The 288358-nt window shown below is 40.1% G+C and overlaps 2 protein-coding genes across 2 annotated transcripts; one reads left to right on the top strand and one right to left on the bottom strand.

Moving 5' to 3' along the window:
- Positions 1 to 91751: 91751 nt before the first annotated feature.
- Positions 91752 to 129947, bottom strand: GABRA4 (gamma-aminobutyric acid type A receptor subunit alpha4; the record flags this gene model as incomplete). The annotated part of the gene is made up of 9 exons (XM_082315556.1): positions 91752 to 92285; positions 110307 to 110566; positions 113910 to 114062; positions 115467 to 115610; positions 117391 to 117473; positions 117577 to 117797; positions 120250 to 120317; positions 129633 to 129751; positions 129865 to 129947. The coding sequence occupies 9 exons, from the start codon at positions 129945 to 129947 to the stop codon at positions 91752 to 91754; spliced, it is 1665 nt and encodes a 554-aa protein (XP_082171682.1).
- An 18140-nt stretch (positions 129948 to 148087) lies between these two features.
- Positions 148088 to 287760, top strand: GABRB1 (gamma-aminobutyric acid type A receptor subunit beta1; the record flags this gene model as incomplete). The annotated part of the gene is made up of 9 exons (XM_082315220.1): positions 148088 to 148206; positions 148289 to 148380; positions 148465 to 148532; positions 221697 to 221917; positions 254585 to 254667; positions 277690 to 277827; positions 277933 to 278085; positions 279447 to 279697; positions 287413 to 287760. Exons 1-9 carry the CDS (start codon positions 148124 to 148126, stop codon positions 287758 to 287760), a joined length of 1437 nt encoding a protein of 478 aa, XP_082171346.1. The 5' UTR covers positions 148088 to 148123.
- Between the last annotated feature and the right edge of the window lie 598 nt (positions 287761 to 288358).

Here is a 288358-nt window from a genome sequence, read left to right as displayed (position 1 = left end):
ATTATTATGGTTCCTGTGAGGCTATGGGCTATATGTAATTTGAAACTATTATTTGAAACTATTCTGTAGTTTTATGGATAGCAGCTCCCCTAGTTTCTGCTTTTGTTATTTTATTCTACAATGCTTCTCATACAGAGGAAGCAGTTGTGATTTGTCCATACTAACACACAGTTTACAATGCCACATATTGCAATGACAAGACCTTTCCCAGACAGAAAGCAGGAGAAAGTAACTTTGGAAGAACAAGACTCTGAATGCCAGATTTTTTTATTTTTACTGTTTTGTCACATATGGTCTCTGAGAAAGAAGCTAATAGTAAGCTGGAACTCATAAGCCGTCCGTTGTGCATGAGCAATGAATCCTCCTCCTAATCTAGGAAGATAAAGTTCTGTTATAGCCTTAAAATAATTTGCAGAAACACTAGTTAAGGAAAACACTGGAAACATCTGTGTGAGGTTATTTCAATTCTGATTAATTAGAGGCGCATTTGGAGGGAAGGGGAAAAGAAACCTAAACTCTGGTAGCAAGGGATGAGAACCATCCTGCTTACTACAAGTATCCAAGTAGCCTCACAAGGGAGGAAGTAACTTTTCAGCCATATTTAAGAAAACCAAGAAGAAAAGTCTACTGAGAGCAAAGATTGAAACTCACTCCAGGGACACTATAGTTGTAACAAAGACTGAGAAAGGTCTTGTAGAAAGAGCTGCTAAAAAAATAAAAAAAAAAAAATAAAAAACAGTCTTATGGGGAAGATTGGGGTAATCCCCCAGCGCCCATTCTAGCTGAGATGCTAAGGCAGTGAAAGAGGGAGCTTTAGCAGAATCCACCCTTAATAAAGGAACAAAGAGGACCTATAAGAGAGGAATACCTCAGAGCAAGTAGTATACGCAACAGCTGAGCTAGTTGCTATGTCCCCACACGAGGTAATTTGGAGCAACTAGGAAATCCTTGCAGTGCCAAGACTGGTGCAGAACTGCATTTGGGGGCGGGGGGGGGGGAGAGATCTTTTCTGACTTTTATCTTTTAAAATTTGTATTTCAAGAAACTTATCTCATTTTCAGCCTAAACTGAATGTGGTGATGAGCACTCTCAGGTTCCTCATCAGAAATGCCCAGGGCTTATCACTAAGAAATTACCCCAAGTGCTTTCTTCCTTATAGAGCAACACATCAAAATACAGTGAGGACTGAGAGGAGAAAGCATGGCCGAGAGAAGGACTCCTGCAAGTGGGTATTCCCAGGAACCACTGGGATATGTGGTTTACATCAAAAACATCCTGAAGAAGTGTGCGAGATCTAAGAGCTGCCTTCGTCAAACAGAAACTAAGGAAAACTTTAAGGTTTCTCTTGCTTTTTTTCCCCTTTTTTTGTTTTTTGGGTTGGTTTTTTTTTTTTTGATTCTTTGGATCCCAGCACTAATTCGTCTTGGAGAAGGGGCCAGATTTTGCTGGTGAGCGTCAGAGCTATGTCTCTCTCTCTTTGCAAATCTCTCTCCTCCAGACTTCTTATACCTCCAAGACAAATGAAATTCCTAAATAATGTGCTTAGGGCTGGTGTTAGCTGTAGAAGTTCTGATCATCCACTCATGTAAAGCATGAGTAAAAATAAGCTCAGCAGGAGCTGGCTTGGGGGAGGGCTTCTAGTCCTCCTGCATAACATCTAGGCCCGGCACTTCACATTTGCTGCCATTTGTTTCTGCCGCACTTCAGACATATAATTCCTTATCCTGCAGGTGACAGATATCTTTGGTGTTATTGCTGCTCTGTGGGCAATAAATTTCCGCTCAAATATAAGCCTGGGTCATGCCATATGACAACTTCTTTACTTATTTGCATCACTGTAAGGCAGCCTGGCAATTATACAGAAAGTATGTTACCATGGCAACACAGGGAAACTGCAGCATCTAAAAAAAAAAATTAAGACTGCAGAATTACTTAACATTTTATTCCCCAAAGACTTTGGTATTCTGAGTTTAAACTTTGAATGAAAAATCATAACAAACGGTGCCTATTTCATAAATAGTGCTTCCTACGCCTTTTAGAAGTAATAGCTTCTTTTCATCAAAGCATTTTATATTTTCATCTTTGTGGAATTATTGAGTACAGAGTTTAATGAGTAAAATACTCCTCTATCTCCTGTCCAGAATTTTTTTTTTGGCAACAAATACCACTTGATCATTAGTCAAGTCAAATACAGTAATTATTTCAGCATAGTTAATGCATAAGTCCCCTCACACACCTCCCACACAAATGATTGCAGACAGCTCTGACAGCTCCTGCATCCTGGTAAAGCTCTGGAACAGCACAAAAGAGTAGCTGAGATTTTATTTTTCATAGGATGGGAAGAACCAAGCAGTCTGAAGCATGAGAAGGGACACAAAAAGGTAAGAGGGACACAACCATCCAATGCCCAAGTCGTGGGCAGGTACCCACCAACTCAAGATGAAAAACACTCTGGCTTCTAGCATAAGTTGCAAGACTCCTTTTGGCTTAGTGGCTAATTCAAAACTGAGGCTCAGCCGTTCAAAGACAGCTTTTTCACCCAGGTCCCAGAAGTTGCGCTGGTTATGGGTGTTGCTTGTCATATGATTTATGCTCTTAAACCTTTAGTCACATACATGGTGATCAGGAAAGCACTGGGCAATGGGGACTGTACTGTCTTCCATAAAACCTGCTATTGCAGATCGCTTCGTAAACCTGGGTTTTGTAATCATTTAGTATAAGCTATTGCTGGCATATCTTTACTATAAATAGTGGCAATACAATGAAGTACACATACAATATCAATGAAATTCAAATAAATAAATAATAATAAAAAAATCACTGTATCCCAGAGCATTTTCTCTTTTGCTACTGTTTGTAAATTATTTCTTCTCACAGACATGAAGCATGTAAAGGCAAATACTGTTTAGTGGCCTACGAATGTTCATTATGTGCCTCTTTAAACCAAAAAAATTATAAGCAATTATGAAGCAGTCACAGTTTTGTGACACCCTTCTCACAGAGGATAGGCAGAGTTCTCAGTCTTAGCCCTTTTTGACAAAAATGGAATGTGTGACACAGATACAAAATTTAGAGAAGTCCATTAATGCATAACTAATGCTCCACACTGAGGTAAATACTCTGGGTTCAATTTTTTTCTAAATGTTTCAGCACTGCTAGCAGGCTACTTTAAAGTCTGATTTTGAAAAACACCCCATCCATCCATTCATTGGCATAGTCCATAGAAAAGCACACATTGACTTCTGAAGATCAGAGTTTCAAAAACAAAAGTCTTGCTGTTCAGTGTCTCTGATCCACATTCCACGCTAATTAGCCTATATCTTTCAAATAAAAACAGATCTTGGTTCCTTAACAAGGAGCTTAATTATGTTACCTATATTGCATTTCTGAAATAGGTGATAGAGTCCAGTCTCAAATTTAAGTCTTTGTTATCACCACTAACCAATACGATTCACAGAGAGCTGGTTAGGAACAGAAACTCTAAAAATGTCCAAAGCATTTGCACAAATGAGACATGCAGAAGTTAACCACTGTGGCCTATCCAGAATTATCTGTTTCCTTAGTATGTACAATAAATATGCAATACAAGAATTCAAAATAGCCTAACTGTCTTGAGTAAAATTCTAGAACTTGAGGCCAACAATACAATGGGAAATAAAGTAATAGATCAGCAAAAACTCAGAAATAAAGTCAGCAAGGAAATGCTAGTTTTTATTCCAAACAATAGTCTCAATGAACAAAAACCAGAATGCCAGGCATAGCAAAAAAGCAGGAGCAGCAGGAGGAAGAGAGGTAACAGAAGGAGATACTTGATGTTGTCAGGGAGTCTACTGACATGTCAACTGAAGCAACAAGCTGAGAGCTGTGAAAAGAAAATGGTAAACAAGAAGCAGCAGCTCAATCATTACAAAGCAACAGCCAGGTAATAGGAAAAGACATCCAGCTATCAGGAAGCCGACTGCTTGGAATAAAACTACTACAAAGGAAAGATGACCACCTGGCACCACTGAGAAGAAAACAACAGCCAGTTACATATACCAACAAAATTACTAGAATTATTGAGTGGAAAAAGCAGCAAGACAGAAAACCTGAGGGTAAAGCTGCAGGAAGTTCTTGGCCATACTGCAGACATTATTTGAAACTAATTCAGTTTTGACTACAGCCTCACGTAGTTGCAATGCAGCTTTCACAATGAAATGGACTGATTTCCAGGTGCTGAAAAATCTGTGTTCCTACTGGAGAAAATGAGGTATCATCATAGGAACAGGATTACTTACCACCTCTGACTAACTGTTTACCCATTTCTGTTTTACAAATGCTTAATTGAGTGATATTTCTGTTCATAGGGTAGGATTCCTTTCACACCACAGCAGTATTTCCCATCGTGCCAAGCCCCAAATACAACTGCATGTCTAACTAAAGAGGAGGAGGAAGGAAGGATAACACAATATCATTGGCATGGGACATGAGAAGCCAAACAGATTTAACTCCCTGCCCTGCCACACGCTTCTGGAGTAAACTTTTATAAGCTGCTTTAGGCAAGTCTGGTCCCTCCAGTACACCGTGGTTCAGAGAGCCTTGGCATGGCTTTCCACTGGGCTCTGCAGGTGACGTGTGAGCCTGCACTGGGATACATACATGCTCCTGAAGTCACACTGGAAGCCTTCCTATCTGTGATATGAAGATGATCTTCCCTGTCCTATAAAGATGTGACGTGGACAGAGATATGGATGGCAAAGAGATGGTGAAATATTAGGTCCCTATATCCTCTTTATTCACAGAGCACAAGCTGTCTGGTTAAAAATCTAGTGGATATAGGCTGAAAGGAATGTTCAGACACCTCTACAGAAAACATATGGCTGAATTCAATCTTGGTGTAAACAAAAATACTCTAAGATCACACAATTTCTTTTCCTCCTTTTTATTTCACACTTTTCCAATAGCTGCAAACTATCGTCAAAGCCCATCACAGCCGAAGTCATTTCTGAAGCCAAGCTATGCATTTTTTAACACCATTTTATCTTTTTCCATATGTCACTCCTATTTCTGTTGCTCTTGTTCACCTGTAAGCCAATTATATATCTGATAATTCACTCTCCAGTAAAGTCTGATTCATCTGTAACCGTGTAAGGACAGATTCCATGAAGAAATCTTTAGGCGAGGTGGTTCGGAGGAGGAAAGCTTCACAGTTTCCCCTAAAGATATTTTTCCAAAACGTTCCACTTCTAGGAAAAAGCTCTCTAAATCCTGTGGAATTAACATAATAAATAATACAATCCCTAAGGCCAAAACTGCATATAGGGAAGCCTGTTTCTGGACAGGCTTTCTTTCATGCAATATTCGCCTGTGCACTTTATTCCTTTTTAAAGACACTCTTGAGAGGGGTAAGTTATATTTTACATGTCTACAATAGCTACAGAATTATTTCACCCATTTTAACAGACATCTTTCCATATGATGCTCTCATATTGTTTTGCCTGTATATCAAGTTTTTTTTTTTACTCTAAATCAATGTTTTCTCTACCATTTACTTTACCTGTTTGAAATGCATGGATATGCTTTACCTTTTCCATAAGAATATATTACCTTAGCTGCTAAATTATTAGTCTCTAAGACAGCTCATTAAACATCTCCTGCCTTGTTTAACATATTGTTATTATTAATGCATCTGGTAGTCTCTCAGCCCTTTTTTTGGAACAAGCGGTCCTACTTTTGTTCAAGTAAATGTGAATTCATTTTTGTAGCTGATTTCATAGGATGAGATAAAACTCTGAAATGAAATCCAGAGACATTTCATCTGCTGCAGTCTGTATAGATACTGATTTTCTATTGTACTTCCAATATAAAAGAACAATTAAAAACATGCCTGGCAAAAAAAAAAACTTTGATAAGAATCATGATATTTCCTGCTCAAAGTGTTTTTATATGTTTAGAGAAACATTTTTCCATACTATTCTACTATGCTTCTAGAAGCAGAAGTTATGTGTAAAAGTCCTATGAATATCTTTCCCCCCCGGCCCTTCCTCTTTACTCCCAGCTCATGAATCAGTACAGCTGGATGTGTTTTCTCCCATTTTTAACTGGATGACTGGGGCTGCTGCTCCTTCTGCTGGTTGCAAAGCCACTTCTACTCCCTTACTCTGGAATCCCAATGCCATGTGCAGGCAATGTCTGGTGTGCACAATCCTACAGTATGATGCAAGAGATGCAGGTACTAAGGCCGAGGAAGAGATCAAAGTGAGCAGTTCATGCTCAGTTCACATCTTAAGTTGCCCCTGAGGGCTCCTCAAAAATAGCTCATGATACATATATTTGGTTAAGTGTTCCCACCAAAACTGCATGCCATAAATTCTCCAGAGCAACAACTCCCCCAGGCTCTGCTACTTCAAGTGTTTCCTCACTTGCTCCCTTGTCCTCCCCTGAAATCATTTCTGTATGACCTTATCTTCTTTCTAATTTGTGCGCGCATATGGCAAAGAAATTTTGCAGGGAATCTCAATCTTTGCCATTTTCAATTCATAATTAATTCACTCCTCCTCTTCATTTATTAATGAACTAATTTCTTGCTAAGGTTGAATTTACTCAAAAAGGAAAAAGGCAGAACTTTTTCAGTGCATGAAGGTCTCCCGCACGCCAGTAAAGAAGCATGTTTTGGTGGCCTGTTGCCTAGAAAAGTCCACAAACTATAGCAATGAATAACAGAAGCTGCATGTTTAGGCAAGTTGGGACCTCACATTTGTTTTGGATTTTGTGTTTGCCTTTTATTTTTAAGTCCTGTAAGTCTGATTAGAAGAGGAAAACAAAAACAAAACCCTCAACCATTCCTCTACAATCATCCTCAGAGAAAGTCTTTTTAACAGCTTCTGAAGATGTGCCTCCCACCTTCACATCTGGGAATAGTATTTATTTTCTGAGGACCAGGAAAGCAATCATTTGCATTTGAATACAAAATACCTTTTGTGATCATTAGCATCCTGGAATGGGAAGCTCAGGATTTCAGAAGTCTAACTCAAGAATTATAAAAAGGCAGAGCAGACTGTATGTCCCAGTGCAACTTTTCCCATGCTGGCACACGTTGCACAGTTGTGCAGGTTTGGCTGACACTTTAGATATCTGAGTTCTCCCCTATACAGTCTCATCATTACACTGAGCTACGCATTCCTTCCTACAGGCGATATATTGCAAGGTGAGGGAAAACATGGGTAAGTGAAGATAATCTATCCCTACTACTTGCAGAGAAATTTTTGAATATTGCATGTCACTAGACACAACTGCTGAGTTACGCATGCCTCCTGTTCTCCCTGCCCTCTTCTCTGACTGCATGTTACACACTGATTTCAGATTACACTCACTCTCCTTTCGCTAACATTACGTTCTCATTTCTATGTTCTCTTAGAAAATAGGTCTTTAGCTCACTTAACTATGTGGCATGCACATTTCTAAAACAAAAAATAAGGTCAGCCAAGGTCATCATTACTAATGGAGCCTATTCTAAAATTATGTAGCCCAGATGTTGGCTTTTTTTTTTTTTTCTTTTTTAATCAAATGTAGGACAAGAGTAAAGAGTACTTGAATTGACACATTAATATAGGAGGGAGACTATGGGAAGATGGAATCAGAATTATAACCAACACCTGCTGTATAAGAGCAGACTGCTGCAGCTATGTTCAGAGTGGAATATTGGTAAGGAAACAAGTTACTGGGCCTGGAAATCCACGTTTTGAATTAGAATTATATTAAGATTTGAGGCAATTCATACTTATAATTGTCAATGAGTCTTTATTTGTATATCCTGCCTAGAGCAGGATATCAGTAATTGTGCTAATGTATTTGAAGGAAACTTCATTATTTCATCAGTGTTGAAGTCAAGCAAGGATATAAGAAAGAAAATGCTGAGGAATGTGAGCCCATTCCTACAGAAAATCAAGCGCATAAAATTGCAATACCTTGTTTCCCACAACTTTTGGTAATTTTTGAGGAACTGAGACACCAAAACCCAACATTTTTTGCTGATTTCCATGAAATTACCACTCTAGACTGCACTTGAATTATCTCATGAGCAGGCTGCCTTCCCACATTTGCTGTCCATGAAAGAAAACAACTGAAATTCCCCTTCCTCCTGTTCTTATTCATGTGATACTCACACGCAGCCTTCCTTGTAGCCTTCTGTTGAGGTCCCTTGGGTTTTGTGCGGTCATTGTAGCTAATTCAGTGCCTCTATTTCATCTTATATTTTAGGATAAGCCAAGAAAAGAGCATGGACATGTCCACTGGCCTGAGATTGTATAGACCTAGTAGGAAAACCAAAAGGAAAAGTTACTACTTATGGCTCTTCTGAGGGCTTCAAAAAGCAGCCAAGAAGGGACAGCCTTTATGTACCACACATTGCTAGGGTAATTTTCCTGCCAAGTACTGTTTGTTACCAGAACAAAGTCCAATTACATGGTCGTTAAACAGATTTCATTGTTCCTAGATGGAAAGTTTCAAACCCAAACTGAACAGTAGTGCTTTATCAGTTCTTTCTGATGTAACATTTTTATTTTTCTTCCATATAGCAATTAAAGAGATTCAGTAGGGATTACTGAAATGTTACTGGTTTATGTGAAAACATTACATGTGAAAATATGAAGTGTTGGCAGTTCAAGTGATAAGTGGAACAAGTCAGCATTTTAAGTTTTCCACATATAAATCAGTTCATCACTTATACCTAATTAAGACATTATAGCTGAAGAAACTGTAATTCATATCCCATCCTGTTCTCATGGTAAAGCTGGTATAGGCTGGGAATCTATCACCTCTGCTTGAATCACTTCTGGGAGTTACATGCATGCTGTATAATGAGAAGAAAACTTCGTGTCATATTTTGAAAATGGCATTTATGGTCTATTTATGGCTTCACAATTCAAGGTCATTTACAGGGATCATTACCTCCACTTATTCTGCCAATTCTTTCGATAGTTTGACATAGCCAACTAATAAGGTTTCTGAAAGTATTAAAGCACAAGTTGCCTTAGTTTAAAATAGATGCCCACTTAGATACGTTGATGAATTTCAAACTAGAAAAAAGCATATGTATTTTAGTTGGGTTTATATTATAAAACTCAAGCATATATAATTAACTAAGGACCTTAAGCATTTGTTTGTAAAGAGATTCTCATATTCCTGGAATAATTATTAAATTATGTAAGAAAAATGGTTCTTAAAACATTATGTCATTATGCAAAATAAATACTCCTTATAATTTTAAGATCAAATACCACTTTAATTTTTTTGTTGAAAGGAGTATTTTTATGAAATAATGAACTAGAAGAAGATACTTGGGAACAAGATATTAAATCCTACTACATGCAGGAAGATGAGTCTAAATCTCCTGGACATTTTTCAGCCAGCAATGTGTCACGCACTTACTTTGTTATGAGCCTTATTTCATCTGAATAACAGGAAAATTCTTACTGATTTAATTTCATTTACTTTGCGTAGTCATTGGCAAATTTAAAGAATGGATTTAGTAGGGATATTCCCTCTCTAGGGACAAATTTTCCCTCTCATTCCAGCAAGATGTGCAGAGCTGCACTACTACAAGTATTAACCTCTCAGCATCTACAGAGGTGATACATTTTTCTACTCCTCTCCTAATAAAACTAATTCAGGCATTGAGTACTTTAATTATTACTTCTTAGTACTAATGACTCTTTATGCAAGTAGAGCTAATAGCACTGAATTATCAGTATGAATATACCCATATAACTCCAACAGTGAAACTCTCTGGCATCAGGTACTGTTCAATGCTCTGAATTTTATTATTTAATCTACATATATCTACAAAAAGACTTATTTGCCTACAGATGATCAACAGAAACAAATTATGGATAAGATTCATTAAATATATACATCTTTTTCAGTAAGTACTAGTAAGAAAGACATGTAAAAGGAAAATATTTGTATTTGAATATAAATACAGCCACTGGCTACACTTTGGTTGCCACGTCTCCTACAAAGTCAGGCAGAGAGGTGCTGTACTGTTAATGGCATCCCACCTTCTGATACGTTCACCACATGAGCTTAGAAAACCTTAGTTATGTTTAGGGTGGTTACTTGCCACACTTCTCAAAGGTGCCTCACACCCTAATGATGTCAATATTTATCCCAGTCATGTTCTCAAAGGACTTCAAAGCACTGAACACCATCGATTTCAAATGGAAATACTTGGCTTTTCAGAAATACTTTTAATGTTTATCTGGCTACATTCATCCCAGGATCCCAGCGCTTTATAAACACTACTGAACATAGCACAGTGCTTTTTACGGCATGGAGGTATGGACAAATGAACCAAATCTATCCATATCTCACACAGGAGTTGTCTTATGAAAGCCCAAGAAGGGCTTGCTTCTGCTCTAGCCAGAAGACCAGAGTTTTGGTGACTGTTATAGTTAATTTTTATAATTACAATGGCTAATAATAAACAACCACTCCTTCATTCCTTCTGTACTGCCCGTTAGTAAAACGGGTCTCCTGTCTCTTGCTTGTATTTCTCTTTGAGCAGGTTTCGAAAGTGGGATCCAAAGCTGTGTATTTGGCACCCCCATGGGAAGAGGACCATTTCTAAGCCTGCTGCACTCAGGAGCCATGGGCAGGACAGGTGCCTGAACAGTCTGAGGAAAAGAAGCTTTTACTGAGTCTCCAGTCTTCAACAGAAACATAGGATTTTGTGTTATTGGTGAGAAATCAAGCAGCAGGAAGCCAAATGTTTAATCAAATAGCTAAAATGTATTCCAGCCCTGGAGGTACTTTGTTTTCTCCTTACTTTGAACCTCTTTCCTGACCGACCTGAAATTTGCCTTTCTCCTCTGCTGTCTGGCTCACTCTGCTGTCACTACACCTCTCATGGTAAATAGTTGCTCTATTTGTGAAAGATAATTTCATTTTATATTGGTACAGTTAGGAGAGACGATGCCCCAGACAGAAAGCTACAGAAGCATTTCCTGGGCATGGTTTTGTGGAGGCCTTTGCACCCCAGATTTGTATGCACACAGTGTTTTCCTCTTCTCAACAAACCCCAAATCAGAAGAAGGCAATATTTCTGGAAAAAAAAATATGAAACTCTATAAATGAATTTTAAGCCAAAGCCCTTTCTTGTCCCCAAAGTATAGGCAACAACACTGGCAACTACTGTAATTGGGTCTGCAGTGAGTAGTTCAAGGGAGTCAAGCTGATTGACAGCTCTCTCTGGGCTAACAACCACAGAAGCTGAGACATTTTTTTCTACATCTGAAGTACTCCTACAGAAGCTTAAAAGCGAAACACGAATTTTTGCTTTTTCTCCACTTTAAAAATATTTATTTTATTACCTGTTTAGAGCCCTCCAGGGCACTTTCCTTCTTTCTAACCAGATTTCAGTGGCATATGTCATCCTTGTACCAGACTTCCTTGCATTTCTATTCCTTTTAGGTCATCTACAACACAATAAAAAAAAAAAAATCCAAATATAATATGAGACTGCAAAAACACAAAAGAACTTTGTTTAGACTCAAGAATAGTTCCCCAGATCTGAAGGGCATTTCTGATATTACAGTGGGTGTTTCTCTCTGTTCCAAAAATCTGGGTATATTTTCACACATTCCCCGAGTGATTCATGGGATAGTCACTAAGTTGATGGAATAGCCCTGAGGGATTTAAAAAGATTATACCAATGTAGTTAGCTAAAATGCTGGGAACACATTAAAATCATCAAAACTATTACATACTTTGGGAAATATAAAGTTATTTAAGACTAAAGCAGATTGTATATTCTATTACAAAATAGTACATTAAGAAACAGTGGACACTTTTTTTTTCCTTTATGATAAGCCCTGGGCTAAAAATCTATTCTTCCCCCATCCAATTTGTCCCCACTGTTTCCTCACAACAACAATAGTCTTTCTCTCAGCAGTGTGTGCTAACCTTAATGCAAAGCATCTCACTGAGAAGCAATGCACTGGTGTCTTTGGTGGAATCTGGTACTCAGCATATGCAGTACTCGGATGCGCTATGGATAGTGTACATACAAGACACCTCTAAATTTGCTCGTTTCAGTAGTGTAAATCAGCAACATTGAGAACAGACTGTTTGAAAGTATTCATCACAGAAAATTTTTGTAGATCTTCCATGAACTCTAGTACTGATTTACTATCGCAACAATACAAATCTCTGTCTTCCTAAACTTATGGGAACATGTTCTTCATTCTATCACAAAGCAGACTAACCTTAAAAGTCAGTATTTTTGTATGATTTACTTTACCACAGCTGTGCTCCAACTACATTAGTGCTCAAAGTACAGCCAGCCAGCTGTGCAATTGCTCCGTCAGCAACACAGAGTCTTTTAAACCCAACATGCTAAAACGGCTGTTTAAAGATGTGTCGAACTATTCAGCAGTGATTAGAATACTGAACGGGAGTGGCTGTTTGCTGGTTAATGATGAGCAAGAGATATAATTTCCTACCCATTAAAACAGATGAATTTTTTAGGACTTGCATTGTTGTACTACTGCATCCTAATTTACAGCACACAGCACTGCATGAAAAAAAAAAAAAAAAAAAAAAAAAAACCAAAACATAACTGGGCTGAATTCCATAGGCCTTTGTCAGGCAAAAGCCATCGCTCAATTAAGGAGCGCAGAATTTGGTACACAGACCTTGAGTATTTGTCTCATCTAGAACGATGTAAGGTTTTCTAAAAAAAGAAAATTTGAAACTAAGCAATTTTATTTTTTCTTCCCATCTTGTTAACATGTGGATGTATGAATGCTTATATCCCTTGTATATTTCCCACTTTTAATGCAACTGTAAATATTATGAAGAGACATATAAAAAGTTTAAGACTTTTTGGACTCCTGTTTACCATCTGTCTGCAATGCCTCAAGCTGCGCCAGAGGAAGTTTAGGTTGGATATTAGGAAAAACTTCTTCACTGAAAGAGTAGCCAGGCACTGGAACAGGCTGCCCAGGGAAGTGGTTGAGTCTCCATTCCTGGAGATATTTAAAAGTCAGGTAGACGTGGTGCTTGAGGACATGGTTTAGTGGTGGACTTGGCAGTGATAGGTTAACAGTTGGACTCAATGATCTTAAGGGTCTTTTCCAGCCTTAACAATTCTATGATATCTTAGGGCAATGCATGGTAGAGGTTAATTATCCATTGCAAAAAAAACCATATATTTTTTTTTACTCAGCTTCATGTTCAACTGATTGAAAGCTCTCTGGCTGTCAGCATCTAGGAACTGTGAACACGAAGGAGTAAAAGAGACCCCCCCATGAAATCATCTAGATTAATCTGCCTCTCAGAGGTCCATGGCAGCGTAAATATCACTTACCCTCAGCTAGAATGACTCCATAGTCTGTGACTTTTCAGTTTTAAGTTATATACAGTGAACAAACACCAGTTACTAAAAAAATCTTTTTCTGAAAAAAAATTGAAATATTTTCTTTAATTCAGTAAGCATTAAATATTGTCTATTAAGCTTATTATTGCAAAAGTGGGCCATTTCAGTGCCACTCCATGATTCCTGACTGTCATTATGCTTAATGTCGGCTCCTGATTTTGGTATCTTTAAAGTCATTACTACAACCCTTCCTAAGGGACAGATTCCTGCTATTTGTAGACACCCAGAAAATTTTTGCTGGTTTTTCTACAAAATAATGCCAGAAAGACAGGGCTGTCTTCAAGAAGAGTAAAAAATTTTCCCAGAAAAATCTCTGATGGGAAAGCAGATAAGACAAAAATAACAGACTGAGTTTAAGCATAGCCCTATTTCCATGTTCAAATGGCCTTTGGATCAAAGCTGATTTGCTGGGTCAAAGCCCATTCAACACCAGCAAGGTCCTAACTTTTCTTACTCATCTAACAAGATGAACAAGCCCTGAGTTATCAGGAAAGGTTGAGCCAATTTCCGCGTACATTTGTACTGAAGCAAAATGAAGTCTGCAAAAAATCACAGTTCCTGCAGGAGCAAGTTTCATAGTCTGGCACCATTTATTAAGTCAGACTAATACACATATCCAGAACTTTTTATCCTCATGATGGATAGCTTCATCACTCAGAGCATTTCCAGCCTTTCACTCTCAAATCTGATCTGCCCTCCAACAGCCTCTCTGAGCAATGCACAAAGGATTGTGCACAGCAGTCACTTCCGATGGAATTCATTGTTACCTAGTTTCTGGAGATACATATGCATTCTGATATTTCGTTCTTAAGTTTTCAATGAATCTGCTAATTCAGTTTGTAGGTGATGGCCATAACCAAAATGTTGGATTATATACATGGATGAAGAGAATATAAAAATCCAAATATTTTGGTCAAAGTTTGGGAACTCTGCTGTAGCTTTTCCAGGAAAAATTGTGTGCCTTATTCTCTAGCTGCCCTTTGTAGGTCAGTCTCTCTGCCTGGGGAAAGCGCCTATTTTCATACAAAAATTCTGTTTAGTCAAAAATCACTTTTGCAATGAGAGTGCTCAGGTGTAATTTTCCATCGACCATAATACTAGCAAAACAGTCGAGGCTGAAATTTAAGGTCCTGTTAGTATGTACATTTTGTAGTCTGTTCTTTTTCATTCTGCTCTCTAAACCTCTTTTACATGAAAGGATGCACCTCAAGGATATAGCCGATGCAGGGGAGCATAAAGTAAGAATCATTTACGGTCAAGGCTAAACCAGTCCTTACCTCATTAAACGTTTGCTATTGCAGCTGTTATTGTCTATCAGGGAAGGAAATCTTGCACACTAAATGAGGTACAATACTTCAGCACAAAAACGAGAATTGCTTGGTTCGGTCTTACCCCTGCATTTCCCAAGTTTAATCAGACCCTTAATGTTAGTTTAGCATATTTTTCCTCTGGAGTCCTTTTTTGGTGCTTAAAAGTAAAGAATATGAATAAACATTTATAACAGACATTTTCTTTAAAATTAAACCTGCTGGTGAAGACTACAAGGCAACCTTCTGATAAAGCTCAGTACAGAAAAGCTCCAATTTTCCCTCGAATTCAGCAGAGTTTCACAGGAGCAACCATTTTGCCAAAGGTGAGGTGTCCTCATGAAGATGACCGCTGTCCTGGTTTCAGCTGAGATAGAGTTAATTTTCTTCCTAGTAGCTGATATAGTGCTGTGTTTTGGATTTAGTATGAGAATAATGTTGATAACACACTGATGTTTTAGTTGTTGCTAAGTGGCACTCACACTGGTCAAGGACTGTTCAGCTTCGCCTGCTCTGCCAGGTGCACAAGAAGCTGGGAGGGAGCACAGCCAGGACAGCTGACCCAGGCTGGCCAAAGGGCTATTCCACACCATATGACCTCATGCTCAGCCTATAAAGCTGGGGGAAGAAGAAGGAAGGGGGGCACATTCAGAGTGATGGTGTTTGTCTTCCCAAGTAACCGTTAACACGTGATGGAGCCCTGCTTTCCTGGAGATGGCTGAACACCTGCCTGCCGATGGGAAGTAGTGAGTGAAGTCCTTGTTTCTCTTTGCTTGCATGCGCAGCTTTTGTTTTACCCCAAAATCAAGTTCATACAACTAACATCATTGTATCAGGACTATAATCATACAGGCTCCTGAATCAAACATTACCAAGACAGTTCATGTAGTATGATACCACAATGGTATCCTTCCCATCAGCCTCAGAGGCAGTAGTATCGGTGTCTTTCTCCAGTATTAAAAAAAAAAAAAAAAAAAAAAAAAAAAAAAAAGAGTATTTACTACCCAAGCCACTGAAGCACCAAATATGCTGTATATTTCACAGACAAAAAATTGCTTCAGACAAGTCCTAGCTTCCCTCCTATGTTAGGTTTCTTCCAAAATGACTGAAAATTTGTTTCTCTTCTGATTAGAGTATACATCTTTATTGAGGGTCTCCAACCCCCCGTGCACCAGCTGTATACCTGACAGCTCCAGCCACACACTGAGGCACAGCAGAGGGCAGGGCTTGCTGTCACAACATATTTTAGACTCTTGGACTCAAATTAGGCAGTACTTTGGTTTTGGTAATTAACTGCCCTTGATCAGCAGTCCGGGAATATAAATACATGCATCAGTCAATTAGAGTTTATGTAGTCAAGCATTTACCCTTAGCTGTACCTAAATTAAAATATATCTGGATCAAGTATGGAAGGTAAAGTAGCTTGTATAGAGTTGGCAGACTTATTTTCACAAAACACTCAATCACACCATCTAAAGATCAGTTGCATAATTTCGTATGTCAAATACCACCTTCAACGGGGGGGGGGAAATCACAACTTTCACTGTTCACTGAAGTATGTTAAAGTAATGAGAAAGGACAATATTTTGTTATAATGACAAGCCCATTTTTTGTATGCACCTTTCTTAACTGGAACAATGTCTCAATAAACAGTAATTGATGTGAAGCTGTTCTGGGATAGCTTTCTATCCTATGTCAAATGAGATACGTAAATACTCACAGAGTGTTTCCACACATTCTTCAAACCATAGTAATTTTTACAGAACTACTTGGAATCCTGGCACTCAGAAGTTGTTTATCCAAAGACTCTAATAATAAGACTGTCTGGTTTCTCTTATTTCATACTAGATTGGGGAGGGGGGGGAGGAGGGAGGGAGGGGACACGAAACAACAAAAAAAAAAAGCCACCATGATTCATGTTCTCTACTCTTGCACTAGATCACAGCTTTTCCTATATTTGCTTGTCTCTCAGGCAATAAATATTTCTCAATGACTTCCCACACACACACACACTACAGCTAAGTTAAAAACTGAGCCCTTAGGATCAAAGACAGTTCAGTACTGTATTTTCTACAAAATGCAAAGAAATTAAAAGAATTTTTTTTTCAGGAAGTCACTTTTGTTTGCTCTCTAAGAATATTAGCGGGAGTATTTGAAAGAACATCCTTGAGCCACAAATTTTCTTGTCAATAGAAATTTTGGTCCAGTTATCTACGCAGAAATCTCTTGCAATGCCAAGGAGGGTAATAAAGAAGACTGAAATAGGAGTAGACAGCAGCCAACTAATAAAAATGTAAGTAAGTGACTAAACAAAGGAAAGAAAGAAAACTCCAATTTCATGCCATGTTCGCAGAGCTCAAACGAAGAGGAAGCCACTACATTATCTACATCTAGAGTGTGGTCTTCAGATCACTGCTGATCTACAGCTTACTAAAGAATGAAATGTACAAATTCTTCATTTCTTTATGACTTTCATGGTAGAGTACAAGTAAATCTAAAGCTTCACAGTGATACCATGTGTGTTCAAAACTTGGGTCACCATTGTCATAGTTCATCGTAATTTCCTGCAGACACACCTATACTGAGCCCTGTCACTTGACTTATGCAGAAGTTTTTCACTTCTTAGATGAATAAATAAGCAGATTTTTTAGGCAACAAACAAGAGAGACCAATGCCTAAGGCAAGGAAATATCAAGACATCCAAAATTCATCTACGAAAGCCCTGCTACCTTCAGATTCAAGACAAAGCCCCTGCCAGTCAAACTGAGGGAATTCAGCCTCTCAGATGGTTGTGATGGTTGCTGTGACCCTGAGCATATAAGGACACCAAGCAGAGGATTCTCAGTATTATTTAACAATATGAATACAACCTTCCTAACTCACCCTGTCATCTGGCCAAATTTTGAAGGTTCAGATGAATAAATAAATAAATAAATAAAATGTGTCAATTCCTCCAGATCCTCCTAGGCAATGAGCTGACATTGGAGATTCAACTGAAGCAGGAGATTCAGTTCTCCTTACTGTTTTGCTGTGTAGCTGCAAATGTTAAAAACATGCTGAGTGCAATACACATCTTACCTGTGGATCCTCAAAAAAAAAAAAAAAAAAAAAGAGAGAGAAGCAGAATTAATAAACCCACAGATTTCAAAGTCCAAAAAATGCTGTAATGATCTATGCCAGTACAAAAAAATGCTTTTGGGAAATATTTTGCCTCCTTTTTAAGGTTTCAGAAAGCGAAGCAGTATCATACCTCCAGTGCTACTCTTGAAAAACTGAATTATCCTCATATGAAGGAGTCTGCCTCTTTGAAACGGGAGGTTTCTAACTTCAGCCTACATCTCTTGGATTTTGACGGAGATGAGAGTGGAGAAGAAGGGAATGCTTTCTGGCTTGGAGGCCCATTGGTGGAGACTGGGATAATATTCTCGGCAATTGTATGTTTTCCTTTCTTCTTGGTCAGGTCACAGGCATTATTGAGTGTTGGGTTTTGGAGGGGGGTTGTTTGTTTGTTTGGTGGAGGTTTTTTTTAATATTACCGAGCTGTATTGTTTTGTGGCTGAAGAAATGTAGTTTGGAATTAAAATAATATATATATATATATATGCGCTTACTGAGTCCCTTTGAAAGATCTAAGTATATGCTGTCAAAACCTGCAGATTTGAAAATACATGAATTTTAGTAGATAATGCCTCACAGCTTCCTCTGCTACAACTGGTAGTCTGCCTACCATACCATACATGATGGAGCTATCACCCTGCTTCAGAGGAGGATTGCCTCTCTACATTATTATTTATAATCAACATTTAATAATAGCTATGTCTCTGACTGAAGCTCTGTTATTCCTCAGATATATCAGAGAATCTTTGCATGGTTTTTAACCAAAGTGACCATTGATATTTGGTTATTCCTTTAAACAATCTCATCAGCTATCTATATGATTGACATTTACTATATATTCTATTGCATTTATCATTTACACAATATAAATAACTAGATCTCCTTTAAGTAGAATGGATTGCTACCCAGTATGACTTCCCATTCCCCAACTCTTTTTAAGAGTTTAGGAGTGTCTCAGGGTGGTGTGTTTCACCACAGATGTGCTCACAGCTCTTTGGACTGCTTTGGACTAGTCTCTACAAGGAAGCTGCATGCAGTTTCATAACTTGGGTTTTCCCCATTTTTCTCAGATGCAGACTGAAAAAAAAAAATTCCCCAAAGCAGTGGTGTCACCTGGCACAAGGCAGGAGTGGCCTCTTCCAGCATCAGGCAATCAGAGACCACTTAGGTGCTTCATTTCACCTCAATGCAAATGAGAGGAAGGATATCAACAGCAAAGACCACAGTATGTGTTTCACCAAAAACTTACCAGCAAAGCACAGCTCCTCTGAGACTCTGCTGTTTTGCTAATCCATACAACACACATCAAGGCAGTATGACTGTAGGAGATAAAGGAAAGTATGCATACAGTTAATCCTTATAATCAGAAAGGATATGAAGAACATTTCTCTTAGTTTGCTCTCAGACTTCTGCAGCACTTAATGGCTCCTGTCTGGCAGACATAGTAACTTTGAAATTACTGAGACAGATCTGACATTCATGTATAAAAGGATGATATTCTACCAAGGCAACTCTATCAGCATAAATAGCTGTAACAGAAAAAAAAAACCTTCATATTAACTTCAGTAGTGGATTGTTTGGCTGTCTAAAATTGCTGTATTCAGTCTTTGTATGTCACCTTACTTCTATTTTCTAGGGTAAAGCAGCAATGAAAGGAAGCATTACCATGTAGAAAAACATCTCCATTTAAGGCGAGTAAGGAAGTACTTCATTTTGTGGCATAAATGCATTGCAAGGCCATAGCATGTGAAAGGGGTGCAAGTTGTTTTGCGCTGCTGCCTGGCTAAAATCAAATCAGGTAACAGTGAGTGTACATGCCTGGGACTAATGGTTATAACTCCCTCAGAGCCCCCGTTCATCTGCATCTTCCTAGCATTGCCTTTCCATAACAGGCATCTGTTTTTGAAGGGATACTTACATGGCATGTAAAGCTATCAGCCTTACCACTAAGCATTGGCATTTGTAGAAGGCAAAACACATTCAAACTCTAAGCTGAATAGAAAGCAACTTAGAGAATACTTTAAAAAAAAAAAAGAAGGAAGTTAGAAAGTATGAATTTTGTGAACAATGAAATCCCGTGGGCAAGTCACTCACTTCATAAGTCACATTTAATAGTTCTGTTAAATTATATCAAAGTGACATAATAATAAATTCAGGAAATATTTCAGAGCCTCTACATCAATTTTAAGCTAGCCACAAGCAATGAAACCATAAAACCAAAAGTTTATCCATTTCTATGATGATGAACATCATTTTACAACCATGCACATGAATAGCTTCACCAGTGCCTGTGGACTGTGAACAGCTGCTTAATAATCTTAAAATAATTCAAATGGCCTCTCTGAGACATATCACCCTCTTAATCTCATGCATTTTGATTTGCCACAGGAGACATGCACACACAGGCACAGACACACACAGAGTAAGCAAAAACTGTGAGAAAAAAAAATAAATAAATCAAGCTTTCCTGCTTAAATAAGGACATTGTGTTTTCCTGAGCTAAACTTTCACCTTTAGTTTGTGATAGGTGACAATATTTGTTCTGTCTTTCATATTCTGTATAGGTGATAAATAGTAATCAAGGAGTCAACAGTAAATACAAAATGTGTTATTTTCTGGAAGTATACAATCAGCAGACTTCAATATTGATACCAAAAGTGATTATTTTGTTCATGTAATTCCCATTATTTTGATCCTGATTTTGCCTTTACATTCTGTTGTGAGAAACTTTCCACTGAATTTCATGGCCGTAACACTTGAAGAGCAGTTGTTCATGTGGTTATCTTTTGATTGCTTTCTTAGTGACATGAAATATCTAAACTAATTAAGGAAATTAATATGTAATCTGTTTTCTACTAACAGAAGCAAAGGGAACCCACCCTCTTAGCTCTGAACCCAAGTGTACCCAATCTAAAGGAATACAAATGATTCTGGAAGGAAGTTTTGTAAATTTTGTCTTGCTTCGCATCCTGTACTTCTTTAAATGAGGGGTTTTTTAACAAAACACAAGGATGCACACAAAGTGGTACTATGAATCATACCATGTACGGAACATTTGGTAGGAGTTCCATTATAACCATTCTAGAAACAGTTATAAATCTAAAAGCTATTGTCGTGGTCAAAACACAAACAGTACAAAAGTGTCTTCTCACTATACAGGACACATCACTCTTGTAAAGGCAGCCACAAGTTACAGAGATAACTTGTCAAAAAGATAGACTCATGCTTATGCTTTAGAAAAGGATCTGCCTGTATAAAAGAAGGATAATGAACAGATAGCAACCACAGAAACAGAAGTGATGCTTATGGTATATTTTATGAGCTGAAAGCTATGTCATCTGGCTTTCTCATACCCATCCTTTTGGCTAAAAAAAAAAAAAAAAAGGCAAAAAATATTCAAGTATTAACTGTAGAAGTATATTTGTGATACATTTAAAAAACAGTATAACTCATGTTTCAACTGAAATAGGAAAATTTCTATTCTTGCTGAAACATCAAATGATCTCATTTATTTTACAAGTTTACTTGCAGATACTTGTCTCTAAAAAGCAAGCCTTCTTATAATTGCATGAAACCCTGGCTACATAAATGGTAAAATGTTGTACATACTAGTGTAATAAGTCAGAACTTATTGACAGGTTGTTCTTAATTGAAGTTAAAGACTGCTTAAGAATCATCTATATTTTTAAAAATAGAGAGCCTGACAAATAAATAATTTTTAAAAAGTAAAACAGAAGTAAAAGCAGAATTTTGTTACAGTGAATGAAGGTCATCTGTAAATGTGGGATAAATTCACACCTGAACATTTTTTTTTTTTTTAAAGTTCATGTAATTGAGAAAGATAAAGAATAAATAAAAATGCTGAAGAACCAAAATGGAATATTTCTGGTTAGATTTCAAGAGTCTGTCTTAAAGTGAATGTTTTTCCTCTCATTTTGTGCAAAGTTCTGTTCCAAGCAAAACTGAATTATATTTGCCTGCTCCATGTTGTGGCCACTGCAGAGAGGAAAAAAGAAACCTCTTAACTCTGATAAATAGATAAAATAGATGGTATAAGAATTGAGTTAACATTCGAAAGATGTTCCAAGAGCTTTCCTGCTACAGAGGTGAAAGCAATTACACCTTCACTGCATTAGCAGCACTGAATATGCATTTTTATGACCTGTCCTCTGCTCTCTGCATTGACTTCAGATAAAATTCACAAGGCACAAAGTTGTTCTCATCTGGAATAGTCTGTTACACAACACTGATCACCCCCTTCATATCTCACGGATTTATAGAAGATGAAATCAGTGCGTATGTGTGAGCTACTTCGAAACTGTAATGATAAATGAAGATCAAATGAAAAACATGAACACACAGTGTCAAACGGTACTTCTCTGATCTAAAACACCTCCAGTTAGTTTATAGGTAAAATTTCTAGTACTGTAGTCCTCAGAGATTCCAGTGTTGTGAATCTATGATGCTTGTATGGTCAGTCAATATAGTGCCTAGTCTAAAATATTCTAAATGAAGAAGACCGAAAGCCATCAGAAGTTTCTGCAAATCTGCAAACACACAGCAGTAGGGCAGTACTACCTTGCTTTTTGATCCTGCGTGCTGAAAAAGAAAGATTTTGTTTTCTAGCACTGACATCTTGAAACAGGAAGTATCCATCTAATTAAGATTTGTTTAACATTTAGGACTGACATTAAAATGCTAATTGATATGTAACGTTAATGGAAAAAAAAAATAGGGGGGAAAAGTGCCAAACCAAACAAACACAACACAAACACACACAAACTAGTTCGAAAAGCATCCACCACGGGAGACCTTCCAGAGCTGAGGAATCTACTCCACTCTGACAAGCCATTGCAATGGATAGTCACTTTTTAATAAGAATCTTCACTTATTTCAAGTTTGAGTATTTCTTCTTTCACAAGTCAGATACCGAACATCTCTTATCAAAGTTTGTTTTCACTGTTATAAATAGACTTTTCAGCCCTTAACTTTTTCTTTGATAAGTAAAATAGACTGAGATCCTTCAAGAACTCATTAAAGTCCTGTTTTCTAGTCACTCTCTCACTGTTTGTTTCTTCTCTGAACCTTCTCCAATACTTCTTTTTTTTTTTGTAAATTATGGACTTCAGAACTGAATGTAGTGTTCTTTCAGTAATCTCATCAACACCAAATACAAAGGGAATATAGATATTAGCAAGAACATATAGTGCCAGCATCAAACATCGTAGTCTTGACATTGTTTCTCAAGCTCATGTATAGATTGTCAGCGGCAGATGTACCACAAAAAAAACAATTTTACATTCTTCCTATAATATTTATTTGGCAAAACCTCTCCCCAGGTCTCAGTTCTCTCAGCACAATCTTCCCATTCTGTTGTACTCCTCAACATGGTTTCCAGCCCTTCAAGTTGTCGCTGACATCCCCTAGAGTACATTTAAAAAAAACCCCACACGCTCTTTTTCCTGTCCTTCATTCTTTCTCCCTAGTTTCTATGAAATGCTCATCTTCAGGAAGGGGTTTAGCAGAGTTTAAGTGAAAAGACTGATGAAAAAGCAATCTTAATAATTTGTTCTCTCTTAATTATTGTATAGCAGCTGCTTGCTCTCCCTGATTTGAATCAAATGGACCCAAGTGAAATGTTTTGTGGATTGATTCACTTGAACGAGGAGCTATTAAAATTGGCTAGGCAAATGGTAGAGGTGACACTGTGAATGGACAGTGAGAGGCAGACCATCAGGAGCAATTTACTACTGCTAGGCTCAGAATACCAGCAAGAGAGGAGATACCTCAGCAGCACCTTGCTCATTTTACCCGGTCAGATGCAGCCTAGGTGTTCCCGGTAAGGAGGCCACATCATGCCTACACAACATGTTTGGTGCAGGAGAGTGGGCCAAGTCACCAGTGACATGAGTTTGCGGGTGAAGTATGTAAGTGTGAGAACAGCCAGCAAATAACCACCTGAGGCATCCCGCTGAAGTGGCCAGAAAGCCTGGCTCTCTAGTCACCTGGTCAAAACTGTGTCCTTCCGAATTCACCAAAGAACACTCACATGTTTTGATGAGAGCAGCACAGCCAATTCAAAGGCTGTGCTTGTCCTGGTAGCCAGCATTTCTGATTCTGGGGCTCCATGAGATCAGACAGACACACAGACTAGGCTACTTACCATGAGCAGCAGCAACTATGTTTTCGCCAAGTGTACTCTTCAGCGGCTTGGTACAATGGAGCAGTTATGGGTCTCCTGCAGGGAAGATCACAGTCTTTGAGGAATAATATGATCCTAATAAGCAGATACTAACACTCTTACTCTTCTCTTATTAACTATGTCTTACTAGAAATAAACCCTGGGTTATTTTTGAGAGAGCCCTTCTTTCCTACATGCATTCTGTATTGATAATAAACACAACATGAAGACAATTTGCGCAATATCCAGTATTGGTCTACCCCAATGACCTGTGCAAAAATTAAAATGGCATTAATATTCTCCTTTTCCAGATGTAGACTGCAGTTGCTGAGGATCTTTTAATTACCTTAATTACATTTTAAAAAATATTTAAAAGCTCTGTGAGAGAGAAAACTGTGCTTGGCTCAAGTACTCACTGTGTCTTTAGATTTTTTTTTTTTTTAAAGCTAGAATTTTTCCTTTCAGCAATTCCATATTATCATTCTAATTTTAGCATTCTCACATGAATATTAAGTTAATAGCAAGAAATTCACATATACTGTTTATGTAACATCTTCGAATTTAGTTTGGTGGCACTTTAACCCTTAATGGGTGTTCGCAAGCAAACAAATTGATGCCTTCTATACACAGGAGACAACAGCTTGTAGCCACTCCCTGAAATGTAAGGAAAAATGTCAAAAACCTCCTGCAGGCAGTATCTTCCTGAGTATGAAAGTCATTGTATGAAACAAAAGCTATATGGAAATGAAAAATATATTTGATATCAATTCAGGGAATTAAACATCAATGAATCACAGAGGTGTTTGCACAAAAAAAAAAAACCAAAGCACACACTTCTACAACTTAAGCATTCTGAGCCTTTTGACTCAGCTTCCCCATATATTGATGTGAATATCCAATATTAAAGACCTCTGGTCCCATGGTTCCTTCCCACTTTCCAGAGACCCCCTGCACACTGTCCATAGTCAGTGAAGTTACAGACCCCAGCACAATCCTACACGTCCCCCCTTAACTGCCCGGGAGATGCGCTGTCATGAAGAGGTGCCTGTTACATTGTCGGGCTGTATCACTGCTGCTATGCACTGTCCTCTTCACTTGCTCTAGATGAGCCTTTGTGGTCCTCCACCTTTTATACGGCCCTCGAAAGGCATTTTCATGCTCTCAAACTGTCTAACAATCGTTGTTTTACAAGTATTATGATCTTGGTGTCAGCTCTTTTAAATTTTATTGCAACTTACTATGAATTTCATTCTGAAAAAAGCCCCAGAGCTCTTTTTTCCCTTTACTCCACATCTCTGGGGCATCTGAAATCCCATACCCAGTGGCCCGTGGCTGAGATTTGGTTACGCAGAAGCCTCACTCGCCCTGCATCAAATTCAAGTAATTTGTTGCTTATTCAGTCAGTAAGGATAACAACACCTCATTACCTCTATAAACAGAGCTTGAAATATAGTATTAACAAGACCAGCCAAGGCTTTTGCACAGGCGCAGCAGCTGCGAGCCGTGCCAAGGAGGTCTGACTCGGGCTGGCCCTTCCGCCGCTTTATCAATAGATGGCAGCAAGAAGCTCCTTCTCTCCAGCCTGGTAGGAACACAAGACAAGCTTTTCAAGATAGTTTAGATACTAGATGTTAATAGCCATGTGTTGTTGCTTGCTCAGGAACGGCTCGCTCTACTCTCCAGCAATGCAGAAGTATGGAGATGACCCTTTAGTAAAGTGTCCGGACACGTTTGCAGTACATTGAGAACGTGTCAGCAACAGGAATTAAAATACATTTTCCACTTGCATTTACTTGTATCTTAACTGGTGTGGGTTAAAATCCTAAAATGAAGCATGGCAATCAGTGAAAGCAATAGCTACACCAGGTCAGGATGTCATCTGCACCAAAACAAAGGCTGCAGAGGTTGTAACTCGTGGGCAGTGAGACTTTGATAACAGCCCACTACACAATTTGATCAGTTTGTGTGTTTAGAAGTGAGATGCAATTTACATTACATGAAAATTTGGATATGTATTAAAAATAACTGGGTTTTTTTTCCTAGCAAAGATGAGTTCTTCAGGAGTCTCTCAAAACTACTGCATCCTTCCTTCTTGCACTCAATTTGACTCGTTTTTTCCGGACCAAGCTTCCAACTCCCTGTTTTACCTGTTCCTCTACTCAGAATAGTACTTTTTTTCTGTTCTCAAAGTATCTCTTTACTCCCAAATAACCTTTCCTCACAGACACAGACCTATCTTGTGCATCATTTCTTTTTTCTTTCTATTTTTCCCTTTCTTCATTTCTCATGCCCTTGGACTAAAAAATCTTCACATCAAAGCATCTTTTTCCAGTCCCACATGTTGTAAATTCACTGAGTTGGACAGGTTATCAAAACTCGGCAAGTGAACTGGTGACCTCTAAAGGATGTGCGAAATGGGAATGAATATGCCCAAGCCCTGCTACTGCCACACAAAAAGAGGCACTGTGTAAGGATGGATTGGGACACAATTTTTACTATGATATTTAGATATATGTGCTTGTACATGTAAATACTTAAGCTACAGAACCATTTAAGAAGACCATTAATAATTTTTGTCACACAAAGGACATTTGAACATAATTTCCTGAGTAGATAATATACAGTAAAAGAGGAAACTATACCTTTTTTGAAGGATTCAGACAAAACCTCTAAGAATCTTGAATTTTAATATTAAAACGATTCAGAACATTGACCTCAAGACCTTTCATTTCCTGCATCATGTTATATACTTTGAAAAAGTAATTTTAGAAATAAGTTAATATTTTGTTATTCTTTTCAGTAGCAGACCTATTACTTCTGCTTAAGGTCTGCCAAGTTCTGGAGCAATTAGAAGTTTCTTACACAGATATTGACTAAGAATTCAAATGCAAAGTCTACAGCATCACTTCTGAATGCCTGAAATCATCAGCCCTAATGTCAGCAACAACGGGGATAGTGCCGTGAACACATGAGCATCTGCCTATCCAGTAAAGTTCTCTCAGTCTCCTGCGTGTCTAAGCAGAAAGGGCTATGAGTGCCAAGGGCAGTTAAAACTGTGTTAAATTCTGGCTTCTTATCAACAGTGTCATGTTAAGTGGTATGATAAGTGGAGCTGGAGACAGATGGCTAGATTTGTGGAGAGATCTAACATTTTGTGGTGAAGGTTGGGGAATACACATACTGGACAGGCTAGGAATGCCTCAGCACATCACCTAGCTCTCCCAGCAGGTTTAAGAACTTTTTTCTTTCTTTTTTTTTTTTTCTCCTTCCCTCAAGTTCTGTTGCTAGGAATACAGAAAACCTACCTTCACCACAGACTGTGGCCTTTTTCATCCACCGGCTTTATGGGCTTTTCTGACTTTGCTGACAACAGTCTCTCTCTCTCAGAAGTCCTTTGAGGATTTTAAGCAAAATCATATAGTAACATCACCATGTCTTTAAATTTAAGATAGATTATGTCAGGCTTGTTTTACTTGAAGCTTTTTGTTTCCAGTCTTTTACCTAAAAGCCAAATATTCAGACTTACCATAGGAGTCTTTCCTTGTCTTTAATATTGGTAGACCCAAACTCAACAAGTATTTTTTTGGGCGTCTCAGAGCATGCTTAACAAAGCCTAAGGTTGGGGAGCACTTTCTGCCAAGTTAAAAAGAAGCAGAGCAGAGTCATGAGCTTAGGTGGAAAAGATTTCCCCAGAAGGGTGAAAACAAACATTTTTCCTGCAAAGTTCCGATAACAAAGAGATAGCCCAGGGCTCCAAGCAGAGGTAAAAAAACAAAAAAAAACAAAAACAAAAAACCCCCAAACTCATGCATGTTAATTTATTCTCCTTTTCTAAGCAACAGAGATCACTGCATAAAGGTATGGCTGAGGAGATACGGATTTTTGAAGTTAATTTATGGTATGCAATTTTATTTCAACTTATCAAAAATGTGCAGAGGAGGGAAGTGACACCTACACGTTCAGCCAGAGGGTGGCCATAGATCTATTTCTGCTGCACTGGAAGCTGCATCCCCCTCTCCTGTCATGATTATTTGCACATCCACTACCCAGCCAAAGTACAGTCACATCCTAGCCGTGTGGCAGCATCAGTCATGGGACTGCAGCGTGGGGGAGCAGGCAGAACCGCTAGCTGCTGCATTCCTCCTTGCAGGTCGTGGATGTCACAGGATGCACTTTTGGCACATGTTAAAAAGAGGCATTGCTTTTCACATGATGGGCATGTGACTGGTCACAGCAGGGGAAATGAGAGCAGCTTCTGACTGACGCCCCAGCATTTTGGCTCCGTGACCCTTCCCCAGGTGCAAGGGTGAGAGACAGTCCTGAGATGCACCCAGACGAGCGCAACAGGAATGTGTTTTGGAGGGGAGGAATTTCATAATGAAGCACATCTGGCACATATGCCATATCTCAACTAACGCTGGTTTGAAGAACAAAAGAATGACAGACCGTCATCCTAGTTTAACAAGCAATATAACTAAAGGAAAGCAGAGTAATAGCAATGATGAACACAACGCACAAAGTCTTTTCTGAAAGCTAATCCACTAGATGACAGAGTCTATACCCTCCAGGAAAATATTTTCCATCATGGAGAGTCTTTTCTACACAAGTTAGGACGCCAATGGAAAGTGGGTAGCTTGGGTTGTTAAACTAGGTATTACTTTTTTTTTTTTTTAAGAAATGTTTCATGCATCACAGCAAGTTGTGTGATACACAGCTTCCTTTTTCAACAGTTTCTTGCTTGGAGACAGCATGAGCAATTAACTTCGCAGAGTCATACATACAGGGCAGATACAGGAGGCTTCACAGGTCATCGAGCTTCACTTGATCTTCACTTCAACTAGTTTCACATAGCGATACCATCACATCTTGTTTACTCTATTCTGAGTTATGACTCTTTCTACAATATCATAAATTTATCTCTGCAAGGAAGCCAGACAAAGAAGAATGCAATCAGTGGCAAGAGAGAGAAGTTGGCTTCTCGGAAACATGCCAGAGATGATAGGAGAGAATGGAATTAGCCCTGAAAAAAACTGAGGAGAAGAGGAAATAAGTTTGTATCATCTGATGTATTTGCAAAAAAAAAAAAACAAAACAAAACAAAAAAACCCACAAAACAAACAAAAAAAAACCCCCACAAAACAAACAAAAAAAACCCCCACAAAACAAACAAAAAAAACCCCCACAAAACAAACAAAAAAAACCCCCACAAAACAAACAAAAAAAAACCCCACAAAACCAAAACTATTAAAACCCCAATCTTCTTGGGGAAGGAAGAAGCAGTGAAGCAGGACAGAGAGGAAAATAGTGACATTTCAAATCTATGAAGCAGGAATGTGGTCTGTGCAACTTCCAGTGAAGTAGCATGAAAAGGATGTCTACCAGTTCCAAACAACCATGTGACACTTTTTGAGAAAAACAACTTTAAGGTGCTGGGTGAGAGGAAAGATGAGAATTTAGATGTCAAGATAAAGTTTTATTTTGCATTATGGAGTTCTATTGACCCTGTACAGAAATCCATGAACTGCCCTGCTCACTACTGTAATACCTAAAATTTTCCATCCAGTTTAGTATTATTAGCAAGACCTGCAGCATTGCTTTTTCTGAAGGCCTTTAGGTCTTTCCAAGATGCAGTGTTTCATTGTTAGCTTTTGTATCCTTTAAAAAGTGTTCACTGTCAATCCTGTTACTACTTTCTCATTGTGTAGTCCACAGTCAAGGTAAGTCTAGTCATTATAAACATGTTTTCCCTATGCAGAACTTTACTCATAATGCTAAGAAATTCTTATCTCTTTGTCATGATTTCTTTCCCCTAGAATGAGGGCAGATGTAAAACTGCACAATATGACCTATACAAGGTTTCTCAAGGACCAAGATGACAATGATTACCTTTGCTTGTTGTGGGCCTACACTGATTTCAACTCCATCACTTGGTTTACAGTAACCTTTTACATGCAGAAAAATAAGGAAAGAAAAGAAAGAGAACCTCAGCAACTTCACTTTCCCCCCCTCCTTGTCTGGAAACCATAGAAACCAAACTGAAAGTACAGCCAAGAAGTTCGTCATTTGGCTATCTCTGGCTGATCTCCATGGAAACATTTCACTTTTTGTTGAAAGGAAAGATTTTCAAATCAGACAAATGGCCACAGTCTGATGGGTTATGACATCTTTGGGAAGAATTTAAAGAACAAAACCAATGATGTCAAGTGATTCTGCTTTACATATTCCTATTACATCTCTATTTTACACTATTCGTGCCTATTTCATTTCATTATAATTACAGCTTTTCTTTCAGAGTTATGTTATCAAACAAGACATTGAATTTCCAAAAAAAAGTGATACCCTGCCTACAAACCAGGGTCTATTCACTCTGGTATCCAATTTAGGTATCATTTGCTGTAAATTATATAGGTCATCCAATACCTTTTTTTGCACGCTTTGCCTGGAAGATTGAACAGAGGCGTTGAATGCATCTTAACAACTAAGACTGAGAGCTAAGAAAACATTCAGCACTGGCAAGTCACACCGCTCAGAGCTATTCTTTAAGGAACCCTGAAAAGCCAGGAAGGTACTTCTGCCTGCTTCCCAACCGCTTACCTTTTAATGTTTGAGACAATTAAAATAAGCACTGGACGACTGGGGAAAAAAAAAAAAAAATCTACAGGCAACTAATAAGAAAGGCGATTCCATGGGACTCAAGGCTTTTATTGAGCCCATGGAAGTACTTGGGCACTTCGAGTACATTCCCGTGAGGGCACTTCTGACTAAGGGTGGAGTGACCTGAGGTTCCTACTGAGGCTTCAGAGTGCAGTTGGGACACTGCTGCTCAAGCACATCAGCAGCAAGGCTGCTCAGGGCACTGACAGAAAGAGAAGATTTTGAAAGACTCCACCTTTACGACTACATTTAGTAGTATGTAGGTACCAGCTACACTGCGTGTACCACCTACACTGGTAAGATGTGTCTAAGCAGCCCAGATACCCTGCTGAACTACAGAATCAGCAGTAAAAATTAAAAAGTCTTGTTACAAAGTGGTCTGAGGTACTAACCCATAATTAAATTTATTTAGCCTTAGACAGCTCCAAGTTACTGCTGCAGCCATTCTACTCCCATAAATTTTTATTTGCTTCTTTTGCAGGTAGTACACATAACATAGGTGAGAAGAGGCTAAACTTTTCTGCTAACTTAAATACACACAGAAGTTCCACTCCCAGAAAGCTCTTAGGCAACAAAGGAAGGAAAAATACTGATGCCATGTCAGCTCATATGGAAAAACAAAGAATCTGCAGCCACCCTAACATTATTAAAGAATTATTCTATGTATCATTATGTACAGCAAAACAAACCGCAATGCATATGGGATATGACTTACAGTCTTAGAAAAATTTCTACGTTTCTCTGACTCATCATGCAATGAATATTGTTTCCAACGTCAACATTATTCCATTAAGTGTCGTTAGCTAATGCCTAGTGGAGACAATTTATTACACTGCTCCTATCAGTGGCCTACCTGCAAAGAAATAGTGACAACAGAGATCACTGTAATGGAAATATTGCCAGCGATGAGAGACATCATCTGATTTCAGCTGCAGACAAACTGTCACTGAACAAAAGAGTGAAAATGTGCTGATGCTTCCTGAAATTTGAAAGAATGTCGAAAAGATTGCAATGAATTATAGAGACAGAAGTAAACAGAGCAGGAAACTCAAGGAAGTCATGAAAGAACATTCATAAAGTGACAGGCAAGATACGACTGCTGAAACTTTTATCAAACATTCAAAGTAAAATAATAGTCCAGAGCCAAGAGGAAGAAAAAGGTCACATCTTGCTCAGTTAGAAGTTACTTTAAGACATACAAATGAAGACTTGCATGAAAAAGGATGGCAGAGTTTGGTCCAGATTATTCAAATCTGCTTAAGAAGAACTATTCTAAATATTTTGACCTCATCTGGGTTCTCTGTGCCTGTACATTTCAACATTTACCATCTGGGAGATTAGTTGTAAGATGCCCTTTTTATTAAAACCCCTCTAATATCAGAACAAAATAACGTACAGTTGTGTAGGAGCAATTGTACAGGACTTGGCAGTGCTAGGTTTACAGTTGGACTTGGTGATCTTTTCCAACCTAAATGACTCTGTGATAAAGGTGGTTAACAGTGGTAGAGGTTTTTTCCTTCACTGCACCTAAGTATGGTATGCAGATATCAGTCCTTCAGACTACTTAATCTGTAACCATATGGGAAGGCAGGGTGTCTATTATTTTAACTCAACAGGTATAAAAGACTGACATTTTCCATCTTGATTCTATTGAAGATTGGGGTTTGTTTGGGGTTTTTTTGTTTGTTTGTTTGTTTGTTTTTAATTAATGCTTGAGAATTGAAAGTAATCTCAACAAGTTTGTGAAATGATTGTGTGTGGGGACAACAAAGAAAACTCTTTCATATTTGTGCTTAGAAGGGATCAGCTGCCCAAACACAAGAAGTAAGATGATCAGCTTAATAGTACCCAATAATGTCAATCTTGAAAACCTATCTTTGTGCACTGATGTGTGTATATGTGTGTGTTGTGTGTGTATATATATATATATATACACACACACAGGGTTGTATGCAAGGCATCCAACCTGTACTGCTCAGCACTGCTCCTGCATCAGCAGCGCTGCATCCCACACAGTACCAGCTTCAAGAAATCCATGAATCAGCTGGAGAGAACCCAGAGGAAGACGACGACTAATCAGAGGGCTACGAAATCTCCTACAGGGAAGGTTTGAATGAATTGCGGCTACTTAGTTTGGAGAGGAGAAAGCTAGAGGGAGACTGCGCAGTCTTCTAATATGCAAAAGCTCCTTGTAAGGAGAAGAGATTAACCTGTTTTCCATGTCCATTGCAGGAAGGCCAAGGAATAACAGACTTAAATTGCATCTAGGGAGATTTGGGCTAGAAATCAAGAGAGAAGTATTGCCAGCATTAAGCATTGTGATAGATTTCCTAACGGAAGTGAAGAAATCTCCATCACTAGCAGTTTTTGAGAGCACATCATACAAACATCTGTCAGGAAATACTTATACATAACTGGTCCTGCTTGGGCCAGAGGAATTGGCTAGATCAGAGTTTCCCTGCTTCAGTCCTGAGGCCAGAGCCACAGGCCCCTGCAAGCCAACCGAGGCACAGGGCAAACTCGCTTCCCCTATTTAACCTGGAAAGCCAGAGAGGAACTCATCAATTAGATGTAAAGCACTGGCCAAATTATTTCAGCTGCACCAGACTAGATAGCATCCCCAGGTTCTTCAACCTTGTTTTCTACAGTTTTCAGATAAGAGAAAGTTGGAGCAGTAGAAACAGAGCATTTCAACTTTTTAGCATATAACAAGGCAATTACAATTTAAAACTTAAATTCTAATCTAAAAACATGTCTCTAAGGAATCAGGTGAAAATTTATTTTGATTAAGCCAATTGAGGGAAGCTTTAAGCATCCTACATGGCATAGCAGTTAGAAAGTTTAAAAAAACCTCATCTGGACATTTACTTGCAAGTAACCTTTTTGTAGGAAAAGTAAAGCATATTGCAGTGTCTCCCCACCCCTCCTCTGCCAAGCCTTTCCCCATTCCCACCAGTGGTGCAGAGGCCTGCACAAGCTCCTAGGACACTGCCAGTCCTTGAAGGCAGTAAATCTTCCTTCAGCAATAGCGAGCCAGGCAGTAGTGAGATGGGGCAACCATTAATTACTGTGCAATCTGGATAAAGCACCCTACAAATGCTGATTTTTAAATTTTTTTTATTATGTTTCAAAAAAATATGAATGTGCATCACTACAGGGTAGTTTTAGCTAAGTATTTCCTGGATTTCTATATTTAATAATCACACTTCTATTGTTCTTGCCTCAATCTAAACTACTTTGTGGCTACTAAGACTACCCTCGCATTAACAGCTTCTTCTTTGCTTTCACACAAAAATATGAAAATTTCCCCTTGACTTCTCTTGGTGCAGCTTGTAATAGAACTGCATCTGGAAACACTATACCATATTCTTATACTACTTTTACAGCAGGAACTGCTAAGTACTTTGGCTTGCTTACAAATTCCTCAATTCACTAAGATATAATTGCGTTGTGATTCATGCCTTTGCTAAATCTATGCAAGTTGTGGGCATGATTATTAATATCACATTAAACCCTAGAACTAAAAAGATTAGCAAACATTTTTTTTTTTTTCCTGGACATTGACACTTAGCAGATAAATTACACTGTCAAAATGTTTAACGAAAACAAAGCACAATCATGACAGAAATGGTTTTATTTTACAGACTGTTCTACTTTTAAGAGTTTAGCAATTGTTATATGGCAAAATATACCATAATTTCAACATTTGTTTGAAAGGCTCACTCTTAATAAGGCAAAATTATATTGCTTTCAGATTTTCAGCATACACAACACACACACATACACAAGAGAGACTTGCAGAGATTTTGGATCTACCTTGTACAGGAATACAAGTCACTTTAAAGCAACTGCAAGATAAGGGCTAGCTCAGCATGCTAAGCCAAAAATACTGAGACAAGCCTAGAGAGACAGGGGAGCACGCTTTCTGAACACCCAACCTGAGCAGCCAGATACCATCGCTCACGACAGGCGAACAGGAGAGGGAGGCCGTGCCCACAGGGGTCTGCAGGCTCAGGCACAGGTCTTGGGGCCCAGAGTCTGGCAGGGGCAGAGCAGGAGGCACAGGGACTGGCATTAAGCAGTTGCTGTTGTTAGTTAAGGATAAGGGACACAGCACCACAAATGAGCTGCTGAAACAGCAGGCCCAAAAATCACCCCAGCGTTTTTTTAGTCAGAGTTCACTGTCAAAGCATCTTTGCTTTCACAAAGCCTGAATGAACACATTCACTCCTCTCAATAGCTCACTGCTGGTAATACCAACAAGCCTGATGCTCAGAGCTGTATTATTCAACATGTTACTGGGATGAATTTCATCATGCTAGCCACGGAACGATTCCAGTACACTGTCTAACAATCAAACTAAGAATTACTAGAACTGTAATGCCTTGATTAGCTTTCATAAGACTTCAAAAAGACAAACCTAAGCAAAGGTCCCAACCTCGCTAGTCTGCAGTTGTCTAACAGCCTGATACATTAAGAGAGAAACAGCAATTCTCTCTACACACTCACCTGGTTAAATCTGTTTTTAAGCTAAAACACATTAAGTAAAGATTCAAAGCAATGCAAAATACTAACCTGCATAATCACTTGCCAGTCAGACTGCAGCAGAAGAGTTAAAAGCTACCCAGCAGCAGGTAAAGGCAGAAGTCATTAACAGATTAGCAGTGAAAGACAATTTTATTTTGATCAGAGAGAGATAATGATACTCACCAGCTATCCTTTTTTTTTTCCTAGTCAATTTGCCCATCCCAAACCTCAGCCCTGTTCATTATGATAATGGTTGTAATGCTTTGCAACTGTGAACATGACAGATTTTCATGACTGTTTTCTTCTACAGATATTAATGTCAAAAAGGACACAACAGACAATAAACAATTTCTTCCCTCGTTTATCACAATTTTCTCGTTAGCCACAGGGCTCAGTTTAATTACAGTTGCAGTCATTGGGTCACCTGATTTCTTGCCTCTGATAAGTTTGTAATTGTTGGTGTCCTCCTTGATCCAATGCTATCATTAGCAAAAGTGCACAGCACTGAACCTGACATCGTCATCTAACATCTACCCAAAGAAACCCCAAGAAAGAGATTTATCAATGGGTTTTGTTTGTTTGTTTTAAAAATAATGGCTGTAACCCAGAAGACTGACCCAATTAACTGAGAGAGCAGCTCATTAAGCTGTTAATTAACAAACACACATCTCAGTCTCTATGATTGTTGCAGTACTAGGCAATATCTGTGAGCAAAAGAGATAATTAGAGATGCTTTCTAGCTTATCTTTTTAAGGCAATCTAAACATTGTTGCTTGTGGAAGGGAGTGTGACACAGAACATGTCAAAACAAAACCTGCAAGCACCATTTAACCACTGTTTTTTCTGCTTTCAGTTATTTAGAGTTGAGGTAGGGCTTTTACTTTCCACAGGCAAATAACAGTAAAACTCTGAACCACTAATATATTAATTTCTCCTCTACTGGAAATAATCTTCACTCCTGCCGTGGCTAACTGTATGTGCCATACTTTAAATCAGACTGGAACAGACAATAAACAGTTTGCTATGCTGGTGAATGCAAATGAAGCTTGTACAAGCACATGGTATGGCGACTGTGTAAGGGCTATGGAAGCACAGAACTACTGAGAGAAGCTCTGTTCCCATCAGGTGTGGATGTAACAGTTGTAGTCTAGTCATACACATCAGTCATAGGTAAATACTTCAGCTATATATGGTGGGAGAAACAATACTGCACTTCATCACTGCATTACTGATCACACTTTAAAAGTCATGACTGTGATGATGAAGTTATGATTAGGAAGTATTATTACCCTCTATTATCACTTTAAATGGGTATTACTAAGAATGTAACTGGTTTAGTCAAACAAGTTTAACCTGATACTATGGTGCAATTATATAAAGTAAAATTATGACCATTTTAGCACAGTTCAGGGGGAAGAAAATAGGACTGGCATACCTATATTTCTGACCATAAAAAAGAGGTTCCTGAGCCAGTTTTAAACAAGGGAATGTACCTGGAGAAATATACTTAGCATGCATGCACTTTGTACCTCTTATAATGCATGATGATAGTATACACAAATGTAGGAAACTATAGCTCTGTCAGGTGTCCAGGGGGGCTCCTCATTTTAAGACATACATTTGAACATTAAATGACACAGTAGATATTTATATAAAAGTATATTTAAACAAGTTTATTGTTTATCTGAACAAGTTCACTGATCCCTCAATATAAATCCTTAAACAAGCTGGGTTTGTTCTTATTATTTAATTATTTAGTCTGTAAAATTATTTAATTTGCATACACATAGATATTATTTTTGTAACCTATTCTTGTACTACTCATTATAGTTAACAGAGTTCATCTGATTACTTGCCCTAAAGCTTATGCTGATTTCGTATCACAAATATTACCAGGAACACCAGCTGAAAAATGTATTTGGAAGTATCTTGGAAAGCAGGGCTTGACTTTACTAAAATCTTGGAACACTTGATGCTCAAATGTCTTTATTACCTAGTTTATAAACATGTTAAACATAATACATAAATGCTAATGTTAATGCATAATGCATAATGTTAATGTGCATTGTTATTAATCCATTACTATCAGAAAAGCTACATAATTCATGTTGAACTGTTACATAGTTTGTTCATTCTTATTTCTAAAAACATAATATTCTTACATTTGCTTAAAAATAAAAAAGCTTTTAGGTTGTCTTCTTTACATCTCTTATTTTCTATTAGTACATCTCTTACAGCATGGAAGTTTTAGTGTTAATAAAGTTAATTCTGGACTTGTAGGAATACTGCCTTTCATACTTTAACATTTTTCCCTTGTAATCTGCCACTTGTTCACTTATTCTTTTTATATTTTACCCTGTTACATGATATTTTATTAATTCCTCAGCTTTGCCTGTTTCCTTGTATTTTAGCATATCTGAATCTCCATAAGATATCCTTTCTAGTTACAAGATGATTTGGATATTTTCTATGAATCTTTTTTCATTTTCTTTCTGTACAGGAAAAGAGAAGACTTTTGAAAGTCTTTCCTTCTTACTTCAAATCTCATTAGACAGGTACAGAACTAACTAAATGTTTTATGTCATGGGGCAAAACAGTGTATGCTTTAGATCATATCATACCAAATAAACTCGAAAAATAAACTGTAAGTAAAGCTAGAGAAGGACATGTGGCCTAAAATTAGTTTCTAATTTTTTAATGTGTGAAATGAGGCAAATATTTTAATACAGAAATTATCACAGAAACATGTGCCTGAAGCCAAGTCAGATTCCAGACAAACAGGGCATTAAAGTAGAACCAAAATGATAAGATCTTCATGTGCTTGGGGGATGATGATTCCCTCTCTTGCTGCATAAGAACATTACGTTTCTATTTACTCATTTAATTCTCAGTCACACCCTTTGATGAAGACAGACAGTTAACCTTCATGGCACACACATGTTCAGCTGGGTTTTGAGTACAGTCCCAGCGTGGAGCCCCCCAAATGGGGACCCTACACAGCGTGGTTCAAATGGGCTGGGGTAAAGAATGAAATGGCAGATCCTGGTTTCCCTTTCTGCGTTCCTCCCATCTTGGATTTAAACTCCTCTTTTTGCCCTTAGCTTGGGTGCCTGGTGCACCTGTGCAGTTTAGTGGCTTAGCCAAAAAAGCATATTTTTGACTAAAAATGTATAAAATATACATATAATGTATATATATATGAAAAAAAAAAAAAAAACCTATGCAGGTAAACAGTGCATATGCTTCCACTTTGGGTAGTATAGCATTTACTGCTACCCAGTTAGGAACAATGCACCTGTGAATCTTCCCATATATTTTAAAGTATTCCATTATTGTTGTAGCCACATGGCCTGCAGCCTCAGTAGTCTGATCTGATCTGAACTCTCTCAGTGCCAGGAGGCACACAAGGTGCGAACATCGTTCTTCCACTTCGATCGGTCTGCAGCTGCGTGCTGTGCCGCTTCCCAAGAGTTCCAGCCTGCACCATTCCTCTCAACCTCCACCATCCAACGCCAGGTCGTTTTTGGGAAACCCCGCTTTCTTCTTCCCTCCACAGCGCAGTCTTCTGTTGGTTTTTTCCTCACGACATGACCGATCCAGTTCCATCTCCTCCTCCTCACTTCATTACTGATTTTCTCCATCTCCGCCATTTCGGTTTTTTTGAAAGTTGATGCTCATCGTTTCTGCAACCTTTTATTTTTTTTCCGGGAGGAGGTAGTTGGCCTCCTGCCCAACCCCCATGACTTGGAGGGCCAGTGGTTTTTCTGTCAGGGTGGCCTTCCCTTAGGCTGCGTTGGTTCGCGGCACCTTCTTCAATTTTATCCGGTGCACCCTCCAGAGAGGGATCCCCTATCCACCACCCAGGGGATGCGCCTTCTAGCCGTGCAGCCCCAGCCGAAGGAGCCTCAGTAGTTACGCTACTAAAATCCAAGAGCGGCTTTCTCTAAAACTGTTCTTTAATAAACCTCTGCCACGTTTACAGTGCCTTACATAAAACTTCATTTTCTTTTCTCCTCCAAAATAGGCACATATCCCAGTTCTCAATCATCAGAATTTCCATTTAAATTTGATTTTGTCCCATTATAGAGTCTTTGCAGATGTGAATGTTTTTTCTTCCCCTAGTATATACTGATTTCATGCTGTGAAATCCATGTTTCCCAAGGCTTTCCCTGACATTGCCTTCATTGCTGCTAATACTTGTTCACTGTTATGCTGATCTGAGCTGAACATTTCCATGACTTCAGTAAAAAAGTTATCAGAAAATTCACTCTGGGTTACACCTTGCCAAGAAGTTACTAGTTTAAGCATAGGCTTTGTTTTTGACTTAGGATAATGGCATCTGATGCTAAAAGCCGCAAATGGAGAACAAATCATTACTGAGCATGAAAACTCATGAAATCTGATTTCCTGTATATGGCTAAAGCAGCAGCCCATGCTTATGTGATTTATGAGCTATGCCGCATTGTACTGGGTGATCAGTAAGCCAAACAGAAGGTAAAAGTCTAGAGCTCAGAAGCTACAGACTTTCTGTTGGAGAGAGCACAACCTCTTCTTTCTCACCAGCCACCTACAAAACTAGGAGCAATTTCATATCTTTGAGATCTCCACCTTTCTGTCATGTCCAGTTGAATATGTTCAGCGGACTGAAAAGTTACAACACCTTTTGGGAAGGGAGAGGAAAGAGTCAATACTAAAAGCATTGTGGAAATGCAGAGCTCAGAGTTTGGGCTTCTGGGTTGTGAATGGGTGCTACCTCCCACTTGGCAAAGAAGCAGTGAAGGTGGTGGAGGTCATTTGCAGTTAGGGAATGCAGCTGAACTGCAGCGATGGCAAACAGAGCAGCACCCAGTGGGGAAAAGGGACCACAAATAACAGCCAAGACTCAAAATAGTTTCCAGGATTCTGCCCAAAACTGGAGCATCTCATAGCTGCTCAAGTTCTCTGACCACAGTGAAGCTTAAGGAAAGTAAAGCAAAGACAACATGTTCTGATTTGAGGAATAGTCAGCAAGAATCCCAAACTAGCATTAAATATGCTTGAGAACAGGTCTGGAGGAACGTTATAACTCTGGAAAAGAGTTACTGCTCCGATTCACCTCAACATCTAGCAAGTTATATATCTGCAGTGTAAAAAATGAGACTCCTGAACAGTATTTTAAACTCTAGGCTCCATTAAGTTCTTGTTCCCATCTGAATGTGGTGGTTATTTAAGAGTAAGCGTTGACTGATGGCTTTTTGAAAGAGTATTGTAAGAAGAGGTTGGAGGTGGGAAGAAATAAAGGACTAGAGGTTGAACTGTGCTTGGCTCAAGGGAAACCAAGGACAAGTCCTCTTATTTATACATCCTGCTGAATGAAGCATTTAAGTTAGGGAAACCTGGATAAAGGATTTAAGATACTGCTGTAAAAAGTATTAGTTTCCTATTTTCTCTGTTATTGTGCTACATGTCCTTTGGAGACTGAGACAACCAGTTTGTTTTACATAAGCTACCAAGACAAATTACTTTTAGTCGTTATTAACCTGAACTGAATAAAATACACTGTCCAAAAGGTGAAATTGTCTCTGCACAGTATTAATCCTCTACAAAAAAGACAGTCAATGGTCCATGTTTTAGATTATTCAGAGATGGTGCACATCTCAGAAGTACAGTGACACTATGTAAATTGTTTAAAATACTCTTAAATTATAAACTTTTGAATGCCTTTCCAAACTTACTTTTCCTTAGGGGAGGCCAGAAGTGGAACCTCTAGTATTTATGTGTGGTTTGTGGAGCAGCAATGTCAAAACTCCCACTTCCCACCAGTGTTCAGGTGCCAGGCAGAATCGGCCCAGTCAGCACAGCGTTAGCTCCCCTTTGCTCAGCTTACCCTGTGTGTCCATTTCTTTCCCAATGAATCCATCTCTTGGTCCATCCACCCACCCATCCATCTATTCATTTTCTGAATACTCCTCAAGCCAGGTATTTACAGGTCTCGAGATGCAAACACCTGTATGGGTATGTAGCGGTGAGAATCATATCACTGCAGTATGTCACTGTATAAGTCTTGGAGTTAAGCTTATATTGAGAATTTTCAGCCTGAGAGAGTAACTTTACCAGGCCCAAGGGTAAACATTGCAGCTCCTATCTGTGCCTATGCTGTTTGCTCTGGCAGTGAACAAAGAATGCACGTTACAAGTATGTAGCTAGGGACTGTGGCTAGCAAAAAAAAACCAAAAAGGAAACAATAAAAAAAGCCAATTCACACAAAATGAGACTTGGAAACAAAACTTAAAGACTTTATTTCTGAAGATTGTTTGATGGTGCAAATAGCAAGTTATATAACAATCTTTAAGTCTAATTAAGTTGTCGAATATAGACAGTAAAACTAGGTTTGAAATTCAGCAGACTTTCATTTTTAATGGAAAAAGAGTGGTATGATTCAGCCCTAGAGATGTAACTATACATGCCAGGCTTGACTAGCTGATTCCATAATAACATTGCTCATTTTGCACATGCACATAATCACAATAAATGCCACGCCGATTCCCAGTTTCAAGAGACTGAAGTTGCACAAATATAAAAAGAGTTTTTGTGTCAGGTGGGATATGCAAAACTTAAAGCTCTGCCACAATATTGTATAGAAAAGGAATTTCACCCTACAACTTCACATGCACAGAGAAAAAGACACTGGGCATGATCTTAGCTGGAGTACAAGGTGTTCACTTTTCCATTGACTGGTCTGAAAGGGGAAGAAGTGAATCAGTAAATTCATGTAGTATAAAGAAGAAAATACAGTGAAGTTATCTATGAAAAGTATTGCAGAAAATAAGGGATGTCTGTTGTGTATTCTGAAACACGCCAGAAAGTATTGTTCCATTTCAAAGGTAAAAGAGGAAACAAGTATACCTGTTAGTAGTTCAAGTGACACTTGAAAATACCACTACGTCTATATGAGCGACAAAGAAACAAAGCTCTCCCCAGATGCTTACGTTGACATCCTGTGCTGCAGATATAATAGAAATATGAGGTGGTTTTATAATTTTGACAGGTTACAAATCAACAGTATTCTGAGCAACAAATTAAAACTGTTTGTCACAAATTCCTGTTTTCTATGTCCCTGGCGGCAAGAGCCTAAGGCAATATGTCTTTTGAGGGCTTCTTTGGTTGTTTCTGACATATCCTGACGAGAAGTAATTGCAGGCCCCATACATTCTTTCACAGCGTTTTGTAAAGTGGCTTTCAAAGACAGACATTACGGGGCTCCTCATTTGTCGCCTCTCAGCACCCTCCTGTTCAGAGTCGCTGCCATTTCTTGCACACCTAGGTGAGAAAAAGAAGGGAAGAAGCGGCTCTGGGGAAGAAGTTACTGAGACAGGAGAAATGTCCTCAAGAGGAGACTCTGGGAAACCAAGGGCACCTCAAGCCAAACCTAAGAGACCCCCAGCGTGATGAGGAACCTGAAGCAGATTTCAAGCATGCAGGTTTTTCTCTGTGTTAACTGCATCAGTTATCTGTTATAGTGTGCAAATGACTGTATATGCTGTGCTTTCTGGATACCTCAGAAACTGCAGCCTCCACGTGCTCCCAGATCGGGAGACATGCAAGAAAAGCATACTGAAAATCCTAGGAGTTGATGTGTCGTGTATTCACTGCGAGGATAACTCACTGCATGGCCCTATACCGGCGAAGGGTAGGCGGCAGCCCATACCCAGGAGCCGTGTCAGAAAGGTCCTGATCCTGAAGAGCCTGATTTTTCTTCAGGAAAGAAGAAATCCTGTGCCTTATTGCATCAGAAGAAATTTTATTTGAGCTCATGTTTCACTGAAATTTTGCCTTGGTATTCAGACTAATGGAGATATTTTACTGAGGGACAAGGACTTTTTTCACTCTAAAAGTTAAAGGCAGGCAGAAAACATGCAGGGGCTTGTTTGAGCTCAAAAAAGCTCTACACTTTCCACTGAACCAGTCTAAAAGTCAAAAAAACCCTATCTATCTGAATAGGTCCCATGACCCATCAACCCCACACATTTCAGTGACTGGAAGTACAGGCATGATTGTAAGACTAAGCAGGTGGGCTTTCACTGCTCTGTTGTAAAAGAAATTTTGTAGAAATATATTTGATCCTCTCTGGCATTTCAGTTGCTATAATACCACCTCACTGACATGAGCAAAGGGATCTTTCTTGGTGGACTTTGACTGAAATTTGATCTCCATAATGCTGATGGAGATATTACAGCTAAGTGGTTTCATTGTCACCAATAAATGTGAGGACTTGCTATTTGGCAATAACAGTCTTTTGAACCAAAGAAAGATGTTCAGTTCTGCTGACTAGGAGCTCTCAGGATTTCTAGCTAAAAAGCCATAAAATACAGGACTTGGAAATAGCTTCTAAGGCATTAGGTTTAACTCACATTTGCCCTTTGATTTCAGTACAGACCAGGAGATTTTGGCCAGTTAGAGGACGATGGATATTGTAAGCCTCGATATGACCTTCTTAGAAGGGAGAACATTTGCCAGTGATTTGTCTTTCAGATTTATGCTTGATCATATCAGTAGGTTAAATGTTAGTCATTTCATTCCAAGTAGGTGAGTAGTATCGTGCATTAATGCAGTTAGCCAGGTGTGAAGTGAGTGCAGTGGAACAGGTTAATGGCATTGCTGACCTGAGAGAGATCGGAAACTGGCTCTGATACAGGCAACAGAATTTCTGAGACATACTCCATTTACTCAAATTTTAAACATTAATGGCATTTTATTAGAAAGAAGCAGCTGAAATGAAACATATAATGCTTCAGAGAATGGAAATATATGCACAGATACAAGTATTCTTAAATGTTAACATGGTTCCTGACTCATTATGGCATTTCTTTTCCATTAGTCATCAAGAAAAAAATATTAAAAATACCACTGATGGGTATTTATATGGGTGGATTTACCCATCTGTCTAGCTAATCATAAGGAAACTCAGTTTCTCTGAGTCTCTGTATGTGTGTGAATATACAAATACATATATATATGTATATATGCATATTTGACAAGTATTTATGATGTGACGCTTCAGTTAGAGGAAGAGCTGTACAAACAAGTAACAATGGCTTGAAATCTGTTGTAACTAAGTGGGTTACAATGAGGTGGGTAAATGTTCATATATGCAGTGGTTACTATAGTTACAATCTCTCTCTCTGTCCCTTTAATGAGGAACTAATCACTTTTTGTTCTCTGTCCAAGACATCCATATTTTGCTCGTTCGCCTCTTCACCCACACCAGACAGTATTTCTTCCCCAAGGGAAGGCAGAAATACAGCAGTGTTAACCCTCCAGAGCAAAAGACTCCTTGACTAGCTCATCCCAAGCCCTTAGGGAAAAGCAATAGGATTTTCACGGAAGTGCTGAGTTTAATAATGGGCAGGAATCTGCCGTGCCATGGCAGTGGATAACACTTACCACCTCACCACAGCTACCAGAAACCCTAAAAGGCTGCCAAGAAGGTACTTACCTTACATTTCTATTGCTGCCTGTCATTGAATTAAATATCAGAGATGGGGAAAAAAAGAACTCAAATTTGCAAGTATTTAATGAACAGCTTGTTACAAGGCCCCAAAAATTTCTAAGATTAAAGTAAAGACACTCACAGGCTCTATATGCACACATGGTAGATTTTCTCCCCCTCTGAAATTATGTCTTACAGTAGTAGGAGATGAATTGTGACCCAAATCCAGGAAGGGATTGGAGAGCTCACATCCAACAGTTAGGATGCTGTGCTTCTCAAAATATCTGCCAGCTGCTTTTGGTACAGATCTATCTAGCTCTTTAGGTAAAAAGGACAAGATTCAGGGGCATAAACACAGGTGCCAATTGTCCTTCCTAGGCACAGCCAGGTTTCTGAAACCAGGTCTCATCCTGTCAAAAACCTCACCTGCTGGGCTGGTAGGCACAAATACCTCAGCACCCTGAGCAAGTGCTCTTTTACACAAGGATCAAAAAGGGAAATTTAGGGCTATCAAGTTTCACTATATTTTACCTATCTAATGAGTAGGACTCCCCCAAGAGGTGGAAGAGTCTGTTATCAAATACCCTAACTCATATGTAAGAGTGACCTGAAGAATGATAAGTGTATGAGAATATCAGCTACTGATCATTTAATATTACTAAGTAAATGCAGTAAGGTATCTTTTCACTTTCCATCCTTCTGCATTACAAATGATAAACATTAGTGTCATTAGTCAATTTTGACAGCCTGTTTTACTGAGCACAAGCCCAAGCTAAAAAGTAACCAACAACGGCAAATGCAATTTAATGCTCCTAAACACCATGTACATCTATTACTCCTGTAAGCTACAACCTTCAGCCTTTTCAGATGAACTTGTAGCCAGGCTCAACGCTGAAGAAAAAGGGCTATATTAAGCTTCATCATAGATTTTCGTCAATTTAACTGACAAACTGAAATTACCCGTACTTGGTTTTTGCCTCGAGGAAATGAGGTTTAAATTCACCAAAGATTCAAGTCTGTGTGTGAATATCTGCATGTTTGTCTGTATCTCTGTCTGCTCTTCTTTGTCTGAACCCATAGCCATTCATCAGACAGATTTGACAGAGTTGAACATATTGACTTAAATACCATAAAGATGTTAAGATATATCTTGTCTTTAACACCTTAAACATATTCTCAATACCTTTATATTCTTAATTATACCTTAGTATTTTTAATAATTTCATGAAGATACTAAGCTTTGTAAATATAGGTGGCCAGAAAGAGAAGAAAAGATGTGCAAGTGCCAAGGTAAACATTGTGTTGTGATTTCAAGCCGTCTGCACCAGAGAATCCAGACACAAGACAAAAAAGTTGGTTTCAGTGGTTTCAACAATGAGCAACGTTTTATTGAAATTCTAAAAAGCAAACAAAAATGAAATAGTTTTATGAATTTACATTTGAGACAGGGAAAGTATGGATATCAGTTTTGCAAAGGTTTCTGACTTCTCTCAACAAATCCTTTATTATTCATAGGAATAAATTTAGCATACTAGTTCTCAGACATAAGAAATGCCAGCATAAAACCTGACAAAAATATGACTGAACTGTCATTGCAGACAGTCACTGCAGTCTATGGGGATTTTTACATAGTTTGGGAACAGCATCACAGAACAGAGTTTCGGGATAGGACACAGACAAAATAGCTTCTCTTTTTTTTTACCTTCAACCTCCCTATTCTTTGTTAAAAAAAACCCAAAACCTTCTCAGTATCATGCATAACTAATATATATATGTTAACATTGTTGAGGGTAAACTTGAGGTTAGTCAGTTCAATTTGGAGGCCTGCAGTCTAAGTGCTGAGTGGTCCACCTTGGACTGACAATTAAGATACATACAGTAAAGGATATCATAAATGCTGATAGGAGCTGAGTTGAGGAAACACTACTGCTACACCTCTGGGTTTTTTTCCTAGGGTTTTTTCATTTGCAAATGGTCTACTTACACAACAGTAAGAGGGAAGAACGTAGCTGATGAGAAAGAAATACTGGGCAAACAGCAGACAACTAAGGTGACACTTTGCTCTTTGTAGAAATGTTCTCTTAGAAGATCATTTTCCCTTGTTAGCTAAGATCTTTCTATTTTAGCAAATCAAGAAAATACGAAAAAAGAGTTTTTCAGACCAGCGTGTGATACAGGCATATTAGCCAAAGAGTGATAGACAGTTGCATAAGCACAAAAAGAAAAGATATTTTAAGAAAATTATAGCACCATTAATTCCTGAAAAGGTTATTGTCTTTGAATATGCTCTCCCTTGTTCAAAGGCCCTCACTGATAGCTGCAATTACTTAAAACAATAGTAATTATGTTCCATACAAATTGACACAGATAGTGAACATGTTGGTAAAGTAGGTCTCATCATCCTATCCTAGGCTTAGGCTTTCTCTACCTAGCGAACCAGAAATACAGTTGTTTCTACAGTGAGATCTAAATTGTACCTGCTATTACACCTGTTTCTCTGAATTTCAGTTATGTAAGAATATGAAGTTTAAACTGTGATAACGGAGTTATCTTGGCTAGACCCTGCTTATACAAATTCCCTGCATTGGGAAGATGACACTTTGCTGAATGCTACTAACAAGGCAGCTAAGAAGTTCCCCTCTGAGCTGTAAGATAGTTTATAAGACCAGCAGTTGACTATTTGCATATGAAAGACAAAACGCAACAATTAAAATAATCTCCAGAAGATCAATTATTTCATCATTGCGGTTCTACATATAATTTGTCATATCATATTAGCTTTTCCTTGTTGAAATATTATGCACAGCGTAACCATTTCTTCCCAACACATCCTTCTGCAAGGCGAATGGAAAAATTGTATATTTTAAACACTTCTGCTCTATTTAAAGTAGAAAGTGGGTCACTGGGTTTGCAGATAATTTCATTTAATTCTCAATTGTCCTGTACCTCTTTTTATCAGGATGAACATGAGATGGTACTAAATCAAATGGTGCTATTTAATCACAGTGGCTAGCAAACAGGCAACTGCGTTGCATGGCAGGCTGCTGGGGACAGCAAAAAGTGCTCACACCTCAAATGGCCCCACTGACAGGCTAGCAGATTAACACAAATCACAGGCACATGCAGATCCTTTTCCTTCTTTCCTGCCCTGGTGGAAGGACTGTTAGCACAGCTAATCACCACAGCTAAGGTCATCCATTGCAAACACCACTGTTCCCACTCCTCTGCCAGCAGGTCAAGGGTCTGAGCTGCTGAGGGATGGGCTGACCTCCTCCTCTGTACCTCTCCTACCCACAGGAACGGTGACTTCCACAGCGGGGCCGTTAACAAAGGCTAGTAGCATCACAGTTAGCTCATAATAAGACCAGTAACTTTTGAAAAATCAGGTGCCTTCCACATCTGCAGATTCTCAGCCTGGGCATTAGTGATGACAAAGTAATGGAGAATCAAGTTGCAGGTCCCCTTTCTCCTCACACGCTTCTTCATCGGCAAACATCTGTTTCTTGTGGAGAAAAATGGGAATGGATACTACCCTAAAATATCCTCTACAGCAGAAATAAACAGGAATAGTCTTTGCTCCAGTTATGGCCATCCCTATTAAAACCAAATGATTCTTCTCACCTTATTCCCATACCCAGTGGCCAGAAGGAAGGGACATCCTGGCTCAGGGTAGGACAGTTTATTGGGAAATCATATGGCACTGATAAACTCAAACTATTTGAAAATCTATAATCTCAGCAATACCAAAAAAAGAGCAGACAATTATCTCAGCAGAAGTCAACAGAGAGCAACTTCTTGAAATGAAACACTTTGTATTCAAATTGAAATAACAAACCGACTAAAATATGTAAGCAATAAAACGCTACTAACAGTAAAGCAGAGTGAAAGTGTACTTGGCTAGAACATACCCCCTGGGTATCTTCGCTTGCCTTGCAAACAGTGAAGAGTCAGGTCTCAGGAGCTTCGAGGTAAACAAGCCCAGCCAGCACCCACCAAGGTGGCTGCGCTGCAGAGCAGCACCTGCAGTGCAAGTGGGCGCCAGCACAGAAACAAGCATCTAATGTTCCTTCTCAATTTATCATTTACTCACTAGAGATTTCAAACATGGAGAGCAATTAAAAACTGAGACCCTTATGATAAAGTGACTTTCTCCAAGATGATACATCCATTAAGAAAGAGAAGTACGAGCCACAGTATCTGAGACATAGAATCATAGAATCATTAAGGTTGGAAAAGACCCTTAAGATCACCAAGTCCAACCATTAACTTAACACTGCCAAGTCCACCACTAAACCATGTCCCTAAGCACCACGTCTACCCTTCTTTTAAATACCTCCAGGGATGGAGACTCAACCACTTCCCTGGGCAGCCTGTTCCAGTGCCTGACTACTCTTTCAGTGAAGAAGTTTTTCCTAATATCCAATCCAAACCTCCCCTGGAACAACTTGAGGCCATTTCCTCTCATCCTATCACTTGCTACTTGGGAGAAGAGACGGACCCACACCTCGCTACAACCTCCTTTCAGCTAGTTGTAGAGAGCCATAAGGTCTCCCCTCAGCCTCCTTTTCTCCAGGCTAAACAACCCCAGTTCCCTCAGCCGCTCCTCATAAGATTTGTTCTCTAGGCCCTTCACCAGCTTCGATGCTCTTCTTTGGACACACTCCAGACTCCAATGTCTTTCTTGTGCACTCAGTTCCCTCATCCAGATCATTGATAAAGATATTAAACAAAACCGACCCCAATACTGAGGCCTGGGGAACAACACTTGTGACCGGCCACCAACTGGGTTTAACTCCAGCCACCACAACTCTTTGGCCTGGCCATCCAGCCAGTTTTTTACCCAGCGAAGAGTACGCTAGTCCAAGTCATGAGCAGCCAGTTTCTCCAGAAGAATCCTGTGGGAAACAGTGTCAAAGGCTTTACTAAAGTCCAGGTAAACATCTGCACAGGGTTCACAGATAAGGTCCAGGATTTACCATACAGCCCCACTGTTTTGAAGAAGAGGTAACCACAGGCCAAGGGGGTGTTTAAAACATATAAAATAGTTGTAGGCACTTATGTGCAGGTAACTGAGTCCCTACGCTGAAGTCAAACAGGGATGAGTATGAGCAAGTGCAGGATGGTGGATGAGTTCTTAGTCCCCCAACATAAGTGCCATTTCCAAAACTAGACAGGAGATAACAGTTTTGGAAAGGGGAGGGAGAAGGAAGACTCCACTCCTGTAATATGCTAGACAGTGTTATAAAAATGGGAATGGTGCTGGGTACACAATTGAATATAGTCACTATTTGCTAAATAAGAAGTCTGAGATAAAGAATTTAGTTTTGTATTCAAAACTGAAATCCTCGCTAGCACTGCCTAATATTTGCTGGAGTATCTAGTTTTGCTAGAAAAGACTACATCAATATTAGCAAAATTTCATTAAATTCCACTGTATTGGTTAACTTTCCCTTCCTCAGCATGAAAAGGAAAAAAAAATCTGTGAGAAGGAATTTGGATTTAAAACTTACTCTGGGTTAGATTGGTTTTTGTTTTGTTTTGTTTTTTTTTTACATAGATGTATACATCTTCATACAAAGTCAGTAGAAGTGGTAACTTAGAGCCTATCAAAACAAAAATATTTTATTGTTCTTGAGGTTATTGCCATCTGGGTGTTCTATGAGGTCATGTTTCTGTGATGTTAATATAGTGCAAGACAGAGATAAACTGAGCAGCTATTAAGCTATATTGTAGCTTCTTATGCCCTTTATTTTTGGCAATCTTGAATACAGCAAGCGGCTATGCACAATATTATAACACTGAGGCAGGGGTAGCAAGGAGCTGCTAGTATAATAAAGATGGCTTCATAACTCTATGCTTTCAACAGCTCTGAAAAGAGGAAAAAAAAGACAAACCAAAAAAACCCATGCAGCTCTTTCATGCTTGGCTGGACTTGAAATTATCTGCTGTCATTCCTTTACTGACTCAGCACCTTCACACAATGCTCTTACTTCAGCCTCAGCTTGTGAATATGTAGTTGGCTTCATACATATGCAGTATTTCTCTAAATGGCTTTATTTTTATAGCAGAGAATTTTTACAGCATATTCAAAGCTTACTTTTTCCTTCATTGGTCCTTTTTGTGAAATATCCTTTTACTTTCATCAGGGTTTAATATTAATTAAAGTTCTGTTTCAAATAAGTGCAAACAAGCTTATCTTTTACACAAAGGTCTATCAACTCTCCAAACTGTCTTTTAAATTTAACTAATTAGTTTAAAGAGTCCTTACACTTAAATAGGAATTAAAGAAGTCATTTTCCTTTACCATTAGCAGTCTTCAGAAAGACAGCTCCTGCTGTAAGGAAATTGCTTGGTCACTGCCAGACTGTCAGTCCAAGTAACCACAGACATTCTCTCCTCAGATCATTTCTTGCATTGGACCACAGCTGGAGTGTCTGCTTAGACCAATACACTATATATTCACTATCTCACTATTCAAACACAATGTTGAAAGTGAATTTTCTGGTGGTTTATGTTAAGACAAATAACATTTGTACCTACACATTTCAGGAGACTCGGCTAAAGGATTTAGAGGTGGCCTTCACTGCCTTAAGAAGAAGCATATCTGAGATAGAAATTCCGTCATCTTTGAATTGTGCGTCTTTCTTAAAATTTAGAGATTCTAGACAAGAAATTACTTTAGGTAAGAAAAGCTTTGTCTCCTCTGTAGAAGGTTTACCAAAGTTCATAGTCACCTTCAGAGACTGGCAGAGGTTAAACTCCGCTCTACCTCAAATGTAGATCACAGTGAAGCTCAGATCAGTGGGGCAGCTTTTGTTTAAACAAGGAAGCCTCTGAATTCCCCTAGAAAGGCTAACTAAGGAAAATTTTGTGACCTAGTTACAGATGCTGCATGAGTTTTGGAGCTGTCCTAGCTTAGGTGGCTGCCAGAGCAGAGATATTGTACATTGCTATTTTTAATGTGGATGCCTCACTAGATGTCATCTTAATCCTCCTGACAAAACCCTGACTCATTTCATCCAGATTCTCAGGAAGCCATGAATGGTATTATCTCAGGAAGAAAGCCAAGTGCTCAGAATGGAGGTGCATCAGCAAAACTTAGAGAAGAAATGCATCTAGCTAAGAATGTAGATCTGCATCTATCCATCAGGATTAGTCCTGTATCCTTCTGAGCAATATAACATGACTGTATATTTTAACTAAATTAAACACATGAATTTTAATTATATACCACTGTCAAATGGTATGAAAACAGATTTGAGGGAAGTATACATTAGAAAAATAGTTTCAGAAGGAATCCTAAGACTGTGCATTGCAGCTTCTTTGACTAACTTTAATTAGCTTGGAGTCACAGGAGCAATAAATGACCAATTTCCTTATAGTCTCGTTATTTCAGTCTGAAAAACATATTTATCAAGTATAGAAAAGAACAGGTTTTTATTCATAGTCTGATGTTTAGAGGAATGTTACTTTCCCTAGGTGCAAATTAATTAAAAGGAGATTAGGGTATTGCTTCTCTGGAATAAGAAAACTATGGCACCTGGCTTTTCACGGGTAGTCTTCTGTACCATTTACATCTGCTCAATACAAGTATAAGTTAGTACCCCTAATGTAAGCAACAAACTGTAACATAATAGTGTTTGAAATCCATTTGACTTTTTTCACACACAGCGGAGAAAGAAACCAGCTCTATATATTTCAAGGAATAAGTAAATAAATAATACTATTATTTACTGGCTATTTGTCTGCTTTTGTTGAACTGAGATAAGTTTAAAGAAAGCCACTCTCTACCTTTTGGCTTCCACATACCTTAGTGACCTTAGGAACAGTCATTGAGTTGGAATTATGAAAAAAAGAATGAAAAGTTATCAAACTCGGGATAAAGTGAACAGAAAGAATCATCAGTCACTTACCTTCTCCTTCACTTGGTATTGAATCTCCAATGTATTAGATACTAATTAAATTATCAGATAGCTGTCATCTTTCAGCTTTAATCTGGCAGGGACATACCAGCAGAGCTTCTGTCATAAAAAAGGCTCCTAGTCCCCAACTACACTAGTAGTCTTACTCTGCATCAGCTATGCTTCAAATTCATCTTTCCTCAGTGCAGGTGACCAAAATCAGATGATCGTTCCCAAAGACGAAGTCTGACCACTGCCTCATAGAGTGGGGCTACCAATCTCTTCTTATACCTAAATGAATTTAAAAACCTAATAGAATTTGGAGAGACAACCATTAGTTTTAATTTTCTTATAAAATCTCTGAAAAGATATTATATCAGCTGGACCACCCAAACAGCTTCTCTTTATCCAGCTAGTACAGCTATAGAGAAAGAAGCTTTGTGTTTGCATAGACTGGTACAACATATCACAGAATCACAGAATGGTTGGGGTTGGAAGGGACCTCGAGATCATCTAGTCCAACCTGCTAAAGCAGGTTCACCTAGAGCAGGTTGCACAGGATCGTGTCCAGGCAGGTTTTGGATATCTCCAGAGAAAGAGGCTCTAGAACCTCTCTGGGCAGTCTGTTCCAGTGCTCTGTCACTCTCAAAGTAAAGTAGTTTTTTCTCATATTCAGATGGAACTTCCTGTGTTTCATTTTATGCCCATTGCCCCTTACCCTGTCACTGGGCACCACTGAAAAGAGTCTGGCCCCATCCTCCTGACACCTGCCCTTAAGATATTTGTAAGCGTTAATAAGATCCCCCTCTCAGTCTCCTCTTCTCCACGCTAAACAGACCCAGCTCTCTCAGCCTTTCTTCATAAGAGAGATGCTCCTGTCCCCTAATGATCTTCATAGCCCTCTGCTGGACTCTCTCCAGTAGTTCCTTGTCTTTCTTGAACTGGGGAGCCCAGACCTGGACACAGTACTCCAGATGTGGCCTCACCAGGGTAGAGCAGAGGCACAGGATAACCTCCCTCGACCTGCTGGCCGTGCTCTTCCTAATGCACCCAGGATACCACTGGCCTTCTTGGCTGCAAGGGAACATTGTTGGCTCATGGTTAACTTGTCCCCCAGGCCTCTCAGGTCCTTCTCCGCAGAGCTGCTTTCCAGCAGGTCAACCTCTAACCTGTAGTGGTGCATGGGGTTATTCCTCCCTAGGTGGAGGACCCTACACTTGCCTTTGTTGAACTTCATTGAGTTCCTCTCCGCCCAGCTCTCTAGCCTGTCTAGGTCTTGCTGAACGGCAGCACAGCCTTCTGGTTTATCAGCCACTCCTCCCAGTTTTGTATCATCAGCTAACTTACTGAGCATATATTCTGTTCCTTCATCCAGATCATTGATGAACAATTTGAACAAGACTGGACCCAGTACTGACCCCTGGGGAACACCGCTAGCTACAGGCCTCCAACTAGACTTTGTGCCGCTGATCACAACCCTCTGAGCTCTGCCATTCAGCCAGTTCTCTATCCATCTCACTGTACACTCATCTAAGCCATATTTTCTGAGCTTACCTATGAGGATGTTATGGAAGAGTGTCAAAAGTCTTGCTGAGGTCAAGGTAGACAACATACACTGCTTTCCTCTCATCTACCCAGCCAGCCATGCCATCATAGAAGGCTATCAGATTGGTCAAGCATGATTTCCCCTTGGTGAATCCATGTTGACTATTCCTGATAACCTTCTTTTCCTCCACATGCTTAGAGATGACATCCAATATGAGCTGTTCCATCACATTTCCAGGGATAGAGGTGAGGCTGACTGGCCTGTAGTTTCCTGGGTCCTCCTTTTTGCCCTTTTTGAAGACTGGAGTAACATTGGCTTTCCTCCAGTCCTCAGGCACTTCTCCTGTTCTCCATGACCTTTCAAAGATGACGGAGAGCGGCTTAGCAATAACATCTGCCAGCTCTCTCAGCACTCGTGGGTGCATCCCATCGGGGCCGATGGATTTTGTGGGTGTCCAGTTTGCCTAAATCATCTCTAACCTGATCCTCCTGAACAAACGGAAAGTCTTCCTTTCTCCAGACTTTCCCTCCTACCTCCAGGGTCTGGGATTCCTGAGGGCCAGCCTTAGCAGCAAAGACTGAAGCAAAGAAGGCGTTCAGTAACTCTTCTGTATCCTCTGTCACCAGGGCACCCACCTCATTCAACAGTAGGCGCACATTTTCCCTAGTCTTCCTTTTGCTACTGATGTACTTGAAGAAGTCCTTCTTGTTGTCCTCGAAATCCCTTGCCAGATTTAATTCCAAGTGGACCTTAGCCTTCCTCACCACATCCCTGCATTCTCTGACAACATTCCCATATTCCTCCCAAGTGGCCTGTCCCTTTTTCCACATTACGTAAACTTCCTTCTTCCATCCAAGTTTTGCCAGAAGCTCCTTGCTGATGCAGGCAGGTCTCCTGTCCCCTTTGCTTGATTTCTTACTCACAGGGATGCATTGATCTTGAGCTTGGAGGAAGCGATGCTTGAATATTAATCAGCTCTCTTGGATCCCCCTACCTTCTAGAACCCTAACCCATGGGATTCCTCCAAGTAGGTCCTTGAAGAGGCCAAAGTTAACATAGTCCCACTCCAGGATGGATTCCACTGGTACAAATATTTATTAGTCCTGCTTTTATTTGTAGTTATCTGTGGTATGCCTAGAATACCAGCTGGTAGGGACTCCACTCTTATCCATTGTCACTTTTTGAACTTTAAGGTTTGAATCTATAAGTACCTTTCTTGGAACTGCAGAAACAGGTCCCCTGAACCCTGGAGCTTGCTACACATGTCAAGCATCAGAATAAAAAAGCAGCATCGACAAATGACCTGAAGATCAGAAGATGGTTTCAACGGTTGCATAGATTCTGAGCCTTCAGTCTATGTAACTAACATAAATGAGGTATAGCCTCATGGGGAATGTGTATGTCCAGAACTACGTATGATTTTTGAGATGTCACATGGTGACATTTCAGCTGATGAATACAGAAATTCCACAGTGATGTTGAATTTGCATTTTTATATTTCTTAGAGTTCCTTAATGCAAACAAAAAGCATTTTAAAGTTCCTGAGATTAGAGGCTGGAATCTCTCCTTGGTTCTTAGTGGATGATGCTGACGCAGCATAAATTAGTATACCACAGCAATATACGAGCCTATGAGCTTGTCATGAGGCATTTGTCTTGATGGCTGCTCAAGCAATTACTTAGTAGCACTGAAGATGAGATTAACCAAACTAAATTAGAAAAACACTCATATATTTAACTTCCATTCACCACCAATAATTGCCAGTTAAATTTAAATTTGTTCACATTGTGGATGATAAAGTAAAAATGTCCTTAGTGGAAGTATTTGACTACTTATCAACTCAGAGGGAAAATTGGGCTATTTATGGAATGTTAATGCTCAGACCATCTGAAAAGAAAAGCATATATTAATCTTTTACATACTAAGATTTCCGCTGTTTTACAAAAATCTGTAAGTCTAAAAAGAAAAAAAGATCTGCAAATGAAAATGCCTACTAAATATGTAACAGCTTTATGTGCTAAACTGATCACAAAAGAAAAAAAGTAATATAGCGTATGAGCTACCTCTAAGTGAAGAGACAAGGCCTTTGAATATAATTCTGCAATAGTTTTATTTTTAAAAGTTAGGGTTACACAATGAGCAAAAATCAATTTGCAGTCAATATACAGCATGTGATGTGACCTGGAGGTAAGTAAATAAGTTATAAAGCTATAAATACTCAAAAGCTCAGTAGTGGTCTCACTATGAAGAGCAAAAAGGGAAGCTCAAATTGCTTATTGTCACAGCATGGCTTTGATCATGCTGTGATCAATCCAAACTCGGTATGATTTGTGTGACATAGATGAAGGAGAACAGCTACAAACCCAAAATAAGTTGGAGGCTGCTGACTGGCACCCAAGGCCTTCTTCAGGCACCTCAAAGCTGGGTGCCCTTATTCTTCAAGTAGTGTGCCTGCCTGCTCTGTCAGTGGGTTGGATATTGCCTAGTTGCGTTAGAGTGGCAGTGGGCCAACCTAATAAATCCTGCCTTTCAGATTACTGATTAGCCTACAGTTAGCAATGTGCTATCTGGAGCTGCACAGCTTTGGCTTAGAGCTGGCTCACGTTCAGCCAGCTTGAAGCCTGGAGAGAGCCAGCTTGCTTCTACTTGCAAAACACTAAGTAGATACACCAAAAGCCAAACCATACCCTTCTTTCTTCTCTGGCATCCATAAAACTTTAACTTTTGCCTGCACAATGACACAGCTCTAACAGAGGTGACATCTTACCCAATGCTCTGTTGCACTGGGGGGCATTCCCCTGGGACAGGACAGATCTGCTGAAAGTATTTAACCTAGATTTCCCTCATCCCAATGGTGTGACTGAACCTTTACATGCAAACAGACTTCTTTTCCCAGAAACAGACTTCTACCATGTTATGACAAGGGGCCCCATCCTATCCATTAGGCGAACCCTAAAAATGCCCAGATTTGGGGTTTTGTACATAAACTTATGCCTAGATGGTACTTGGGAGGATGCTGTGAGGGAAATTGCCCTTCAAATGGATCAGAAGCTGATCTGCCAAGACTAAGCAGTGATAAACCATGCAGAGTCGCAAGTGTGATAATCTAGATTCACCACCTCACTGATCTGTGCTATCTAAAGTTGGCTCACAGGGCTGGGGTTGTGGGGGGAGCTCTTATTGACTTGCTTACCACCCTTTAGATATCAACTGTGTCTGCCCTTGGTTGTTACGTGCCTTTATTTACTAATCAGCTTTCCTCTGTAGTACGGATCAGCTCTTGACTTCAGTATATTCCTTTCCGATGGCAGATAAGGTAAAGGCTTAAATAAATAGGAGACCTTTCATGCCCACTACTGGATGGGACACTGTTGACTGTCATTCTCCCCAGGATTTTAGGTACCACGTAAGCAAATCCAGTCAAGCAAAAAGGGATTTGGGGGCTGTCCTGAAGGCAAAATGTTACGGTGAGACTTAGAATGCTCTTGAATTGCTATGCTTACATCACAGCCATTGGACGACTCCACAAAAGCTATCCCCAAGAGCCAGGAGTACCAAGCAGCACAAGCCAGACACTCCAGACAGGGAGAAATGCAGGCAGTAACTGCGTTGCCACAGGCATGCTGCTTTGCTGATATTCCTACAGTGCCTCCTGACTCGTGTATCTCTGCCTGGGGCTGCCACGTCACGTGCCACCTCAGGGTCTCTGTGGTGCATTCAGTCCCCCAAGGTAGAGATTGCTTTAAAGACAGCTGGGATTTTTAGAAGCCTTGGCAGGTTTCAAATTTATATCTACACTACATTTCACCAAGTATGACACAGCCAAAGTATTTTTCTACTCTGTTCCCACTATATTAATGCTGAGGTTTTTTTCAGGGATGGTGAAGTCCATTGCCAATTTCCCACGGTAGGACAGCTTTACACTGGAAAAACTGAAAGCAGAGCATGTGGAGTCTCCAAATTTAGCTTTTTAAATTAAAGCAATAGGCCATAACAAGCAGTGAATTTCTTGAATGGTTATTGCAGACTGCGGGGGGCATTAAAAGGTACAAGACAGAAAGCCAAATGGCCTTTTAAGCACTCAAGCAGAGTGAAGCTCAACTGGAAATGAATTACCTGGAGTGTGTTATTGCTACTGTAACATGAAATTCAAGCATCTAAATAAAACAAGACAAGCTATGTTTTAAATAACAAATAATCTTAAAGAAACATAAACTAGGAGGAGTTCACAAAGGCAAGCATTCTGCAGAAGGCTTATGTATAATTTCAGACAGTTCATCCATAATTTTAAGGCTCTGACCCTTGAAAGAGAAAACTTGCTAAATAGACTGTTCAAAGCTACACTGTGCACCTTGGTCATGGCTTTACTGAGTATTGAAGAATGAAAAATGTTTCTAAATAAAAATATCCAAGGTCATCTAATTCTGAAAAAAAATAAATTGAAAATATTTAGTTAGAATTTCACTCAGCCATGTATTTAGAAAATTTATAGGAGGTATTACTAACTACACTCAAATTTTGTCCATTTTTGTCATGCATTTAAGTCTGGCTACCGTTAAAATAAGATAAAAATCAATGTAGTGACATTCCTGAAGTTTACCACTATACCCAGATTATTCTTTATCCAAGTGGGTTGATCTCTTTAAGAGTTATTCCTGGTTTCTAGGGTCAAGCTAGGTGCTGCAAAGCCTAATTTCTAGGGAAGTAAGTCCCTATTGTAGACCCAAGCAGGTACTGGCATCCCCACTGTGAAGTTTTACCCAGCCTTCCCAGTGACACACTGTACATCTTGCAGCTGCCATGCTAGCACTCATAAACATTTTTACTTTAGTTCAAAAACCTAAGCCAGAAATATCTAAAGCCACTCTCACATGAGTTTAAGTTGAAAGTTATAGTTGAGATTGGCCCAACCACGTCTGTGGATGAATAAAGCATCTAAAAGATAGGAGACCTGTGGCAATTTCTCTTTGAAGAGGGCAACTGATTTTAAGAAGAAATACTGCACTCATTAATGGCAGCCTCCTGCCTGGATTTTAGTTGAGCATTTCATTTGCAGAACACTTGATTTAACTGTGTAAACACACAATTAAAGTCAAAAGAGACTCAGCAACTGGATGGCATGCTGAGCCAGGAAAGCCAGTGACCATCCCCACGAGGGGAATTCTGAAAACTGGAATGGAAACAATGTGGGGTACCTTAAGGTTTCACTGAAGTACCAAACTCTTCCAGAGATGCTCTGGATAACAAAATCTTGCAAGAACTCAGAAGTCTCCACTTCAGTCTTTTAAATTCTTCACTGAAAAGTAGGAGAGGGATTTTTTTTTTATTTTATTTTAATAGCAGAAAAGCTGTATTAAGGGCAACAGGCATTAACAGGCTGTATATACTACATTCTGTTTTTTTCTTTATTTCTCCATTCCCACTTCACTGCAGCCTCTTCAAAAGAAAAAATGACCCACACCATTTTCAAGTGTGGATTGTGATGTGGAAAGCTGTCCTTATGATAACAGCTTTCAGTGTCCCTTTTGCTACCTTAATTCTCTACTTGCCTTGAAAATCTCACCCGTTGCTGTTTTGATGCTTGCAGGATGCCCCATTGTCATGCTGTCAAAGTTGCACTCCTCTAGAATTGCGAGAACATGAAGATATCCATTGCTTAACAAGGTGTTTGAAAATCCAGCATAGTATTCAATTTAAAAATTTCATAGCATCATAGAATCATAGAATCGTTAAGGTTGGAAAAGACCCTTAAGATCATCAAGTCCAACCGTTAACCTATCACTGCCAAGTCCACCACTAAACCATGTCCTCGAGCACCACATCTACCCTTCTTTTAAATACCTCCAGGGATGGAGACTCAACCACTTCCCTGGGCAGCCTGTTCCAGTGCCTGATTATGCTTTCGGTGAGGAAGTTTTTCCTTATATGCAACCTAAACCTCCCCTGGCGCAGCTTGAGGCCGTTTCCTCTCATCCTATCACTCGTTACTAGGGAGAAGAGACTGACCCCCACCTCGCTACAACCTCCTTTCAGGGAGTCGTAGAGAGCGAAAAGATCTCCCCTCAGCCTCCTCTTCTCCAGACTAAACAACCCCAGCTCCCTCAGCCGCTCCTCATAAGATTTGTGCTCTAGACCCTTCACCAGCTTCATTGCCCTTCTCTGGACACACTCCAGCACCTCAATGTCCTTGTAGTGAGGGGCCCAAAACTGAACACAGTACTCAAGGGGCAGCCTCACCAGTGCCGAGTACAGGGGCACTATCACCTCCCTGGTCCTGCTGGCCACATTATTCCTGATATGAGCCGGGATGTTATTGGCCTTCTTGGCCACCTGAGCACACTGCTGGCTCATATTCAGCCGGCTGTCAACCAACACCCCCAGGTCCTTTTCCACCAGGCAGCTCTCCAGCCACTCCTCCCCTAGCCTGTAGCGTTGCATGGGGTTGTTGTGACCCAAGTGCAGGACCCGACACTTAGCGTTGTTGAATCTCATACCGTCGGCCCCAGCCCAACGATCCAGCCTGTCCAGGTCCCTCTGCAGGGCCTTCCTACCTTCCAGCAGATCGACACTTCCACCCAACTTGGTGTCATCTGCAAACTTACTGAGGGCACACTCGATCCCCTCATCCAGATCATCAATGAAGATATTGAACAGGACCAGCCCCAACACTGAGCCCTGGGGAACACCACTCGTGACCGCCCACCAACTGGATTTGACTCCATTCACCACCCTCTCTGGGCTCAGCCATCCAGCCAGTTTTTAACTCAGCACAGAGTGCACCCATCCAAGCCACGAGCAGCCAGCTTCTCCAGGAGAATGCTCTGGGAGACAGTGTCAAAGGCCTTACTAAAGTCCAAGTAGACAACATCCACAGCCTTCCCCTCATCCACTAAGCGGGTCACCTTGTCATAGAAGGAGACCAGGTTAGTCAAGCAGGACCTCCCTTTCATAAACCCATGCTGGCTGGGCCTGATCCCCCGGTTGTCCCACACATGCCGTGTAATGGCACTCAAGATGATCTGCTCCATGACCTTCCCCGGCACTGAGGTCAGGCTGACAGGCCTGTAGTTCCCCGGATCCTCCTTCCGACCCTTCTTGTAGATGGGTGTCACATTTGCTAACTTCCAGTCATCTGGCACCTCCCCAGTTGACCAGGACTGCTGATAAATGATGGAGAGTGGCTTGGCAAGCTCCTCTGCCAGCTCCCTCAGTATCCTCGGGTGGATCCCATCTGGCCTCATGGACTTGTGGGCATCCAGGTGGAGGAGCAGGCTGGTGACTGTCACCTCTTCGACAACTGGAACTTCATTCTGCATCCTATCTCCATCTCCCAGCTCAGGGGCCTGAAAACCCCGAGGATGACCAGTCTGACTAATACAGATTGAGGCAAAGAAGGCATTAAGTACCTCAGCCTTCTCCTCATCCTTCGTGGCAATGTATCCCTTTGCATCCAACAAAGGATGGAGATTCTCCTTGGCCCTCCTTTTGTCGTTGATGTATTTGTAGAAACATTTTTTGTTATCTTTAACGGCAGTGGCCAGTTTAAGTTCTAGCTGGGCCTTCACCTTTCTAATCTTCTCCCTGCATAACCTCACAACATCCTTGTAGTCCTCCTGAGTTTCCTGCCCCTTCTTCCAAATTTTATGCTTTAGCCAAATTTAATGCTGACATGAGTTTTGATGAAGTATTTTTTCAATGTATCCACTGTTTGAGCTTAACTGTAGTCCTCCCTTGCGTAAACATTTGAGGGTGAAAGCAGATTGCTGTCATTGGGAAAGCATGGTTACCTTTCTGGGCCCTGGGGCAGAATAAAATCTCAGGTCTAGTGGCCTCGTACTTATTGCATCTGATAAGCAACATGCCTTCATAAAGCAGAGAGATGAGCTGTAACCTGGTAAATACCCTGTCTTTTTAGCAGTAGTTATGCATCACAGCATCACATCTTACTATACCAGCTGCACGTTGCCTCTGGTCCTCCTAGTTTACAGTGGGCAGGGGTAAGTCCAAGCCTTCAAAAGAAAGAAAGTGCATTGTTACCAACAGAAGTGGGACATGGTCTCACCAGCAGAAGACCAGCATGGGATGTATTGATTAATAACCTTCCTCTGCATACCCAAGTGGAAATTCACATTTCGAAAGGTGATTAACATTTTTTTTGGTCCCTTTCAACTGCTTATGAACTGGGGATCAGATCAGAGATTTTAGTGAGCAGTAGCTACCATGCTAGACTTTAATATCCTTCTATATCTGAGTAATTGCATTGATTGTGCCCTTGCCACAAAATCTGAGCCGTTTTTGCTCCTTTTGTTGGAAACGAATACAAAAAAAGGTGCAGAAAATAAAATACCATTTTAGATTTACTTTGGATTATATGAAAATAATGTCCAAGACAAAAAGGAACCGTGGGTGGTATCTGGATGAAGGCTACTGACAATCTATACATTTATGGATTGCACAGTTTAAACAAATAGACCTGAATAAATCCTGAAATACATGTGAGAATAAAATACTGCTCACAGATGAGCACATGCAAAAAAAAAAAAAAAAAAAAAGAAACAGACAAGGAAAGGGACTGGCGAGGTTTAGAGACCCAAGGGCAGCTGACAAAGTGTAATTTCATTTTGCTCTAATTTGTGCATTTTATCAATTTCTAATTTACGCTATCTCCAGGTTAAGAGAAATAAAAATCACTCATTTAAATTCTTACCACTCTCAGATGGGCACCAAGATTTCTATGTAATCATTGCATTAGCTGCCCCCCACAGGATCAGACTAGAATAAAAGAAATGAAACCTACTTTTTCTTCCATGTAGGCTTTCCAGAAAGTCTTTTTGTAATGCTCTAATTACAAAAAGCATCAGTTTGCGAAGAAACAGAGAATTAAAATCAGAAAGCCTTGATTGGACAAAGGAGAGTACAGCTGACTGACCACATGCTCCAAAAGAAGTATTAAGAAATCAACTGGCTTTCCAGTTGACTGCAGTGTGCAGTCATTGTTTGCAGTACCAATATTACATTAGCTGAAGAGAGATTAGCAGCAAACTGACACTAAACTCCGGGGACAATTCTTTTTCCTCTTCAGCCAGTTTCTCTTTGCAATAATTAACGACTGTTATTAGAGTAAATCCCCTTGGAGTGCAAAATGTGCATCATTTAAAAAAAGCCAAAACTTTGGATTCTGAATAGGCCTGGCTTCTCGGTGCTCTAGGTTTCATTTTCCCCTCTTATTACTTCTACGTAGAAATGGAGAAGGTCTCGGTATAGATATGAGAAATGTGAGATTCAGTTTGTGGGAGAACAAAATTATGTTCTCAAGAGAGCTCACCAAGTTCATCACCTGCAGTCACAATTTCTTTGTGCATTAATCATGAGTTTGATGACTGCAAATTGTTGACTCTAAGTATTCCCTGAACAGTTCAGATGTCTCCTTCATCACAGAAATTAACAGTAAGTGAGGCACTGACTATTTTAGTGATCTTCATTCATGTTGTGCAGAATTTCCCTGACTGGGGAAAGGAAGACCATTAACATCAGGAAAAGAAAAGACAAGTAGACTTAGATGAAAATGAGAAGTCTTTCTTAAAGACTTTTTTCCTACTTTTTGACAATGTATTCAACATTCATCTGCTATCGAGCTGTTTGAAGAATGGCAAATTAAGAGTAACACATTACAGCTCTAGGGGGCCATCGCTTAAGTAAATATGCACAATCAGTGGGAACTATTCGTGTGTGGAAAGTCACCTCATTTCCAGTGCTCTTGGTAAAGATAATTTAGATGAACAGTTGATTCACAAACAGCTTAACTGATACACAACCTTTGTACAGAGTGGACCCCCATTAATCTAGATGATAGTATTAATCTCTTCACTGGCAAATAGTTCTGTGGGTATGGCCTAAAACTACAGAAAGTCTTAAGCACCTAATTGTCCTCATCACTTTAATTGGGGACATTTGCTTAAGCTGTGGGTGAAAAGGTCTCCACTTGCCCCCCTATGCCCCAAACTGGACTTAGAGCTAACACATTTCACCTCCCAAGAAGCTGCTCTGATGTGGGGATATCAGTCCCTCTTGCTGCAGTGATTTTCTTCTACCTGGCACACTAGTACCACCCTGTCCACATTTAGCCACCAGACTTAACAAGGCAATCCGCATTTGCTCCCTTTCATTGGCCCACTGAATAACAACTCCATGGAAAGCAAAGAAGAAAGCCATAACCTCCTCACCCCAGAATAACCTGGAGCAACCTCTCCCTGCACACAACAAATTGCTGGATCCAAGGCAGCAGTGATTAGATATTTCTTTTATCACTTTCACAATATGATTTATTTAAAAAAAGAAAATAGTAAACATGTTTGAAGTCTTTTCTCTTAGCATTTGCAGTATCTCACTGCTCAGCAACTAATTAATGTCATGCTGAAAAACAGAGCTGTGAGTCAGTGCCAAGTGAGAGGGGAGGGGAGAGGGCTGGAGACTGGTTCAAGCACACACACACCTTCACTGGCAGCCTGACCACCTGGCATGGGGAAGGGAGGAACCTGACTCAGAAAAAGCATCGTGATTTCTGATTTATTGGCAGGCCACAGTCGTGATCATGGCACTCTCAGTGTTTCTCTCCCATCTTTTGCAATACTTTGCAAGCATGAATTTGGAACTGAAATAATTAAACAACATAATTAGACATTTATTTTAACTCTGTGGGCCAACGTGTTGGCTGAGGCTTTGCAAATGACGAAAATCGCAGCTGCCATGTTCAGCTTTGGGAGCAGCTCAGCTGCACTGTGTGTCATCAGTTCCCATCCTGCTCTCTCATTTTAATTAGACTCTCTTGCAGGCAACAAATCAGACTGATATTCTTCCTAAACGCTGCAAGTGCCCAGAGCAAACTGTGAATACTAAGGGAAAAACAAAGAGATAAACTAGATGTTTGTGCTCTTTAAGATACGAGAGCTTTGCAAACAGTCAAATCTATCAAAATAGCCATGGTTCAGGAGAGAAGTGGCATGGTACTATCGCAGTAGTGTTACTTCAAAGTTGTCAGGCAGAGATACTCCTGGCAGAGATACTCTCTATGAGATCAGGCTTGGGTTATCTGAGGCTTCTGGCCCAGGTCCTACCTCCACCTTCCTTCCCCCATATTTCTTCCCACTGGTGGGATAACAGCACATGCATGGCCTGTGGTAACAGCCAGGAAAGAAAGGGGATGGCAGTAGGGAGGTGTTGTCCATGCCTCCTACCAGTCAGCTCAGTGAGGACCACAACTACTTTAATTAAAAAATCACCAGCTGTCTCCTTTTTCACCAAAAGCAAGGGATCAGATCAACTCCACTTAAAGTCAAGACAAGAAAACCATTTGCCCTTCTTTAGGTAGGAGTACAGGGCACTCTAGAACCTTCAAGAGAAACACTCTCCTTTACTCTTATTCTCCCCCTCAAAAAAAAAAAAAAATCCCCCCTAAAATTAAAAACCTAAAGCTCTCTTTCCTCTCTAAGCTCTTCTTCTCCTTGCAGAGGAAGCTTTTCAAACTTGTGAACTGCCTCCCATCACCTGTGCTTCTCAATGCTGGCCAGCAGGATGTTCTGCCTGTGCTGTACATCAAAGGACCGCTGCACTTTGTGAGCTGCTCGCATTTTCCCGTCTCGTGATCTGCACCTTCCCACACTCTCCCCAGCAAAATGCAGAACACAGCAGAGCACCCTGTGCATGGCTGACCCCAAAGGTGACTGGGTGGAGGAAATGGCTGTAATAAGTAGAAGAAAACATAACTTAGTGTGGAGCGTGCTTAGGACGAAGCGTGCCAGGGCCTTGGCACTGCATCTTGAGGTGAAGTCTTAGCTCCCACAATTTCTCATCAGCTGCAGATGAGACGTTACTGTAGTAAGGAGGGAGGGGAGATCCACAGCCTCCTAAAAAAACCCAAAAGTCAAAAAAGATATGCTAGTATTACAATACTTGGTTAAACTGCAATATTTATGTTAGTACCGATGCTGTCAAAGATTTAAATGATAGCTCCCATTAGTAGTAGATACCTGAACGGAATAAGTCCAGATATCAAATGTGTAATCATTCCATGCCAGACTGCAGCACGTATTTATAATCACACTATCAAAGTATTTTAAGCACTCTAACAGCTACTTTGCTTCAGAAAAAGAGTTCCAGGCATGATGTGAAAAGATCCATTACAGCAGGTCTCATTCTTTCAAAGAGGTGGAGAACCCTAATCTTCCAGTGTTTATAACTTCGCTAAGACATGAAAAGCACCTCCACTTCTCTCACTATTGCAACAATAAAATAAAAAATATTCCCAAAGAAAAATATTTGAAACCATTCACAAATCAGCAGACCATTTTACATAAAGAACTGAACTACTTGTACACTGCATGAGCCATACAGTTACAAGTTAATTACAGAATAAACTGCAGATTTGAAGGATGATTACAAATGAGGCCCTGGGTGTCCATATAGCAAGATGCTCCAATTTGAAATTATCTGGATTGGGAAAAGCAGCAAAGCAGTTGCTTTTCTCCTGGGGATGTGGAGGTAAGCTCTAGTATTCCAATATAATCCTGATAGAGCATAAAAGGTTGAATAACTAAATCATCTGACCCGGGACTGCACAGATCCACAGTTGTCGAATTCACCATTCTGGATTCCCAAACTGAGGGAACAAACACTACTTGAACAACTGCCTGTTGACACACCGAAAAGCATACGCATGTTTGCCAAGGCAGGCAGCTCCTAGGGATTATGCTTTTCCCTGAATAGCTATCAGCTTGCAGCATGTATCCGAGGTTACAAAAAGAGGTTTAAGAAAATGTATTGAACCACAAACAAAAATAGTACGAAGTGCAGGCAGAGCTCAAACAGCTGCATTGCAGTAGATGTTTGCTTTGAACATCATGACAGAACAGCATTCAGCAAAAGCTATCCAGCGCATGCGTTCAAAAAGGATGCCAGGATGTTGCTAGTTCTTGTACTCCCACTGACTGGGATGACAAAGCCACAAACGTAATTGCCAGACAGAAAGAAGTGAAGAACTGTGCCGAGGTGCTTCAACAAAGGAACATAAAGATTTCTATGATCAGCTTACATCTGACTACACTATGGGGGGACACAGCCCGGGGAAGGGGAACACAGAGCAAACAGACTGACGAGAGCACTAGAGACACACACTGAAAGAGGAAGGACTGGCACTGCAGAAGGGAAAACTGGTGCACAATAGTGAAAATTAAGGATGAGGAATAGCTTATAGAACAATGTAAAAAAACAAAAAAAAAAAAAAAAAAAAAACAAAACATGAAATAGTGAGAAGCTTGTAAGGTCTTTGGGCCAAAGACCCATGGGTACCATACCAAACATGACCAAGACAGGGTCCCTGAGGTTACAGCTGCATAGCACACATTGGTGTTAAGGTGATTATGTTCCTCCTGGCCCCAGGGTCTATTGGATCTCTCATCAGACATCCTCTACTAATGAAATGAAGTCTGCTGAAAGAGCTTACAATGAATCAAATTCTTTGTTTGTTTTTAAGTGAACATTACAAACTCAGGTCAACAGCTCTTGATGTGTTGGAAATTACTGATCTGAGCTAAAGGTTAGATGTACTAAAGAAGATGTAGGCAGGCCCCACAGCAGGATTTAGCCAACCCAGTTTTTCCCAACATAATTGTATTCAGCAACCCCTCAAAACCTGGAAGTGCTCAAATCCCTCGGACACCACCCAAAATCCTCACTAGCAGCCTTCTACTCTTCTGCATGTCTGCCTCAGCCTGCGTATTTCAGCATCTAGCTCCCACCCAAGTCTCAAGGGGATGCCAAAGTTAACCATTCCTCCACCAACATCTTGAAAAGAGCCCATTTCAACAGGTTTCGTAATGCCGATAATTCGCTCTGGATCAGATACACTGTGAACACTACTTGCTTTGAAATGTGCATGCCAGAGGGAAGCTTTCCAGCAACAGATCACCTTTTCAACATGCAGCTCCTGTCCCAGCAGAGCTATTAGCTCAGGTACAACATGATCCTAATGCAATTACACAGCTTCTCAGTTGGAGGTGGTGAACATACAAGCAATGATACCTGCCCATTCAATTCTAAATAGGTATGTCTCTAACATTTTATTGCATACAGCCTCTAAGCTACTTTAAAAATGTAAAATATCATGTTCTCATTGTTGATTTTTTTTTTTAAATCACATTTCATTTTTCTCTTGGAAACATAGAAATGAGAAAAGGTGATTTTAATCAAGAGCTTTTTTGTTGGAGCTCAACATCCTTATTTTCATTTTTAAAAGAGATTCTGAATTCTCAGCTATTTTTTCTGACCCATTAGCTTCTTAAAAATTAATGGACGTACTTTTCTCATTTCCTTTCCTTCTTACCCTTGTCCAGTTAGTAAATCCTTTTAACACCTGATTAAGTGTCAGCCAAACCAATTCATTATTACTCTTATCTTTTCTATGCTGGTTTTAATAGTGCCTTTAATATTCTTGCAAATGTCTCCTCTATTTTTTACCTGTGGCTTAAGTTTCCCCTCCTCCAGTTTTGCATGGTCCTTCATGAAGCTACATTGCTTGCTTCTTGTTTCACAGAGATGTCACAGCATCCTTAATCATACTTTCCCTATTATCATCATCCACCAGTTTTGACTCTTAGAAATTAAAGTTCTTTAATCAAGAGGCTGTTCTTTCAGTCCTTGCTGATGGGTAGATATTCCGTTGTCATAACTTTACTCATACATTTGTATATTATTTCAGTACCACTCTATTACTCTTGTTATATTATTTCCCTGTATTATTTCTCTGTCTTAATACTGGTTTAATACAATATGTAAAGTGTCATTATCTCGTCCTTATTTACTAAGCAAAAAGCCCTTTATTTGCTTTAATTCTCTTTCAATGTCTAACTGAGGTTGACTGCTTGTAATTTTCTTTATCCACTCATTTTCTGACCTCCAAGGCATTTTACTTAAACCTTCAGCCTTTCTTTGACTGCTTGAAGGCACTCTAAATACTTCCCAAAATCCTTTCTCAGAGGTTTATTCACTTAAAAAGATATGGAGATCTTTTCTACAATATTTTGAATCCCAAGTTTCCTAATCTTTCTTTTCTTAAGGAAATCCCAGGCATCATCTTCACATCAATTTCTGAGCTGCTTAGTTCAATTTGTCTTCAGCTCAGTTTTCTTCACTCACTGTATCTCATAGTTTAGTCTGCAAATTGAACATCTTAATTATAGACCTACTTTTGTACTCACAAAATTTAAAGAGAACTGACATACGTCAATTCAATCTAAGGATGTTTTCTGTTACCAGAACTTTTATCATACTTTCACTGCTTACCACACTACTTCTCTATACAAATTTATGTTCAACCGGGGACACAGTGAATTCTAATATTAGGAAACTGAGGGAAGCCAGAAGAACAGTATATTCAGAAACTGAATATACAGACATAGAGTCTGAATGGAATTAGAAAAAGGCTAGGCATATAAACTGCCAGTTGCCAAATCACACTGTGTGATAAAGACAGTACTAGGAGTCATCATAAAAAAGATGCAAACTCTTAAGAAACACAAAAAGCTATATTCACAAAAATATGAATCAAAATAATAATTTAAAAAAAAAAATCACTTGATTTTTTTTTTTTCTGAATAAAAGAAATATACCCTATTTTTCCTCAAGAATGGACCTTAACAGATCAACTAATACAGGCTCATAACCAAGGCAGGACCAACAGCATTAAAACATTTCTGATATAGGTTTTTTAAGAAGAAAAAGCAATGACAAAGACTCCAAAAAGTCCCTAGACAGCCCTGTGCTGGAATACAATAGCAGCTAGCAGGTTTTTCCCAGTGTCAAAGGTCTCCCTCACTGTGAGAATGTCAACCCAGGAGTTTGAGTTGCTAGTCAAAATGGGGAAGACTAAAAGGTAATCTACATACAGATAATTAAGAGAGCATATGAAGTCAACAAGATGTAAACACATGCTTAAAATCGCTGAAATACATGATGGGGATGGATTACTGAAGTGGGACACAATATTGTCGTCACCTGAACGTCCCCATTTTTCCCCAGCCATAGAGACACTGACCATCTTCTCTGTTTTAAAACCTGACATAAATAAAAATAAAAAACACTCACTGATGGACACAGATCAGCAAGCACTGACACCATCAGCAAAGAGCCATGAATCCCATAAAAGCTGATAAATGTGAAGGGGTTGCAGTAACTTAGGTCAGGGAAACAGTCTTACTTTTAGTTCTGCCCTGGAAGTAACTTGTTTACTACCCCTATACGTTTTCAATAGTACTATCCACATTTCCAGTTTCCAGCAGGTGCACAACTTTACTTACTTGTCCTCAGCTTTTTAAAGGCCTCATATCAGGGATGTTATACAAGGACTGCCTTTATTGGCAATTGCTGAGCCAGGAAGTCCTGAAACGAAGAAAGGTATTGAGCTTTTTTCCTGTAATAGCTTGAAGTCAACAGCATTTAGGGTTTGCTTTTTTTATCCCTTAACATTTCCTGTTCGAGGATCAGAAAAGCTGTTCTCTTTATGTAATTGTTTCCTTAAATTGCTGTTTTCAATTTGCATAATGTATCATTTAAGTAAAGGTAAAGAAGCATTTCATCTTGATAATTTCTGCCACAGCTGAGATAGATTGCAAAATTGCTTCTTGTTAGAAGGAAATTTTTAAAAAGTGCAATCACTGCAACTTTCCAGATGGCAACTAACATTTTTCAGTGTGCTGCAATAGTATGTTATAGATATGCTTGCTATTCAGTTCAAACTAGGAAACATTTGCTCCAGCTGAGGTAACATTTTTGGTTACACTTTTTCATATTGTATCACACTTCTTGACATTTAGTGAATTTTTTTAGTTCCATAGCTCTAAATTTTGTCTTGTATATAAAAAATTCCCTAAAAATTTGACTTACCAAGGCACTCTATTTCTCCATTGCTAACTTCTTTACTGTTAAGGCTGATTAATCCTTTTGTCCAGCCTCATCTAAGAATGCAATTCTTTAGCCACAATGCCATTCTACATTTATCTGCCCTTACCTCCTCCTAACTTAAATTCCTTTCTGTTATTAAGAACAGGTATTGATACCTGCAGTACCCTATATCTCAGACCTATCCATAAGGCCAAATCTACAAAACACCAAATTCCTCCTAAAACACCATGGAGGTTCATGCTTGATACTTCTGCGAAATTAGTCTTTAATTGTAGAGTTGCTGGAAATATCAATGTCATTATATTGAATAGTTTTGCACAGGTCAGAAGTCTGGCAATTTGTCTATGAATATGTAGGTCAGGAATCATTCGTATTTACCTGAACGCTCCCACGCACTTCAAGGCAAGCAGAGTACAGAGCCTTATTGTCTCTGCAGCCCAGGGCCACAGACCTGTGCAGATAGATGGTCAGTAAAACAAGATCTGTCCTTGATTCAGTCATCTTCCTTTTCTTATATTTTGAATGCTGTCCTTCTCTATGACCTTCTCTATCACCAGTATTAAAACTGTAAGTTGAACCGGAAGCTGATGCAACCCCTCACTTGAAATTCTTTCATTATATCAAGTAACTAAAGTTTATTAAAACAGGGCATGCACATCCCTACCCAGTGTCCATTTTATTAATCTGTCTTTTCTATCAGAACTGGACAAAATTCCCAATTTTTTTCATAGAAATTTTGAAAATCTTGGGTTTGTTGACATGTAAACTTAGGCATTTTAGAGATCTATTTTTCAACCATTGTCTTAGTTTTTCAAGCTCAACTTTTTAACACAGAAGAAACCCCAATGTTAAAATTGAAAATAAAAATCTGTGATAATTTCATTTTTTTATGACATCTTTTTTAGTCAAAGAAATCTCTATGAAACATTTCAGCTCTAAACAACTCTAGTGCTTCTTTTACGTTTAATGACAATGACATGGACTCAAGTGATCTGCAGGAAGATCTGCAAGAAGGCAGCGAAATCAGCCACCTGCACGCAAGGGCCAGAAGGATTGCCTGTGTATTGTCAGACCTGAAAGACTACAAGGAGTGCAGAGTTTATCTAGAATATGTGCACTTCGGCCATGTGATTGATAATTCATGGAGCTATCCCTGTATCTTAGTCCAAGTGGAATAAGTTGTGGTATGTCTCAGGTGATTTAGGTGTATGCCACTGCTTTAATGTGATCACAGGCTGTGAAGTTCAGATGTGATGGCACCAGCAAGATCATTTACTTGTGGTGTCTGAAACACTAAATGGCTTTATCTCAAATTTAGGGGATGTGTTAGGGTTATTTCCTAGACAATGAAAAGCATTTGCAAAGGACCAAACTGCAGTAATACATGTCATATCATTTTGAAATACAGGTATTAATGGCATACAATGCCACTAGTAGTAGTTAAGTTTAAACTTCAGCTAGGATTATCAAGTACCCTGTGGGGTACTCCTGTGCAACTGCTTTTTAAGAAGTCTACTTTCAACAAACACAGTTTGCTGCATCCCTCCATACGTTCACAATTCAACTCAAAGAAAGGCCTTTGCAGTTTCTGCTTAATGACCAGGTAAAATTACAGTCCTTTAAGGAACATAAGGACTCTTCTCTACCCCACTGCAGTCTGGTGCATCTATACCACTAGGTCAAACCTGCCCAGGACCTTTGCCTGCTGCTGAGGCCAGCTGGTACAGAACTGAGTAATGCTACTTACTTCTCTTGCCTTCCAGTGAGGGCAACTATGTATTGAGAAAGCTCCCATCAGGAACTCCCAAATTGTGTCCAGAAACCACTTGGCAAGCCAAAAACACTCCAGAGACTAGTTTAGGTATTTAACTTCTATTACAAATGTAGTCAGGAAGAAAAAAGAGGAAGAAAGAAATAAATCTATGTCTTTGTTTCACTGTCCAAACACTGGACTGCAGAGTATAAGTACTGCACTGGGGGATGCCAACAAAAGCTCCTAAATGAATATGTATGTGGGGTTATTTCTCTTCCACACCAGGTATCTGAGAGAGGTTTATCTAGCTGCCTGAACAATTTATGAATAAAGTAATTTGTGACAAAATGAACAGGAACAAATTGTTCTTGCATTTATTCATAACTCAGAAAACTCTTCATAAATGTTATTTACTTCACAGACAATTTCAGTCCTGATTAACTAGAGCATTCTTCTTCAGGAGAGCACTTGAACATGTCCTCAAGTCCCATTGAACTCAATTATTAGGTTAGTTGAGGGAATTAGTTATGAAGAGAGATTGGGGAGGAACACTGGACAAAGGAAAGCAGGAACTGAAAAGCAGAGAAGGAGAGAAACAGAAACGGTATATGGGACAAAGTCTAACTGGAAAAAAAAATAACAAACAAACAAACAAACAGGATTTGAGATTAAACCTGGTGGCCTTGGACACTGTACTTTGGTCATTGTAAGGATCTGTACCTCACTCTTCAGTAGCTTCAGCATAAACACAGAAGAAAATATCTTCTGTACTTCTCTCATTTCTTCATGACTCTTGCAAAATGCTTTATTCTATACAAGTTTCCCTAGAAAACTCTTTAAATAAACATGTTAATAACACAACACAAAGCTATTTGTAACCTGAATTAACTACTTGTGAGGTCACCTCAATTTAAAGATGTTAATGTAATATGTATTAACTGAATAGTGAAAAAAATGAAATAATGCTTACAGACAAATGCCACAGCCATGCATTTGCAAGGACATAACCAATACTCATGGGGAAAATCCATGACAATGAATTAAGCACATGATTAAGTAATGATTTGGTTGATTTGCTCAATTTAGCACACCCTGCTCCTATGATAATGGAAGTAAGAGATGCTCACACTACATAAGATAATTTACTCAATGAATTTGACTTTCATGTGAACAAGGTAACGATAAATCAAGCTGCAGGAAACAAGAGAATGCTCAGGCTCATTCCCACAGCTCTCACTTTGAGCACCTGTAACTTATCACTGCCACACATCATTTCTTCCCATCTGACTGAACAACCAGACCACAGCCTGTGCTGGGACAGAGGCTGGCTACCTAACCAAGGATTTCATTTGGAGTTCAGTACAAGTGTCTACATCACCAAATTTAAACATTTCAGCAAGACTTGCATTCCACAACATACTTCTGAGAAAAAGAGACATAAAAACAGTAATCCCAAGACCTTAAAGGACCTTGAAAAACAAATATTTTTTTATTATTCAAATTACACCAAGATTGTCTGAGAAAAGATTTATCTCTCCCTCCCATCCACTGCCCACCTTTACTTCCCTGTCACCTGTCCTTCTCTCCTCTTCCTGGCTCCTACAAAAAAATGGAGGAAGAAGAAAGGCCTTTGCAATGGTATCAGCATGAAATAGCATCTGCTTGGGTTTAGGTTCAAATTCTACTATAGGTTTGGATGTTGGATTTCACTGAGGGGGATCAGCATCTTAGCCCAGGGTTTGCAATCCAGAGCTTCACAGGAGAGGCTTTTGGTTCTCCTCCTGTGAGATCCCTGGCTCCTTATCCTATGTTTATCAGAGAGCTAGGGGGGGTCTCAGAAAGGGATTTCAGAGACTAGGATGCTAGAAAGGGATTATCCTGAGGTGGCTCAAAGGGAAACACTGAGAAGACAGCATATCCTAATCTTTCCTCAACCCCTCCTTTTGGCTTCACTCAGGTTTATGGTGGGACATCTCTATCATTTGTTACCTCCAGACTAAAAACTCTGGCGAGTTCCTGCTAAGTGCATTTTTTTTTTTTTTTCAGCTAACTGTGCACGTCTCATGTTTCCAGCACAGCTTCTGTATTTTTGCCTCTGACAACAGCATTTTTCTTCCCTACTGATAGCATTTATAGGCACTGCTTTTGCGTTCCAAGTGAGAGCTTCAATGACCACAATGAGCACTCAGTGGCTAAGTACTTAAAAGGCACATACAGAACATGAACAAAAGTTTTCATATCTAGGTTTTTATGCACCTCATTATTAGGCTTTGCCCACAGATGCCTCAGACAGAGAGCTGAACAATCCATTAGATACTGGCTCTTTCCAAACCTTTCTCGGCATACAGACACATGTATTTCCTACAGATTTCAGAATCTGTCAAACCAACTTCTCTCTCCATCACCACTTGCAATAGAAAGCTAATGGCTATTTATGCTCATGTGATTTTATTCATGTCCCAGCAAAGTCGAATTGCTCCTATTTTAGAATGCAGCTCATTGAGAACAACCTATGAAAATAAGGGCAAGATAAAACATGTATTATACAAGAACTGATTGAAAAAGGCCTGACAGATACAGTGATCTACAAGTGGCCACAAGTTTGATAACAACTAAATATATCGAGAAGCATCAACATTGACATCTTAGCTAATCTAGGTGGATGTGGAAATTATTATAGCCCAGGATGCTGATAAGATGCCAGGCTCTTAAAATCACAGAAAAAGAGGCTTCCATTTAGAAAAGTGGAGCAGACATACACAATTTCCTTACTTATGTAGATATATTCACAAACGGTTTTAATCTTTTCTCAAATTCAGGGATAATGTTTATCAGACTTGCTCTCCAAAGGTGATATTTATTGCAATCTTATATGCTGAAGTTAAAACATACTGAAAAGGAGTTTTAGGGTAATACCACCTGCAGCAACCCTCAGACAGCAGGGCTGCTTAATGAGGCTGGGAGCCACATGGAGAGCGTGGAAGCAGACCTCAAACACCTCCTCCCATATGATGGCCATGGAATCTGGTAGGGCCCTGCTTCTGTAGCCCCAAGGCTTCCCACCTTCTCAACCTTCAGCTCTCAACATACGAAGCAGAGCCTACACACACTGTCTTCAAGGCACTGCTGTGCTTTACAGCCCACAATAAATCACATAACAAAGATGCAACGCTGTTTAGAGGAGCTGGAAATGTAGAAAAAAAAACAAGGACAACTTCCAGCCTTAACTGACAGATGTAATTGGTTTCCATAAAAGCAAAGAACGCTATTAAAGAGAAAAAAATAAAAGGAATCAAAGTCAATTGCATGGTAAAAAAGAGGCTGCTATATTGCAGTAGCAAAAATCATTCAGACAGGCCCAGACCTATATAAATAATCAGGCCGATTTAATTTCTGAGTGCCTACCTCTACCCTCACAAAGTCTCTCTTTGAGCTAAGTATCAAAACCACTATGGCATTTAGCCACAAAGCTGAGATGGAGCTCACAGGATGGTTGTGTCCCTGAGGAACAATAGTCCTTCTACAGCTGGATCTGTGTCCATACAACCCATTTAACACTTGAGCCTCTTCAGTTGAGTCCAGTTCCCACATTGCAAGTCCATAAACTGCTGTATCAGTTGCTATCTTAGTAGTACTCAGGGCTAAATCCAGCAACATCTATAGGCACGCTAACACCTGTCTATACAGACTCCACATACAACGTTACCTGGTGCTAAGGCTCCCTGGGTGTATAGGTTCCTCAAACAAGGGATCCAGAAACACTGTGAAAAACGTGTTCAAAATTATCTCCTGAACCAGCAACTGAATCATGGATCATTCCCCACTCCAGCTCCTGGACAGACTGCTGAATAAAAACACCTTCTGGTATGCTTCAAGAGACCCCATGGGGCTTCTCCTTTGCTATAAAGGCCCACTGGTTATGGTTACCTCACATTATCATTATGGTTACAGTCATTTTATGTCATCTGGGAACTTACATCTACATACACCTTGTCAAATGGGCAGGAGTCTTTGAAGGTCTTTTATGGGCAAGTGCTCTGTTAGCCTAGTAAAAAAAAAAACAAACGGACATAAGAAATATCTCAGTCTGTAATCAGTTTAAAAACAAACAAAAAAATAGTAGATACAGCACCGGGGAGCCCAGAGCTGTTCATGTTGTTTTGGCATGCTCTCCTAATGCTGTGCATGACACTTCAGAGTAGCTCTTTATTCAGCTTCTTGTCACCTGAAAAAGAGAATACTTCAATACATTTTTAATGAATTTTCTGTAGTTCGAAATGAAATTTTCTCAGTTCAGAAAGTAAAAATCTCCACAGAGCAAACAGAAAAAGCCATATAGGAAACATAGCCAAAATTGCAATAAATAACAGTGAGTAAGCTTGGACACATTTCCCATCCTAGAATGCCTTTGGCATCTTGTCCCAACAGCTTCATGCCTGCTAGTTCTCCAGCGAGATTCCTTTCACACCATCCCTTGGGGCAGCAACATAATTCCCGTCCAAAGGCTTTCATCAGCATTAAAGCCAGCTCAGCAATACAGGTAAGTCCTGTACTCCTCTTAAAGACTACCCTTCAGCATCACTTTCCAACAGAGTTAGAAAACAAGCCTTTGATGTATAATGTCTCTAAATCTTACTGGCTTAACCACATCAACGCCTGCCTTTGTCTTCCTTCACCTAATAATATCAGGTTGTGACCAGTTCCGTCCCGCTCTCACACTGGGACCACCCTTCACCCCGTCTCTTGAATTTCTCCTCCAGCCTCACTCAGCTGTGCTCCCTCCCAAGGTGAAGTCAATACTGTCTGTGCTTCTGCTGGCTGTCATCCTGACATGCCACTTACTAGACTAAAGCTACAAAAAGCCACGTGGGTTACATCCAGCCCATTCCCAGGTGTTCCTTCACTTATATCTGGAGCTGTCATCTGCTTGGTTTCCCAGACAGTTTTACTCTTATCATCTCAGACCATCTAACAGGCTGAGCTGGTTTTACCTTTAATGCATTCCAGGTCAGAATCTGCTCAGTCGGTCAGCAGCAATATTCAGCATTTGAGACCAGGACTTTTTATTCAAATAACAGCATGCTTACCTGTATCTTCTTCAGGACCATTCCAACAGAGCATCCCAGAATACATCTGCGAGACCAAGCCCTGCAGAAAGGAAGGAGGAAAAGGGCAGAAGACAGTGGCAAGCAAAGAACCAGAACCTAACTTCCCCAACCGAGTCCTCCTCGGTTGTGGTTTTTCTCTTGAGAAGTACTAAGCACTACATATAAAAGTAGAATATTTTAATGGGAATTGAGAGCACCTATTCCCAGCTCAATCTCAGATTCTTCACAGGCCCACAGTGAGACCACTCAAGACAGCAAATCCAGGCTCAATTCCCTTCAACTCAGACTGAAGGTATACATACAACAGAAGTCTCAAGCTCCTAACTACCAGGAACAGACCCTAGTGCTCTCAAGAAACTCTAATCATACCCAAATACATGAAAAGGTATGAAAATGAACTTAGGAGGTGCTTTGCACCAGCCCAGAGCAAAGTTCCTAATTGATTTCAGCCTGGAGACTGAATTCCTCTTACACCACCAGCAGCTGGAGTTCTGACTTGCATAAAAGCTGATCCCAGCATCCACTGAAGTCAATGGCAACTTTCCTTGGATGCTAAACAGGCCTCATCTGTAGCCTAACAGCAGAATTCCCTGCCTAACCAATAAAAGTGCTATTAATAAAATGTGGGATGTGGGGCAGCATCATGCCATACAGCATAAAGTGGCGGCAGCAGCACATATGACTAATTTGTGCATCAGGCTTAAAAAGTATAGCCACAGAAGGCGGGAGAAAGGGATGTAGAGTCTCCCAAACCTATGAACTAGCTGTGGTTGTCAAACGCAGCAGATTTCTTGACATCAACATCTGTGCCTGAAGCAAGTAGCAATTACAGCCCTTTGCAGTGCTGCAAGCCATTCTGACAGCTCTCATCTCAGCCTGCAAAAAGATCTGATAGTCCTACCAACACTTAGCAAAAGCAATAAGGGTGCCCCGCTCCCTGCCTTGCACGGGCCATCGCGCATACTGAAATGATTTCCCCATACATCTCTCTCTACACATATTTATTGCTAGGTATTTTTCATCCTTACTGAAACAGTTTTTGCAAGTCTATGCCTTTTAATGCATGGAAGCGTTACCAGGCCCAAGCACAGAATATTAGAAAATCCCTTTAGGTCATGTAAAGAAGTACAGCAGCTGACAACTGGCCTGTTGGCAGGTAAGGCAAGGAGTAAATGCTGTTAGATTACCACAGAGGAATACAAAAAAAATAATAAAGTGGGCACTGCTAGTACGTGTATTATTTGTTTCTGCTGCTGTGAGAGAGGCAAGGTAATTTATTTAGCTTTTAACTTGTTAACATAGTGAGACACATAACAATGATACATCAGTAGACTGGTGTGCCATCTTAATAAATTATACAACAGATTATCATTCATCATATTGCTGACAAAACCGAACCCTTTATCTGTGCATATATAATGCATCAGGTTGATTGAATCATTTAGCTAACATCAATGTTCCAGCAATAACTGCAGGAGGATCCATATCAAAAAAGTTTACTCTACTCCTTCCTTTTCCTGCTTCAGGCCACAATTAGAAAGACAACTGTTTAAGAACTCTCACAATTGTATTTTATTTGACATCAGCAATATACACTGGAGTATAATAGGAACAATTTTTTGCACAATCTTTCTTGCAAGATGGATTTATTTTCCAAATACATAGATGTTCATAATACAGGAAGGTAACAGTTAAGCTGCACAATAGCAAAACAAGTTGAGAGCTATCAAACCACCTTTTAAGTTTGTTAGTATAGTCAGGTGACCAGCATTGAATATATGCATTCAAATAATTTAGTTAACCTCTGATTCTTCCAGTCCTCCCAGCCACATTGTTCCATGTAACAAAAATGTGCATGAAGAATAATGTAAAAGAACTCAATCCAAGGCTTCCCTTGCTTTGATTTCCTTTCAGTTTTTCCCCATGTATGAGTCAATACAAAGGGATAAACATCAGAATTTGGCATGGCACAGAAACTCTTGCAACATGTATCTAGGACAGTCGCATATTGCAGAAGTAATAAATTATTGACGGAGAAGTTAGGGGATTTAGGACTTTCCTAAGAGGGTGTTAAAGAAGCATTTCTACTATGCTGCTTTAGTGTGTATTTCCTGCATGCCATGGCTTTTACAGAAAACAAAGATAAAAATACTTCAGAAAGCTTCATATTTTTCACTGGGAGTATTCCTTACAATGTCTAAGCTTAAACCCAAATGCTTTGGTTGCAATGGACAGGGCTTCACAGGAAAAGAAAAGCTTGCAGTTAATTAAAATACAAGTAAATCTTCTTGCTTTTTACTTTTTTCAGCTTAAAAAATTACACACAGCTATAGCAGCTGCTGCACATCATGTAGAAATTCCCTTTCTCTTTTGGTTCCTCAGGCGGTACAACTATTACACTTTGAATTAGCACAGAAGTTAGTACCTCTCGGCCTGCCTCTCTGACCACTGTGAGCTGGGAGAGCGAGAGAAAGGATGTTACACATCATTTGTTAGATGGACTGATTTTAACAGCTCACAGAAGTGCCTTAGCACTTTGGAATATCAGAACTGGCAGGATTGGCAGAACACAAGGGCAGTAGGTAAAGGTGAGAAGCAGGAACTTGACGCAACTATTAGGGGGTTTCTTTACTTACTACCAGCAAGTAAATACTGTGTCTGCAGCCAGGCTTTTAACATACTGTCGCTGCTCTGTATATTTGCTAGTGATGCAACACTCTTCACATACATCCAAGTCAAACGGTCCTTGCCACAGCAGCACACAGCACGAGCAGGCTGGCAGTGCTAGCACTCATCCAGAAAATCTAGAAACCAGAAAATCTTTTGTTTGCTCTACAACTGACTTGTATTTCAAGCATCCAAAGTGCTTTATGCCAGTGCGCTAACACTGGATCTTGAAACCCACGCAACAATCTTTAAAGAAAGACCACTGTTTCGGTACTCCAACCCTACCCACACTGCACCTCGCTGCTTGACTGTCAGGTTTTATCTGCCACCAGCACGGGCACACACCCTTTCCCTGCCCCAGCTCTGCTGCCCACCCTGGTGATGCTCAGCACAGAGCAGAGCCCGAGGCCGAGGGGAAGGCATGCGAATCCTGCACCGTTCCAGCAGCCGCTGCCCCCCACCTCAGCCATGAGGCAAGGGGGCAAAGCCAGGGACAGGTCCAGAACAAATCAAAATGGTGGAAAAGTAGCAGGACATGCAGAAGTGTGTTTTTAGATTGTACACTTAGGGGTTTTTAAATAGCTAATGAGCAGCTCTTAAGCCTAATCCAACTCTCACATCTTACCTCAGCAAAATGTCTAATGGTCTCCAGCCTCAGCTGTTCTTACCCAGAACTGGGATACCTTCTACTGTGAACAGATTGCTCCATCAGGACTAAATTTAGACCTACAAAACCACATTCCTAACTCAGCAAGGCCAGCACTGACCGAGTGCCTTCCTGACTGGACTGATGAACTGAACCTAAAAATTCCTAGGTCTTGTTTGAAAAGGCATTGCCTTCTGCACTTCCCCCACGGCACAGCAGAGGGAAAACTTGGAAGTGTATAGGAAAGCTGTTAACCTGTGTACTTAGTAAGAACAACTGAGAGTGTGAAGATCAAAGAAGGTCTTTTCTTTTATTCACATATTTTCTCTTACCCGATTTTACTATATTTATGCATATTATATCCAGACAGGAAGTGAGAAGTAGCCCTTTTAAATCTCTCTACAAAATTCTCCCACCTTCTCTTTACATCTTCACATTCTCCAAAGGAAAAAAAAAAATACAATCCATGTATTTACAAAATAGCTACTTGTGCTGGTTTTGGCTGGGGTAGAGTTAATTTTCTTTATAGTAGCTAGTATGTGGCTATGTTTTGGATTTGTGCTAGAAACAGTGTTGATAATACAGAGGTGGTTTAGTTACTGCTGAGCAGTGCTTACACAGAGTCAAGGCCTTTTCTGCTTCTCACACCACCCCACCAGCGGGTAGGCTGGGGGTGCACAAGAAGTTGGGAAGAGCACTTCCAGCTTCCACTTTGGACAGCTGACCCCAACTGACCAAAGGGATATTCCACACCATGTGACATCATGGTCAGCATATAACACCTGCCTACCGATGAGAAGTAGTGAATGAATTCCTTGGTTTGCTTTGCCTGCATGCGTGGCTTTTGCTTTACTTATTAAACTGTCTTTATCTCAACCCACAAGTTTTCTCACTTTTAACCTTCCGACTCTCTCCCCCATCCCACCAGCAGGGAGTGAGTGAGCAGCTGCGTGGCGCTTAGTTGCCGCCTAGGGTTAAACCACGACACTATGAATATCACATGGCTAAGCATCTTTCCCACCATGACCTATATTAACTAGCTTAACAGAAAACCCACATACGTTCATTGTGTCTTACCTTCCTAAGTGAAATGGCTACAAATAATATTCACATTTTCAGCAAAGAGAAAATATTTTTATAAACTACAGTTCATTTAAAAAGTTGTAACTAAATGCTCTCCAAATGAGAGATTTTATCTTGGCTTAGAAGTGTTTGCTATCTTCCCAAAGTTTGCAACAGAGCTCATGATTTCCATGTGTGTAGGTGAGGAAACCTCTTTTTTAAAAAAAAATAAATAAACAAGACTAGAGAAAAAAAAATCAGCTTGATTTTCTTCTTCATGAATACACAACAAAATGGAGAAAGCAGCGTCAAAGAGAAAACCCCTTTTCCAATGTTTAAGCTACGGGAGAAGTGGTAGGGGCATAATAACTATACCTAGAAAAACTCAGCAATGTAGTTCTGCTTCTGGGAAGGCCCACAAACTGCTGGCATGAGACTGTGGGTACTTACCAGGCACCAGCACTAAGCATGCTCTATTTCATTACCATACATGTACTTGTTACTCCCACCACTCTCCATATCAGAACATTTAGCTGACATGCAAGAAGACAGGAGAAGACAAGACTGCAATACACCTTGGTCCTCCTTTGGGATATTCAGTGCTGTTACAGTGAGTATCAGCAGTGGTCAGCTGAAGGAAGAGTTTTTTTGAGCTTCACTCTGTCCTATTTTGTACTCCAAGAAAGCATTTTCCATCCCATCCCCAGTGCATCAAGGACCCTGATGCCCCACAGTACAGCTCGGATGCAGACCAACATGGATGCATCCCAGCTGGCACCAGCTGCTAGCTCACATCTTTCCAGTCTTCTAGTCACAGCATCAGAAACCTTAGGACAGATTAACTGTGCTGATCCTCAGGCAGGATACGCAGTCAAATTCCACACTGCACTCAGCTGGTGCCTAAGCTGCCTACTTGGAAAAGAGGTTAGGGGGCATTTTCGTAAATGGCTTAATCCAATATAAGATCTGCACTGTCTTTGAAAGAGGTGGTCTCACTCTCCTTCCCCCCTTCTATTTCTGACCATAGATTCCTATCTTCTCCCACATCAGCAACATAATAGCTCTCATGCACCCATACGGTAGGTTACAAATGCATCTTTGCCTTTCACGGGATCCACACTGGGCAAGCGCCAGGGTTGTGGATGTACATTTTCAGACATGTCTACTTTAAATGCAGCCGCAGCCCACAAGCTGTAGTATTGCAGATTATCAGAAACGCTCAGCACTAAAAAGCTCCCACGAATTCAGGTACAGGAATGAAGTCTTCAGATTTAGTAGGAAGGCATGATACTTCCAAAAACTGGCTGTTACTGTAATGAAATCTTTTTTCTTTTTTTATTTCCCCTCTCCTTCTATAACTGAATTAAATCAGAGGCAGCAATCTCTATATTCAGTCTCTTATTAAACATAAAGCAAGTTAAATGCTAAAAGTTCCAAAGTGCTTCATTACTGAAAATTAAATATATGGAGTCCCAGAAAGATTTAAAAAAATGTTACTGTTTACATTTTTCGTTGAGAAATGCTCTAAAACAGAAGGCAACAGTAATACTTAATAAAACTCAATCTTTTTCCCTTACCATTCTGTTTCCTAATTTCTCCTGGCTGACAATGAAAATACCTTTTTTTTAATGAAAACATCTTCAATAGAACACAAATGTTTCTAAGAGGACATTAGCAACTTATTTTCTTTATTACTTTCTCATTATACTTATAATGAAGAAATAATTATTTCTAGGCTGTTTCCTGCCAGATGCTGTTCTAGTACCTCTAATAGGACATATCTTAAAATAACTGCTTGGTAGCAAGAAACTAAATTTTTCATCCTTACTCATGTTTTCCCTTCTCTTCATTTTCTCTCTCTTCAAATAACTTTATTGATTTGGGCTCTTTCATAAATTCTGGCCTGCTTATATTTTTTTCTCCATTATTTGGTATTGATGTAATTCACAAAATTACCTTTGTGGAGGAAAAATTACTACAGAGGGCACCTGAGGTTCAAAAAAGCCTGAGAGCACCTCTGTTTTAATGCCAGTGGAGGCAGGATGAGAATCCTCAGGCTGTGGTTTCACACCAGCTTTAACCCAGCTCAAAACATCAATCCCAGCCTCCTCACCACCTCCTTTGTACCAGCACTAGGACAGGCAGCCAGATCAGAGAACTGATCCTGCTGGCTACTAACCAGTCAAAAGACAAGACAAACTTGGGTTTTAGCTAGACAAGTTATTTCAGCCAGCTCACCACAACCATACAAATACTTCTCCCCACACAAAGCAAGAGAGCAAGGAAGAAGGAGGGAGCACCACATTCACCAGTAATACAGTTTTACAGCACAGTGAGCACAGTCTTTAAGAAAAAAAATTAAAATAAATAAATAAATAAATAAATAAATCCACACGGATTCTGCTTGTGGTCTGTCTGGTGCAGACTGCTTCAGAGGACAGCAGGACATAAGCCAGCTCCAATCCAGAATCCTCTTAGAGCAAACATTCCCTGAGTTCTGCCCTGCCCTGCCCAATATGCTTCATGAGCCCTTCAAATATGGGTTAAATACTCAAGGCCAGGATTTTGCACAAGTGGATTCACTTCCACCATGAATATGCTGCTGGTATGGATTTGCAAAGACATGCAACTATGAAACAAAATTATACTTTCATGTAATTCTACAAGAACTCTGGTTATGTGAAACACCTCAAATCTCCACCACTGGTCTGGTGCCAGAGAATGTTGCCACAAATTAATAAAAAATGAAATGCGTGTACATACAGAATCATCTATTTATGAACAGTATGTTATTATTCATTTGACGAACCTGGTACATCCTACCAGGAGATTTTCAAGCTTGCAAATGTAAAGCAGACTGTGAAGTTACTGTTAGTAACAAGGTTAACTATCTCATACTTTGAAACTACTTTGAAGAAATACTTGTACATGTTCTTGACTTCTGAGTCCTCCATCCTTCTGCATCTTTACTTACCATAGAGATGAGCCACCAGCACAAGATGATGAGGCAAGACAAAGCAGTACTCGACTAAATTTTGTAACGCATTGAGCTCAGAAGTCCAGCTGAGTGCTTCACACTGTCACCTGCTTCTTCTACCAACCTCCAGCTACGTTTTTTCCAAGGATGAAAACATATTCACAATTATTTCTTTAAATGCTTCTTTATGCCATCAGATCATCTGTAGAGTGCTATGTCAGTTAACAGCAATGCAGATACAACATTCACAAAAACACACAGCAAATGTTGAAGGAGATCAACAACAGCGAGACTATCAGCAGGAAATAACCTAGATCTCTGTGCTAGTTGAGGGTTAATTCAGTAGTAGTGTATTCTTCCTTGGGATCTTTTTCTTGAAAACAGTGATATGAAGATAATAAAAAAAATACCTACCTCACATGGTGCTTTCCATCCGGAAAAGTACCCTTTCAAAACAAGACTGCTTGCAAGTGCGTCTTGAGCCTGCCTCCCTTACAATTCAGGGAATTCATATTATTTGAATGGATACATACATATATATACATATATATATATACAGACACACATATATATGCAGGCTGCGATCACATTAGTATTTTTAAATGCTAAAACTATGCTATTATTTAAAAAGAGCATTCAATAATTGATTGGAGTTTGGATGGTTTTCTAAAAAGGGAATCTCCAAGGCTTTTTATTTTTGCTGCTGTTATTTTTATTCTAAAGAACCCATCACGCTCTCAGTTTCTCTTGCACAAGAAAATGAAAATAGAATTATGACCAAAAAATGTAGTGAACTGCAGTGGATAGTAACTGGTTTGCTTTGAAGTCCTTTCTAGTGGAATAATATAAAAAGCATAAGAAAGTCTAAGAGATATTTGTTGAAGTTATGGACTAGAAGGCAATGCTAGTCAATTTTGAAATAAATACCTACTGCATTGTCTAATTCATGTGAAAACAAAGTATGTTTTACAAATCCTACCAGTTTTACAATAATTGCATTTTTCATTCCCTCCAGTTAAGAACACAGTACGTAACACTAGCAAAGAGAGATCTTTTCAGAGTGCTCTGTACTTCACACTACTCTCACTTGCTTGGGATATAGCAAAAACTTACTTTCAGAGTCTGATTTACTCAGAACATGCTGAAACTGCTCACCACACTCATATTCTCCAAAAAAGTTACATCTTGACTCTGAGGAGAGACCTGCAAATGAAGACTGTACAAATTATTGCATAGCAGACTCTTTCGAAATGGTGCATTTTTCCTTCCAGTAAACTTCCTGTCTAAAGTGCATTGAAGTCAATGAAAAACACATATTGATTTCAGTGGATACCAGTACAGGTCCTTACAACGATATAAATATAAATAACTTACCTTGGAACTACACAGTAAAAGAAATATAAGGTCTTGAAAAAATAAAAAAATATATTTGGGGAGAAAAGATGCTATTGTCACTTAACTCGTTTCTTTTTTCCTGGATTTTTTCCTAGTTTTACTGGGAGTTGTAGGTGGGGGGGCTGTAGTTAATACTGACCTCCATAAGGCTATTTACCCTTTGGATTTTCACTGTGTAAGAAATGTTACTGATAGAGTTTTGCTCCTCCAACTTTATGCTGTATTGCTTTATGCTTGTCAGACCATGAAGAGAAGCACCTCCTATTCTCCCCACTTCCCACCTGACCTGCCACAAACTTACTGCTGCATAGTTCTGCAGTTCTGTAATACTTCTACAACTTTGATCATCCTTGGCTATATTCATATCGTCAGTAAACATTATACTTCACCTAGCCTTCTCAACACTGCAGTTGCCATTTTCCTAATCTGTTATTCAATGTTAGGATTAAATAAAAGCAAGGGCAAATTTTTGTCAGCTGTCTGTATTGCAATTCACAACAGTGCTAGCCACACACCACCTACGTATTTTACTGCGGTCAAGCCCTATTGGCAAGTCCCAGGAAGACACGGAAAAACTAATGAAAATTTCTTTCCTCCTAAATCTTTTGGGTCAAGTAAAAGTTCTGGAGCCCAGTGTGCAACGTCTGTGATCTACTCTGCTTTCTAAATAGATCTTTTGGAAGCTTTTGGGATTTAGGGGAAGAGTGTGCTCCAGCTTCTCACACTGAGAAGGATCCTAGGAAATCTGTAGCATCTATGGGAAAATGTCCCAGGTGGCCAATATGTGTCTCTTACACAATCTGTGTGGTCATTTCTTCCATTCTGGCCTTCCCTCCACTTCCAATAGCACAAAGGAGATGGGAATGTTAGGCTTTGAATAAACTGGATAAATATACACTGTATACTCTGATGTTCTCACATGGCACACAGACACTGTAATGCAGCATAAGGTACGCTGCGGCCAAATGACATACAGGAGATATGCAAGAAAGTTAAAGGAGATGCTATTCTGTGCATATTGAAACACTGAGTTCATTCACTTTTCTGTAGAAATACTGGTTAAATCCTATTTAATACAGTTACTTGGTTCCCCCAGATTTTTGCAAGGTCCATCCCGAATGACAAAAATGAGGAGATGCCAAAGGCTACACTTGAACATTCTGTAATCAATAACTTTTAGCTCCCATTAATAGAAAAGCTATAATCACATTCCTTATTAAATTATTTTCCTCTTTCATTCAATTATCATATGGTCTACTTGCCCGATCATAGAGTAATATAGAGTGGATGACTAAACAGTTTACAAAGTCTACTTTTTTCCCCCCTGTAAAAAACACGTGGGAGAAGCAATGCACCACCAACATCCATTTGATGGAGACGAGTCCATTTTATAGGAGGAGAAACAGACTCCCGTTCTGCTGGTGAGCTCTAAGAGCTCAGGTCACCATGGAGGGCTGGGGTCTAGGTTTGCCATCTTGCTTGGCTTCACTATTTTCGTAATTGCAGTGAAACCTGTTAATAGTGGGCTGATAGGAATTTGACCTTGCTCACAATTGACTATAAAATACAGTTCCTGTGAAGGCACTCTTCCTGAACCGAGTTTTTAACTGGTTTTCTCAAATGACTGAGTTAGTGGTTGGGGCTGCATCACTGCAATCTGTGGGAGTTTTGCTGTTGGTAACAAAGTCTCCGAGGAAACAGCAGTCAGTGGAGATCTATCTCTGTTTCCCAGTAAGGTTTTTTGGCTTTCTATCCAGTTTCCTTTCCTGTTCAGAGAGATGACTATCTGAAATGTTTGGTTAGATTTAAATCACTATGGTACTGCCAAAAAAAGATTGTTCGACAAAGCCAACAGAAAAAAAAAAAAAAAAATAAAAATAGCTCCTGTAGAGTTCATCTCACTCAAACCCATCCCTAATAAGCCATTTGGTCACTGAAACGACACCTGCAACATTCTCCCTTAGGATTTTAGTTAGCAGTGTTGAACATTTGGGCCACTATATTTAGCATATTCCTGCTTTTGTCTGTGCTTCTGAATTACACAGTATTCAGAATCTGCCAGTATTACTGAGTATACTGCAGGCTCTTTACTGTTTCTGATCACTTTACAAGGAGATTAAATATAACGAAGAAGCACTGTTAACAATAAATTTCTATTTTCATTGTCCACAGGTACTTTGGAAAGCTAGTTATGGTAATTTCTTCATATGCTGTAACACAAAAATAGAGCACAGTACAATAAATTAGTCCTAGACTCATAATGAGATTTTTTTTTTTTTTAATCTCATTTTGAATGTAAGCATGCAAGTGTTGGAAGGTACTTCAGAAATACACTGACAGATTAAAAATAGATTTTTTTTCTGTGGTATCATTAAAAATTTCTTCCAAAACAGAAGTATAGAAATAAATATTTGGAATCTATTAATTTTTGCAACCCTTTTTTCCTCCTTATAAGTCTTTAAAATGGAACAGGAACTACAAATGAATCCAAGTAGCACATTTAGATTGATCTTAGTCAAATAGCCTGAACCAGTGTTGATCCTACTGAACAATGCACTGAAAAAGCTAATTATACAATCAGTATACAGGGATGGGTGGAAGGAAGAGACAGCTGTTTCTAGCGAACCATTTAAAGCTCTGCCTGAGAGAAAACATCCTTGGTTTTCATCATAGAGGAAAGCAAAGAGTAATTTCAGTAACTTCTGGTGCAAGCACTCGGTTCTCAACACAGAAGGCCATTGTTCTTCATACTAGAAATATTTTATCATTTGTGCAATTATGATCAATAATTGCCAGAGGATTAGCTTTGTTTCTTCTGGCTTAACAAAATAAACAAACAATCTCTTGTATACTATCTTCTATTCTGACAATCTGCAATAATGTGACCAAATTAGGGAAGAGACAGCTACAGCAACTAGAGATATATCCAAAGATGCAAACTACTGCAGTTAGACACCTTGCATGGGTGCTCCATTTCCAGTTCTGTGTTATGGCACATGTAATGGTTTTCTAAGGAGTGTTGTAACCTCAGACTTCTTCTAGATGTAAAAGACAAAAAGGAAAGGACCATACCTGGCCTTTTTAGAGCATCACTTAAGTAAAAAAAGACTAAGGTAACTGTTTACATCACTACAGCATAATAAAGTCACATAAGACATTCCCACATCCTGTGCATTCTATCACTGACAGTCCAATGCTATACACGAAACAGCAGCCTGGGATGCACACTCCTACACATCTCTTGCAGTCTCCCAGGTCCTGTAAATTAAAGGTCAGATTCTCAGCCATGAACTGGCTAAAAGGTTTGGAGAGACAGAAAGAGGCACAGAGATACAGTCACAGTTTCACCATCATGGGGTCTTTTTACTCTGATTCTTGTCTCAACATAGTCTAGGGCAGTCTCATGCATGTTCTCAATTACCCCAGCTGCTTGTGGTCTCCACCAGTCACTTGATCATTACCTGGGTACAGAACCACTCAACACTCACCTGATCTGGCCCCCAGCATAAAACTTTGACAAAAGGCTACCAATCTGCTATTGCAATCAACTGAAGCTAAGGATTAGTCCAGACCCTATAAAGGCACAGCCAGATCACAGCTGAGAATTTGGCCTTTGATTTTTACTTGTCACCTGCACAGAAATGCTAACCATTTGCCTAGCCAGATGGATCTGTACACACATTTTTAGATTTATTGCCAGCATATCTTCCGCCCATTCTGGTGAAAAGAACATTTCTGATCAAGATTTCTATCAATCAGGTTTAAACTATTTGATTCTCTAATAAAGTTGCCTGCTTACATATTGCAATTTGAGCTGCTAAGTAAAGCGCCTATCATCTATGCCATAGTTTAAGAGAAACAACTGGATCATAAATAAACTTTTTTTTTCCCCAGGCTCCACCTAGAAACTTTATTTTCTTATTTATGTCACAGCATTCCTTCACAAAAGGGTGTCTTTCATTCACTCAAAGATGTGCCATAGCCACCCTCATCAAAGCACAGGAAAATTTGTTTTGCTTAATTTTGAAGCCACTTTTAAAATTGCGTTGAAAATTTAACTCAACTCAACACTTTTTGAAGGGGGTGGGGAATATGCATTCAAAGGAAATCAGAGGAGTGTGACTGAAAAATATGGGGGGGAATAAAAAAAAAAAACAAACAAAAAAAAAAAAACAACAAAACACTAAAAAAAAACCAAACCCCAAAGCATCCAAAGAAAAAACAAAGAATTCAAATAAAAAGTTGAACATTGTGGGCCTGGTCCTCATCTACCACAATGCCACAATGGATGTAATTTAGAAATAAATCCACTCAAGCTGGTCAGCAAGGTCAAAGAAGAATCACACAATTAAGATCACCTTACCAAACAAAAGACTCCAATTTTGAGAATTACATCAGATTTCAGATTTTACAAGGTTCACTCATTCTTATTTTGGAGTGAGAATTTCCCAGGCTGCAACGCAAAATAATACTTAATAAAAATATATGGAGCTCTACAACTCCTTTGCATAACTTTTCTGGAGTTGCACTCTCCCAGGCTGGACTCTCTTTTTTTTTTTTTTCCACTGTTCATTTTCTTCCCCCCATTCTGCCAATCTTAATCTAGCAGGGAAAGTCCTTTTCTAGCAAGCACTGTCAAAATATTCAGGACATGGACCTTGCACTCCAAGAATGCAATGCTGTGTCCAGACAGCAATGCTGGGTGCCTCAGGGATTTGTAATAATCGACATGCATATTCCTAGCAGTCAAGATGTGTTCCACTGCACAGCTGTGCACCTCTGCCTTTGATTTGTTTGGGGTGCATGTTCCTCCCAAAGGCAAGTTCTGTGTTGCCAGGGTAGTTTGTCTGAAGAGAGTGTTGGTTCACCGCTAGCTGAAGGGAGGAAGACAAATCTGTTACCCGTCACTCTGGTAGGAGTTAACTAATTATCCCCAATAACTCCAGCCTTTACAATGGGAAAGTAGCACACAGCTTTTATAAATAAGAATTATTGACCTTTTTAAATAGTTTCAAAAGAAGAAACTCTGCATCAAATGTGAGTATAATTTAGGAACTACTACATAGCAGCAAAACTACATTAGACTTTCCGATTTTTCCATGGTATCCTTGGATAGATACACCACCCAGTAGACCATGTTAAATGCTCCAAAGGTAACAGGAAATAAAATGCGTGCATATTTGTCTATCTTACTCGTGCCAGAGTGGGAGGCGGGGGGAGCAGGTGGTGTGACAGCAGATGGCTTTGCAGATGCTCCTAATGTATTAGGTGTGGTGGTCTGAATCTGCTCCAGTCTAGATCCAAGCAAGTGCTGAATGGAAGGGGATCCAGCTGTGGCATGCTGGGATACAAATCCAGTTAAAATTGGGGTAGAAGGAGGAGCTGGAGGGGTAGCTCTTGCCGAAGATAAAGTCTCTGATGCATTGATGCGTGTGAAAGGGTTGGGACTTGATGCAGAAAGGGAGTGGGGTGTAATGTCAGAAGACCCCTGAGCTACAGAGGGAGGCTGGATGGAGCTGTGCCTTGTGTCAATTCGGCTCCCACCATCAGCTTCGGACTGTACTGTGGCATTCGTTCTTTTCCTCACATTTGAATTGGCATCTGTACTCTGCAAAGTCACAAAAAAATACTAGTCATTCTTAAAATAAACACAAACAGAAGCAATGGAAACTTTATAATCAAGCACTATCAGAGTAATACTCACAACCAGTAGCTTGATCCTGAAGCACAAAGACACCGCATGCTCATGAAAATAGATTTAATAGCATATAACGTGAAAAACAAGAGTTCCTTTTACCTGTAGCTGGAATACCAGGGTGACCATATCTCATGCATCACACTCCATGTGATGTGGTACCTATGAAAACTTAATACCATGAGGCTAAGGATTCTTGGGTTAGAGTCGGGGTTTTTTTCCAGGCTCATGCTCAAAACAAAATTCTCCAATGTTTATCTATTTGTCTGATGATATAAAAACATTCTAGACACAACTTACCAGCCATGGTGGTTTACTTCTGCTTTATATCTCCAGAAAAGTAACTACCATATATTAGGAACGCTAGTGTGTCTTCTAGAGTAGATCCTATTAAAATGCAAGTATTTACCAGACCAAGTTACCACATTGCTGCTCTTTCAGAAATAAAGGCAGTGCTTTTTCACATCAACCACAGGCAATAAATTCTCCAGCTGCAATTGAACCAGTGAATAAATCAGTCTTTCATCAACTACTCCTCTCCATTAATTAACTAAGAAAAGTGGTGAATTCTCCATCACCTGATGTCTTCAGGCAAGTCTGGATGTCTTTCTGAAAGATATACTTAAGCTAAATAGTACTTATTAGGCTGGATGAGAAACTGAAATACAGATAAGGAAGTACAGATGGGAAATCCAGCAGAGTTTAATATTTTACTTCTGGGAGTGGGACTCAGGCTCTGCCTTTCTTCTCTGCATTTAAGAGGAAGCCTGACATCTCCAGAACCTCCTTCTGGAAGGCTACCTGAAGAACAGACTTCTGAACCTTCAGCCCTGCACCTAAAATATAACATAAACCATATTACATTTTAGATGTAATATCTGAATATATTTTGTGCAAAGACTCACTGCTTTCCAAAAGACAAAGATTTAATGGCAGATAGGGAACATATACTCAACAGCAGCAACACAGGTCTAAATACAGGCAGGACCAAACAATCACTTGTTATATATCAAAAAATCACGTTTTGCACCTCTCTGATAATACTGTTCCCAGGCATTGCCCTACACCACACCTACTGGGCCTCTGGCTCCCCTTCCCTTCATCCCTACCAGAGAATGCTGTCAAAGCTCACAGCACATGGAAAAGGAAGAGAAAACAGGCAGCGATCTCTCTTTCCTCCTTCATCCAACAGCAATTCTCTCCAGCTAAGTGCCAGACCAGTAGCGGAGAACAATTCAGGTTTTATTCAAGGTACTAGTACCTTGAGTAGTGAGAAGAGTGACAACCATGTCTGTCCGCTGCATCAGTTGTGCTTAGCTGTTTCACTCAAGGAAACAGAGAAACTGGAGCTGAAATCTCCCATTTGGGAGACTGGGGGGGAAAATCACTTGACATCTCCAGTACTCCCATCATGGCCAGAATGCTGGTCCCACACCGTGTTAATTGCAGTGCAAATCAGTCACTGGTAATACTGCTGGCCTGAATTTATCTGAAGCTGTCCCAGCTATATGCCAGTTCATGGCCGATATATTTGCCAGATCATGGTTGATATATCAAGGAATCCCTCTTAGGTTTCACAGTTTTCCTTCCTGCATAGAAGCGTGTCAATCCCTTTTATTTATTTTTCTGCATCTGCAATTCAAAGAAGCAGAGGACTGGAATAAACACCAGAGGAAACTGGTATTTCCTGAAAGAAACACTAATTGTACTGTTTGAAAGAGAAGCCTGCATCACTCTTTGGGAAGTGCAGAAGTACACACAGGTGTACAATTTTGATATTTTCACACTAGCGTTATCAATGACCCAGGAATAGTAAAGCAGCTTTCAAGACCGCTAAATTGGAATTATAAAAGTACAATCAGGACAGGAGTGCATTTACTAGAGACTTGGTAATACCTGACAGAGTATTGCATGTTACTTGAAGGCTTGCAAAGCTAAGCAGATGAAAGTCATCGATATTCAGCGTCCAAAACAATAGCTCTGTGTTACGGAGAAGCTGGCACTAGAGTCATTGAGAGGTGAGTTTTGCCTTCTACATGCAGATTCTTGGACAACCTGGCTTTGCTCAATAAGTTTCTCTCATCATAAAGCTCTCAAGCAGTGCCTGGGGAGCAAAAGCCCACAGCCTGGGGCAGGGGTTGCAAAGTAGGTCTGCACTGGAACTAAGGGATGTCTTGCTTCCCTCCTGCTCTCTGCCTACACTAGACCGGTGGCTTAGAGGTGGCGCTGCTGGAGAATAGAAGTACCACATCTTCAATCATTCCAAGCATAACCAGAAAAGAATGGTCCCAAGAGTAGAACAGAGAATCAAGTGCAATTCACAGAGGCACCATTTAACTCTCCTGATCACTTACTTGCACTGTCACCTGTTTTCAACGGCCACCTCAGTATCCTTCCCTTCTGTGCATCATCAACCACCAACAGACACTGGTAAGACAGACAGGTAACAGCCAGGCTCCTTCTCACATTCCAGTCACCTCCATTTCTTTTGTGGGAACTTGTTTCCATCGATATGTTTGCATAATACCTTCTCTTCCCCCCACTTCGCCTGTCATCCAAGTGACCAAATAAGACCTGTTGCTATTTAATCCACTACTCATGTCCCATTACAGTGTTTATTCTAGAATGAAATTATCTATACTACTTCAAATGGTCAAAACATGTAACTGTTTAAAAGTCTACTGGGCATTCTCTTTCTTGCCACTGATACACAAAACTTCCAATACTTCAGGAACCTTACATTTAGAGAGAAAGCCAGTTTCCTTATGAGTATTATAACGTACGCATAAAGCCCAAATAGATAACATTGTAAGATATCACAACATAGCACTGCATAACAAAACCCCAAAATATGGGTACACTTTTTATTAATTCTCTGGAAACCACCTTCGAAGCGCTCAGAGCATGGAAATTAGAAATGGTACTTCTAACATGCTCCACAGACAACACATCACTGAAAAGTGGTTGTTCTTGCATAATGTCATTGTAACAGTTTGGATTTGTGTTCTTGAATTGAACCTCGTCCTTGAAACATACTGAAACAAGCATGTTCCACGGAGAGAGATGCTACATTACACATGGAAAGGCAGGGGCTTTCGCCACTGCTGGAGCAGCCTGTTAACCGTTAATACTCAGTCTAACAGTGCTGGGAGCAACTTAAATATTGGAGACAGAAAATCTCCTGGATCAGTGCTTAGCTCCAATGCCTTATGCACCCCAGAAGCCCTAAGGGGAACACACTCCAACTCCTGTTCCCAGTAGGTTTTGCAGAACGAGCGTGCACCAGCAAAACAAGAGGCGGGCAGCCTGCCTCCCTGCTCCCTTTTTTAACAGGACAGCTGTATCACTCCTGCTGTGAGTGGCGAGCACCCAGCTCCATGCCCTGTCAAAGCCGAGCAGAACGCACATTCATTCCCAGGGTGGCCTCACCAGCACATTGCCCACCACCTCCCCTCAAATATCCTTTCCTTGCTCTTGCCTTACTCAAGACTATATCATGACAATAGCTCATCCTCCTCCTTCAAAGGACTCAGGTGTGTCTCCTTTTTGGTTCCTCCAGTTGAAACGTTTCTAGCAAAAATTCTTGTTATTGGTTGTATACATATGATCCCTATATATTCCTCTATTTAATGTTACATAGATAATAATTTCTTCCTACATTAGTCTATTCCTCCTCTGTACTGATGCCATCTCACAACTCTACATCACCTGAAGATTAGCGCCAAGGTCACTAATAAAAACGTTAAATAAGGCTGATTCCATGGCCAAGCCTTAATGAACCAAGTTCTGTTGACGTCAGCAGAAGTCGGGTTAACCACTACGTTGCAAAACATAGTAAAATGCGACATTCGGTTTGTACGAAGCAAAACATTCCACAGACATTTCAGCTACAGTGCATACCCCTAGTAAAAAGATATTGTGATAATGACAGTCTGACCAACAAAATTATATACATATGTAAAGCACTTGCTGCCTTCCAAAATTATTTTACTTTGTCTTTTCAAAAATAACAGCAAGAAACACAAACCTACTGCCTATCAGTAACTCTTAGTTTGGGGGCAGGAAAACAAGAAATAAAATATGAAAATCAAATGGAAGCCAAATTAAAATGCCACCCAAGAAATAAAGGGATTATCCAAGTAAAGATTCCTTTCCGAGGGCAAGTCAGGAAACCACTCAATTATCCTGAGCCAACAGAGAGCTGCTGCGCTAGTCCAGATGGGGCTCCACAGGAAATACTGAGTCCACATTTTTCATGTTCGCACTCTAGATTCAGAAAGGATCTGATTTTCTGGAGACGTTTCAGTGAGATTTTTGGGAGACATTTAAAATGATGTAGCTCAGGAATCCAAAATGGGAGCCTGGAAGCTACCATAAAATGCAGTGTATTACAGCATGCAACACCAGCCTTAATACATTTGATAAAGATTGCCTTTCTATAAACACAACGACTTGCTGATTACATAAATGACACCTCACCCTTCCTTTGAAATAACCAATCATTCTGACTTGTTTCAGCCAACTCCACACTACGCAACGACCACCAAACCACAAGTTGTAAGTACTTTGCTTTGCTGTATCCTCCTTCAAGAGGAAACCTGCTTGCTGATGATTCTGTCAGGAGAATTAAGCATTTGAATCTTAACTGGCAGAAACACTGTGGATGAGACTTTCAAAATCCCAGGCAACCTGAGAGCACAATTCCTGTCCATGCATAGACAAAGTCCTCAAGAGCTCTGATAATAATCTAAGAATATATATTTTGTTATAATTGTAGGACATCTTCATTGGATAAAGCTCTGTGGTTGGCCAAGATACGTTAATGCTAAGAATCTACAGCACCGATCTCCTATTTGATTTTTGACAGACAAGATTGGCAACAGTGAACACTACGTTTCAGCCTGTATGGGACTTCAGACATTTATCACCGAGACTTTGATTTAGGGACACTAAAAGGTACGATGTGCCAGAGGTAGACAGGTGACTGCACTAACAAAGCCAAGGAACTGACCAAACATAGGGAAATATAGACTCCAATCTTTTTCAGGAGAGATTGATAATCACTCCTTCTTTCTGTCCAAATGAGTATTTCATTAGTCCATACAAATTAAAAAAAAAAAAAAAAAGAGGAAAAAAGAGGAAAAAAAAAGGCTCAGTACAAGAGATTTAGAGAGCTCCATCCTATGCATTAGCATGCTTTACTGGAGAAGCAGGGGGCCATAGGATAGACAGGAGGTTCAAATTCTGTCAGACAGCGAAATAATTGAATCTGTTCCCATCTCCTGGAGAAGTGTTCCAGTTATTAGGCATGGGACACCCATCTACCTCCCTATTTGTTGAAAGCAGCTGGAGCAGGTTGGTTGTAAATCGCAGCTCCTGAAGGCCAAGCTTACACATCCGAAACCCTCTCCCATGGTTTCCATCTGGCTGGGATTGAGCATTCTGGATTTGAGGTTTCAGCATCAGTCCCTTAGAGACCTGGGTCTCCTCAGGCACCGGATGTGTACATAGGACTGAGATCCCACCAGGTCTGTGTATGACGTGCTACAACATCCAAGTTCTTTAGGCAACTTGTTTGCGTACTAAAACTAAAGAAACAAGCAAAAACCTCACTGCAGTTTACAACCAAGAGGTGCAGTCAGATGACTTACAGCTCAGAGCAGAACATGTCAGATCTTTGCAAAGATGTCACAGAAATGACTGGTAATTCCTAGCGCTTCAGCTAAGAACTGTTTTAGTTCTGGGGTTTGATTGTTCTGCCCACCCTCAATAACAATAATAGGCACATATTCTAATCGGTGGACTTAGTAGGACTTGATCTTAAGGGTCTTTTCCAACCTAAATGATTCTATGATTCTAATTTATGTGAGGTGATAATAAACTTCCACCACATTTGGTACTAAACCCATTAAAAAGGCACTGGATTTGGAATAAAATAATCTAAACCCTCTATTCTGTAGAGGATAGCTGTGTTCCCTGTAGTTTGGAGAGTCAAGGTGGAAACTGTTTTATCACAATCAATAAAACAGCATGCAGTATGCAAAAAGCTTTTGAAATATTTACTGTATTAAAAAGCAGAGAGATCTTGCTTTAAATTTTAAGCATCACATGTTATTTTGCATGGTTTTTGTCTTTAAAAGAACTGAAGTGGGGAAAGATACATTCAGTACAAATTCTTCCTATGTAGACAGTCCTGATGTAAGATGCCCTTTTGCTAGTCCCAGAGCAGAAAGTCCATTTTACTTGGCATGAAGACTGGATAACTTAACCAACCTCCTTGCAGGTGTGTGCAAAACGTGGTAAGTAATGTTGTATCCTTCCCTTGACACGTGGATTCGCATGCAATTGGCCATGAATAACACAATGAACGATGCTCTTAGCACACTTCAGGATAAATCTATACAATTTATTGTTAAATACTTTGGCAGATTTGTGGAGCAAGTTTGGTGGTCAGCTTCTGTGACAGAATGTATAAAAAAACCAACAACAACAAATGTATCACAAAAAGTCAATTTGCACATCATTTGCTTTTCCATTTAAGCTCAACTTTGATGGATACTGCTGTTTACTACCGCACTAAAATGATGCGCAAATATGAGTCAATCTAAGCTCTTCAATATTTAACAAGGTTTGCACACTATAAACAGCTGCTCACATAATGTGGAAATTCTGAAACTTTCTCTAAGCCTACATAAGCCTTGACTTGAGCCAAAAAAATAAAGTACTGGATTGTTTTGTATGTATTACCAGTTTTTGACAAGCAAGCCAATTTTGCACTTCAATGAAGTCAAGATTGCAAATTTAGCATGAACTGAAGTAGCATGCAGCAGCTGAGCTGAGATTCATGGGAAGGGGATCATCAGCACAGCAATATACAATACTGAACTGACAAACTTAGTCATCTTGTTACAGAACAAAGAGAGCTGGTAACAGCCACAGTACACATTCCCTATGATAAGGCCAACCTAGAATCTGTAAAACAAACAAGAACATTATTTAAAAGTCACATGCCAAGTCCTGGGGAGAATGCAGCAACGATAAAAGTGATTACCAGGGCACCAGGCAACTTTATCTTTAGGACTGTATTTAAGAACGTAAGCACCGAGAACACTGCAAGCTGTGAGAAATTGTTGTGTTGGTACAGCACTGTACAGAGTTAGCTCCTTCATACAACTTAAGGGCATCTTCCTATAGCCTGTTAGTGCTCTACATAGCAGCTTCAACTCAGTCTCTGCAATTTTAAACTGCTTCATAGTTTGTATGAATGATGGATACATTCTGTTGGGATTTAAATCCAAAGTAAGCAGTTCCTACTGCCTGAGCTAACAGACAACCAGGAGTACTACACATTAAAATGAGGGCCATGCATTTGCAATATAATTCAGAGCTATTCTTCTGATCTGCCTCAGCACATCTTGGAAAATAGTTCAGCAGTCCTGGGGTTGGATACATAGACACTTCAGAAGACCTGTGTCAGCCTCATCCTACAACAGACCTTCACAGCAACATTGTGCAAGGTCCCAGCGCTGCTTTTGCACCATTTGTTTACTGAAACAGAGAGTTCATTGCTGCAAGCCAACGCATTTTCTAGATCCTTAGCACATCTTTCACACAGGATTTCACTGAAGTGGTATCTCTCTCTGGGACAGAGGCAGTACAATATTTAAAGCAGTAGCTTCTGCTTTCTCAGGGATAAATTCACAGCAGAATTTACAAGTCACAACACCACCATCTGGTACCAGTCTTAGCTGGAGAGAGCTAACACTTTGACATCCAGCAAGCAGCTGTCAAGGCTGGAGAGAAATGCCCTGGGTAGGATCAGAGCCTAGATTACACGCCTTTGCAGAAGCAGCCATCCAACTCTACCCAGCACTCTCAGCTCTGAGCTCTTTCCTGAAGCTAGATAGCAAAGTCACACTGAAAAGACACACACAGAAAGACTCTGTCCTCCTCTATAGTAACCCAGAGACCAGGATGGGAACCTAGGTTTCGTGATAGGAGACCTCTTCTCAAATCTGCCCAGACCATCGCAGGGATATCAACACAGGCTTCCCACATCTCAAGCGCTTCCCCACCAGGCCACTGGACATGGTCCTCATTCCTTGTTACAGATGTTGCATTCTGCACACTTCAATCTCACCCTCCTGTTGCAGTGCATGCACAGACAAGCTGGCTCCAGAATCAGTTCTTCTCCTGCTCACTGGCCCCACATAAATTATTTAACATAACAAGAGCAGCTTCAATAGGAACTTAACATCGCATGGACTACGTAGCAGTCTGTTTACTAATACAATTCTCCAAGACAGAAGGGGCAAGACTCAAGCCTCCTCAGACTCCCACATGGGGTTTGTGGGAGGCTGTATCTAATAGGCATGCTGGCTGTTCAGATGAAACAGAGTAGGCATTTTTCCACCTAAGATGCATGGCAAACACTTTGGAAGCAGCAAGTCAGTTCTGTACATGCCTACCCAGGGAAATTTAGTAATTAAGCCTTTTAGGTGCCTAATCACCATTTTGGATACTTAATCTCCCTAAGTAAAACAAAACCAAAAACCAACCAACCAACCAACAAAAAGCAAAACAACTCTGAAAAGGGTACCACAATCAAAGCAGTTTTAAAATTGCGCAGAAGAACTTTAATTGCTTATTAGAATAATAAAGCATGTAACAAAGAGGTGTTACTATAATGGAATGAAAAGTGAACAATAAACAAACATCTTTATGCCTCGCTGTTAATTTTGCAAGACTAAGATTAGAGCCTTCCATGACAGCACTATTAAACCTTCAACAAGATGCAGGTAAATTAATATATAGGAAGGTCAGTGATGTGCTACATGAAAGCATAGGTTTCCCAAATTAGGAGATCTCAATTAATTCAAACAAAAACTCATGCAAAAATTGGAAGGCTTAAAGCAATCAAAAGTCTGGCGTTACTTACTGTTTAGCTGCAACACAAAAATTGTTTGTGTGGTAATTTAGTAATATTTTCCTATTAAATTCTACCATAGTGTTTTTTATCCTTACCATTCCCTTCCTAAGGAAACAGTCTGTTCTTCTAGGAGGACATTATACAGCCTGCCAAATTCACACCATTTGACATTTACCAGGGAAGTGGCATGTTGTCATCAGTGTAAATAATGCTGCTTGTCCCAAATCCCACTGAGTCACCATATTGCCATGCTGCTAGCAAATGCACAACTTGGAGGAGAAATCTACCATGTTTTACTATTATGTTGTAGAGCCAGTCAATCAAAATTTTACTGGAATAGCACTAGAGATTTTGTTTTGCCTTACAGAGCCCTGGAATACTATCAAGTAAAAGCTCCACCTGCCACAAAATACAATGAATTCTAGTCCACAGGTTTAGCAGTGCAAAGAGCAACGCAGGTTATTCGGGGAGATAAGGTATAAGAGCCAGTGCACCATTCATGCTGCTCATTTTGCAATCAGAATCATGTGATGGGAAGGGAGGAGAGGTAAGAGCAGCACTCCATTTTATGTTCCACCATTACACATGCCTAAAAGTGCACGATGTGGAAGAAAAGTGAATTCAAGGTTATAAAGAGACATAAATTAGAAGAAGCTTTTTTCAAAAAATGGATGCCAAATTTATGCCAAATAAATCCATCCACCTCTATGGTGATTAAGAGCCATATACATGCATACATACATACATACAGGTATGTGTATGTAAGTACGCATGTGTATGGTTCTTAAGCACTGGTGTGCACAATTCTTAAAGATTTTATTTATATCATGACAAAAATGAAAGAACTGAAAACGTAACTACAGAGAGAAAAAAATAAATCTATTAGAATAGGTTGTGTGCTAACCAGCTGTGGACATGCTCTGTATAACATCTATGAAAGGAAGAAGAACAACTGACTAGGGACCAAAAACCTTCATTATTTTCTGTATCTTTCAATTTTCAGCGACCTTAAACCTGTAGTTAAATTTGCTTCAGTAGTTTGCTGCAAATGCCTTCAACACTCATTGCCTTGTAGATTTTCCCAAGCCTCTCAACGTTTATTTCTTCTGACTCCAATTTTCCCTGTGTAAAAATGAAGTCAGCTAGAAATCTCACACGCAGCTGTGAAACTCAATTGCAATTTAGTGTCATTGGGCTCACCAGTATTGAAAACTCTTTGCAGAGGGGAAACAAAACTGAAATTTAAATATAAATACAGAAAAAGGTTTAAGCAGAAAATACGAAGAGCCTTGTGTTCAAAGGCATCATTTCATACTACTCATCATAGGGAAAACTATAAACTCCCTGACAATTTGCATTATAAGGGATGCCGAACAATCTGAAAATCTTACTCCTGTGTCCTGGTTTCAGCTGGGATAGAGTTAATTTTCTTCCTAGTAGCTGGTATAGTGCTGTGCTTTGGATTTAGGATGAGAATAATGTTGATAACACACTGATGTTTTAGTTGTTGCTAAGTAGTGTTTACACTGGTCAAGGACTCTTCAAGCTTCCCCTGCTCTGCCAGGTGCATAAGAAGCTGGGAGGGGGCACAGCCAGGACAGCTGACCCAGACTGGCCCAAGGGCTATTCCACACATATGACCTCATGCTGAGTATATAAACTGGGGGGAGTTGGCCAGGGGCAGCAATCACTGCTTGGGGACGGGCTGGGCATTGGTCAGCAGGTGGTGAGCAATTGCATTGTGCACCACTTGTTTTGTATATTCTTTTATCATCGTTATTATTATTTTCTCTTCCTCTGCTGTCCTATTAAACCGTCTTTATCTCAACCCCCGGGTTTTACTTTTTTTTTCCCCGATTCTCTCCCCCATCCCACTGTGGTGGGAGAGGGTAAGCAAGCAGCTGCGTGATGCTTAGTTGCCAGCTGGGGTTAAACCACAACATCCTGTCACCATACAGGTTTATTCTGACTTAGTGTTTCTGAAATGCTACCACACGGGTTTTTTTGAGTACTTAATGTTTGCCTATACAAAAAAAAGAAAAAAATAAAGAGGAAGGAAATTGCAATTAGATTAATACAAGATGCCTGCAACTGACATTAGTAATAAAAGTTATTTTTGTGCTAAACAGGATTGTATTGCTTATTCTAATGACGAAACTGTAAGAAGTGTCTCTTTTCAGTAGATCAGCACAATGACAGAGAAAGGCACATAAGCATATCTTAAAAATTAAAAACAATAGGGTGTAGTATTTTCTAGAATAACTACTTGAAAGATTGACATTACTGAGCTATGCTTTGGCTTCCAATATAAAAGCCTTATCCTAATACCATTTAAATTAAGTCTTCCAGTAACTACAGTAAACACTGTCAGGTATTTGAGCATCAGATGAATAACAGCAGAGCATATCCCTCATATTCCCTTGCCTACTATTATGGTACTTCATTATAATTCTTACAGAAAATTGAAGAGTGAGCAATTACCACATTTCCTAGTAAGGTTTAGGGAGATAGCACTCCAGCAGGATTTCTTGTTTAGTTATAAAACAGGTGTTGAAACTGAACTCCTGCTTTTTGTGTATGTTTTAAAATAAAATAAAGAAATACACCAAACAAAAAGCATTTCCACTATCAATAAGAAAAACCTCATTTTGTTCATTTTATCAACAACCAGACTTTTTTTTTTTTTTACACATCACAGCTAATTTGAGTGAGAATCTAGCCCCAAACCTAATACTACATTGCACACTTCCAGTAATTACTCTGCTCACTTTACAGTAGACAAATGTTTCTACTTCCAGTGTAAATTTATTCCAAAACTCAACCATGTTAAAGGTAGAGCAATATCAGGTTCTTGGAAAGAGACCAAATTTTTTAATATAACACTTTAATTTGTGCTATTTAGAAAGACATACTATGTGAAATATTAAGAAAACCATTTTAAATTGTACACCCCACATTTATGCCCCAATTGTACTGTTTGAGCACATATTTAGCTTTATGCATTGTGGGTAATGCCAGTTGCTGGGTAGGACTATCTAAGTCTATCAAACCAAGTAAAAAACAAAAACCAAAGAAAAACAAAAAAACCCAAACAAAACCAAACAAGCAATCAAAAAAAAAGGGGGGGGGGGGGGGGGAGGATTGCACAAAACATTGTACCTGAGCATCACAGCTAATAAAATATTTTAAGAACCATTTTGGATCTGTTTTATCTACAAGTATCCAAACATTCAAAGTTACCACTAAATCACTGCAGTGTTACTGCAGGTGGTCATTCTCTCCTATCTTTCAAATAGCGTTCAGTACAAAATGTGCCAGTTGTTTATGACCTGCATCTACTCTCATCCTACTTAAACATGATGCCAGCATATTATGACTGTAACTCACAGACACCAAAAATGTTGACTAATGAAACTAGAGTGACAGAAAATTGTTGACGTGTCAAAGAAATTATTCACATGACACAGTAGCCTCCCTTTGTGTGGTCCTGTCCTTATATTCACATGAACTCTATGCATTTCTTGAGCCTGAAGTCCTTCGTTAGGATTGGAGTTTTAAATGCCACTGCCCTAAAAAAAAAACAAACAAACAAAAAAAATCCACCACAAACCATAACACCCTAGGCAGTGTAGAAGTAATGAAGCAGCAAAAAAATGATTATTATATTTAAAAACTGAAATTCTGTTCCAACTGCAGGACTATTCAAGTCACACAGAGGAGGTAGGCTTTGCATCCACATAAGGAGTTCAGTAAACAGACCATCACCTTGTGGTCCAAGTACCGCCATTAAGATCTGTCTGCTCTTAACTCCACATATGTGAAAAATGGGTTTAGCTCCACTTCTCTATTTACATGGACAGGGGAAGCTATTTTTCTACTAGCCCAAGGAAGAAGCAAAGAAATCAAGCAGTAAGTGCATTTCCCATTACTACTCTAGAGATGGTACATTTTATACACCTCTCTTCATATGTCTACATATTCAAAAAGAAGTTTTGGTTAAAAGGTTATAATTTCCTCTTTCACTTACAGACTAGGCCTTAGACAAAAGACACACACAAAACCAAACAAAAAACAACAACAAAAAAAAGAGAAGTATCCATCTATGGCCTCTGGATTGTACCCAGCCCACCAGAACAATTCATCTGGCCCAATCCTTGCTCTCGAAGTCATGACACAGGGCACAGAGTTGGGCACAGAGATGAATTGCTCCAGATGCTTTCATCAGATGCTGCCAAAGGATCCCCACTGTCCCCTCACCTCCATCATGTAACTTGAGCGGTGTCCACCATATGACTAAATGGCAAGTACTCCCCATCACAGAAAATACATCTTAATCACGTGAAAGCACATATGAAGGTTGTTCACGTGACAAGGTTTCTTGTAAACTTGTCAGGTACACGTCAGTCACATATCACCCCAGCATGGCTCCTCCTGGTGAGGAGAGGAGTCTGCATCTACATGGCACTGAAGAGTTTGACCCTTGAGTTCCTCCATTAGATGCTACGGGGTTTACTTACGGCAACGTGACACTTAACTGGCTTCAGAAAAGAGGAAGAAAGTTCGAGAGTTACCATCTACTTGTGACTGAGTTTGAAGAAATTATTCCACTCAAAAGGTTTGTTTGAGCCTGACCTGTTTTTTCCAAGTTTCACACTCCTAAACTGCTGAGGTTGAATCTCATGCTAACAGTGTTTAGGAGCCTATTTTCTGAAGACTAATTTTCAGTAGCATTCTTCATCTCCAAAATTGGGTAGGTCTTTAAAAATAAACTTCATAGGAATACAGTGAAGCGGAAACAGTGCAGAAGCATAAAAATAGACTCAGGAGTCCAATAACAAACTATAAATTGTTCATTTCCATCACACGCTGACTTGCAACACCACTTCTGCTTTTACTAAAGAAAGGAGTTCAGAACATTTAGGGACAGGTTCATTCATTCTAACCTGAGAGCATTTTACCTTGCTCCCAAGACAAGGATATCACAGGATACTATGGTGTAAGTCACCTGTCTTGGCTTAGACAGACTCCAGTACTATCTCGCTGTGGCTGATAGAAGGGGTGAGTGAGGTTGTCCAAGGCCCTTGAGAACTCAAGGCAGATCTCAAACAAGCTTGGGTCCTACTCATGGGATGTCTACTGCAGAACTGCACTCCTCCTTATGGAAACACATTAAGTTTATATCAGAAAGTCATAGGCAACGAGAAGAAAGAGTTGAAATGGGGTGGGGAGGGGGAGGAGGGTAAAAAGAGATTGAATAATACCATAGCTAAAACCAAACCAAGTGATAGAGGAGCACACGCTGCACCTGCAGGCACTACAGGCTCGCTCCTGCCACCCCCAGGCACTACAGGCTCGCTCCTGCCACCCCCAGCCCTGTAAATTAGCTTGACACCAGGATTTTTTGTGGGAATTAACACAGTTCAGATTACTTAGCTAACCTCCAAAATTCATTTAATGCTTACTGTAATCAATATATTGATCAGTCACACCCACCACATGACTCCAAAAAAGTAAATATAATTACACAAAAGAATATCTTAGAAAAGCATATAGTCCATGTTTGCTACAGTAAAGATGTATTGGTTGTGGTGAAGAAATACATAATATGAACTAATACATCCAAAATCATTTGATCATAATGATAGGAGTTGCCTTTGATCCAAGACAACTGGAAAAGTGCTTTTGACTGAAAAGAAAAAAACAACCCACCACCAAGAATTCTAATTAGCATGAGTAATATATGAACTGATTCAATATAGAAAACCCACTTTTAATTCTATGGTCAGAAATTGGTCACACACATACATGTCAAACAAGGACTTCCAATTATGTGCAATTTATCTTTATTTTACCAAACTTTACTATTAATATGCCTAATTTCTAGTACTATCAGACAGTAAAATCCCCATGTTCTATAGGGAACCCAGTATCACAGCCCAACTTGCTCTCTCCTAGAACCCCTCTAGGACAATTCCATCACATTACTGAGAAGAAAAAATAAATTAAAAAAAAAAAAATCAAATGCACGTAACCATCCAGTGAATAATGCAGCATCAACAGCCCATAAAATGAAACCCTCATTTAAAAGTATAGTATCACCTTGTTTGTTTTCCTTAACAGCCTCAATTTTTCAGCTCTATATTTTTCTTGTTTTCAGGGGACGTATACAGACGGGACCTCAACTATGAAAAGCCAGTGCAGCCAGCTATAGGCCATTCAAAGGCAGGCAAAAGTACAGGGCTAACAGGCACAAGAGAAAGATCTCCCCTTCCAATTATTAGAAGATCCAAAGCAGGTTGCAAACGGTGAGGTATGCACCAGAAAGAGCTGTAGGGTTGAGGTATCAGGTATCTTCTTTCCCAGTTTGCACACCCTTCCTCCCTGGGCTAAGTGAAAATTTTTAATTTTAGGAGACTGGCAAATTTACCAGATTAGGCAAAGGCTCTTTGAAAAAAGTTCAAAGTTTAAAATAAAACTTTTCCTTGAGCTCTAGCAATTGTATTGTTGACAACAGAATTTCTAGCACAATAGTGGCAATGCAGTACAGACTTTTTTTAAACACTAACTGGGTTAAGAAATCAAAGCCTATCATTTAGCTATGGAGATAAAATGTGTAGTCTTTATGTTAAGAAACAATGCTTACAGATTACATGTTACAGTCAGGCTATTGCCCTGCACACTTTGTGCATCACAAACTCACAGAGATTCTGTAATCCCTGGTAAATTAGCACTGATTAGACAGTATAAGTGCAGGAAAAAAAAAAAAAAAAAAAACCAAACATTAATAATAAGGCAAAAGAACATTCTAGATTAGTCTTTTATAAGCAAAACTAAAAATTTTAAGGAGATGACTGTTTTACATGTCAGGTTGGAAAGCAGAGTCTAACAGCCATACCAGCTTCTAACCAACTAGAACAGCCATATTAGCTTCTGTTCTGCACAGCAGGAGACCAGAACAGAAGTCATCCTCTAGTCATGGAAAGGATTGCAAGATAGCCATGCCTTTATAACAGTACCTGTGGGCTCACCCTGTACACCTGTCCTGGAAGAGCAAAGACTCAAGTCTTAGCATAAGCATAACTGGAGAAAAAAACATATAAAAATAACAGTTCAAGGTACAATCAACATTATCAGTCACTTACATACTCATAACACTAACCTGTAACCCTTCCAAAAAAGTAGATTGCTCCCTTGAGTGCTTTCAAGATCCTCAAACCTGTAAGCACACTACCACATTTATCACAGAGGTATTAATTAAGCAGTGGAATAGAACTGTTCGCATCTTATTTTACCTAGCTTTCAAGCTGGGTGAAGCTGTGTGTGCTCTGTTGTTGCTGTTGTTAAAAAAAAAAAAAAAAGGGGGGGGGGGGGGGGAACAGAAAAAAAAAAAGAGAAAGAGAAGTTTCTCCAAAGCATGTGTGTAAATGGCTAAGCATGATACAAGACTGACTGACAGCAATTCTGACCACGAATCAATAAGCCTCCATCATTGCTACCCAAGAAAACTACTATTTTTCCTTTTGCTTTAATCAAATCTTAGAAATAAACCTAGGATGAAACTGTTCTTATGTAATTTGTTGACTATCACCAAAAGCAGTATTTATTAACATTCCTCAGGAGTGTCCGAGATACTATACTAAACTGCATGCTGTATAATCAAGAAGCTTAGCATAAACTCATGGCACTAATACCTCTCTGTACAAGGCGAACGCTACTATAAACATACTACTTCTTGTCTCTTAGTAGCTGCCAACAGAGTGACAAGTAACAAACTCTTCAGGAGCACATCTATCCTTTTAAGCAGAAATGGGAGCTAACAGAACAACACAACCAGGAGATTGAAAACAGTAATGATCTACGGTAGGAGAGCAAAGAAGAGGAAGAAAAATGGAAGTGGGTGGACAGCAGCTGAGCAGCGATAGCAAATGGAAGGGGTGGGAAGGCAAAAAAAGAGCAGATGAATAGGGAAGGAGACAAATGAGATGTGAAAAGAGACAGAAGACAAAATTACCAAGAGTTAGTCTAAAACAGCGGTTCTTAAATCATGGCTCAGCCAAAGGAAATTACAAAGCCTGACAGGAAGAGTAAATTACAATGCTGCTGTCAGTGTCTTACTTCTTGAGCAGTGTTGCCAAGAGTCAGCCATGGCTGGAAACCCCACCTAGGTGTCTCATGAATAAAAGGAGCAATGCAGCAGAGAGTAAGCATATGGGAATGGGAAAAAGCAGGAAAGGAGAATCACCGTGGAGCTCAAATGGAAATGAGAGCCGAGCCTTTATTAACTGGTCCACACACTAAGATAGCTACCACACAAGTCACACTGAATCCAAAGCACTATGAAAGCTGGAAAGCATTTTGTTAAACAGAGCCCCAAAACCTTTTCAGGAGTTGAGGTGAGCTCCTGTGCAAAGATACACAAATTACATAAAAATGAAATCTACGGTGGACACAAAGGTTTCATCCAGCATTCTTCAAAAACTCCTGAAATTGTAACTGATGAAGAAAGAAAACTCTAGATAGGCAATACATGCAATGAAAGAACTGTGATGTCTAGGAAGTGCTCCAAGGTACAACTGCGATGCTTTAGCTTATTTTAATTCATTAAAGACATTAGCCACATCAAATAACATGCTGCCCTTATAATCTGTAATATCTTGATCTGTATAACCAGTCCAATCAGAATCAGTGTGCAAAGGGAAAGAAAGTTTCCTAAAGATACCCATCCTAACCGACCTTCACCAAAACACAACTAAATATAAAACAGACTGCAGGTATGGATGGACACAACCTCCTCCTCTCCCCTGAGTTAACTCAATAATGCAAGTAAGAATTAAATCATGTTTTACAGGTTTTTATCATTGAATAAGTGTAGCATTAGCCTTCCATTAGGCTGATTTACACTGCATCGTTAGCTCAGAGGGAACCTGGGAGGAAGTTAAAGGCCCGTTTTTACAGAGAAACACTACCAAAACCACAGAAAATGTTTGTATAAGCTGAAAACGTACCGTGACTGTCTCTTCTGTACTTCTTTTTCTTTGTACTGGAGCAACAGGAAATTCAAGAAGGGATTTTACTGTCTTCCTTTTGGCTTTTTCCATTTGAATATTAGTAAAATAGTTGACAGCAGCAAACTCAATAAGAGCAGAGAACACAAAGGCAAAGCAGACCGCTATGAACCAGTCCATGGCAGTAGCATAGGATACTTTTGGCAGTGAATGTCTTGCACTGATGCTCAGTGTCGTCATTGTCAATACTGTGGTTATTCCTTCAAAGAAATAAAGCAAAAGCACTGCTGAATCTGAGTAAAACAAAGTCAGAATAGGCAAGCAGCTCTAAACAAAGAATTTTAAATCATTTACTTAGGAGTCTTTCTCTGCTGCTTGTGAATAGCGTATTAGATTTAAGTCATGGCAACCATCATATAACTATGAGCAGCTATGCACACAAAACAGTTAACCAGTTTTTAAAGGAGGCATGAAAGCCATGACTTCAGCAGATCATCTCCAGTTCACGTGAAGAAAACATGGAAGCCTTCATTTCATATCTTTTCATGTCAAGTTCAATAGAATTTCTTACAAGTTATTTTCTAAACATTTGAACATAATTTAAGTTGTTAAATAAGGGAGTGCTCCTCGGACTGCAACAAAAACATGATTTTTCCTGTAATGGGTTCAGAATGCCACCTATTAGTCTGCATCTGTTACTTTGATCCCACTCGTAATCCAGGCGCCATTAAGTCATGACAAATTATTTTGGTGCTAAGGAAAACTAGAATATTATGTTAACAACTCTGTTAATTAAGAAACCATCACCTTATCTTTTAAACCCTTCTGCTACTAGTCAACCGATGAAATTTAATTAGAATTTCATCTTCTGAAAGAACAACTTTTTAATTAAAGTACACAAGCATGAACACTGAACTCAAAATATGACCACTTCATGGTAATACTTCAAATGCAAATACATGCTGTATAAAACCAAGGTGTGGTTTTATATTGATATTTTTTCATTTTTCATCCAAAATATCCCATATCATACAAATGTAAAATACTGCATAAGTCCTACCATAATAACCTCAAGGAAGACTGACTACAAATGAAGATGTCTTTACTCTTATGAAAAGAACACTGTACCCACTTTAATTCAAGATGAAATGCATATGCTCGGAAGAATTCAAAATAATTAAGAGCATGTTTTCCAACAGGATCATCACATCTCCTATTCCCTAAATGGTGGTATTCCATCTGAGTAATCTCATATGAAAAAGCTTCACCTAGACACTGCCATACAGAGAACTGGACACAATGAAACCAGTCCTTCCTATTGAAGAAGGAAACAAGAAAAAAAAAAGAGTAATAGCCAGTTCATGAAAGCACAAAGAATATCTCAGAGCAAACTCAGCAGGATAAAAAAAAAAAAAAAAAAAACAGATGCAAGCTCACAAAACCTTCTTCAGTGGGAAGGTGTTGAAAAACATACCAGTGAAAATGTTTAAGTCTGAGAAAAAAAAATAAATTATGGAAAGTTATTTTTTTCCTGGAAAAGACCCATCCCTGCTTAGCCCTATCCTTCCTGATTCTACCTTTGTCCACTTCAAGCAAGTAGTTTGTCTGAATATTCTTTCTAAAGACGTTTGTTTAATAGGCGTAAGAATAGGGTAAAGTGACTTCAATGACCAACCATTCCCCAAATACAAGGAGGAGAGGGGAGGCCGTGATAGTATTATAGTTTACTACCATGGTCTTAATCAGATTTCCCCCTGTTAAATGATTCTTCTGGGAGACTTGCAGTTGCCACTGCAACTGCCCTTGGACAAGTGCCACAGGGATTTACAGGGCAGGCAATGAAGTTCTGGTAAAAAATATTACGTATGCACATGAACTGTAATTATCCAGAGCTAAATACTTACAAGCTTCTGATTAGCAATGCACATAACCATACAAAAATATATTAAGAGTATTTTAATATAAAAATTAATATTAAAAACCTGTTTTAAAATTACTGCTGTCGCTCCTCTAAGAAACACCAATCATCTCCCACGATCACCAGATTCAGGTGTCTGAAGCTGTGACTGCAGAAATCACGACCTGATGTACCTTAGTTCCTTGTGTATGCTTCCTCTGTTACCTTTGCCAAGTTCTCCCTAAGCATGCACTGTCCAATGGAAAGATCTTTTGGTTAGCCTCTTCTGACAGTTCCTCTAGAAAGATGGTACCATAGCAGATATTCTGGCTTCATTCCTATCTCTTGCCTGTAACATTTCTATCTTCTTTTAAGGAAACCTTTAGAAAACATGGTCCTTGTTGGAATTTGTCAGAAAACTAAAAAGATACTTTTAGGCATACTTTAAGCCACTTGCTTTCAAAGGCTTATCTGTAACTCAGCGGATGTCCAAACTTTATTATTATCATTTGTTTTCAGTTTCACATATGAATATAATGACACATATTACATCTATTGCTCTATAATTTGCACATTTTCAATTACCACATTTTGTCTGTAAATACAGATTCTACCTTTCCAGTTCATGGCAATACTCCCTTCAAAAAAAGTACCATTACTCAACATCACTGCAAAGGCATGTGAAGCGATATACTAGTTTGCCTAATGTAATGCTTGAGTTGAGAGCTAGCTAGATTAAGTTTACAGGTTGTTTCTCCTATAACGAATCATTAACTTTGTCTAATTTGTGATACCAAACAGTGTTCTGACTCCACTTACATGTTTGAATGGGCCGTCACGTAGAAACATTAATTCCTATCACTCTTGCCAGCATCTATCTATCTATAGAAAGGTTTTTTGTAGAACATTCTCTTCCTGATTAGTCCTGCTTTAGATTACAGTACATTATAAAGTCAAGACATTGCTCTATAAAGACTGCTTTTAAAAGATGTTTTTATCCTACTTCTTTGTAAGGAATTGTATTTCCATTTAATTTCTTATGCTTTGTCTTCCATAGAAGCTTTTTTGTTTTTTGTTTTCAGAGTTCACTGTAGCATCTCATTCAAGCTGTATTTTGATGAGGGCAATTTTAATATCTTGCTATCGTTTTGCTTTTTGAATTCATTTTCATAATGGCAATGGCAGAAAGGAGAGAAGAGCACTAAACATGAAATTACAGTAATAGGATCTAAACCTTACTCATAGCAAGCTTCCACTGATGACACAGATATCTTGTAAGAAGACATCTGTACATCTTGCACACTCCCAATCAAATTCTTTTAAAAGGATTTTAGGTGTGAGTTCAAGTAATTACACTACTGTCCGCTGGAGGATAAAACTGCTCTGGATGTAGGCTAAGGACTGACGGGGTTACTCAGGGCCAGGTCTTCCCAATTTGCTCCCCCAAGCAGGTAGAATCCCCACAGATGTGCATCCATGTGCCACAGGCAATCACGTCACCCTTCTGGTTAAATATTCCAAGTTTCTCTTCAGATTCCAAGGATTCACATAATACATTCTTCATACATTGATAGCAAAAATTCCTCTCAATTTACCTTATTCCCTTGCTTCTGCACTAGCACAGAGGCAGTATACCCCAAGCACTAAAAAGGCCTATTCCAGTGGAAGTCATTAGAAGAGGAAAAAGTATAAAAAGATATAATTACCAAACACAGTTCTAGCTGGAACGGACTCCTTATTTATCCAAAATGAAACTTGAGAAAGGATCACGGTCATAATGCATGGGATATAGGTCTGAATCATAAAATAACCCATTTTCCGTCTGAGGTGGAAGTAAACTGTCATAACAATATATTCACCTAAAAAAAAATAGAAAAGAAAATATTTTTCTGACACTGCATAAAATTTTTGTGTTGCAGAATAACTGTTTCAACTATCAACTAGGATTGTTTAAGATGATGCTATACATACCACTTAATGTGTACAGAAAGACATGTTCCTTAGAGACAAGAATGAATGAAAGTTTTAAACAAAAGATCCTGGAAGCAGTAGGTCCTGACAGTGCCATTCTGAAGCTGCTATCAAAAATATTATAAATGTACACCTAATACTGGATCACTTTTTACAGTACAAGTATGATTTAAAAAAATTCTTCTGGCTTCTGTTGAAGAAGAGTCCCAAAACACAAGCTATCTACCCACCATAGTATCCAGAACATTGTGGTACCTACCTGCCAAATAAAACAATAACAACAATGATGCACATCAAATTACATGGAAGCATCTCAGCTTTTTACTAGGTTTATACGTCAGCACCACTATGATAATGAAACAAATGCAAAAATCATTGACGAGAATTAAAAATACTGTAAGTTTATCTAAAATGTTATCATTCATATCGAACAAGAAAAAAAATTTGCAGTTTTACCGTAAACTGAATAAACTGTCTAAATAAAGCACTACAGAAGGAGCATTTTGGGGACAGTAAGGAAATTCTGTTGTTAACTCATAATAATCAATATGCTGAGAAGTAAATTTCTAGTGTATTGCAAACCGCTGCTTTATCTTTGAGAAAAATATCCAGAGAGCAATACATCAAATATATTTGCTTTATCTGTTTCATTTTGACCATCTCACAACACACAAACTTGCTGATGCTTAGAAAATGATTCCAAATTTTAAAAATATTTTGGGAATATGCTTGTTTATCACCACACTGCTCATCAGTGATACTTCACTCATTTCAGATGCCTGTAGTTGCCATTTGCCTTATTTCTTACAGCACAAATCAGCAGAAGTATCTATTGTGACTAATGCATTTGTGCCTGTCCTTATCTGACTAGAGGGTTTTTATGGCTTTAATAACCCATTCTGTATGCTGTACTTCTATCCCGAGCTGTTTGCACCACCAAACAAAGGAAGTCTTTTGCACATAATGTGGATACAGTGCTGAGAAATTACTTCCTCACCCAGGCATCCTCTTGACTCTTCAAACTGCATTTTAAGCAGTGATTAAATGCTCATTTCGTCCCTCGGAGTAATGATCTCATTCTAGCTTTCTGAAAGACCGTCGCAATCTACTGTAATGAATCTGCAAATGTAAATCTGAAGGACAGAAACCTAATTCAAATTTATGCTCTCAGCCCTTAATATATACCCTATGACATTCAGTAGAATACTTTACAGGAAGGAAAGAAAAAAGCCTTCGGCAATGTCACAGCGTTAGTTTTACCTGAAGTTGATTTTTACTGATGAGATTCCTACCTGTAATAGATTTAATGGTTTCAGTGGATACCGTATGCCCAAGCAGGTCATACTGAACTAAACTGGAAGACTCCTCAGGAACTTCCACTGACTTCTCAGGTCCTTTTGTCCAGGTATAAATCATTTCACTCTTTGGATAAGCATCTACAACACATCATCAGTTTGCATAAATAGGAAACTTCTTCTCACACGTTACTAAGATCCCAATCCAAACCTACTGAAATCAAACGGCAAGACTCACGCTAACAACTTTAGAAGATACTCTTCATGTTAAGTTACCCCCAAAAGCCACCCTCAGAGGAGAATAAATAGGAGCTAAGGTCATATGTCAAGTGTCACACACAAATTCACTTCACATTTGAATGTGAAGTCTAAACACAAGTTCTTTTTGGATCAGCCCTTATTGGGCACATAAAGGTTATCTTTAAGTTAGTTTAGAAATGTCTATCTAAAATTTTATCATTAAAATATACTAATATATAAAAAAGAGCATGTATAAGGAGGATACATTTTGGAGACTGGGTGCACATTTCTTCACAGAAAAGAATTATTATAATAAAAACTATATTATACTAAAAACTATAATATTTTAAACTTGTGTTTAAAATATTTGCCAGAAACCAGAGGTCAGTAAAATACTCACAATAGCCCAAAAATAAGCACACCCAAAGAAGTATTTCACATTTAATACAAAAGACACAGGGCTAGTATTCAATCCCTACACAGCCCAAACTCCTGTTAAAATTAAATTAAATCAGTCTTGTATTTGAAATGGCTACATCTTATTTTAAGTTTCACTGAGGAAGATATCAGATTAGTGTCAAGTGCAATTTCTGCTGGTTGGTGATTCTGCCTGAAGAAATACACCTGTGGAGAAGCCCCCACTATTGAAGCTCCCCTATCATACAGCTGATACCAAAGCCAATTCTGGCAGCACCTGATCTCCAGTCTCACCGTGACAGGAATGAAAAACCCTTATCAGAGCAGTGTCTTTAATATCTCCCTTTAAGCTAAATTTATGCTAAGGAAAGACTATGAGCAGCTTCCAGCCTTCTAACTTCAGAGCTCTGGGGTCAAGGAAAACAGATTAATGTCCAGCCACTGACCACATCGGAGTGTAAAGCAGAGAAGTCAGGAACTAAGGAGGCTTACAAAAGTGACAACATAGTTAATGGCGTGCACCAACCATCCCCAGGTGGTCTGAGAGGTCTCTGCTGCAGATTCAAATCAGGGAATCATAACTACCTCCCTTGGTTGTTATGCAATATGTCCAAAAACGTTCCTTCTAGACAAAGTCTGGAGATTATAAAAAAAAACTACATCTGATTTCAAAGCAGAAAAGGAAAGTCACCTGCACCAAGATTCCTCTCACCAGTCTAAAAATTATTTATCTAGACTAAACTTGCCATGCAGACTCCCGTTATAGGCCAGGAGATAGAGGAGATAGATAGACAATACAACTAAAGACCAAATCTTTACTCGTAACCTACACATCTAACTTAGGATGTCAATGTCCCTCCACTGACTGTAGAGAAAGTCAAATAACCTGCTTCCCTAGGTGCCTTTTACCTAGCTGTTGGAAGGTGAGATGGATCCCACCCTCTTTGTCTTCTCCAGAGTATCTCTCACTTCACTGAGTATCCAATGCTTCCCTAAGAACCAAGAATAACTACATATTTCAAGCAACTGTGTAGCCAGAATAGCGGGGTTTAACATAACAGCTGAATCACTGCCTGCTTTTCAATTCTCTGCCTGGCTCTAATTTTTCAGGCCCTAAATAAAATTCCCAAGGAACTTAACAGGAGTTTTGTCTGCATAAGGATTGTGTATCAAGACTTATATTCAGAAAGTTTAGTAATTGTTCAAAATCTACTTCTACTATTTAAATTCTGTAGTTACAAGAAATTTCATAATTGCAACTTACAACTCCCAAATTTGAGAGGACAAGCATGACCATCCATGGGAAAATCCACTAATCTCATGGGACACTCTGCACTTATTGTAAGCCTATAATGGAACAAATTAAATAGTCTCTGGTTGCCATTTTGTCTAGGCAGTATAACTTTTTGCATACAGTAATTGTAAGAAGCTGAACAAACAAGTTAGATACCTCATTGTGTACAGGATGGTGCCATTTCTCATTATTCTGAAGAGTTTATTTGGGGCTGTCATATTATGTGCAACAGACTTTTTCCCATTCCTGAAGAAAGTGTCAGGAGTCCACACCTTTGAAACCATCAAGTTATTAAGTCTTAAAATTTCAATAGGGCCATCATATTTTAACCTTTTGTCTACCCATGTCTGACGGAAGAAGACATCCATTGTATACTCCTGTATTAAATTGCAGAAAAACAAAGATCACATTTGCATGTATAAGTGTTTCCTGTAAAAAAAGAAATCCCTCAGGAGCAAAGAAATCGGTAGTAAAGAAAATGCTAAGTCCACTACACAAACATATTTCCACCAATTAAAGTGTGCTGTGTACTTCTTAATAACTTAGTTTTCCACATTAGTCATATCAATAAATTGTTACACATACTTAATCGTTAAGGAATAATTAATCTAATTAGGTTGCAGGAAGCAGGCAATTGAATTTGTAGTCAAGCATATAACTGGAAACAAAATGATCTCTCACAATAAGTGTCAACAGATTTTTAAAGAAAAGATATCCATGGATTTTCTGCTGCTGGCTAAATTAAAAATACCAGGACAAACAATTACTTCCACTTTAAAGTCAGGAAAGAAAATTTAATTTCAACTGATGGAAAGTAAGCTTTTAAATGAGGAAAGCTAAATATTTCCTTTGCCATGCCCACAAAACATGGATAAACGCACATATATACACATTTGTTTTTAACTATGTAACTATCCCATTAGCTTCCTCAGAAAAGCCATTGAGATGCTCCAAAGAAAACACGCAAACAACAACTGCGAAATCAGAGACACAGGCACATCATGAGAAATCACAGGTGAATGAATGGATGAAGGAATGCATTTCTCATCTCTGGAAGCTAAAGCATTTCACAAAAAAGCATCATGTGGCATTGAAAAAGGTAACACGGAAAGCTTTAAGTCCTTCCTAACTTACAGTTGTGATTTTGTTGTTAAGCCAAACAATGTTTTCTGACTTTATTTCAAACTCTTCTGCATAACGTTACCATTGAAACTACTTCTATGGCCATATCTATTCACATGGGTAAGGAGGCATGTCTACTAGTGCAATGCATCTTAGAATTATATGTCGTCTTTTTTCATGGCTGCATCCTCCACTGTGGTTTATAGTTAATCTATGAAAAGTCTCTTTTCTAGTGTCATTTCTTGCTGATGACTTCATAGCTTATAACTAGCAGTTTCTGTTATTAGCTTCTACATGACAGATTTTGTAATATGAGATTTCAATCCTTTTCATTACACTGGGTAACAAAGTCACCCCAGCTCTAAAAAGACATTCTGATCATCCCCTGTACTGAGACTATATCACACTTTGCTGTTTCAGTGAGTTTTAGAAGTGCAGCCACATTCAGATTACATTGGGCCACTAATGGATACATTAACTAAAAATCATTCCAAAACCAATTTCTGGATCCCTGAATAGCCTTCTAACTAATCCCTAATGATGAAAGGGGAAACATCTCCTGTAAACTCTCCTTTTGCCAGTTCCTTACCTACCTTCAGTCCATGTTCTCACTCCTGCCTTCTCCAATATAACTAATAATTTCCCATGTGGCACCATGTCAAATGCTTCACTGAAACCTGAGAGATGCCATGCAGCCCTCATTTTAGATTTGAGGCACACGTTACCAGATTTCCTTGGGACCAGATTCTTGTACCCCTCGTCACACTGAACAGCATCATACTATACATGACAACCACCGAAGGGGTAAGATGCATTTCAATATGAGACTGCTGTCACAAACCTAGCCCCTGAAAAAATATCTTGCTATCACATACCTTTACACATCATAGGACCAAATCAGGTGCACCACAAAGTGCACGACAGCACTGTATGGGAAGAAAGTTACTACCCTGAAACTGCCTTTCCCTTAAAGAACTTCAGTACAAACATATAATGCACATACGGCTGTTACTTCCATGTGATTTCTTGGATATTTTATAAAAAAGAGAAACTATTGTGTGATGTAAGGGTATACCACTAGATTATAGAAGTTGATGAGAGTTATGCTGGATTTGACCTCAAATGAATGCAGATGCCGTTCAAGCACAAATAACAGTACGTGCAAATACAACATTTCTCTTCTGTGACTATTTCATGCATGTCACTTTGACGTTCAATTTCTGCAGACATTTATGAAAGCTCTTCTCAGTCAAACATTTGCTGAAAGTGATGCTAAAAGGGGCACAAAGATCAGCAAAGGGCATTCATCTGAAATGAAAACGTCAACAAGTATTTGTGAAATGATGTCATTATTATTCACCTGAGAATAACACAAGTTTCAGAAAGGAAAAGCAATTTCAAAGATATTACACATTTTCCCCACAGTAGACTGACTTAGACACTCCCTGCAAGGCCTGATTCTGGCTCTACACCATGAAAGTCTGTTTTAAATCCTATGAAGTGAATTCCTTAAGCCAGCCAAAAACCAGTGAAAGTGTGACCAGAATCAGGCCTGATGTATCTAATTATAACCTGTAAATTAAGCTGTTACTAATCTTGCCTACTTTGCATGATTGACAGAACAGTACAGATGAAGCATCCACTCCTTACTGCAGTTAATGGTTTCTCAGAACCAGGAAATGGCATTTTAATCCCAGAAATACATACCATTTCTACATCAGAAACAGGTCCAAAACTGGTGACATATATATCTGTTTTGACTTCAGTAACAGGACCTAATGTATGAAAAGGAAGTGAGCAAGAAAATTTGAATTTTGCAGGTCAACAATTCCCATAAATGATCCTGGCACGTGAACAATTATCACTTTGAGGGTTCTGTGGATGAGCAAGAGCAAAATGCAAATACAGGTCATTTCAGATAAGTCTCTAATAACAAACACTGCTCAATTACCTTTACCACATAAGTAAAAGCAGCATTTCCATGCAAATCCCCATTCAGAAAACCAATGTTGATTCAACAGATAAGAAAACAGATGCCAAAAATTAAAATGCTCACTGAAAACACCATGCTAATTAACAACAAGCACCAAATTCGGGAAATCCACATTCCCCAAGGCATTTATTATTACCAATAGGACCAAATGTTAGTAACTGGACTACAGATATTAGCATGCCATGCACTGGGCAATTCAGTACTGCAGTATCAAGAACCACTTCCATATCCTGAGATGCACTTAATTGCTTTAATACTAACAATCAAAATAAAAGTTGGGTATCTAAGCATTTTTGAGGGTCTGAACCTAGGTCTAGATACTACTACAAAGCCTGTCTTGAAAGACCTAGTGATAGTTAGGACACTGTTGAGAACAATGCATTGAGCAGAGGTCTTGTGCTCTCACAGCTGGGCACCACATAGCAACCGTCAGAGAACGCAGTTTTGTTTTAATGTATCATTTCCTTTACTACAGGACAAAACACCTTGAACTTTCAGATGACCATTCACTCTACAGTACACTCTACCATTCCCCTTAAACCAAAGAACACATGCACTAACTAATTTCACCGGGATTTAGGTTTGTTCCCAATGTAAAAGGCTAGAAAGCTGCTAATCATTACCAGTTATTATGATGATTCTGTGATCAAAGCATTAGCTAACAGTTTAATTCGGGTAATTAACTCACATTGTAAATTAAAAAAAAAAAATCTACTGATGGTCTTACTAAACAGTATCTGTTTGAAAAAAAAAAAAGTATAATCTACAAATTCACAACCACAGTTTCTAAACCCCTACAACTCAAATTTCTAAAGAGGATAAGTGGCTCGAGTCTGTTAATTCAGGCTTTGTCATACTATTTGCAGCCTAAAAATGAAAGAAGGAAAGACTTAAGACTGTTAGCAGCAGCAGAATATGTCCCTCTTGGAAAGGAGAGAAAAAAAAAAAAAAAAAAAAAAAATCACTGTTCACAGATGTCACTTTGAATCAAATGTTAAAAGGAGAAAAAGAAACAAGCAACTGGAAAACAGGGAACCTATACTTCTTGCACCTAGAACAAGTGTCAAACTGTGAACAGAAAGTAAAATAAAACCATGTAAAATTATTTCACTAAACAGTTTGCAAGTTATGTAGAGAAGAACAGCTAAGAATTTTTCAGCTAAATGTCAAAAAAACGACTTTGCTGGAAGTTAACAGTTTCACAGAAGGACATTTTTCTGAGATAAAATCTAAAGAAAATTCACCCTACAACAGTTGGTAGCTCAGCAGTCCCTGGAAAGTTGGATAGTTTGGCGTGTCTACCTTGAAGAGGTTTTAAGAAGAAACTCCCAAGTTCCAGATAAGACACTTTCATACCGTGCTCTTTGTTTTGCAATGGGTTGCTCTTTAAACATGTCAAATGGAAGCTGCTCCCCTTTCTACAAATAATGAAGTGTTCATTAGGTCAGGGAAATCCATGAGTGGTTAGACCACTCATTTTACTGACATCATAGTCCAATGACATTTCCTGAATATAATTACTTCTGGAGAGCAGAAGAGCTCCAAGAGATTGGAAAAAGTCATGCTAGAGCTGTCAAGAAACTGGAAGTGAGAACATTAATCTGCAGCATTAGAAAATGGGGGAGAAAAGCCCAATCGCACTTGTACATAGAAATAGAAGAGATCCAATCATATCCGACCTCCCATAATCATAAGACTATAATTTATCTAGGCTTGGTTTAAATATATAAATATTTATTTCACCTGAACTTGAAATGCTTCTAAAATCAAAGTTCTGTAGAAATGAAGAAGTCATTTTCCCAGATAGCTCCAGTAAGAAAATGTAGGAATTAGTCTCTATTACTCAATAATAAGAGAATACTGAATATTGCACTCAGTTCCTGAATCCCTTTCCCTAACTGCTTTATTTGTTAGTTCTAAGAAACCAAATAGGAATACTCCTCAAAAAACCAAAAACAAACAACAACCTTTAACTGCTTTCCTCTGGCAATATCTTCTTTTCTTTGGCTCTCAGAACACTGTAATTTTATAATCATATCAAATTGAGCAAAAGGACAGATTTTTCCCACAGGCATGAGCTGCTTCCCATCAGGCATTGATTTCTTTTGTTTTATTAAATGATTACAGCTTCATGGGCAATAAGTGCTCAGAGATTTTTTGCAAGTTTATTTTTTGGAGTTTCTCAGAAAGAAGGGGAAAGCTAAGACCAAGAAGCTAATCTCCAAATCAGCAAGCTTATGATTTAATGCTATTAGAAATCCTATAGCAGTAGCACAGGACTAAAACTATGCTTGAGTTCACTCTTCAGTAACTGCTATTCTGCTCTCAAACTTTTATTTATTAGTAGGACCCATGAGAAAGAAGGAAGCAAGAACTCTCAGACAATAATGAAGCCACAAAATAAGGTTGAAATTAAAGTTTACTTTTGGTTGCTTGCCCAATATGATGGCAGTACAGTGACAAAACAAATGTTAAAATCACATTTTAGGCCACTGGAAAATGACAGATGAATGAGGATCTAGAAATATTTTAGTCATCATAACAGTTATCCAGCTAGTACTGATGTGCAAGTCCTTGTTTTGCATCCAAAACCTTGGTCAAACAGTAGAATGCCTGGTAGGAGTGAAGACAGCAGGAAGGGACAGTGAAGCTGATTATCTCCTTAAAGCTTTTCCTGTTGTGCTCCACATCTTCCACCTACATTGTCAGTTCACAACTGTTAAGGCCGAATCTTGGATTTTCTAGCACATCCCAGTACTTAATGCCAACTCAGGAGTATCTATGGTGACACCAAAACCTATCCCTTATTCTTCTTGTTCTAGAAGAAAACATAACTCCAGTTGGTAGCAATAGCGGGGGTACAAATAGTGAGTCATGCTTTTTTTTTTTCTTAAAAAACTATTATTAATCATGGGAATTCCTGTCAACGAGGAGGTGATCTGTAGTCACCTAACCTACTTTTACTGGTGATTTAAGCAGCCCTCCGAAATGAACGTGTTGCACCACTTAATCAACTCAGGCTCTGCAAGCAGAAGATCCTATTAGAATCCTTAACATGCTATTACTGTCAATAAAATGCAGTGAGTTGTAAGAAGGCCAGTTAGCTTTAAATGTGACCATTTGGGCTTATCCCTCAATGGATGTTCAGAAAGCATCTATCCACCATAAATCTTCAGGAACACTGAAGAACTATTTATAACATACTGGTGTGTATTTTTATGTCAATGAAATAGGAGGAGAGTCCTACACACTGCAGTGGGAACAGTTAAGTCTGAATCACTGCTTGCAAGATAATATACTTTAAAGAAGATCAGGCAGGATTAAAAGCAACCCCTGCAAAAAGCCAGAATAGTTCAGTGTTAGATAGAGATGCTACATGTGGGTTGAAGAAGCGATGCCAGGCCCTAACCTTGTGAAGAGGAACATAAGACAGTTCTCCCATGCTTTTTATGCCAACATATGGGTTGAACTGCAGCACAGCTCCCAGCGAAAGACTTTGGGCTCCATTATCCCCGCGTCTCCATAGGCAACTGTCACTGCAGAGATCTCCACTGTATGTAAACAGTCAAATCCTGCACAGGCTTTCTGTATATTGCAAATTTTGCCATCAAGAGTCACGCAACGAATCGGGAACATTAGCAAACAAGTCTGTACAAAGGTTTCAACATACAAAGTACAATTTAAATGCCAAGCGCAGTTATTGCTGCTATTATGAGATCAGTCCCAGGATACATAAACTACATTAAATTATATTACATCAGTTCCTACAGCTACATCTAAAAAAAAAAAAAAAAGTAGTTGCTACAGATTTTTTTTTTTAAATATAACTACATGTGAAAGATTTGGTGCTTTCTCTTTCCAAATTCTTGCTGCCTGAATACGGTTGATATCTTTTAAGTGAAGGGAAAAAAAAGAAAAAAAGCCATCATATGAAGCATGTTCTCTTGTTTCGTTCTGTCAGAAAGAACAGCCAAGGACACCTGCTATATGTAAGATTTCTGTTAGGAAGTCACAACAATTAGGTAGGGCATTCTTTTAAAAATGAACATGGAATTCAAACATGTGGGCTACATTCTCCACCAAAAGACAAATACAACAAATGCAGCAGCACACAATAACCTTTGTCTCTACGTATGTTCATCCATCAGCATGTCTGAACCCTGAAAAGGGAAAAACATACCTGCAGAAATGAGGAGATTACTCTGTTTCTTTGCCTGTTCATCAGCAGATAATGTCTGCTGAGACAGCCAACAAGCTTGATACTGGTGCCAGTTTTCATGATGTGGACACCTGTCTACTAAGAACTGGACTAAGAATATCAGCTAATTTTATACAGGCCACTGAACAACAGACAGATGGTAATGACTTCAAGCATTACTAACCTGGGCCAAATTCAAATCAGTCAACTACAGGTATCTAATTCCATATCCTGTTAAGCCTTTGAGTCATCTACTCTCACCAGCTGAAGAAGACTGGACAACTGCCTGAAAAAAAACGGATCAGCTTCACTTTACAGTGCTCACTTAAGTCCATTTGCAATCTAAACAATAAACTACTACATCCATTATGCCAAGCAATGGAACCTTGAAGGTACATGTGAGTTCCTAATAAGACCAGATAATCAGAGATATTTTCCTGTTCTCTAAAAACAGAAAATTGTCTTTGCTCTTCAAATGTATTCTGTGTTTATTTTCTGACTAAAGTCATTCCTCCTGCATTGACAGGAAAAGAAACTCTTCAGAAATGCTGTTCATCAGCTGAACATCACACAGCCTAGAAGGGGCAGAGAAGCCCTCTCCTACCCTTCTTAGGGGAGACGACGGCCAACATATTTCATTCCACCAAGTACTCAGCTGAGCTTTCACAGATATGAGATCACGAGAAAGAATATGAAAAGAGGAAGGAAAGAAGAAGGAAAATGAACGAACACAGTCCTGTTCCTTCTATTCATGAGTGTACGTGGCAACCTCTAAACAGAAAGCGACAGAGCTATCACCATTTCACTAGCTGACAGAGAGTCCTGCAGCTCATGCCAAACTCTACCTTGCACAAATAACAGAACCCAAGAGGACAGAGAGCTCCAGCTTCCACCAACTGATGGGCAACCACACCACAGTGGGCCAGTAACATGCTGTGGGAGTTACTGTCAGCCTGTTTAGAGCCAACATCAACCCGTTTTGCAGTCAATCAAAGAGCCACGGGCAGGAGGCAAGCCACACACCACCTTCCTTCTTTGGTCCAGCCATACAATTGGCCATTAAAAGCAAGATGCCAGAGAGGAGATGTTCTCTAAAAGGCACAATTCATTAAAATTAGCAGATACCTGGCAGCACACTGTGATGCTGCCCTCACCAGCTTCAGTCCCTCCATTCCTTCTTACTTCCGTAAGTGCAGTCTTAAGTGTGATGAGTTACTGTATCATGAAGTTTCAAAGACACCGTTACATTTTTTAAAGTTATAATCCAATACAGGTTTGAATCGGATCACACGGGCCCTTACTTATGTCAAGAGCTGCTCAGGTAGAGTCTGAAACCAAGTGTTTAAAATGGCAAATCAGACCCAGGCCTTCTAGTTCAAGCAAATAATGCTCCTCTCAAAAAAGTCATCTGGACCTCTACCCTCACTTTGAAACAAATCACCAGTAGAAACGTAACAAGGGGATTTTCAGGGAAAATCCAGGTTTTCCAACTTTCTATAGTTTCTCTTTGTGTCATACACAAAATTTTTAAAAGCAGATGAAAACTGGAGTCAGTGTCTAACTGGGAATGCTTTTGCTTCAAAGTTTTCCAGCTGAATCAAAATAGCACTGTGGTAACACTCTTGAATCAAGTTTTCCAGCAGATAATGCTTTTAATTAATCACACTACAAGCGGCATCTGTAAACACCCTGTTCTTATGATTTGTTAGATTATAGGGTGGTTTTGACCAGGATATCCCCATGCATTACGAATTCCATTCTGAAATTCAGGAGAATGATAAAATGGAGCATACAGAGTAGGGAATGGAATTGACTTCATTTCCACCACACTATTTTCAAACATCATACAGCATTACTTTATTCATTAGTCCCCAAATACTTTCCCTCTACTGAAATTCAAAACTCTTATGCATTAAAGTCTTCCTGACAGCACTTGGTTTTGGGTTTTTTTTTTTTTTCTTTCCTACACAAAACTACCCATTCTGCTTTGTTTCATTAAATTTCTAGGTGAAATCTCTTTGCTTCTCTCTTGCTTCTTTAGATTCCCTCCCCTTTGCCCCCCAAACTTAATGGGAACTTTCACTTAAGTGATCTTTAATAATCTTTTCATAAATCCTTCTAGTTTTGTTTATTACACTACCAAACCTCACAGTGCTTAGTAAGTGACAGCAACTTTTCAGGGTTTTTTCAATCCATTTAATAAAGTGAGTTTGTAATGCAAGGTGTCAATCAAATGACATGGGGAACTTCATTCTTCTATTAACCCTCAACATAGGCCATGCTCCTGCATAAGAAGTACCAAGACAAGCTTCCATATACTCCATTGAGGTTCAAAACCCTCCTGAAAGACCATTTCCACATTTGTAAGCATGCTCAGGCAATTTAACTTCTCCTCTGTAACTACCAAAAATTTTGCTAATTAATGATAGCACGGAGAATTTAGATCCAATTTTAGGAAATCTCCAAAAACTAACATTTTCTACTTCGTTCTGCATGCAAAAAATCTTCATGAATTGTTATTTGTGGCAACTCTGAAAGATGCCAGCAAAATTCAGAATTTGGCTACCTCCCCAAGTCTGATTTTAAACATCATTTGCACCAGAATTAGAAATGTTTTCATTGATTTGAAGTTTAAAATCAGCAGTCAGACCTCTGTGCAGCTTTTTGTTCTTAAAATAAAACCTTCGTTTCTTTTCGAGCCACGTGAAAACTAGATGGTGAATCAGCTTCAAGAATAAAACGAAAATAAATATTCTGCTGTTCATCAGAAAGTGACGTAGCTTTAACGTTACCAAAACACACTATACTTTCCATCTCTAAATATTCCCATTCCCTCTGACATTTTGTTTGCTATGCTATAAACTAGTGAGTGACCCACTTTTAAGATGCAAGTCCCATTTGTCATAAAGATTTATCAGAAAAAACAATCCAAAATATAGGGAAAACTTGATTTGGATAGTGTATATTTTAATAACTAATCCAGAGTTATTACTCTAAGTTATGTCAAAAAGTCAAATCTGACCAACTGCAGGAATTTCTTTCTTTGGTTGGTTTTGGTTTGTGGTTTTTTAAAAGCTGTTCTTGTCAAATCAGGTGAAGATAACTTTTGCTGTAAGGAGCTAAGGAGGCAGGCATCATTTTCAAAAATAAAGCATTTCTTTTCCCCATGTGTTACTCAGAAGTTTAAAACTCAAAGATAAGTGGTTTAGATGTTATAAGGAAGAAAAAGCAAGAAGCAATGTAATATCCATTTTGTGAAATATTCACCCAGAAGTGTTTTCCCCAGACTGAAATCTGAGTGTTTTTCCTCCCTCTATCATTTACTTCAATATTGCCATTATGAAACTTCAAGGAGATCCAATGAACTTTTTCTCCTTGATAGCATTTTTCTGAAAGTCTGCAACACTTATTGGGGAAAAAGATCTACTCTTGCAAAATATCTTGCAAAGGACAACTGTATTAAAATAAAAATCAACATAAACTGTATGTCATATTACATATTTAGTAGTTGTTTAATTTTGGAATTCTGATAATGCTCATAAAGCATCTTTGCTAGATGACTAATTAGTTGGCATTCAACCTAAAATGATGCCAAACATAGCACATCTCTTGTACGCGTGCAGAAGTGTCTGTAACCTCTCCGCAGAGATGAAATTGCAAAAGGCTACTGGTTCCCAATGATTCCTCCAGGTGCTAATAAATTTAGCTTCCTTCTCACTTAATGTGTAAGCTAACTTATAGAAGGCCTCATTTATTCCATACACTCAACATCACAAAGGAGTGATCAACGATGCCAGGTGTTGTCCTTTAACAATCATGATCGTGCATATGAGCACTGTATATGGCATGTAGGGAACGTGTTGGCATACATGTCAGTGTAGATGGATCACGTGTATGAAGAAAGTACTTTCAGAGGAGGAAGAAAGTATTTTGCAACATAAACCTACGCAAGGATCTCATTCAGTCCTGTACAGAAAGCAGCCTATAAAACACTCATTATAGCTTTTTGCATCATGAGAAGAACCGTAGCATTTCTTTTTAATTTTTTTACTTTCAAATCTGTATTTTTAATATCTTCACTCCAGATTACAAAATAAACTTCTATTTCATCCTGATCCAAATGATTTTTGGTTCCAAGTCCCCACACAGTAACATCAAAACCAATAAAGAACAGCAAGTCTGGCTGCTTGTTCAGCAGCACAAAACTGCATCTTAACAGCCTGGCGCACGAACGGGGCACGAAGCCCCCACACGCAGAGCACAGGTGAAGGCAAATTCGAGGCTTCTTCACTTCTAATTCCTACACAGCCATTAAGCCTACTACTTCCAAATCAAAGCTGGAATTCGAGCAACTGTGGTAAAGAACTGGCGCACTCGGGCATCTGAGCTCTGCTTTTCCCTAACTAGTGGAACGGAACCCATCCAAGACCTGACCTCTTAGGCTGGTAAAAGTACACTTGTTTCTATTAGGACTCGATCCGTGGCACTTAGGGGTCAAAAACTGCCAAAAACCAGAAGAACCTGGATGTCAGACAGGTCCCTCCACCCTCATCAAGCCAACGCACACCGGCTTCAGGGCTTTTTTTTTCTTTTTTTCTTTTTCCCCAGCAGCCCGAGCCCAGGCTGTGGGCAGAGCAGCGAAGTGGGGGCTGAGCCCGGGACCGCCCCAGCGAGGCCCCCACGGCGGGGGTCGCTCAGCCCCCCCCCGCCCCGGAGCTTTCGGGGCCAGGCGCTGCCTCGCTGCCGGCCCTTCAGTCCCCGGAGGGCTCGGACCCCGGGGCAGGGTCGGGGACACACACAGGTTTTCGGTCGGTAAGGGGTCGGTACGAGCGGCGAGAGCTGCGCCCCCCGCCCCTGCCCGCCCCCGCCCCCCGCGCCGGCACCGCACCGCCACCGTACCCCCGAATCCCGGTCGCAGCCGGTTGTCATAGCCATCCAGGAGGCTGTTCAAAATGCTGGTGAAATTCTCCGGCCACAATTTCTCCTCTTTTTTGCTCTGCCCTGGCGGCCCGGTGAGACTACGAGGCAAAGAGGGAACGGGTGAGCGGAGCCGCCGGGAGCCCGCGGGGGCAGCGGCACCGGGACCGGGACCGGCCGCCCCGGCCCCCCCGCCGCCGCCGGGGGTACTCACCACGTCGCCAGGCACAGGCAGTGCAGGAGGGCGATGGAGAGACCCGAGGACATGGCGATGGCTGGCTCCTTGGCAGAAACCATCTTTGCATGCCATACTTCACGCCTGGGCACGTTAAACGCCTTGTCCGGGGCGGGGAGGGGGGCGCGAGGCCCGGCGCGGGGGCGGCGGCGGCGGCGGCCCCCGGCGGCCCTACATGCGCGGCGCCCCGGTTGCCAGGCGCCCGGCACGGGCGGAGGAGCGGCGAGTTTCCCCGCACCGTTAACTCTCTCGGGGCAACAGGCGCCGGTCCCCGCCGCTCCCCCCCGCTCCCACCTCCGCCCCGCCCCGCCCGCGGCCCCGCGCTCCGCCCCGCTCTCCCCTCCCGGCCGCCCCGAGGCGGAGGGCGGCCGCCGCCGCAGCCCCCGCCGGGCCGCCGCCGGGGCAGGAGCCCGCCCGCCCGCTGCCTCTCGGTGGGGGGCGGGGAGGTGGGGTGCCCGTGCGTGAAGGGTGGCTGGGGGCGAAGTGGTGGCGACCGCGGCGGCGAAGCCGTCCTTCGTCCCGCTCACCGCTGCTCCCCGAGGCGGGGGGGAACAAAAGGCAGAGCGGAGCGGGGAAAGCGGTTAATGCCCCGGCGAGGAGGGTTTGGGAGCGGGAGGGTCCCTCCGCTCCGGTGCGAGAGGAGAGGGGAGAGCGCCGACTTCAAGGTTAAAACGCAGCGTACCCAAAACGGATGGGAGCGAGTGGGTTATCGTGGGCTCCTAAAAGTAAAAATGCCAGAATAAAAGAACGGTTTTACATTTTATCTTTTTTTTTCCCTTTTCATTCCTATAATTAGGAAACAAGATTTGGTGACCCAAATAATTTCCATTATACAAGGTCCCAGGGATTCTGCAGCAATGACAGTAAAATCCACTCAGAAGTGTTGCTGGTCTGTCACAAGCTGTTGGGATGGTTGGGCGGAGAGTGGAAGGAAAGGAAGAGGAAGGGGGGGTGTCCCCGACACAACAGGTATTGGCAACAAACAACCTGTTCTTCTGATCAAGTGTGCAGCAGGGACAATTGTTTGGGTTTGGAAATCAGCGTGATGAGGATGGTGAAGTTCCTGGTGCAGGAGCACGTAGAGCAGGTGGTGTAATTGACTCCAAGACTCCAGTACTGTTGATGCTGACATAAAAAGGCTTTATTCGTTACTCGCTACAGTATCTCCCAGCGCTGAAATGCCTGGTTATCTTCAAAACTACTGTACACTTGAAATCTTCCTGATTGTACTTCAGAACTTGTTCCAGCTAAGGTGCCCTTTGCTGATTCCTTTGAAAAACAATTAAAGCTGTGCTTGAAATCCATTTAACTTGCTGATGCTGTTTATCTTTCAAAACCCTCTGTCTAGGCAGTCAGTTCTGCTTCCAATTTTAAAAGCCCTATTTAGGCCTCTGCAGATTACTAGTCTGCTTCCTGAGATTTTGACAGGGTCCTCATCTCCGGACTGCCTTACAGGATCCTGATCTGCCTGCCTTACGGGAACGATGAGCACTCTGCCGAAACCTCACAGAGCGGGCAGCCTGCCTACGGACAGCACGCGCGCTCCATGCAGTATTCACAAGCCTGGACAACGCCGACGGTAGGATGCCACACCAAGGTCGCTTCAGCTCCCGTGATGAGGCTCTGGGAGCAGCCTGTTTTAACTCCACACACAGGTGAAAACCAGCACGGCAGCAAGAGTCCGCTGCCCTGGCTCCATTAGCAATCTGATCAGGAACGACAGAAGGATGGATCAGCAGCTCTTCAGGAGTATAATTTCACCACATCAGATAAGTTTGCCTGGGTTAATCAGCCACTTTTGACCTTCTGTAAACTGACGTAATTTGTTTTTCTGGACCAGTCTCCTGCTATAGCACAGACTATGCCAAGGGGATACTTAGGACTGGCCTCCAGTAAAGTTAATCTCTAGTTTTCCTGTCCCTTGTGAGAAAAAGTAATCCCTGGTTGTGGAACACTGAAGATATTTCTAAGTGAGATTATCTAATCTAGGGATACTTCAGAAAAATTTTGCTGGCAGAAGCCAAATTCACAAAACTAAAGCAAGGGCAATAGATGGCAATTGAGAACTGGGAATAATGCTGCTGGCTGGTCACAGACACAGAGCAAACGACGGCTCTACGGCACTGCCACTTCTGGCAGCTGCTGTGGAGGAAAGCCAACACCACCCTGGCAGAGCCGGGGACACCCTTGGGTTTAGATTGTTTTATTACCTTCGACATATGTACAGACACCTGCGTGAACTGAAATACAAAAGTCGAGTGGTATTCACCAGGAATGATCTCCCCACATGAATGTCCTGAGAAACGTTATCACCCAGCCTCCTCTCAAATCCATGCCCGCAATCATAGGGAACATGGATGCCGTAGGCCCAGTAGTTCTGCTACAGGTAGAAATTAAAGAAACTCACTCAGTTATCCCCCTTCCAGCAATTCTAGAAACTGAGCTGGTCTTTGCATGGTTGCCAGGCCTTTAGAACAAAGAATAATACTATATTACAATATTACTGATATCTTTTGTCTCTTCAGTACAGATACTTCAGTAAAGGTAACATCAGGTTGAAAGATTTGTGGACAAGCCATGCCAGGGCACCAGGCAAGAAGTACTCATGGCTTCTAAGAAGATGCCCATGTTGTTTTTTCTAAGAAAAGGTAGAGATAGTGCCCTTCTGCCACACCCTCCCTGCCACAGGTTATATTGGTATAGGATCCAGGTGCCATTTGGGTGCATTTACTCCCTAAAAGTGCTAAAACTAAATGAGAAATCGCTTTGTCTAAATCTAGAAAATGAGTTCAAACACTTTTTAAATTTACCAGTGGTTGATATCTCCCTTAGATCCAGCACTGACTATCAAGAATTAAGTAAGATTGATACCAAAAACAGAAATTGCTGTCCTTGATATCTGAACAACTGAATCATTTGTATATTGCTGAAACTTTTAAAAGACTAGGCTTGAAGGCAATATCAAACAGTTCAGAAAGACAGTAAACAGTCCTGTAAGCCAGATAAATCACTTCTGAGTACTTGCTTATACTTTTCGATATATGCATTGCCCTGGCCAATTTCAGCATTTTTTGAATTACATGTTAGGAGATATGCTAGATTCTTTTGTGATGTATTTGTAGCATAGACACATACAGAAATTCCCAGGGTTCTTCTTTGTCACTAGCAGATATATGTTGATTTTAAAAATACTGCTTCAAATGATCTTTGATCACTTCAAAGAATTTCTGGGTTATATCATCTCTTTAAAAGGACTTCATGACTCCAAGAAGGATTTAGTGGTCACAGGCTGGATTGATGGTCCCTAAAAATGTTTGCTGAATTTGGCATTTTCTCAGCTTCTCCAGTTTTTATCACCAATTCTTCCAAGATTTCTCCGAAGAAATCTCACCCATCGTGGACTATTGTAAGAAGGGGACTATTTTTGCCCAGCTCCATATGCTCAGAAAGCACTTGAATATCTTAAATAGACTTTTTTTTTTTTTTTTTTTTACTGCCCCTATACTGATATATCCTAATGATTTTTGATGAAGCAGACATTCTGGCCATGCCTCAAAAGCAGTTTTATCCAAAGCTATGGATCTTCAAGTTTAACCTGATAATTTTTTATTTACCACAACACACAGAGAAGCAGAAAAGTTTTTCATCACTCTTCCCATTTCTACTTTACCATCAGATTAAGTGGAAAGAAAAAGAAAGTTGGTACTTTTTTCGTGGAAGGTGTTATCTAGCCTTTCCAGGTTTGGGTTTGGGTTTTTTTTTGTAAACTGTGGATTCCACCAACATTACAGGTCATATAGATAAATTGTAGGTTACATCCTTTTCCCCAGCAGATTTCATTATTCAGCTGATTTTGACCTGATACAGTCCTGGCATCAAATCCATGAAGACAGCTAAGCTTATATGGAAAAGACTGGGAAAATCTTTAATGCCCAACTATATATTGCATAGTTAAAAGCTCTAACAGAAAAGAGGAGATAAAGCTGGGGTCACTGCCAAGCACCTAAATGTTTCTTTATCTGAATAGCTAAGTCATTGATTTCTTGGACTTTTTACAGTTTCTGCCCATATCGATAGTTTCTTACAGTCTTGATCAAACAGCTAGTCTTCACATACGTTCTTTTTAAAGCTCAGTGGCTGAATATCCATTCTTTGGAAAATGTATACCCCAATCCCATTTTTGGTAGATGACCAAGAAAAGACATGGATACCTTTTCTGTAAAGTTAGCTAGAGTGTCTTTCACTCCCCTCCTTGCACCTCCTCAAAGGTGCAAGAGGTCTTACAGTCCCCTCCTCTCCTGCATCCACATACATTAAAGAGATCATGGGAACCTACAAAAAATACACCTGTCCTTGGCTTTATCAAGACTTTGATCTGGAGCTCAGGAGAAGCCTGAACTACCTGTTCAGGGAAGAGTTTTCCATCAGTGGGGATGTCAGGATACTGTGGGCCTTGATTGCACCTCTAGCAATGTGCTTATATTTAAAGGGTCTTGATTTTGGGTCTGTTGATTGCAATTTAAGTTCTGCTCTGGGAGCAGTAAGATAGATGCTTAAGCTCTTTCTGGCTGTTCTTCCAGTCCAGCTTTCCCTCGCTGCTGTAGTTCTGGTAGTTTTCTTTCCAGCTTCTTATTTCAGTATCTGATCACAAAGTCATTACCTCCAGTTTAAAAGGATCCCATTGCATTCATTGCAGCAAAGATGTTATCAGATGCACTTCCTTCTCTCAAGAACTTACAGGCTAGAAAGGTAAGACTAACTAAGGACTGGACACAAGAAAGTACTATTATTTCTGTTTTCCTGGCAACTGAGATGCAAAAAGCCTAAGTGGCAACCCAACACCATAACACCATCTAAGAAATCTGCAGCAGAACAGGAGCTTAATTCCAGTCTGCTGTGTCCCAGGTCAGTTCTCTAATCACCACCTCATCTGTCCTTTCACAGCACAGCATAAGCTCTGTGTAAGACTGAACCTTCAGCTGGCCCAGCTTTGCTTCACTTCCATGGCCAGAACTCCTACGAAACTGCAGGAACTGATGCCGACATGCATTTAGCCGTGTATTTTTTCCTCTGACATATGGTATTTACAAGACTGTTCTACAGTACCATGGTTATTTTAACACACATGTCCTTGATCGCTTGGAATAAGGCTAGAAAATCCTTTGAGTACCAAATATATATATATATATACACACACACACACATATATTGCTGTTATTGATTGCAATCGGATTTATGTGGATTCTTCTAGTGATTGACACATGGATGTTTAAGGAAGTAAACTGTGAGCTTCATATTTAAGGGAACCTCTACACACTGCAATGGAAAAGTGTGGAAGCACTCACTGCAAGAACTGCCAATTTGGGGCAAAAAGTGTTCTGAGCAAGAAAGCATTGGAGAATTCCTATGCCTCCATATCTCATTTCTCATCTAGCCCTATTGCTTCCCCGGCACACACACTCATATAATCGGGCACATCACTGAGCCACGTTACGTCTGCAGCAGGAGCCTAGAGATGCAGGGGCCATCAGGGCAGGTCACAGACACCTCCTCAGTGGGAGAGTGGGCAATAAAGCAGATCTCCTGATTTCTGTCTCTAAAATGGGTATCCCCAGAAAATACACTAAGAAGATCTCTTCATGCAGGATGAATAGAGATTTTTTTAAAAGCAGTACAAGGCTGGCTCCGTTTCATCAAGGTGAAGGCAGCCAGGGCTGCGAGGAGGAATCTCAGAAGCCAGTGCCCTGTACCCTGCCTTCCCCTGTCTGGGCTTCGAAGTTTAATGCAAAATGTGTCAAAATTTTTGGTTGCCCCGAGCAACAGTAGCAAACCTTCTGCAGCTTTCAGAGATGGCAGGCAGGGCAGAGAGAGGGGCAGGGGGCTGAGGCAGGGGCAGCTCATGGGGGCTGCCGTGGCTCAGAAGGAGAGGGAAGGAAAGCTGGGCGTTCCCACTCTTGGTCTTCTTCCCGTTCCTGCTTTCAGGCAGAGCCCACACACTACAGCACCTAGTTTTAAGACAGCTGCATCCTGCTGCTGGCCCCTGCTCCCAGAGGGAACAAGAAAGCAGAAGCACCAACAAACTGCCTCCCTGGAAGGCTTCATGTTCCCAGTCATTACACATCTATTAATCCCAGAAGTATATGAGTCATGGGCAGATGCCTGGGGGATGAGTTAAATATGCCATGGGAGCCATAGGTCTGCCTCCTGACTCACACTGAAGCCACTGGGGTCAGCTTTAGTGATTTTCTCCCTGCCTTCACGGTGCTTGACTTGCCCAGGTCTCTCAAAGGCAGGAGGAGCCTTATTTTTCTTCAAAAAAGAGAGAGCAGGAGACTTGCAAAGTCTCTGGACTGTACAACGGGGGAGAAAAACCCAAAAATTTGACCTAGGTGTTTTACAAGGTACTGCATAAAGAACCCAAAATCCTGCAGGCAGATAAGTAAAACTGGGAATTTTGAATCTCATGACGTCTGTAGGGCTGACTTCTGATTCTCAGGTCTGGGGATAGCAGTACTGATGAGGCTCTGCTTATGCTGCTCTTTCCTCATGTTGCCCTGCTGCGGGGCTGGTGAGCCATGCTCAGCACCACCTCTGCAGTGACAATGATGTTCAGTAAAGAACAGACACTTTGCTTTGGTTTGGTTCACTTCCCACCACTGCTCTCTTTGCTGATGTCAAGCACACACATTAACAGAAAGACCTTCCTTTTTACCTTTTAAGAGATATCTCCTTTATGGCATGACATTTTAAGAAATATTATGGCTCCAGAAGGAGCATGGCATACAGTTACCTAAAGGTGTTCTGCATCTACCTTCTTACAAGGGATAGCTTGTACAGTTGTACACCAACTATAGTCAAAACCTTCCTTATTATAACATCTCTGTACTAAATAATAATATCAGCATTCATATGTTAGGGAGAAAATATTCCCTTTAAAATGTTTTAGTATAAAACCAAACAGAACAATTTTTTACGCAAATAGAGTTGCCAAGCAGACTTCCACAGTGGCCCAGGGGTCTATAAACAGCTGAGCAAATTGGCATTTAGAGCTGTACTTGTAAGCTCTGCTTGCAAAGGCAAAATCTGCCATTGTGGTAATACACTTAATCTACAGAAGACACACAACCAGTCTGCTCTTCATTACCATCTGGTGGTTGTTGCATGGAGTGGCATTACTCACGTCTCAAAAAGTTACTGAGGGGAACTTTCATATCATCACCAAAAAGGAAAGGGCATTGTAGCAGTAGTGGGCAGCGCAAGGGGGCTGGTTTTGTCTTACAGGCATTGATACAGAGGCATCAGGCCCAGAAAACACTGACAAAATGAGCGGGTGGAAATGAGAAAATTAAGAAGCATCTGGTGGTACTTCAGCATTTCATCAAGTAATTTAAGGCGTACCTGGATATCATTTGCAAGGAGCTGAGAACTGCTTGGGAAGCATAGTGCACTGTTCCCTCCTACTGACAGCAATGGCAGCTGAGACCATTTTGCAAGATAAGGTATCTTGTTAACCTCTTTTAATAACTAATTCCCAGATTTCCTTCACTACTTACCCAGAGAGGTACCTTACAAGTGGTATCCTAGCAGGAGCATTATGTCCTCTGTGGTGAGCATGAGGGAGATTAATCCTATTCTATAGATATGGATATATCTCACAGCCTATGCTCTCATGCTAAAGCTAGAACCTAGCACCATTAAATATGATGAAGCTGTCCCTACTCCACACACATTTAGATGCCTCCTCCTCTGGACAAAAAGTGCTTTAGGTTAGGATACCTGAGCAGCTGGGAAGAACAGCAGCTGCCTCTGCTCCTGTGCCTCTGAGGAGGATGCCTGTGTTTGGTACATAGTACTCCCTTTCCCCTACTCCACTGAACAGCCTCTTCCCCTTCCCACCCAATGGTTTCATCAAAGGGAAACTGTGCAGTGTGATTCAGTTTGGAAGAGACTTCTGGAAGTCATTGGTCCAATCTCCTGCTCAAAGCACAGCTAGCCTCAAAGTTAGATAAGGTAGCTCAGAGCCTCTGAGAAGATCCTCACACTTTTCAATCTTCTTGGAGAATTTCTTATCCTTGGAGTATTTCTTATGAAGGAAGGGTAGTCTGCTCTTATACCGAGTGAAAGAAGTACAATAACTGATGAAGTACAATACCCTTTTGCTTTTACCTAAGTGTATGGATCAACAAATAATCGATATACAGTGACAAGTACGCTGTAAGTATTTTGCAACACCAGAAATATAACCTTTTGGCCACAGTCACACAGGGCACTAGTCTGGATACACCGTGGGGTTGATCCAGTGCAGCTGCAGCATCTGTCTTATGCATTAGATTAATTTTTTCAAGAATAGCATGAAATGAAATAAAATCAATTCATTATTGTAATTATAAAATCCACAAAGCATAATACATTTAAAAACAGAAATAGTTTTATGGCTCAGTTGCTTTTTACCTTTAAAGAATATGCACTCTTCAGTTCCTTTCCTAGCCCTGCCACTGATTTCTGTGACCTTGGATAAGTCATTTAGGCCAGATCTTCTCAACAAGTGTAGCTAATACTAAGTGCATGAATGTATATGAAGGCTTTTATAAGTAAGAGTGACCCAGCTCTTGTGGAGGCCAAATAACCAAATCTGCATTTAAAATGTTGATCCCCAGACCTCCGTGTCAGAATTTCCCATTTTGTCAATTTTAGAGGAGACTTACATATGTTGCAGGGGTATCTGAAGGTATTAATTAGTTCAAATGCACACAGTGGCTTAGAAATGTAAAGTATATAAATACTAAGTATTATAATCAAATAGGTCAGTATTTAACCAATACTCATGTCCTTGTTAGTTTAGACATTTTGTCAACTTTGTGTCTCATTTTGGATGTTTAATACATAATCAGCTTTCTAAATATTTCTATGCTGGACACAGGCATCGGAGTACATGAGATTAACATTATCTGAGAAATACAGATTCCTTAAGCCGATACACTGTCTGCATGAACAGGCCTCCACAGTCACCTCCCAGCCTTCTTAGCCCACTTACACATGAGAAATGAAGGACTTCCACTGCTGATGGTGAAAATGAGTGGGTGGAAAACCAAGAGGACAAAAGGAAGCTGAATATTTTACAGAGACAGATACACAGTTCCAGGAGGCAGACTACACAAGACAAATGGTTTTAAGAGGATGGATGAGGTTTGCACTCACAAGAGCTCTCTCTTATCTCATGGAAAACCATCTGTATTTCCCCTACCCTATCTTATTACTCCAGAGCAATACATGCTCTTTTCCCTGCTGTATGGTTCAGCTCACAGTCCAAAAAGATGAAGTACAAATCTACTCTGACTTAGGTATGATTTAGACACCAAGGTCATTTAGGTCCTGTTCCAAAACTCACTGAAAAAAACTAAAAACCTGCCACTCACCCTCGGGATTCTGGATCAGAACCAGAAAGCATTTTTCACTCTGAGTTCCTGATTTACTATGGTGTTGGGGTTTTCTCTATATTTATAATATGTTTCTTAATAAAAAATTAATCAATATTTTTTCTTACAGCCTCATTGTTGTTGTTTTTATCCTACTATACAAATGTTCTAATTCCTCAGTTCCCCATCTGACAGACAGGCAGGCGATATTTTGCCTTCATCAAAGGCGGGGTGGACAGGAATTTGACTTGGCTGCCACTCCTGTGGCCAGCCCCTCAGACTGCTCAAAAACAGAGACAATACTGAAACACATTTTTCAGATTTTCTGCAATTAAAACCTTGGTAATGTCCAGAAGCTGAAGTAAAAAGTAAAATTTAAGCCTTAATGTGCTAGGTGAAGGGAGAGAAACTCTCTGAAGCAAGGAACAAGTCACTTAAGGAGACACTTGGCAAGACAAAGGAAGACACAACAGAGAGGTTAAGAATATGAGAAGTTAACTCATGGGAAGGATCCAAAAATCATCCCTTACGGTAGCAAGTGCTGAGAGGGAAATGCTTCTGAATTATAAAATTAAGTATATTCTTGGTATTTCTTCCTTTGGCCTCTTCTGCCCATGAAACTAAGTCTTCTTTCAACCTCTTTGACTTCTGTCCAGAGATGATAGTAGAAAATATCTGAAGCTAACATTGTTGACATCACACAAATGCTTGCTGCTGCTCAGAGGAGCAAGGGGATGCTCCTCCACCCCTTATCTCACCCTTTACTGCTTCCTGAGCATTGAAGTTCTGCTGATTGCCCTAAAAGAGGAGTCAGGATGGTTTTGCCCTCTGAGGTGGGCTTGAAGGCAGACACAAACAGTTCAGTCTTTTCCAAAATGCATCAACAGTGAATAAACCAATAACCCCTATTCAACCGTCACTCCTGCGGGCCTCTTCTCAGAGCAATTGTCCCTGGGAGAGCCTCTGTGCCCCTGTGCCTAATGCTGCTGTGGGGAGAGATATCAACAGAGGCTGCAGAACTAGTAACATCCCAGTTTTGTGGTTTGGCTGAGGAACCTCTGTCTCACGTCTTTGCTAGTTCTCTGTCTTTTTGTTTAATTTCGTTTTTTCTTACAGTTCTTATCTTTGCACTTATTTTAGCCTTTATTTTAGGGCTCTTTTTCAACTAGCTAAAAACAGCACAAATGACAGGGCGTAATCTATTTCTCAGTTTATGGACTGCTTCCAGTGACTGCTGCCAGCCCACACAACATATATAAATCATGGATTTTAGACCTGCACCCCTGCATCAGTTAAAGAGATAAGTAAAATTACTTGTTGTCTTACACCTCCCTGTTGACAAAGTGACTCCCAGCTGAAGAGATTCACATGTGCTCTTTATTTCAGCAAGCAAGAAGCATCTATCATCTCACTCATCAAATGTGCTACTGAGACAAGAAAGGAGTGTGCAAGCAGCTGTTGTGTAGGACTATTGCATTTGTTAAAATCATGCCCACTTTGTTTTCAACCAGCGTAGGTATGACTATACATGGCGATACATATCTAATGCTGTCATTTTCATGGCTGTAAATCTACTCAACAGAATTCCAGAGGAATTTGCCATCAGCAAGAAATCAGCCTGTAAGTTTTCAGTCTGGCAGCTTTTATTGTTATATTTTGCTGTTTTTCTAATACTCACTTCTAAATGTGAGAGGTGGAATATTTTGTAAACATATTCTTGAAATATAATGCAAATTTTCCTTCTTGTCACCTTTGTCCTTGGTGGCAGCAGACAACCTTGGTAATGAGTGGAAATATGAAATGCCAACCTTTCGTGATGCAGGTGCAATGGCAAGAGGATAGAGAACAGTTTCTATTTATGGTGACCATTATTGGCTCTGTTCTAGCTTTTACTCTTTAGGGTCTTACCATATACAAGCACAACCTTTTAAAAAAAACAAGTATTATACAATCTCAACCAAAATGTCTTGTTTATTTTCTTACTGAAGTTGGCTGTTTGAGGAGTATGTATGTAATTTGCAGGCTGGGTCTCCAATGCACTAAGAATATTTTCAGGTAGATGTAATTTTAAAACTGGAAGTGCCGACCAATGGAAAAGACCAGCGTTCAGACCCAGTTTTCATCCCAAATCAGACTGAGGTAAAGAAAGACAAAACTTTTAATGTAAAACTATCTTGGAGGAAAAACTAGTTAGGGCCTTCAATCTCCCCAGCAATGTAGCACAGCAAGTGAGATACTGGAGATAACAAAGGAAGGGGAACTATGGAAGAACTGCAAACAGTAAGTAGAGGCAGACAGCTATGTTACCACCCTTTAGAGTAACAAGATCACAAAACACTTGAAATTAGAAGGGGAAATTATCTAGCCTACCTCCTGCTCAACTTCAGAGCCAAGTTCAGTTCCTGCTCTGAGCTACACTAACCTCAAAGATAGATCAGGTTGCTCAGGGCTTTGAAAGGAGTATCTTTTAATTCTAAATTTCTTGAGAGTAAATAATGCAGAAATCTATCTTTTCTCAAAGAAAAGTTCATTTTGATTAAGTATTTTCTTTCTTCTTCCTGACGAAGGAATGCTTTGATCAACACGCTTATGTGAAAATATCCCCAGAAAAGTTGCTTGTGTGACTGAATTCAGCCATTCTGTCTCTTTATTGCTAGAAGCAAACAAGCTAGGCTCTTATTTACGTGACTCACAGATTCATAAGTGTACGTAGCAAGCACATCACATCACTGAAATGGGACAAAGAGACACATTGCATTCTAGTGGCTCAGTGTGGTAAAATACTTCTGAGAATATTACTCGTATTTCTCTACTCACTACTTTTAAAAGGACTTATTTAACCTGACAATTTAAATAGGGTTTTGCAGTGAGCTGCTTCAGAAAACAATGAAAAGGCAAAGCTGGAGAAAATGAACTCCATTTATCAGAAAAATAATTTCTGGGCCATTCCAGTAACAGTGTTTCATTTGTTATAACAAAAAAAACCCCATACAAATAAAGACAGGACCAGGCCTAAAAAGCATAGAAGCAAAGTTCTCAATCCTACAAATATATATGCAACTTGCCATGGTATGCATCAGCCTGTTATGTGTGCTCAGTTTCTACAGGATAATACATCAGGTATTAACTCTTTCTAACATCTCACCAGCACCAACAAACCTCAGTTGTTAGAAACTGTATAAAAGGAAGTACCTGAAATGCCTTTTAACAGGAATCATAACAATATCACACTTCATATGTCTCTGTTCTTTAAATATCTCCTTAAAACCAGCCTCTGTAGTGCTGTCTACAGCTGCCTTTGTTTTTTCAGCAACACTTGAAGATTACTGGCTACTTCTTGTTAATATGCCCACTGAGGCTGTTAAACTATGCAAATGCATACAGACTAACTGCTGCCTTCGCCTTCTTCATGTCTGTCTCAACACTTGTTGAATGTCCTCCTAACTTATCCTGGATGGTTTGTTCTCTGAAGCCGGGATTGTCTTTTTTTATAATCTCTATAGCATCTGGCATAAAGACCTTAATCTTCAGCCTCTACTACTTCTCTTGAGCTAGCATCAGAAGGAGAAGGAGCTTGTGAGTCTCCCACACCTAGGATGACGGACTCAGAAAGTCAGCAGAGTTGTTTCGCACAGGTAGAGAGGGGCGGGCAAAGAAATGTACTGCCAGGTGGGTTTCTGTCATTAGGCATGCAGTGCCGGACTTGCACGCCCAGAGAGGAAGCAAGTTCTGTAATGTTAAGAAAGGATGTTGGATGAGAGGTGTAGACACAAGGCTGGGAAATCTAAAAAGGGATTTCAAATGAGCGTTACAGATGTTTATCTGATATGATTAAAGACTCACTAAATTGTTCTGGCTGTAGATATTACAGGACAAAAAGAACCCTATAGCTCTTATTATATGTTCTCTTCTCACTTTGATTATTAAAAGTGACTAACTTCAATTCACAGTTTCGATATTTACTATTAATTCTTTAAAAGCACTGTCCTAAGTGTTTTACAGGCTCTTAAAAGAAAGTAGAACCTGCACTAAGAAGATCTTAATTGATCTTTACAGCATATAAAAAGAGGGATAAAAATGGGGCATAAAGAGGGCATGAGTTTTGAGCTGTACCTTTTATATTTCCTGAGGGAAATGGCTGGCAGGGTGAGGTGCTCTCCTCAGTGCGGGGCAGCATCACACCATCTACAGATCCCACAATACAGCGCCAGTTCAGTGTGTCACTCCGCAGCTCTTCTCAATCGCTTGCACAGCTTTCTTGCTGCACTGAAATCCCCGAAGCACACTAAAAGTATCTCCAGCTTGCCAGTTTATGCCATCCAAGAAGACTGCTCACAAGCTGCATTTGACTGAAGGGATTACTGTAGGTATAAAATGACAATAGCATTATCACTAAGCAGATGAAATATGTGACCTATTTCATTACCTGCTTCTTTAAGTGTAAATATTAACAGGGTTTGGTTTTTACCTGCAAACGTAGTCATTTCAGAGTTCGTAAGTTTCATTTCATAGTTTTCAAACCCAACCATTTAGCTTAATTTTTATAAAGTTGAAAATTTGATCTAAAATTTTGAATATACCTTATCAGTACAGTTACTACAAAACGTCACCTGCTCAGTGCTAAGTAAGAAAAAATGTATATCCATCCTAATTCTCATTTTTCTTTTACCTGGGGTGTATACAGTCTGACAAGCCACACAGCCAAGCAACCAGTGGGGCACAGATGTCTGACAATGAATAATCCAAAGATCTTGAGCTCAGTTTCCCGTTCTGTTTTCGGTGCACACTGTTACATTGTAATGCAATTTTGCTAATTAATGATGCTGCCTTCACACTTAACACCAGTCCTGCTTCTGGCCTGTGGCTGGTGTACCTGTTCCCACAATAGTTCTCTCAACTGACTGGAACACTGCGAGTCCAGTTGGACGCTTAGACTACGAGTACCCTGGGTCTGCAAGTCCCTATTTCCAATTACTCAAACCAGTCAGTATTACAAATATTAGCATTTTCAGTCATCACCTCCACATACAAAGTGCACGGTGTGAGGCACACAGCTCCCGTTCTCTGTTTTGAGCAGAATCACAAAGACACACCTTCCCTCGTTCTACATTTAAGAAGGCACAAAGTATCACTAGAGAGAAATTGCATAGTCACCACTTTTGCAACTTGTTTCCCCTAGTTTCATTAAAAGTTGTGGTCTTCCTTCCTACAGATCTTACCCAGTGGGAAACAGGAAGAATTTCCCTTTTTTTCAGTGATCTTGCATTCTTTTTAATTAGCCAACATTGTCTGAGCAGGACATTATCTTTGTACTGTGCGCACTTTCTGATTCCAAATGAAAATGAGCATTGCAAAAAAGATCTTTAATAAACTGGAAACATTACTTTGTGTAAGAAAAAAGGTTCCCTCCTGAAAGTTTATGCATAACGAAGGCAGAAAATGAGCATGCAACTGGCCCAGGACTGTTTTATGAATCATACTTTGCAATTATATTATTTGTCTTGCTTCTAGTAAGCATTTGACGTCCCTCAGAATATGAAAAAAAAAAGTCATGGCTACTATATTAGAACTAGTGGATTTCAATTGTTTTAGTTTACTAGTGTTTATATATGCTTAATCAAGATGAAACTATTCCCCACCCAAAAGGCCTACCTTCACTAACACAGCCCAGAAAATATTTTTAAAAAATCTTATTTACAAGATGTATGTCTGTCTCATAGACCCTATAAATACTAAAACCAGCGTAGAAATGAGTGGGAAAGCAATTTGGCATTATTGTTAGCAATGGCTTAAAGAAAAGAGATTATTGAACAACAAATATGAGAAAATAACTGTAAGAAAAGACCATAAGAGCAGAAACTGAAGCCACCACAGAAGTCTGGTTTCCTTTAAAAATATTGCAAACTAGTAGCAAAAGTCTCCACGTTAACCTTGTAGTTTTAGGCACTAAGCAACCAAAAGTGCAAAGCAGCACATCTACTTATGTGCCTAAATTCTGGGGCGCTTAGTAAATTCAAAGATGCCTAAGAGCCATGTTGGGGACCCATCAGGTTTCGCTCAGCCTGAATGAGTGAGCCAGCCCCACTGGAGTGGATGGAAAGACACACTGCTGTATTTTGAATCAAGTTTATTGACTGCAGAAGCAGCTGCAGTCTGAACCACATTCATAAATCAGACCACCAGATGTCTCGTCACCTGTAAAAGCTTCTAGAAAATGTTTCTGAACAATAGTGATAATATCTGGGCTTCGAAAGTTTGCCTCTTTGCCATGGTCACTCATTTTAGATGTCACTTGGTCTTTGTAAAAGGGCTTGTTAAAGAGCTGCCAAAAGCAAGAATTATGTCGCAAGGAGTATTTTTATCAAAATTACAACAAGATACTTCTGCATTGGTGGCCTGGAAAAGCATGCTGTATTTTCCTAGAAACAGATCTTCTGCAAAGCAAGCAGAACTTCAAGTTCTCAAACTGCAGATAAAACTATTGAGCATTTCAGTTGGTAACATGGGGGAAAGTGGAAGTCCTGCTGTTAATTTATCTTTTTCAGTCCTGGAAGCAACAGAAGACAGGTCCCAGACGTGTTCCCATCATCCACCCCATGGGGCAAAAAGGATCCTTCTCACCACCCCTGCTGTTGTAGTGTAATGCCAGGCAGCTCCTCCTTTGTGTGGTTATTAAAAGTACCACATAAACCTCTCTGTTCCCAAGCACCTACTACTGAGGGATCTTTTCAGTATTGTCTCCACACAGCAGGATATTTGCAGTTGTTTCAAGACCCCAGGTGTCCCCAGTGATCAAGCTGAACAAAATGGAGTTTAATTTCCACCTTTGGGAAACAGTCAATGGCTCAGTAGTCTTATTTTTGGGATGCTCAGTGGAGGAAGCTCGACGCTGGTCTGCAGAAGCCAGGACAGCTCAGCTGGCAGAGCTCTCAGAGGAGCCGGCTTGCCGAGGAGAACATCCTCACCCTCCACTTGTTGGGCTGAGGCATCCCTAACGTCAGGAAACCTGCAGGGCAGGCTTAGTTCACGCCTTTTCCAACCAGATGATAAAGCTCCAGAAATGCACCTAAAACATTTCAACCACTAATGGGCATTCAGTCCAGGGACTGGACTACAGCTAGTCTGAACTAAAGCTGCCCTGAAGTGTACAGAGAATGAAGAATTCATATAAATCCTTGCACTTATCCCTTAAGACAGATTTTGACAACCATAAAGAGCAGTGGTCTCACTTTCGTACAGGCATATCTGACTTACACATGGCTTATGACAAAGCTAAAATTATCTACAGCATATAATCCTGCACATCATCAAGAAGTAAAATGGGACTCTATCATCCCATGGAAAATCCTAATTCAGTGCTTCAGAGGAACCAGGTAACTTTATTATGGCTATGTCTGATAAAACTCTGAATAAAAAGATACCTTCTGGTAGACTTCTATGGGTAGGAAGTTTTTTTAAAAAGTGCTATACCCAAGCCTCACCAATTACAGTTGAACACTACTAAAATGTACTAATCATGATTAGTACATTTTAAGAGCTCTTTCCAAAGTCCTCGAAGCCAATTGAAAATATTTATTGTACTGTTCCAAACCATCGATAAAATAATTATTTTCATAAACTTGTACTGTCATGGTTACCGGACGTAGCTGTGAGGGTGAAAGACTCCTGTGGTAATCTGTCAGGAAGCATGGTGTGCTCCTTCTCCAAGAGTGACAGATTTACATAGAAATATGCAGTGTTAAAATGTTCAAAATTATCACTAGACTTTGTGTCACAAACTATCTATTTCAATATTCCTGCACTTTTCAAATGTCATGGCATATTTCAACCGTGAAGGCATCACCAAAAGTCTGGCTTTTCTCAGAAGTAAGTCTGCACGACACTGTAGGAGCCTCAAAAACATCCCATACGTATCCCAAGGTCAGCGCGCAGGATTGTACAGCGCACAGATGAGGTGGGTTGAATTTGAAAGGGATGAATGTTATCTCTGATGAGCTACTGTGCAGGGAAACAGAGCGGCACTGGCAAAGTCAGAAAATCGTCGACGGAGCCCCGATTAGTCAGCGTGTAATATTGCTCATGAGCCCAGGCTACGTTAGAGCATCAATTCATACAGCCTTTAAAAAAAAAAATCCCCTTCTAAACGCAAGAGCAATTACTTTGGTTGAAAAATAGCAACTAAAAATCTGTTGCGATCTCCTGCATATGCCACAGCGGGTACTTCTGCGGGGCCGCTCCAGCGACAAACCTGCTGGAGGAGCAGCGCCACGGAGGGATGCAGCTAAGCCCCCACAGCTGGACGAAGTACTATGTGCACCAAACCGTGCAATTTCTTTCGAATTTGCCAGTTCCCTTGGACGTTATCATTAACATCACAGCCTGCCAGTGTGAATTTTCACAGAGAAATGCCCTCGACAATTATTTACTTGCTCTTGACGAGAAGTTCCCGCCCCGGCGGGGGCGGCGGCACCCGGCCGCGGCAGCCCCTCACGCCAGCCCGGGGGCTCTCGGTTCCGACCCGCCCAGCCAGCCGCTTGCCTTCGCCGCCCGCTGCGGCAGGGCCGCCCCGCCGCCGGCACCTGTTGCCGCGCCAGCTCCCTCAGCGCCTCCGCGGCGGGGCGGGCCCGGTGGGGTCGGGCCCGGCCCGGCCCGGGGGCGCCGCAGGCGGGCCGCGGCGGGCAGAGGCGCTCCCCGGGGGCCGCGGCGCCCCGCTCCGCGCATGCGTCCTGCTGTCGGGGATTGTTGCTCCGCTCCGCGCCAAGTTGCAGTCCGCGGCTCTTCCCACGCGAGGCGGCGGCGGCGCGGCCGGGGCCGGGGCCGGGATGGTGGGGGCGGCGGCGAGGCGGGACGGCCCGCGGGCCCTGTCGCTGCCGCTGGTGCTGGCCGTGGCGTGCGCGGCGCGCAGGTGAGCGCCGCCGGGACGCGGAGGGGTGCGGGCGTGGGGCCGCCCGGGCGCCTCCCTAACCCGCCTGTGCTCCTTCCCGCAGCGCCGACGGGCCCAGCAACATGTCCTACGTGAAGGAGACGGTGGACAGGCTGCTGCAGGGCTACGACATCCGCCTCCGGCCCGACTTCGGAGGTGAGGCGCCCGCGCTCCCCCGACCCGCGCCCCAGCCCGCCGGGCGCCCCCCGCGCCTAACGCCGCCTCCCGCTCCCCCCGCAGGTCCGCCCGTGGATGTGGGCATGCGGATAGAGATCGCCAGCATCGACGTGGTCTCAGAAGTCAACATGGTGAGTGACCCCCGGGCCGGGCCGCAGGGCGCCGGCTCCCCGCCGGAGCGGAGGAGCCCCCGCGCCGCCTGCCGGCCGCGCCGCCGGGCTCCGCGCCGCCCCGCAGGTGCGGAGGCGGCCGGCGGCCCTCGGCGGGCGGGCGCGTCCCCGCCGGCAGCACCAGCCCCGCGGGGGCGGGCGGCGACCTGCCGGGTGCCCGCTGCAGAGGGGGCTGCCTCCCCAGCGAGAGCAAATACTGCAACATAGCCCAGCACATCGCGGTTGCTAGGAAAAGTTATTTGCCTTGTTAAGGTAACGTTTGCGCGCCTGAATTGGCACTCCAGAAACGCTCCCTGCCAGCATCAAAATACCTGCGACGGGTCTGAGGTTCTGGGTTCTGCCTGCAACTGCTCTGCCCTTTGCGTGATCAACAGCTGTCATCAGAAACGTTGGAGTTTCTTGAGCTGTAGCAGCAGATGGGCAGATGTGCATTTTTTTCATGTTAAATGATTCAGAGAGTTAGACACTTCACTTTGCAAGCTAGCGATGTTGAGTAAAAGGTGCAAAAAGAAAAGAAAAAGGAGCTTCTAGAAAACGCTCTCTTTCTTGTAGAAGGGGAAAAAAACAACCTTGCTGATCAAGTACATAAGGACGTTGTCTATCCAGCTATCAAAATCAGAAAAGTCTCCTAGCTACAGGTGTGAAACATACTGCATTTGATTTCAGTTCTGCTGCTGGAAGGAATGCTAATAGACATGCAGGCTTAAATGTGTCTGCATAGTGCTTGCCTCGTTTGACAGCCTCTTCCCAGAAGAAAATGAAAAATCAGTTACAAGTTTGAACATTTTACAATATTGTGTTGGATTAGCATGCACCATGGGCATTTTGCTCTCACTCTTTTCTTATGTTTGGTCTCTCATGAAAATCTAACATGCTTTCTTTCCATAGGGGAAGTTAGTTAAAAGAAGCTAGCAAACTTACATTTCCATCCTGATCAGTTTATTTCACTCAAAAAAAGGTGCTGTTTGCCCATCCAAAGTAATTTACCCAAGAATGGGGATCTTTTCCTTGGTATATGAGTTAATAGTTGTCATTAAAACAATCTCTTCAGAGGTTGTTTTCATTTTCATATTTAGTTTTTTCTGTTGTTTGTTTTATATACACAGTTCCTGTTGTGCATAACTTGTGTTTGCTTATGAATATGCTTGGCAGAATGGGGAGCAACAGAGATTTGTGACATTGGGTGTAGCATACCAGGCTCTGCAGAGTGCTAGTACCACACGAAGACAACATTTTGCAAGTTTCGGCTCCTGGAGTTGCTGTTGCTGTATTGTACTTTCAGGGAGGAACATGGTAGGGACTGTGCAGATGAGGCAGAGAAAACAGAACATAGACCTTATGAAAATAGTTGAAGAACAAATCTACTCCAACTCTGAACTGTTTCTACCACCCTGTAACAGGACTGCTGCTTCTACGAAGCGGTACACCCTGGGAAAGCCAAACACAGCAAACACCATCGCCAAGATACCTGCTTTGAAAGGTCCAGAACTTATCTTGTAAAATCTCAACACCTGAAATACTGTTAATTCGGAGGGGCAGTGAGAGATGTGACAGTTGCCAGTGGCAATGTCATGGGACATTAATTGCATTGCACCAGCTCACAGCATTTCTACTTAGCTTTGATGGATCCAACATGCAACTTCCTTCTCCATTCCAACGCTTGCACAGCCCCTGGGAAACTGTAATTTGAACTTTCTGGTTTTCAATCAAGGAAAGTTACATGCTAGATGGATTCCTTAACTAATTTCCATGTGCGGGGAGGGGCAGCTCAGCTAAGAGTGGTCAAAAAAGTAAGATGTTTTCATTTCATAAAATGCCACATCTCTCACAGTGGAAGGACGCAACCATTCCCAGGTATAGCCAATAGCCCATTCCTTAAAGCAAAATATGGAAAAAACAGTCGCCATTCTGAATCAGTCTGATAGGGGCTTTCCCATATCACAAGTGCTTACCTGTACATACCCATGTCTAGAGTGTTCTTTGTTGCAAGGTCTTTATAACAGTCTCTAGCAACACAATATAGTCTTTGGGGAATGATCAATAATTTCATCCATCGTTGCAGAAATGAAGGAATCGATATCTCAGCTTAAGAAAAATTTTTCTACCTAGTAAAATAATGCTTTATTCTAGTACTTTTCCTGAGAATCACAGCCTTGAAATGATTAAAGTTGCAGCAACCTGTGAATCATTCACCTTCTCTCCTTTCCTTTTAAACTCTTGTCTTGTAGGTTATTTTTGTCTTTGTTTAGTAAGAGCTACCATTCTGTAGCTTCAGAGCCAGGAATGTTTACCAGAAGATGCTAGTTTATAGCTTCTGTTGTCTATAGGGCAGTTTTGTTGCTGAAGGAAACCAGTAACATAAGCAGAGAGCGCAACAGCTGCCTCGTGTAAGCTCCTCCTGGCAAGAGAGTCTGGTTGGACTCCACCAGAGCTCTGTTCAGTCACTCTCACCCTAGCAGTAATGGAGGGAGTTGTCTCATCCCTTCGCTCTCCTCAGGCACATGAAACCTTATTTCCAGAATGACAGAGGCAGCTATTCCAAATCCTGGTACCTACAGGCAGGGTTAAATTTTCTGTTCCAGTCTCAGACCTTAAATAAGAGTAAAGATTAACTATATATGTATCTCTTTAGGCTATGAAGGAGGTGTACCCCCTTTGGTGCATTAGCTGAGAATTTGTCATGGCTGTAGGCTGTCTGCCAAGTCAACAGGCTGATCTGTATGTCCAAGTAAATCCAGTCCTCCGGTAAAAAGTTGAAATACAGACAACAGAACTGTTGTGAGTTCTGTGAACACCATCAGTAATAACTGTCTGCTGAAGCAGCTTGTGTAGTTGTAGTGGCTTCTTCAAATATACTAAACTATTGTGAAATACTTTACTCAGTTAATGAATTGAGGCTTACACAGCCTTGAACTCAGCTTTTCTGTTATTTCCCCTGAGTACTCGGTCCTCATCTGTTCAGCTCTTTAAACTGCATTGTTTTATAGCTGCTTGGTAGTTCAATAATACTGTAGTGAGCTGCCGTAGCAGATTTTACAGAAGGATTAATTGAAGCACTCATTCTCATGACTCTCTCATTTGGCATCAGGTCTGTTGTCATATATTGATTTTTGCAGGTAATAAGCTGAAGTGCTCATCATACAGTGAACAAGCAGAAGCAGAATGCAGAAGTTCTAATGACCATTGCCCGGTTCTAACCGTACTTTCTTCCTAATATACCATGAGATAAGTTTTAATCTGTTTCCATCAGATCTTCACATCCTTGCTACAGTAACTGCAAGCATTCCCTTCCAAAGGTACAAGGTGACCCTTTGCTCTGTCTCAGCTAATGACTGTGCAGCTAACTTTCATCCATGACAGAGTTCCTTTAGAAGTATTATTAGACATTTACATGAATATAAAGAGTTCATTAAGAACCATGCTACAACTAAATCTATTAAGCTGCTGTGATGTGAATTGTCTGGTTTACTCTGATACCTTTACATGGTTAACAGAAGGTGCTGCTTGTACATCAAAAATAAAAATGGATAGCATGATTCATGGTAACTACCTTCAAGCTTCAGGGCAAGCAAACAACAGATTGCTATATCTACTAGGAAACAATCAAGAAGTAGCTAGACTCTGTAAAAAAAAATGACATGCAGTACATGACAATTTTCTCTAAAATGTATTTCCTACTGAGCAGGTGGTCAGACCTTTGTAATAGGGAAAAGATAGCTGGACATGTTCTAAAGTTTTGAAAACCAGTGCATGTGATAAAGAATCTTTTATAGAGCAGTTAAAAGAGACACCAAAAAGAAAAATAAAAGCCCATTATTTTATATTGGGAACACTGTTCCTGACCCACCATACTGATTTTACACTGATGATGAAGATTTGGTTTGTATGATAGCAGATTGAAGGTTTTGTGTCCCAGCAAAAAGAGGGTAAAGAAAACATGGAAAGAATGTTTCATCATTCTTTGACAAAAGAAGTATAATTTTTCAGCTTCTCTACACCCAAAGTCACTTTTACTCAAGGCTCTTACATTTATCTGATCTCCCAAATAAGTCACAAATCTTGCAGAGAAGCAGGATCTCATCTGTTGCCTGCTGCTCAAAAGTCACTACCTGGTTCTCAAGATTTCTCCTTAAGTAGTCTGTCTTTTATGCTGTCACCATCTCAACCTGTTGGATAACATCTTTTTGCCCCTGAAAGAATTTGATTTAGTTTAAACCGTTTACTTTTTCTATCCTTTTGGGAAAACTGATAATTAAATAAGCAGGCTGCATAGATTTCCCCCCCCCCCCATCCATTTTACTTGATACCACCCTCTCATATTCCATCTCAATCCTTCTAGCCCGTATGATTATACATAAGAAATTAGACATAGAGACAGCCATTATCTTCTAGTATAGAATGGCTTATGTATAGTATAGAATGTAGTATAGTATAGAATGGCTTATGCTGAATGATGAAGTCATGTGTTTGCGGCACAGAGTAGACCTGCGTGTCATGTTTGATCCCTCACTCTGTCATGACTGCAGATTGTCATTGGTTTGGAGGATGAAGTGTCTCCCACAGTACTTAAAGCTCCACTGCCCATGTTGTCAGACATCCTTTTTTACTACACTTACTTACCTTTCCCTGGAAAGTATAGTATTTCTCTTTTTTTCTTGCTTTAGGGCTGCTCCCAGGCCTACTGCTGAAACGCTAGCTTACATCAGAAATTAAATCAAAGAGAAATGCATTTTCTGATGTACTAGAAGTTTACAGATGTATTACTTTAGAGGCTTATAAACAGTTCTCTGTTTGAAGGCTTGACTATATTAGTTCAGAGCATCTTACTTTGTTCAGTTTGGGTAGTGAAACCCAGTTCTGCAAGTGTGGAAAAATGAAGAACAAACTTGTGTTCTCCCCCCACATGGTCTCTAGAAAGAATCTTCTTGATCTTCAGAGTGTGTCTGTCTGGGATACTTAATGCTTTTTCTCTTTGAAATTTCACAGAGTCATTTCCCGCAAACAGTGTTGATGTATTTTACTTCTTTTGGGATCTGCACAGGTTTGCTGTTTTATCACCAGTCTAACTGCTCAATTTCCTTCAAAAAAATGACAGAAATCAACAGAATATGTTCCAGACTGTCTGAACATCAGAACCAAGCCAAATGAATAAGCAGTCTTTGACCAAGCAGATATCACTCTGCAGGTTGAAACAGAGGATTAGAGTTTTGTTCCATTGCATAAACAACAGTAAAGAAGGACATCTGTGTCCAGAGCTGCATGAACAGGAGCACAGCCAGTAGGTTGAGGGAACCGATGATTTCCACTTAGGACTCACTAGACCACATCTAGGTACTGCATCCAATTTTGGGTTCCGCCCCCCGGCCAATACAAGAAAGATGTTGAACAGAAGCAAGTTCAATAGGGAGACCCAAGCTGATCATAGCTGGAGCACTTGCTCTGTGAGGAGAGGCTCTGGGACCAGGGCTTGTTCAGCCTGGAAAGAGATGGCTTCAGAGGCAGCTTCCCAGGACCTGTGAAAAGGTTAGGGAGAAAATGGAACTAGGCTCTTCACAGGAACGGGGTGGGAGGACAAGAGATGACAGACATGAAGGGAAACAAAAGAGGTTCAGACTGGTTGTAAGGAAGAGGGTTTTTTACCCTTTGAGGACAGTCCAGGAGAGGAGCAGGATGCCCAGGGAGGTTTTACAGCCTCCATCCTTGGTGGTCTGCCAGACCTGACTGGATCAAGCCATGAGCAACTTGGTCTGACTTCATAGCTGATTTTTTCTATTTTATAAAATAATAATTGGTTAACACATTCAGGAGGCAGAACTCCCCTTAACAATAATAAACATTCACTGATAGTCAGCTGTGCCTAATTTCAAGAGTTCTGGGATGATCACACGAGATGAACTTGACTATATATATATAAATATATATATATGCACAGAAGTTTTCAGATTTGCCTATAAATCCAAGGCAATGATATAGACGCCTCCAGGGCCTAGAAGAACAGAAGGGCTTCCCCTTACTTTAGGGCTGATGCCAGCCCAGTGGCTGTGGCATCTTACACTGGTAGGTGTTTAGTCCAGAGAAGGTAAATCTGTGGATTTAAACACTCAGGTTGGGTAAGGCTTAGAACCAAGGCACTGAGAGCTTGCCCATTAATCCTGGCAGGCCAGTGCTCATGCATTGGACCTCAATTTTAGGAATGGTAGAGAGACTTTGATATATGGGTGCAGGTTACCTTAAGGCACTTTTTGCAGGCTGAGGGAGGCTTAAGCTGTGTTTATAGACATAGCCAAAGTTTCACATGTCATCTTGTTCTTTCTCCCTGTCTGGATTAAGTATCTGAGAATTTAGCATGGTGGCTGTTGTGAATCTCAATATAGGAAACCAACTCTACAGTAGGGAACCATATCAGTATTATGAACCCCATCTCATACCTCTTTGTATCACAGCAGCCAAGTCTCATTTTTTTGTGATCTTAAGTCTGGTTCCTGGAGAACTAAAAAGTCAAACTCCTTCAGCTCAGCCAGTGAGGCAACAGAAGTGATCAGAGTAGTCACAATGATAATAAATGGTCCTTGGTCTAAATATATTTGCCTGAAGATGTCCATACACATTAAACTGATTTTTAAAAAAGACAGAGAACTCCATAATTATTAATGAAAATTTGCTTAGCTGTAGTGCAGAAGAAGAAAGGAGAAGTGCTTTTCTGTTATATAGTAACCCTCTTGAAGAGCATGAAGGACATGCAAAAGCACTTGAAATGAATATTAATAAGACTGTTGAGCAACTGATTTTATTTTTTTCCAGCAAATATGGAAAACTAATCAAGTAATAATACATAAAGGTCAGATCATTTCATCACTGTCTATTCCAACCAGGAGTAATTATATTAAAGAGTGAAACATGGAATGAGTGCAGAAATAGGCAGCTTGAGGTTAAATGATTGGGTCACTGTTATTGGATGTTTTGTTGTGTTATTTTTCATTTGACTACATGAATAAGCAGTTCTTCAACAAAATTAACAAGTAGGCAAAAAGGATAAAGCAATAATTTAAATGTTGTTTCATATGATCCAGAAAGTGGATGTATCTTAATTTTTCAAACGTTAAACTAACCTGAGACCAGCTTCAGGGATGATACAAGCTGTATTCCAAATTTTCTTTTTAGCCTGACAGGCATAATACTTCCCTGGTTTCAAGGTTTAAACAAGCTAGCTATGAACGCCCTTCATAGAAAAGATGTGATTCTTTTATGTAATGTTAAACTCTCAGTTTCCCACAAGGGCAACTCTCCTGACTCCCTCAATTGTTTCTTTTTCTAGCTGCTGCAGGTGGCTTACCCTCACTTTCCAGCTTTTCTCAAGAGCTGATAAGCTCAGTTCTGATCTACGTACTTGATCTTTTGGACCAGATTTTACATCTGAAACCACAGGGCATCCTGACACATCTGTAGTCCAGCCGGATAATATAACCTGTGCAGAGTGTATATTTCTGAAGATGAGAAAGTGGGCAGACTTCCCGTTTGTTTAAAACATATTCCAGGAATGCGATAGAATAGCACAAGGTAACAAAGGGCAGAAAATTACTAGAGTCAGTTGAATTTTTAACATAGTTTTTTTGGTAAGCTGCTTCTTACCTTCTTGTTTCTCCTGAGCATGGAGTCAAAAAAAAACCCAAAACAACTGCAAGTCTGAAATGTGATGGTATTACTGTGATGAACTGTCAAAAATCTCTTCCACTGGAGTGAGCAAGTGACCACTGCGAAGCATTAGAACTGGCTACCCAGGGAAGTGGTTGAGTATCCATCCCTGGAGGTATTTAAAGAATGGATAGATGTGGTGCTCGAGGATGTGGTATAGATGGACTTGGCAGTGCTAGGTTAACTGTTGGACTCAATGATCTTAAGGGTCTTTTCCAACCTTGATGATTCTATGATTCTAAGATTCTATGAAGGAAAGGACCATATGTTTTCTTAATCACGCCCTAAAACTCTTATTCAGCCAGGTCTGATTCCTGAAATCTACAAGTAATGATATCACAGTGGTGAGCAGTGGTGCATATGAAATGAGACGGGTGACCCCCTCCCCCTGTTTAGTGGAAGCTTTAGCACCCAGTTTGATGTGTCTGAGATTCTACTAAATAAGGAGTATACCTGCAATGAAATACACCTTTCAATTATGTGGATGAGAAAATCCAAGGTTTTCCCCAGCACTGCCTGTTTTGTGTGCCCACACCAAACAACATGGCTGTGCTGTGACCGCTGGAAACTTCCAGCTTGTGGTCTCTTAGTATGCACAAACCCCTCAGTTCAGTGGCACAAACCTTTTGAAACATTCAGAGTCCCAAATGATTCTTTAATAATGGAACAGTCAACAATTCACACAAAAGACCCATTCCACCAAATTAACTGCTTTCTAAAAAGAAAAAAACAAATCCATAAAATTAAATTTTAAGTTCTTCCAGGATCCTGAGAGATGTTTCTTTTCTTATGTGTCTAGCACAGGGCAGGGGCTTAATTAAAAGCTTGCATTTTCATTTTCTCCCACTGCATTACCTTTTTACTTATGGTTCTGGGAAGAAGAGAATATCAGAATCTTCTAAACTAAGCATTTTTCTTAGGGATACATTTCAAGTGTCTGCAAAACTTAGTGATTTTTTTCTTAATCAGCTTTGCTTTGTACTGTATTGCCTGAAAGGTATTCCTTAACTCCTCTAGGCTGTTCTAACTGTTCTCCTCTAACTTCAGTTCAGTACAGACTTGGAGCTGAAGCTGCGCAGCCAAGAGAGGGAACAGTCACGCCACCAGTTCACCCTGATGTGGGAAAAGATCCTAGCCTCAGGAGAGGAACAGTAACAAGCTCCAAAGCTAGCATGAGAAAGACCTGTTCCTGTTCACAGGATGCCAAGTATTCTGGAACAACAGCTGAAACTGTTAAATCAAACCCAGAGATTGGCATCATTCAGAAGTATCCCCAGCTGATGTGTTTTGTTGATAGCTGCATTCCAAACAGCAGCTGCCTGGAAGAGTTCTCTGGGGTGTCTCATCTCACATCCATCTAAGTGTGCTGTATTTTAAAGCATCAGTAAAGCCTGAAAAAAACAGCTATAAGGGCTTCTAGCAGGTGATGGAAAGAGTTCAAGATAGCTACCAGAAAGATTTTATACTTTAATGCTCTTTGAGACTCCTTTTTTTTTCTTCCAGAAAAAGAATTCAGGTTCTCAAGGCACACACTTCCATGCTTGTAGAATTCCTCTTTCTTCACACACAACACCGCCTGTAACTCTGGCAGTGCTCCAAAACGCATATTAAAATGAAATTATTTCCACGCCAAAGGCTAAACTACTGCAAATATGTTCACATGGAAATGGGTAGTAGCAGTCACTGAATAATCTAGCAGAATAACACCAGATAATGCAGTTTGTTCAATTCTTTCTTTAAGCAATAGCTCTGTATTAAGATTTATATGGACTAGAGAAGGTAGATTAGATTTCTTGCCTGTCAGCCTTTACAATGGCCTTTCAAGATCAAAAGGTTGCTTTTGGCCAAAGCAGTGTCACACTGAGGTTTGCTGCATCCTCTGCTGGGGCAAATCCTTAATGGTTTGCATTACATCATGAACAAAGGAAAGGTAATTTAAAAGGCACAAAGGCAGCTTCTAGAAAGCTGCATTATCACAGAAACATCCGCCTTATAGCAAGATTGAGTTGTAAGGTTTTAAATGCTCATGATAGTGAGTAGTTTCAAAGCAAAGATTAATGATTTCAGACTGCCAGACTTAATTAAAGGTTGGAATAAATGTTCTCCATTAAAATTCATCAATCCATTTGGCTGAGATGGAAGAATTTCACTCATGTCTTTTTTAATTGCCTATAGAAAGAACTGAAGAGATAGCAAAGTCAAAACTGTTGAAACAGATACACTGTGTCTAAATATTATTCAGGATCTTAATCATATTAAAAGAGGAGTGCAATTAATTCCCCAGCATATTTTTAACCTGAAAACACTCTTAAGCGTAGCTGAAGTAGCATGAGTAGCAGTCAGCTGCAGGTAGGTATGTTCATGCTTGTGTATTTCAGGAGCTTCTAGGCAGTTCTAATTCTCACAGAGCACCGAGGGCTCTGGTCCCATCCAAGACGACTAGATGCTGATAGTCCCACTGGTTTCAATGGGTATGCTCATGGATAAAATTTCTCACACCAGTAAAATTAAGCACATATTAGCTTTACCAGTGCAACAGTTTACTCAGCAGTTTGCAGGAACAGTCCGGCTCTCTGGTTTACATCAGTTTTAAACCTTTTTCCTTATAATTTTCTGTGTCATTACCCTTTGGCATGAGAGAATAACCAAGCCTGGAATGATACCCTCCCACCCGTGTGTTCTTCCATGATGATTTATCCTTTTTTTAACCAATTGTTCTGTAAACCATTCACTGGTCAAAACAATACACTAGTCAAGGAGAGAAATGGATGAGGTTCAGAGGCTTCATACATATATTGCATTTCACAGGCAGTGCAGCTTTGTCACTGGCTTCCTATGAAGGAAACAAAATGTGGGATTAACAGCCACCTGTAAATTCTGGGTTTATTGTATCCACTGTGCCAGGACCAACTAGGGAAAAAAAAAAAGTAAGCTGTAAAAAAAAAAAGTAACATCAATAACATGCTGGGAATCAAATCTGCAATGACAGACTTCACAGCTTGTTAAATGCTCCATGGATTCCTAAACTAATAGGGAGCAAATGCAGTGTCATTGCGGTGTCAATTGGAAATGAATCCTGAATATAAATCTTTTCAGTTCCCACTGTCAAGAGAAATGAGTTTGTTTTCTAGAAGCACACTGAGGGTATGAATTTCTGAGATCCTAAGGAATATATATTCCAGATAACACATTCCTTCCTTTTAATTGTTCCTAGTAGAAACTCAGAGTAAGCACAAAGCAGCTGATGAGAAGGACCAGCATATTTCAGGAAATATAAAGACAAACATAACAAAGTAGTAACCATTCAACTCACAGCAATCATGCTGACTCTTCTCACCAATATGACATGGTCTATCAGAGAAAGTTGCACTTTGAGGAGATTTTTGCACTGGGACAATTCAGTGAGACAATTTCACATGTGAAGCTAAAAATTTTGCCTCATTCTGGAGTGTCTCATCCCAATGGACATTTCATCACGCCAATACTGAAAACATATCATAACACAAATCTTTCACTGTTCATTTCCCAGAACCCTATAATCTTAAATGCGGTTTACACTGTTCTGCCCTTTAGATAGCACCAGGGAAATACCACTGCCAGAGACAAAATAGGGAAATGCAGCCCATGTCCAACCACTGTCCTTCCCTGGGTTTGATCTCTTCAGTCTCTTACTGGAACAGGGATGCTTTGTAAGTAATACTGCTCTAGCTCCTAGAAGAGGAATAGGCAAGAGGAGATACGAACAGCATGAGTCAAGACTATTCTCATGAATAACACGATACTGCACTGTCACTGTTTGTCCCTGGACATTTTGCAGTGTGACGTGGGCACAGTATTGCTACGCTGCCTGCTATGAAACACCATGGATTTGAATTTATTTTATTTTATTTTAGTGCCTTCAAAGTACCTGTAAGCACTCCAGTTAGTCAAAGAACAGACATTAAAAACATACTGTAAATTACTTTTTAAGGAGTATTAATATCAATTCTTCAGTTCATTAAGTGCAGCACTGGCAACGAGCAGTAGAGCAGCCAGCAGTGTCCTCAGTGTCAGGTGTTTGCTTTTCACATCAGCAGAAGCCAGAAGCAATTAAAATGATAGGTCAGCTCCTGAACTGCCTCCTTCTGTCAGAGGGTAACAGAACAAAGGAGCATCCAGGAACACTGCTCATTAAGTTGTCCAATTTAAAAGTTGTTTTTCTTTCTCAAAAGGAAAGAGAAAATTGACTTCTTTTTTTTTTAATTGGTTTACAAGTCACTTTTTCTCCTGAGGTAATACTCCTGCTTATACCTACCCTCCTCCCACAGCAGGATAGCTATTAAGCTACTATCTTATTGGAAACAAAACCTTTTTTATAAAAAAGATTAAATATTAATCTGCAGATGATTCAGACATGTATTATTCAGGCAAGCTTATTACATGGCTTTCTTGCAGGACCTGATGGTTTCAGTGACTTTTGCACAGCTTGTATTCAGAAATCCAGGCAACACTGATGCTCCAGATCATAGAGGACGAGTGGAAGAGGAGCTGCTGATGACAACCTGTTGTTCCAGGGAACAACGTCAGCACCTGGCTGCAGGCGAGGACTGCTGGCTCAGCAGGGACCCTGCTGATCTCACTGCTGCTCTGCAGGGCCCATCAGGTCAAGCTGCTGTCATGACAGATGGCTAATTCTTTTCACCATATTTAAAACAGGAATACTACGGTTTAGATTAGTTTTTATAGGACTACATAGAGCCTATTACAATGCAGTCGGCATTTTTCCAAGGATGTTTTTCATGGGGCTAGAAGGGAGCTTGGACTAAAGCAGGTAGATACATAGTCCTTAGTTGTTGGGGTTTTTTTTCTTCATCCAAATGATTGTAGCGATGGAGAATTCCAGCACAATGTTGCGGAAAGGGATTAAAAAATACAGAGCTCAATAGTTGAAATATTATGAATCCAATAAACTCATTAGGATGCATAATTTTGCACTTACTAGTCCAAGCAAATGGCAAGTCAGTATTTCATGTGCCTTCCAGTTACAGAAGTGATCACCATAACACATTGCAACGCTCAAAAACTCTGCAGCAGGAAGCTGGACAAACTTTAGGCAATAGTAAACCAATGCCAATTTGGAATCAATACGCTTTGGTTGAAATACTTTAATTCGCTACTATTTAGCTATCTCCATGTGCTCGAGTCATCTTTTATAAAAATTCTGTAGAAGAAAAATAGATCTATTCGAAATCTAGGTAGGGAAAAAGTGATTCTCATTTATTAGCTGTTCTTCCACGGAATATTGGCTCCAAAGGGCTCTTGTGGAGTAAGTACATGGAGTACAGAAGTGCTCATCCCATGTTGTCCTTTGGTTAGGTTCCACTGAAATCAGTGAGGATACATCAGTGATGAAACAAACCAATCTTGCACAGGCTGATTATACTTTCCTGTAGTAATTGCATTTTCTTGCAAAAACGCTACCTGTAACATTCATAAACTCAAGATAAACTGAACTGTCCTGAACACATACAGACATCAAGGAAAAACTTTTCAAAATGCTTAATTTCTATGCTAAATCATCTGAGAAGATCTCTATAGCAAAATGCAAACAAATGAAAATGAGCAAGTGAGAAAAAACAAGCAGCTCGTTATCCTCCCAGGAATATATGCTCTGTCATTTCAGAGACTTGGCTTGCAGACAACTTGGTTTTCCTTGCAGCTTTTTTACAATTTTCCTGCTGCTATATTCATCCATCCTAACCTGACGTTTAAATGTTGGTGTAAGAAGCTATCAGTCTTTCTGACAGTAATCTGAGATCTCAGTCTCCTTAGTCTACATTGAGCCAGCTCCAGTGGAAACAAAATGAATGTGAACAACTACCTATGCATTTTCTTTTTTATTATTCACACCCACAACTACATTATCAGAATGACATACAAGCTTTAAAAGTCACAAATGAGAATCTCTTCTGTTCTCTGTAGGTATGAGCCATCAACTACCTTTGATTTTATTTTTATATTTTTCTTTAAATTAAGAAATCAGGATAGGTCCACAAGAGGAGTTTTGAATTTTGTGCTGCAGTTGGGAGAGTATGTGGGTGCTAATGCTTCTCCCTCCCAGCAATCATGCCATCATTGTAGCAGTGGAACAAAGCTACGAGAGGAGGTCCCAGTTCCAAAGGAAAAGGCAGCGATTCAGCTGGCTCAGGACAGGCTCAGAAAGCGTTTTGGAGACAAGTGCAGAAGCCTTAGATTTCCCTCTATATTCAGCAGATCAGTGCCTACAGTGGTTATAAATTGTTGCATTATAGAACAAAAGACAACGGGCTCAGGTGTGAGGTCCTAGGTAGAGCCATAAGGTCAATTTCTGTTCCTTAAGTGGATTTTTTTTTTTTTTTTAATGACTCTGGACACACAGCAATTCTTCTGGCCCTCCGTTCCTCCTCTGTTATTATTCCTACCCTCACAGGGATATTATGAGAATTAAATGCATCATATGAGTGTTCATTTGGACAGTGGGCAAGCTTCTGCACACTCAGGCGGAAAGAAAAGGCATACAACCTGCAGCTAAAAAAGAATACGTCCCCTGTGACCAGTAATTTCAACACAGCATCATGGCTTATGACCCAGCTGGTCTGTTCCTACATGTCTACAACAGTATTCCTGCAGTACTGACAGGAATTTATTTCTTACTTACCTAGTGAGAAATCCCAAGACAGCACAAGATGTTGCATGGTAATTACATTTTCCTCAGTGGGATTACTGAATGACATATTGTGATATATCAAGAGGCAACTGTGAATTTAACTTGAGTCAGCACAGTAGACTTTGCACAGTACAGTAGGTTTCCAGATGAACATAGTGCGAGTGTAAGAATAAAAAGAAGTCTCTGAATACCTCACAACATCGTGCATCATCTGTCAGCATTAGCTTTCAAAACACACATGGTTCTGGGCTGGCTTGGGAAAACTTTGTGTATTCATTATTTATTTAGCTTACATATTCACTTTAAGAACATATTGTTTGCAGAATAGAATCACAGGAGAAGACAATGATACTCATTTCTCAGAAGAATCAGGCATGTCAAAATACAAAACTTACTTACTTTTTCTTTCTTTTTACTCTTTGATGCCACTAAATGCCTGTTTCTTGTGAGTAACAGAACAGGTAAGCAACATGCATGACTATTCTGTAAACAGGCCATTTAATCTCATTAAATTTCAGATCATTATTTGCCCAGTTTTTGGAACATGACAACAACATGCAAGAGCAGAGAGCTCTGCTGATCATTAAAGAGCTAGGCAGATTTTCATATGTATCCCTCCATGGTTGCGTTGTCTTTTGCAAGAAATCGCAAGGGCAGTATTTGGGGAGGAGGAGGTGATAGAAACTGACGCAAATTCTGGTTTTTGTCTCACATACTAACCAGGGCAGTTAGCATGAGCAGAAATTCCCTTCTGTGGAAAGATTTTTTTCTTTAGGTATTTGTGGAAGAGTTTTTAGTACACCCTTACAAACGATAGCCTTCGTGCAAAGTATGCAGCTTGTAAGTGGAAAAAGTCTTCCCAGACCTGCTATTCTCATTTCTAGAATTACTTCACTCGGTTCTCTATTGCTGGGTGCCATGCCCAGCGTGCTCTTTAAAAAAAAAATAGTCCATAGCAACTCTGCACTGCAGTTTCAGCCCTTTGGCCTCTTGGGTAAGTTATGTCTTATGCTGGGAGCAACACTTTCAAAGTCAGCCATCCCTGGGGGGGTACAAGAAGGTGGATATGCAGCTTTAGTTCCTGGGTAGATGAGCAAATCAAGTACTTTGATTCCAAAACATTGCTACTGATGTGCTGTAATGAGAGCTGAGCATGGTAGTGCCAAATATCCTCGGGCTACTCACCAGGACTTTAAGCAGGTTTCTTAAAGCGCCAAAGAGGAAACTTTCCCTTCGTCCTCTAAATAACTTGGTTGAAGGATCCCCATCTTTCTCCCTCCATTAGTGCTATCATACAAAGTCTATGCAGATATTTCTCTAAGGTTAGGAAGATAAAGTTAGGCAGTATGAAGACCCTGACAAAGATTTTCTTTTTTTCCTTGCTTTATAATCTGTTACGACTTAAATTCAAAACAAGGAGCACTTTTTCCCCCAACAATCGTTAGCCTCATGATTCAGGCATTACCAGACCAGTTGCACAAAGTAATTTAGAGCCACCTAAAAACTGTATGGGTATTAGGTGTAGTTTGGTGCATAAAATTTCTCCTCAGATGCATTCTCTTGGCCATGTCTCTACCATAAAGACCCAGCAGAGGCAACAGAAGATAATATGGTTGGTGTGTGCCAACTGGAAATTTTCATGCACTTGGCAAGAAGTCCCTGGATAACTGGGTAAACTGGCGTTATAGCTACATAAAGAAAGTGAATGAGTAACAAGACCTAAGCAAGGACAAGATGTTTAGATCCATGACAAAATCTGCTACATTTGGTAAGAGGAAAGTGTAAAAAGCGGCATGACATGAGAGAAGTTATCTTATCTAGTCCATTCACTGAGTGAAGAGAATCTTGCCCTGCACTGTATATTTTCTCTGCTTACTCCAAGCTAGTCTGAAAGACTCCAGGAACTAAAATCAGATCATTGTTGAGCAGTCCTTCCATATCTCAGAGGATTCCGCTTGTCTCTGGGACAGTATTTCTCCTATGTTCACTTTATGACTTTGTATCACATTTCCCAATACCTGCTCCTTTCGCATAAGGGTAAGTAATTTTGGGGCCTTTGTTTTACATCCCATAATCCTTTTTTTCCTCAAGTTTTTCTCTTATATGATACCCTTAAACTCAATGGTCATTTTACTTATTTTCGAGTTAATGAAACAGCACGTCGTATGTCATTCCAAGTACCAGCCTGTGTAAGAGTTCGCCTTATGCAGTCTGGAAATGCGTGTTTAGCTACCTTGCTGCTTCCTAGGTGTATTTTCACACATGTCGCTGAGAAAACTTAACAACTGATGAGTAATGTCATGCTTTGTAATGTGAGTAGTCCAATTTGGAGTCATACTTTTCACTACACATTGATGTTGGATCAGAGCTCACCAACACTGTTATAAATTGGCAGTAACTAGTCTGAAATCAGTGAATCCGATCCAAATGAAAGAAAGAGGACAAGCAGGCATAGTGTATTTTTAAAAGGCAACTTCTGCATATATATTCATTCCAGAACAAAGCATCTTTCAGATGTTGGATAGAAAGTAATTGCAATTCAGAGTATTATTCCCAAATCTCCTCATTTGCCTGTATTTTTTTTTTCCTTACAGTACAGCCCTACTGTTTCTTTATACTATGAATTATCTTTTATTAATTCTGTTATCTTGCCTGTTTTTACATCTAAGCAATCTTACCTACACCTAAGCAATCTTACGGAAATGTACATGCATCCTATTTAATACATGACTTGCTGCATTCACTCAACTTTCTGCTTGTGTCGTCCCACGGATAGGTCCATATCAAATAAGCCTTCTCACAGAGGTCACTTGTGGAAACATTGGTACATTCCGTCTATAACTGAGCCTCATCATCCCCCAAGGATACTCAAGACTTTGCAAAGTTGTGCTGTAAATCGCTGTTGAACAACACGGAGCTCAGGGAAGAATAGTAAATGATTTACACTAAATTCCTCTGTTAAAAGAGCTAGGAGTAAACAGGTTCAGGATGCTTTATTACACAAGATGCTTTGCTGGCATAAATTATTTCTCATCAAGTTCCTAGGTACTCTAGCTGATGCAAGTTTTGAACCAATGTCTTTGAGAATAAGGCTGGAGATAAAATGCTTTGACCACTCAGCCTGGGCATTATTACAGACCTGAAACAAACAAATTCCTGGAGAGGCAGTATATTTTCCACAGTATGACTTCTAGCAGAGAGGCAACTTCTATATTGCTTTCCACATCAGTGCCACAAATGAATTTTCACGCAAGGCTGAGTGAAAATATGTTACAAGAAGATAAGTAAACGCACATTTTCTATTGTCAGCAATCCAGCTCATTTTCTCAGTGTTGGGTTTTCCATTGAATGTGCAGCAGTAGCCAATCATCAAATGATTTTTTTTTTCAGATTCAATATCTTCTGACACATGAGATATGCATGATGGGGCAGCAAGCTGAGGGCTCACCAGGTGTCTGATTCATTATCATGGAGGTGAGCAAACCAAACACCTGCATGGCAGATGAGAAGGGGGATTTCTGGCAGACAGTAGGAAGATACCCAGCTGGAGTTTAGTTATGGACTTGCTGAAATTGGCCTGCACTTTTGAGAGTCACGTTGGATGGCATTCGATGGCTTTTATCGAGTTCCAGGGAGAAATCATAACATTTTAAAATGGCACTAGAAGCAAGGAAAGCAAATGGTGAGTGAGCCTTCAGTCCAGACAGCAAGGCATAGCTTAGACCCAGAGCAACAGCAGTGCTTAAAAAACAACAACAACAACAACAAAAAGGTCTTCTCTCCAGCATGTTTCTGAGTTTTGTGAGGGTAAGAGGTATGTTTCTCTAAAGTGGATTATAAGCATCAAGCAAGAATATGTTTCTCACCTTAGCAAGGGGTGATATAATACCTCGATAGCAGACATGGGCAATTTCTCAGTTTCTTTGTAGTCTTGATACACCCAGACAGTCTTAATGACAATTGCATTCACAGAGTCAAATGATAAAGGCTTATCAGAGGATAAGTGAAATGTATTTCAGAAATGATCAACAGAAAACATATGTAAATAATATGATAATAATGTACCTAGAGCATGCTGGCATGGAATACAAATATCAGTGTATTGTATACAATCTATCATAGTACAATCAAATTTTTAAAAACTAACTACCTTTTTCATTAAAGTGAAAGATGCTTTCTGAGTAAAAAAGTTTCAGAAGATGCAATGTTAAAAAACAAATACAAAACAATTGCTTTTTCATCCATCTCTGTTAACAGATTAAATCTCTATCTGGACATCTGTAAGCACAATATAATCTAAAGAGGAATACAAAATGTAGGATCAACTTCTGTTAAAAAAAAAAATTCTAAGTTGGTTTTCTTTTCTCACTTCAAGTTGTTTTTACTTTATGAAATGTTTTACTGTCTATGCTTAGCTGAATGGGAAAGGATGGCCAAGAGAATTTCCCTTCAAAGGAGAGCTCTCTGCACCCTGCTGTCCCATGGCTCCCATCTCTTGCCCCCATTCCTTGCTGTATTAGCAAATGATAGAAAGCCAGAACTGGTGTTTCAAAAACTAGTTCTGAGGTGCTCAGCTCAGGTAGCTCCATAGCTAGGAGTTTGAGCAAGAGGATTTTGGCAGAAGTATGTTGGGGAAAACACCATCCTGAAAAATGCTTCATAAATTCCTTTATTTAGTGATTACCATTAACGTAAAGGTCAATAAAAGGGTTAGGTTATGCTACAGACTTGGTGTTAGCATTAGAGAATGGAATAGGATGGGATAATCTAGAACATCGCTTTACTCTATTGCTAAATAGATACAGCAAAAGCAAAATTCTCAGAAATTTTCCCAAAGATGAAAATCAACCTTGTGGTGCTCCACCATGATTGTGAACCGAAAGTATTAGCTTTGGAATGGAAAAAAATTCACAACTCTACTCTAGAGCCTTCTTGCTCTAGAAGATGTTTTGTCAGACTGTGACAACTTCTCCTTGTTTTGTAAACCAGACAGTACCAACAACTGAACATGATATTAAGCAGTGTTATGAAATTTGCTCTTTGCTTCACTACTATTTCTACATACAGATAGAAGATCTAAAAAATATGAGTGACTGGAATCAAAATACTGTGATTCAGTTTCTATCTAATCAAAATACTGTGACTCAGTTTCTGTCTCCCTTTGCAGTGTTCCATAGCAAAAAGCAATGGATTTCCACTGTGGACTAAATAGTAAATGAAAAGGTAATGCAGTGCAGAAATCCAGGTTTTATCCTGCAGGTTTTATAAACTACTCTTCCTGTACCTGTTGGCAGCCTTTGTTTCTTTAGCATGGCATCCCACGTTTTGAAATGGGTATTATTGGTTCTCTTGTAGGATCCTCTGGAGCCTTCTTCACTTGGCTTTTCCTGCTGACAAATTGTCAGTGTACGAAAATCCATTGCAAAAAAGACTCCAAAACCCATTAATCTGTCCCTTCCCTCCCACAACAGTTGATCAGTAGCAGGAGAACTGTGAGTGTATTGCACAGAGCTCCCCAAGCCACACAACCTTTGAAAAAAAAGGTCTTTGAAAAAAAAAAATCACTTCCAAAAGAGACGAGAATGGCTGGCCCCAGTTATTTAAAAATTTGCTTAGCCAAAATGATGAGTCAGGCAGAGAAATGTTAGGTGAGAATAAGAAACTGCACAGGACAGTGATCAAGGACATCATATGTGAGGTTTTAAGGATCTTGTAAAAGTCAGTGGTGTTCTTCCCTGAACCAGAATTAGAAAGGAAAGCTGGTTTTTGGCTAAGATTCTAGATAGCCTAATTCAATTCCTAAATCAGCTGTAGAGTTGCAGTTATATTTTATCTAGCTATATTATTTCCTTTTGCTGAAGATCTGAGCTTTCCAACATGACCAGTTATGACAACATCCAACAGATTTATTACTAAAATACTGAATTATTAATTCACATTTTTATGTTATGATATTTTATGATCTCTGATTTCATTTTAAAAGCAGAGTTATCTAAATTAATTCCACAGCGTAAGAGTTAGAGTCACAAAGAATGATTTATTTCCATCTGTGATGTATTGCTGCCTCTGTGTATTTTTATGTTTTGTTAGGTGACTATGATTTGCTTCCAACATTTTCAGATCATGGAGCAGTTTCTTTGAATGCTCATCATTCAAGTTACTAATCACTTGAAATTCATTTTTGCTCAAACAGTTGAGAAAAACACCCAAGTAATTAAGAGGAAAGAAAATACCTACAGAGATGCGTTTTTCCATACAAATTTTCTTCTGTCCCATTGATTATAAGCCTAAGAGAATTAAATTAACAGTATTTACTGAACTTACACACATGAGCAAAAAAAATACATAATTTTTATGGAGCCTCCAAGTCTCTGAATGTTTTGTCTTTTCTGTAAGTTTCTAGAATCTGTAAACTGACTACAGAACAGCAAGAAAAAAGTAGGGTTTTTGTTTTTACTGAGTGAGTCTGGCACATTTGTCAAACCAGTAGTATTATTTGCTTCTATGGTGGACTGCGGGAATACAACTGTTTTTTACTTTCTTTTCCATTCACCATCCATTCTGGAATGAAAACAACTGGAAGCAAAAACAAAGTCAGAATCCTTCCCGAATTAAACCAAGGGAAGGCTGACCAGTGTAGACAGAGAAGGGCAAGATCTGTTGGTGCAGCACTTAGTCACTGTTCTCTTGCACATGCAAGAGACCTACTTTTAGTAGGCAATTTCCTCTAGCAAGTTCTCCCTGTGTAGACTACTATTAGTTTGCTTCAGAATATCAGAAAATACAGAAGATAGTATAATGATGAAAACTGGAGGGAAGGCCATGAAAGAGATTCAGCATTGCTTATTATTTTCATGATTTTGGTCATTTCAGAAACACTGGGCTTCCCTATCTCTACATATTACGTTTTTTTTCCCCTTCCCCTTTTACGTTGTTCTTGGTCAAACCGTGGAGAAAGGTTCATCCACATCTTTTGCTCAGGTTACAAAAAACTCTGCTTCTCCATTACAGTGGTATTGGAAGGTTAGTTGTAAAGAAGAAGCAGAAGGAACATTTAAGTAGTCCTGTAAATGCATAAATACTGCTCTAACTTCAGTTCTGCAGGGGCATTCCTTTAGTGATGGCCATCAAGGTGAAGTATTAAACAAACATAAATAGCTCAGCAAGGAAAATTAAATAAATGAAAAACCATGGTGCCCAGCCTATAGGATGCCTGTTTTTAAGATTATATGGAGAGATTCAACTTGCCATAAAAAAGCCTGGTTTTCACCACCGTGTTGAAGGAGCCAACTGTCAGGTTCTCCACACGCATCGTGGTCTGAGGCAATGGTCACCTGTGACGGGTGGTTCTCCTTTGCCCTGCAGGATATCATCTGTCAGTAATCATTCCACAGTGCAGCCATTAGGTTCAACATTAGCTTTGTGTTCAAATCTGAGGAAATTGCTAGCTGTCTATAAATCTGCTCTTGGGGAACGAGCACAGAACATATATTTTTCAACATCTGTACAGATCTTCTGATAACCTGTAATCTATATACATCAATTCTTCTGGCAAGCGACACATAGGTGCTGTTCTACATCAGAGCCATCAGCATCTTTCAGTGCCTTTGATAACCAAAGATGCAATTATTAGAAGGTGGCAACGGTCCTCTTCAGGACTAACTGAACTCATTTGTTAAAAGGTGGCAGGGAGCATTCGCTTACTGTCTTACTAGCATCTCTTTGGGCGCAAGCAGAAGGAGCTGCTCTCTTCTCTCATGTAAGTATGGCTATTTAAAAAATCATTTAAAACTTAGCACAAATAGGTGAAGAGTCAAAGCACACTGTTTTCTCGACGAGTTCAGAGTCTCTGATTCTCTTCAGATTTAGCTCTGTCACTCAATAGTGTTTGGACTGTACCCCAGACAGAGGGTAGGAACAGCAAAGACCAGTTCACAGACAGAAGGAACAGTAATCCTATTCCCAGTCCCATTCAAGTGGTAACAACCTCAGCAGGACTTAGTTCTGCTAATACCAGGGGGTATACCAACAACAGAGAAATTGGTATCAGGCTTAAGAACTATAGTGACAAAAATGCTGGCTTCTCTAGCATAGTACTGATGCTATTGTGAGGATGCTATTTTTATCAATACAACTATTAGACACTAGGAAAAAATGAATAAACTACACACTCGAGAAGCTTGCAACACAGTTTTTCTTTTACTGAAAAGGCTTCTAAAGAAGCTATAGAACAGGATCAGTACTTTAATATTCATAGCATAATTAAGATAGCATGACTTAATATATTTGTGTAATGACAATTTATAACATATCTGCCTAAAAATACCCGCAATTCAGGTAAATTTCTTGAAGCTTGGAAATGTCCTGTGTTAGAAGGATTTTTTTTTTTAAATCACATTAACCAATCAACTGCATCTCTGAAAACCAATAAAAACTTTAAACAGAAGTTTTATTACTCTGTTGACTGAAAAAAAAAATTATACTGCCTTGAATAAAGAGAAAAGAGGCAAAAAAGGAAGTGATTACAGGCTGAGAATTTATATTCCAAGTTTAGTTGGGTGGTTGTATTGTAAACTCCTCAGATTCATTATGTTCACACTGCCAAGAATTACTCTAATGTAGTAGATGAGAATTGCTCTAATCTATTACCGTTGGCTGCCAACAGTAATTCTATTAATTCAAAGCACTAATGACATTTACTAGTATTACTATGCTGGTTTATTGCATCTTTGAAAATAGATGGGAATACTCAGTGGTGTGTCATTCTAAACAGACTAAATTTAGAGCCTCATTCTCCACTCTTTCCACTCTGTTTTGTGAGACCAAATCTGAATAGCAATGCTTTGTGTCTGCCTTGCAACGGTGCGGTTGAGTAGGTGAATGGCACCCGCACTCCTGAGTTGCATGCTGTACACCATCATGGAGAATGTGAGGTGTCCAAGACAGTGGCTCATCCTGTGATGGAGTGCGTAAGTTAATCAGCAAGCTAATACCCTTCCAGGCTTGTATTTTCACATCATGCAGGATAACACGAAGATACTGGTGTGACTCTAGAGGCAGTGAAGCCAGATCATGCAGCACTATGCCCAAAATAATTAGTCTAGACTCAGCAAGGCTGATTAATTTGCGCTTAGCACCCACAAATATAGCTGTACCATTTCTATTTTATAACAGACATGGGTCAGAAATAGTTAAGGTTGCCTGTACCAAGACCTGCAGCAAAAGACACACATGCACCAAATCAAAGCGTGAGGTCAGGTCACTAAGCAGAGATCAGCCTAACCTAATCAGATAGGCTAAGTCATCTTCCTAACTCTGAATGCTCATGGTGTAACCATTCAAGTCAGATATTTTTCACAGAAAAGTAAGGTGCAGTACTGTTTCCCTTTCACTTGGCTGCGTACGGGCTTGAGCAGTCATACAAAATAAAATTTCCCTGTTCTAGAGTAACCGATTTCACACCTTCTTCAGGAATGCTGTGAACAAAATTACCCCAGTGCAGGGCTAAGTTGCTCCTTTAGAAGCTGTTGCGCATTTTTTAGTAAGAAAACATGAGAGGAAACATATCTAAGGTCCAGCCCTACCCCAGTAAATACCTAAATACACACTAATTTCAGACAAAAATGTTTGCCTGTGCAGCTCAAGTGGGAATTACTCTTTCCCCAGGAGTTAAGCAGAAATCCAGCAAAGATACAAAATAGGAATGTATGAAAACTCACAATTGAAAAGTTCTTTCTTTGCCTCCGCAAGGAACATCTAGAAATTTATGTAGGTCTATGCAAGAACCTGTATTACTGACTTTCAGTACACAGCATTTACATGGCCACATTTTTAGCAGAGGTAAGAATAACAGAGAAGCTAAATAAGAAAGGCTTGTTCTTGTTAAGAGAAGTAATATGTTATTCCTCAGGAATCTCTACAGTGAAGTTGTAAAACCTCCCTAGAAAGAGAAAAGAAGCCTGCTTAGAAGATTGTTTGGACAGCTGAAATCCCTCTGTACCAAATGTGCACAGACTTTGTTTTGCAGATGACAAATTTCTTAATAAGAAGTCCCTTCTTCTCAAACAAAAGCGCTAAAATCTAACGGCAATGCAGCAATAGCCACAAGGATTGTAAACAGGAAAGTGTCTGGTAATAACTATTTTGTTACCTTTCTCCAGTCTTGTAGCAGATTCATCATCAAAATACACAGCATCTATAATTCTAACTGAAATTACACAGTTGGTAACTCTGCATGAGGCAGCTGTACTAGGAATTACAGGCTGGAGCACATGCAGCATCCTGCTCCTTTGTGGCTGCTTGTGCTAAAAAAGGGTGGAAAGCAAGAAATCAGTAGCTCCCACCAGGTCAGGATTCCTTAGGAACTACATCACCAAACGATTCCCAAGTGCTGGTGCAATGTATGGGAGTATAGCAGTTATTCCCTACTGGCTTGCAGTTGCCAGACAGTACAGGTTAAAACAGAATTTTGAAGGCTGCAGTCAGCGATGGTGAAGACACAAGCAAAATAAGTGGTTGCCTGAACTAAGGGAGTGCTAGACACAGCAAATTGATAGGAGCAAGCACAGGAGGGCTGTCCTGTAGGTGTCATGGCAGTGACACCAGCTCCATTGCAGGTTCAGGCTGTCTCCCAAGAGCAGCTCATTCAAGTGCCCTGTCGACGGACCCCTGAATGCAAGTGCCTCTTGCAATGCACAGCTGACCCCATGCTCTTGCCAGTGCTGATGCTGAAGGAAAAGGCTACACAGGTAAAGCTGCCTTGGTGGGCAGCATGGTGGGAGGGAGACGCAGCTAGCCATATTCTCCTCTGCCTCCAGACAACAGGGCAAGGATTGGGCACATGGGCTCAGTATCAGCAGGGGAAGCAGCAGCAGCTTTAAATATAACTGAATACACAAACTGACACAAGCATCAGGACAGAACTCATTCAGCCTTTGCTCCCAGCCCACACAGGTAGATGGTGCCTGACAGAGCCACTCTCTTGTGGCTGTGAAACTGAATTTTGTCAAAATGAGTAAGTTATTTTGTCTTCATCCTCAAGGCAGTAATATTTAATTGTGTTTGCACTGATACGAGACCTGCAGCCAACTCAATGTGTGGGCAGATGCAAAACAGCTCATGATGAAGCTTCCATGTACTTTTCACAGCAGAAGGCTACAGATCTTGACACAGCATGCTTTGCCACAAGGAGAATCTGTTTGCTATCATTGAACATGTCCTCCAGAATTAACAAGATGTGGCTTCACTTGTGCCGAATGTGTAACGAATCTGTAAGGACTAAGGAGCAGTTACATATCAGATAGGCTTAAATTTCCCTACAACCTACCCTCTAACTGCAGAGGTCTTCTCACTCACTGTTTTTGACTGATACAAGGGTTAGGCCTGATGGAATAAGAAGCCTGTACAAACACTCTCAAACCCATCCTAGAAGAATCACTTCAGCCTCCCAAAGAGAAGATTGCAAGAGAACAAAGAGCCTGAACTGATCCTGCCATCTGTGATCCCGGGAGAGCAGCATCTCCCTACAGGGTTAGGCTTAGTTTCAGAAAGAGAATTTGCTGCAGCTATTAATGGTTTAAAACTAGTTTTATTTTTTACATAAGCTCTTTTTCATTTTTCTCCAACCTGACAAAACCCTTTTCAGATTATCAAATATAAATTATGAAGGTCCAAGATTTACAAACTAAACTACATCATGGGCAGAGGTACCAACTGTGAGCCTTGTTTGTGTTCTACCAAGGTGGAAATTTTCAGGCCGAAGGACAGCCCCTAGGTGTTAGAAATCTGGTCCAAATCAGTCATCTACGTTCACTTGTACTATCCTCAGAGAGACGTGCCTGCCCAGCAGGTTATCGATCGATTCATCCCCATTCTAAGATGCGTAAGATGTCTGCCAAAGAAAGTTGTGATGAACGGTTCTTCTACTGTAGGTGAAATGACAGTTCACATAAAATAAAAAGTGATTTAGTAAGGGGGGGGGAGATTTACTTGAGATAACGAGCAAGGGAAAGAAAATGAAATCAAGAATTAACAAGTTTCAACAAGCTAGAGTAATTGAATCAGTTTCAAATGTTACGTGACATTTTTCCCCACTCCAATTTAAAGCAACATGAGTGGCTGCAGCAAAGGCTATTTAGAGATCCCCTCCAGTTCCATATTATTCATCTGGAAATGGCGTGACAGAAACACACTGATGTGCATTTAAATACACACCCACATGCAGAGTGGTCCCACTTACATAAAAGTATAAAGTAATTAAAGCCTCTTGGAAAGAAATAGTGTTATGTATTGCAGCTAATTTCATGCCTCCATGTGCACATCAATAAAGCATCGCTAAAGCCATCTTTTTGTGGAGTTTAAGACATGTTCATCTCAATATAATTAAAATGGACACGAACATTAGAACATAGGAGGTATAAAGAGGGGAAATCTGTAAACGACCTTCAAGGGCTTTTCCTAATGCGTGCTAATGCTAACTATGTAAAGTGCTTGGGCCACCTGTATAAAAGGCAATGAAATAATCCTTGTTAGCGTTAGTACAGTGAGCACAGAAGAACTGTTACCAAGCAGATCATTTTCAATACACATCGGTCTATTACAGCATCATAGAGCCTACATAGGATTTCAGTGAACTGTATTTTCTGAAAGGTACATATAGGGAAAAAAGATGAGGACAGAACAATTTATAAACACTGCACCCAAACTCCCCAATCCTCATCCCATTTTAAATGTTGCCATTCATTACTAGCATCTTTATTATCTGTGTCTCCTATTTATACCCATCCCTCACACCCCTTCTTACAGCCCCAGCCTCAGTGTGCCCAGCCAGACCTGGCCCTGTGATGGGAGGGCGTGTTTCATGCCGTGGCCTCAAGTCCCTGTGGCCCCATCACTGCATCCAGGGGATGAACAGGAGCACAGCGTGGCTTCTCCCTGCCCATGCAGTGATTTCTGAAGCATGGAAACAGAGTCAAGGGAAGATAGAACAAATCCCATTCAACTTCAGATGTTGTCATGCTTAATCTGTAAACTTCATATAATTAAGTCATAGAAGTGCTAGGTCTTAGGGGCACCTGGTGCTGTCAGACTTGCACTGCTGAGTTTAAAAAAAAAAAAAAAAGTACTTTTTTCTGTGTGCATTTCTAATTAAAATTACTTTCAACTGAAGAAAACTTCATCAGTCAAGGTTTATCAGGCTGAAATTTGAAGGAATGGTGGCAGTTAAGAGAGCCATCATAACATACCAATTATAAAAAGGCAGAAACTACACAACTTTCTGTAAAAAAAAAAAGTGCTTATGTCAAGCAAACACAAAAATATAAAAAAGGGCTTATTAATGAGTTTATATTTGATAGGTAAAAATGCTGCACCTTACTGCTCTCTATACTTAAGTGTTAATGGTGCAAGTGGCAGCACCATTTTTGTTGATAAAAGCATCAGAACAGAGTGGTATGTCCATTTCTGCTTGAAAAAGCCAGATTCCCTGAGTCCAGTTGCTGGCTGGACTGAGCAGACTGTGTTCGTATGTGTTATCACAACAGGTTTTGTTTAAAATAGTTTGATCAATGAATGAAGCAGTAGCTAGAGAGAGAACAATAGTAAAAAAGTTCCATGTAAGCAGCATACCATTTTCTCTGAGCTTTTCTCTTATATTACTGAGTACTTTATCATGGATTTTACTAGGACTAATATTATTCCAGGAATCTTCTTTAGATCCATACCTCTGACAGATCTTGCTCCTTTTCCTGTCAAGATCCTTGTGTTGCTCAATGACTAGAATTTCTGAATCACTTTTTAAAATTTTTGCTCTCTTCCAGTATAGTTCACTGGGCCAGAAGAGGCATTTTTAATTAATTAATCCTCTACTGTGAATAAGAACAGCTTCCCCGAGATGATCATATGCTGTGATCTAACCCTTAACTAGCGCTCAGTTCACTTTGCCCAACAACTAACTGGTGAGCAAAATTGTTTTATCTTGGCTCCAGCCTCTGTCTTCATGTGGAGCAACAACGGCTGGTATATGATGCACTAAACAAAATCAGATGGTAAACCAGAAGTAATCAACTCAAAACAAGCAACTTTACCTCACAAGCAATGGCTGCAGCCCCCTCCCCTGGCTCCTAAAACATTTCCTTTCTCTTCCATCATCGCTACTACCCCTCAACCTTCTTTTTCTACCATGCCTTCTGTTTTTTCCTGTGATGTCCCATCTTCACAAATGGCTTGGCAGCTTGCTTCATTTGCACGCTGACTGGCCAATATACTGAACAGCAGGCTGCTTTCATATGCTACCTATTGTGCATAACATAGCATAAAAGATAAGATTTATTAAATGTTTAACTGGAAATCAGATATTAATCAATTAATCAGCTCTACTGTTTAGGGCTGTTTCCAGAATGAGTGCTCTGCTCATGTTTCTGGCCAAGTACTTGACCTGAAATCATTCCGATTATGAAGCTGCTCCACTGTCGTAGCCACTCTGAGCAGATGAAGGACAAGGGAGAAAGTACCAAAGAGAGACCACAGCCATCCTTACATAGAGGAAAAACCCATGTGCAAGACATTAATCAAGCAGTAGGTGGAAGCCCTGACTCAAAGACCTTGTAATCTATATCACAGGACTTAATATTTGGATAAAGCAAACAAGTGAGCTGAAAGAAAATTGTGTAGGAATCCAGCTTGTATTAAAGAGAAAATACTTTCTGTCCAGTCACGATCTTCCTGGATACACGATCTAGAACGAGTGGTCCTGATAACAACTTATCACCTGCCATAGCCAGATTGAAAGACTAACTGTATATCATGGTAAAGGGGGGCTGAAGGAATTCTCTGTAGGAGGTTTTCCACAGTTAGAAGAGGTAATAGGGGAGAATAAAGGTGTTGGGGGTGGGGGGGGAACCTCAAAAACAAGACTTCAGCTGAGGATGGCCCTGCAGTTCGGTAACAGAGGCTCATTTGTATCACGGAGATCACTCTCTGTGTATTTAGACACTTTCTTTAGATGTTATGGTAAATTTTTAATACTGGGATGTTAGGAATTGGCATGAATATATATTTGGGTAATTGTCAAATAAAATAAATATACTTAAAAAATATGTTACCTTTCCTCCTACCTCTTGTCAAGTACTATGATGGTAATGAGATAATGCTGTTATACATATTGGCATGATCCCAGAGAAGCCTAAGAAGGTCACAGTCCATTTCCTGGGAGACTCCAAGGCAGGGTTAGTGGTGGTACAGTACCTGTACCACACATTGGTCTAATATGTACTTAGAAACTGCCAGTGACTGATTCCCTGTAACATCCTGAAGCGACTGGTGTAAAATGTATCCTTGGTATTAGAAAGTTTTCCCCTTACTAACTGAAATCGACCTTGCTGCATTCTAAACCCGTCATGTCTTGACTTCGCCACTAAAGTCAGCAGCAGCCTTTCATGTATTTGAAGACTGATATCGCATCCCCACTATGTCTGCTCTATACTATGGTAAATACGGGATGTTGTGGGTTCTCCTTCTCTTTACACATCCCACTACAGCATATGCCTTTTTTCTTTCTGCAACAGCTTGACATTAGTCCACATTCATCTTGTGAGCCACAGATCCTTTTGTTCAGAGCTGTTATCTATTCCCTGTCCTGTATTTGCACATTCAATATTCCTGTTGGGTGTAGGCAGGAATTTGAATGCATCCTTAACTGAATCACATCCCACTTTTTCAGACTGTTTCTTGAGTTTATCAAGATCTTGACACAAAGACAAGACATCTAAAGGAAGAGGAGTGGGAATTGCTTTCCTTGAAGTGAGATACTTTCAACATTGCATTGTCAGGGTATTCACCCACACATTTTCTACTCAAATAAAACAGAAACACCTGTACTCAAAGCCAATATACTCTGAATAATTCCATTGGTTAAACTGGGAGGAAAAAATAAAACATGTACTTGTCAAAATAGATTTGAAAACCCTTTTACTGGCTTCCATACCTTGAGCTGCTTGAAACATGGGCTAAAGTCTGCATGGAACAAAGAAAGGCTGTCCGGGTCATCTGTTTTGGGAAGGAAAACTAACATAATAGTTGCTTCCCGTGACGTGGGGTCAAAATGTCGATTTGTATGCAATACAAAAAGTACTGGCTTGTTTGAAGCTTCCCAGTCAATGGGCAGCCTGGAAAATGCATTAATAGTATCTTTCCTGTCCTTACAGTTACTGCTGCTTCTATTACAGGCAGAAGTCTGAAAATAAAAATAAGATAAAGATAATTCCTCATCACAAAACATGTTTAAGGTAGAATTCACCACTATTGCGGCAGGCTTGTATCTTATCCTCTCCGTACAACGTTCTTACAGAAGGTGACAATTTCCACTGAGATTTTTTCCCATAGAAAGAATGCTGAGAACCCACAAAAAAAGGCAGAATGGGACCTCAGTCTTCTCAGTGTCTCTGATACTTAATTTACAAGTTCCAGTTAATATCAAGTCACTTAAAGTAACCATGAGGAAGCCATGGTTTCTTCCTATTCATATATATTCATGAAGAATATTTTACTACTAGAGTTGGTCTCTCCAAAACGGGACATTCTTTTTTTTTAATGGCATCTTCTTTTGGGACGTGATGTCTGTCAGCTTCTAGGAGCTCTAGTGAAAGCAGGAATCAGAACAGTATTTTTTCCCATGTAATATTTAGGATAATGTGTCCAACTCCCCTTTTACAGTACTACAGCATACACATCAAAATACTGCAAGGAGTAAAACATAAAACAAAGACTGGAATTTCCAAATTCTAACTCCAAATGCCATTGGAAACAATTATGAGCTTGCATTATCTCAAAATAAATGTGATTAGTAAGCAAAGATTAGGAAGAAAACTTAAGGCCTTAAATCAGTCTTGCTGAATATCTGTAATTCAATAACATCCACAATCTCTACTCAGAATCAAATCCTCTGTGTCTGAGAAATGTACAGTGGTATAGGAAGGCAGCACTTGTCCAAAATTGAGAGTATCTCTACTCACTCATTTCAGATTTTAATCCTGAGCCTCAAGAAACAAAGTTACAGCTCATCATCACCTCTTGCAACAAAAGATGGAGAGTGGCTTATAGGCATGGGAATGAACACGGATCAGTGTCCATTCTTTCTCAATCTGTACAAGAAAGGAGGGAAGTTGAATAACAGCTCCCACAGATGCTGCCCCATCTCTGAATCCCAGCAGGTTGGTAACTTACGCAAAGAACTAATCCACAGCCTTTGCCTTGCTGTGCAAGCAGGCAGGACAAGAACAACCTGGGCTGTTGTGATTTAATACCTGCCAAGGACACTACTGCTCAGAAGATATATTTTGTGGTACTACTCAGTGCAAAATTTGTAAAGAACAACCGTGGCGTATACGTGACATCCATGACAGGATGGATTTATAAAAGACAGCTCTGCAAAGTTGCTAGGTAACAGTGTCTTGTCCTCACAACTGCGGACTGGTGATGATCTGTTCTCATGATGCAACGCTGCAGCCTAATGTCCTTACTCAAAATTTCTGTGTATACAGATTTTTAAATAAAAACAGATCTGAGCTGATCTCGCTAATTTACAGAATGTTTCCTTTGCCAGCTTTCTAATAGTCTGCCTAATCCATCACTCTTACACCAAACCAGTTCTTTGTATTTCTGGGAAATCACAGTCTGTTTCTAAATGCCCACTTTTTCTGGAAGACCAATAAGGAAATTTTACAGCAGAAAGCTCACCCCTCTGCCCAACTTCATTAAGAGAAGACATGACATACAGTATTGCATTCAATGTATACATTCAGTCTGGTGTCAGCTCCTAATCAAAATAAGTATTCCAGCAGCAGATACAGGAAAATGACTTTCAAGTTTATGGACCATCTGAGAAAAGACTCACCCTGCAACAGGCCTCTCGGAAGACCTGAAACAACCTAGGGGAAAAAGATGGTAGCACCAAAACAAATCCAACTAAAAGGCAAATTCCCCACAGCTCATCATAAATAATAAAAAATATTTGCTGCAGACATAACATCACTGGGATTTGTACGATTGACTATGACAGCCAAACAACTCTGACACTGACAATGACTTTTCTTGGGCTTTATTTTTTTCCCAAGCACGTTAACATGGCTTACCCATTCCCTTGTTTCATTTCACTGTGGCATTTTGTCCTTCCTGTTATTTTTAAGAGTAGAGTAAGCAATACATTATAGATCGTTGTCTTCCCGAGTTAGAATTTCAAGGCTAGAAAGTCATCCTCTGAGGAGTGAGCTGGTACAGCAGCTCCCAGGGGCCTTGTGTCCGAGGTGGACACAGGGTCCCCCACAACATCCTTCTCTCTAAATTGGAAGGATATGGATTTGATAGGTGGACTGTTTGGCAGATAGCAAACTGGCTGGATGGTCGCATCCACAGGGTAGTGGTTAATGGCTCGATATCCAGATGGAGATCAGTGACAAGCGGTGTCCCTCAGGGGTCTGTACTGGGGCCAGTGCTGTTTAATATCTTCATCAATGACAGACAGTGGGATCAAGTGCACCCTCAGCAAGTTTGAAGATGACACCAAGCTGAGCAGTGCAGTTGACACACCTGAGGGAAAGGATGCCATCCAGAAGGACCTGGACAGGCTGGAGAAGTGGGCCTGCGTGAACCTCATGAGGTTCAACAAGGCCAAGTGCAAGGTTCTGCACCTGGGTCGGGGCAATCGCTGGTATCAATACAGGCTGGGGGATGAAGGGATTGAGAGCAGCCCTGAGGAGAAGGACTTGGGCGTACTGGTGGATGAAAAGCAGGACATGAGCCAACAATGTGCTCTCGCAGCCCAGAATGCCAACCATATCCTGGACTGCATCAAAAGAAGCGTGGCCAGCAGGTTGAGGGAGGTGATTCTGCCCCTCTACTCTGCTCTGGTGAGACCCCACCTGGAGCACTGTATTCAGCTCTGGGATCCTCAGCACAGGAAGAACATGGACCTGTTAGAGCAGGTCTAGAGGAGGGCCACAAAAGTGATGAGAGGGATGGAACACCTCTCTTACAAGGAAAGGCTGAAAGAGCTGGGGTTGTTCAGCCTGAAGAAGAGAAGCCTGCGGGGACACCTTATAGCAGCCTTCCAATACTTAAAGAGGGCCTAAAAGCAAGATGGGGATAGTGTTTTTAGGAAAACCTGCTGCAACAGGACAAGGGGTAATGGTTTTAAACTAAAGGAGGGTAGATTTAGACTGAACACAAGGGAAAAATTTTTCAGGATGAGGGTGGTGAAACACTGGAATGGGTTGCCCAGAGAGGTGGCGGATGCCCCGTCCTTGGAAATATTCAAGGACAGGCTAGATAGGGCTCTAAGCAACCTGCTGTAGTTGAAGATGTCCCTGCCCATTGCAGGGGGGTTGGACTAGATGACCTTTAAAGGTCCCTTCCATCCAGCATTCTATGATAAGGTCTCTGAAGGAACAGCTCAGCTGCCCCATCTGTTCACTGTGATGCTTTATTTCCCAGCAGGGCAGGCAAAAGCCATGGAAACCTGGCTGCAGGAGCCACAGGAAAAGAAATAGCCCCACCTTACTATGCAGAGAGCTCTTAGAGGCCTCATATCTTCCGTCAGATCCCTTATAGAGGTAAACAAAAATGTAATTCAGGCAGATCCCAGACTGCCCAACACTGCTGTCAGTGTCCTGCTTGTGACAGTTTTGATCAGCTTCAGCCAGGTGAATAGTTATTAGCTTAATAAATTCTGTTCAGCTAGAAGCCAAATATACTCAAAAACATAGCTTTTTATAAGTAATCATTGTAATTTTCTGATGGTTTTCTTATTTTTCAATGTATTGCCCTAAGCATTCTTCATACTATCTAGAAGCAATAGCTCCACATTAAAGACTCTTTAAAGGCAAACAAGGGTTTGCAAAGCAGCCTTACACCCTTTGCAACAAGTGCCACAATTCAAGTGCATCTGAAACCTCCCTCACTCATGTTGTAGATGTTCTTTCCAAGTAGGCAAGAGACTTGCCTTTCACCAAGATAAAAGCTTCACAATCATTAGGTGCTGTGATTTCAGGCCAGGCTGCACAGTAAGCCCTTCACAGAAGCACTCCTCCACCCAGGACACGCTGTGCCTGCATCTCCCAAGGCAGAGCCTCGCAACTCTGCCAGGATTACCCTCCTTGAGTAATTCATCGCATCCTACTGCCGATGGTGTTTGCTCTTTGGGAACCTGGTTTATTAAAGTTTCTTCATAACACAGGTACATAGTAAGTGAAGTAAAAGACAATGGCACATCTGACCACAGCTAAACCATAATATTTCCTTGACATTTTTGATACATTCAACTTATTTCAGGGACAAAGTAGATTCAGGGACTGACTGGCCCCTTCCCCCCTGCAAATTCTCTTTTCAGTGCAATTCATTTCAGCATCTTTCCCAACCCATACAGACTTTCAGAAATACTCTTTGCCATGGGATCTTTCCAGTTCTTCAGAGCACACCTGAACTCTCAACTTACCAAATGTAACTTCCTTGGATGTCACATCTTTATAACCAGTAGCACCCAGTTAGAGTCTCTCATGACATACTGGGCTGTTCCTTCACTGCATTATTGTGCCACCACAAACCTGCATAGGCACATTCCCCCATTCCAATGCCCAATACCTTAGTCAGCTGTCCACCAAGCATTTGCACACCAACCACACCTTTTCCTACTAGAGGAAAAACAGAATTTTTTAAAAGCTGTTATTATATGGTTTAGAAATCTCCTGTCCTCTGGTGTGTGTGAATCTGTTCTTTCGAACTACAAAGGCTACTGTTGTAACTGAAAAAAAATAGTCTTAACAGATTTTTATCTGAAGCTTTTTCAGTGGTGATACTGAAGACGAAAGGAAGAGTTCAAAGAAAACGGAGACTTCCCATATATCCATCACAGCTGTAGATTTCTTCTGATTCTCACTGCTGCTATAGTGCTCTTTTTTCATTATTGTATTACATAGTCTCTCATGAGCTTCCACTTTTGGGTTAGGTTCAGCTGTGAGCTATTTGAGACACTAGTCTTGAAGTAAACTGTGTGTAACCAGACATTTCACTTAACTGCATACTGTACTATGCAACTCTCCATTTCTCTTTTGAAAACAATTTTGCAGACATTTCAAATCCTAGAACAAAATTCCCCAAAATTCCTACTGTTGTCTAAGTGTTACATATTAAAGTCTTCTTCAGTGACCACTACTGGCTTCTCTAGACTTTCCTCATAATAACACAATAGGTGATTAAGGAACATCATTTTGATATATCTTAGGTACCTGATTAGCACCGGATTTATTCTTCCTTGTACTCATTTCAATGTCAGACTACTCAACATAGTTCTTTGTTACCACAGATCTTTACCTATTATTAACCTTGCTAGAAAGCACCACAAAACCAACACTTCAGAATATAAAATCATCTCTCTTGTGTATTAACATATTCCACATGAAAAAAATTCCACTAATTTCATTATTTTTAAACTGGATTGAAATAAATGTGATGTCTATGATCCTAAAGTAAATAGCAAATCTAATTAAGCTCCTTTTCAGTATGAAGAGTGAGTTTAGTTTGTATCATACTAGTGTTTGGAGTTGTTCATCTCTATCAAATCCACTTCAGAATAGATCATCTAAAGGCTTCCTAGACGCATACATAGTTGCTTGGTTTTAACAGCCCATGTTACAAGGCACAACAACAGAGCTAGCATAATTTTCATTAGACATCAATACCAGAAACAAAATGACCGTGCAGATTGCCACCATTCTACCTGAGCCACAGAAATTATATAGAGAGATCAAAGCAAAAAGTCTGGAACTCTAGGAACTGTTTTGGCTACTTAAGCTCACCACATGCCCAGCATACCTCCCTCTAGTGAATGTCTCTGGCACTAAACTTTTGAGCTGAAGTCTGCACTTCAGTACAGAAGTGGGGAGAAACAAGTCATATACCAAGAAATTTCACTGAGAAATTAAACAAACAAAACCATTTGCAAATAAGATTTCAAGATTTTCCAGTTCCTTCTAAAGAAGGCATGTCTGGAAATTTCCCGTGCTTGTAACAGACACCTCTTAATGCCATATGTCAGCTCAAAGTCCCCAGAGCTGGTCACATTCTCGTTGTTCATTTGCCTGCATTTCTCACTTTCCAGCTTGCTGTGATATGAAGGAAAAAGATATATGGGTTATTACTGTTCATGAGATGTTTCTGCTTTATCCCCTCTCTTTTTAAAACTGGTTGTTAGTTCACACATTAACACTAACTGCAGCAGTAGAGGTATCAGATGTGTAAAGCCAATTCTCTGCAATAACGAAGTCCCAAAACATTTAGAGCTTTATAGGGTAATAAGGCAGAAAGCAGCTAATGCAGCATGCGGTGTGCTAGCAGAACGTGTGAAGCATTACAGTTTAGATAAACCCATTCAAACCTAATTCACCTTTTGGGTGATCTCAATAAACAGTTCCATCTACTGCATAAACATGTATTGGTGAAGGGTGATTACGTAAGTCAGAAAGGCCAAATTCTCCTCAGTAGTCATTGTGGCCACACAAATATCCAGGATTTAAACCACTTAAGAACTGCAAACTTTTAATAGATTATACATTGATAAAAATCACAGAATCGCTGAGGTTGGAACGCACCTCTGGAGGTTACCTTGTCCAATTCCTCTGTTCAAGCAGGGCCACCAAGAGCAGGCTGTGCAGGACCACATCCAGACTGCTCCATCTCCAAGAATGGGGACTCCAGGACCTCCCTTGGCAATCTGTGACAGCGATTAGTCGTCCTCACACTAAAAAAGTGTTTCCTGATGTTCAGGGGGAACCTCCTGTGTTTCAATTTGTGCCTATTTACTCTTGTCCTGTCACTGGACACCACTGGAAATAGCCTGGTTCTGTCCAGTTTGCATCCTCCCTTCAAATATTTGTCTACTTGATGAGATCCCCCTTGAGCCTTCTCTTCTCTCAGTTTGAGCTGTCCCAGCTCTCGCAGCCTTTCCTCATTGAAGAGATGCTCCAGTCCCTTCCAGACCCCCACAAAGATTGTGGCCCTTTGCTGGACACTCTGGGTATCTCCATGTCTCTCTTGTACTGAGGAGCCCAGAACTGGACACAGCACCCCGGGTGTGACCTCACCAGTGCTGAGTAGAGAGGAAGGATCACTTCCCTCAGCCTGCTGGCAATATTTTGTCTAACGCAGCGCAGGATACCATTAGCTGCCTTTGCAGCCAGGGCAAATTCCTGGCTCATCTTCAACTTGGGGTCCACCAGGACCCCCAGGACCTTTTCTGCCAAGCTGCTTTCCAGCTGAGTGGCCCCCAGCATATATTGGTGCATGGGGTTGTTGCTCCCCAGGTGCAGGACTTTGCACTTCTCATGGTTGAAGTTCCTGAGGTTCCTGTCAGCCCATATCTCCAGCCTGTTGAGGTCCCTCTGGCTGGCAGCATGACCCTCTGGTGTATCAGACACTTCTCCCAGTTTGGTGTCATCAGCAAACTTGCTGAGGGTACGCTCTGCCCCATCATCCAGGTCATTAAAGAAAATGTTGAACAGGATTGGACCAAGTGTTGACCCTTGGGGTACACCACTAGTTACTGGCCTCCAACTAGATTTTTGTGCCACTGCTCACCACTGGCTGGGTCTGGCAGTTCAATCAGTTTTTAATCCACCTCACTATCTGCTCATCCAGCCCATATTTCATCATCTGAGGATCTTAAGGAAGAATGTCAAAAGCCTTACTGAAGTCCAGGTAGACAGGATCCACTGCTCTCCCCTTGTGTTTATCCCCCATGTTTCTGATTCCTTCTATGCCAACCTGAGGGCAAAGCATAGACTATCCTCCTCAGCTATAGCATAGCTGCAACAGAGCCCACATAAATAACGTTGAAGTAATCACCTGGGCGGTCTACCTGGCTACAATCTTCCAACATCTTTGTCTATATTTTCCTTTTGTTATAGCCCAATATTGTACCTATGCATTATTAGAATTCCCGGAACCTTGTTCCTGTTGGCCCCATGGAACAATGAGCATCCAGGCTTTTTCAGACCATTTCCAACACCTCCTCCTTTTCTAGAGGCATTCATCAATTTAAACCAAAGGGTGTCAACTGTGAGGTATCAAAACCCACTCTTTTTATATATGTGTGTATATATATGTATATGTGTCTGTATGTGTGTGTGTGTGTATATATATATATATATATATATTTCCCTCTGATTTGCATCAAAGAATTGCAAATTTCTTAACCAAATGTTAATTTTCTACTGTAGGGTAGCTGCAGGGAATGTTTTAAGTAATAGATACTAATTGAGTTGAGAGTAGCTGCTATATCCAAACTACTTTAAAGGATGAAAAGGCAATTTCCTTCCTAAGCAATCCAAAAATTGCTTGGGAGTGCAAGCCTACCAAAAATCCCAGCAGAAATGTACTAAAACCCTGTGGGACTTCAGAGAAGCCACATGCTTGCAGTTCCCCAGGCAATGACAAATAGACTTTGCCTTGGTTCTGAAGCAAAAAAAAGTCTCGGAAGAGATACTGACTACAAAGACACCATTTCTAGTACTAAGAGCTATAGCTTTCCAAAGGATTCAGCTACCAGTATCATGGTAGGTGGTAGATTAGCAGGATGTCTTCAATATTTGAGTTCCAGTCCCTCATTTCTACGCCAAGGACACTGTGCAGTCTTTTGTTTTGTCTCTGTTTTCCAAAGTCTACACATTCCCACTTCAAACAAGTCTTGCAACATTATCAGCAAAGGAAACATTCTACTGATTTATTTTTTCATTTCCATTCCTTTCTGCTTCTCAAATTACTGCTGCAAAGAAAGGTAAAAGCACCTTCAAGAGACACATCCCTTTTCCTCACGTATAGCTATTTGGACTTTTCATTTCTTACACCAATTAGCGTAACATTTTATATACCACAGTATAATAACTACAGTTCTTTAAAGAGTGTAATTAATTAAGCTTCAGAAGAGCCCTGTGAAATAGCCAAGATTTATTATTTTACAGGTGAGTGAACTGAGGCATAGAGAAGTTAGGATCAAGAAGGAACACGAGAAATACTTAGTATGAGCTCACCACAATCATTCTTGCACAGATACTGTAAGTTTCCACTACTTGCTTCTAACAGCTTACTAATTTACAAGGCAACATTCAAAATTGTGTAATGAGACTGGTTTTGAATAGTCAAGTTAAAATCCTTTTTTTTTTTTTTCCTCCCCCCCGAGTTTAGCATATAGCTTGAAGGTCTGAATTTTCAGCATCTGAAGACATCAGGCATAGATGGCTTATGAAGGTCATTCAGAAAATAATTAATTTCTGAAACTGCTTATGGTGGAGGATGATAGATTAATCAGCCTTACCTGTCACCTGTACAGTTAATCTGATTATTCTCATGATGTATTTTAGCAGCAATAAATCTACACTAAGGCTAGCCTGACTATGTCTTGCAAAACAAGCCACTGAAAGCAAGAAGGGAACCATTATGTTATAAATAAGTAAAATAGTAAAGAAAACTCTGGTATGGCTTAATAGTGTATATAAAGAACAGTAAAGCATGGTATGGTGGATGCAGCTGCCAATAAGCCATATTTTTTTGAAGTCTGACAGAGTTTTAGAGCTAGAATGATTTTCATTTCACAAGGTATTTAGTTTTTATTACTTGGCAACAGCATGATGTAGGAAGCAGGAAAACAAGGCTGGATTTTAATGAAGGTGGTGTCCCCAGATCCATTTATTTTACACAGTCTGCAGCTTCAACTCATGAGTCCAGGACCACTATCCCCAAGTTCAAAGGCCACAAACTTCAGTAGCCCTCACTTGTCAAATTTCACATTTATCACATGGTATTGCTGTGCCACAGCATCTCAGACTCTCTCCATATGAACCATTTGACAGCTCATTTTATAAGCTCACTGAATTTTTCAACAAACAGCCCATACTTTGAAAACAAGTTTTCACCTGTGCCAGCACCTCCACTGTGTCTTAACCAGTCAACTCAGGCAGGGAATGAGAAAGTCTCAATAGCAGAAAAATATCAGCGTTAGGAGGAAAAAGTGCTCACTATGTGGGGCAAAAATACATGAACTGACCAATAAAGGAGGAGATTAAGAAGTGCTGTAAGAATTAAGTCATTGCACTCAAAACAAAGAATAAGTACTTTCAACATGTGACATTGACAGTAGGCACATCGGATTACTGTCAGAGAAATTACTTATCCCCTAAAGACCAGCAGTAGGAAACACTGGTCCCCTATTTTGACATCTCTCCGAACTAATCCTCTCGGATACGATACCTCAGGGCTTTCTATCTGAACCTGTTAGAAAGACCCAGTGTATATTAACTTCTTAAAAATAAGGGTAAGAAAGAAAAACTTTCAAAATATTGCAGGACCAGTGCAAAGATCCAGGAAAAAGTAGTTTTGAGAAATAATAAATTACCAAACCCATGACATTTCAAGGAAATACAACCAGTAGCCTGCTTTCAGCTGAGTAATTCAAGAAATTGCCTTAAGTGAGCCAATAGGTACCAATATTTTCATTAGCCATTAGTACCCAAAATTTTGCTATTAGTCAAATGCTATCATTAGGCTATCAAGTGCCTCATTGGTTCTCATCTCATGCCTATGGTCCTTCAGAGGACTTGCACACAAGATGTCCCCCATCATTTTGAAAGTTCAGGTAGCATACATCACACCGAACCTCTCTGAGGGCTTGAAAGCAGGAAACTGAATCAAGCCTTTAGTATATGAAATGACCATCAGCAGGTGCGTACGTGCTTGTGTGCAAACTAAACCCCTGTGCGCGTCCCAAAAAACAGTAAGCAGGTTGTTCCAGAAACAGGCTCGAACAGCCGGCCCATGGGCAAGGTGGAACAGGGAGGCAATTTGGCTTTAAGGTTACCTCAATACAGCAATGGAGAGGCAGCTACTGGATGCACAGCTCCTGATTCGGAGGCCTCCATCATCACTCCCACTGCCCTCACAGGTCTTAATAATAAGATGAGACAGTACAGAGAAGGTCTGTCCATGGGCTCTCCACAAGCTCATTAAATCCTCTCTCCCCAGTTCTCTATTACACACACTTCTTAGTCTTAACAGAGCTCAGCCTTTGTGCTAGGAAGCTACAATGCTAAGCTTATGAAAACCAAAGTGCCCAGGCAGCAGAGGGTCACCTGAAGAGCCTGTTTAGAGAGTTTGTCTTCCTGGATAAATCTTGCTGCCTGTTCTGACACAAGATGACGCCCTGACACCACTGACTGCTCTCAGCACATCTAGCTTAATTCCTATGACTGAGTCACCCTTTTTTTAGGCCAATTCCAAAATTAAATTATATGCAGTGATTGTTTAAAATAAAACAAGGGAGCTTAAATGGAAACTTATTAAAATTTCAAAAGAATTCTTAAAATCACAATGAAACAATTTCAGATTCTCACGTGTTCTGTCGCTATCAGGTCTGTATGGCAACCCATGTTTCCAGAGCAACTTCCCTACCCCAGTGAGCATTGCAAGAATAAACCTAGTGCTAATACCTGTGAGGAACTCAATGTGACAACAAATAACATCAAAATAATTTAAAATTATATTTCATTATGATGAGGTAGCTCTTAGCACCCTCAATGAAACACCATGTAAACACATCACAACATGCTCATCTCTTCCCAGTGATTTTAGCATCAACACCAGATACACAGTGTGTCCTTGTGTATAGACAAGGCTGTATTCTGGTTCAAAAGGAGTCTCGGATGTCAAAACTCTGTAGCCTACAATTAGGCTTCTGAGTTTTAACTTAGATTCTGAAATTGGCAGCCTGTTGCTCTAATGGCAACCAGTAGCCCTAGTAGCCTTTCTTCTCTCTTCCTTTCAACCAACTATCTACTCATCTACCAGCAGTTTTATTCATCTCTTCTAACAACCCCTGTTAGCGCAGCTCAAGGATCTTATCTTCTGCTAGCTGGCTGATTGTCTTTTTGCCTTTTTAATTATTTTTGTGTTTAGTCAGAAATTATTACCGAGCTCATGTTTCACTTTCTTCCTTGCTTCCTTTATTAAATTCTTCAGGATAAGGCAGCATTAATCCTTGCAGCTGTACAATGTGTGAGCACCTTCTAGGATTTTTCCTTAGGCAAACACAGAAATCCGTGCTAGCCAAATCTGATTTAAAACTTACGATAATTATTTCTGTTTCCCTAATACTGTGGCACCATACTCATACATAAGGAGCCAGTTTTTAACATATAAAACATACAAATGATAAAATTTAGTTCCATTATATTCTGTCTAGAAACACATGCAGAGTTTCCCCAATCTAGTGTTGTGGTTTAACCCCAGCTGGCAACTAAGCACCACACAGCTGCTCGCTCACTCCCCTCACAGTGGGATGAGGGAGAGAATCGGAAGGGTGAAAGCGAGAAAACTCATGGCTTGAGGTAAAGACAGTTTAAGAGGTAAAGCAAAAGCTACACATGCAAGAAAAGCAAAACAAGCAATTCATTCACCACTTTCCATTGGCAGGCAGGTGTTCAGCCATCTCCAGGAAAGCAGGGCTCCATCATGGCTAACAGTTACTTGGGAAGACAAAGGCCATCACGCCCAATGTCGTGTCCATCCCCCCACCCCCTTCCTTCTTCTTCCCCCAGCTTTATAGGCTGAGCATGAGGTCATATGGTGTGGCATATCCCTTTGGCCAGTCTGGGTCAGCTGTCCTGGCTGTGCTCCCTCCCAGCTTCTTGTGCACCTGGCAGAGCATGGGAAGCTGAAAAGTCCTTCGTTTAGTGTAAGCACTACTCAGCAACAACCAAAACATCGGCATGTTATCAACATTATTCTCATCCTAAATCCAAAACACAGCACTATACCAGCTACTAGGAAGAAAATTAACTCTATCCCAGCTGAAACCAGGACATCTAGACACTGTGTCCTTGCTCCTCTCTTGTCTTTTGTCCCTATCCCTTAACTCTCACATTTAATTCATCTTCATGCCAACTGAGGTGAGAGATCAGCTTTTCCTGATTTACCAAAGTACAACCAGACATGTTTTCTGTTGGCTGTAACAACCCTTGCACAATTTTAATCCACCTGCGAACAGGGAGACTCCAAGGAGAGTTCTCACTACCCCTGCAGCCCAGCTTGCAAATGTTGGGGAATCTGTCACCAGCAACTTGACTCGAATAACATCTGACACAAGTGCCTGCTGTGTGTGCGCAGCTTGGTGTCGCCAGCTGCCTACCATCTCTCATTATCACCTGCACAAGTATGGTTGGGAGGAACAGTGTGACTACAGCTGGAGACTTCCAACAAGTCTGAAACCATAGAAAAGGGTAAAAATAAAAAAGGCTTCACACAATTTCTCTCCTTGTTTCCAAATTCTTCTTAGTTAAGTCTTGAAATAAGTGGCCTGATTTTTTTAAAAGTGCTAAAACCCACAGATCACCTCTTTAGGACTGTTTCAGCACTTGGCATATATCTGGGTTGTGTGTCCAATTCTTAAATTCCTGGATGTAATTGTAGAATACATGTTAATGGCCCAGTGAGGTATGGCAAAAATAGTCGACACCATGATAAAAGTCTACATGAAGCTCTATAATATGTCAAAGAAAAGACATTTAAATAAAACAAATCTCTATCGGGACACTTTTCAGGGGTTATTTTTCTACTTTCCCTTTCCAAACCATGGAAGCCTGAGAGAGTTTATCCCAAAAGAGACTGTTGGTATCACATGTCAGATTCCTGATGTGATTGCCCAGAGAGTTTTGTTCAGAAAACTATCCTTTGGAGAAAGAAATAATAACCTTAGTATAACTAGGCTGACAATCTAAACTAAAAATGCCTCAGTCATATGCTAATAAAAGCATTAGCAACATCATATTCTGCAAAACAGCCAAATTAATAGTGTTCATTCACATGTGTGCCAACTTAATTTTTGTGTATCTTTTTGATTTCCTATTTTTTTGAAAATTATTTTCCCATTTGCTTGGCACAATGTTTATGAGCCCATTCCAAAGATGGTTATCCAGGGATTTGACTCAAATCTCTGTAGACAGCTCTTAGCGCAGAGCAGAGTTCAGTTACAAAACGGTTGTTTTAACATCTGCCAACACTCAGCAGGGCAGATGACCTATTTACATAGAGCTTTTGTAAAAGTCTTACAGTGCCATGTAGTCCTTTAGACCTTGTCATCTGGTTCTATAGATGGTCTTCTCTAAACTCCTCCTTCTCTGTGTGCTTGTTCATTCAAGGGTTGAAGTTCACGCTCGGAATGAAGCTACTGGGAGTTTGGCCAGCACGAGAAGTACAAACCCAAGACTTAGTTAAGAGAAACATCCCGTAAATCATTTAACACTCATTGAAACCTCACTACTGAAGCACTTGGCGAGTCTCGTTTTCCTTCCAGTAGGCACATGTTCATGAAGAACAATTTACTATGAGATGTAGCATCTTGGCATATGTGCCAAGATTCTGATGCATTTACATCTTAGTTTCCCATGAAGGACCAGATAGTGCCTGTCACTACTACAAGCACATGGAAGGGAAGAAAACACAAAACATCTTTCCAATTCTCCTGAGTGATGGGGGAAAGCACCACCTGTAGATTAGCAGTCATTTCTCCCAGTTCTGGAGTTGTAAGGAACCCCAGAGAGACAATAAGCTTCTTTCTCCTTCCATACCAGCCCTTAAATCAGAACCAACACGTAGGACTAATTTGCTGAATCTCATATAGATGCAGTAGTAAACATTGTTCTCACATGGACTCAGTAACGTCTAGGGCTTCTACTTATTTGTCTGAGATGTAGCTGTTTCTTACATGGATGCTTCACCTCAGATGGCTACATAACTCTCTTGTATTTCAGGTCTGCTTCCTCACCTACATAGATACAGGATTTTAATCAGACTGTTTATGGTATACTTACTGTGGACAAGCAAGTGAGCAAAAGTGGTCTTTCCTTCAGTGGATTGTTGAAAATATACGTAAGACAGGAAAATGCAAACACACAGAAATCTTATGGCCAGGTAGCTGAAGAGGCAACAAAGAAATGACAACAAAGAAATCTGGTACATCCTGAACACACATGAAAGAACAGTTTACAATAGTAAATCATATTATATTCTTGGACTTTAATATAAAAAAATGTTAAATGACAGCCACTTCTGTAATGATCAATATCAACATAAGATGGTTTTAACATTCCAAACTACTAGAAAAAGTGCATATTCCTGTCAGAAAACATTTCTAAGCCCAGCACCACCCCAGCATTCATTAGAATCAAACAAATTGAAGGAGCAGTTCCCATGGCATTTAGTCAGATAGCTGACCAAGAAGTCACTGAAGGAACATGCCAAGAAATAACTTGGTATAAACTCATCAAGACCAGCTGAAAGAAACATGGTACACAGCTATACATCTGGGGCATGTATTTCTTAGTTGCATCCAGCTGGAAATGACGGAAGAGGAAGAATAAATGTGGTAGATGCAAAAGCACAAGAGGAAAAAAGTCAACATTTACTTTTTTTTTTTAAAAAACATTGCTATTTAAGGAAAAGTCCAGTCACAAGCCAAAAGAAAATGTTACCCACAAAGTAATTTGTGTGTTGTCAAAAAAACGTAGAACCCTTTCCAAAAGCTCTAAAATATTACAAAACAAACATGTGATTGGGACTCCCCAAATGCCTTATGGGGACCTAAAAACACGAAAGCAGTGACTCACGTCCTCCAGGAGACCACAAAGCTGTTCAGTTCAAATAATCTGCTTCCATTATTTATGGCATTCATCAAATATAGATATGTTTGCCCATCCTCTGCTGATCAAAACATGCTAAAATACTCAAGACTACTCACAAAAATGAACTCCAAGCCTGAAGCTGCTGCCCTCACCATGACTAAGAAGAGACATACTTTGGAGTGTGCTAGAAGGCTAGCAGAACAGGCTGGGGTCATGTCCCTGCACCAAGGACCTTTCACAGAGTAACACTTCCTATAGCACGCTCTCTGACAGATCACAGATGTGCCAGCATATCCACTGTCATCAGCAGAGCTGCACAGACCTGCCAGAGGGCACGGGCACCCCGTCGCCCACCCTGCTTTCCAGGCCACGAACAGCCTTTGCCATGTGCTCATGCTGCAAGAAGATTGTGCTGACCCAGCATTTATCCAGCTCATCTGGGCTTCCTTCCAAAGGGAACTTATGGATGTGGGTAAATGAAAGCTGCTGGCTGTTTCAGTAGATCCTCCGTCTGGAATTTCTGGTAGACCAGGACTAATGCGAATACAGCAGAGCATACCAGCTCTGTGTAAATTGAACCAGTGACAATATGGCACAAGAAGGCAAAATTTCAGGTCCCTGTCCATTAGAGCTCTGGACATTAGTACTTGTTCCTTCAGTTTCACCTGGACGTCCACTGTGGGCCAGGGCACTGGCTCTGGACTCCATTATACGTACCCATAATAATGCTTCCCGTTAAGATGATGCTGGAATTAAATTCAGAGGACATAAGAAGCAGCAAGAAGGGCTAGCTGTTCGAGCATCACATAAATTTGACTTAAGGCAAAACTGATGGCAATATAAATATTTTACACTTTTACATACTCAAGAGCAATTACAGTTATCCACTAAAGCTAACACTGACTGCTAAAATATGTTGGATCCGGTGCAGAAGAGTTAGGAACATATAACGGAAACCTCATTCCCTTAAATTCCATAGGCTGTTGTAGTTCCTTGTGCAAGTGGAAAATAACTGCTACAGGTGCCCTTTTCCATGCAGCATCATCCAACTTCTGTGAAAGGTATGAGGCTCTTACAAGGAAGCTACGCATTAAAGCATACATCTAACAGATTGTGGGCTTTAGACTTTTCTTATAGAGGGGGAGAAAAAGGGCAGGAGGGAGAGACAAGTGCTAGCTAGAATGAGCTGAAAAGTATATTATAGTGTGCATTAAGAAAACTAAAACAATGTATTGAAGTAACCCTCATGCTTTAAAAGTCCAGCCATGTGTTACTGATGGGAAAGAGAAATCCTTTGGCAAGCCGATCCGGAAGTTTTCAGGACCAGTGAAGGTTTCATCAGGGAAGGATTAGCTGAGTAGCAAAAAAACTTGCTCTTCTGCTCTATGGAAAGAAATAATAGTCCTTATGGATTCATTTTAAATTAAATTCACCTTGGCTCATCACTTCTTTATAGTGTTACTTCTTCCTTCATCTTCTAAAAGAATTTTTAACAAGTCTGTTACAAAACAAATGATATAAATGAACTTGTCACAGCCTGGACTTTCATGCTGGTCATTTCTGTAGTCGTGATAAAGGAATATTTTTACATTAACACAGCAAAAGGCTGAAAATGGAAGAATAAGACTATCCTATAAGAGAGGAATTCGGGAAAAAAATAAAGTGAAAGAAAAAAGGAATTCAGAAGAAATAAAATTCTTAGGAACAAAAAAGATGAAGAATCTTTATCTTGGTAGTAATCCTACTACACCTGATTGCAGAAATATCTGTGGCAAGTACATATTTTATTTAATGTATTGAGAAAATATTGAGAATTTTCTTTTTCTTCATGTGTGATGCACTCTTAAAGAGGGACATTTTTAGTATTTGAAGCATGCTTTAGGATAAAATGCTATACTACAGTAGAACTGATAAGGTGGGCTGTTGCGGGGGGGAATACCGTTTCACTCCAAAACACAGCCCCTCTGAATAACTGTCCTTGTAAACACATTCCCATGATGGAAGGTAGTTTGAAATTTTCCTTTGTAAGATAATGGCAGATCCTTTTAGTCTGTTCAAAACTAGTCCGTTCACAAGTGAACTTCATTACATAAAGGGCATCAGTATTATGAAGAAACAAAAACCACTTACGTGATGCACAATAAGCAAATAACAAAAACTGAAACAATTCCAGAAATTCAGGCCAATTGCTTCAAAATTCAGGTTATCAGAATAGTCAAAGCAATATGCACAGACTTTTTAATTTACCAGAAATACAGCAAAACAGACATCAAGAGCATATCTCTGAATTTAATATGATTCTCCTATTTCCTTTAAAGGTCCTTGTCAGGCTTAAGTCTGTGCTTACTTAACATGTAATTTCTTGTGAACAAAACATTCAGCAAATTCTGCTTCCTTCACTTTGCATGGTCTGTACATGCAAATTATAAATTTCCTTGATGGGATCATTATTCAGTAGTCCTTGATAACTAGCGAACCTGGACTGCTCATATTAATGAGGGTATTTGAACTTTAGGGTGGGCTAATTAACTCTGCTTCAGTTGCAAAGTAGCATTTTGAAAGTTCAATGTGTATAAACAGGAATAGCAAATAAACAAAAATTACTTAACTTTCTAGAGAAAAGCAGCATGGAAAGAAAATTCACAACAGTGATCAAGTGGCTAGCATGCATAATCACAGGATTTAGTGTTGGATTCTCCAATAATGTCCCAAAAAGTCTACTTATTTGTCTCTCTCAGCAAGAATTTTGGAAATTACCTCCTCTCTGTAGGACAAAAAGCTACATGTGGCCACATGCAGTGGAAAGTGGCAGCTAAAGGAAGGATTATAGGTTCCCTTAATTAAAACATTGATCCAGTCTAGCATCAAAAGCCAAATTTAGATTTCAGCATCTGCGAAATGTAGGAGTTGTCTTTATTAGATCAGGGAAGTTGCCTACAGCTGACACTACCAGCCATTATAAATTAATGCATTTGTCAGAAAAGAGCATTGATTTCCAAAGGCAGTCGCCACCTGCTCTTACCAATTTTTCTGTGGAAAGCTGGTGTGCTGCTTTTCGTTGCTTAAGGAGCTCTGCGAATCCCATGTTAAGTTTCTTATAATTTTCTGGTTTTGCTGCTGGCTGTATTACATCTTCCCACTGTATTTCAGATGTTTACAAACCTTCAGAGAGTGGATAAGATAGAGATCTCTAGGCTCATTCCGCGGGGCATGACAGAGTTCGTAAAGATATGTAGTTACTTGCTTATCAGAAATAGTAACTCCTTTCAAGAAAGGGGCCCAGACCCAGGTCCCACTGCCTCTAAATTCAGCTAAGGCAACAAAGAAACAGCTTACTCAGTGGCTTATGTTCGAGTGGCAGCAGACAGAAGCTTTGTTCTAAATCAAGGCTGAATATTCCTCATGACAGGAGAGTGTAGTCAGAAAGAAAAAGTTACAGAAAGTACCTGAGAAAACTAGTGTCAAAGTTCAGTAGGTCAAATTATGTGTTCACGTGAACATCCCTGAAGTGTATGTTAGAGCTTGTGAAGCTCTAACAGGGCAATTCAGTATTTTAGACTAACAACATATGAAAGTCAAGAGGCTCAGAAACAATTCTGGTAAGACACTAACACCTTCCTAAATTTGCAATAAATCCTCTGATGTTTCTCCTTTAATTTCTTCTTCCAGATTTTCCCAGGACTGAAATAAGTTCTTCTCTTTTTTTCTGCAATACCATCTTCTTCTTTCCCAGCAACTCCACTGGCAATTTTACCTCCAATTTAATTTGATTTTTCTCTCCTTGTCTCCATACAACAAATGTTGTATTGCCTTAACCAGCAAACCCTTTTGTAGCCTTTGTTTGCAATATAATTGTAGAAGCTCTGTAAGCCTGTGCAAAAGCCAGGCTGCCTGTTGACCTAACCAAAGCAGTGTTTGTAGACAAATTCAAGAGGCAGAATGCACTGCATTCAGAATTTGTACAGGTTCCAGTTTTACTCCGATTCCTTCAGTGGCTTTACAGCATACACTCAGGAGATTGAGAGCCAGCAACACCCCAGCTTGAATAGGAGGTATCTTATTAGTCATAGCTACACAAAACAGCCACATCAAAGTAAAAACTGATGTTAAAGAATATTCGCAAACAGATGGAAAAGTAATGCAAACACTGTCTTAGTCCCTATGGTTTCTATTATGCTCCTTTATCATAATATCAGAGTATCTCCTATTATGGAAATGTGTCTTCTTTATTAAAGAAATATGATATACCTTAGACAGAGAAAAGAAACGGAAATGAGCTAGTATTCTAAAAATCAAATGTCAGATCTTCCCGTCTAAGCTTACAGATAATTATGAAAAGCTTAGCTGGAAGCCAGTTGTTACGCCAGGGTATACACACTGAAGCATTCCTACAGACTTATTACTTGAGCTACACTCTTATTTCTATGGTAGATAACTAAACATCAAAATACATTGGCCAGAAAGAAATATTATTTGCAAATACCAGCTAAAGAAAATGCTGAATACATTCTCATATCACCTCTGCATCTCTGTAAGCAAGCAGCTACAAAACTTGATTCCCAGCATTTCTTTGCTAGAAGCATACTAGCAAAGGATGCTTTTCTTTCCTTTTTTCCCCCTCATTTTTCTTCACACTTGGGAATATGACAAGAATCTAAAACAAATTAAAACACACCCGACTTTTACTAGCTGTTACTCAAAGTGACTCAAAGATTTCACTATTATTTTCTTCTTCATTACTAACAAGAACTGAATCACAGTAAAATGTTCTGGATTAATTCTTTGTGAGCTCTATTTCTGTCATTCTTCTGCTGAGACATGACAGCATTTCATGGTTAAAAAAATTAATCCTCAGTATTATTTCCTGACACACCTTACATAAAAAAGCAAAATATCATAGAACTACACACATGCTATTACTAGAACGTTACAGGGTAAAATAATGCAGGAGAATTAGAAAAATACCTTATGTGAATGAAAATAATTTTCTGCGTTACCTTTACATGAATGGGAGACAGATGTTCCCCACCACTTGAGGGTTTAAAATCACTGACCCAACCCATGTCTGTGAGAACATTCCCTTCACCTGTAGGTGAAGACTTTGGAAATTACAAAAGTCCTTTAAATCGACTTGATTTTCTGGTCTACATATTTAAAGCTAAGTATTTCAGCCAAAATTTCAAATATAAACTCAGTGGAGCAAAAGATATTTTAGAGATAATTACAATACGCTTGAAGCTTTTAACCGTAGGTTGTCTTACATAGTCACATATAATTGTACTTCAACATGATTTAAATGCTGAGAAATTTTGTGTTCAAAAAAAAATGTTAAAACATCATGCATGAATATATAAGAAGAAATTAAAAGTCAAAATGTAACTAACAGTCAGCACTATTGACATTTTCAGTTCAGTACATAAGTATGAGCTTTTTTGTATTTAACTTACGCACATCATGGGGATAGGATGAGAGAAAAGGGGCACAAGTTAAATTGTGAAAAATTCTGACTGAACATAAGGATAAAGATTTTCTCTGTGAGGGTGATGAAACTCCAGAACAGCTTACCCATCCTGTAAAGAAACATTCCATCCTTGGAGATATTCAAAACTCAACTGGGGGAGTCCCCAAGAAGCCTGATCTCATTGGACATGCTGTGAGCTGGAGGAAGTTTTCTGGAGCTGCCTTCCAACCTGCATGATACTGTAATTCATATAAAAACTTGTAGGTATAGCTTAGAAAGAGACTGAACACCCACACACTTTGAATCATTTAGGTGGAACTTTGGGAAGGTCTCTCAGAACAGAAACATTATATTAATTAATTTTCTCACATTTTATGAAGAATTTCAACCTATCTAGCATAAAAATACTGTGTTAATAGCCTGATATACTGATTTTTAAGATTATATTTTTATAGTATATTCATCTATACTTAATTATTTATGATAAAGTTGTTAAAAAAAAAAACAAAGACAAATGTGAGGTGTCATTTGCTCAAAAAAATTTTAGAGGAATTTTCATTTCAGCAAGAAAATTGAAAATTTTAGTTTCAGGTGATACAAAATAATTTTTATTTTTCCATTTTTCTGCTGACCTAAAAAAACCCCCAAAACCAACTAAACACAACAAACCCTAAACAACCCGTTCTTCCTTCTGATGCTACTATTCCCTGATGCACAAGTGTGCAAGCTTGCCTCTTTCCTTTCCCAGCACATTGCTGCTTAAACTCCTTCCATTGCATTTTTATTTTCCCTGTTCCTTAGAAGTGAAAGCTTTGTGAAAGTGAATGTGTTTCCCTGACTTCACTTAAAATATTATTCAGAAAAGTGATTTTCCAGATTGCCATCTGATCCCTCCTGATCACTTTTCTGATCTCTGAAGAGCTAGCCTTTGCCTGATCCCTCACTGGCCACTTTTTCCTTCCCCAGTACTTCACACTCTCTCCACCTCCTCTCCACATTCACCTTCCTGCCTTTATTCTATTTTTCAGTCATTACCTTCCCCAGAAAACCATTATGAAGATCTAAATGACAAATCAAATCAGCTACAGACAACCCTACCGTTCACCCCCTGCCAAAGGATATCTCCCCACGCCCAGGTCTCTGCCATGCAACTTAAACTGAAATTGCCTTCTCCTAAATGGTCTTCTCCTGCCTGCAGGGAGTAGCACACAGCAGCCCAGCCTCGCTTAGAGCTTGTAGGCATCCCTGGAGTTATCAGGATAATGTTGAAGCTTGGGGGTGGGATGAATTCTCCTACCCACAGCACGCAGGTGAGGAAACACCTACAGCTCTAGGAAAGGCAGATCCAGCGTTACCAGCTATAGTTTCAATGCTGACAGTAAAACAGAGTATTTGTCAGAAATGCATTTTTGATGATCAGTTAGCATCAGCATGTAAAGCAAAGGTGTCACGCTGAAAGTCAGAGAAGGTAGCCCTGCCAGTCTTTCCTTTTAAAAGTGCTCCATTGCGCACATCTGTCTCGCCCTCTAAAAAGCACTGCTGGCGCTATGCATTTCCCACACTTCAGAGAGTTTTTCAGCCAGGTCTTAGCTGGTAATAGCTCAGGCCCACAGAGTGTCTCGGAGGTATGCTCTGCCTGCCTGCATGATGATCAGTCCACCTTTTATAGCCCACCACTGCCCAGCAGAACACACAGCTCACGTAGGAGAGAATCAGGATCCCTGTACAGTAGCATGCAGGTTTCCCCAGCTGCAGTTAACCAAGCCTGCTGCTGTCACACAAGGCTGCACCTGGAGTTCAGGACCCCACTCTCCATTCACCTGACACTGCCACAGCCCTTCTCTGCAACTGCCCCAGCCTGAATTAATCTCCTTGGTGATTAACTGGTCCTTCTGTGAACGACCAGTACAATGCTCAGCATTCCCAGTCCTGCCTGCTCATGAACAGCGACATTAGCCTGTCCCTGACGCATCTGGCGTACATCACTTAGTACACAGTAGGATCCTATTTCTTCTATCACATCTGCATAAGGGTGACACCTGAGACAGATAAATATTTGGATTTTTCTTCATCCCATTCCCCAACAAGGTCTCAGTTTATAAAATAAAACCTTATCACTAATGTCCTAGTCTATGACTTCTCCGTATTGAATATAATCCCACTTTTACTACCCCAGTATTCAAGATGATCATTGGGATTTTCTGATCCTCCATGATATTGACAGTGGGTCCTTACCTTAACATCAGTTGCAAATTTCATTGACATATTTTGACTTTTTGTGCCAGAGACAATATAAGAGAAAATAAGAATTTTCTGATCCTTAAGGATTTCCACCTGTAATCTCCCTTAGCATGTTTCTTATGTTCAACACACACTACTGGCACATCCCCTTAACCATTCTACTGTTCTTGTACTAATTCCCACCTTCTACAATTTAAATTGTACAAAGATGCTTTACTGAACATCAGGTAGTTGAGATCCACCACATTTCTTCTATCTAGGAAACCAGTTATCAGAGAAAAAACAAAGTGACATGATCTACATTTACTGAGCACATGTTGCATTTTATTCCATCACCAGCTGTTTCTACTTTTGTTCCTTGTGGCCTTAAAAAATGAAACAAACCAGTTAAAATAATTCTTAAGGTTCCTCTGAGCAAAACAAAACAAAAAACTCCGGGGCAGAAAGAGCTAGCAATTACCCATCTCAGGCCTCAGGTACAAATGAAGCTTAATCTGAAACAATGCATCCTTTTGAACATCCTCAATCTGAAAGTCAAGTGATAGCAGCTGCCTCCTAAATCATATACCAAAAAAAAAAAAAAAAAAAATCCAATGGTAAGTATGTCCTAACTGCTTGAGATACAGTTGACTTAGTTATAAAGTTCAAAGACTTGCTGTCTGGAGAAAATTCTACATCCAATATTATATTTAATAGATTCAGGACAAAAAAATAAAAAACCAGACCAATTATGATGAGACACTAAATGGAAAAGATTAGAGTAAAACATTATTTCAATTGCCTGAAAGACTCAAAAAATTAATATCAAAAAGTAAAAATAAAAAAAAAATATATATCAAATGGAAAAATGTGGTGTGCTATTGACAACTAATGTAGAAAAATGTTATGAGATTTTCTCAAACACATGCTTAAAAATTCTAATTAAGTTCAGCACTTCATTAAGAAAGAATATAGATAATAGATATTATAGGATAATGAAAACTTCAAGATTAGCAAGTAGTACCATTCTACAAATGCAATAAAAACCCCATATTAGCACATTTTATGACACAGAGTCACTTGATCTGCACTAGTTACTGTACTCATGTTTGAAATTCAGTTCTTAGGGAACTCTGAGCCTTCTTTTCCTGTCCATTAAGCGTAAAGACAACCCTGTACAATCATTTATTGACCTGAAGGACAGAATGGTCCAGATTAGACATTCCCCATCCAGATTAACCCCTATGCCTGAGCCACAGCCAGCAGAGACACTTGCCAGCATAAAAGCCTTATTTGTTCAGATTCCCCCATTAGGCTTGGCCCTGAGCAGAGCCTCCAGTACTGCTCTAAGAGCACTCAGGCACCTACATTCCTCTAAGCAGCTTCTGTTTCAGTGAGAACACTGGGCGCTAGAAATCAGGCACAAGATGGTAATTCGCTTAAATCATGGCAGCACCAGTCCAAAAGTGTAGTTGCCAGCCTTGCAGAGGTTTGGCAGATTAAAACAACTTAAGATCAAGCGTAGATCTATGTGCCATTTCAGTTCCATAAGAAACTTAAGCCCACATCTAGCTTTGACCCACAAGCCACCCAGCTGAAGTCAATTTGCACACTTCATGTTATGCAATGGCTGGGCGTCTCAACAGATCTCTCTATGTGATTCTGGTCTTGGGTTGCTGATTTGGCTTATGGATGGATAGCTGCCTACTGTAGAGAACGGTGGCAGGTCAGTGATTTTCTGCCATCTGTAAGCAATTGGATTAAAATGAGTTACTAATTGGGGTGAGAGACCTCAACATAGCAAATACCAACCACCCAGGCCATAGTCATCTGCTGTAGGTTTCAGAAACTCTGGTGCTTCATAATGTTCATAGATCTCATAATGCCTAAAAATGGCCCACAGTGATGTCTTGGTAATATCTGCAGCTGGGAAAGAATCAAGTTTCAATCATTTTTTTTTAGCTGACAGTGTTGACACAGACTGCTAACCAGGTGGCAATTAAATCTTAGATTTCTGACTTTAAAAACCCAACACTGCTTCGAGCTGTGTTTTAAACTAGCGTGTATTCTTTCACTCCTTATGTAAGCAATCCACTTATAATAGCAGACCACTGTCTTGCAAGCAAAGCATTGCAATGGAATTATCTAAAACTGTCAATGTCTGTTTTAACACTTGCAAACACGATCCCAAATGTCTGGGGGTGTCTCAAATATATATATTTTGCTACAAGCGGTAAGACTTAAATCTTGGACTTATTGCTAGAACTGGGTGCTGTAACCATAGTGATTTCCTTTGAGTTGCTAGACTTTGACTTGCCATGAAATGGAAAAGGAAAAGGGTTGGAGACATTCAAACAGTTCATCCAATATTGAACTGACACCTACTGCGGAACCTACGTTGCTGCTGAAATAAGTATATTTATGACAAGCAATCTTTGCATACAGAATTTGAAGAAGGAATGCAGTTAAAAACTGACTAAAAACAGGATTAAAGAACGGGAATTGTTCCTGTAAATACAAAAGAGGGAGAAACAAAAAAACACTGTTCTCACACAGAACATCCATCTTCCACCTAACAAATTCCCCATCACAGAAAAGCTTTTCCCAAACATCAAGTTGCTGATATAGGGGAAGGTATATGACAAAAAACAAGTGATGGGCAGGGACTAAGCTTTCTTAGCTGCCCCCTGAGATGAGACATAAGTCAAAAGAGTATTATCCATGTCACAAAACTGCAGCAGCTACCGTTACAGCAGGCGACGTACAATACTTCACTAAGCCTACTGAATTTCATTTTGCTACAGAAAAAACCAAGCTATTCTCCCATCCTGCCCCCATACATTCTCAGTAAGATTACATATGTTGAACTAACTATATCCATGTTTCTTGCAGAAGCTACAGAGCTCTCTCTCTTCTGCAGCTATTTCACTGCTTGATACACAGACATTTGTTTGCCTGTTTTATCACATCTGTGATCTAGGAGAGACCCAAGAGTTAACATTCATCTGGCTGCCTTAAAACAGCAGGATTGTGATGCTTCCTAAGACTTGAGGTCCATTTAGAGTTCTGTCTCCAGTGATGATCAACATCAAATACTACATAAAGAGATGCAAGAATCCTCCAGCACACAGAAGCAGAATAATCTCCCTACAGTGTTATTTTTGTTCTGACCCACAACAGGGAAGTTATTTTACCCTCAACCATACTAATTTACATTCCTCCCAAGATTTATTTACAACACATTTTCCTAAGCCTGTTTTAACAAGTGCAAATTGGGTGTTGGATTCACTTCAAACATTAAAAATAGCAAACTGAAAAGCGTACCAGGAAAGTAACAAATTTCACTCATCTCCCATAATTTCTCATAATTTAAGAAGATTTCTCCCCAAGAACACTGGTGAATGCTGGAGTGAGTCCCACTTCTGGTCTTGTGCTCAGAAGTGGGTGGGAAAGGAAGCAGGACTGTCCATTTCTGATCATCTGCTAACACAAATTGTTAGAGCAAGCTGTTCAAGTCCCAGAGTCACTATCAGATTTTCTATTCTGCTCTGAAGAAAATGGACTATTGCATCTGGCGGGTTTGCTGTAGGGTGTGTCAGAAAGCCAATCTGGTGAAAGGAATGAAATACTAGGGTGAGAGTTAGCAAAGAGAGGCAGAGCTGTCCCTAGCTGTTTCCTAAATACCATTCTCCACTCCATTCATTAGCTTTATGATTATTGTCTGTGAAGAGTCAATCTCCAGGGAACAGATGTTCATATTATCCTGAGATACCTAGAGATGTTGTAATCAGCTGAAAGCAAGCAAGAAGATAAATTATTTGGTAGTTTGGTAAATTTATGACTGTACTCTAACAGATACAAAAGCCATTCCTGCTATAAATAAAAGAAAAACTAAACATCCACCCAGATACAACAGATCCATCTGGAAAGTCCTGTGACTAGCCAGAATGTTTATCTCTAAGCATGCAGTGTCTACTGATGCAAACCCACTAATTCTGTAACTATTTAATTAAGCTTTATGCAATTGGGTAAGGCAAATAACAGGAAATATGCAGGAAAAGTTCATTCAGCTAAAGCTGTACTTGACTACGTCTACACCATATAATCATGAACCTTAACTGAAGCCATTTGCTGTAGTGCTTCAAAGCTTTTGTTGCTGCATGGCATGGTGCTGTATCCTGCTTTGTGCTGGAGCATCACTTACCTGATCACCTGTAAGGGCCTTATCTCTAATTAGAAGTCAGCAGGCAGAGCCATTTTATCATACCGAAGAATAGCGAGACTCACCACCATTACCACAAAGAAGAAAAACCTCCCCATGACCTCCATTGCTGCTCATGTCATGAACAATGGCATTACTTAGTCACCTCTGCTATACCTCAAAACCGCCAAACAGCCAGCCGGTCTCCTGTCCCAGCTTCAGTTTCTTACTATCATCCCCCTCCTTGCCACAGGAGGTGCAGAAGGAAGAGCTACAGCTGTCCCAGAACTTACTCCTCTGCCAGGCTGCTTCATTGACATTGGTTTCCATTCGTGTCCATAAACACCCCATTTATCAGTGTTATCTTCAGAAAAGCCAAGCCATCTGGACCTATACATTTCATACGCATCCAACACCAGAACCTTTGATTAGCTCTGTAATAAGCTAAGCCAGTCCTACAAAAAGCCGTAGTTGGGAAAACATTAAATTTTAGCTTTAAACAATAACAGCACAGACCTAGGCTTCACATAGCTTGGCCATCTGCATCTAGAACTTTTCTGGCTGAAAACAAGTGGATTTTAGTGGAAAATTAGTCTTTCTCCATCGAGGCATTAAGGAAAAGAAACAGAGAAACAGCTGTATTTGTAGAAGGAATAAAAGCACAGGCACAATTCAAAATGCTTGTTTCACTTGTGAAAACACACTGAATTTCCATTCCTTTGTGGGATAGAAGTTATCTAATTTGCAAAGCAGTGAAAACTTACCAGTAACAAGTAGCTATTTACTTGTTTTTAAATGGAAAAATTCATGAGGACTTTTAGTTGACGTGGTTAAGGCACTGCAATGACTCCAGAAATTAAAGACCCAGAAGTAAACATTGCCTGGCCAACAACCCATGGATTTAGGATCCCTTAGCCCCCAATAGTCCCTCTGGCCTGTATCATGTCAAGCGCAATAAATTAAGGAGGCACCAAATCTATGCCTTCTGTGTCAGTAATCATCACGTAAAAGTCCCTGTGAGCTGCTTTAACTTCACCCTTCATACTGTGACACAGCTGTCCATAAAAAGCACAAAGGGAAGCGAAGCTGTGTGCAAGAGCACTGCTACACGTACTGCTGCTCACATTTCAGGACAGACCAAGAAAATTAATATTCATAAGGGGCGGGAGGGGAACAAACCAAAAAACCAAACCAACACCACACTTCTCCCAGCAAGGCTTCCCGTCTGCCCCTCTCAGAAGTCACCATGCAGGACAAGCTTTAGAACAGTGCCTCAACATTCAGCGATAGGCTGTAGCAAGCAAGGAAAAGCTGAAGGGTCAGCCTGGCTTTCCTTATTTTGGCAAAGTCCTAATAAATAACAGCAACCAAAGACAAGAAAACACTGAAACAGCCAACTGGCTGCTGAGCTCCAATGGTATTTTAATACTGTGAAAACACTACAAAAATTACATGGCCAATGTAAGATAGCAGGTAGGCCACCAGATGCCAACCCACAGACCTTGCATGCCACAGTCATTTGAATAGTGTCAGTGCAGCCCTGGCAATACATCTGAGCTTTTTCTGTCACTCTGACCTGAAGCCGTAGAACAGCTTTACACAGCTAATAAACCTGGCCTCTGCTGCAGCCCCATTCATGGCACCACACTGCAAACTCGTTCTGGTTCCTCCTGGCCTCCTCTGACTAGCAAATATGAAAAATGGAATGGCATTTGCCTTCAGTTGAGAAGAGCGATAGGTGTGCTCTATGATCTTTCACAAGTTCCTGAGTTTTTCTTGCCTCATTTTTGAGGCTGTAAAACCCACTCCAGAACTGTAGTTTCACAGCTGCTCTGAGCTGCCCTGCCTTCCCTCCTTTGGTCCTAGCTGTCCTTTCCTGCCCCAGCATTAGTGCTTGGGTAGTCACAGTGGGGACAGGATCAGAGAATTTATCTACATAAAAACACACCACACCACAATAGTAATGATAATGTTCATTTCTAAACTGGATCGATTCCCTCTGCTTCCTAACTAGCTATTCAAAAGTGTGCTGAGCCATGAGAAGGGATGGGAATAGTGGTTGTCTTGAGCTTCAGTAAGGTGAAAGCTTTCTGAAACTTTGGTCTCAGAGAGGCTTTATTGCTGTAAGCATTAAAGAAAACTGATCTTTGGTTTTGCTTTATTTATAATATAATTTGCAACAACGCACTTTCCTAAATTTTCAATATATTGGCACCAATCCCAACTTCCTGCACTAAGCTATTCAGTTCTCCAAATAATTCCTATTCCTATGTTCTCCCTAGTTACTTATTTGGCAGGAAAGAGAGACTGCACTTCCATATCCACATGCCTTCAAACTGACTGATGAGTTATTATTTGCTCTTGCTTGTTTTTCTGTCTCCTAAAATGCCTACACATACTATAAAATGTTTTGAAATGTGGATTCCCATGAAACTGGCAATGGTACTGGATTTGTAGAGTTTTAATCAGATTAATCATATTAAATTGGCCAACTCAATTAGTTATCCAATTGGTTATGCTATTAGTAAGATAAATATAAAACAAGGTCCTTTATTATCAACACTCTCAAAATAGCCTGGATTCTGCTCTAAGGACAATGATATGTGCATCTAAAGGCAAACTGATTCCCTGCAAAAGCCAAAAGCAAGTTTTCCACAGAAAATTTGCATCAGTGTTGTAAACTCATCAACTATGATGTTAAATTATCATGTAAGCAGCTTAATATTTAAATTATTCAGTCATGAGAAATCACATGGGGAAGCTTTTTCTCAAGCTGCCTTTTGTAGGAACATCCCAGGTGCAAAGCAAATATTTACAGCGCACTCAGTTTGCAGTGACCACAAGATGATAGAGTTCAGGATCTGGAGGATAGCTGGGAAGGTGAGCAGCAGAGTTAGGACTCTGGGGTTTAGGACAGTAGAGTTTGGCTTGTTCAGGTAATTGCTAAGTAAAATTCCCCAGCAAGCAGCCATCAAGCAGAAAGGGTGGAGGCTAATTTTTAAAGAAAACTTATTAAAAAATAGGAACAATCCACCCCATCATGCAGGAAGACCAAGAATTTCAGCAGCAGGCCTGCCTGGCTAAGACAGGATTTTCTCGATGAAATAACACACTAAAGGGACTGTACAAGAGATGGAAGCAAGGCAACAAAACTGTCAAGAAAACCAACAACAAAGAATTATTTGTTGTTGAACAAGGTGGGAAGGTGAGGAGAGGGAGTTGCCCTCTGTGTGAGAAAGCAGCTGGAATGCATGGAGCTCTGCCTTGGGATGGGTCAGGAGTCAGCCAAGAGTTTACAGATCAAGATTAGCAGGCAGACCAATAAGGGTGCTGTTGTAGTGGGTATCTATTATAGACCTCCTGCCCAGGAGGAAGGTGTAGATGAAGCCTTCTTCCAACAACTGGAAGAAGCCTCGTGTTCACAGGTCCTGGTTCTCATGGGTGAGTTTAACCACCCTGATATCTGCCAGAAGGATGATACAGCAGGGCTCATGTAAATCTTGGAGACTTCTTGAACACATTGACAACAACTTCCTGGCACAGCTAATTGAGAAGCCAACAAGAAAAGGTGCTCTGCTGGACCTCATAGTTACAAGAAGGAAGAACTTGTCCAAGATGTGAAAGTCAGAGGTAACCTTAGTTGCAGGGACTGAGAGATGTTAGAGTTCAGGATCCCAAGAGGATGGAAAAGGGCAAAAAGCAGGACCACAGCCCTGGGTTTCAGGAGAGCAGCTAAGGCTGCCTCTGACTTTCATGTCTCAGATGAGTTCAAGGAAGAACTTAAGAAGTCTTTTCCAACCTAAATAATTCGTTGATTCTGCAAAGCATAAAAGTGTTGCTTCAAAACCCAGCTGGACCTGAAAGCAGAAAGAGACAGGGCAACAACAAAGGCTTTTGTAGATACATTAATTACAAAAAGAAGGTGAGGGACAATGCGGGTCAAAAGGTACTTAGGAGTTGACCAATATAATTTCAGGACTGCTGCCTGCCTCTGAAAAACATGTGTGATCAGGGAGGTCTCTGATGACAGGAAGGACGACAAGCGTTATACCCATCTCTAAGAAAGGCAAGAGGGCCCAGGGCGCTCTAAGCCTCACCTCAGTCCCTGGAAAACTCACAGAGCACATCCTCCTAGAATCCACTTCAAAGCATATGAGGGACAAAGTGGTAATTAAAATAGTCAACACAGTTCTACTGCAGGCAAATCATACTTGATCAAGCTGACTGCCCTTTACAATACAGAGGCTATCTACATGGATGAGAGGAGAACAATGGAGGTAATATAACTTGATTTTAGTCAGGCTTTTGACATCATCTCCCACAGCATTCATATTTGGAAGCTGAGGAATGATGTGCTGGACAAATGGGCTGTTAGATGGGTTGAAAATTAGATAGCTGGACTGCCAGGGCTCAAAAGGTAGTGAGTAACGGCTTGAGGTCAAGCTGGCAGCCAGCAACAAGAAAAACAGGCAACACTGGAGCCGACACTGTTCAACATCTTCAGCAATGACACAGAACGCATCATTAACAAGTACATGGATGACTCTACATTAGGGAGAGTGGCTGACGCAATCAGTGGCAGAGCTTCATTTCAAGTGACCTTAATAAACTAGAGGACTGGGCTAACAGGAAACTCAGAGTTCAGCAAGAACTACAGATGTCAACCCCTGGAGCAGGTTGGAAACCAGCTGGTTGAACAGCAACTGAATGCAAGCCACTAAGTGCACTCTCAGCATATCTAAAGTGAACTGCATACTGAGCTACACTGGCAGGGGTGTGGCCAGCACAGAGGGAAGTCATTACCTTCTATATTCCAGTTACGTTCTGTAATGGTAAGACTGCACTTAAAACAGTGTGTCCTGTATCCTCCCTCCCCTCAGGGACTGTGAGAAACTGCAAAAGGTCCAATGGAGACCTATGAACATAGTTAGGGCCTAGAGCCCATAACCTATCAGGAGAGACAGGGAAGCTGGGCTTGCTTAGTCTGGCAAAAGAGCCAGGGGAATATTTCATTGCAGCCTATTACTGCCTGAAGGGAAGATGACAGTCAAACCACTCCCAGTAGTGGCAGATGATATAATAAGGGCAATAGCTACTAATTGCACCTTGGGAGGCTCGGAGTGGATGTCAGGAAAGACTTTTTCACCAGAAAGTCAGTACAACATTGGAAGAGGCTTCCTAGAGAGGCTGTGGAATTCCCATCCTTGAGGGTCTTCAACGTTTGCTAGAGAAAACAGTGTCTGACCTGAGACAGGGTTGGTGACAGTCCTGCTTCAAACAGGAGATTGGACTAGAAACTCCCAGAGGACCTTCCAACCAGCATGTCAGTAGTTTTATCATACTATGACAGTGTCACTAATACCCTTAGTGTTATCAACTCCAAGTGCAAAATACCTTCACTTTGAGAGACATTATAAAGCATAAACATCATGATGCTCCTCTATCCCAAGTTTCCAGATACAGCACAAAAATGTTACTATCCTTCATTTGGAAGTATCAGGGAGACAGCCTGACCATATGATTTATGAGTTAGAACTCTGTAAAGCAATCAGGATACCAACAACATACAGGAAAAATCTCTCCAGCCATGTAACAGTCTTCATTATCATCACCGTTTTACACAATGCAATTCAAGCATAAGCATCATGAACAATGAAACACAGTAGTCTCAAGCAGTTTAGAACAAAAAAAAAAAAAAAAAAACAAAAAATCACCACACAAACAAAAAAGACAAACTGAAACATACATGCAAAGCAAAAAAAAAAAAAAAAAAAAAAAAACACCAAACCAAACAAACCCACCAAAAAGAACAACGTTGAAGTATATACGAGTCTAAAGATCTGGCAGCTAAATAATTACTGTTTCAACTCCAGGTAGAGCCACTGACTCACTGCATATCACTTCAACCTGCATCTGCTTCTCTGAGAACTAAAGAAAATGGATACAGTAGAATGACAACTGAGAACCAGGCAGGAAGAATCAAATAGATTTCAATCACCAGACCCACAGAAACAGCAATAACTCCTAACTAACCTGAACAGAAGTAAATTGGTAAAAAATATATTACATATACATGTATGTTAAGGCATTAAAAAAAAATAAAAACGAGTAGTGTTGTTACAGAGGTAGCCCAACCTCATATTAAGATATACATAACTTCCCTCCCACATTGTTCAGCATCTTCTGGAGCCAAAGAGTCTGGCCATGGTTTGCTGTCTTCACTACTGATTTCTAACTCCTAAGCTTTGCTTAATATAAGCCCCTGCACAGCAGATTTAAGGGTTGTAGGGTTTTTTCTTTTACTGTACATGCTCAGCTAGCTTGTCCTGTGACTCCAATTCATTTTTGATATTGCTGACGTTCTTGCGCTTGTGTTCTCTTCAACTTCCTGTCCAATGCTTATAAGATTTCTGGTACTGTTATCACTTACACAATAGTGTTCAAGACAAAATTCAGCAAACCTCTCCCATCTGCTCCTAAGCTAGCAATCGGTTTAGCTTTGTCTACAGCACTGTTCACTGACACCATAAGGAATTCTTCTGAGCTCTTAGCACTGTGCCATCCTCCTTAGACATTTGGTGCACTTCATAATGGTCTTATAGTTCACTCCTGCTGAGCTAAGTGGAAGTTACAAAGAAAAAATATAATCAAGTGCTTCAGAAACAACTATTGTTAGGAAAAGGCTGCTTTCCAATTATCTTGCTTATAGGTAGCAAGGGAAATGTGGTTTAATTAATCCTCCACTTTTCCACAATGTTTTGCCTTTACTGGAACTTTAAAGTGCTGCATCCTTCCATCGTATCTTTTTCTTAGTTTGCTTTACTGCTCACATCACATTCCATATTGCAGACCCTCAGAGCTGATCCATGCCCACTTCATTAGGATTCAGTTCTCCAGTCAGTGAGGACCCATCTCCACATAGTTCACACAAGAACCTGGGAAGTACAGTTTTCTCCCAAATACCCAGTCCCACTCATATGTATTGGTGCTATCAGTTCAAACTGGCTGAAACATTTTGGAACATAAGATAAAGCTTGAAACTTCTTTTCCTTGGAGTGCTTGCTCCATCCACTTTGCAGAGAGGATGAAGACAACACTACTTGGGCACAATGTCACAGTCCTCAAATGTCATCCCACCATTCCTTTTCATACCTGCATATGAACAGACAAGCTTTTTGCACAACTCGGAAGAATCCTAGAACATCCTCGACTTCAGCACAAAGCAGTGTGTAATACCTAGAACACCTTTGCTCTGTAGTTGCTAATATCTGGACCTGAACACTAACCGGTCTATACCTGTCTGTCTATATCTGAGGACTCCATCTGGACAAGTTTGGTTTCGTTGGGTTTTTTGGCAAAAACTCACTTTCGGCTGACTCACAGAGAGAATTGTCTAAGAGAAAACACGTTTGTCTCTTATTGCTGTCTACATTTGCTCTTAAAAGATGTATTTAGACATGGAATAACATATGTTGGTCTGTGGGCTACTTGCCAGTAAGAAGCTTTTCTCTTCCTTTGTTTTCCCTTCAAGTGTTCTTTATTCAACCCCAGGTGCTCTCACTGGAGCCAAAATATAAAGGACACTTATTTGCTGCCTGTAAAAATATATGCACACACTGAGTACAGTTACTCTATATGCCAGTACACTTGTATTTGTTTACTCCAGCATTCATTACAATGCCATCTTACTTAAGCACATATATCTCCTGTGCCATATTTTTCCTGTTCTCCACCCCTCCCCTCAAGCATGTTTATGGTAGTATTACCCTCTATACAGAAAAGATTACCAGCTTCAAAAGAAAACAGAATAGTGTGGGAATAGATATCATTACTTGCTTCCTACCTGTTAGTACCTACTAAAAGCAGTTCATTGATCTTTCAGGGAATATGAATCATACCATGGACATGTTCCGATTCTTATGTCGACAATTAGCATAGCCACTTAAGACAGACATAGTATTAATTTGCACTGCGAGCAATGTTATACTGGTGTATTTCATTGCTACCCTAGACAGTGGGTTATGCGGCTGGAAGTTTGAAGTACAGCTGGGAATGCTATAGTGGTCTTAAAGCTTTCTTAAATGAGCTTCCAGCATGCAGTGAGGATAACAACAACATATCTGTAAGCTTACCTAACCTGCTACCTTACTTTCCTGCTAAGCTTAGCCAAGTCCACTCCTAATCAAAGCACTCTGTATTAGTATTTAGTACATCATTTCTTTTCTTCCTATACAAAGACCAAGCGGCACTTTCGGGCCTCTGGGTTAGCAAAGCTCAAATAAGAGAAAAGAAGCAGAGGGCAGGGCAATGCGATATTGATTCAAAGTACAGAAGTCCTTACTCTTCTTCTTCCTGAGAGCCAAAGTAGAACACATGAGATAAAATTGGGATTTTGCCCTCCTCTATGTTAAATAATGCCAAACTAACAGAACACAACTATCATAACAATCCATTTAAATGTCAGAAGCAGTAATAAATACTTCTGCTAAGTATTATTACTAAAACACTGAACAAAACACAATAAAATACATAGTCTACTGTTGTAACTAAGAAATGTTTTGCCTTTTGGTTTGCTTTTTCAGTAATGATTGAAGACATTGCATGTAATTCCAATCCCATTGCAGTTAAGGGGACTTCTGCCTTGACTGCAAAGAGTAATATTGGATCCCAATACAGTAATGATGAGCATCTTCATTTCCAACATGCTACACTTATAATGAGTCTAATCTTGTTTCTGGCTGTGCTTTGAGCAATAAAGAGCATCATCATTACAGCTATGCGGACTCCTGCCAGATCTCTGCTTCTTTCTGCAAGATAAGACTGTGATGCCTCGTACTTGATTTAATTGTGAAGTTATAAATGCCAACAAGGTTTATGAAACATTTCTCTGGAGAATTATCAGCACATTTGAAAAACAAAAAGGCAAGGCACTTCACTAGCAACTAGAGCTACCAATTGGATCAAACAAAATAACAATACCTTGCACAACTTTTTCTCCTACAGAAGTCTTGCATCTACAAGTTATTTACAATTTTCTGACAGAAACCATGATTTCTGCAAAACCAAAGCTTGCTGTGGGAAAATTCTGATCACATTAACAAAAACAAACAAAAAAACAAACAAACAAACAAACAAAAAAACCAAACACAAACAGCTTCTCTCAGGAAAACAGAAGGCTTTTAGTCTATTGTCCTGGGGTCAATGGAGCTTCCTATCTTGTCTCCCCTGACAGAAGTGTAGTTCACAAGAACCACAGCCTTCTGTGAACCAGGCCAGTGGACTGAATAATTTGAGTACTTGCTCCTTGCCCTGTCCTCCCACTACTTTGAACAGAAGAGGGGAACTGGATAACATACGCTGCATCAGTCTTCATTGAAAACAAAACCAAAAGGAACACTGAACTATGTCCTTAGAAAGAAAGGCAAATACAATTGATCCAGTAGCATGCACATCCCTAACTTCCTCGCTTCCTTGCTTGGCTGGATTGCAGACTTAATGAAGAGATGTAGATGCCCTGACATTTTGAGAGAAGAGCATGAGTAGAACCAGTATTTTCTTCCTCCGTAACTTGGGTTAAAATGTTTTCCTCTAACGTCTGTGCAGTATCTGCAATTGAGCACCAAGTGTATATGGTAAATTATACGGGATTTAAAAAAAAAAAAAAAAAAAAAAAAAAAAAAAAAAAAAAAAACACCACACACACACACCCCAAAAAACCCAACCCTACACCCAAAAAAACCACATCACCATTTGCATTCTCTTGTCTTAAAATAGCTCCTTTGCAGGCAAGGGTATAGATCTTCTCTAGGAGTTCCAAGATAGGACACCTAACTGTTGCTAAACAAATGACAACAGCTTCTTCTGATGCATTAGCATGCTTACAACATATGAATGAGTATGCTTTTTTACGATTTGCAAATTCAGCACTTACCATTGTCTCAAAACTCTGCCCTTCCCATTGTTGTTAGTATCAGATAAACATGGAAAATAATCTTCCCCAATTAATAACAGCTTACAGTCAAAGCAGGACTTACATATATTGCTGTTCTACATTTATGACCTTATTGCAGCCAATATTAGTATTCTGATCATCACTCCATATTTAATTTTAAATTGTAATTTCAGTTATGTTTGTCTTGATTAAGTTATACTATATTTGCATTGCATCTCATTTTCTGTGATGCTGCCAAATATTTAATTATCGGATGGTTCCCAAGGATATCATTTAAATTTAAGATCATTTGGATGTACAGTATGCATCCCACAACTATCGATATACACTGTTATCTATTAAAAGTATGATATCGATGCGTTTCAGGTATTTGTTTTGCTGCACAGTTCCTTCACGTGCAAACTCATCTAGAGATCTAACATTCGATATTGAATTGACCTGGAACAGCTAAATATTCACAAAATATTCTTCCATTTACTAACTTTTGCTAAGAACTGTATCCATATTGTTAATTTTTAGGTGGTAAGACTTTTGGAGTGTGCTTTAGTATGTGGTCATTACTTAAATATATCACAATGTACTAAGCTGTTTTCAATACATGAAACGATCACAGAACTTAGATTGAGGCCACCTTGGAAAGAGGAAAAACACAAAAGGTCTTTTAGATCACAGAGCTGAACGTTGCAAGCTAAAAGATTCCCTATTTTCCCCTGAAAACATGTATGTCTGGAATTTGTGAAAGATGAAGCAACTGCCAGTACAGCAGATATGTAAACTCATCTTTTATTCCAGAGTCCTTAATTCAACTGATAAGTGTGGTGAAGTACCAGTTCTGTGTCTCCCAGGTGGTTAGATTATAAAGTAAATGTATTCCACATTATATTCTGCTGTGCTGAACTGGTAAACCACACAGTGGAAATTACCAGCAAGTCCAAATTATCTAGCTATTTTATGCATCTTTACTGGTTTCAGAGAGCTACAGAGGTTTATCAGGAAAGAAAAATTCCATTATTGCCCTTACATCATTATACATATTGCACAAAAAAAGATTAGGTAACCAAAAAATAGAAAGAAAAAGGAAATTTAGTATTGTATGGGAACTCTCCAGTCTATTACTTACTGGAACTATAAATGAAACCTGAAAGGAGGTTGTAGCAAGGTGGGGGCTGATCTCTCCTCCCAGGTAGAAGGCAACAGAACAAGAGGAAATGGCCTCAAGTTGTGCCAGGGGAGATTTAGATTAGATATTAGGAAAAATTTCTTCACTGAGAGAGTGGTTAGGCATTGGAACAGGCTGCCCAGGGAAGTGGTGCAATCACAGTCCCTGGAAGTATTCAAAAAACATGTGGATGTGGTGCTTCAGGACATGGTTTAGAGGTGGACCAGGCAGTTCAGTTAACAGGTTGGACTTGATGATCTCGGAGGTCTTTTCCAACCTTAACGATTCTATGATTCTATGACTGGTCCATTCATTTTCTTTACTACAAGAAATTTATATTACCCAAGTGAACTGTGAAGCTTGATGCCAATATTTATTTATGAGGCTGCTTAAATTCAGATTAAGAAATAATTTGCCATTCTGAGTAAAATAGGCTAGTTTCTCTTACTCACATTTTCACAGAATCTCTCTTACCTAGGACTAGCACATAAGTATTTGTCTTAGCAATCTAATGCACCTTATTAAAACACTGTTTGATACACAGTTTGGCTATATGTTATAGTATACATCTATATACACTCACGTGCACATTACCAGTTTGATAGAAAGAAATAAAATTTGCACAATTACTAAGAAAGGAAAAAACCCATCTCATTCTAGCAGATCAGACTTCATCACATACAAAAAAAATAAATAAAACAAGCAACACACATGAAAACAACTTTATCATTAGTGCTCAGATATTTACCACTAGGAAGGCTGACTATGCCCTGGAGAAGCAGGGAGGCACTTATGGAAAGCACAGACGGCTCAATTAAACCTACTGAAATATCATGATTTTTCAGCAGCATTACAGCTTTTTCTTTTATTATAGGAAATACAGCTAGGCAAAAAAAATATTCAGTGTGCTTCTAAAAAAAATGAAATATTTTTTGAAACAAATCATTTAAAAGAACAGTTATTTACAGAAACATTCTCTTTTTTTAATTTTACATTGGGCCCTGCTTTTTTTCTCACTATTAGAAATTCTTAAATACAAAAGTTAAACATAGTCTGATTTATTTTCATATCTAGGCTGATGCTTGAGATCTTGGGAAGCTGTCATAAAAAGCTAAAGAAATTCTGCCGCCAATTACCACTATAGATATGAAAGATTCAGAAATCATTCATACACTCTAGAGCTGGAAACCACAAAATCCCCAGTGAATTTTACAGGGTAGAAGGCAAGCATTCGTTACATTCTCACTTCGCTCGCACCACTGTAAAGTATAAAAAGAAGAAAAATACAAAACCTCTAAGATGTGGCTAGCCATATGGTTTGCTGGCATTTCATTCTTCACTGATGAAATATGAGAAAGGTAAGGCTGTATTCCATTTAAAAAAATCAGAAAATGTATAACTATATAATTTGGGTTATTATAGCTCAGATATCATTTGCTTTTCATTAAAATAACCTTTAACTATGCTTTTAAAAATAAGAACTTACAGCAACAGGGACTCTCAATCATGAAATACAACTCTTCATTTTCCTCATTAAAATATTGCATGAGTAATGGGGAATGGAAAAACTTAACTCTTTCTGAGTTAAGAAACATTGAGATTCCTTTAGGATGAAGCTCAGTTTTTTTTGTCCCCATTAACACTTGTTGGCTTTCTGCATACTTCTACATAGTATAGCACAATTGCAGGGCAGAGGATAACTCTCTACTGTAATGTTACCAACAGCAGTATTCTGTATACAGCACAGCTGGGTGAAATAAAATTTCTAAAGCAGACCATGATGCTAAAAATAACAACTAATTTTCTCCTACTAGCCATAGCCAAGAGACAGAATTTCTTTTTTTTCACCTGATCACATCCTTTAAAATCTCTTGTAGCTTATCTTGGCTATTTTTCTCTCTTGGTTGAGCTTTGAGAACCATCACATAGGCACCACTCTCAATTGTTAGCTTTTTTCCAGGACAGCATGACAGTTCTACAAAAGCAGCTTTAAGACCTAGTGAAAATATAAAGGAAAGCAGGAAGGAAAAAAGATTATTATGTATAATTGGAATTTCTATTCCAGCTGTGCTGCAGACTGCATAGGCTCTGCTGAATCAGGCAGAAGATATAGAGGATACCAAGTGAAGCACTTAGCACTGGGGATTTAATTTGTATCAGCCATTTATGAAAGCTTTTCTACCTAAAGTTGCTCGAAATAGGACAGGCTAGAAAACAGATACAACATATGAAAACTGCACCAGAAAAGTGATTTTTTTTTTTTTTTCTCTTTTTTTTCCCCTCATCCAGTTCCCATCTGTCTGTGGGTCTGTATATGCATAAGAGGAACAAAGCCCAGGAATTTAACTTCTCTTTAAGTGTCTGCTTCTAACCCAACTCTATTCAAATTGTACATTCAAAAACTCGCCTCCATTGAGTTCATGCTTCTCCATACTGCTATTTAAATTATAAATCACCTGTTCAGCAGAGCACAACATACACCCCACTGTGTTACTTTGTAGTTCCAGGCTTGACCAGAGTGGTCTGAAAAACAAAAGAAGCTGTCCTGACCTCCTCCTAGTTACCTGGGCCAGGAAAAAAAACTTATGCCTTTGGCATACCATCTCTTGGCTCTGTCATGGGTAACCATCATCTTGCAGGCCTGAAAAAGGGCATATCTATGAAATCCTTGCAAATCGGTGCTCAGAATGGATGTAATTGTCCTATTGTATATGACCACTGATCATCAAGTCATGCATTTCCTTCATAACAAAACAACGACTACAGGCCCAGGGCAAGCAAGAACAATATTTTCATTAACTTCTTTTACTGATAAGTCTGTAGTTTATAGCTCTGCTATATGCAACATTTCAGGCAGAAAGTCTTTTTGAAAGGTAAAAACTCTGCTTTGATTTCATGGCAATGGTACAGTCTTCAGAAGTCACTAAAGATGAAAGGAGCAAATCACATCAGACAGCTTTTATTCTCTATTTCTTCAAAAATTACAGTCCAGGCTAGGATTTGTGAGGATGACAGAGGTAAGGCTTTCTCTCACATAAAAGAAAATCTTACTGCTAACCATTTTTTTTTTTTTTTCAATAATATCTATAATTTTGCTGCACTTCTGCTGTTAAGATGTGTGACAAAATGACCTGACACTTGAAAGGGGGCTGAGGGAGGAAATGAGGAAGAGAAAACTAATACTCCACATACTGCTGTTCCGGTCATCTTTTAAGGACTCCATCAGCTACAAAGTACATGGGCTTTTCCACTTTAAAAAATTGACTACCTTTAAAATCACCAAATTCCCAGAAAGACAGACACGAGAGAGTAAATCAGACCAGAAACCTTTTAGAACAATTTCTTTTCAGACTAAGTGAAAGCTGAAGGACGGCATAAATGGTATTTCACCTAAGCCACAACGTGATAGTCAAGAGACGTTCATTCTCCATGTGGTAATATTTGATTGCCAAGGACAGAAGGCACCACATTTCCCAGGCTGAGGTGAGATGTGCCCAGCTATCCAAGGTCATTACATTTGACAACTTCAGCAGATGCAGAATGGGAAGTTGTCCATTTTATGTTCTGAGGTCATATTTGCTCTTTCTCGGGAGGCCTAGGGACTGCTGGCCTTTCTGGATTGTGTGGGGAATCTTTCAGGATGAAGACAGGGAATATCAAAAGAGTGTCCTCAATGGTATGCAATGCTACATGGCTGATGCCAGCTAAACCCTGCTCTTTTCACATTAAAGAAAACCTATCAAAAAACACGCAAGTGTGATCCACAGACTGGAGACCCAAATGACCATGTATTCCCTTTGGCTCAAGAGGTTTTGAAAGCCTATGACTGAGGGTGGTCACTGCCATTGGTGAGTAGTGTGAAGTTCGACATTAACACAAACAGGCCAAGATTTACAATCATGGTTAATGACAACAACATCTTAACAATCCTTAAACTTCTTATTGCTACTGGTATTCAGTTACCGAGAGTTATCTAAGAACTAAACTTCTGTTAAGTTAATCAGTATACAAAATACAAAAAGCCCTTCTTATTTCTTCCCTAGGACTACACCCTGACCATGTACTTCCAGCAGTCCTGGAGGGATAAAAGGCTCTCTTATTCCGGAATACCTTTGAACCTAACTCTGGACAACAGAGTGGCTGACCAGCTCTGGGTGCCGGACACGTATTTTCAAAATGACAAGAAGTCATTTGTCCATGGGGTGACAGTGAAAAACCGAATGATTCGACTCCATCCAGATGGGACAGTCCTTTATGGCCTACGGTACGTTGCGTTTTTTAATTGGATATATGGCTGTCCTGGCAGAATGCACATTGTGATGGGTAAGTGCAGGTAGTACCAATGCTGCTCTCCTCTCCTTACTCCTGGTTTCTCAGTGCAGCTTTATAAGTCAGCAAACACTCCACCTAGACCACCAGAACACATCCGAGAATTTTCCTCAGGGCATCAAAACCACCTTTAAAAGCTATAGCCATAACTAACAAAGCCTAATGCCTCTGTTTCTTTCAGCTCCTCTGAGCACGTTAACACTACCAATGAGTACTTTATTATGGTTCTCACCTGGTAATCAATCATAGCTTAGACAAACCCTTCTTTTCTTTTGAAATTCTCCAGCAGTTCTTTAGAACAACGTAAAAGATAAAATTGGGAGTCATCTGAAGAAATGTGACCAGCATTTGGTAGGGAATAAAAAGAGGACATTTGAAAATTTACATGAATTAAGGATCATCTATACATCCTAGTACAGGCTTTCTTTAATCTGTCTTATTTATCAGTGCCTCTTCACACCACAACTGCTTCTTTATAAGGTGCAACCTATGTTCACCCCTGCAGATAAAAATATATTCTAAAATCTAAACAGGCACAATCTAATAAGGTACACAAATGTAAAGTTTAGTTTAAACTAAATTATTTTTTATGTTGAGGTTGCTGCAGGGCCTGAGTAGGCTTTACATTATTTTTAAAGTTAAAGTAGCTTTGCTTGGGAAAAAAAAAAAAAAAACCAAAAAAAACCAAACACACAAAAAACCACCACAACAAAACATCACCTGCTTGAAACAACCTTTAATCACTATTATCGTTCAACAGTGAAAATAATGTCTGAAGAATATAACCTGAAAGCATACTTCAGTTAATCAGAAAAAAAAAAAAATCATAAAACAAAACCTAGCTGAAATACCTCAAAATGGTACCTAAGATAGGATTGGGGGGAAAAAAAAAAAAAATCCAAACTGCTGCGGCAATTCAAAATGAAGTAATATTTGGGGAAAGATAATTTAGAGCTTACTGAAAATAAAAGTTTGAAATGACCTCTTAGCCTACAAAAACATAACCTTTTAAAATACAACACTACCCATGCACTCAGAAAAAGCCTTCCAACCCATCAATTCAAGCTTCACAAGAAACAAAAAGTCATTTAAAAATTATTATTTTGGTTCATCGTAAGTTGTCAGATTCACAGGCAGTGCATCAGTCACTACCAAGGACCACACAGGCACTTTGCTACAGCCACATCTCTTCTGGTAGAGAAAAACTGCTACTTCAGTTGTGAAAAAGCAAACAAGGAACCCATGAGGAAATAGCTGATAGACTACAGGCTGTCATTATCATCTGCTGAACAGAGCATTTGAAAAATACGTCTTTCCCATTGCCTTCAGACCTACTACAGTTCCTTTCAATCAAACTGACTCCTGAAAATCAGCTTAGCAGGGCAGTTATAAGAGGACTTTTTGGCCTAAGAACTTTTCAAAATACTGGTTGTTTTTCTTGAGGCCAGGAACTAAATTTATTTCCATTCCAGGATTCGCACAGTGGCAAGAATGTGCATTAGAGCCAAGTAGTCCCTCAGAAGCAGTTGTACACAATATAAACTACACCTAGAAATGTATGCCATGCATGTACTTCCATACACGTGCCATGCATCTGATATCAATAACTGTCTTCTGCAGATGTAGCAAAAGAAGCTGTGACACACCTAGTGAATCTGCTGTGAGTCCTTTCACATGCTTCATCCACAAAGCACCAGCCTGGCCGAGAAGCTGTGACCCTGCCCGAGCAGAATGCCTGCGCTCTTCCTCTCAGAGGCGCTCAGGCAAGCCTCCAGTGCTACAGCAAAGATGGTCACCTTCACATAATGAGGTTGCTGGTTCATAGGATTAAATAACCATTCACATTTGAATGGTTAAGCAGCAACTCTGCAACAGCTGCAGCTCAATACCCCATGCAATACCTCACTGCTTTCAGTAGGAAAACCAAACAAAACCAAGAAAACAAACAGAAAAAGACCACGCTAATACAAAGGGCAACCTATATTCCACACACTTACACTCTAGTACTGGGCAATCTCCTTCTCCTCCCTCACCCCTGCCTCATGCCCTTAAGGCATGCTGGCACAGGGGCAATCTGGGGTTCTCCCAGGCTTCTGGGCTTCAGTATCTTAACCCCAGAGAAGGCAGCAGAGCCTCAGGGTGCAGCAGGACCAAATATTGCCAGATGTGCCCATCTCTACCAACAGCTTTGTCATCACCAACCACATGCAGAAGGAGACACTCAGCTGTCAGGTCTTCTGCACGCTCAAGCTGATGTGCCACGTTTTCTCCAAGGACAAGGCAGCTCTTTAGGCACATCTGGTGAGCAGATTTTGGTCTGCTAGCTGCCAGTGAAAACACATGTAGTGTTCCCATCCTACAAGAAATATCTGATCAAAGACAAAGATAACAAATGAGCAGAAGAAAGAATGAAGTTAAGAGACACTGAAACAGGTTTCGTACAACAGATGGCAATTATTGCACTAAGTTTGCATCTATTAGTGGTCACTTTCCTCATGGTAATAAATGTGCTTCTGTCAGCCTATACATTACCTTTAGATCATACAAACAGCAATTTCTTCATATACCAGATGACACATATGCCTCATAAGAAATAAAACAGGAGAAAACACTGCAGAAAATGTTCTTAGGTAAAATTCAGCATTGCCTGCTAGAAATTTGAGCACAGCTCCAATCTTAGTCTCACGAGTAGAGAAGAAACTTTGCAACCTACTAGCTTGCATTTAGCTTCTATGCAGTAGAGAGTGTAACGACAAAATCACCAAACCTCTCTCAGAGGTGCTGTGACCTGTGAGTTTCACTTTCATTACTGAAGAGAGAGCCTTGGCCTGGCATGACGTGAACAAGACAGACAACACCAATTACGCTGCAGACCAGGGTCTGAGTTCCCAGCAAATTAGGCAGGGCCTTAAACCATCTCTCATTTAAATGTGCGCGATCCCCTGTGCCTCCTATTTCGCACACAAATTTTCTATTTTCATTCCAGAGTTAAATGTTTCATTTCAGGCTCAGATATGAAATTTTACTGGCTTCTTTAAACAGGAATTGGAACAATCACAGTAGCTCTAAATAACGTGCTTTGCTTATATCCATGTACTCCGCAGTTTGGCATTGATGCAACGTTCAGTCTCAACAGAGTTGAGGAAAAATAAAACAAGGTTAATCATCTGGCTTTACAGATGAATAAAGAAGGGAAATATGCACTGAATACACTGGACTGGTTTTACATCATATAACAAAGCATTATCACTTCAGTATGTCTCCATTATAGTATTATTTCTATGATGAAAAAAAACAGTCCCTTTAGCTATTTTTTCCACTAACTTTCAGCTACTATATCCCCACAGTTTAAAGAACGATGTGTGCATATAAACTTGTACAGACACAGAATACTCCTAAACCTTCTGCCCTCTGAAATTCTGCATTGTTGTTATGTCTCTTACTGCAAATGCTACTTCTGTTAATTATTCACAGTAATGAATAATGTGTAACATTACTAACCAAATAACTCTTTCATCCTGTTACCCAAGCAAGTAAATACGTATAAACATATTTAACTCCACATTAATATTTCCACTGAATTCCATTTCAAATATGCCAGAGAAGTTGAGTGTCACTGTTAAGTATTATGTACCTGAAGTGCATGATTCTTCAGTTTCTATCAAGTACTCCCACCAGCAGCTATTATTATTTTCTGCGGTGCAGCCACCTGCTTCCTAAGAAAAAATCCTTTGAGTCTATGTGCAAACCTGCAGCACTACGAGGCTCATGTCCGAGACAGCTCTAGCCTGGTCCCAATACAGCTGGTAAAATACTGGATTCTTCTTTGTTTTCTCCCCATTTTTAATAAGTCATCAGATCCCATTAGCTATAACCCTTTTGGCACTAGCAGTGCCTCTCATTACTTTTATTGCCTTTTCAAGCAAGATTCTCTAGGAACCTCTCCCAAAGCTCTAGATTCTCAAACCAACACATGCTGTTTCTTTTGCTTGTTCTTTCTCCCTCTTTCCTGGGTAAGATGCTAGAGATGTAAGCTGTCTTTAAGATATTTAAGGAAACATTATTAATTTATTGTATTAAATTCCATATTCAAATTCTTGTGTCACGATGTCAAGAATAGAAGCTCTGATTTAAATCATCCTGTCCTAGTATTTTCATGCTACCTCTTAATTCTCTAGCATTTCATTAGCAGAAAAATGACATTGCTTCCAAGACATCTGTTCTGTTATCATGACATTGCCTCAAAATAAACATCAGCAGAATTTCATCTGGTGTGGTGAAAGAAGCATATCCTTTAAAAGTATTAGTTGTTAACAAGTGCAACATACCTTCACTGATACCTTTACACAGATTTCCCTTCCTTCCGATGTTCAGACACAAACCCATCTTTCATTAGAGCTGGGCTTCATTTATTTCAAGGCAGAGGGACTGAGCGTATCGTGACAAGCATACAAAGGTCTGGCTTGGAGCACCAGCCACCTTTGGGTTTAGTGAGACCACGCATTTTTATAATGCTGCAGCAGAGGAGGCCGCTGTGCCAGGCACTGCTACAACTGCAAGGGGACGGGGGGAGGATGATCTTTGCCTTCAGTGTAAGGACTTACTTCACCACTTCTTGCACAAAGAAGGTCTTCTGTGACATAAACACTATAAGAGACATCCAGCTACCTCCAACCAATTCATAAATGTGAACTGATCCATGCAACATTGGATTTACTAATCACTGATTTGTACAATATCCATGGAAGTCCATCTGACATATCCTAAAGGTGCAATACAAGAAAAGCCATATTTAAATGCAGAATGCTTTGGTTTTAAATATAATCTTAAAAGTAAGTTCAAGCGTAAACTTCCCTTCTTGATTGTCTCTATTTTGGTGATATATCTAAGAGTTACTAAAGAAATTTGCTAGCCAGGACCTGACATCTTTTAGTTCAGTGAAATTTCACCGCTTTTTGGACTGGTTTTATATTGCCACGATTTGGGGCTATGGAGTCTTGGTTTTCCTCCAAACACCTTCATGGGTTTGATTAGAGAGTCAGTTATTGGGTACTTTTGAGGGCATCCCACCATGGCAACAAGCAGCCTACTTATGCTGGTACTCAACAGATTGTCCTCACCTGTGTTACTAAACAGCTCCAACCAAAGAAAAAAAAAAAACAAAAATTACTGCAATCCTTCTAAACAATAAAAAATTATGTCATCTAACTGAAATAAAAAGCTACTTTTTATTTTGCTCTACAGGAAAATACAGAGCAACTTATAAAGCATTCTTTTATCAGGTGATAGAGTAGTTTTGAAAATTATACAAAAAGCTATTTCTCCCATGTATCAATGCCAAAAATTTAGCAGCAGGCATCTTTAGAAAGAAAAAAAAAAAAAAAAAAAAAAAAAGAAAAGTGTTATGCTGGAGTAAAGAATCCAAGGAAGAGCAAGACATTAGATCACAGCTGACACAGAAAACTTTACTTTCTCCTACTTAGTGTTTTCATATGTGGTTACCTGGTATTAAGGCTCACAAGAACCAATTTAGGACTTCCTTTATATTTTTGAAACCTGAAGATATACAAGACCTTTGCAAATATAAGTCATTCAAATATCTGTCATTTCTTCCACCTTCCAAAACATTTCAGTCTCTGAGGGTCAGTTTTCAGGATTCACAAACAAACTAATACATTCCTCAGTGTACAGCTATTAGGCAGGGGTAGGGACGAGAGAGGGCAGTTCACATGCACGTTGTGGATGCCAGTTCAGCCTGCCACAGGTCACACTGGCCCTGCTGCAAACTTTCTTCCAAGAGACTACCCTTAAACAAGCAAATGTGCCTGATGGGCAGCCAGCACGGCCCCTAATCACAGGAGATGCACTGCTAGGAGCATTTGTTTAACTTGGAAGGAAACAAGGAGAGAAAGAAGACATGGCAGATTGATCCTGAGGCAGATGGATTTTCTTCTTTGTCCCTCCTGCTGCTTGCAGACTGTTCAAATTGTCTTTGCCCCTCTGTCAGTCCTACTGTCATCTCCTCTTCCGAGTCCGTAACCCAGTCCTTGGGCACGGCGTAGCTGGTGCAAGGAGATGAGTGAGCAATGACCAGTACCTAAACCCATGGGGAGAAAGCAGTTGGAACCAACAGTTTATGCATGGAAGACAGCATGCATGGCCAAAATACAGCTACGTTTATTAACCAGGCTCCAGTAGCTGTAGGAGAAAGAGCTACTCCTTATCCTTGGCGGTTACTAAAGGGAAAAAAGCACCGAAGTTCATTTATGTTCTCTCATGCTTGAGCAAGGACTCCTCTACCCTGCTATAAAGTCAAAACAGAGAACATCTGTATGTGCCTGGGAGCCGCAGCACGATCACTACGTGACATTGCCATAACCTAAAATGCATTTTCAGGATTGTTCTTACCACATGCAAAACTGGTTAATTTGACACAATCTGTCCTGGGTCACTTCTCACACACTGCAGTTAATCTGACAGAGATTGCAAACTGTTTTGTATAATACATTCTGAGGAAAAAAAATAGAGAGAGAGAGAGAGATTTTATCATCTCAACACAGCTACAGTCTGCAATTTACTGCATGAAGCACAGTAGCACTCAAGCAGGCACTGGCGTACTAAGATACAGGTTATTTTTTCACATGGAGGCTGAGGGATGAGGGATGTTCTTGTTTAAATACTGCTGGAAGGAGGCAGTACAGGTGTAGTCTGTCTCATAGCTCTATGCAAACATGGTGAAGGAGCACCAGGGAATGAGACACTAAAAGCATTACTCATTTTCAGTGAACGAGTGAACAAATCTAACTGAAGAACAGTTATATGCCCTAGTTGAGGGGAAAAAACATGGAACAGAATAAAAAGAATCCTGCAGAAATTATATTTGCTTGCTTTTTCAGACACAAGAAGAGATGTAACTATATTCAGACACCAAGCAAACAAATAGCAAGAATAAAGGAACTGTAACCTAGCCACTCTTAAGCTCACTACAAACAAGCACTGCATTACTCTGGTTCAAATAAAAAGTATTTTTTGATTATTTTTTTTTTAATGGTTGTCTCCTTCCCAGGCTGGCTGTCCCCTGCAGCCATCTAACTTGCTAACAGCAGGCAAAGCTGCAGTAGCAGCACAAAGCTGCACTTCCCCACTGGGCCTATTGCATTTCAGAAACATTTTTTCAGGCCCAGCCAGACTTCTGTCCAGTTTAGATGCTGAAACCCACATTTATGCTCCCCACCAGCTTAGCTGCACTCTCCTCCCCAGGCGTGAACACTTCTCCCCAAACCTGCCTCCTCCAGCTGCTCCCAATACTCTTCATGCCCAGGCTGCAGTTTCTTATTCCCCTACTTAATGTACAAGGATTGGAAAGGACAGAGTGCTACAGGATGATAAATCAGTGGGGGACCAGCACTTTTAGTCCATTCACTGCCTGGAGCTCAATTCATCGTTGTTTTACTTCTCCAGTATTTAGCTGGGCACTGGTGGGAAACTACGTACCACACTGCTCTATACCCGTCCCTGGAGGCTGCTCTGTACTTCACTGCTTAACACTACAGCTGGAAATCAAAGAGACAACCTCAGTTCAGGCACCTCCTCGCTCTGGAGTGGTTGGATTTGTAACCTTTATGCTATGTCCGTTTAATGCCGTATACAGAGTGAAATGCAATCTCTTTACTACCTTACTCACACATTTGTTATACGTAATGTAACATACCAAGCAACACAGGGTTTTCTCATTTCTTTAACATCGTTTGATGAAGAATACCTGAGACAGAGATCATTGTAGTAATTTATAACTGAAAGCACACAGCCAAAACTGAGGAAATTTAAGACAAAAGTGAGTACAACCCTTAAAACTTATGGGGCATGATTTATATAGACCTTTACTACTGCGGATAAACCAGAAAACCTGTAACTGCTTATGGGCTTCTATGTGCAAACCAAAAATACTTCTTCCAAAACACTGAGTTTTTTTTCAGTGTCAAGCACACAATGGAGCCCGCAGGCTTGATAAAATGAAGTGGTAAATTAGTAGTTAATAAATAGCACAAATGGAAATGGAAGACTCAAAACTATAAGAAAAAGGAAGAAAGCTAGGGTCCTCTCCAGTTGCCAGGGCGGGGTAAGAAGTCCCAGGCATAACTCAGAGACAGCCATGCTGTCTTCCTTTAGCATGAAGGCCTCACAAGCAGCCAGGGGGAAGCCACCAGCTTCCCATCCCAAAAAGAGGTGCACTTTTCATCACTGACAGCACGCAAAATCAAATCTCCCCAGTGGCACATGCAGCAAATCTCGCCCCTCTCTTACCCCCAGTAAACAGCAGACATGGCAGAAACACACAGCTCTGTGGGGCGCAACTATTCATAACCTCCTGCTGAGTTGTCAAATAATTCCCTGTCTTTGATTTGGAACTTTTTCCTGCTATTTCAGCCAACTTAATTTTTATTCCATTTTCATGTAGCATTTTTTTAATGTGAAAATAGCCTAGGGAAGGTGGGGAAACACTTCAGGTTAAATGAGTCCCATAGAGAGTGTATATAAAAAAAAAAAAAACAAAAACACACCAGTACTTAACATGGACTCAGCTTTATGTGAGCGGTGGCTCTTGTAATCAGTAGTTAAATACATAAGCATTCTGGTGGAGTCACAACAACTGGCTTCACGGGCTTGAATTTAAACACGAGCTTTGGATGCTGTAATTGATTGTGGCTATTGTGGCTACAGCACTTGGAAGAACTGAATTATAAGCATTTTGTAGAGCAAAGCCCACGAGGCTTTATTCAAAGACCACTTAATTCAAGCAGATTCTAGATCAAACTCAGATTACTGAAATTATGTAATCTATTTAAATTATTACTATTGTTAAAATACTATTTAACCACATTAATACTATCCAAAGAACAATAAAAAATAATTAGACAACATTTAACAAATGTTTCATTTTAAAGCTGAAGGACACTGCAAAGTATGGATTACATATTTTCAATGCAGCACATCATCTCTTACTGCCTTGGTATAAATTGTTTTTGGATTATTTTCTTATCCTCTATTTCACAGACTATGCTCTGCCTACTAAATCTGAACAAGTCTTCTCTTCCTCTCATATCAGAAGTGCAAATGTCTTCCAATACTTTGGAATTATTACTCTGCCACTGTCAACCCAATCTGCATCAAAATTGCCCTTCTACATATAATGGTCTTTAATTTTTTTTGCTATTTATTTATTTTTAAAAGAACTTCGTTCACACCAAAGCTCATCTCTAGTGTGTATAAATAATAGCATTATTTGTACTTGCCTCAAACACATTAGGAGATAGGAATTAATTAAAAATAAATTTAATGGCAGAGATTGACACTGAAGGACCTTTGATCAAAAAAAAATTTGAAATAAATTTATATACACTCTAAGAATCACTTTATCCAATAATAGCATAGGCAATTTTCTATGATTATTTCTTTCTTCACTTGCTTTTAGGGGGTAGATATCAGATGAGAAAAGAGCTTTTGTATCTCTACCCTCTCAGCTTTCTCCTCTCACAAACCATAAAATCTCATGCCTGATAACCTGTTAGGTGCACAGATATCTTGTATTTGAGCAACCAGAAAGAAAATCCCCACAAGCTTTTCACAAGTCAGCTATGTAACTCCTACTATATCAGTGTGGCCAGCTGCATACACACCCCTGCAGCAGCACTCATTTCATCTTCATACTCTAGAAGTTAGTGCTTAAGTTTGCATAACTTCATAATATTTGCTTTTCCCCTGAAATACTAGATTTTTAACACATTTCTTGCTGCTTATACTTTGCAAGGAACACCAAACGGACATATACAGTTACACCACTTACTTGCATTTTTGAAAGACAAAGGCAAAAGCTTTTCTAAAAACCACTGCAATTTAGCTTATAGAGCTGGTATGTATTGTTAGCAGTACCGATTATTTAGTATGTGTTTTTATATAATGCTATATACAGGTACATAACAATAGACCTCTGTGCTGAATCCTAATATGCTAACATACTTCAAGTAGTACAATTCATATCAGCAGACATTTGGGACATACCACAACGTGTATATTTTCCAGGTCTTGAAAAGGCATTTAATAAAAAACAAATTCATTTCCCTCTAATAATAAAAATTTTAAAGGGACAGTAGTTAAAGCTGTACTTTGCTGCAGATTTCCAATTTGCATGCTATTAATTTCAAGCATGCTGAGAACAATTATATTGAGGGAGAAAATATAAGTTCGTAGCTGCTCAAAACCAACCTCACTCATTTCACTTATATTGATGCTCATCAGTCACCATCAGTGAAGTATCTGTTCAACCAAAATCAGAGGGGCGGGGGGCAAGCAGTAAATCTGTACCTTTTCTATGCAATAAAAGTATCAGGCAGGTAAATTCAGGTCCTAGGGGAGGCAGCAAATATTTCACCAGACCTGCACCAAATTGATGAACACGCTTGGATCCACAAGAGGGAGGAGTCTTAATTTAGGTATTCTCTCTAAGAGACAAGAACTGTCCTAACGAGCACTACCCTAAAGCTGCTGAAATCCTGCAAATGCTGGGACAGCCCATTCACTAACAACACACAAAGTGAAAAAGGAAAATTAATAAAAGGTGCCAGGCTGTGGGGGCTGCTGCTTCTCGGAGACATCCCCTTTGCTCACCAAGCTCACAACCATCAGGCCATACCTGCTCTGTGCCACACCACACAGAAGGCTGGCTTGTACCATTTCAAGTGTTTGAGGGTATCAGCATCAACAGCAACGCTGCCTTGGTTAATTCACTAAGGCAATCAAAGACAGTGGTTTTAAGTAATTTTAAGACAGATTAAGAACAGGGGTTTTTGAGTACAATAGTAAGATGCAAATAATCATGCATTAAAAAAAAAAATGTTTTCAAGCAATGTATTTTCTTCTTAACCCTCACTCTTCTACAAATATCTCTACTTAAAAGAGGATTAGCCTTTTTCTTCTCAAATGTCACTGGCCTAGTTTAGCAGTAGCTGCAAGAGAATTTACAATCCAGAAAATAGCCAAGCCCTTGAGAATAATAAAATGTAAAATTAATTACTCTATAAAATACAATAGTACATTCCACTATTTGGCACTTCTGCTATAGTATCAACATACATGGTCTCATAACTGTCAGGCCAAAATGACCTCATTTTAAGAGGCAAAATGTGTGACAACTAGAATGTTTTAATGTATAAAGCCATTAATAAGGTGAGATTACCAAGTATTGCTAGAGCATTGGTAATACAATCTCACCTTAAACTGCAAGTTTGGCCTCTTTTTGTTAGGCCGAGAAGTCAACCTGAGCAGACATGAGGAGGTAGGTACTTCAAATACAATTCATGTAGTTTTGGATGATGTATTTGATTGGATTACAAATATGATTAGACATCATCTTGCAGGGAAGAATCTAGAAATATCAGAAGTACTGGAGCTCCTTGGAGCCTAAAGCAAGAGTCAAAACTGTGGGCAAAGCAACTTGAAACTCACTCAGCAGTTAAACCTACAGTAGGTAGATTTACATGGGAGTGACCTGCACAGGAGTCTGAGCTGACTGCAAACTATTTCTTGATCTCTGGGTAAATCATCAGGCAGCAACATCAGCCTCAGCTCCCCCAGCCCAGGTGCAGTGTTGTCGACACCCAGCATGGCTGGTTTCACCTCAGCTGAGGTACCTGCTCACAAGCCAGAGTAACACAGCAGCCACAGCCTCTGACCTCAGCATGAACAACAAAATCTCCCACTGACAGGGACATTGGCTCCAATTCTTGAAATTCATTTAAAAACAAACAAACAAAGCTCCCAAAACCAACAAAAAAAACCCACATAAAACACACACAAAAAAACCCCAAACGAAACAACCAACCAAAACACACACACACAAACAAGAGGACCACAGACAGGTCCTTCCTAGAGTCAGGTCAGCAAGAGTATACACTTAGCTTGTTTTTGGAAAGAACAGCTAAAAACAAATCAAAACAAGTACAATTTTTCTGTGCTTACTTTTTGCAAAACTGTGTATTTTCCACATGTGAAAACTGTCCAGTTCTTCATGTCCATGAAAAAATGCCAAAGACCAATTTTTGAAAGCCACGTGTGTAACAATAGGCTTGGTCCAACAAGATACTGATCATCTTCCAAAAACATATATACACACCTTCTTATATTACCATCATTTCTATAGATCAGACAGAGAATTTATCATCTGAGAAGATAAGTTACATGCAAAGGCTAAGCTGAAATCTCCCATGCATCATGGCATAGGCAGAAGAAATTTGGGGAAGTTTAGACCCCTTGGCACTTCTCAGGCCTGGGAAATTTAACTATCTGATGCTCTGCTGCGTGCCGCTGATGTCTCTTTTAGCAGCACCACTCTAGCCACCTCCGAGAGCACAGTCACAAGAGACTGCAAATGCAGCATTTTTCATAATCTTTAGATAAATGGATTTGTAAACTATGTAAGACAGCGTGATCAAGTGATTATATTGGAAGCATAAATCTACTTCCAGTCCTGTTCCTAATATGTTTGTGTAGATGAAGAACCTGGAAGGTAAATCTGGTGTGGAAATCTTAATATTTTTTCATTTTATTAGCTGATGGGGGATGTTTTAAACTTGTTCTCAGGTTTGATAATAAATCTTTTTACAAAGGAAAGGCCGTATCTCTTAAGGTTATCTATTTTTTTAATAAAATGGAAGATAATATTTAAGAGTTTTTAAAAGGCCTAACAGCTATTCAAGTAAATCACCTGTGCAGCCCCAACGCTGTATTTATTAGTTTCAGTATGTTCTGATCAAGGGACAGAAAGAAAAACGTTGCACAGATTTATTTTATTGGTAAGGATGTAGTTCAAATAATGTCTTAACACATTTCCCATTATTTTCTTCTGTCAGAAAACATCTGTGGAACACACCTTTGGAGTTCAATAAAAAAAAATCTCAACTTCTATTCTATTAGCTCATAAACTATTCTACAAGAGGTATTTCAATACCTGAAGAAACGTTTCTCAAGAAATACTTTTGATGAATCTCTACTCAGGCATTTTGCAAATGGGGGGAGGGGAGAGAATAAAAAATTGTCAAATTATTTCCTAAGAATTATTCCATTGACCCCAGCTGGCATCATTTGATATACAGTTGGTTACTGGCCTACTTGCCTTCTTACAAGGTCTCCAACTGTTGAGTTTTTCACTGAAAGAAATAAATTAAACAGCTATAAAATTAATACTTTTAATTTTTTGGCAGGATTCTAGGATTTTTCATTTTTTAACTTATTTCTTTATATGAAGCTGATAATTCTGCTCTTAATACAATTAATGCTGCCTCTTCTTGATACAGGGTATACACTTAACCCATTTGCAGAAAATTACTAAAATTACTAAAATTACTAAGAATCCCAAGCTCTCTCTGGGATGTTAGATGGTGTTAAGCTTAAACTGGCACAAGGCCTATATCAGCCAGATTTTTAAAAGATCTAAGGCAAAAATTTCAGCTTTTCACTATCTACCTTTGGATCCAAGGAACAGTAATTTCCACTGAAACACTTTAAAACAAGCCAAAAGAGTTTAGCAACTAAACCCTTCCTTAAGTAAAATGCTTTAAAAAATAAAGACTCTAAATAGTAATTTAACTCAAATTGTAGGAAGTTTTAAAAATACATGGCTATCATCCAAGTGTGGGCAACTAGTGCATTAAGACTACTAAAAATTTCTCGGTGTTACCGGGGGGCCCCCTGCTGGGACTCTGCCTTTAGAAAACATGCAAAGGAAAAAGTTGTTTTGAAGGTGTGTCACAGATGTTTCAATAATATTTGATTACTCTGCATATGGTATGTTATTAACCTTAGAGTCACTGACTGCTTTATTTCTCATAAGCAAATCACTACACAGGAGAAAAATAAATACTTTTTCTCTGCATTTCCTCGGTATTAGTTAAATATGTAAAATATTTAAAAATATTCTTAAGTCTAGGAAACGCATGAAGAATCAAACGGACAGCCTGTATGCTAGATATAAAGGATCCAAACTGGCAGATGATCTCTGTGGCTATCATTAAACATACCATAAAGAGAATTAGGTTTATTCAGTTTGACTAAAAAAAAAAAAAAACCAAACAAACAAACAAAAAAAACCAAAACAAACAAACAAAAAAACCCCAAACAACAACAAGAACAAGCAACAACAGGCCAGACAGAACAACAAATAAAAAAAAGCTACTAAAACACTTTTAGGACTGCAGAAAAAAAAAAAAAAAAAGCCAAAATTCATCTCTGTCTTTTATGGAAGAAAAGTATTTTTATTGCACCACCTGATTTAACAGCAAAAAATAAAATAGACAAGTTTTCAGGAAAGTTTTCAGGCACACAAACTCCTCTCTGGGTCAAACCAAAGCAACAAATTTCAGGTTAAGTACAGGTTAGAACAATTGCTCTGAACTCACAGATCCATCAGTATTTTCTTTCCTGACAAAACTCATATAAAATATTTCAACCCATACTGCAGTCGCTACCTCCTCCGTTCTACCAAGTATGGATGTTGAGAGCGCTGTGCAATTAAACTACCTGGGGTTATAAGCAGCAGCTTTTTCACAAGTATTTTTTACCCATATCATTTCACTCTTCTGGTTATGAACAGCACAGCCATAAAGCTTAGTTTCCACATTCATCTTTGAGGATGTTTTGTAGGTGTCCCTATAAGCTCAAGATTGAGATGTCAATGGCAGAGTGCCTGCTTCATTGGCAATGTTTTCTCAGTGGCAATGGAAGTTTCTGTCTTTTATGAGCATTGAGCTGATAGCTGTTTTATATACGTATATGAGCTTTCATTCACCAGTGATCTTTTATTCCATTTCTAATTCCTTTTTTCTACTATTTCTTAATGACAAAATGTCAGACTTTTTAAGATGCCAGTGGAAATATCAAAGCATTTTCTTGAAAAAATTCAAAGGCCTGCCTGCCCAAAAGGTTTTAAGTAAAGCTGCCTGAACACTGCACAGTGCTGTCCATGAATTTTCACTCACATGGGGAATAACTCAATCTTCTGCCATACTCAGTCACCTGTAGGAAATCTTATCAGTGTAAGCGACATATTATTTGCCAAATTGAAGAGCTATTAGCATACTCAAAGAGACAGCCCTGGCCATAGCAAGAAGAGTTAAAAGATCAAAGGAAAAAAAACTTCTAGTTCTTTCCACTATGTCAGGCATGCACTTATTTTGTGTAAATGTAACAAGAAGGAAAATGTATATGTAAATATTCCTCCTTCCAAAGGAGCCTTAAATTAGACCCAGGAAGAATGTATTAAACTAGTAGAAGCTGCAATATATAAAGTTTAAAATATAACATTTCTAAACCCATTTTTAGGTCCCTCTCCCGGAAAGGTTCCCAACTCCTTCCTTTATATGGAATATATAGATAATATATTTTTATATTATTATATTATATATTTTATATATATATATATTCTATATCATCTAAAATATAAAAATAAGGTGTCCATTCAAGGAAAAGAAATCATTCTGTGAAACCACTGGGTAGCCGGTATGGAATTTAAACACCGTGTGATAGCTCCTTATAGTGAACCGTTTGCAGCCCATAAGAGAAGGCAAAGAAACAGCAAGCAACATTAAGCCTGTTCACCTGAGGAACTCATGCTCTCAGACAATTTTGAAACAGCAAAAAAGGAGCTAAACCCACAGTGTAAATTGTTCCCTTTAAATTACACATTCCTTTTGCATCTTCATCTGCTGGGGGTAAGAGAGGAACTGTGTTTGCTTATCTCTTAAGTAAGCCATCTTGCTCTTTGAAAATCTAGAGTTCATGATAATCCACTGAGCAGTCATCAAGGCTGTAGATTATTAGAGCACTTTTTCTTTAGGCTTACCTGAACACTGAGCCTTAGCAATAACATGTTCTTTAGCTACTAAACATGAGAATAATAGCAAAAAATTTATACAGGATAGAAAGTGGAAAGATGAGAGTTTCAAAAAAATACAGGTTGGCATGATGTCTTTCATACTTTCCTACACTTTCATTAGCTATCTTGATGAAAGAATGCCCATGTAATTTATTATGGCTTCCATCATTAAAATATTTCAGGGTTGAACTTCTGAACTATGAAATCCAGAAGAAGATACAATACAGTAGTCAAGCAGCAGTGTCTTACTGTATTTCTCTCCTGTTCCAGGACAAAAAACAAGTAAAATTACCCAACCATCTCTTGGGGCTCCAAGAAGCCACACAACACAGCAAGGTTGTGACAAAACAACACAAAGTGAGAACTAAACACCATAAACAATTTGATTTTATCTGAAAATTCTCCTTAATGAGTCAGACAACTTAAGAGGAAAATAAATTCGTCTGTTTGTATAAGCTTCAATCTTAATTCAGTATTTTAACATTATGGTAAAGAGCATCTCCATCATCTAAGGAGATTTTTGCTTATTCTGTTCTTGTGAACATTGCATGAATAAAGGCACGGTAACATTAAACAGTCTATCATACTGTGCTCTTAAAGCTGAAGATGGAATAAACAGGCACCACAACAGATACTGACTGTGAGGAACTATATATCAACTATTTGTAGACATCAAATGCAGATGTGTTGCTAGGAGAGAAGAAAAGCCTGCAGAGTCTGAGCTTGCAGAATATTAAAACTTACTCGAGGCAGAAGGAAAAAAGGTGACAAAAAGGCCTGATATAGGTCAACACCAGAGCCTGAGCCAGGAAACTCTCAAAAGTACATGAATATAATCTGTCCTGATGTTTAAGGAGCTGAGGAAGACAAGTCTTGCCCTCATTCAGCTCATGGCTTTGGTTCGTAAAACATGCTCGTTTTGTTTCTTTCATCAAGGCTTTGATTCTCTCTGCTGGAAGAGCCAATAGCTAATCCATCGCCATGTTCACGTAACGTCCAGCTTCCTCACATTTCACAAGTACATGCAATCTTGCCAAATGTATTTGCACCACCATTCAGAACATAGCTACCCTTCATTATTTTAGTGAAAAATCAAGTGTTCTCTAGGCAGCCTTTCTGTGTGAGTACCCTAAATGCAACTCTATAGTCAAAATTAATATCTAAAAAGGTACCATGATATTCCATTCATACCTCTTCTTGGATTTCAGACACAAATTGGCACAGTTTTTATTACAACCTCCCAGCCCTATAAAATGCTATGTATCGAAAAGTATGTCTACACTGCATAATGAGGCATGGACTAGACAACCAGAACTTTAAGTACTTGGACCTTTTACTCACCTATTTGAACAGGTCCACCTGTCTGGCTGCCCTGTATTCCATCCATTTGAAAAATGTTCTGTGCCAAGGAGAAATTAGAATAGCTAATGGATTTTGAGTACCTAACTTGGATGATCAGGCAATCTTTTTATGAAACTTTTAGAAGTAATGTGTATGTTTTGGAATAAAAAAATGGAAGAAAAAAAGAGACAAAATAAGGTCTTCCAAGATATCATGGGGAAAGCATTTATACAAGTATATTATCTATAGGACATACACACTTCTTTAAATTATGAAGTATATATTTAATTCCTGAAATAACACTGTTTATAACAAGCCTGCATGCTCTGTTTATGAGGGATGTTCAGTTCACAGAGGAGCAGTAACAGATGTTGTGCATTCAAGATGCCACACAACTGCATATCAGTCTGCTGGATCACTGGCACACACAGCATTCAGTAAATATAAGAGAACACCAAGTATCATTGTTTAAAAGTAAAAAGAAATTACGTTTTTCATATAAAGGACGTCTAAAACCAAATAAAACAGGACAAAAATTCAACATTGGAGCAAGTTGTTCTCACCTCTATTAAAATATAAAGAAAGTTAAACAAATATATCTATTCTGCTCTAGAACTACTTACAAATTTTGTACCTTTTTCTTCCCCATAAGACATTTTTGGTACACACAAATGCGACCCACCTTGTAAAACAACTAGCACTACTGAAAGACAAAAACCAGTGAAAATATTCCCCCCCCCCAACACATTCAAATGCAAAATATCCACCCCCTGCCAATTCAAAGTTATCAATATCAGGTTTAGTTCACAGATCTTTTAGGATAAAAATATCTCATCGGCACAAACCCAATTTCTTTTCAAAGATGTGACCCACTCAGACAAAATCTGCATATGACTCATCAGTGTTGGCAGTCAGGAGAAACTAAATGATCTAAGCATAACTAAGCTACTCACTCTCTGGGGCTTGTTAACCTGCTCCATCTTATGCAAGCCCAGCTGAAGAACTGGGTGAAAAGGACAAGCTAAGATAAAATATTCACACAGAGGAGCCCACATACATACACATATATTCTCCCCTAATCCACACTGTGCTGGTTTAAGAAGGTCTCTCCCAGTCTACTCCAAGTTACCCATCACCATTTCTCTGCTAGAGATTACAGCTCTCTTACAGATGCTAACTAAGGTTGCTTTGGTCGACACTTCCTAATCTATTTCAGTCACTGTGAGCAAGTTACCACCTTACCCAATTTAACTACCAGTCAACAAAAACAGATTCACAAAGACTATTCAAGGTGTTTTCACATCAGTAGCTCCGCTGGTAGATAATAATGGATTTTAATTTCCAGGAAAGGGGGGATAAATTAGAAGATGGTAACGTCTTCATGTAGTGCTGCTGCAGCTGGGAAAGGACATACGTCTGCCTAACAAGGACAGAGAATTTTGTTTCACCCAGCAAAAGAAGTACTGACAGGAGAGGTGCTTATTGTCCAGAAAGCAGAAAAACAACATTAGGGCAAAGTGCTGTGTAAGCCACAGCACAATATTGTTCCAAAGGCAAAGGGGTAGACACCAGTCATAAATCAATTCAGGCTGCAAATTAGAAGGCTAACTATCAGAAAAACATGGTTCCCCAAAAGCTTCCTATTTAATAGTTTGCCCTACCACTCCCAAGTATTTTAAGACACACATTGATCAGGTTATGAAACAAATATCATGAGGTGGTACTTACGGTAATACAAACAAGGACCCAAAGATCCTTCCCTTCCCACTGTGTCCCAAATCTTGTTTCCTAATTAAAATGAATGGTAGGATAAAATTTTCATTCCTATGTTTGTTTTAACTAACTCAACAGCACAACTGACAAGGAAAAGTAAGACACAAGAACTACAAAAAAAGCTGTACTGGAATAACAGAAACACCCTACTGTCTTAAGTTTGTTTCAATATGCTCATTAAAAAAGTTATGAGAATTAATAAGCTGCTGTAACTAGAAATCTCTTCGAAGTAATACATGTCTTAAACTGATTCACTGTCACAGAATCAGTCTTGAGCCACATGCAATGAAAACATTCATTTCTTCTGATTTATCTTGTTTTCCAATTAAGGTCCATTGACAGGGCATGATCATCAATCAGTTTTCTACACAAAAAAAAAAAAAAAAAAAAAAAAAATCACATAAGCGTTCCTCCCAAGTCAGGGGTGTGCAAAAAGGCAATCTAACTTCTTTGTTCACACTTTACACTGTCAGTGGGGTCAATATTTTGGCAAAAGCAAAGATCCTCTCGTTAAGGTCCTAGTGCAAGACTTTCATTTTACTTTCAGTTCTCCAATGAAATTAGTCACCACACATGGTAGATTAACTGCAGCAGCTCAGTTTCTTTAGATACACTCAAGTTTCCTCACAACATATGTATCAAGACATAATTACACTGCCAGCTTTGCTGACTGAAATTATTAGTTTTCACATTCAACTACCTATCTGGCACAAATGAGGTGTGCTTACTGCCTGATTGGGATGGGAGAACATGGGAAAACAGTGAATACCAAAGACATGAGAAAAACCTTCAGAAATCAATCATGCTTTATATTAAGAATCACTTGAGCGGTCTGTAAAGGCTTGATAATTTAAGATCTTCTTTATAAGTGGTAAAAACATATTTTAATGAGTATTACATCTTACAGTCAGTTACAAACGTAAAGCAGTACAATGCCATACTGTGAGAAGCCATTTACCGCTGCTATTGCAATCTTTCCTAGGTGATACATGTTGTTAACAGATTTCATAGGCAAGCTCATTGTAAAGAAGCGTGGCCATAAGACTAAACACAGATTCAAGTGGAATCCTCTTTTCCTTTGCATCAGGGTTCTTTCTGCCTCTTACCTTTCCTTCTTTTCTCCACAGGACCCCTATAGAAAATGCTGCCTTCCTTCTCTGTTGCACTCACCTAGGAGCAGGGACTGTAGTTTCAAACAATATAGGAGCATGAAGTCCTAAAAATCTGAAATCAAATTTCTCTGCAATTGGTTAGTTAGTAATTTCCTCTTCCTTATAGCTAAAAAAGAAGCAGGGCTCATCTACCATCAGCAAAAAGCCTAGCATTTCACACCTTAAACAGACACTTAGCTTGATCAGGCACTCATTTCCACAAAAAAACACAGAAGTTTAGCACCTACTTGTATTTTCTATCATTTTTTTTTTCCAAGACAGCTCCTCACTCAGTTCATGGTTCCAGAGGAAGACTAGACATCAAGCCAGACACAACCAGCAAAAAGAGGCAGGTACCTCTCCAGGTGCTCCCAGTTACTCTCTCAGAGCCCTGCTCTTTCTGCTGGCCCACACAGGTGTTGTGAATCAACAGTGAGGGCTGACAACCTGTGTTTTCAGTAATAGTAACTGTGTAACAGAGAGTCAGAGAACACGCCACATTAAAAATTATTGTTTCTCATGTGTTTCGCAAAGTCAAGAAACGATTAAGCTTCTCAAGTATGAAAGAGTTTCCACACGACCCATGAAAGCTTATAACACCTCATTTCTCTTAATTTAAAACCACTAGATCCCTAAATCTCTCAGCCAAGTTTGTTTAGTACTGAAGCCACTGTTTTGGCCCATTTTTCCAGTGCATAAGTAAAGCTACAACCACTGGAAAAGGAGCAGACTCCCTCATCTTGGAAAATCCAACAGGCTAGGCATCAGAAGGCAGCAAGAAATATGAAAGCAAGAAATTTTTTTGATCCTTGCTTCTGCACATTTCCTCCCCTGGCTGCAGGTTTCTGTTTGAGATGCACTGATATGCCTAATGTTGACATGTAGAAGCTACATGAGAAATCACAATTCCTGAAGAGTCACACAGCACCTACAGGGAAATGACAGCACTCTTCCAGTCTCACCCCTGCTTCCAAAATCCTGGAAGATCTTCCTTGGTTACAAGGAAGTTAGATAGTGATGGGTCAATATGAAGTATGTCTGCTCCCAGAAACAATCTGTTTTTTACCCGTCATTTTGACCAAGCACATCCTGAAGCCTTCCAATTACAAACAGGCTGGGTGTGGAAGATGTTGCCTAGATTCCTCTTCTGCCAAAGAAGGAGAAACATCTGAAAACTCACACGTCTTTCTTTCACGCACACACAATACATATCTTGGTGTCTGGTTTGGTTTTAGTTTGGAATAAACAATAACGAAACAAACAACCCATATGAAGATGCCAAATGACACTAACATCACTGCTGCCTTCTAGCAGACCTCTATTCCCTCCTGAGCAGGATATTTCAGTCTGTGGATCACAGAATCATAGAATCATTAAGGTTGGAAAAGACACTTAAGATCATCGAGTCCAACCATTAACCTAACACTGCAAAGTCCACCACTAAACCATGTCCTCAAGCACCACGTCTACCCTTCTTTTAAATACCTCCAGGGATGGAGACGCAACCACTTCCCTGGGCAGCCTGTTCCAGTGCCTGACTACCCTTTCAGTGAAGAAGTTTTTCCTAATATCCAACCTAAACCTCCCCTGGCGCAGCTTGAGGCCGTTTCCTCTCGTCCTATCGCTTGTTACTTGGGAGAAGAGACCAACCCCCACCTCGCTACGGCCTCCTTTCAGGTAGTTGTAGAGAGCAATAAGGTCTCCCCTCAGCCTCCTCTTCTCCAGGCTAAACAACCCCAGCTCCCTCAGCCGCTCCTCAGAAGACTTGTCCTCCAGACCCTTCACCAACTTCATTGCCCTTCTTTGGACACGCTCCAGCACCTCGATGTCCTTCTTGTAGTGAGGGGCCCAAAACTTAACACAGTACTCAAGGGGCGGCCTCACCAGTGCTGAGTACAGGGGCACTGTCACCTCCCTGGTCCTGCTGGCCACACTATTCCTGATACAAGCCAGGATGCCATTGGCCTTCTTGGCCACCTGGGCACACTGCTGGCTCATATTCAGGCAGCTGTCAACCAACACCCCCAGGTCCTTTTCCACCAGGCAGCTCTCCAGCCACTCCTCCCCTAGCCTGTAGCGTTGCATGGGGTTGTTGTGACCCAAGTGCAGGAATATTATCTGTGTCTAGGAATTTCAGTAGCAACATCCCTCTTCTTGCATTTAGTCACTTTTAGAAGGTTTGTCTAGAGATACTGAAAAAGTTACAGATTTATCACCATTTTTTTAATTAAAGCCAGGTTGAAAACCAGTTATCTGACTTTACTTCCCTCTTGGACCTTCCTTTATGCTAAGCACTTCCCATCTGGCTCACTCTCTTTTTCTTTCTGGCTTGCAACATACTTGCGCTGTCAAACTAAATTACTTTTTGCAGTAAATTTCAGCTCCAACTCTAAGGCACTTTTTATTGAAGTATCTTGTTTGCCCTGGTATAGTTATAGTTCTCTTGGGATTTATATTATAAAATTTATTTTCATGAGTTTATAGCTGTGCAGTAAAAATTCTCATTGCACTGAAATTTGGCTTACAAGCATCAAAGAAAGAGAGCTTTTTGTTAATATTTTAAAAGTCACATTGTAACATTTTAGTGATTTTTTTTTATATTTCTAGATCTTTACAAGCAAGTCATTCATCTTCATGCTACTCTGAATTATTTCTGATACACTGTATTGAACAGAAAAAGATCTTACATTACCTATAAAAAGTACATATCTGGCTTGAGTTTTTGATTTTAGAAGTTTCTAATTCAGTGAAAGCAAAATATTTTCTTACAGACCTTTTCTCCCACTACCTCTCTCCCCCCACTCCTCCACATCAGAGGTCTCCTTTCCCCACTGCCTCCTACTCCCACCACTGCCCTGGAGCTTCAGGCTCTCCTCCTGGAGAAGGCAGAAGCCGACAAGCCTATTTGTCCCCATTTTGCGTAATCTCTTCACTCCATCCCTGCTTTGTGATAGTACTATGTAACTGTTCTCTGAAGCCTCTGCTTCTGGCAACTAAAAAGCAGACTATTCAGCAAGGGTTTGTTTCTTTAAGCAAAATAACGATGATTAATTTACTGACAATTACTTTGAGAGCCAAGGTAAATCTCCCAAGACAACTAAAATGTGATATCTCCTTCCCCAAAATATTTTAATGCCTACAGCACCCAAGTCAAAGATTATCTAACTTGAGACACTTCTACTTGGCACTGACTGTAGAAGTCAATGTTCTATGTGAACAAAATATAAAAAGAGTTGGCCAGAATGCATACATAGCATAGCATAAGCAATCCTGACTTCTTCCAAGGAATCAGACACCTTGAAAGGGTGGAACACCTCCTCATGCAGATGTTACTGTGTTAGATTATGCTTTATAGTGTTAGGCACTTTGCAGATCTCCACATTCAAAGATCTGGTTCATTATGCGGATGAGTTCAGGGGTCGAATACCTGTTGAGCTAGTGTTTATAATATAATTGGCTTTCTTTTACTGATTCCAAAACCTGCCTTCAAATCAACCAGCTGCTAGCCCAACTCAAATTTTAAAACATGCTGAGCATGACAGTGTAGTGGTAGATTTCAATGGGGATCACTGAATAAACCTGAAGAGAATGTGATGCAGGCAGTGAAGGAGTATAACGACTCCTTTCCATCAGGTTCTCACCTTGACCCCTGACATGCCATAGTCTGGCCCACCCACACACTTGTTACTAAGGAGCAGCTCTCACTCTGGATTTACAGAGCTTAATAAGAGATCTGTTTTTAAGGAGGAACGGTAGTTGAGACTGTAGGCTCATGGGCTGAGGATGAGGGGGTCAGCAGCAGGGCCAGCTAGAGCAGATCCTGGTCTCCAGGAGACAGCCGCTTGCTGCCCCCAGTCCCTGCAGCACACCACCCCTTTGACTCTGCAACATGACTGCTCATGAGACATGCTGTGAACAGGAGACTTCTTTTGGACTAGAAATAACATTTCCTTGTGGGAAAGTGGATATTTAGCCCCAAATATCTCAGTGTTTTGGGTAACACCACTGTCCCACAGATATCTCTGCTAACACAGTAGAGGGGCCAGCACACAGCAGCCCAATGCTCCAGGTGGCATTGGTGGTGAAGTATCCAGGCCATCTGCTTGTTGTGGCAGTTCTTAGGCAGCAGCCAGTACTGTCCTATAGATCACAGCACCATGATCGCAGGGCACTACAGCCGCAAGCTCTCATCAGAAAATCTGTAAGCTTCAAAGTGCTTCAAGAAATTTCTGAACCTGGGATCCTTAAAGGAAGACCAGCAGTGACCTTTTCCAGCAAACAGCCCTACATCATTTAAAAAAGAAAAAAGAAATTAGCAAAGAAAGTAAATACAACCTCTAAGAGGGAAAAAAAAGAATAAACAGATGGATAACAGGTTTCAAATTCACAGTCAGTTCAGTCTAGAAACAGAGTATTTACACTTGAATAGATGGTAGCACAAAGCTGATTCTCATACTGTAGTATTTAATAGTTTGCTCACCCTGAATGGCTGGAATTGCCAGAGATAAAGATACAGTCCTGCAGCTCCTCTGCTTTGTAGCATGCATTAGTTATTTACACCTGCTCCAACTGAGCACAAAATGCCAGTGACTCAGTCTGACACCATCGTACACTTGCTTACAAAGGCATAAACGAATCTACAATATGCAAGTCCAAGAGCTCTCCTTTTTAATTTTGCATGTCTTGCCACTGTGTATATCTAAAAAAAGAATGAAGGAGTTGTGAATTTTTTCGGGTATTTTGTGACAATATTCACATCTCATCTCTCAGTCTACATGATCTCGTGATTCAGGCTTTTAAAAATATATATTACCATACACATTAAAGATATTACAATGCACTGCATCCACTTCTACTTGCCTCAGTCTGTGGATGCCACAATCTCTACCGACAAAATTTCAGGTTACATGAGCAGGACCACTCATATGAGTAGAGCTCTAAAGACCAAGCAGTGCCATCACTACTGCAAAGGTACAAGAGACTAGATCAAATATTTGGGACATATAAAGACACACTCACAAACTATTTTTTCTCTCTTAGATGGATGCCACACTGTGCATTAAATCAGTGGCTTGCCCCTGCCTAAGATGTATTGAATGTGTCCCTACAGAATTGGGCTCTGCTGCTGACATGGACAGAAAACTTTATTTAAGACTTGCTTTTTGACTCTTCCAGGACTTCTGAGACAAAGCTCAAGAAGCTTACCAGCACTGAGTTGACCTTGGCAATTCACTGGTCCCTAACACCGACAATGGAATAACTTGACAAATAGCTTGACATTGTGTGCCAGCACTGCCTTCATCAGCTCTCACCAGTCAGGAATCATTCCTAAATTTAATTCTCTCTTCAGAGATAGTGCCATTTAACCATCTTTGGAGCCCAGTAGTGAGCCCAGCTGATGAACTGATCCATGTTAAACCAGCCTATATCAAGTACAATAATCAACTCCGGCAAATTCTGCCTTATTTTGGTGGGCAGCTGTTATATTGATATGCCTGAGGGGAAAAAGGAGTGGGATAAGGAGTGTCCCAGGGGAGATACAGGACAGCACAGCAATCCAAGCAGGCAGCTTGGTAGCTTCTGGGGAGGAGAACATACATGAATGGAAAGAGTAGTAGGGACAGCAATGTTTTTATTAAGTTTTTTTTTTTAACATTCTTATTTCAAGCCAATGCAGTTGATATTGATTTGACACCCTGTGGATTAACTTTCCATGCCTGTCTTTTGCTTGGAAACAGACATTTGTATTTATACCTCAGAGAAAACCAAATATTCCTCCTCTACATTTGACAAGTGTATTCACTCTCAGGAATGTTACTAGGTACACAGGGACAGACAATAAACTCAGAATGACTCCTCCAGGTCTCAGCATGAATCCCAGTCCATTACTATACAACAGCACTAGCCAACAGTACTATTATAGTTAATTCTTCTGTTTTTTTCAGTAGTTTTGGGGGGTTTTTTCCTGACCACTGCAGCTCTTTTCATCTTAAAATGTCTCAGCCCTTGAAAGGCATTGCAGAATTTGGCCACATGTCCTTTTCTGGCTGCAGCTATACTAGCTCAGGATATTATTGCCCCAGTTGCTCATCACCTTGATACCTGAGGTTACCGACCTTACTGCTGAGCTGCTTGCATTTCATTCAAGATTCAGTGTGGACAACTAAAGGGGCAGACTGGGAGGAAAGGAACGTGGTGGCAGGGGAGGAGGAGGCAACAGCATCGCAGGCCAGCAGGAGCCGTAGCCAGACCATGCGGTCTATCCCTGAGATGCCTTTTCATGCCACCACTGTCCACAAGCGGTGGAAGAGAAGGCTTCTGGAGACACGCTTGGTTATTGCATTGAAAACAGGTCGGCTCCTGCATGGCCAGAAGCTGGCTGCACTCTAGGTTATGGTGACAGATCGCTGTAGCACCACTGGCTGGGCAGTTCTGCCTAAATAATTACAACAAATTCTGCCTAAAATAATTACAACAAAGTTCTAATAAAGTCTTGGGAGAAAGGTTTGACCTAATGTTTATTTATCTTCAGTGTGTTAAATCCACATCCCTCTGCTTAATCCAAAATATAAATAGCATCTATATTTACATACATACATATACACACATATATAAATATACACCTTTTTGCAAAAGGCACACCACAGGATTTCCACATTTAAAAACAATATTCACTTCTTTGTGAAATTTAATCTATTTTTTGATTTTTTTCCCTCAACAAAAAACAAAGATGAAGGAGAGGCAAATCAAGCAAACACTTACCAGTTCAGGGTATCAATAAAACACAGTAGAAAGTCCACAGTCTGACACATTTTTCCTGGCCTCATCTTTGCGTGACTTAAGTAGAACTGGTCACTTTACCCAATATAATAAAGGTTGTTGGTCCCTTCTCATGCTAGACCCTGTTCTCAGCTGCTTATAGTTTTAACTCTTTGAGCTGTATATTTCTCTGTACAGGTCTTCCTGAAGATGCTTTTTACTTTTTCTTGTTTATGCAACTCTACTGTTGCTCTGAGCAAGATTAAAAGGAAACGTGTGTTGCACTTGTTAACCTAAATCCATACAAAATCTTTCCTTATAAACTTGAGTGTTATCTCAAAGTACGTAGTCTACAGCAGTGACCTAGCAGTTAACAGCTTATCTCCCTAGATTCAAAGATATATTTCCTATTGATTTTGTGGGAAGAAAAAAAAAAAAAAAAAAGAAAGAAAAAATAGCCAAATTATAATCATAAAAAAATTGGTTTCCACATGCTAATGTACTCATGTCTAAAACTATCTAAATCTTTTACTGCATCGGCTCAGGACCCAATATTCCAATTTTCTCTCAACATCTAATGAGATCTGTGAATGCCCTTCCCAATCTTACTAACATGTGTAACTTCTTTTTTAATAGGATTTGACCAGACAAGCATTATATAGACTGTTAAACACAGATTTCCCAAGTACACACTACATTACATAAAATACACAATATCAACACAAATAATGCTAATGCCCAAATGTACCTCCTGTAAGTAGACTCTTCCAGCACTAGAAGTTGGGCATGTTTGCAGGTTCAGAGCTGACATTTTCTCCCAGGGCCAAGGACTCAGCCACTCAGGCATAGCTTGGAAATTTACAGTGGCAGCATGCATGACAACTGTAAACCTTGTTCATGTACCATGGACAGAGAAAAAAATTTGCAGATTAAATGTACAGTTTTTCTGCCTTCCTCTGTTCCTTCAATAACTCTGCCTAAAGACACCCTCCTAATTCTTAAACATCAAGACTCTTCCTGGTTCCAGAAAAATTAGGCCAATGACACCAGAGATACGGGACTGGATTCTGATGTCAAACAGTTGCTATGCGATTAAGTTCCCCAATACAACTGAAGTTAAATTAACACTGATTCAATAAAAGCAATGTTTTACCTGGGATATGAAAGTCTACTTCCAGTGTGTACTAGAGCCCCAGCTCTGCAGTGGTTAAGAGAAGCATGGTTATTTTTTATTTGACTTGAAGATTTTATTTTGCTTTTAAGGAAAAAAAAAATTAGTCCATCCCAGTTCATATCTTCATATACATTTATAATTTATGCTCTGTTGACTGAGATAAAAAGAACAAACATATTAAAATTTTATACCTGTCCTCCAAACGGAGGAAACATTTCATGACAGAATTTTCATTGTTTAGCTCTGATCACCTGCACATTTAGTTGTCATTGCTATCTTAAATATTGCTTCTATTTTTCTTCAAGAATTGAGGAACAGTTTTTGACAGCATTTTGATGAAATGCTCTAAGTACTGAACCATAACTCCACTTCCAGGGCTCATTCTGAACTTACTTTAACTGCTCACTGATGACTTAACCCAAAATATTAAGCTTTACCATTTGTTCCTACGAGACCTGCTGCCCTGCAGGGAAACCTCTGACAGTATTACTTAAGGAAGTCAGTTCTGCAAATACTGGACATCAATGTTTTCTTTCATATAATTTTATTTTTGGCAAAAAATAACTTGATTATATAGCAAGAATATAGTATTCAGAGAGTCAGACATCAAAATAAAAGCTAAGCAGTGGATCAGATAACTTGAACCCCAGACCACAATTAAAAAGGCAGAAATAAGTTAATTTTGCTTTTTTCCAAATGTTATTTATCTTGCCTGTTAACAATTCAGACTTCACTCCATCCCAGAATGTCTGAGTACTGACATGAATGAAATTAAGTAGCATAATGATATAACTGCTTGTCTTCTTTGCATAATCCCATTTTTATCACTAGTGTTCAAAAGAATCTAAAGAATGTAAGGATAGTAGGGCAAAAGACACTGTACAAAACAAAATAAATTAGCCCCCACACCAGAAAAATACATAACTTTTAAAACATATTTTAAAAATGGAAAGCCTAGAAGTAACATATCCTACACTCAGATATAAATAGCTCTGCTTCAAGTGTAGGATTAGTCCTCCACTTAAACTTTTACAGAGCTTCATGATATTCCACCATTGCCACAAACTGCTTGTGCCCAGGGATTTTCAGGACTAATCCTCTTGAACACAGATTTATTGCAGCTTTGCCCTATCTTCAGACTATTGCATTCCTCCTCCTGCCATTACACCCTTGTATTCTGCATTTGAATGTCTTCATTTTTAAGTTTCTGGGGCATGTGCAAGCCATCAGTTACTCTCTCCAATGAGAGGGTACAGCCAGTAACAGGTTTGGGATTTTACTCTGTTTATAATAAAAGATTTGATTTTTTTTTAATCAAGACAGCAATTACTATGATTGCATATGGGTCTAATTTATCTCCTTAAACAAGTTTTGTGGTTATCCAGAGCATAATGCCATTAAAAATTTTACACAGCTGAGATCTGTTATGAGGGAGAAAGAAATGCTGTAAAGGCAGATTTATGAACTACGGGTAATGAATGCTGCTGGATCCTGAAGCACTCCTACTGCAATTACAAATAGCTATTTTCAAGGAAGCCTAAGATTCCCGATCAAGTTTGAGCACCTCCAGCTTCAGGAGACATCACATTGTGTTGGCAGGTTGGTTCCTCCCTCTCCTTCAGGGAGAAGCTTCCAGTAGCTACCGCCTGCCTTTTCCCATTCACACAGGCACGCAGTTCAGGCTCAGCTGGCTCTGGCAAATCCTTGGGCAGATACTGCTCATCATCCCCCCTGCCCAGAGCACTGTACCACTTCCAAAGCTGTGGGTCTACAGGTGAAGCAGGATCCTTTCTCCTGCTGCTGGAAGCCACAAGCTTCAAGCTTCTTGACAGCCACCCTCCACTACCTGCTTGACAATAGTCTCCTGTTGTCCTTCCCGTCTCACATTGTGCAGCTCTCATCTCTCCAAGCTTCAGCAAAAACCCTGTCACTCCCCACTTACCTGGAAGCAACTGCTTGCTATTTCACCGGAGAGACGCAGTAGCATTCAGCACTGCTGCTAAGGGGTTAAAAGAGTCATGAGGGAGAGAGCTGCTCCCCACCACCACCTTTGACCACTCCAGGACACTTTCCTCAAAGTATAGAGACTGACATATACACACTACACTGCCTTACAGGCACTACAGGGAATGCAAACAGAGCTGAGGGAAGCAGAGAACATAAAGTGCTTCTGGTTTACCTTTCCTTGTAGCATAAAGACAAGGAGTGATTTAACAAGGATGAAGGATGAGAAATTGCCAATAGACAGGCCAGGCAGATTTGGATTACTTACTGCTGCTAGACACCAATACTAAGAGTTTATTAACTTTCTTCTGCATAATCCAAGTATTTATTAGCAGTGCAGTGTCTTAGTGACACATACATTTATTTTTGTTCTTCAGTTATAGTAATGATCAGAGCCATCAAATCAATCAGTGTGCCAAAATCTGTGCACAAATAGTGAGAAGACAATACATTTGAGCAGAGACTTATCAGAATTACAATGTCAGGAAAAAAATAACTGTGGAATATTTAAAACTCAGGTATACAACAATTGCATTGTTTACTACTGCACAATTAATTTGTATTGATGTTATTAAGAATAACAAATTGCTACTACTTATGTAGCTGATGTAGGATATGCAAAACTGCAAAAGTCAGCAGTATAGATACACTGGCCATCAGGAAATATCTGGCCACTCTAACTCTGCGGTCTAGGAAACACTATGTCAACTTCTACTTCTGTACACATTTAAATAAATCTGGTTGATACAGGTGAACTAAATTACCATAAAGGCTGATTTATTAATTGGGAACAAAAGATTTCCCTATGAAACCTTCGTTAAAAAGCATTTAACTGTGACTAATGTTAGTATATCGTTATGTATGATCTTAAACATTATTAAGTAGGAGTCTGAAAAATGATTACTACATGTCTTCTCAATGCCTCTCAGTCATGTATATTTGGTACATGGCTAAACTGAATGAGGTCCTACCTTTGCTGAAGTCCTCGATCTTTTCTATGACAAAGGCAAAACGCATTAAGACACATACAATTCAATTTAATGGGACAAAAATCAGCCTGAGGAAAAGCATAAATATACCATTTCCATGGTACTTTACACAGTATTATAGAGTAGTTTTGTGGACTGGTTCTCGTAACAGCACTTCCTAGATGGTCCTTATACATAGGTAGACAGATGGATTTTGTAGACTTAGGGTAATTTGAAGCATGTCACAGTAATGAAGCACGTGCCTTTTTTTTTTCTTTTAATTCTGTCAGTTCTGTGACAGCAAGAATTATCACCCTAATGCAGCATGTAAGTGTGCTTGATTTTCAGCACATCAAAAGTAAAATCTCCAGATGTATTCCTGTGGCATTAATTAACATGGAACTGGAACAACAGGACCAAATCCAGATCAAGAAAAGAGGTTATCTGCCTTTCTCAGATAGGAATTGTTGGAGAGAGGGAGAGAGAGAGACCAAAGAAATTACAAGCCAAGTTTGCCCATAAACAACTTCAGAAGTTTTATAAGCATTTAAGAACTCATCTATCATGAAAAAGGCAAATGCAGGTGCTAACTCACTTGTGTGAGTTTGAAAGCACCACTATGAGTGACTTTCTTAAAGGGATCTTTAAAAGAAGCTATAATTTGACCCCTATCTTCACGCAGTCACTTAACCTTCCTCCCAAGTGTCACAGGCTTATCAGCAAGCATTTGCTTAGATGCTCTGTGATTTACAGTCTAACAAAAGGAGAGGAACTGCTTTTGCAAACAGGCTTAGGCTATGGAGAATACCTTCAGGGACCAAATGTCAATTCACATGCCCTCTGGAAGGAGCAAGGATCTGGAAGATCCAGCCTACATCATAGCTACTCTCAATGTTCATTAAGTAACCACCAGACAATATTACATTTCATTAGTTTTTGATTGCATCATGCCATTTTTAAGAGGCGATGTTCAATTATCATAGCTAATGATAAACTGATTATGAAACCATAAAAATGACTCAGATATTACCAATATTTCCACACCACGGATGAAAATGCACATACATATCAGACAAAATTAAAACAGCAGCAGGTGACAACAAAATGAAAACAGAAAGCTATCAGCAGTATGATTTGTAAACAAAACAATTTGCAAAACAATTTGAAGATGCCTGAATTGAGAACACTGAAAATAAGATGACCAAGTAGAAATCTCATTAAATGTTCTTCAAAATACTGTACACTTTTGCACCTAAAGTTTTCAGTCAAAATCCTGCTCTATGATATTCAGCATATGCTCTGATGCTTTATACTGTAACCAGTATATTGTTTAATTATGCTGTACAAGCATGCTGTACAAGCTATGGAAATCCTGTATGCCAGGAATCTGTGTGCATAACCATTCTGTATTTAAACAAACAGAAAAGCCGCTACAGAAAATCTTGCCTTCTCAAACAAGTAAAATGTGGTTTCAAATCTCATTATTTTTTTCACCCTCCTGTTACAGGATCACAACAACAGCTGCTTGCATGATGGACCTACGCAGATATCCTCTGGATGAACAAAATTGCACACTAGAAATTGAAAGTTGTAAGTTACTGGAGGGAGAGGGTTGGCCAAATGACAACTGTGGATTGAAAGACATTCACAGGTTAGGTAAAACAGGAGCAAGTTGTTGAAATACTGTGTGTCCAGTGAGTTGGACACTGAACATACCCAATATATTTCTATAATACATAAGCCAAAATACATTTAATTCACAATATTTGGCTGATCCAAGCTTGTAAGAGGTCTTTAAAATCTCTTGTCAAGAAAAGAATATTTCTGGATGATTAGATCAGGGGACAGTAACCGAGCACTGTCCATCTTCGGTGCCTAATCACCACAGGACCTGAATGAATTACTTTACCTCAGTGCATTAATCTCTAACGTCAAGATTAACATCTTCCCCATATGGTGGTGGGAGGATTGATCAATCACTCTTACCAAAACACTTGGAGGTTATAAAAGGAAACAACTTGATCCTTCAGCACCAAGGTTAATGAAAGCTTTGCCGTTGTCTTCCATGAGCACAGGATCAAGGCGTGCAGTTGCAAATTTTTGTCATTAACATAGTTTTTATATCTTTTATGATGCTAGCCTTTAAAGAAATGCCTATCAAGGTTTTTGAAAAGAATTTCTATTCTGTCGTTGGTCAAACCAGCTGCTGCCACTGACCACAGAGCAATCTATATAAACAAACTACTTAAGACTACATAGAGTCCAAGGCAAAATAGTGCAGCCATTTGCGAAGAACTTCCACTTGTCACATTACAACTGTTGCACTGTTAGACTTAAATTATTTTTTATTATAATAATACTTCTCTCTAAAGTATCAGGTTCTAGAAAGGATTAACAGATTTCCCCAAATCCAGTATTTTGGTTCAGCTTACTGAAGAGAAAGAACAGGTTTAGCATTTGAATTTCCATTTCGATGGATAGTTTGAAGTAGAGACAGAGAAACAAGACCAAGGGTTCTTCCTTACCTACCGAAATCATTTCCTAATACCTATGTCATTAACAAAAGCAATGATTTGACAAATAAAAACATTTTTATAGTGCCAAAACAATGGAATATTCACATATAAAAAGTTTAATAGTATTGTAACACAAATATAAAATAAATAAATCTAAACCAAAGAAGACAAAATCGCTTTGAGGCTTAGAAAATGTTGCTGGGAAAGATTTCAGTTTATTCTGAACTGCAGAGGTTTTCACCAGTTGGGTACATGTAAATGTAATATACCTCAACAGATCTGTGAGGTGGCGATTGTCAGGCACTGAGAAAAGCCTACAGTCAGTCTAGAGCACTGATGAGAGACAAGACAGGCTCTCAGCCCAATGTTTATACTTGTTTATAATTTCTACTTGACGGGACCAGAAATTTGCCTTATTTAAAGCATTGAAAATAGGCACATACCTTCAAAATTACTCTCCATAATGAAGTATTTTGGGTTTTGCAAGTACATAATCAATATCGGCCTTAATATAAATCAGTGGAGGTACGGCTTTTCATTTAGATTTTAAATTGTTTGGTAAGAAACTTGAAATGTTTCCCCAGGAATTATTCGCTTTTGCTCCTTTTCTGGAATGTCATTTTACAGTGATTTTAGAGATTCTCTGCCAGGTTGAGAACAACAAACCTTTTATTCCACCAGCAAAAGATTTCAATCAAGTAAACATTCACAGTAGGCTTAATGAAAATTTTTTTTTACTAGCGAGCATTGTCTGAACAGAACCTGCTCATTTATTTCTTTAGAGATTCAAAAAAGGTGGTTTTCATTTTTAAGATCCTAGTGTTTTGGCACTGCAGGCAGAGATCTCGGAAAGAGAAGCAGGGAGACGGTGTTGTCAAGGTTCCCTTTGAAGCACCTCAATAGCCGCTGTCCCGAGTCACCACAACAGCTTGTTGTCTGTTCACCATTCAACACGCACAAGGAAGGCTCTGGAAGGACATGCTCATTATGCACCACAGTAACCCCCCCAACAGATGCCGTAGCGTGACAAGCTGGGCCAAGCCAATGTGCATGTAATGAAACTTGTGTTAGACCGACATGCATCAACCTTCCCTGTACGTCTGCTTTCAGTTAGCCTGTCCATATCTACATTGTTCCGAGTTGTCTGAAGCACTGCAAACCCACACCCCTGTGTATGAACACATATACAGCCATTTTCTTCTCATTCCTGAGAAGCAGAGGCAGTAGGCAATTTTAGCTTCCCTTTCCAGTGCTGCCCATCACCCTACTGATTGTTCCAGCTACTTTCTGCTAGTGCAAAACTCTGGCCAAGTCTCATAATCCACCACTTTACAGGACCTACAGAGCTGCTCATTAAGCTGTATGGTTGTCATACTTTTCAGGGCTTTTCAGTTCCCTGCCTTTTTTGGCACAAAATAGTTTTCTTGATGTTGCTTGTTGCTGCTTGGCTCATCTTCTGGCTTAAACTTAACAGGGCATGCAATGGTTGTGTTCGGAGAACGAGTCATTTCTTGATTTTCAAATTAAAGTGCATAACACATCTCTTCAGTAACTTTCCTACCTGATCAGCAGAGGAAATGAATATATAGACAGTACCACAACAACCAAAATGGGTGTCTTCATCCTGAAGTTGCCTTCATATTGAATTCATACCTGAATTTATTTGCTGGGAGATAGTTGAAGATTCCAGTCCAATCATGACTAAAGCTGATCAAAGTACATGAGCATTTATCAGCTAGCAGCCCAAATAACAAAACGAGACTGACACTTGGCTGTCTCATACTTCTTTATTCACAAACTTTCACATAAATGAAGCTTTGTAGGGATGAATGCTCAGTGAAAATGGACTTAGATACTACCACTGAGACCTCATCAACAATCAAAATTAGCATCAGATGGAATAAGCAATTAAAATGCTAAGACAATCAGGGATGAGAGAATACCATGTCACCCATGTGGCCAGTCACACATCCCCAAACGAAAATTGCTTTTCAGACCTTTTGAATGCTTGCTATAAATAATTCATGTCTCCAAAGATACATATATGTTGATATGTTAATACTTGTTGAGCCAATCCAAAGATATCAACAAAATCTTCATTCACAATCTGCCAACAGGTCAAAATTGGCAGAGTGCATTACTTCTTATGAATATTTAGATCAGTTCTCCTGACAACTGAATGATTTTCCAAAAGCATAAACATGCTTACCTGCTACCGAAAGACTACAGGCAGTAGATGTGTCAGGAGCACTGTCATCTTTGACAATCCCCCACCTAAAATATACCTTCTAATGCACCACAGCTTTTCTCCTCTGCATGTCTAAAACTCTTGAAAGTTATTGTTAATGTACCTGGCAGAAGAACACAGTTCTGAAGACCAGGCTGCCTACTTGTCTCTTAGGCATTTGAGTAAAAGTAAGCCAGTTGTCCTGAGTACTCAGCACTTTTGGTAGTACCCATTAATCTCCTTGAAAGCTACCAGGGGGCAGAGCAGAGAGGGCAAATAGAGAGGTGATAACTGTGACCACTTGAGGTGGGTTGGTCCTGGCTGGACACCAGGTGCCCACCACTCTATCACTCCCCACATCAGCTGGACAGGGGAGAGAAAATACAACAAAAGGCTTGTGAGTCGAGATAAGACAAGGAGAGGTCATACACCAATTACCATCACAGGCAAAACAGTCTCAACTTGAGGAAATTAGTTTAGTTTATTACCAACAAATCAGAGTAAGGTAATGAGAAAATAAAAAGTAAATCTTAAAAACACCTTCCCCCAACTCCTCCCTTCTTCCTGGGCTCAGCTTCACTCCTGATTTCTCTACCTCCTCCCCCACAGCAGTACAGGGGGACAGGGAATGGGGCTTGTGGTCAATTCATCACACAGTGTGTTTGCTGCTCCTTCCTCCTCAGGAGGAGGATTCCTCACACTCTTCCCCTGCTCCAGCGTGGGGTCCCTTCCACAGGAGACAGTCCTCCACAAACTTCTCCAATGGGGGTCCTTCCCACGGGCGGCAGTTTGTCATGAACTGCTCCAGTGTGGGTCCCTTCCACAGGGTGCAGTCCTTCAGGAACAGACTGCTCCAGCATAGGTACCCCGTAGGGTCACAAGTCCTGCCAGCAAACCTGCTCCAGCGTGGGCTCCTCTATCCACAGGTCCTGCCAGGAGCCTTCTCCAGCACAGGTTTCTCCCAGGGTCACAGCCTCCTTCGGGCATCCACCTGCTCTGGTGTGGGGTCCTCCATGGGCTGCAGGTGGATATCTGCTCCACCGTTAAACCTCCATGGGCTGCAGGGGGACAGCCTGCCTCACCATGGTCTTTACCATGGGCTGCAGGGGAATCTCTGCTCTGGTGCCTGAAGCACCTCCTCCTTCTCCTTCTTCACTGACCTTGGTGTCTGCAGAGTTGTTCCTCTCACATATTCTCACTTCTCTCTCCTGCTGCAATTGCACAGTTTTTTCCCCTTCTTAAATATATTATCCCAGAGGTGCTACCACCACCACTGATGGGCTCCACCTTGGCCAGCGGCGGGTCCACCTTGGAGCTGGCTGGCATTGGCTCCATTAGACACAGGGGAAGCTTCTAGCAGCTTCTCACAGAAGCCACCTCTGTAGCCCGCCCGCTACCAAAACCTTGCCATGCAAACCCAGTACACCACTGCCTCTCTGTTATTGCCACATGCATTAGGCATGTGACATTTTCTTCCATGACAGAACGAGTTTATAAGATTCCCGCCCTCAACCTCTCCTTCCAGCTCCTGCATCGCACTTCAGCCGTTCAGCTTTCTGTTGTGCCAGTATACAAATCTTCACAGAGCTAGGATGAAAATCAAATTGTTAACATTTTCTTGGCTAAGAAAATATCCCTTTGAAAGAAAGGGATATTTCCCTTTCCACCTCAATTGTGAGAGAGACAGGAATCAAATAAACCCCAGAACTGTTCCTTAAATAAAAGGGCTGGGGAAGGTGGTGCTGTAATCACTAAGCAATACTGGAACTGCCTGTGTAACAGCAAGTAGCATCTCTCACCACTAGACAGATACAGTGCACTATGTGCACTGTCAGACCATTATCAAAGCACTAGAAAGTGGTTTTGTTCAGTTTTATACTGTGTATAGATATATGGTTTAATCCATGTGGCACCAGCTTCCAGAGCAGTACCCATCATGGAAACCATCACTGAACGATAATCGCTACTTGGAGGAGATGTGCTCTGAGTCACCATTGCCACTGCCTTTCTTCTGCTGCTACCTACAGTCTTCTTGGGTTCAGCAGGAAGGTAATAACAGTAACATTGACCTTCTTTTAATCCTTTGTTTCTTAACAGCGTTTTTATCCTTGAGTGCTGCCAGTAATCATGCTAGCTTGATGCATGCAGAAAGAAAACAATAAATGAAACTAAACACATAGACGGCAAAAAGACTTGTATGGATGTGTAAATCTATGCAATACTAATAGTCCTAAATCTAGTAGCTCTCAGCAGCACATAATCTGACAAAGAAGTAACATGTCTGATCTTCAGCTGGTGAAAACTGGCATGGCTCCATTTTTGTTGATTAAACCACCCCAACTCGCACTAACTGAGAATCCTCCCTGTCTGCTTTTTTATTAGTTGTTTCAAATGGTTTTTTCCAAGTGGATGACCTTTTCCTCAGCCCCTCCCTTTAAATTAGATCTGATCAGCAGAAACACTGTAAATTAACTCAGAAATGAAGATAAATGTTTATGAGGAGAGTTCAATGACTGTAGAAAATACACATGACAATTTGGAATTTAAGCAAAAAGGCAAAAGCTGAGTAATAAACCAAATCAAAGGTCTGTATGGGCATGTGAAATAGGTATCCTGCATTTAAACAGGAGTAGTTATTAAACTGATCTCCACTCTCCTGCAGATGTAAATGCGTGGCTTGCATGGAGGTGCATATCTGCCGGTGCAATCACAAGCAGTATGACTGTGCAATAGAAACAGCAAGAAAAAACCTAACAGTTAAGCCAATGCTGAGACACTAGACCATGGCCAAGATGGATCATGTGTTCCTCACACCATTGTTAAACTCTCCTAAAAAACCCCTGAACTTCACGAGCTTTATGTTCTTCTAATCCCATGTACAAGAACATTAGGGCTGCCAAGTGGTTCCCTGAACAGCATCCTTTGGAAAGCATGTCAGTTAACAGATTTTACTCAGATTCACAAGAATTTCACGCTGCACCATGCTGTCTCCCTGTGCTTAAAGTTCTGTCTGCTTCCTCAGTTCGGTCTCGCTTATTTACCCAGGGCCAGACTCTGGCTGGACCATGGATGGATGTGAGGTCAGAAAGCTGCTGCAGACTTCCCGCTCTCCTCCCCAGCTCCCCCTCCACATGAGAGCTTCAGGATCTCCTTCATCCCTAAAGGGGGGCAGGAAGGTGGCATCTGAACAAGTCCTTTCCCTGTCCCACGTTGCTTCCCCACCTCTAAACCAAGCAAGCTGGATACACATTTGGCCCTCCAAAAGCTCAGTGCTCCCCAGTGCCTCCACAACAGCTGCACAGCTCTGTAGCAGTGCTGGAGCACACCAATACTGCAGCACACACAACCTGGCCCTCTCTTGAGTTCCCCTGTGTTTTTAAGGGAGACTTACCCCTACTACAGAAGGAGCATGCTCCAGAGGAACCAGGCAGTCCCACAGATGAATTGCTCTTAAGCTACTCAAAGGATAGATGAACATAGCACTATTTGTGAACAGAAAGGCAGTGAGTCATTACATCTCACGGGGATGCTGTGGAAATTAGCCAAAGACAATCCCTGAAAATCTAAAGTGCTAAGAATTGTTCCTTAATAATACTTACCAGTGAGTAATTTAAGGCACTGCAAATAGCAGCAAAACAACTGCGCTACACAGGAATGGGAAAAGAGCACAAAGATTCAAACGCCGCCCTATTATCAAACCTCTCCAGCAGAGCAGCCAACGCAGGGATAATACATGCTTATATTGAGCCAGCAGATTATTTTCATTAAAAAATTACATTTCCAGCTTTTCCAAAGCTATCTTACAGGACTCCAGAAGCTATGTATGGACAGCTGACAACCAGAGAAATGTATATATTTAGGAGGAGGAGAGCATTTTGGCTGCACATGTTCCTTCATACACATTTTCACGTCTTTTCTCGAGCAGTTCACCTTATTCCAAATTCTCCAGCTGCAGATGGGGAGGCCATATCAGAGGCTTTACACCTGTTTCAGTGTCTAATACCATGATGGCCACTGGAAACTTCTATGTATAAAATCAAGGGATTTTATAACTGGAACTGCTTCATCAGCAGAGCTGGGATGTGTAACAATCCATTTCTCACAGATTAGCATATACTGGGACAGAGGAGACTTAATACTTGGCTGGAGGTTACCCAGACAGCTTGGCACTCTCATGTGAGTTCTGACGGATGTCAGCTTGGCAATTTAAGATGTTAAATCCCCCAGCTGTTAGTTCTGCTGTACCAGGTAGCCTCTGGCAAGGGCTACAACTGCTATGGCAGTTCACAACCCAGTGCCTTGGCACAAGCCCACTGTCTCTGGCAGGAGCTGTGACAGGCTCTGGACCGGCACGGGTGAGATGCAGACGCACATCTCAGCTGATAAAGGAGCAGACAGAAGGAGGAGGCAAACAACCGGGGACAGTAACATCAAACTGCTGCAGCTAAATCACCCAGCGCTTGTCTGTCAGAGACTCATGACTGCACACAGCTGCCCCACTCTAGCATCCTTCATTACAAATACAAGTGCTGACCTCACCGCACCACCTAGAAGATAAGACGGGATACTGTTATTACTCTAATACGCTTAGTCCCTTTGAAGTCACCGGTATCACAATCACAGCCTGACCTTGTGGACTAAGCTTGCACCTGGCTTTCACTCAGCAGAAAAAATGATGTGCCGACAGCACCACTCTGACAATAAATTAAATCCCCATTAAATCCCGCGTATCCCTCAAACTTAAGTGAAATGTGTTTCACTGTCACAGGAGGGGGAGGGCCAGGCTGTGCTCCAATTTGGCAAAGTGATTTACTTATTGGCAAGCTACTATGTGTTTTACAACAGGTCTGAGCAGATTACCAGAACTGTCCCTTTGGTCTCAAAAATCTGTCTCTATGACAACTGTAATGCTGCAGCATGGTTATGCTGGGATTTTGCATAAATGCAGGGATTTTTTTTGCATTTTGCATGCAGGGATCGACACTGTAACACTGAACCATGTGTGAGCCTTGTCAGCAGCACTCTTAGAAACCACTTCACTTGTGTGGGTGAACTGAACAAGCCCACAGAAACCTGAACAGAGCGAGTTGGGGAAAAGAGGAAGATTTATTTAGTTGGCTACAGTATAGAAAATGGCAATTCTGCCTTGACTCCATTGTTTTTATGGCTGTCCCTGTTTCATATAGAAATAGACCTAACACTAAATATATTTAATGCTTTGATGAAAGCACAACCCACTTAAAGTGATATTGCAGTGAATCAATAAAATACTCCAGTTGAACCTCTGCATAGTTCGTTGCCAGAAAAAACAACTGTGTTCATACCTAAACATTCATTATCACCTCTGTTGGCACAGAGTGGTCTGACAGAATGCGATTTGAACAGATTTATCACAGCTCCCTGCTTGAGACAAGATTGCATTGATCCAGGGTATGACTGCATTTGAACTACCAAGGATGTAAGAAACTACACCTCAAACAAAAAGGGCTATTTTTATTAGAGATGAAGAACCTGTCTTAAATCCAAGCTTTCCCAGACAGCTTTTCCTTTGCCTGTCTGCAGGCAGCAGATATCTAGTAATTTATTCATGCCTGGCAATAAAAATTCACTAATGAATATGACTGTGCTGGTACGTGAGGCAGCAGGAGCTTTGAGCTGGATCCACTCATGTCTTTTCCCTAAAGTATCCAAAACCACTAAAAGGGCATCTGGTCTCATCCTGCTTCTTCTCACCAAGCACATCAAATTGCTTCTACAGAAGGCATAATTTCTCCCCTCCCAAATGAGCTCGTTGCTCAGAGTATTCTAAAAACCAGTTGCAAGGCCCCTTCCCAGTTAAAAAAAAAAAAGCTGGAAGCACACTCAACTCTATGTTTTTTTTAAGAGATTCCATCTTTCTGATGTTTCTAACAAGGGCAGCTCCCACCCCTCACAGTTGCTTAGGTTCTGCCACATCTGTAAACGAAGAGCTTCTCTCACTCCCCTGCCTGTCAGACTCCCCCTGCTCCCCCATGAGACATGTCATCCATAAACCCGTGTCCCGGCATGTGTCACTTCCCACAGGACCTGCAAACCCTGGGGAACAAATACTCGTTTTCTCCAGTTTGACTTGTCTCTGGTTATTACAGTGTAGCACTGGGAATAAGAGCTCTCTTCTGCTTCTGGCCCATTTCTTTAACGGCTCTAAAATACATACTCAACCTTAAATTTCTTTCAAACTTCTCTCTATGAAGAGAGAGAGTGAGGTATCTGTTGCGAAACTCAGATCACTCAAACAGTGGGATCTTTCTGAGATTAACTATCTGAATGCAAAAGGCAGAAGAGTTCCTGCCTGCCCATCTTGACTTAATCTGCCAGCTATAACTGATACGAGGTTCTTAGCATTTCATCCAATTCACAGCATTCGCAATTCACCAGTGTGCAGGTGGGTCTCCATCCATGGCTTCCTCTGTACTCCCACTGGTGCCTGCTCTATGACATGCACAAAATGCCTTATTTCACAAGGGCTCTGCCATGGATCAAATGCCATATTCAAGCAACTAGCTCCCACAAACCCTAGCAAAAGAACAGTTAACACCAGTAAAACAGAAAAGCATACTTTATCACAGCACACTCATATAACAAGCAAGACAGTACCATAAGAAACATTCCAGCAAGAGCAGGAATGGAGATCAGTACACACAGGCTGCTGGTGTGATCCTATATACTGCCCATCGGGACAGGAAAGTGACTACTCTCTGGGCAACACATTTTGCAATTTGAAACACACTTTAATCATGTCTGAAGACATTCAGATAATACACCCTAGGTCACTCCATAGACCCTGTGCAGAATACACACACTGAGCTTTGTATCACTGCAAATTCGCTCTCTGAAGGATCGCCCATGCAGGCTCTGCAGGCACACAGCAATCTGTAGATCCACATTAACTTCTGCCATAGCCGAAACGCCATCCTTCTGAGCGGTGGAGAACATGCTGGCAGCAAAACAGGAGTGGTTTTAAAGTTACAGCATGAGCATCCACAGCAGCAGATTTAAACATCACGGGGACAGAAAGACTCGTACAGAGCTGTGGAGCTGAGCAAGTTGTTTTTCAGATACTCTGAGAGGCAAATTCACAAATAGGTTGCTGATACTGAAACTGAGAAATTAGCCAAATAGGACTGTATGTTTCATTTTTTTCACATCAAAATTGAAAATGTATTTTTGGCTCATTTTAAATCATTCCTTACTGCTCATCTTTTAAGTCAGTCACTAAGCTAAAATAATTCATTCTTCACAGTACACAGTACACTAGTGTTAAGCCACAGCGACTGCTCTGTTTCCACACTTTGGAATGATTTCTTTCCCCAGAGGACTATAAACCAGTTATTTTACTTTCACACTGTATTTTTACACTGCACACAAATTTAGAAGTTACTCAGATGCTGATAGTATAGTCTATATGACTTTCCCTCTTTATTTTCAACAAGATGGATAGCTTGTCTCTATATGGATGCATAGATTTTAATAGCAAATACTTGACACTCAATCATTTCAGTGCATGAGCACATGAAATTAGCCGAGTCACCTATCTTGTATCTCTTATGCACTCTTCTGTTGCACACAGACAAATGCAGTTATTCCCACCGACTGCTCTTCCCATTTTAGTGGCACCTCAGTAGGTACCTCAGAGGTACCAATACAGGGCTCAGGCTGTTCCCTGGTGACCGCAGAGGACAGGAAAGCTGAGGCCGAGCCGCTCCCCAGCACAGCCTCGCCAGGTCTCAGTCTTCAGCCTCTGACAGCCCCCAGGCCAGGGGAACAGCAAAAGGAAAAGCTGGGCTTGCTTTTCAAAAAGAAGGGTTCATTTAGAGGAGGGGCTGCTTTCTCAGGAAACAGCTGTGCTCTTAAATGAGTCTGTATTTCTGCAGTCACAGCAGCTGGAAGAATAATCTTTGCACCTGGTCATACCGCATTTTTGGAAAAGCTGGCATATTGTGCTTTGAGATAATGCAGTTGTCCTAGGATGTTACAGCCATAAGTACAGTTTATGTATTTACTTGTCTTCTGCCAAAGTGTAAATTGCCATATAAAACCAATAAAACCCAGAACAAACTGGAAGATCCTGGAACTCATGGATTCAGTGAGAATGAAGCCTTTCCCCAAATGCATCAGAGTTTACAGGTATAATAAATCTTGAGAAATTTTCTGTTCAGTGCCTATGTACTCTGTGTCTTGATCTATACTTATGGCTCCTTGACACCACAATAATACAAATAAACAAAACACAATGCCTCAAGTCTCTATGTGGAAAGACTGCTTACCTGACCTGGCACAACATGAGCATGAAGTAGTTTTATTACGTGGGCAGTATACTTCCTTACGAGTCCTCCAGCCCTCAGGAATCTACTCTGCAGAACTGAGAACAGAATTGAGTGCGTCCGAGAAAAAACCTTAATGCTTCCTCTGTTAGCTTTCTGCTACCACTTCTAACAGCTTTGTTTGATACTGATTCATCTTCTGCACAAACTTAAAGCAACAAAATTACTCGCAAGAGAAACATCTGTCGGTATGAGCAAACCACAGTGTGTGGGAAACTTCAAGCAGAAAACGTTGAGCGTTTCAGTTGTGTTTGAGGAGTTCATTCATACTAATATGACTTTTCACTGAATTCATCTTTTCTGGTGATTGGCAGCCCTCAATTCATCAGGCTTCCACGGAAGAAGCAGCACCAAGTTTCCCAGGCTGCCAGCCCAGATCTCCCTGGCCATGCAGGAACCATCTGTGTAGAGAGGTGCACATTTGTCTCCCTCAGTCTTTCAAATAACCCATTACCATTGGAGTGCAAGCCTGGTTTGTACAAGGGACAATTGCCCATCAGCATATAGATGGAAACTGAATTAGACAATGATTCATTTCATATGAGACCCTGGACACCAGGGTCAAGGCTGCATAGCCGTAGTGCTGATGGCCAGGGAAAACAGAAAGGCTGCACAGTAACTCTAAGTACAGATCTGAGCTAATGAAGCAGCACCTAAAGGGTGCTGGATTGCTGTTCAGTATGTCTGTTCCTGCTGGTGAAGTGCAATTTTGGCTAATACCCTCAATGACCTACTTTTAACTCAGAATATATGGCTAATCTCCTCAGCATCTATCTCTATTCTCATTCATTTATATTCTGTCAGTGCCTATGAATACTAAATTACCGACGGAGAGTTCTTCCTGAGAAAATACACGGTTATTTAACATATTGCCATTTCTAATCCAAACCACACAGAGCATGACTGCCTTATTTGAATTTACGTTTAGGGTCAAAGCAGCAGAACCTGTAATTCGAATATTTCACACACTTACTGTGGGCAGGAATTTGTATCAACAAGATTAGGCACACAGAAAACTATTCAGCAACCCTTGATTGTAAGACCTTGGACCTTCTCCCCCTATGGAGCACCTGCCCCTCCATTAACACCTCGTAGTAGTCCACTAATGAGCGTGTGCTGCATGCCTGCCTCCACACAAAACTGCGGATACTAAGCAGGCTTTGAATATCAACCACCTAAAAAGTCTGTTCCTTGACTTTAGCCCACGCTTTTAGCCACAGAAATCCCTTACTCGTTCTTTAGTGCTTAAAGAAAAACAGCAGCCATAGCAGTATCACGGACAGCTTGGTGTCCAAGAAGACATTCATCTCCTCAATGCAGGACTGTACTCTGCTCCTGAACCCAGTCTGTTCATTGCCCAGGGGAACATGCAACTTTTTAGTTCTGATTTTCAGCCCAGGTTGTACAGTCATACCAGACTAGCAAGGCCTAACATTTCTCTACATACCCCTGTCTTTGGCTTATCATTGATTTGCCAGGGTGAAATTAATAAGGCAACGTGTTGGTAAAGTGTGATATATGCCTTCTATACTTCCCCTTTATGCATTTCAGGTCTCCTTACAAAATGGAGATGGATTGATTTTGTATAGTATTAAAGTCTGTGGATGAAAAGTGATGTATAGTTTCTTAGTAGTAACAGAATTTTGCTATTTTCTATGATAGTTTTGCTATTTTGTTCCAAATCACTGCTAGCAGAAATTCAGTCTCAGCAACACAGGCAGCCCAAAAAATGCTGGTAACTTACATTGCTTAGCCCAGCTGTGAACTGCAGTATATGTCACAGTGTTTAAAATGATGTCGGCTTATCTCAGTGCCTTAGTGGAGGTACATTTTCTCAGGAGAAGCCAATGCCATCGCACCTTCATAAGCAATGGGAGTCATTTCTGTAGAACCAAGACCAGAATTCAGTCTGAAGCTGTTTGTTTTTTTTTTTTTCTTTCTGTTACAGCTGTAAATCTGTTTACCAAGTACAGATCTGGATTTACTTGCCCCCAAGTTTTGGTTCTTTGTAGGACTTTCTTGCTCCTACCATCCTTCGCAGTACAGAATTAGTATTTAGCTGTGGTTACAGAAGTAAAGCAGATTGGTGACAAAGTTTTAAAATGACAGTCAAATAGATTTAAATTTCATTTTGTGGTCTTGGAACAATGTCATAAAGAGCAATGTGGTATTTTTCAGGCAAGGCTTTTTCCCCAGTGAAGTATATCGATTCAGTAATGTGCAACTATTTTGCAAAAATATGCTTGCAGAAAGAGTGTAATATATGCACAATACTTGTGTGTTATAAAATATATTTTCTAAAAAAAAGTCAGTATTTCATTTTCAATAGTAAAAATAGTTGTATTTTTCTATTTTCAATTAATTTTGTTTAGAAAAGTATCTTTTTTCATTCAATTATTCTTAATTTTGGCTGAACAAAAATTTTCATGTAGCTCAGCGTAACTTTAAATCTTTCTACAATTGTTCATGAATTGAAAATTCAGCCACTTACATAGTCAGGACAGTGAGCGAGACCACCATGAAAACTTCGTTCTCATTGTTTATCTAAAAAGCCCAAGTACATTGGCCTTGTACTTACCTCAGTATTTACCTCTGAAAAATTTAAGCACCTGAATAAAGTAATTAAAGTTTTAAAAGGGTTTTCACTATCTGTCTTGGACAGGGGAACACAGTATTGCATAGAAATGGAAGGTGTACGTGCATAAGCCATGCTGGCATTAGTAAGAAACATGCCGTGTCCTTATTCATCTACAGTCCGTCCGAGTCCTGCTGAAAACAGAGGCCCTCCTGCCTTAAACAAGAGCAGGTTTTGGCCTGACACGACAGAGCACAAACCAGATGGACCTGGATTTCAAATGCCTTTTTCACCAAGCTCAACGGCTGTATCTAAAATTGGGGCAGTCTGCCTCGCAACAAAATGGGAGCACTTAGAAGTAGATCTTAATTAGTCAAATGAAATAAGTGCTCAGGGGCAAGATGTGTTTACAATACGAGCAGACAAAACTATGTACCATGCAATATTGACTGAACTAAATTAATTGAATGCTAAGCAGCTGGACCTCTGTTGCTAATGTTTACATAATGTGCTTATAAATAGCGTTGTTCTCTTTTTAACTTTGTAAAGCAACTGAAGTCAGAAAAAACTTCCAGGATTACGGCTCAGACTGGGATAAGCCATGTATTGTACAGCAGCTCCAGCCGGGAAAGTAGGAGGAGGAAAGCAAGAGGTGAAAAGGGTGATTTGCATCGGACTTACAAACTCTACATAAAATGTGCTCCTGACAGCGCTGCAAGCAGGCTACCTTAGTCTGGTTCGTGTGAAGATGTGGAAGTCCTCTGAGTTAGCAAAAGAGGTGAGGGACTGCAACACTGGGCTTCCAGAAGAGGTCAGGTCTCTCTCCACATGCCGAGGTCTGTCACCCCCAGTCAGGCACTCCCAGCCTATGCTGCCAGGATCAGAGTAGAAACAATTTGTGATCTGCATTTTGGTGCTCCTGAAGATGGATTTTTTTTCCTCCTCATGAAACCAGGGGGGAAAGAAGGGTAGAAGATAAAAAGAAAGGGGCGGGAGGAGGGGAAGCAAGCAATCCACACCAGAACAAGTCAGGAGCTTTGGTTCAACTTTCTGCAGACTGAGATACAGCTGGTATCCAGCATAAGTGTCCATTCAAAAGGAGAAGCAGAAAGGGAGGAGGAGAAGGCTCAAAACAGATTCAGGAAAAAGGCATCTCAGAACAAAAGCAAGAGAAGACGACTGGGACTTCTCACACTTGCTACTGGAAAGAAACAACCCCTCTCTTCCCAGCTCCGAACTCTCAAGGGCAGTCTGGTACCAGCAGCAAGTGAACCTGGCTGCAGGGCAAGAAAACTATTGGGGTTAATCTCCTTATGCATAGCCTCTGCCCTGATCGCTGTTGACTAGCCTTTAGACAAGAACACGATGGTGTGACTTCAGAACTTTGCAAGTTTCAACCCCACAGGAGAAGAGGATTCAGGCAAAGAAGTGAAAAACGTGGAAGCAGTTGAACAAACAGATCCACAGCAGTTGTAACTACCAAAGTAACTAAAGCACCACTTTAAAACATCATGCTTCAGAGTCACTCAAACTAGATTATAAGATGAGAAACTAGCTAAAGGTCTGTAAAAACTAATGTATGATGACTGTATTTATCAGGGCTGATCCATTAATAGCAGTTGTGCATCTGTACATGTTACGTGTACAATTACGCAAGTATCTAGTTTGCACAAAAAGACACCAGTCAGGAGCACATACTGCACATTTGCTTTGTTAAAAAAGTTTCAAAAGCAATGTCATTGGTGCTAATTTTGAGAAAACAGGTCATCAAAATATCTCAAGTCCAAAGTTAAATCACTGGCACTGCCTGTTAAACATTTGCGTATAAGAGACCTCTGAGTTTTCAGTGACATTTTGGCCACTGAGTTACTATGGGCAAGTTGCTTATTATTACCTACAAAATGCATGGGCATGAACAAGGTTTTCTAATTGCAATTTAATTTATGTGAATTACACAAAGATGTGTAGAGTCAGAGGCTCTCAACATCAGGCTAAAAATCATCACTCCAGTGATGAAGGAAAAATATGAATTGTAAAGATGAAAGACACAAGACAGGCAAATCTGGCTGGAGTGGAACATGTCAGACCCTTAACTGCTGTACTGTCTCAGGCCAAATGTCTGTCTCACCCATCATCTCATCTGACAGTGGCCAGCAGCTCGTGTCTCTGAAGCTAGAACAGAGCATAGGATATACATGCTGATATTTCCCCAGTGAACTCCTCCAGTAAGTGTTCTGCACTTTGCTACCTCAAGTCAGAAATAGTATCATTGTGTTTAATAACCTGGATAGATTTTTATTCTGTATATGTATGATAGCTTCTGAACAAGCATAAACTTCTGACACTCACATCAAAGAGTATCAAGTACATTCTGACACTTGTCACTTGTGCAATGAGTTTTGCAGTTTATCCATACATTTTATTTCCCTTTATTTCTTTCAAACTAGCCACTAGAAATACGATTTGTTGCTTTCTTGGTCTGGAAGTGTGAGGGATTGTGAATAATCATGTCCTGTTCAAGCTCACCATGCTAACTTAGGATCTCACAGACTTATGTCGTAACATTCCCTCAGCCCCCTTACCTCCAAGCTGAAGAATCATGACTCAGTCAGTCCTTCTTTCAGTGGAAGCAAGTCTATCCTTAATCATCTCAGTGGCCCTTCTTTGTAGCCGACTAAGTACAGCTGGTTTTGAGAAAGAAAGAAAATTGCATATAATAGTCAAGATATAGCACAACATGAATTGGAAAGCATATGAAAATGCAAACAAGGAATTTTGCATTTGCTCTCCTTTCCTAATAATTCCTTGGTTTGTTTTTGTATACGTAATGAGAATTAAACTCTTATTAGTCAACAGGAAAAAAAGTAAAAATAGCAGTATGCCTTATAGGAGGTACTTTTGGACATGAAATCCATACTGGATAAAACATATTAATGTATATTTCTGATTGTGCACTGCATTATATTTGTTTTAGGCTCAGCAGGTCCTTTGACATCACTAGCATAATCCAGTAGAAGGAGACAAATAAACTGGTAAGGCATTTTCAGTACAAGCCCGACTGCTTATCCAGAAACCTTCCATGTTTCCATCTATTGAGACTACAGTGATACTGAGAAGTCCTGCTGTGTTAGCCATTAAAGAGATATTAAGCAAAACCAAACAATTCCTCTCCCAAAGGACTTTAAACCTTGTATCAAGTCTCACTGGCAAATGAGATTTTAAAAAGTTAGAGTGGTAAAAAATGATAACAAGTAACAATGAACCAATATTCAGGGTTTTTGCACAGTAATGCAAGGTTATAATTCACTCTCTGAACTAGATAAGGATGTTGCAAGACTGACTTTATGCCATGATAACATTTATTTTCTGCTTCTAATGGATAGGAAGTGATGTCTCCAACTGGGATGGAACAGATTGCCCCATATGTGAAATTTATTTTTATTTGAGAAACCTTCTTAAATAACTGACAATTTGTAGTACTCCAGCAGTCTAACCAAGGTTTCATTTGGGTCAGTATTGCTTAGGCTAAATTCTGACTCATATCCCCAGTTACAATCTGCCATCTGCCTATAGAAAGTATTTCTCAGTGAAAAAAAAAAAGTCGCTTACAGATAAAAACACCCACTCTAACACAGGTGGCAGGGAGCCTATTCAAGCAATTCTATCAGCCTTAATGTTAACTAGTGACATTGCTTTCCAAAACACACCTTCAGATCTGCGGTGCCCCGTTCACATGTTGGGTTTAGGCTGAAATAGCACAATAAATTTCCCACTGTATGGACCACCTCGGTGGTGTGTGGAAGAAATGTTTTATCTTCTTGTTTGAATACAGTCATAGGAATAATAACTATGTCAAACAAGAAAAAATATACTGTAAGAATACATTCAGCAACAAAGACTAAGTTGTTAGGAAAGGGACGATCCAGTAGTGATGGAAGAAGGTTGGGTTCCAGCCTCACGTCCTTACAGAAGGCCAAATGATCTGGGGGCACACAAGGTGGAAATATTCTTTTGAAATGCCCTATTTAGACTCAGATACCTAAGGCAGAGACCCTGTTGCTCGGTGCTTTGGAGCCGCCTGCCCTGGAGAATCAGAAGGAAAAAGGGGCTACATTTGGACATCTCTGTGGAAGTGGTAATAATAGTAGAACTATGACTTTACTTGTTAAGTTAATGTAGTACAGCTCTTTATTTATCCCAGAGGTGTTTGAAATAGTAAGGGCTGCGGTGGAAAATAAAACAGCCTGGTGACGTTAACATCTAATACATTGCTAACCTCGGCTGTATCACAATGTCAGCAACATTTCTAAAATATTTTTGTCTGTGAACAGCAAGATGTATACATAACCTATTTCTTGTCGTGCTTGAATCTAGTTACTTTTTAGATCTGTGGTACTTCTGCCTAAGTGTTCTCATTTAAACTTTCAGCTGCTGGTCCAGAAGGAAAAAAAAAAAAAAAAAAAAGTGCTGGCACATGAAGGACTGCATTATCTTTTCTAGACATTATTTTCTAGGAAGCAGAAGTTTACTATCTGGAGCTGGGCAATTAAACATATCTTAATGGTTTTGAAGCTGGAAAAGAACCTAGCAAGCAAACAAAGGCTTAAATAGATCAAATAATTTTCATGGGAGCTTTATTAATTAAAAAAAAAAAAAATCTTAGCAATCACTTATTATTTAGGCCAATGAAAGCACATACAGAAATCCTGGGGAATTTGTTTGATTAACTGGGCTAGACTGCTAGGGATGTCAGCCCAGAAATCAAGCCATGTTTGCTCCAGAAGCGTTGAGTAAATGTGTTGCAATCCCAACGCACCCTCGGTGCGAAGTCCAGCCATTAAACGCAGGCGCTGACATTAAGCGCATCACCATCCCGCAACCCGGGCTCTCCTCTGAGCTACACCAATTGCTGTCCCGGCCCAATTCGGCAACGGGCGTAACGCCTTCGGGACCGCACGTGTCGGGCCCGGCGAGCCGGGCCGCCCCCGGGCCGAGGCCCCAGGGCGGGCGGCGGCGGCGGCGGGCGGGGGGCGGCGGGCAGCGCTCGGGACCGGCCGCCGCCGCCGCCGCCGCGGAGCGCGGGCGCCCCCCCGTGGCCCCTCGGCCGCGCTGCGCCGCGCCGGCGGGCGGGGGGGCGCAGGCGGGGCCGGGGCAGGCGAAGGCCGCGGCCGTGCCCCTCCGAGCCGCCGGTGGGAGCCGGGGCGACTCCCACGCGGAGAGGCTGCTTCTGATGTTTAGGGAGCGGGCACAACTGACTTGGATCAACTCACGTTCTTAAATCGGTTAAATGTTATTAATGTCATGGTCTTATATATTTGGGGAAATAATTCTAGACTTCTGCAGCTAAAATTGAACCACTCTTGACAGCTATTATGAACATAATTGAAATATTTCAGGTTCCCAATATTTGACTGCTATGAAATTTGTGTTCAGGCATCACCGTCCAGTCGTAAGTGCTGCTCTCTCTGTCACAAAAGCAGAGGCATCCCTTTAAAGCTGTGACATGGATATGTACACAGAGGGAAAAGGTTCACATGGAAAAAAAGCTGCCAAGGGAATACCTGGGCAGTACAGATAAGTTCAGTGAACAAATCGGCGTGTTAGAGCTGGCCACCGCACAGCCTAGACCCACTTTTTCTGTCATTGAAATAGCTTTTCTTCCATTGTAAATGTTAAAGGGATATGCTGCCAGAAATGAGGGTTTATCATTGCCTGCTAGCCAGAAGCTAGTGCTGCTCCACACTGAATGTTTAATTTACATCACTACAGCTCCTCACTTGAAGGCACTAGCCCTCTGCTAACTCTGTTCAGAGCTAAGATCGATTCCAGTCTTTAAACTGCAGCCAGCTGTGTTCCTCTCGGGTTTGCTAGTTTGGAAAGCAAGCAGCAATGCCAACACCTGTGGAACCCGAGGGCCTCCAAGCCCTGCATCTGTGAGTCAGCGTCAGCCATGGAAGCAATGCCTCTGCCACACCTAGAACAATGTGCGAAGCACGTAATGAAGGGCATCACACAACAAAAATCATATCACGTCAGGGAATGGACGGCCTGGGGAGACTTTACACCTTGTTAGTGTCTAGCAGAGTTATGACAATGACTGTCAAGGAAATCATGATTGTACTGAGGTTCTCTCTGTACAAAACCACAGGAAGATGCTCTTGCTCAATTACTCTTCTAAAAAGAGAGCTAACAAATGTGAATGCTCCTGATGATTGAAAACCATCACTATCCCTTTCTCATAATTTCCCCCAGCTTTAACTGGAGTAAATTCAAGGAACAAATCAGCATATTAGAAACAGCAGTAGCTCACACTAGATCCACTTTTTGTAGTATCTGGAAGTGTTTTTTAAGTTTGTAAAGGTTGAAGACATGGCCTGCCAGCAGGGATGGCTTGTCATCACCCGAAATCTTCCACGCAAGGTTCTTGCTTTTGGTCAATTGACGTTATAACCTTGTAGTTCTACTTTTCATTTAGTAGCCAAAGTCATAGAAACCTTTCCAAGACTAGTGAAAAGCACATTTGCCTACATTGCAAAACTCCTGTAATCTGTTTTTGCGAAGGTCCAGCATCACCACACACTGTACCAATAACACGGTGCAATCCTGGAGGAAGGTGTGCCTGTTCTCTTTTTGAAATCTGCCCTGTGATATGTCAGGTGTTTATTTGGTACCATTTTGGTTTTAACAACTAAATCTACAATAATTCACCTTTGGGGAAGGGGATTATATCTGCAGTAAGGTGCCCAAACTATTCCTTCTTTTGTCAAGAAGGCAGAGAAACTGCGGAGAGGCTGGCAGAAGCTGCTTAAGACGACTGAATAAAGTCAAGACTTGCTGAGCATTGGAGACTGTGCCTCTCTCTGCCCTGGGTCCCAGCGTGCAGCAGCTGAGGACGCAGCACAACTGGAGCAAAACTGGAGGGAGGGGTGTGCAAAGGGCCCCAACTGATAATAGCTCAGAACAGAAGAATCGGGTTCACCGTTTTCTTCCAAACCCTCCAGCAGAATCCAGGATTCTCACATCTAAACCTTCACCTGCGAGTCTGCAGGAAGTACTGGTGAAACTTCTGGGTAGCGCTGTGCCTTTCTTCTTTCTATTTCTAGCCCCTAAAGACATGCAGAGGATGTCTGTATGGCGTCAAGTCTACAGATAATCAGTACCCTTTCAGTATGAGATGACAGCCTACCATTTCCTCTATTTTGCTGCATCTTTTTTAAAAAGGGAAAACATTCAGGAGAGTTTTTTTATAATACAGATTTGCAAGAAAATGAAGTTAACGCTTCCCTGACAGTCTTAGTCTTGGCCTTTTAAACAGACATAGCAGTCTTCATTCCCTCCTTCAGTCATTCTGTATCACACCCTACATGTGGCTCATGTTGGCCCCGTGGTTTGCGTGCAATTCCTTTAAAGCAGCTACTGAAGTCCCACTATCAAGCAGCTACCTTGACCTTTTGCAATGAAAAGCTCTTGGCTTCGAACTGGAAGACGTGAAAACCAGCCACGCAGAGAGCTCTGTGTGACAACCCTGGGGTGGTTCATTTTTAAAAAAAATAGCCTAAGCAATTAGGGAAGCACAGAAGCTTTAAGCAAACAGCAGCAATCCGTATCGCACGGGTTAGTACGGTTTCAGGAGCGCTTCAGATAGTTAGCAACCCATGGCCCTGAGCAGTTCACAAATAAGGTATGTGAACACTTAACCTTGTTCAGCCCATCACTGTGTGTTTGCATCAAAAGTAGCTGTTCAATAACTGCAGACTTCCCAAGCAGTCCCTTGAGCCCGGCAGCAGGTTGTGAGAGCTTCTCTCATCGTCGTCAGAGAAACTACGGACCCATTCTGCATGTGGTCAGCCTTCCAGAGGCGAGCCTGTTACCAGGCACTATCACAGGAAAAGACACTTCAGGATCAATTTCCCTAGCTAGAAATTGCATTACTGGTGCCCTAACTCTGTAGAGGCTTCTGATGCTACGGTTGGTTCAGCTGGCAAAACTACTGTCAAGTTTGCTAAAGCTTTGAGTTCAAACACGTTTTTATCTGATCTGTGTTATATCATTTAAATCTGATTAAATCTAACACCTGAAGGAAAAGCCTAAAAATAGATGAGATGTTGTTCTCTCCTTTGGTAGATATCTGGAGAAAGTAGCAAAATGCAATAAATTGGAACCAGTTTAAATATTACTTCAAAAATGTCATCAATTGTGAGATTTTTTTGAAACACAGTCATTTTTGAGTTTAATCAAAATGTTTTTGAAAATGGAGCAATAATGTTAACATTCCCAGTGGTAGAATGGCAAATGAATTTTTAATTAAATGATAAATAATCAACATCGCTGTTAAGAGGAAAGAGAAGAAACGTGCTAGTTTTGAAGTCAATAGGAAGTAGTTCTGTGATAACAGAAGATCAAATATAAAATGCTGCATGAATATCAAAGGGATACCTACAGCTCCGCCAGACATTGTCAGGTAGTAGTACAGGCACCCGAATTCTTCTGGAATCATCTTTGCCTTCACTGGCTCCAAACTCTGTACGCTGTCACAGCCTGCATAGGCAATCAAATGCAAAGCTGGGAACGGAACCTGGTTTTGCTGTCAGAGCTCCTCCTAGGAGAGTTTAAAAGTTTCGCTGATGTTATATCAGTCTGTTGGTAAACTGAGCAACTCAAGCCTGAACGAAAAGCAGTAGTACTAGAGCTAGCTAAAAGTTGATCTTTAATCTTAAAGTCTCTCCTTGTTTTCTGTCTTCTCCCTTTCCGCACCCAGAAGCTTCCCCTAGGGACAGAGGAGGCTACGTGGCTTCTGCATAACAGAAATGCCACACAACAGAAGGCTGAATTCCTGATTAATGGCAGCTCCTTCCACTTTAACCACAACTATTTAAGCCAAGTAATAAAACAAAAAGAAAAATCAATAATCAAACTGTGCCTCTGTTTCAGATGGATACACTACTGACGATATTGAATTTTACTGGAATGGAGGAGAGTCGGCAGTAACGGGAGTTAATAACATCGAACTCCCACAATTTTCTATCGTTGATTACAAGATGGTATCAAAGAGAGTGGAATTTACAACAGGTAAGCACTGGCTAGTTAAAAAAGCTCCCCCCTTTTCCCCAACCCAGAAATATCGGTGTCTAACTTTTGTTAGGCATTAGTCATTATACGACTTCTTTCTTTCAGGAGCATATCCTCGATTATCACTTAGCTTCCGGCTTAAAAGAAATATTGGATACTTCATTTTGCAAACCTATATGCCTTCCACGCTGATCACAATTCTGTCATGGGTATCTTTTTGGATCAATTATGATGCCTCTGCAGCCAGAGTTGCTCTAGGTAACTTCTTTTCAAAATCACTGAACTACATGGATACTTGTTGCCTTTGAATACAGTAGCAGCAAATCCATACAGCTGATTGCAGCAGCATTAATTGTGATCTTACACATGCAGCGCAGGGTCTTCGTTGTCAGGAAGGCAGGCAGGTGTCACCTTGCCTACAGCTGAAGTTCTCGCTCGGCAGTTAGGTTGGGATCCTGACTGGCTTCCAGTTGCCATTGCAAAGACCATTGTCTTTGCATCAGGCCAAACGTATCTTGCTTCCAAACTGAAGCGTAAAGGTCTAACTCAGGTATCTAAGGGTATCTACACTGTGCTGCATCAACATTTCATTGATGTTAAAAAGCGTACTCTCAGGCCAGATATGTGGCTGGAATGATTACACAAGATCCTACTGACATCAGTGGAGATATGCCAGCTTACACCAAATAAGCCTGTTTTACCTACATAGTTGGTTATTTCTTGTACCATGTTCCTTCCTACAACTTTCCATAAGAACCAAGATTTTCTGCCACCATCTGCGTTTTAAGGTAGATATGCTTTTCAAATGCTAATGCCAGAAAGCCATTTTGTCTCACCTCTATTTTGTCCCACCACTCTGTAAATTCAACTCATTACACCTGTGCCTAGAGCTATTATCTAGATGCATTAATGACCTGTGAATAAAGCAGACTAAAAAATAATTTTATCTAGCTAAAACAAAACACATGCAACCCAAAAAAAAAAAAAAAAGAATCATGCAGTGATGGATAACACAATGAGATGGAAATGCTTTACTAGCAAGCACCCCTTTAACAGGAAAAGCTGGTTTGGTACAAGCATATATATCACTTTCTCTTCATCAAAGACCACCACTTTATCAAAAAGCTTCCCTTTCTCCTTTCAATACTCTGTTGTTTTCAGTCAAAAGCTAGATACTTAATCCAGTTCCCCAGAGCAATGCAAGCCACCCTATGGGTCAAGCAGGGCTACTGCTGTAAATAAAGTGAGAAGCATTTCCTCACATAGAAAGAACAGTGATAAACTCTTTGCTATCCAGATCAGCTAATACCACATTCCCTAGCAGAGTTATTGTAAAAATTAAGGCAAGATGTACCAAGATAGCCTGGGCTTTTGAAGACTATATTTCATTCACCCTCTGTTGCATGGAAAGCCAAGGAAGGTGCTATCAGCAGGCCTGCGAGAATATCTTCCTTTCCAGTCCTGAAAAACGCATTCCCTTGGCTGTTGCGAATCTGGTCACATAATTAAGCCATCTGCATGGGAAGTGCAGGGTCGCTGGGCAATGCTGCCATTATACCTTACACACTCAAATCTCCTTCCCTGTCTTGTTAGTCAATGTCTTTTTCTTCCTTTCGCAGGAATCACAACTGTGCTGACCATGACCACCATCAGCACCCACCTCAGGGAGACCTTGCCAAAAATTCCCTACGTCAAGGCAATAGATATTTACCTGATGGGATGCTTTGTGTTTGTGTTCCTGGCCTTGCTGGAATATGCTTTTGTAAACTACATATTCTTTGGGAAAGGACCCCAACGTCAAAAAAAGGCAGCAGGCAGGGCAGGACACGCTACAGGCGAGAAGAGCAGACTGGAAACAAATAGAGTCCAGGTAAAATGTTCAAGCTAACTTTTCAAACGTTATTTCTGCTGTGACAATGTTGATGTATATGATGATAGACATAAATGCAGTTTGAACACATATGTAGAAGCATTTAAGATTGTCTAGACAAAAGTCGTATTTTAAGAAGATTATAGCAACATATGGTTTGTTCCATCTTCAACTGAAAACAGAGTAAGAAACTACAGAAAATGCAAATGAATATTCAGAACAAGCATTTCTTTGCAGCACAGGAAAAATACAAGGGGTACAAGGAAGTTAAAGATTTACCATTTCGACTGTATATTTCTTTGCTATAGAAGAAACGTTTATTATATAGTTTCTCTTTACACACAGAAACTTCACCAAAAATAGAAAGCAAAGACAGACACTGTTGCTTCAGTGAGTCTTGAATGAAGCCCACACCACTGAGCTTCCAGGAACGCAAGGAGGATGCTGCTAGGTTATAACAGCTTGCACGGACATCAGGATTTTTCCCTCAGGCTAAATTCAAGCAGACCACAGCTACCCCCTCTTAAAAAACAAGCCAGACAAACTCCAGGAGGTCATACTATGGACATTTTTTCAACAGATAAAAGTTTAATTTAGCAGTACATCACTGAGCGCTTGCAAACTTCTATAAACCTATTCTGTTTTTTCCAAGTTTTTCAGAAATAAACACTTCCCTCAGGTGCATTTGGCCCAGTCTGACTCAGAGGAAAATACATATCCCAATGAGCCAAAAATTTTCTTCTGTTCTCTGCTTTTCTTACAATATATTATATCCAAGTATTAATGAGATCTTACTCAGGCTGTCCTATAAACTGAGGTGATAACATTTGGAAAAAACTATATTTGAGCCCTCTCTTCAGCTTGAAGAATGAGACCGTGACATAAAACTTTAACAGGTAAGACTTTAGCTTGATGGACGGTTGCAATTTCACATACATGTCAGGAAGTGCATTTCAGAAACTCTGTGATATTTTATTAATTCTAGAGTTGTGTGTCTTGTGTCCTAGCAGCCACACCACTACAGCTAAGCATCATTAACAGAGTCATCATGTCCTCAGTCTCAGTGAACTCATGAGCCCAATAAATGTCCTTACCCGCATTTGCCTCCTGTCCCGATGTGTAGAAGATGCTTTATTACAGTGGGTGCACAAATTCAGTTCAGGCTTGCAGCAGTCTCCAAGGTCGCACAAAGTATTGTTCTGCACAGAGCAGAGGAGATAAGCCATCCTGTTACGGATTGTTGTGTGCAGACACTGTCTATCCATTTCTGTGGAAGATAAGGAAGGGAAAAAAAACCAACAAAACCCACAAACTCTGACCAGCCACCTCAACAGCTCCTGAAATAACCCAGCCTAGGCGAGAAGCAGCGCAGCAAGGGTTCATGATGAAGAAGGAAGCAACACTTCTTCAGCGGTCAGCCTTGGCTACATGGGCCCCAGTGCACTGAACTGAGTAAAGGATGATAAAGTGTAAAGGATAAGAGTACAGGTAAGCTCTTTTTCCTACATATTTGGAGAGTCTGTTTAACTAATAAAAAGCCCTGACTCATGACTAAAAGCTTTTGTCTAAATGTTATGCTGGCAAAGATTATGCTGAGACCAGTACTCGGAATGGGATGAAAAGTATTTACAACCAGACTTGAACTTTTCAGAGCACCGCATGCATACACCGGCATTTTTCTGACAGAAAACAGAAGGCGTACATGCTTTGTACCAGGATTTGTAAGTGTTCAAACTTTAGACTGCAATTTCATTCTGAGACTGAGAATTCTTTAAGTGAACAGACTGCTTTCTGCCCATACAGTGCAGGTTTGTGATTTTAGATAAATATATATATATACACGTACACATAGACAGACACATGTGAATGGATATCAATGGATTTTGTTAGCCCACCGGAGATACATTGATGTGGGACCTTGTGAGCATTCATTTTACTCAGCATGGAAATGCTGATGTCCAACAGCCATATTTCTTTGGCAGGAAGAATGTGCATGACCGGAGCAGTGGGACACAAAGTAGCTTCTCTAGTGAAGACAGCTCCCAGCCTCTCTCCATCATGTTTTGAGATTTTTCACTGGTATTATGATGTCTGTGCCAGAGCAGGGGAAAGGTTTTTTGGAGCATGAAAGAAGTACAGCTGTAAGTATATGCAATGTAGGATATATTTTTCCCTTTTACTCTTGACCCATACCACTTATCCATACAGGGACCTCTAACCAATAGAAGATAAGTAATGGTGCTTCCTCTCTTTGTGCCAGGTGAAGATATTGCTCATTCCCATCTGACATACAACTCCCGTGACTAAAAGAGTTCAAATTCCTTCATCAGATAACAAAAGCATTAGACACGTGAGCAATTTTCAACAAACTGACCGCAATATTAACACAGTATAGGAAGACCAGATGGGAAATGAAACCATACTGCTGTTCCGTATGTGGCTGTTCCTTGCTCTACAGACTGAAGAAAGTGGAAATAAAGCCTCTCCAGTTTCACAATTTATGCCATTCTAATTTTTAATATGCAAAAAATATTAATTTGTAGTAAACAAGCTTTCTGTTTCTCTGAATAAAGCATAAAGACTGTTTATATCTCCTTGTCCATTTGTCAAAGCTAGATGTCACTGAGGAAACCACCATAATTATGGATAAATAGAACAAACCACACAGCAGTAAAATATTTAGATAGTCCATGCATGCAACTGCTTCTGTTTCCCCAGACAATTACAATGTGAATAATCATTACACAGAAGATGTCTCTTAAGCATGAGAAAGAGGTAGGATGCAATGATAATGTGAGTGGGAAAGGGGCCGAGCCATCAAGGGGTTCATAAATGGCAACACAAGGCAGGTGATAGATGGTCTCTTGCTCCCCAGTTCTGTACAGCATCACACCTTCCTTTCAAATGTTCTGTGAACCACAAAACACCTGGGATGGAAAGCCAGAGACCAGCCACAGGCTCCAAGGAAAACATACGATTTTCCAGTACAGTGGCTACTGGAAGGAGAAAAAGGAGGGCGCACATAATCACAAAACTACCTCAACCTTCAAGTAAATCCACACCTGAATAATTATATCCCTGCTGAGCATAACCTGTTTCTTTGCAGATCAGATTGTGATAACACTACTGCATTTGTTCCAACAAGACAGCTTGTATGAGTAACATAGCCCCGAATCTTTCATCTTAAGAGAAAGAAAAGGTGTTTTTGGATTGAGACAAAACAAAAGTTCTTACCTTTTATCTCCCAACAGTTAACATAAAAGAAGTAGGTAGGTAAAAACCCACTCCAGACAGCATTAAGCATTTGAGACCCATCCTCTGTCAAGGAATGACAACATGCTCTTCCCCTAGAGCTGACTGACTACTTTTTATGTGGTCAACACAGGACTGCTGGTTTGGGGTTTTTTTTCTTACTTTAACTATTTTACACTTACAATATCATTTGATGCTCCTAAGCAGGAAACTCATTTTCTAAGTAAACATACAAGCCAGATTATTATTTCTTTTTATGATATTTTCTGAGCACACATCAAGGCTTTTCCATCACTGATGAAGATTCATATATATGTACCTGTGCTGATTTAGGCTTTAGGTAGTTCCAGTGCAAACGAAGAATTAAAAATCTATAAACTCAATATAGATACACACTCAATATAGATACAAATGTCATTACAAGAAGCGTCACCACAAACATGCATCTGAAGAATATTTAAACTTTGATAATTGTACCAGATGACTAACACATTAGCTTTAGATGCTTTGACATCCTCTTCACATATTCTTCATGATATGTTCAAAAGACAAAAAAACCCCAATTCTTCAGCTGTCTACAACTTTAGGAAAAATTTATGCATTGTACAAATGAGGCAAAGTGTATATGTTCATGCAAACATGCATACAGGCTCAGAATATCTGTTAAGAAACCCTGTTTTCATCTGAGCAACGGTCGGTTTATGTAATAAAATTTAGGGCATTCCAGTTAAAGAACAAGGTGGTATTTGAAAGAATAAATGTGTTATATCCAAGCAAGGAAGAACTACTCTGGGCTTGATATGGCTCATCTTTCGTACCCAAGGAGGGGACTGAAATACTCTACTCCTAAGCAGGCAGCCAGCTAGTGGGACAGAAAACTGAGTAGACAGAGCCTGGTCTCTTCCATCCCCATTTTTTGTCATGCCATCTGATGCAAATGTGTCAAAGACTGTGTACCACGGCAGTACATACCTGATGTAGCGAAAGAGCCTCATCACTGAGACACGGGGTGGAACGAGTTAAAGCCTGCTGGCTGTTTCTGATGCACAGGCTTCCTCCAGCACGGGACCAACAGCAAGCCCCAGGTAACCTTGTATGAAGTAAGCAAGAAAAGACTTTAAGACAGAAGATGTATAGCTTTTACTGTGCGCATATTTGCTGTTAATTCAGTCTAACATTAACATAAACAAAATTAATAACAAGTCTCTTTTGGGAATCCCTTAACAATTTGTACATTTTCCAGATTCCTACAGGAATGTGTAGAATTCCTGTGCTTCAGTAACAAAACCTCAGCTGCACAACTTTTAAGAAAATGTTGGAGTGAACATCAATAAATTCTGAAAGTGTTTTTAACACTGTGGGAAATTAACTATTAGTCCAGCTTAGTGTCACACAAGCAGAGAATTTGACCCAGGTACCTAAGAAGAGCTTTTATACTTCTCTGAGCTAATTTACTCAAGATCAGTGTAAAAAAAGACTGCAATTGCAATTGCAAAGACTGCAATTCAAAGTCTGAATTGCTTCATGATGTATACAAATTATCCCACCTAAAATGATTTAAATAAAACTAATTTTAAAATATAACAGGTTCATTCATAACACTTAAAGCGGGAATTCATACTCTGCTTGGCTTATAATAAACTGTCAGGGCATATTAGTTTAAGCTACATCCCTATGAATCACTTTAGATCGTAGGCAGTTATGAGTTGTCTTCACAAAAGAGAAGCCATAATAACTGCTTAATGATGCTTGCACTGCTGTTACTACTATTATAACACTAAAGTCAATTAGCTTAAACATTAGATTATGTAATCAAAGATAGTTCAAAGAGCTATTTCATGAAACTGGGAAGAAAAGGTTGACCTATCAAAATGTCTGAGAATTTTAAAAAAATCTGTTTTTACACAGAGACAACTCTGAGATTGTTGCTTTTTCCACAGAAAATGTCAGAACTGAGGAGTAATGAATAGTCCCATAGTTATGGCAGAGAGTAGGAAACCCTAGCTTAGATATTCTTTCTGCTTAAATTTGAAGACTTGACCTTAAAAGTATAAACTGGGTAGCCCATATCTCAAGTAAAGATTGCAAACACCATGTTGATTTGTGACCCGCTGGCCTCTCTAACCCGGAATATGTGAGCTTTTCCCACAGAAACAGTGGTGGGAACTGGGATGTTCCCACTGAATGCTCTGTTCAGCATGCACAGAATCAGTTGTTAAACCTGACTAGAGCATCTTCTATCTGTGGTGACTTCTTACTCCATTTAGAAGACCTTTTTTCCCCACAGCTCTCCTGGGTGGCTTTTGTACAAATAGCCCCTTCATTTCTCTGTTTTCAGTTAGTAAGTGCTTAGTCTGGCATCATGTAAATACACCAGCAATCATTACACAACATTTTCTCCTTCTGGTGATGGGAAGGAACATCTTCCATGCTGCCAGGTGGAACCGAGGCTTTCTCTGGCTTCCAGCTTTCCTCTGCGGCAATCCCCAGAGACTGGATTTCCCCGTGTGCTCTGCTTGGAGTTTTTATCTTGAACATACTTCAAACCTGCTGTAGATTTTTATACCATTTCCTAGCTCTGCTATGTCTTGCTAAAAATGTAAAGCTCAGAGTGCAAATAGAATCATAGAATCATAGAATCGTTTAGGTTGGAAAAGACCCTTAAGATCATCGAGTCCAACCGTTAACCTAGCACTGCCAAGTCCACCACTAAACCATGTCCCTAAGCACCACGTCTATCCATCTTTTAAATACCTCCAGGGATGGAGACTCAACCACTTCCCTGGGCAGCCTGTTCCAGTGCCTGACTACCCTTTCAGTGAAAAAGTTTTTCCTAATATCCAACCTAAACCTCCCCTGGCGCAGCTTGAGGCCGTTTCCTCTCGTCCTATCGCTTGTTACTAGGGAGAAGAGACCGACCCCCACCTCGCTACAAGGTACTTGCAGAGAGCAATAAGGTCTCCCCTCAGCCTCCTCTTCTCCAGACTAAACAACCCCAGCTCCCTCAGCTGCTCCTCGTAAGATTTGTCCTCCAGACCCTTCACCAGCTTCGTTGCCCTCCTCTGGACACGCTCCAGCACCTCGATGTCCTTCTTGTAGTGAGGGGCCCAAAACTGAACCCAGTACTCGAGGGGCGGCCTCACCAGTGCCCAGTACAGGGGCACTGTCACCTCCCTGGTCCTGCTGGCCACACTATTTCGGACTCAAAACATCAACAAAGCATTGCATATCACTGGTGCTTCACAAGACTAGATACTGTCAATAAGTAATTTTTTTTTCTTGGTATAAAGGCATCCCCAGACAGCCATGGTAGAGACTGTAATATGTTTGGGGTAGGTCCAATGCCACAGTTTACAAAAAACAATTTTAATACTCAAGCCTCAAGGCAAAATCTTTGAAGTTTCATTTAAGAGGTTTGTGTCCTGATGTGTATTTCCCTCATGTGAGCTACAGTGGTTGTCTAAATATCTGGGAATTTGAAACATCTAGGAAGTCTTTATGAAGAAGTCAAGAGTCATCCTGGAAACACCAAAAAACTTCTTCTAAAAGAGTTTTTACTAAAGATGAGTGAAAAGGTAAACACTTTCTAGTAATGCAGCCATTCATGGTTAATTATGTTCATATACAAAAAAGGCAATTATATTAAAATATTTTATATACATATATATATATTGTTTGTGCCAGATGTGCATACCAGTTGCAGTTCCCGGTTCTTTGCTCAGGTACTTAAAACAGTGCCCTGACTAACTAACAGCACAAATAAAGTAAGTGATAAACATATTTGAAGCAACTGCTTCTGGTACTGACATATAAAAATGCAACTGAATGCAAGGTTTCATTGAGCAGAATGGATTATTCTATCTGCATGTGAGCAAGTTAATGGTATGCTGTGGGGAGTAGGGACTTCCATCTCTGCAATACAGTAATTCTCAAAAATTAATTCTCATCACAAGCTTATTACAATAACTGATAAAATGCACATGTACCTATATGTTCTTCATATGATGAACCCATTGTTACAAAACCGTTCTTGAAACTAACCTACAGCACTAAAACTGTATAAAATTGACAGAGACGGCAATATATTTTTTTCACCTTGAGTATATGAAAGCTTAGGGTGTCAGGTCACCAGACATTAAAACTCGGTATTTCATAAAGACCGTGATCTAAGTTAAAGATAAAATTAGAAAACTCTTACTTTACAGGGGATGAAATAACTAACTGAATGAAAAGGTCGCAGACCAAAGAGCTGGGTCAGAACGGAAGATATTTAGATGCCTAACAGATAATTTCACACTAGTCAGGAAAGTGTATTTTCACTTCCATCGATGCTATACATGACACGACTGTCACTGCAGCCCCAGGACCACCTTGGCAGTAGAGCCAGAAGGTACCTGTCCATCTGGGAGACACCTTGTGCTGGCTGAGGAACTTGTCTAATTCACATTCCTTCCTTGACACAGGTTGATCCCCATGGAAACATGCTTCTTAGCCCACTTGAAATACGAAATGACGTCAGCAGCTCAGACGTGTTCACGAGCCTCCATGACCCCCGAGCCACTACATACACGTACGACAGTGCCAAGCTGCAGTACAGAAGAGCCACTTCCAGCAGAGACCTCTACAGCAGGAGTGCTTTGGACAGGCACAGGCTTCATAAAAAAGGACGCTTACGAAGAAGGGCATCCCAGATCAAAGTCAAAATCCCTGATTTGACTGATGTTAACTCAATAGACAAGTGGTCCAGAATGGTCTTTCCCATCACGTTTATTCTTTTCAACGTTGTTTACTGGCTGTATTATGTCCACTAATTTATGCAATAACGTTACCATAGACTAACATAATTAGACTTGTTTCTTTTCCTTCTCAATTTTGTTAACTCTGAAGAACTGCAGTAGCCATAATGTTACATGTTCAAGGTAAGATACCCAGACATTGAATAATTCTAGATTTAAGCTTTCAAAAAAAAAAAAAAAAAGAAAAAAAGCCAAATCCAGCCTCACTACATCCAGATCAGAATAGTACAGATCTGCTCTTAAAGAGCATCTTCAGCAAAAGTGCTATACCTCGATTTTTACAACAAGTTTGTGCATCACCCATGACCTTTCTGTACCCGCTTTTATCTTTTTTTTTTTAAGTGGAATAAAAATTAGTCCTACTGTATTCTCACAGCAGCATGCTTCCAAACAAGACAGTAAAACAACTCAAAGTAGTAGTCATGTCACAATCTTTCAGCATTTAGAGTGTAAAGAAATTTGACCAAATAACTGTTTGAAGGATTATAACTATTATATCACGCATCATTTCAAAGTTAATAGTTATACTAGGAAGTATTTCCATAGTGTCTGTGAGAAGTATCACTCAAGGACATGTAAGTCAATTCACATTTTCAGAGAGGTAGGGATCTTC

This window comes from Platalea leucorodia, assembly GCF_965183815.1.
Source record: "Platalea leucorodia genome assembly, chromosome: 6".
Lineage (NCBI taxonomy): Eukaryota > Metazoa > Chordata > Aves > Pelecaniformes > Threskiornithidae > Platalea > Platalea leucorodia.
Note: the sequence above shows the minus strand (reverse complement) of the source record. Positions and strands in the feature narration are given on the sequence as shown.